This window comes from Phyllostomus hastatus, unplaced genomic scaffold (assembly GCF_019186645.2).
Source record: "Phyllostomus hastatus isolate PE091 unplaced genomic scaffold, TTU_PhHast_1.1 phas_contig_148, whole genome shotgun sequence".
NCBI classification, from domain to species: Eukaryota; Metazoa; Chordata; class Mammalia; order Chiroptera; family Phyllostomidae; genus Phyllostomus; species Phyllostomus hastatus.
The window spans coordinates 13,509,747-13,733,234 of NW_025333607.1; the positions used below are offsets into that span (position 1 = coordinate 13,509,747).

Consider the following 223,488-nt stretch of genomic DNA (forward strand, 5'->3'; position numbering starts at 1 on the left):
CCCTCCCATCTGATTCGACTCCCGGCTCTGTGGCGGCACCACCTATGGGGCATTCTGGCGTCTCTGGGCAGGGTCCTCAGCCCGTAACTGTCTCCCCCCAGCCTGTAACTATCACCCCCCGTCTGCCTGACGCGGGAATTTCCCCCCTCACTGTTGAAGTTCAAAATTGGATTAATTATAGCCCTTGGTTCATGACACTTTCTCATCATTAGTCCATGCATGGCTCTCTTTGATTTCCTGAATTTATTATTAATAGTGTAATGAAGCCCCCCCCACCGTGTATCCACCCCCCCACCCCCGTCCAGGAGTGAAACCATCACCTAAAACGTGCATCTCTTGTACCCTCTCCCACCCCATCCACCTCTCTCCACGATGGAAAAGATGACTATTCTGACCTTTGTGTTGATCGTTCCTTTTTCCATGTGTGTTGATGGATTTCCTTCTTCCGGATGTTCCCTCCACCTGGAACCACACAGCGTGAGACCCTTGGTAACTGGCTTCTTTCCTGGGGCATAATGTTTCTGGGCTTCATCCGTGTTGTGGTGCGAACCAGCACCCCATTCCTTTTCATGGCTGTATAATATTCCATTGCACGGCCACGCCCCCTTTGGTTTATCCAGCCACCCACGGATGGGCATTTGGGTTGTTTCCACCTTTTTGGCTGTTGCGAATGATGCCGTTAGGAGGCTTTGAGAACAAGGTTTTGTGTGGGCTTGCACGTTCAAGTCTTTCAACCCCCGGAGTGGAATGTCACGTGGAGATACAGTGTGAGGAGCTGCCAGGACGTTTTCCAGTGCTGCTGCACGGTCTTCCCTTCCCACCGGCGATGCGTGAGAATGCTGCAGCGCCCTCGCCTTCGGGCGCGTCCCCCGCTTGCCTTAGAATTCCGGAATGGGGAGGCGCGGGGGTGAGAACGCCGCTGCCCGCTTTCTCTCACCCTCTCCCCAAGTCATAGTTACGCGCAGCCACGAGCCCTGCAGAGTCTCACGGCCTGACACGCACGCTTGGGCCTCTGGCCGACCTGTCGTCCTGGCCGAGGAGCCAGTGAGGCCTCGGTGCTTGCGGCTGCAGGGGGGAAGGCGGCGGTGGATGAAGCTTAGCTGGTGGGCGTTTGGAAGGGAGTCTCGTTCGCCCGCGCTGGCTGCCAGAGCACCCTTGTTGTGTGCAGTTGGCGGCCTCTGGGGTGTTTCTGCCTGGTGCCTGGCCTCCTCCGCCGCTGCCATGGATCCTGGGCTTCTCGTGGAGCTGGTGTTGGCTCCACGGGTGTCTGGGGCGTGAAGCTGGGGGGACCTCTGTCCGGGTTGGCAGAGCCAGTGGGCGCAGGCTGATTCCTTCAGGGTGCCCGGCTGGGTGACAGGGAGACGCTCGCCTCGGCTCAGGAGGGGCCCAGGGAGCGGAGACCGGTCCGGCCTCCACCGGCATCGCTCTCCGTGACGTGGGAAATGACGGCTGTATTTGCACGGCTCAGACCCACCTGCCTAGGTGAGGGAGGTTTGTCTGCGCAGCGTCTGGTGGTGAGGGGCGAGGATATTCAGGCAGGTGGGGTGGGAAGGGAGATGGAATCTGGAGGGGTCCCTCTGAGATTGGACGGAGGGAGGGCCGGTTCATGTTAGCCTGAGGGGACGTCCGGGAGGCACAGGGAGAAACAGAGGCAGGGGAAACATCCCAGGCGCTCTTTGCCAATGAACTAATGGCCCCGCCTGGTGGTGTCAGGCCCATTTACCCGGGGTGCCCATATCCAGCCACTGGGCGTCTCAGACCTGTGGGTGCTCACTCATTCCACAAATATTTATTCAGTCTTTACTGCATTCCTGGAGCTTTCGAGGCCCCCGCGATGCAGCGATGAGCCATCCTTGCAGAGCTCAGAGGCCGGTGGGGTGGAGGGACATTACCTAAATCGCTGCTGGGCTGGGCGTGGCAGGCTGCTGTGGGCGCATTATCTCGGGATAATGGTAGGAGGCTGGTGACTTCATGCAGGGGCCCAGAAAGCCTTGGGGGAGGCACTTGGGGTCTGAAGGATGAGGGGGGATGGGGTGGGGGTGGGGAGAAGAGCATTTCTGGCAGAGGGCACAGCAGATGCAAGGCCCTGAATGGGACAGAGATCCGCATTCTAGGGCCCGAAGGACAGCCAGGAGATGGACAGCAGAGAGGGAGGAGCGTGGCGGAGGAGGCGGGGAGGGTGGCGGGGGCTGGTCCCCTTTGGTGCTTAGGGTCCTTGCAGACCCCTCCCTGTGCGTTTCCTAAGAGCAGCGGTCGGCCCTGGGGGTTTGAAGAATAGAAGCAACAGGGTCAGATTTTTTAAACTGTAATTTTCCACTACCATTTATCCCCCATCCCCTCTTCCATCGCCCCCCCGCCCCCACCACGACACAGCCAGATTTGTGTTTGAAATGACCACTCTGGGTGGAGAAACGTGGTTCCCGGGCGCCAATCCCAAGCCTCAGGGAATTAGGTGGCAGATCCCAAGGTAGAAACACATGCCCGTTCCTTTCCCCCAGCGTTGCCGGGTTCCTCCTGGAATCCACTGTGCTCCCTGAAGGGTGCCGAGTTTCTGGTTTTAAAGGAGAAGGGGGCCGCCCAAGTGAGACCAGGGTCCGCTCTGGGGGCGGTGAGAGTGCAGCTGTGGACAGGGCAGAGACTACAGCAAGGGGCAGTGGTGCGGAGCTGGGGTGCCCTGAGGCGCCAGGGCCGTAGCCCGGTCCTCTGATACATGCGTGCTTCAGCCTCATGCGACCTGAGAAACCCGGTTTTACCCTGGGCATGGGGACAGCAGACCCCGCTGCGTGCCTGCCCAGATCGGCCCCCCCAGCTGAGCTTCCCACCTCGACACTGTCATTGGCTGACGCGGGCGGGGCTGTGGGCTGCCCCCCCCCCGCCCCCGCACGGGCTTTACCTCCGGGATAATGGTTTAAAAGCTGTGGCCTTCCCCCAGACCCCCTGAGTCAGACCTCCTTTGGGAGCGGGGACAGCACCAGGAACTCAGAGAACCAGCGCCTTCAGCAAGGGCGTCTTAGGCGCACTGTGCTCGCTCCCTGTGGCTTCGGCAAGAAAGGATCCCTGACCTGGCGGCTCCCAACGCCACAAATGCATTCTCACAGTTTTGGAGCCCAGAAATGCAAAGACCAAGGTGTGGGTGACACCCCGCCCTCTCCTGCCGCTCTAGGGGAGGGTCCTTCTGGTGGCTGCTGGCCTTCCTTGGGCCAATTTTGTCTGCAGAGGTCCTTTTCCAAAGGAAGCATTACTTACGGGTTCCAGAGATTAGGACTCAGTACCTCTGGGGGACCCCTTTCCAGCTGGCCACACATCAGGTTCAAAAGCCACTAATGTGTCGGCCCTGGCCCGGTAGCTCAGTTGGTTGGAGAGTCATCCCTGTGTACCGAGGTTGTGGGTTTGATCCCCGGTCAGGGCACATATACGCATCAACCAATTAATGTGTAAGTGGGAGGAGCAACAAATTAAAAGAAAAATCACTGATGTGGCCCACGGCTTGGGGTACTTGGGGTAGACCGGGCCTAGGGGACTGGAGCCACAAAAGAAGGGGTCCATACGAGATCACGGAGCCCGTGACTCCCTCCTGAGATTGGAACCTAAGAGCCCGGGTTCCCAGGAGTGAGGGGCAGCTGACCTGTACCGAGCGCGTCTTCTGTACAATGACATCTCCTGCCGCATCGCTCTCCCAAACGAGCTTGCGAGGTGGGTCCTGCTATTATCTCCCGTGTTACAGATGAGAAGATGAAGGGGAGTGGGTTAAACTACTCGCCGGGGGTGGCAGAGCTAATTGCTGGTGGAGCTGGGACGGAAGCGCAGGCAGAGGCCAGAAGCTCGTGTGTGGCCGGAACGGCGCCCAGTGGGTTTGCTCTGATCCACTCCGAGAATCACCCCCATCCGGCACCTTTATCTACTGCGCAGACACGGAGCCAGACTTGTCTGGAAAGAAAGGAGCCCCACAAAGCCTCGGTGAATCCTCGCCTCGCCCTGTAGGCGGTTGGTTTCTCAGCCCTCGGGCCCAAGGGGAGGCAGGCAGGTCTTGCAGGGGTGGAGGTGGGGGGCAGCTGAGATCCTAATGAATTTCTGAGGTTGATGGCCTGGGAGGGAACCTGGAAGTCTCCCCGCCTCCAAATCGCCTGCTGAAAGGCAGGCAGGGAAGGCGGGGCCGGTTCGTTCGCACCTTGGGTACATATTTGCTCCTGGCCCTGACTCACTTCCCTGTGGAGCAGGGCCTCAGGTGAAGAGTTTACCGGCTCCACCTGCCCTCCACCCTGCCTTATAGCTCCCCTCCCAGCGGGGCCCATACCCCACAACCCTGGGGTTCGGAGAGCAACAAGCAACCCTGCCCTCCCGTCCTCTCCACGGGCACCCACGGCCATGGCAGCCCCGGCGGCCCGCGTCTCCAAGCAGCGGGCGGCCGCCGAAGGCCTGGGCTCCAACCAGAACGCCGTGAAGTACCTGGGCCAGGACTTCGAGACCCTCAGGCAGCAGTGCTTGGACTCGGGGGTCCTGTTTAAGGACCCAGAGTTCCCTGCCTGCCCGTCAGCCTTGGGCTACAAGGACCTTGGACCCTGCTCCCCCCAAATTCAAGGCATTGTCTGGAAGCGGCCCCCGGTAAGGAGACAACCTCGTTGTCCAGTGTTAGGACAGGATGGAGGGCCCTCGCTTGTGGCCGGAAGAAGTTGAGGGGGAAGGCGTGGCTCTGGGCCCTAAATTCCTGGACCCCGTGTTTCGGAACACCTCTGTCCCATTACAAATCTCTTCCGGAGGCACTGAGGTTGGAGGGAAGAGAATGCATGGGCTTTGGGACCAGGCCAGTTCGATTTGAATCCTGGCTCTGCCCCGGTGGTCTTGGTCAGCTCGCCTCTGCGGGCCTCAGTTTTCTCATCTGTGAAAGGGTGCCACTGGCACCTTATTTCTCAGGGTTGATATGAGGCCTGGAGATAAAGCTCAGAGCACAGTGCCTGGCCGCATCAGGCACGGATGGCATGGTGGTGTGTGTACAGGCCCCTGGGCCAGCGCACACGGAGCCAGTCGATGCTCAGTGTAAATGGCGACATCGACGCAGAAAGGTGCAGGGTTGCTTAAGGTCATGAAATGTGTCATTGTCCCACCTGGGCTGGTGAGTGGCAGCGGGTGGAGCTGTGGGTCTTTGAACACAGACGGAACTCAGGGGCTCTTGGATGCGGTCACTGGTCCCGCCCCAAACTCAAGGGCAAAGAGTGGAGAGCCATCCTCCCAAAACCTACGTCCATGACCTACCACCAGGGGGTCCCCATCAAGTGACTGAGGCTCAGGGACAGGATCTCCCTCCGCAGCTCGGCGATGAGGGTGGAGGTGACCTGCTCAGCGCTGGGCTGAGTCTGTGGCCACCTCCCTGGCGATGACGGAGGAGGCGGTGGCAGCCCCGGGTCTCCTGAATGTGCACAGCCCGAGCTCCCGAAACGCCCTGCGTGGGCTGTCAGTTCCGGTCTGATGCCCCTGGGGGGCGTGCTTCCAAGTTGCCATTGTCACCGAGAATATGCAGTTGAAGTCACCCCCTGCCTTGGACTCCTGCTGATGCCCGTTTCCCCTGAACCCATTCCTCAGAGGGGGACAAGCAAGGCTCGAGCAACGTGCGCGGTGACCCTGCCCGAGTCACAGTCCCCGTCACCGCTGCAGAGACCAGGTTGTTACTCAAAAGGACAAAAATGGTGCCCCGAGTGTGGGCAGGTGGGGGAGGGGACCTGCCAGCCTCTTTCAAACCTCTGTGCCTGCCAGACTATTACTTTGTATCTCTGGTCTGAGCGGCCACAAAGTCTAGCCACACAGAGGAGACCCTTGGGGAATGTTCTCAGGCGCAAGGCTGCGATGCCGTCTCCTGAGGCGGCAGGACGCTGGGTGGCCCCCGAGAGATTCACGACCTTAGTCACCGCGGTTTTTTCCTGGGGGGAGGGGGTGCGTGTTGACTTATGCTAAAAATAACACGTGGTAAAATGGACCTCCCATCGACTTACAATCCTCTTAGTGCCGTTCTGGCTGTAACCCCTGACACGCACGTTTCTGGCCTTTGCAAACTGCTCTGTCTTCCACATGGAACCTGGAATTTTAGCAGAACTTGGTAGACTTACGGGACGTGAGTCTTAACGAGCTGATGTCACACGATCGGCGTGACGTGGGTCGCTGACTGTGCAGCTCCAGGGAGCGGTTTGGGGAGTGTCAGCCCGTCCCATCGTTAGGAGTTGCGGCCACGGGGTGGGTGATGTCCCCAGGAGAGAATGCTTAGGGCAGGCCGTGGCTGGATGGAGCGGGATCGCCACAGGGGGCTGAGGACCCGGCCAGGGGTCCCCTGACCCTTAGGGGTGAACCGAGGGGAGGAGCCCTCGGAGGGGACTGAGAAGGGGCCTCTGGAGTGGCGAGGAGAAAGTCAAGGGCGCGTGAGGCTGCAGGAGTGGCGGGAGGAGAGCCTTCAGCAGTAACTCGAAGGGCACACGCTCGGTGAGCCCCGCGGCTGCTTTGGGCTCTGACTTCGGTGACCCTAACACGGTCTTCACCCCCGTGGCCACCACCCCTGGATCTCTCACGACTTGCATTTTGTCCCAAATTGCTTCCAGGAGTTGTGCCCCAGCCCCCGGTTTATCGTTGGTGGAGCCACACGCACAGACATCTGTCAGGGCGGTCTCGGTGAGTAAGCGGGGGTGGTCCTGCGTGTCCGGGGGCGGGGCGGCGTGTGCGTGTGATGAGTGACCTCGGATGAAGCTGTCGGACTGGACCGACGGTAGTCACCTTTAAATGGCCGTAATTTTCCCTGGGAAATGGCCATGTCTGTGCAATTAGCAGTCCTAATGGACGCTCTTATAATTACTAAGAAAACAAGGATCCTATCTTTCTAGCCAAGCTATTTTTTCACAGGCCCCGGCTTTTAGGATTAAGAAGACCCTCCCCTCCCCAAATCTCATGTTCCCTCCCATCAGGGGCCGCTAAGCTTTGGAAGTAATGTATATTGTTTGGTAATTTCTAACCTCAAGTCAGATGCTCTGGACCCCCTAACCAAGCCTCACTGTCCAGCTGGGCGGCAGTGACATTTTAGGGGACAGTGTGGCTCTGAGTGCCATCCAGTGGCAGCTGCACAATGTGAAACTGGAATGAGAGCCGCGAGGGGATGAGCGCCATGCCTGGTGCTCGCTCCCCAGTGGAGCGGACACAGCCTCAGCATCCGCAGGACCCACTGGCCTTTCTGTCTCACGAGGTCCCCGCTCCGTGTCCCGGCCGGGAAGGCCCGATTTCAACCCGCTGGAGACCTTTCTGATTCCGGAAACTCACAGGGCGCTTCGCCTTAAATGCCTCCAATGTCTCTCTTTGAAAAAGCACAGTGAACAGCCCCGCAGCCAGAGCTCCTGGAGGGCGAGGATGAAGCAGTGAGAGCGATTCAGGGCGCCCCGCCCCCCGCAAACGTGTGCCCCGCCCCCCAAAACCTCGGCCTTTGCGTCGGGGCTCACAGGGGCCACCCAGCCGACCTTCCCGTCCCGGGTGCCTGGCGAGCCTTTCTCTCCCGCCGAACGCTCCGCCTCGTTCCGCGTGTGTCTCACGGAAGCACAACTTCCCATCCGCGCCCCTAACAGCGCCTCATTAGCCGTGTTTTCAGTTTGGAAAAGGTATTTAATGAGTGCCTTTGAATTGATCGCTTGGCTAGGGCCTCCTCTGAATAGTATGAAGCGAGGAGAAAGGAGGGTTTCTGAAAAGAGGCCGGAGCGTTGCCATGGTGAGCACGTGCGGCTGATGGCCTGGGCGCGTGGCCGCCGGTGGCTGGGAGGGCGGGAGACAGCCCGGACCAGCCTGCAGAATCCACCCCCCCCCCGCCAGCCTGGGGGCCGGGCCCTGGGGGCCGCCCTGGGCGAGCCGAGCCGCGGAGGTGGCAGGTTTTTTGGTTCTTGCTGTTTTTAATCAGGATCATGGGGACCTCTGTTTAAGTGTATCCATTTATTAGTTTTAATTTTCCATGACGGTGGGCAGTCGCCGTTGTGTTAGTTTCAGGGGTACAGCGTAGTGGTTAGACATTTACGTAACTTACGAAGTGACCCCCCCCATACGTCTGGCACCCACCTGGCACCGTACCTAGGCATCACAATATTGCTGACCGCGCTCCCCTGTGCTGTGATTTGCGGTGGTGGTTTTCAGTGGGCAGAGCCCAGAGGGGCTGTGGAGTCCGGCTTCCTGCAGGGGCCAGGCCCTCGGGACAGTCCCTAAGGGCCCGTCGACCACCAGGAGCCTGGACAAGCAGAAAGCAGGTGCCCCACTGTGCAGGGTGGGAGCCCATGGCTGAGTCACAGCTGCCTGTGTGGCCGTGAGGTCTGAGCCAGGGCTGGCCCGGAACCGTGGTGGCTTGTGGCGAGATTAGGAGGAGAGGTTTCTCACCGGAGAGCGAGGTGGTGTCACGCGGTACTTGGCGAATCGAGGCGTGCTGTGGATTCATGTTTGTGGGATGCGTGGTTGGCTTTTCACAGCACCGTGCAGTGCAGTGGGGTCTACTCGAGGTTACAAAACATTATTATCATTATTTTTCAACCGTTGATCTATATAATGGAAATGACACTTCTTTTATAGAGCTTTGTGTTACTATTGTATTTTATGATGATTCTGAATCCACGCAGTTGAAAAATTAAATTAACTGGAGGTTCACAGTGAAAATCTACTCCATTGCTCACTGGCCTGCAACCACTCAAATAAATCTTTTCTGTGTTCCTTTATGCAAAGGCAAGCCAATCTAAATAGCATTCTAGTTTATACCCTTTCTTGCGTGGAAGGCAGCATACTATAAACACTGTTCGGCACCTTGCCATTATTTGCTATTATTTCATTTAGGAAAATACTTTGGAGCCTTGGCTGGGTGGGTCAGTTGGTTGAAGCGACGTCCTGTACACCAACAAAACAAAGGTTGTGGGTTTGATCCCCAGTCAGGGCACATACCTAGGTTGCAGGTTCGATCCCTGGTTGGGGGGCACAGGAGAGGCAATCGATCGATGTTTCTCTCTCAAATTGATGCTTCTCTCCTTCCCCCAGCCCTTCATCTCTCTCTAAAATTAAGAAACATAACCTCAGTGAGGTTTAAACAAAAAAGAAAGAAAATATTTTGGAGATCTTCTCATCTCAGTGGATGAGAGCTTTGTTCTTTTGTAACCATGCAGAGTCCCATGTTTCATTGCGACTGATGGACCACAACTGACTTGTCCAGTCTCCTGATGGATGCTGGCATTATTTTCTCTTTTGTAAAAAGTGTCATGGAGGCCCTGGCTGGTGTAGCTCAGTGGATTGAGCATGGGCTGAGAACCAAAAGGTTGCTAGTTCAATTCCCAGTCAGGGCACATGCCTGGGTTGCAGGCCAGGTCCCCAGTAGGGGCACATGAGAGGCAACCACACATCAATATTTCTCTCCTTCCCTTCCCCTCTCTCTAAAAATAAAAATAAATAAAATCTTCTTAAAACAAAGTATTGTGGAGGACGTCCTTCTCTCTCCATCCTATCGGGTGTTGGCATGTCTGAGTGTGGCTCCGTGCCCCCCCACAGTGAGCCACGCCTCCGCTGGCTCACCTGCAGGGAAACGCGGAGACAGGTACCGGTGCTGCCGATGGTCGTGAAAAGGCATCGGGACCGGAAACGGCTTTAGGTGTAAAGGGGCCTGAAGGGTGTCGCTCTGCAACCTTGGATGACTGCGGTCTCTGAGAAGAGGGATTTCGACACTAGCTGCTTGCAGGAAGAAGGAGCGGATTTTCTCCTTTAACAAGGGAGGAACAGAGACTTCCAGCCCCTGGACAGGAATGGGAGGGCTTTCTGAATTACAAACGCTGCAGTGGTTGCCCAAACTCTCCATCTGGTGGTGGCGTACTTTCCACGCTGAGCAGGATCAGCAGCGGGATGAGCTTTCCTTTGAAGGGTTTGGTGAGGGTTGGGGTTTCTCGCTCTTTATCCAGCCTTCCCAGCCTGTTTTTCCCTTTCATCTTTTTTTTTAAAGATTTTATTTATTTATTTTTAGAGAGAGGGGAAGGGAGGGAGAAAGAGAGGGAGAGAAACATCAATGTGTGGTTGTCTCTCACAAGCCTCCCCACTGGGGACTTGGCCCGCAACCCAGGCATGTGCCCTGACTGGGAATCGAACCAGCGACCCTCCGGTTTGCAGGCCGGCACTCAGTCCACTGAGCCACACTGGCCAGGGTTCCCTCCCAGTCTTATTATATCTGTGTGTGTTCTGTGCTCCTGTGTGCTGGTCCCTTCCACGCTCCTTTCTGCCTTGATCTGATTTTTCCCTTCACCTCTGTAGGCTTGGTGTCATTCTCATCTTCGCTGTCTTTATTGAACAGAGTGTTCTATCCCGAGCTCTCGTCTTGGAAAGGGAACGACTGGCCCATTTCCCATGTCTCTAAAGGCAAAGAACCAACAGCGATGACAAATTCAGGTGGCGTCTGTGACACAGCCCTCATGGTTATTTTTCTCTGTGAGTCAGCGGTGCCCGCCGGGAGGGCCCTGCCCTTCTAGAACAGGGGTCAGGCACACCCGCTCTGAGCAGTGGGGACTGGGGTCAGCCTCCTTCAAAGCACTCTTTGAGAACCTTTTGATCTGTAGCCTCCTTCAAGGACTGTTGTGAATTCAATCAAATCACTAGGGCTGAATGGTTACATTTAATGAGCAATCAGGGGAAGCCTCAGTGAACTTAAAGGGCCAAACCCACTGTTTGATTCTGGAAAGCACAGAGCCAGACCTCCAGGAAGCAGAAAAACTGCAGGCAACAGTTTCTTGCTGCCCAGTCCTATGTAACATCAAACATGTTTGCTTTTGCTAACAGGGTCTTACCCTACTTGCGAGGGTTCCCCTTCTTTGTGTCACATATTTTCCCTTTATCTTTATTCTTAGTGCTCAGTGCCCTCCGGTTTGATCTCACTATCATCACTGTCCTATCTACTATGAAGAAAGGGCCCAAGACAACCATTTGCACTTTAGTATGAATTTGAGCTGGTGGGTTATGAGCACTGTTTCAAGAAGAGCATGAAAGAGTTCTATTGTTACATCTTTTGTTACACTACCCCTCACTAATTTATTTTTATTTATTGATTTTTAGAGAGGGAGAGTGAGAGAGGCAAATGTTGACTTGTTCTACTTATTTAAGCATTTACTAGTTGATTCTTTTATGTGCCCTAACTGGGGATTGAACCTGCAACTTTGGTGTATTGGGACGATGCTCTACCCAACTGAGCTCTCCGGCCAGGACTAAGCCCTCACTAACGAATTTCCTTTTGGCATGAGTGCAGGTCACAAAGCACAGTAATAGAAATCACAGATTACTTTCCTATCACACCGCCCTTGTTGCAAATATCTCAGAATGCCACGCCCACTGATCACAGCCTCATAATTATGTTGTTTATCAGGCTGTACTCCAAATCTTCTATATGACACTAATAAAGGCACACAAATCTTACTATATTTTTCAAAACATATTTTGATAACTATCTCAATATACTTTTTATAAGCCTATTTGTTATTTTATGCATTTAGAAACATTATTCTGAGATCCGGTCATGACCTCACCGTACTGCCAAAGGCCCCCCACACAGGAATGTTAGGCTCCTTCTGCCAGGGTCTTTGGAGAAATTGTGTGGTCGATATTATTATTATTATTATTGTTATTATTATTATGAACCCCAGCCACACCTGCACTGCCTGCTGGTTGAAACTGCTTTCTCTGTGGCTGCCTGCCCACCAACATGGCCAGGGCCCCCTCTGCCTGAGTTTTGCTTCTTTTCTGCCTCCTTTCGCATCTCTTTGACCTTGGCCTCTGCACAGAGGGTATGCTTCCAGCCCAATGACGCCTGGTTTTCTGTCCACCACACCCCACCGGGCTCCCGGGGTCCCGGGCATTTTTACATCTGAGTTCATGACCTTGTCTTTTAACATGTTTGAGGCTAGGAGGGAGTCCTCACCTTGCCGTGGGCCCTCCATCATCCCGTGTTTAATGTCTGATGCCCTCGCTGGGTGCTCGCTGGGAAGCCTCAGGACTCCAGCTCTGATTTGGGAAAGCCAGACCATTTCTAATCATTTTTGGAGGGGACATTTGACAGCCGGCCCCAGCCCAAACAGAGAAGGACTGCGTTGTACCTCACCAGGTGGATTTCAGCCTCGGCCTGAGAGATGAGAAGCTCAGCCCTCGTCCCCGCATTTCTTTCTCCGTTGGATCGTGTCTTATTTTTGCGTCCAAAGGGCATTAGAACTCCAAACTTGGCCCGCACACCCCTTCCTTGAGACTGGCTCTGAGGTGTTTCCACGTCAGGCCCCGATGTATTCACTTACCCATGTTTTTCCCTCTCCAGGGGACCAATTCCATGTTCACAATCGGCTAAAAAAATTTCCCCTCTACGTAGCGTTCATGGTCTGGTCCTGGTGGGGTGCCTCAGTTGGTTGGAGCATCGTCCCGGGTTTGATTCCTGGTCAGGGCACATGCCTAGGTTGTGGGTTTGATCCCTGGTTGGGGCACATAGGGGAGGCGACTGATCGGTCTCTCTCTCTCTCTCTCTCTCTTCCTATCTCTCTTGATATCAATAGAACATATTCTTGGGCAAAGATAAAAGAAAAATAAAGGTCTGTTTTAACACTAAGGGGGAATAGCAGGAAGTCCAGAAGCAGTTTCACGCCCGAGTCCTTGTCCCTTCAGCAGTGGCTGAAATTGGGTCAGAATTGGCCTGGGGGGCCTCATGGGCCCCTGGGGGGAGCTTGGAAGTCATTTGAATCAGTTCCCTCAGCTGTGCAGTTTTTTGCCCCTCTTCGCCCTGCGGACAACGTAGCGGGGGAAGCAAGGAGGCCTCTGATTCAGAAGAGGACCAGCCAAGAGCCACCCTCGGCCGATCGCGCGCGGTGTTCGAGGGCCTTCAGGCCCAGCGGCCCCTCTGTGCTGTCAGGTCTGCCGGCGGCGTCTGGGTAACCATGGGAACCGGGAAGCGGCGATGTGAGCCGGTCCGTGGGGAACCACCAAAGCGGATTATTTAGTGTGTTTTATTATATACAGTGCAGCTCACAAGGGGTGATTTGGAGGAGATAAATGATGGCTGCCTTAAGGGGTCACACCGCCGTTGCTCAGAAGGTACCAGTGAGATTTGGGGCTAGGAAGGCTCTGCCTCTCAGGAGCACCCCTGCGTCTTTCTCCCCTCCCCCTCTCCTTCCCCCAGGTGCGCCCCTCTGCCTTTCTCTCTGCTGAGCTCGAGGGCCCTCCTTCGGCTTCTGTCGCTTGTTTCCTGAACCTACACGGCCCAGCTGGCTCACTTCTGCTACCCCTACCTCCACCCCTACCTCCACCCCCACCCCTACCTCTACCCTTATCCCTACCTCTTCCCCTACCTCCACCTCCACCCCTACCCCTGCCCCTACCTCTACCCCTACCTCCACCTCCACCTCTACCCCTGCCCCTACCTCTACCCCTACCTCCACCTCCACCCCTACCCCTGCCCCTACCTCTACTCCTACCTCCACCTCCACCTCTACCCCTGCCCCTACCTCCACCTCCACCTCCACCCCTGCCCCTACCTCTACCCCTACCCCTACCTCTACCCCTACCTCCACCCCTACCCCATCCCTACCTCCACCCCTACCTCCACCTCCACCCCTACCCCTACCTCCACCTCCACCCCTACCTCTTCCTCTACCTCTGTAACTTTCTAAATACATTTTCTCTTATAATTTGAATTAAAAAGACACGGGACTAATCTTTGAAACTCTATTGGGGACACTCCTCCTAGGGTGACTCCAATACCACCCCCCCCAGACAATGCCGGGGCTGATGGGCTCTGGGGTCCCGCCTCCGGTACGGTGGTGGCTGGCTCTAAGGCAGCCACCAAAATGAGGGAGCTCTCCCCATGGTAAGGCGTGCTGGAGCCTTTGTTCACAAATACCGGGAGGTGGGCAGCACGTGGCGGCTTCAGGGATGGCATGTGTGTGTGGGGGGGGGGTTGCTTACGCGACGAAAGGGACATGCGGCTCCTCGGACAGACGCATTTGTCAGAACCAGGAGGAATTTTCCACGGCTCATTCATTCATTTTACAGATATTGGTTCAGCGCCTTCTTTGAGCAGACGCGCCCTGCCTCTCCTCTCTGGGCAAACGGGGAGAGAGGAAGGTTCCGGGCAGCGCCAAGAATGTGAGCGAAGGTTCCTCAGCGAGAGCGGGCGGGGCCTCGGGGAGGATGTGCACGGAAGTGTGTGGGCTGGAGCGCAGAGGGAGCGGGGCCCGGGTCTGAGTGGGAAGGGGTCCCGAGGACCCGGATGCTGGGCAGGAATTGTGGACTTTGTCCCTAAGGGCCCCCAGCGCATGGGGAAGTGGGGGCGGGGTGCCAGCAGGGCCAAGTTCAGCCGCACTCGCCGCAGGAAGCACCAGGCTGCAGGCGGCAACACAGAAGCCTCATCCTCCGAGGACACAGCTGGTGTCAGACGGCAGCCGCTGGAAATAAGACAGAGGCTCAAGATGCTCAGCAGTCTCTTTCTCTTTAATTTTAATTTTCTAGTTAAGATTTTATTTATATGTTAGAGAGAGGGGAAGGGCAGGAGAAAGAGAGGGAGAGAAACACCAATGTGCCAGAGAAGCACTGATTGGTTGCCTCTCGCACGCCCCCCGCTGGGGACCTGGCCTGAAAGCCAAGCACTGTGCCCTGACTGGGAATCAAACCTGAGACCTTTGGGCTTGCAGGCCGGCACTCAGCCCACTGAGCCACACCAGCCAGGGCAGCAGTGTCCAGAATAGTTTTGCTAGTGCATGTCTTTGAAAAATGATACAGAAGAGTATGAAAACGATTTTCCCTTAGCTGTCACTGTACTTACGGAATCACTGCAGCTTCGTTCCGAGTCTCAGAATACGCCGTGAGCCACCGGTTGATGTTCTGAGGGGCCTGCGCTTTCCCTGGAAAGGTCACTCGACGGAAGCACATGGCCTCTTCCGATTCCCGTTCGAGGCGGAATCACGAGAATGTTCAGAGACGTCACCCCTTTTCCCGAGGTCCTCTTCCCACCTTCGATGCCCGAACCGTGGCCTTCGGAGTTTTCTCTCCCCTTCCCGGCTCGCCCCTTCTCCCTGGAGCCCGCAGGCCCCTCCGCGTTCTCCTCGGCCTGCAGTAACACCCCGTGTTCTGACCTCCCAGCTGGGCTGCAACGCAGGAAGGGGATTTTTGAACTCAGAGATTTCTTTCTGTAGCAAAGCCCGACTCGGGGTTATTATTTCTTGGTTGGCCTAACACGTTCGCTGGCAGGACAGAGCGATGACTTCATTGTCGAGGCTGGGGTGTGTCTCTGTTTTCGGGGAGCCCTGAGCCTCCTGATGCGGTGGAAGGGGTTCCAGGAGATGGCTGTTGGAGTGGAATAAAAAAATATCAGTTTATTGTTTCAACGAATAGTAAACCCATTGCATATATAACCTAAATAAGGAGGAGGAAGGGACAAAGCTCAGGTGGTTTCCCAACTTCCCATGAGGTCAGTGACCCAGGAGACCCCACCCCGCCCTTAGCTGCCTGGTGGACCACACCTCTAACCCATGACCAGCCCACACTGGAGGGGACTGCGGAGGGGACTTGTCTATCAAGATTATTTCCCAGCTTTTTCGTCTACCTTATTTACCACTCAACTTGGATCCAAAGGCCTCTTGGTTGCTTTAAAAAATATATGTTTATTGATTTTACAGAGAGAGGAAGAGAGAGAGAAACACACACACACACACACACACACACACACACACGGACGAGAGAGAGAGAAATATTGATCAGTTGCTTCTCATTTGTGTCCCAACCGGGGATTGAACCTGCAACCCAGGCATGTGCCCGAGTTGGAAATCGAACTCCTGGCCTTCTGGTACATGGGATGATGCTCCACCCACTGAGCCACACCGGCCAGGGTGCTCTTGGCTGCTTTTGAAAATTAAAACTAGGCTCCCAGATCAGAGCTCTGTCCCCACTGAGAAGAACCCAAGTATATGCCACAGGCTTCAAGGCAGGTCCCCCCAAAACAAGCTCCTGAAATAGTTTAAGCAACAGAATAAATGTTTATTTTCCCAAGAGGACTCTTTGAAGGGGAACACACTCATTTGGACGCGTTCCTTGGAAAAAGCATATTTGTCACGACAATCCATTTGCACCTCATACAGCCACAGGCAGGAATCCAAGGCCTGAGTCCCCGCCGCATCTCCTTGGCGCTCGCTCGGCGCTCACCGCGAGAGCCATGTGGGCCCTGTGACATGTCAGGACAGAGGCAGATGAAGAGAAAATTAAACTCTCTTCCAGCTGGGCAGCTCTATTTGATATCAGCAGCGGAGGGACATTTGGTGTGCGTGCCTTGAATTGTAATGTGTGAGGCGTGCTCCCCGTAGGGTGTCGGAGGCAGCGCAGGCTGAGAGCAAGAGCGCCCTGGCCAGGAGAGAGGCAGGCTGCGCCCGGTCAGGAGGGCCGGGTGCCACTCTGATCTCTGTGGGGGGCCGCCTGCTCAGGGAAGGTTACCGAGCAGTGGCCCTGTCCCCTCCCCAGGGGCCTGTGACTCTGCCTTTCTTGCCTTGTCACCTCCCTCTGCCCAGAGCCTTGGAGACAAAGGCCCCGCATGGTGGCAGGGACGGAACCTGTCAGGTTCATGCACACCCCGGCTGGCCTCCACTTCCCTGCTCAGCAGCGAGATGCAGGTGCAAACATGTGGCAGGCGCTGCTGGGAGCCTGCACAGGAACAACACAGGGCCCGCTGATGCATCGGATCGGTTGCTTATTTGTTTTCACTCATCAGACATTCATGGAGCCCCTACTGTGTACGGGGCAGCCAGCTGCTGAGGATGCTGGGATGACAGGACCCACAGCTTTGCCTGCAGGAAGAGGTCAGGGAGGAGTCAGGGAGAGAGGCGGCCGTGCCCAAGGCTCAGGCAGGAGCTGGGGGCTGGGAGAAGGGAGCGTCTGGGGCGCCCCGCAGGTCAGGGACAGGGTCAGCAAAGCTCTGCCAAGCATCTGATGCATAAACAGAGTTTGGAATCCAATCTGGTGGACGACCATGAACTGAGGCCCTTGTGGTCAGTGCACAGAGAAGCAAAGCTAAGGTCTTCAGGAAACACAAAGAAGAGGAGACCCGTAGCTGGAGAGCAGAGAGGGGAGGCACCAGGAAGGCTTCGTGGAGCAGCGGGGGGCTTGAGCAGCTGGCGTTCGCCAGCGGAGGGAACAAGGGGGCAAGTGGAAGAGGCCAGGGCGTGCTTCGTGCGTGCCGGGGGTTGGATGGGGTCGGCTTTGCGGGAGGAGCGTAGTGGGAGAGAGGCTGGAGCGGTGGGTGGAGTCAGGCCGTGAGGGGTCTTCCCGTCCCGTTCGTTTTCCTGCCGTTAGGAAGCAGCAGTGGCGGAGTGGGAGGTGCTGAGCAGAGGCACACTGTGATCGCGGGTGCTCATGGGAGGAAGGCCAGAGGAGAGGAGGGCGTTCTGCTGTTTCAGTTCCTCGTTGGAAGTTGCGTTTTAATGGCACGCTGCCCTCCCTCGAGTCTTCTTTCCTGAGAAGCAGCAGCACCTGTGACTGCCTGTACAACCCCACGTGTCCCAGCTGCCAGGTCTGGTCTCACCTGGGACCTGTGGCCATCGGGAGGGTGGCGTTTGTCAGTGAGGTGGGGCCTGGGGGAGAGGGGATGGGGAGGGGGTTGCCGTCTGGACTGTGTGTGTATGAGAGAGAGAGAGAGAGAGAGAGAGAGAGAGAGAGAGAGAGAGAATGAATGTATGAGTTTGTTCGGGAAAGGAATTAATTTGTGGCCAAATCGTGAACCTCTTTGTTGAGAGAAGGGCAGAGAGGGTAAGGGGCTGTCCAAGATGCAAGATGACGCGGTGATGGAGCCGTTCTGAGCAGGTGACAGACCCCCCCAGGTGGGGTTCCGGCCACACTTCACTTGCTGCCTGCCCGCAACCTGCGTGTTCACAGCCTGGGTCAGGTACGCAACTCGCTGGCCACAGTGTCGAAGGAAAATAGGGAGCTAGGCAAGTCCGTGGAGCACCTCCGAAAGGTGGGAGGGGCTTCCACCTGAAGATCGGTTGAAAGAGTCACATGATTTTATAGGAAAACGTGACAGCGGAGACACGCGGGTGGGATGTTGGAGCCACTTGGACAGAGTGAGCGGGAGGAACTTGCTCCCCAAGCCCCGACTCCCAGAGGGAGAGCCCTGTGGGGGGGGCTGGGAGGAGGCCGCCGTCAGGCCGGTGGGAGGAAGTGCAGTGAGTGGCACTCCTGCGGACGTGGGGGCCTCAGCGGCGGCGTAGAATCGGCGTGGAGGTGGGGGTGAGAATCGCCGACATCAGTTCCAGGGCGACAGGCCTGTCGTGGGATGTGAGGGTGAGGGAGGGGTGTCTGGGTCCACACCAGGAGGGGCGAGGACGCCTCCCACGGAAGCCCCACTCAGTGGCACGGGCCTGGGAGGCCCCGCCTTGCACAGAAAGGGGGATTCTGTTTTCTTCTGCGTTTACTTGCATCTCTGAAGTGACCATTATTTAACCCTAGATTTTTTTTTAATCCTCGCTCAGGGATGTGCTTATTGATTTTCGAGAGAGGGGAAGGGAGGGAGAGAGAGAGGGAGAGAAACATCGATCAGTTGCCTCCTGTACGCACTCTGACCGAGAACTGAACCCACAACCTGGGCATGTGCCTTGACCAGGAATCGAACCCACGACCTTTTGGCTTACAGGATGACATTCCAACCAACTGAGACACACAGCCAGGGCCAAACCTTAGACTTTTTAACCTCTTGATTTTTACTCCTCCCGCCTCCCAGTATGCCGATGTCTGCTAATTGGTCTCTCCAGACTGGGCTAAGCGATGAGGCTGCCGGGGTGCACTCTGAACCCCAAAGGGCAGTCCTGTAAACAGACACAGAGAGCCAGCTTTCTCTCATTGAACATCACGCGGGGCCAGGAACACGCACACACATGCACACACATGCACACGCACAGGCTCACCGCCACACATCCTGGGCTGGCAGGTGGATTCCATGTTCCCCCAACCCAATGTTTTATCGGAGTTGCTAATTAGGAACCAAAAAGACTGATACGATTTTTTTTTCTTTCCACTTTTCCCCACTGGTGGAACACTTTGGAGCTTTGATGTGGTCAGCATACAGGAGGTTGTTAGAGGGAGGACCTGAGACATTTCTATCCGAGTACATGACTTCCAGTGAGGCAGCAGGAGCTGGCTCCTGCCCGTGACCTCGAGACAGGGGAGGAAGAGAGAGTCTGACTCTCTGACTTAGATGGGAGTGGTGTCAGGGTCGCAGAAAGCGGGGACCCTGCGGGCCTGGCCTGACCAGCGTGTGACCCTATGACCCTGGGCAGGAGACTGCTGGCTTCTGGCGGCCATCGCCTCCTTGACCTTGAACGAGGAGCTGCTTTACCGGGTGGTGCCCAGGGACCAGAACTTCCAGCAGAACTACGCAGGGATCTTTCATTTTCAGGTACCGTGCCCCGGGCCCCCCTGAAATCTACTGAATCAGAAGCTCCGGTGGGGCTGGGGCTGTGGCCTGTGATCTAACGGTCCCTCCAGATAGTTTTGGAGCACACTGGGGTTCGAGAACCGCTGCTTGAATGTGTCCATCCGATCACCCACACATCCACCCCCTGCCACCAACCCCAGGCCTCAGGGCCCTGAGAAAAGAGCTTGGGAGTGAGTGTCAGAGATTGGGGGCCCGAGTCACACCCTGTCACCGCCGCGTGGTGCCAGGCCGGTTTTCTTACCCACAACCCCAGACACTGGACTCGATGCTTCCTTATTGCTTCGGTGTCTCCCCTGTGCTCGGATAAGTAGGACCCAAATCCTGCTCTTGAGGAGCTTGGAATTCACTGACGGCCCAAGGCTCGTACACTGATCCCCACGGAGGCTCCTCCTGGGCCCCCCTGGAGAGACGCACCCCGCCCGCCAGCTTAGCCCCTCGCGCCGCTCTCTGTCTGCCCTCCGTAGTTCTGGCAGTACGGCGAGTGGGTGGACGTGGTGGTGGACGACCGGCTGCCCACCAAGGACGGGCAGCTGCTCTTCCTGCACTCGGAAGAAGGCAGCGAGTTCTGGAGCGCCCTGCTGGAGAAAGCCTACGCCAAGTAAGCAGGTCGGGGCGGCCAGGGGCTGGGAGACCCACTGTCTTCTCGGAGGATCTCACCCGCCCCCGCCTCCCAAACTCGGGGTGTCATGCCTAAGACCCTCCCAGCACCTGGACCCCGTGTGCTGTGTCCCTCAGTAACTAGAGAAACAGAAAATCGGCCGGGGGTTTGAGGGCCCAGCTCCGTCCCACGGGAGTGGGTGAACGGGGGCGAGCCCTGCTGGCCCTCCGTCCGAGCGTCCTGGTGCTTCTCACTGGCACCCAGTGGTCAGAGCTTTCTCTGGGGCTCTTCCAATGAGCTTCATGCTGGCACCCCTTCCCTAGCGCGTACTCCTACAGCAGGTCCCACGGGGTGCCTCTCAGTCTTGAGGGAAGGCCCCCCTCATTCCTATTCATGCCCCACCCAACACTCAGAGACCCAAGAAGTCAGGGTCAGCTCTGGAAAGGTTGCATTTAGCTTTTCCTAGGAGTGGGTGGCCTGGTGGGAGGTGGTCTGAGATTCATTCCTGGCAAAGTGCTGGGTCGGCCACGTGCAGCTGGGGCCGCGGCAACATGGGCAAAGGCTTCTCTTTTGCCTTCCAGACGACACCGTGTCCTAGCACGGTCCCTGCCCCGACCCAGAGGTCCCCTCCCTGGGGTAGCTAACGGCTGTGGGTGGCGCCTTTTTCTCTTTTGCAACAGGCTCAACGGCTCTTACGAGGCTCTCGCTGGGGGGTCCACCGTGGAGGGGTTTGAGGATTTCACGGGGGGCATCTCCGAGTTCTTCGACCTGAAGAAGCCGCCGGCCAGCCTGTACCAGATTGTCCGGAAGGCGCTCCGCAGGGGCTCTCTGCTGGCCTGCTCCATCGACGTAAGCCAACGGCTTCTCTGCTCCCTCCCTTGTGTGGTGGGGGGGGGGGGCAGACGGGGGTGAGGGGAGAGGCCCCGGGAGGTGCTGGGCCAGAGCAGAGCCTGGGGCTTAATGGGCAAGTCTGGGACATATCGGTCCCTAGCACGTGGGAGCCGGTGAATATCTAATCAGTGGGTAGGAACGGGGGTTGGCCTCGTGGGAGGAGCCCCAAGCTCTCCGGACGGAGCCCCTTTGATTCTGTGGAAATCTCCTGAAGGATGTAGCCTTGATCCCTGCATCCTGGCCTGACCTGCACTGTGCCTTCTTACGAAGCAGTTTTGGGATTTTGGAAAACAGATACGGACTCTGCAGAAGCACGAGGTTCTGAAACCAGGGGCCGAGCCCCGTCCAGGGGGTTGGCAGAGGGGAGTCCCACGGTGGCGTGGACGCCAGAGCCTGGACACCACCAGGCCTGTGGCCTTTTGTCACCAGCTCTTTCTCTCTCTCCTGCCCTTCCCTGGGGACCTCCGGCATGCGAATGTGGTGTCTCTATGAAGATCCTAGCGGGAGACGTGTGTGTTTGGTGGGGGAGCGACTGGGGACATGGGGGAGGGGCAGGCCGTGAAGCAGGAATGGTGCGGGGCAAACTCGGTCCCTGAACGCGGCGGAGGACCAGAACTTGTCCTGGGCAGTCGTCATGGAGAATCCGTCTTCTTCAGGCAGCATGAGGTCCCTCTCGGAGGATAAATAAATGACTCCCCAGTGTCCCGTGACATTTGAAAGCCTGGTAATCATACTCCAGGCCTGGCAAGCACGCAGCACCCTGCCTGGATCTGCAGGCCTGATGGTGGTGAGGGGCCGGCTGGGGAGGCTCCCTGTGGGCACCTGCGGCTCACGGCCACCCCTGCACCCCCAGCCCCACACAGAGGCCCCCGGGACTGCGTGCTGTGTCCTTGGGAGGCGTTTTAGGACCAGCCCCAACAAGGTCAGGGGCGGCCACCCTGAGTGAACTGTATTCTCAACCCAGGTCTCCAGCGCGGCCGAAACAGAAGCTCTCACCAGCCAGAAGCTGGTCAAGGGTCACGCGTACTCCGTCACCGGAGTCGAGGAGGTAAAGTCGGGCGGGGGGAGTGCAAGGGTAATGCGCCGTGACGTGAGCACAAGTCTAGGGCAACCCCGAGAGGGGGGCTCACCCCGCAGGAAACTCTGGGGAAACTCTGGGGAAACTCTCTCTCCGGCTGCACTGAGCCCCGGACACCACACCTGTGCGGTCAGCTCTTGCTTGGTTCTAGGGCCCCCCTGACTCCCACCCATTCAGATGTGGGCAGTGTGGCCTCAAATGCAGGGTCTCCTCCGGGGCGTGGCCAGGAGGAGGAAGAAGGCTCTGGAAGAAAGGTGTAGACATCGTCAGTCAGATTCTCATTTCACAGGTCGAACAGTGGAATCCCATAGGTTCTCCAAAGAGAAAAGGTACCTCCCCCGTCAGGGTGGGGCGTGCTAAGGGGATGGACGAAATGCAGACACCCGGCACCCTCCAGCCCAGGGGGAGAGAGAGTGTGGGCTGCGGCGACTTCCATTATTTCCATTACTATATTATTTACGTACTAAATAACTTTCATTATTTTCATTTATTATATGCAACAACTGAGACATTAATTTTGCTTTGGGTTTCCCAATGGCCAAGGCAGAAAGGGAAATGAGGGGGTGTCTCGGGTCTTGTTATTTATTAAAATGGTAGAGGTATTCATTCCATGTGCTTGTGTTTTGTGAATACGTTCTTTAATCAAGTCAGTTCCCAAAGATGAGGAGGTGCCAACATCGGACTAGGACGGAAAATAACAAAGGGAAGTGAGACACTGAAGACCCCACCACTCATGGCATTTCTGGGGGGCTCACAGGGACTGTTGGGTAGTGAGTAGGAGAGGGTGGTGCGTGTGGATTCGTGAGCGTGGGCTTTGGAGGCCTGGGTGCCCACCCTCCCTTTACCTCCTGTCACTAACTAATCGTGGGTCATTTGACCTCTCCGAGACTCAGATTTTTGAGTGGTAACGTAAAGGTAATGACAGACCCAGCTCACAGGATTGTCCGGAGGTTTAAATGAGGAAATAACGCATTTTAATGTATTATTTTAGAGAAAGAGGAAGGGAGAGAAAGAGAGAGTGAGAGAAACCATCTATTTGTTGTCCCACTCACATATGCATTCATTGGCTGATTCTTGTATGTGCCCTGACTGGGGATCGAACCTGCAGCCTTGGCGTATCAAGACAATGCTCTAACCAACTGAGCTACCCAACCAGGGCCTTGGGAATACGTCTTTGAAGTACTTAGCCCCATGCCTAGCCCGTAGTTGATGCTCCATGAATGCTAACTGCGGTGCTGTTAGTATTTTCTGGGAAGGCATTGATCATCATTAGGTCTGATATATTAACACCCGAGTCCGCTATCAAATGTGAACCCACCTCAAAGCGGACCTAAACTCGTTTTTGTGTTGAATTCACTGTTCACCCAACCAAATTGTGGCCAGTAGAGCAGTTGGCCAAGGCCTGGCAACACATCTGAAAAGCAAATAAAAGTGTGGCCACTTGGGGACGCCTGACAAATGGCACGTGAATCCGGGAGCAGACGTGAACCTGTGTGCGCGCCTCGCAGGTGGATTTCCGTGGCCGCCCGGAGAAGCTGGTCAGACTCAGGAACCCGTGGGGCGAAGTGGAGTGGACGGGAGCCTGGAGTGACAAGTAGGTGCTGTCCTCTGTCCCCCAGCGCGGGCCTCCGGGGGCGGGAGGGCGTCCCGCAGACACGCGGTCCCGAGGACAGGGACGGTAGGGTGAGTTCGGGCGCACTTCCCGTCCTCAAGTCGCACGGCCTGTTCAGAAAAGGGCGGTTCGTGGTTCCAGGTCTGGGACAAGCGAAACAAAACCCACTTAGCCGGAGCCTTGGACTCTGGGTCTCTGCTTGGCATTTGCAAGTTTTTGGCGGCTCCCTCGGACCGGGCCCTGGGCTGCCCTGTCTGTCTGTTCTCTGCCCGCCACACCGCGGCAGTCCAAAGGTGGGATCGATCTGTCACAGTTGGATTCTTCCCGCTCCGCCAGCCCTGGTCTGTCCGACAAAGGCCAGCCCCCTCGGCGCCAACAGGAAACGGCCACTTAGAAAGTGGGACTCTGTCCTGGGAGCCAACTGGCCACAGCGGGCAGTGACGAATGCCAACACTGATCTTTCTCAGCCAAGTTGTGAGTGACTGGAGGGGCTCCTCCTGGGCAGGCCTCTCCGCTGGGGAGAGGAGGTCCGTGCAAGGTGGGGACCGCACCCCAAGGCCTCCCGTGGTGCCCCAGGACTGCTGTGCCCTGGAATCGAGGGTCGCTGAGGGTGTTGGACACATGGGACGATTTCCTCCTTGTCACCACTGCTGGCACAGGGGTGGCAGGTTGTCACCGGGAAAGGAAATAGTATTCACCAGTGTCATGGACGAAGAGCCATCAGAAATGGGAATGGCCATAATAATAGCCCCTCCCAACGCATCCTAAAACCGTGCCTGTACCCCACGTGTGGCCCTTAAAACTGTGATGCTGGCAGGGCTCTGAAGGGAGTTTTGTTACATGTAGTCGCACGTCGTTAACGGCTCAAAGCCGTCAGACTTCCGTGAAGGAACGTGAGTCTGTGGGGCCCAGCATCGACCTCCTGTATTTAAAGGGCGTTCATGCAGCCACCTGAGATTGATCAAAACCCCACCCCCCCCGATTCTGCCAGATGAAAGCATCCGGGAAAGAGATGTTTTTAAAAGATGGATCTTGACACTGCTCTGTTATTCAGACATCACCTGCACTTTTCGGGTGATGGCCAGGGAGCTGGAGATGGCATTTGAGCAGAGTTGAGGGCATTGCCACGGAAAGGCCACCAGCAGGCGGCCTCTGCAGGTGACATCACTTCAGGGAAATTGCCACACAACCGGGCCTGGCTGTCCTTCGTGCAGGCTCAGGGAGCGGGCCGTGGCCCTGGGCCCAGAGGCCGCCAGACCCTCAGACAAGCCTGAGTGAGACTCACTGATCAGCGTGGGTGGCCGTGCCTTCTGTGACAGGCATTCCCAGGTCCCGTCTCTCCACGGTCCTGTGTCTGTGCTCGGCGGCCTGGGCTTCCTAATGAGAAATGTAAACCTTGTCCAGAGAGTGAAATTCGGGCAAGCCCACAGCACCATGTTCCTGCCACAGGCCTGGGGTCACCCTGCTAGTGGCCACCGTGTTCCTGTCCCCAGCCTGTGTCCCTTCCACACACTGTCTGTCCTGCCTTTTCTCCAGGCCTTTTTTTTTTTTTAATTCCATCTCCGGCCTTTCCGGGGACATGTAGCTGCAGTGAACAGTTTGCTTTGCAACAAACCCCTCAGGAGTGGCCTCTGCTTCATTTAAACATGTAAAAAATTCATTTAATTTCCCCCCCAGCGCCCCAGAGTGGAGTTACATAGACCCCAGGCAGAAGGAGGAGCTGGACAAGAAGGCCGAGGATGGGGAGTTTTGGTGAGTGCGTCGTGTGCCGGAGAGCTGGGCCGCAGCTGCGGCTCGCTCCCTGCCCGCACGCCGGGCAGCGCATCTCTGGGTGTTCCGGAAACCCGGCGCGGTGCCCGGCCAGGGGGCTCCCACTCTCCTCCCCTTTGCCCCGGCGTGGTTCCGCCACCCCCCCGCCAGGATGCCCAGAGCATCGGCAGCACGAGATCCGGGCCCGCACTGTGCGTTAGCTCTCACCCATCTTCCCCACCTTCCGCAGCTTTCCCATGAAATAAGAGCAATCCCTGCACATCTTTGATCTGAGACGCAGCTCACCATCTATCTACAGAGGGTGACTTCCTTTGCGGGTGGGCTAAGCGGGGCCATGAGGACACCCTGTGACGACTGTGACGTGGCTGAGAGGCCTCTCTCTGCTGGACGCCCGTCAGAATGAGATCGGAGGAACCCCCTACGGGCTTAGACGGAGCCCCCGCCCTGGAGGCAGGGGCTGTGTTCGGATCGCCTCCTGGGGTCTCTTCCAGCTTCCGGCTCATTCTCTTTGCCTGGCTGTGCAGATCTGACCCTGGACAGGGGCCCCTGGGGATTTGTCCTGCGGGGGGGGGGGGGGCCTGTAGTGAAGCCCAGTGCACTGGCCCAGGCCAGGCCCGCTCCCCGTGCCCCGCAGGCCCGCCCTCCCTCACCCTCCCAGCCCTGCTCTCTTGACGCAGAGCCCTCCGCCCCCTCCGCCCCCAGGATGTCTTTTTCGGATTTCCTGAGGCAGTTCTCCCGCCTGGAGATCTGCAACCTGTCCCCGGACTCCCTGAGCAGCGAGGAGGTTCACAAGTGGAACCTGGTCCTGTTCAACGGCCGCTGGACACGGGGCTCCACCGCCGGCGGCTGCCAGAACTACCCAGGTGAGGCGGCCTCCTCCGGCCGGCCCGCCCGCCCGCCGCGCTGGGGGTCTTCACACGCTCATCTTCGGGCAGCGCCTTTGCACTCTGTCCTCGGGCTTCTGGGCGCCACTCGGAGGCCCCGCTCACCCCCGCTCACCCCGGGGCTTGGAGGCGGGGGCAGCGCGGGTGGGGGTGGTGCCTCTGCAGCGTTCACCTGAGGCCCCATCGCGGGTGACACTCTTCTCCAGCTTCCGTGTGTTCAGACTGTCCCTGCCCCACCCGCCTGCTCCCTGTCCCCCAAGCATGTGCTTCTTCATACTAACTGTGTCCTGGCACCTTGCGCTAAGGCCTCTGTTCACGCCCCCCGGGCCCAGATGGCCGGCACCCACCCCAGTGAGCTCTGGGGCAGAGGGGCTAGCGGCGTGGCCAGAGGAACACAGGGTGTCCTCTGCCATCTCAAGTGACACACCCGTCACAGCAGCCCTTTCTTTGTGTTTGCACCTGAGCCCCAGGTGGAGGGGCCTGGTCTTGCGGGTCGCAGGTGGCCACTCCCAGGGCCTGCAGGTGGCCCCTTCCCGCTGTCCTGGGAGCCGCTGGAGCTCTGTCCCTGGTGGGGATGGCCTGGTGCAAAGTCATTGCTTCGGCACTAACCCTCGTCTCACTACAAAGGTGGGAAGCTCCCCGTTCCCAGGAGACCCCTAACCCACACCTGTGCAGGCTCCTCCTAGGTCGAGTCGGCCGAGGCAGCCCCCGAGGAGGAAATCCGAAAAAATCTACCCGACGTCTCTAAGGAGAATGAAGGAAGGAAGGAAGGCAAAACCCGCTTCCTCCACAGTCCACCTCCCCCGGCCCGTGCGCCCTCCCGGTCTCTGGCGACCTGGTGGTTGACTTGGGCTGTGTTCACGGGCAGGGCCAGCTGCTTCCTGCTCACACGGCGCTCGCTGCCGGCCCGTGCTCGCTGCTGTGGAAGCAGCATCGTTATAAAATCCCGCAGGAGGCAGGCTCTCCCCTCGTCCCCCGTCCAACCCAGAGCTGCCCCCCCGGGGTGGCAGAGATGATGCTGAGCAGACGGGAAGGTGGCCACGTCCTCTTCTGCCGCCGTCAGTCAGCTCACCAGCCGCGGGACCCTGGCAGGGTCCCTTTTCCCAGGGTCCCTCTCCCGAGCTTCAGTCCCCTAATCCTCCAAACAGTGGTGACGCCTGCTGCGTGAAACGCTCTGTAAACAGGGAGTGTCCCAGCGACGGCAGGTATCCTTTTTATGGCTCATTCTCATGCTCCAGTTCTGCGGGAGCGTAAACAAAAAAATGTAGCGATCGCCCTCATGTTGCATGTGGGAGAAATTAAAATATGCTCGCCATTAGCAAGCTCTTAGAAAAAGCGTGGGAAATCTGCATGGATCATTTGGGGGCCCCGGAACTGCAGGGGGTGCCTCAGGTACTGGAACGTGCCAGATCACCGTGCCATCTGTGCTGCCAGCTAGCCGCCAGTGGCTGGCCTTCAGTGACGCTGTGAGTTTGGAAGATCACACCACGGTCTCTGTCCCCTCTGGAACTGGACCTTCTTTGGCTCTGAAATCTGCAATAAAAGCATTGGGAAGTGGAGATTCTGGGGTGGTGGAACTGAATAAGTAATCGGATTGTTAAGAAAAAAAATAATCATCTGCGGCTCGTGGTCGTCTGTGAATGCCTTGTTATTTCATCACCCAGGGGGACCCTTATTGGGAGGCTGGGAGAGAGAACGTCCCCTCTGTCCACCTGTCTGTCCCCAGGACGCGTCCTTATTGAAATTGGGGAGGCCCCAGCGTGGAGGTGCCCGTCAGGCTGTCTCCCTCGGTTACGCTCTGCCACTCGACTGCCGCTGGACCGTCACAGCACCGCTGTGTGCCTTTGGTCGCCCTGTTTAACCTCTCTGTGCCGTGGCTGGTTGTCACCGTGTCGAGAGATCATTTTCAGAGGTCCTGTTGGAAGCAAAGCCGTGTTTTTAGGTCTCCGCAGGCAGTGTGACAGGCATACTTCTTAATTGCCCATTGCTGTTTCTCATGCATTATTGAGGGACTTCCTCTGGAGGACAGTGCGTCACATCACTGGGCCGCCACACTGCAGCAATCAAGGCCGGTCCCTGGGCCAGGGGCCAGGGGCCAGCAACCAGGGCAGCTTCGGGCTGTGATGTGAGGCCGGGGCCCGTCTGAGAGAGAGCACACGGCCGTGGGATGGCAGTTGCCAGGGGACGGGAGTGGCTGTCTTTCTAGCCTGTCTGCAGGGGCCGCCCCTTCCCTGGGACACACTGGTTACCTAGAAAGCTCCCTCCCTCTAGAAGGTGGGTCTGTCTTCACAGACCAGGAGACGAGACCAAGGCGATGTGCATCAATTCTCCAGGAAGATCTGGAAGTGACTTCTTCGGGGGAGGGGGCACCCATATAGCCTGGGACCGTGGGGGACCGTGAATGTTCTCAGTCAGGCACTCCTCGGCTCCCAGTTGGTCAGACGGAAGTGTGCTAAGCTTCCGAATACTGTGGGACGCATGGGTGGGTTTGTGGGTGGGGCAGGGAGACGGGAGAAAATGCCTCACGAACCTTGGAAAGGGAACTGGCTTTATGAGACTGCTCCCCAGGTGGAGTTGGGCTGGAGGTGCGCTTTCTTTGGGGTGATCAAGGTTCTTCCCTTTCCTTTTGTTCTTCCTGTCCCTGCCCCCCATGGCGGGAACCACCACCTCCCGGTGACTTCTAGCCACTTACTGGACCAATCCCCAGTTCAAAATCCGATTGGACGAGGCGGATGAGCACCAGGAGGAAGGCGTGGGCGAGCCCCGCTGCACCGTGCTGCTGGGCCTGATGCAGAAGAACCGCAGGCGGCAGAAGAGGATGGGGCAGGGCCTGCTGAGCATCGGCTACGCCGTCTACAAGGTACCCCCGAGCCGGCGCCGGCCTTTATTGCGCTTGGCGTCTCGGGTCGGAACATTGTGCCCAGTCATTAGAGCACATGTTCCTATTGCTTGCATGCTTCTAGCCCAGCATTCTCCTTGCTCACCCAGCTGCCTCTGCCAGTGTCCTTACTGAGGCCTGAATTCCACAGTTAGAGATTCACTCCTGTGGCTTAATCTCTGCTGTTCCCATGGAGACAGGGAGTTCATTCAACTTCACCTGTCATTGGGGGCTCAGTGTCAACATGCTTATTGGATGCTTCCCAAGTATAGGTTTCTCAGGGGACAGGAGCCAAACGTGGGGCACAAGGCATTCAAGGCGACACAAAGAATCTGAGGGACTCTTGTCGGAACCCACAGGCATACAAACGGAAGGGAGGGAGGCCAAGATTTGGCCAGTTTGGGTTCCGGTGTCCCTGGACTGGGGGCCGCAGCTGCCTCCGGTCTCTGGCTGTGGTGACCACCTGCCCGCGGCGGAGTTCACGGCCTCACAGCCACGCTGCGGCTGGAGCTCTGGCTCTGAACAGGCCCAGTCGGGAACCGACGGAACTCAGTGTTCCATGCGGGCAGAGACTCCTTGTAACACATTCTGGAGGGGTTCCCCGCAGTTGTTTTAATGCGATCTTGGTAAGAATGAATCTCCTGGGAAAAGTTCAGTTCTGACCAGGAAGACCTGGAGCTGGCTGGAGGCCCGACTTCTCGGTATAAATTACTGCAATCATTTATAGGAAGAGAAGCATCGTAATAAGAAACCAGTAGGGAAAGTGGCAGTTTCCAGCTCATACCGCCTCTGGCCCCTTTCTCCCTCTTGCTTCAGAACTGAGGGCTTTTGAGTTTAGGGAGTGTGTGTGTGTGTGTGTGTGTGCATGCACATTTTACTTTGGAAAATGCTTCCTGCTTGATGTCAGGAGAAAATAACTTCAAATAAATAACCTCAGCTCTGCGCCCGCTTAGCGCTTCCCTCCCCGCCTAGAATGTAAATAACCCCAGACCAGAGTCTTTGCTTCTGGGAATAGAAAGCTGGGAAGGAAGGCCCTTGCTCTGTGCCTAGCACATTGGCATGCTTCCCTGAGCACCTACTATGTGCCGGGTGCTGTGCAGGGAGCTGAGATGCGGGGACATAGCTCATGGTTCCTGCCACCAAGGGGCTCACAGTGTAGACTCACGGGGAACTACTACAGGGCAGGTGGGATTGCTAGGCTGGGGACCGCATGGATCACACATCTGGAAAAGAAAGAAAAGAGTAGAACCTTTTTTATCACTCAGATTTCTAGGTCTCGGTCTACAGATGGCCTTGAACTTCATCAATGATGTTTCAGTTTCAGAAACGCTGACCAGTCTCTCACTGTAGCACAGACCTGCTCCCCGGGGGGCCAGGGTCTCACCGTGTGTCTGCGAGACGTGGGGAGGGACGCAGAGGCGTGGGGAGGGAGGACCTTGGTGCTTGCAGGTGACCCGCTGTTCTCCTCTGCCCCGCAGGTCCCCCCAGAGGTACGTGAGGGCCGACAGAGGCGTCCTTCCTTTGGTGAGACGTACATAGTGTGGCTGTCTTCTCGAAGGGCACACAGCAGCGTGTGCTTCCTCGGGTGGCAGCACCCGAGGAAGCTTCCTTGGGTTCCAGCTTCCCCCCTAAACACAGAGGCCCGGTGAGCTGGTGACCCTGAGAGCCGGTGAAGACGGTTCTGAGTCCCACCTGCCATGCCCCTGTGGAAGGGGACAGTGGCGACCTTTGCCCCCCGTGTGCCCGCTGGCCCGATTTTAACCAGATGCCAGAGTACAGCTCGGAATCCTCCTTATCTAGTCCACAGAATAAATGTCCTGATCTCCGATAAGGAAAGGAAGCTCCCACTGTATCTTTTTGCCTCCCGGCTCTCCCTGCGCCTCGTCAGTGATTTAACCCTCCAGGTTAGGGAGACATGTCATCATTGCCATCCTCACAACTGGGGTTTCCTGTCGCCATCCCAGGCGTCACCCGGCTCTCCCCTCTGCCTTGTGCAGAAGAAGGGAGGAGCCGGGCAGCACTCCCAGGGAGGGGACCAGCGTGGCCTGATGGCAGGTGGCACGACTCAGCCCCCAGAGTGTTCCGGCCCAGGGAGCCTCTCTGGGCTGCGTGCGGGACACCTGGGGGCTTTCTCAGGTGGTCCCAGTCTGAGCTGCGTGGGTGCGGGAGTGAGTGCACCTGGGGGGTCCTGCCCTGCACCCCGAGCTCCGTGGAGAGGCCCCAGCTGCCGGAGACCCTGACCTGGGGTAAGCGGAGCGGCAAGTAATCGCCTTGCTTGCGTGGATTCCTCTTTCTGAAATGCATAGCCTATGTCCACTCCAATGTTTAACGTTAGAAGGGGCTTGGGCCCTTATTTAGACGCTCGGTGGTATTTTTGTGACCAGAAGTGTGCCTCAGGAACCTCACTCTGGTTTCTGTCAGCGAGCCTAGGGTGACATCGGTCTGTTAGACGTCGTTTGCCTCAAGTCGAGGTTTCTAAGAACCCGTCAGTGACATTAAGGGAGGACTTACTGCACGTCAGAGTCTCTGGGGCGAGTCCGGTGTCTGACTGAGATTAGAGCCACTGTCTGTCTTGGGGGGCTCAGCTGTCACAGGTGCAGTGATTAGGTGGCGGTGTGCTTGCCCTGCTACACGCACCCTTACCTCTGCTCTCCCGGGTGCCCCAACTCGGCCAGGTATGGAGCATGTGGCAGTGACGTCCCAGTTCCTACACTCCGGCCCATGCCCTGTGGCAAGGCTGCAGACTTCTGGTCTACCTGCCTACTGGCCCACGGATGCGTGTTGTTGGCTATGGAGGTGACGGGCAAAGGTGTATGGGTGGCCAAGAGCGCACCTATCTTCTGTGCTCGAACATCATTGAGTCCACACCCGAGTTAGGTCTGGCCATGGGGGCTCCCACTGGAAACGCCCCATTTGTGTGACAGAGGTCCTGTGTGCCCACAGTGAAACCTGCCCCGACGGCGCCTCCCCGTGCCCTCAGTGTGTCACTGCAGAACCTGAGCTCGCCTAGTGTGGGGGTCTTGAGTTGACAGCTCTCTAACCACTGCCTCCGACCCCTCTGGGGGGCTTGTTAAAGCCCAGCTTATTGCCCCCCCCACCCCGAGTCCCCAATTCTGCAGCTCTGCAGCGGGCCTGGGAAGCTGCATTTCTAACCAACCCCCAGGGATGCTCACGCTGACCCTGGCTTAGAACCTCCCTGCTCGACCCCCATCCCATCAGCCCTAGTGGAGCCGTGCCAGGGGAAGACTTGAGGGCCAGGGGCCCATTCCTGGAAGGGCAGAGGGGACCCAGCTCTCGCTTCTGTGTCCCCCGGTTCCCGCTGGGGCCTCCCGAGCCGGGCTCCTGTCTGTCCTCTGTCTGGCTTCCTGCTGGAACCCAGTGTGCCCCGCTCCACTCCCAGCCCAGCCCAAATTCCAGTTCACTTCCCCGCTTCAGCTCCGCTGACACTTCCTCCCCCTGGTCCCCCGTTTCCTCCCCTTGCTGTCCTCGGGGATGGCAAGAATGACATTTAGCTCTGTGGCACCTGGACCTTGGCCATGGCCTTGCTGGCCACCCCCAGCATTCTCCTGCCGAGTGTAAACAATCTCAGGGGACTCCCCGGAGCTGTGGCCGCCCGCCCTTGTACCCAGGTCGGCAGGGGCTGGCTGGGCACCCCCGTGGTGTCCCGACCAAGGCAGGGAAGCAGGTGGCCCTGCCTTCTCCCCTGCTTAGCGGCCCAGGGACCCGAAGAGGGTCTGGTGATTTTGAATAGACCCTGTCTACCCAGGGTGGGCGTCCTGGCTCCGGGTCGCACAGATGGCACAGCCCTCGCAGCTTATCAGCACCTGCCCCGTGTCCCAGGCATCTTGATGGAGATGAGCCATAAAGATACGGAGCTGTGGGAGGCTTAATTACAGCAACTGCAGCACCGGCACCTGTGTGTCTGGAATGCGCAGTCACTAATTAGCCCGTGTCGAACATGGCAGCCTCCCTCTCCCTCTGGCGAACAGACAGGTCCTGGGAAGCCTCCCCTGTCCCCGCAGAGAGGGGCTGGCTGCGCCTCCCCCGCCTGCCTCCTTGCCCTCCCAGCCTGCCCGCCCGCCCGCTCACCTTGCAGGGCCCTTTCCCCCCATGGGCGAACCCTTGCAACTGCTTTGGCTGGAGGGCCGGGATTTAAACTCACTTCTCCAGCCCCAGGCTGGTACTGGGGCGCTCAGTGTCACACCCCAGGTGCAGCACAGAGGCAGGGTGTTGGGTTCGGTGAGTGGGCGATTTATGAAGACAAATGCCCAGAGGAAAGCGGAGTGCACCCTGGGGATCCTGGTGTTGGACCCCTCATTTAACCAGGAAGAGGGTAAAGGTCTCGCCAAGGTCATTAGTCAAGGTCAGTGACGGAAACAGGGTCTGGCAACAGAAGGTGCTCAAAATGCACTTGATCAGCAGCCGGTGAGCTCACAAGGGAATCAAGGCCTCCTGGTTCTTAGCTCAGGGTTAAAAAATCACCCGTCCCCAAATCAGAAAAATAAACCGAGCTTTTCGGCCCTGGTCTCCCGGGTTTCAGCGGGACTGACGCTGAGCGTTGCTCTCTCCGCAGCTGGAGAGGCACACGGATGTGCACCAGGGCCAGCGCTTCTTCCTGGGCCGCCAGCCCTCGGCCCGGTCCAGCACCTACGTCAACCTGCGGGAGGTCTCCGCCCGGGCCCGGCTGCCCCCGGGGGAGTACCTGGTGGTGCCGTCCACCTTCGAGCCCTTCCAGGACGGTGACTTCTGCCTGAGGGTGTTCTCGGAGAAGAGCGCCGGGGCCCTGTGCGTGTCCTTTCCCTCCGTGGTGGCAGCAGTGGTGGTGGTGGTGGTGGTGGTGGTGGTGATTCTGGGTGCCTGGGGCGGCAGAGGGATGCGGCCCCGCCACTGTGGGTGACCCACCCGCCCCTGGCTCCCAGCTGATGCCTCCCAAGAGAAATGTGTCAAAACCACAGGTCCCGAGAGTCCTCAGTGGGTGTCCCCCTCATGCCCCTCTCTTCGGTCTATAGGACACTGGGGAGTTTTCTTTTCTTTTTTCTTTTTTTTTTAAACTTTATTTATTTATTTTCAGAGAGGGACGGGAGGGAGAAAGAGAGAGAGAGAGAGAGAGAGAGAGAGAGAGAAACATCAATGTGCGGTTGCTGGGGGTCATGGCCTGCAACCCAGGCATTTACCCTGACTGGGAATCGAACCTGCGACACTTTGGTTCGCAGCCCGCGCTCAATCCACTGAGCTACGCCAGTCAGGGTTGGGAGTTTTCTTTTTTACAAAAGTTCAAGGTTAGAGAGAAGAGACACCAGGAACAGCCTGGTTAGAGGTTTTCCTCCAAGCAAGGTGGGTGTGCGAGGCCCATGGAGTAGGATCTACAGAGCACCACCTCCGCCCCTTACACACACACCCCCACATACACACCACATATACACACATGTGTATATACACACCACCCACCCACACCACGCACACATACACCACAAACACATGCAGACACTACACCTCACTCCAGGGACACAGACGCAAGTGCACGTGGGCTTTCTGGCTCATTCCCCGGACGCCAGTCAGCAGAGGTTCCCAGGGCTGGGTTCTCACGGGAGGAGAACAGTCATAAGCGGGGCAAAGAGGGAGAGCATTCTCCAGAAGAGGGGCCCACCGGGATGGACATTCTAGATGCCCTCAAGGGCCCACTGCACCCAGCAGCTCTCAGCTCTGGTGAAAACTAATAAACTAACAGCCCCCTCCTCCCCCACGACTCAGGGTGGGGTGGGGAAGGGTCCTGGTTAAATACCCCGTGTGTGCAGTTGGTGCATAATGAGGGTCTTGGGTGGGGAGCCAACCCCTTGGAAGGGCCGAGAACTTCCTAAAAGGAAGGACCTCACCAGGAGCAATCTCTTTCCTGACTCATGTTTGCTTTATCTCTCCCTCTATATTCCAGGGAAATGGGGGACGTGGTAGCCGGAAAGCCACACGAGGTATGCTGCCAGGCCCTGGCACTGTGGCCCGCAGCCATCTGGGGCTTCCCACGGACTCACGAGGGTCCTTTGTATATTGGGGATGGTCCTTCGGATAGTGAGGACTTTCCGTTCGTCGGGGCCACCACAATGCCCAGGCCCTGGCTCTCCTTGGTGAAGATGGGACAGAAGCTGCACCAGGACACATTCCTACCCCCTGAAGTGGGGGATCTTGGTGTCCCTACCATCCAGTCGGCAGGACCCTCTGCCAGAGCCCTCCTCCGGCGTGCTTGAGTAGTTCTCGCAGGACAGAGAAGGCGGTGGCCACGAGAGCTCCAGTCCCCTGCTCTTAGTCTTTCAGGGGACAAACCATGGAAGCGTATGAATAAGGTGACAGGCCGCTCATGCAGAAGTGGCTCTGCACCCTTATGTGTGCAGTCTGGGGGTGCGGGGAATGACAGCCTACTCCGGGAAGACTCCCTGGAGGCGGTGTCTCGAGCAGACGTTGGGGGAAGGATGCACAGGGTCTAAAGCGCAGGTTCACCCACCTCACTCCCCGTACTCCTCCCTCGTGCCCTCACTTTGCGGTCCTTTTCTCCAGATTGTTTGCAAAGGGGTGGCATGCGGCTGCCCCGTGAAAGGTGGTGTCGGGGGCCACACAGGGCACTGGTCAGGGGCGGGGGCAGGACTCTCTGTGGGGCACAGGTCCAGCTTTCCCCACTCCATTCTGTCTACTCAAACAGACTGCGGTGTCTCTGCAGAGCCCACGTGGGGCGCCCCGCGGCTGCCGAGTCTCTGGCTGGCTGGGGGTGCGGCAGACATATTGACTCATTTGACACGTACCAGTTTGTCAGCTCCTGTTTCCGCGGAGGCCTGGGCCAAGTACGATTCCCACGTTAACTTTGCAACTGTCCTGCCTGTTTTTTTCTGGTCCTGCCTCTTAGCCACATCCCGGTGAGGGGGATCAAGACGATGGCCAGATCCGCAGCCTGGTCGGGAAGCTTGCAGGGAAGGTGAGTAGAGGGCAGACACGGCCTCCCAGGTGGTGGGCGGAAAAATGACCTTTTTACTCGCGGAGACTCAAGGGTTGTGCCTCGGCCTGTGGCTTTTGAGGGATGCAAACATTCAGTCCATAGCAGAAGGGGAAGGGTCGCTCCCCACCCCCAGAGAAGCCCAGGGCCACGTCCAGACTGCAGCACGGAGTAGGAGAGACGGCATCAGAGTGCTTTGCTGAAAACTAGGACCTGGGAACACACTTCCTTGGCACAGCCATTAAAGGGACCCTCGCAAAAATGTGTCAGTTTATGTTTCAGATAGAGCCTCAAACCAGTCCTTTCATTTACAAAACCTCATCGCCTTAGCTGCCGAGGGGGCACATCTTATTAAGAACATCAAAAACAAAAACAAAAAAATACATAAAAGCCCGGATTTATACATGAATCCTTCATGTGCCTTATCTTTCCTCCCCTGGAGCACTGGGCAGTGGGGGTCACTTTCCCCGCCGCTGAAAGGACAGGCCCGGAGAGGCTAAGGAGCCGGCTAGAGCACGAGGCCTCGTGCGGGACCCACCAGGGTCCGAACGTAGACTCTCGACAACCCATTTGCTTCCTGGCAAGCGAATGGGGGCGATGGCCTCATGCTGGAGACTTTTCGGAGGGTCTGCTGGTTTTGTTGCCGGGTCCCTCCTGTGCCCGAATGAGACCGGCTGCCCGCACAGGAGATGCTGCTCTGCACAGCCCTCATCTCACTTGGTTTTAATGACTTTCCAGGCTGGGCTGGTGGGAGGATGGGACCACCCTGGCGACCAATGATCAAGCCACACACTTCGCCCGGGAAGTGACCTGGCAAAGGTCACATGCAAGGAAGGGAACCTAGAGCTCAGTCCAGCGCCCCTACTCTGGACCTCACTGGTCATCCTGCCTGAGGTCTGTCCTCCAGCTGAAAGAGACGAGGGACGGATCTTCCCTCTGGCTCAGTGTGTACCCCAAACGCCGTGGGAAATCCTAGTCCCCTAAATCCCTGCCCCTGGCGTGACTTGAGCTGCTGCGTGGAAGGTAGCTCCTGTAGGTGCAGTGGGAAGTGGGGGTGCTTTGGGGTGAGACAGTCTCAGTTTGGGGTCCCAACTCTGCCACTCGGTAGCTTCGAGCCCCCAGCAATTGTCTTCCATGGAAATGACAGATTACATCCTGTATGTGTGTGGTGTCCAGTAGTTTGCAAAACCACGGCTCCTTGAACTCTAAAGTGGATGCAGAGTTGCTTTGAGAATTTGAGGATATTCCACATTAGGGCTGTGGCCCACCAGTCCCCGAGAAAGGCAGCCAGCCCCCCGGGTGGCAGCCTTCTGCCCGGGGTGTACCATGCTCACGTCATTAATGCACACGTCCCCCCAGGCTGTGGGAACCCCAGAGAAACAGAGCTGGGGTTGCTGAGGCGTCGCAGCCTTGTGGAGCCACAGGGTCCGTGGGCCGCGCGTCTGACTGTACCTCCATTGCACGCCCCGGAGAGCTTGTCGGGCCTGGCGTGCCGTGCATCTGTGCTCCTCTCCCTAGGGTTCTGCAATCAGCGCCAGGGACCTCAGGGCTGTCCTCAATGAGGCGTTCTCCAAACGTAAGTGCTTTCCTGGGGCTTTTCAGCTGGTCCGGGGGAGCCTAAGAGATGCCGGGTTGGGGGGGGCAGTTGGGGTAGGTATTGGGGCAGGAACACGGCAGATAGGAAGAAGGGGCCTTTGGCTCTGACCCCAGGGGGCCTGGTTCCCTCTGAGCCGAGAGAGGTCCAGCAGGGGTAGCAGGTGGGGGTGCTGAGAGGCAGGGTGGGGGCGAGGCTGATGCTGGAGCCTGCTGGGCGCTGCAGGAAAGAGCCCTGGGAGGAAGGAGGCTGGACACAGAGTGGAATTCTCCCGCAGAACGAAGTGACTTTGATACGGTGGAAAGACGCAGATCCAAGGCCTTGCTCTGCAGTGCGCCTGTGCGGGAGGACGGTGGGGGATGGTCTGACTGTCATAGACCGAGGCTGCTTCCCCCTCTGGCCCGTCTTTGGGGGATTCTTATTCCCACCTGATGGAGATGTTAGCTTGCCGAAGTCCCGTGGCTTGTGAGCAGCAAAGCAGAGGTTTGGACACTGAACCCGGACACTGGGGCCCCTCTGTGCCACCTCCCCAGATGCGGGGACAGTTGGGGCCCTGCAGAGGAGCCTGCTGCCACCTTGTCTTTCTCTGCGGAGACCGCATTCGACTCCACCCTCTGGCTGGAGTCTCGGTGGCATCCTGCACGGCCCGAGTTGTCGCCCTCATCCGGAGATGATCCCGATTCCCACCCCTTTTCTCTCCGAATGTGCAGGAACGGACATAAAGTTCGACGGCTTCGACGTCAACACCTGCAGGGAGATGGTCAGCCTGATGGACGTATCCTTCGGGGGCTCGGGAGTCCACTTTTGCCCCGTTTGCCCCGCCCCTCAGCCCTCCCCGGTGGGGTGGGGGGCGGGGCAGGAAAAAAAAGGCGGGAGGAGAAGGAAACCAGCTTTTACCGAACGGATGCCAGCGTCCTGCTTGAACCTCAAAGGAAAATGTCATCACATGTCTGCTCCTCAGTAGGCTTGAAATGCTCTCCACTTTACAGGCGAAGAAACTGAGGCAGGCGGCATTTAAGTTCCTTTAATTTGGCGAATATGGGACATCGGTGCCCGGCCTCCTGGGCAGTCCCAGCATCCCCCCTTCTAGGCTATACTCCCCCCACTCCTCCCTCGCTCCCCCCGCCCCCCGCCGTCTGTCCCCAGCTCCACCCGGTCCTTGATGTCACGTCTTAACGCAGCCCTCCACGGCCACCGCCAGGGGTTCAGAATTGTCACACGAGAAGAATCCTGTTCGCTTTCTCCGACCCAGTCTAGCCCTCACTCCGCACGGAAGGACACGTTAAGAGTTTTCCAGGAGGAAGGAACGGCTTGAATGAAGGCACTGAGGGAGAAGCGTACAAGGTCACTTCCCTAGCGCCTTGCATCATGTAGGTCCCTGTCACCACGCCCCATGGGGCTGACAGTGAAGGAGATTTGTTTAAAAACTGGAGCCTTGGCGGGTTCGCTCAGTTCTAGGGACTCAATCATGATGTGACCTCATGACTTCCGGACGGAAGGGACGCTGTGTATTCGTGCGGGGTCCCGCGGAGAGCCCCGGGTAGCCAGTGCGCATGTGCGGAGCTCTGCGGCGGTGATCAGCCTTGGTCGGGGGAGGCGGGGCGGGGCGGGGGGTGGGCGGCGCTGTTCTGGTCCTAGACCTTCAAACGTGGGGGCTCTTCAGCTCCGTGTCCTACTTGCGTGGTAAATAGTGTGTGGGCCACGGAGAACTGTTCCGTGTGGATCCACTTTGCTGCGAGCGGTTCCCTCATTGAATCATTCTTCCGAAACGTCCGTTTAGATTTGAGTGGCTCTGTAGTCCCCTTGCATGGTCCCAGTGGTATTTGCATCCCTTGTGACTCCTAGAGGTTGTGCTGACTCTGTTGCCCTTCGGGAGCGTGCGCGCCATGGTTTGGGTGGGGGCGGGGAGCGCGGTTCTGAACCAGGGTGTGCAGCTGAAAAGCCCGGGAGGCTTTGGTAGAAATAACTTTACTGAGATATAATTCACACGCTGTCTGATGTACCCACTTAGAGGGTCCAGTTCGGTGATTTTCAGTATATTGACCGAGTTTGCAAACGTCGCCACCCATTTACAATTTTTTTATTTATTGACTTTTAGAGAGAGAAATGTTGATTTGTTCTTCCACTTATTTATGCATTTATTGGTTGATTCTTGTACATGCCCTGACCAGGAATCGAACCTGCAACCTTGGCGTATAGGGACCATGCTCTAACCAACTGAGCTACTCAGCCAGGGCTTATTACCACCCATTTTAAAACACTTTCCTCACCCTCCATAGAAACCCTGTACCCACACTAGTAGTCACTCCTCACCGCTCCCTCCACCCCCCGTAAATGCTTTCTGACTCTGTAGATTTGCCTGTTCTGGACATTTCATAGAAGTGGAATCATATGACATGTGGTCCTTGATGGCTGGATTCTTTCACTTAACATGACATTTCAAGCATGTGTCAGCACGTCATTGCCCATGGGGTTTCAAAAGTACGGTTGGCTGAGTCTCACCCCTGGAGGTGCTTATTCAATAAACCTGCGTGAGGCTCGGGTCTTGCAGGTTAATTCCATCTGGAGTCATGGACCATGGTGCCCCGGGACAAGGGCTATAGAGCAGGCATCCAAATTCTGGCTCCACCACTTATTAGGTGTTACATTTCGAGAGTTTACTAACTGCTTTGAACCTCGGTCTCTTCTCCTGGAAAATGGGATAACAGTGGGTGTAGCTCCGATGACTATTGTGAGCACGGAATGAGACACAAGGGTATCAAATGCCTAGACCCAGAGCGGCGCTGGTGGAATTATTAGTGATGCGTTGAAGGCTGTGGTGCATTCCGCACCCAGGGTGCATCAGAGGGACCAGAACAGAGGCTTTCTTCAGGGCGAGGTTGACGCTCTGGCGTGTAAACACGACTTTTTGTTTGGCTGGTTGAAGGAGGTGAGAGGGAGGGTCGGCTTTTGAATTTTAACATCTGTTCTGTGATATGCTGGGGTTCGTCCTTTACCTGAAATTCCTGAGAAAAGGGTAGCGTTTCAGTGAGTCTTAACTTCATGGCTAGAGGCCGTTTAAAACCAGATCCCCATTGTGTAGCCCAGGGCTCAGTGAAGATTTGTCTTGCTGGCCACAGAGCATCCCGCCTGTTTTGGTTGAGCAGTAGCCCATGACCTCTGTGCCCCCGTGTCCCAGAGCCCCAGGACTCAGCTGGACACAGTTAAGCTTGGAGCTCCCTTGGGTGTCGTGCAACAAGCACATGGAGAGTGTCGCAGCTGAGAGTGCCCAGCCTGCTCCTGATGACTCTTCTGAAGACGTGTCAACATTCTAACCAACGCGTGATTTCAATGATCACAGAAATTTAAGTCTGGAAGCGAATTTACAGATCATATAGCTCAACCCTGTCAAGCACCCAGGATGCCTCGGTGTTAGGTGCTAATGAAGGACACTCCTGGGGGAGGGGGGGTGCACTTGGCTCTTGACTTGCCCTTTGCTCCCGGCTCTGTGACCTCACAGGAGGGCCTTAGTGAGCATTCGACCCTTTAATCTTTCCTTGCATTTGCTTCCCACCAACATTCCCCACAGGGAGCCCCAGGGCCCTGCTTCCTGCAGACCTGGGGATGCTCACCGATGCCTCACGACGGTGTAGCATGATCCCAAAGGAAAAGAGATCCGTAAGGCACGTAGAATCTGAGCTTGATCGTGTTGGCCTTTACTATGTTCAGAGCAACGGGACGGGCACCTTGGAATTCGAGGAATTCAAGATGCTGTGGTTGAAGATTCAGAAATATCTGGTAAGTCTTCTGTCCCTGCTGGGTATCCTCTGGGCTCCGGCCTCTCTCCCCTGTTCTGTTTGTAGCCCCTCCCCCTCCCTGACCCTCACTCCTGGTCTCTGTTATGCCCCACTCAGACTCGCCCCTTAATCAGGGTCAAAACCAATGCAACCTGGCCGTGGTGGTCAGGAAGCGCTAAAAAAGCAACGAGAAACACTTGTGCCAAAGCCTTTACTGAGAGCCCCACCGTGCAGAGGGCAAGGGGGTGAGTGCGGGTGGGACCTCAGCCCAAGCTCTTATTTGGATCCGAAAAATTCTTGGAGGTGTCTGTGAAGTCCCCTCTTGAGGAATTGAGGTGGGGGAGGGAGATCATTCTGGAAGGGGCCATGCACAGCTGCTGCTCTCTCCCTGGAATCCCTCCCCTGCTCAGGAGATCTACCTGGAGACCGACGACAACCACTCGGGGACCATTGATGCCCACGAGATGAGGACAGCCCTCAGGAAGGCTGGTGAGGGCGCACCCTGCAGACAAGGTCTTGGGACCCGGATGTGCCCACTTCAGTCATTCTTGTGACGATGGCCAGTGACCGTCGGTGGTGGTCACTTCCTGCTGGACCGCAGCGTGACCACAGAGATTTATTGTGCACCTTCCCTACTGAGGGGGGCGGGGACATTGCTGGGGTCTGTCTAGTGAGGCTCGTCAGACCTTTCCACGGACTTTGCCTGTCACTCACTGGGAAGGTGACGGCAATCACGGGGGGTGGGGGTGGGCGGGGGAGGTTGGGACCGATGTGGCACCCAGCTGGTTAGTGGTGGAGTTACAGGCCTAGTCTAGGGCCAGGGAAGAGGTGAATCCTTTGAGAATTATCTCTACGGAGACCGACCAGATGATCAGACTTTGCTGCTGACTCTTGGAGGAGGCAGAGTCAGGCCTGGTCCCCGCGAAGCCCGCACCTTGATGGCTGCTGGCGGCAGTGCCCAGCCCCCCACTCCAGCTGTGACCCGGGCCCCTCTGCCCGCAGGATTCACGCTCAGCAACCAGGTGCAGCAGGGCATCGCCATGCGGTACGCGTGCAGCAAGCTCAGCATCGACTTTGACGGCTTCGTCGCCTGTATGATCCGCCTGGAGACCCTCTTCAGTGAGCCGCCCTCTCCCCTGGGCCCATCCCGTTTCTCCGGGGTGCAGGGAGGGGCAGGAGGCAGAACAGACAGGCGTGGTGACTGTGGCGCCCTCGGGCAAGGGGACACAGAAACTATAGGGGCAGAGGAAATCCCAGGTGGCCACGTCCAAAGTCAGAGCCTGCCTTTTTTTGGGGACCTAAAGAACTGCTCTCCAGATTATTGTGCGCCTACTATGTGCTGTCACTGGGCCACGGCGAATGAGTCTAGGTCACGGTCCTTAAATGGCTGCTAGTGTCTATTCACATGTGTGCCTCTATAGGGGTCATATGGGGACAGGTGTCACCTCCCAGGGAGGGGATGTGGGTCCCCCTCGGGAAGGCAGTGGGTGTTCTGCCCCCGTGGGCCTTGGGCTTGTGCTAAACTGTCCTATGAAGGGAGAAGGTTTTCCTTTCATGGAGGGCAGGGGCGTCAGTCGGTTCTAATGGGAGAAGTTCAGGCAGCCGGAGCCCAAGCTAAGGGGCTGCATTACCCACGCACGGGGCGGGCGTCATCTGGTCCACGACCCCGGCCCCACTCTGCCCTTAAAAGAATGAAAGTTTCCAGAAAAAGACCTGCAAGCTGCTAGAGTTTCTGAGGGAGGAGATGACAAAGAAATCACCCGTTTAGAGCTGGAAGTCTGTCCATCTGGGCAGGGGGACATGAGATGCCCCAAACCCTGACCCCGGGCACTGGGTCAAGGACCCGGTTTTCAGGGTCCCTGAAGCTGCGTAGGACTGGGGGCGGGGTACCAGGTGGGGATGGGGTGTCCAAGATCAACCCTGTCTAATTCATTCCTTTTCTGGCGTTCTAGAACTATTCACGCTTCTGGACAAGGACCAGGACGGCACCGTGCAGCTCTCTCTGGCCGAAGTAAGTGACTTGAGTTTTGATGAGTTGCTTGCCGACGGTACTTAGAAATTCCGGGCCAGTGCAGGTACAGGGTGGTGTTTGTTCACCTTGACCTGTCCTTGACCCACGTGGGTGAGACACACGTTCCATGGCAGGCACTGCGGGAAGCACGTGGCTGTGTGCCACACAGCCTTTTAAACATTTTTATTACTATTATTCATATAAATGTACACCTACCTTCCAGGTCATTTCAAGGGTGCAAACCCTGTTAGTCTGAATGAACGAGTGGGTGGCGGGTACGACAGAAAGTGTAGCACTTCAGGCCCAGACACAGAGAAGGACTCAGAAACAAAGATTAAACTGCAACAGAGTAGAATGGAGATGCAAACGAAATGACGTCTCCCTGTGCACAGGTCACACGATGTCCCACGCAGACAGCTCCTGGCACCCCCTCCGCTGGCGGGGCTGCAGCCTGGGGCAGCAGAGGCCGCAGGGTGCAGGGAGGGAATGTCCCGAGGGTCCGGCCCCGAGGGAGGCGTTGCCCTTGACCTGCTCGGGAGGCCGAGGAACCGGAGGACCAGGTGTTTCCTGGCCCTGCCAAGTTGTCTGGGCAAAGCCACTCTCTCTCCTCCTCTAAAGCGCGGATGCCATTGACCCCTTCGAGGGGTCTGAGGAAGCCCTTCCTAGAAACAAACCTGTGGGTGCCTACTAATACCAGACAATGGTGTTGAACTTGTTGAGTGTGTGCATGCGCATTTTTTACATATATATATAAACCATATATTTTATATCACATGTATTTTATGCTACATGTATATATGAATACACACACACCTCGTTTTGGAAGTTCCTTTGTGTCTACGCTTTTCCTAAGTCACATTTCTGCAGTGCCCTGTCCTAGGGGCGACTTAGTTAAGGGCTTCCTCTCATTGAGCAAGGCGCTTGCTGGGGGCAGGGCCAGAACAAGCTCACGTCCTTGGGGCGAGGAGAGCGTCTGGCAGAGTCACGCCAGCTCCCGGAGGAGCGGGGCTCACCCGGTGTCCTTCCTTTGCAGTGGCTGTGCTGCACGTTGGTCTGACCCAGGCTTCCGGACTTCGGTGACCCCCTCCCCCACCCCCGCCGGCCTGCCTGCCTGCCTCTTTTCTCCCCTCCTTTACAATTCTGTGGAGCTCATCCTTCGTGGCTCATCCCTGTCTGCCTCGCCTGGCATTGTTCCCTGAGATCCTGGCCTGTCCCGCCCGCCCGAGTGTTTGGGGAGCCCGGGCTCCCTTTCAGCAGCGTTGAATTGACCCCAGGGATGGACAGAACTCAATGGAAGATGTGAACCAAAACAGTTTGGCCTTTCTCCCGGGGTATGCAATCCGGGCAGTACCCTGGGCTTTCCCTGCTTTAGGAAAGAAGATGTTCTTGGGAAATGACTCGGAGCAAAGCTGTGGAGAGATGGAAACTGTGGGTGGATTCCTTGGAGGAACGGCTTCTGGGCAGACAGCTTCGGGGCAGCCTCCTTCTGGAAAGGGGCCCCTGCAGCCCTCCCAGGAAGGGGGTGGTGGGGGGGCTGCTGGGAGAAGGGGCCGTGCTTCCTCACCTTCAGACGGGAGAAATGGCCGCAGTGTGTTTCGGCGGCTGCCCAGTCTACAGGAAGATTATCGCGGAGGGGAATTCTTACTTGACAAACAGCTCCAGGGGAAACGCAGTTCGGGCTGGTTTTGCTCACGGCTGAACACAGGGGTTGCCTGGCTGGTGGGAAAGTAGATGTCCCAGCCTCAGGTACTGATGGGCGGGTGGGGACAGAGCCGGTTCTCGTACGCAGACCTCAGACGTGCAGTGCAGAGGAAGGTGAACCTCTCGGTCAGCTCGGGCCGCTGTAACAAAGCGTCACAGCCTGGGCGGCTTGTAGATGAACACCAGACATTCATTTCTCACCGTTCTGGGGGCTGGAAGTCCGAGATCAGGGTGCCAGCACGTCTGGGTCCTCGTGGGGACCCTCCTTTAGGTCACAGACAGTTGACTTCTTGGTTGCACTCTGGCATGGACAGCAGACAGGAAGTGAGCCCTCTCAGGATTCTTTTTAAAAAAATTCTCACCCAAAGACATTTTTTTTTTCCCATTGCATTTAGAGAGAGAAACATCCATGCGAGAGAGAAGCATCAGTCAGCTGCCCCCTGCACGCACCTGGACCAGGGATTAAACCCACGACCTGGGTGTGCGCCCTGACCAGGGATCAAAGCCGTGGCCGTGCGGTTACAGGGCGATGCTCCAACCAACTGAGCTGCACTGGCCAGGGCCTTTTGGTGATGCTTACAAGGGCACTAATCCCCTTTGTGGGGGCCCCACCCTCGAGATCTCATCTAACCCTGATGACCTCCCAAGGGCCTTACCGCCCCTGCCATCGCCTGGGGGTGTGTGTGGGTGAGGGGCTCCACACTCGGTGCATTACGAAGAGCTGCTGGTGAGAAAGCACACAGGCAGGCCTGGGCCTCTGACTGAGGAGTAACTTTCAAATCCAGAAGTAGAGCAGGTCGAACGTTCTTCGTAGGAGCAGGACCATCAACTATGGCGGAACACCAGTCAGCTGTCGTGCTGCCTTTGGGTCTCCCGGGGCTCAGTGGGCAAGCAGTGGTGGGCGCTAAGCTGCAGGGGGAGGTGGGCTCAGGCCCTTGCCACTGCAGGGGGAGTCAGCTCATCTGAAGGCAGAGAAGGAGCTCTCTCTGTGTCGCCAGCCTGTGGGTCCCGGGGGAAGAGGGGTCCCTCCTGTCCAGCCAGGGGTACAGGGGAGCTTCGTTGCCAGAGCACTTCCATCAGAACTCATCAGGGGCGCACCCAGCCACCCTCAGACAGCCCACGGGCCACCAGCCTGCCCCTGTCGGCCCCCCTGGGGTGAGTCTGAGGCCCACCGACCAGGTACAAGTCCCCACGCCATCCCTTTCTTTCAAAACAAAGTGCTGCGAACCGAGTCCCCCTCACATTGCGAATGTAGCACAGCTGTGTATGTGCATTTAAAGGGCTATGTTATATGTGCCATGCAACAGGTAGCTTTATTTTTCAGGCCTACAGGCTCCAGCTACTTTAGGGGATGATCTGGGAACCAGAAAAGTAGTCTCGTTACAAAACGGCATTTGCTTTGGGGGTCTCAGCCCCACGTACGGGTTGTCCTGAGGATTCCTCCCAATACAGCCTGCGAGTGAGGTTGAAGATCCCCACGGCACCTGGACTTTCTCTCAAACACCTTAGAATTTGTATCGTGCTCCTTTCTTCTCCCCGGATTAAGGAAGTGGGAGGCGCTGCCTTCCGGTGTGGCCCCTTCAGTGTCCCCAGGAGTGGCTGTGTGGCAGGGGAAACGGGTCTCTCCAGGTCCACAGCCCTCCCATGTGGGTTTCCAGGAAGGCTCCCATCCCACCCTGAGCTTGTCCTGTTGAGAGAACGGGACCCTGAGACAGAGGACACACTGGTGAGGGCCAGAGGGAAGGGGGGTGGGGGCCGCGTGAAGCAGGCAAAGGGGCACGGGAGACCCAAACTCCCGGTTATAAGATAAACCAGCCATGGGAGGGAAGGGGTGGCTTAGGGAACGTGGGGGGATAATACCGTAACAGCTTTGTATGGTGATGCATGGTAACTAGACTCATGGGGTGATCCCACCGTAAGGGGTATAAATGTCGAACCACCCTGTCGTACAGCTGAAACCCATATAATACTCCATGTCAATCAAAACGGAGCCCCCTCCACCGGCCCCGGCCCGACTTGCACATTGCTCTCCTCGTTCCCCCAGAGCCTAGTTTTACCCAGCGGGCTGGGCACCGAGCCGGCGCTCAGCCGATGAAAACTCTGTCCCTTCCTTTGCCGGAGAGGAGGCCCTGCAGAGCATGGGCTCCCTGGACAGAGGAGTTTCCAGGACGGTGGGGGGTGGGGTTTGCGTGGGTTGCGAGGGGCAGTTCTGGGCAGAGGCCCCAGGCGGACAGTGCTTGTGGCAGATGCATTCGAGTGCCTCTTTGGGGTTGGGGGGGTGATGTGAGGGGCTGGAGAAGATGTGGCACCTTTAGGGGTCCCTGCTGAGCCCCCAGGCTCCACCCCCCACCCCCGCCCCCACAACATGACGACAAGAGTGGAGGGAGCTGTTGCCTCCAGGGGGCCGACTCCCGAGTCCCTGGGTCTTTGCCTTGTGCAGAGAATCCTAGGGGAGCCCTTGGGTTCCCCAGCTTCTTTAAGGAGAGCAAGGCAGCTCAGTGGGAGGCTCAGGTCAGCCCAGAGAGACAGCTGCAGGGTCTGGGTCACCCTCCCACTGGGGCCCTTGGGTCCTCTCCTGCCTGAGGAGCCCAGACATGCAGCCTCCTAAAGGCATGGCTCGTTCTGTCACCAGCAAACATAAGGGGACACGTGCCACCGGGCAGCTCCCGGACTCCAGGAGACCTCCGGGAGCACGGGTGGGAGGCGGTCAGGGTGTGCGGAACGTTCTAGGTCATTCCACACCAGCAAGGCCACCTCCAGCAAGCTCCCTTTGCCGCCACAGCTCAGCGTCACGCATTAGCTTTCCCCGCACATCCGCCAGCTGGGGCGAGGCTTATCATAATTGTGCAGAATTGCAGGAGCAGCTCAAGCAGGGCTGGCGGAGTCAGACAGACAGACAGCCCTTCCACGGGCGACGGGGCTCTTCCCACCAAGGCCCCCACGACGTCAGGGCTCTCGGCAGCCCGGCCCTGCAGGGTTGTGCTTGTCTGCCCACCGCGGCTGGCAAGGCTGCTGGTGGTCTCACGCTGGCTCCTCACCTCCTCTGGGTGCTGGCTGCTCCCCTGAGTCGGGGCCGAGGGTCCACGGGAGAGAGTCCTCCCTTCCTCAGCCAGCTGTGCCCTCTCCGCCTGGCCAGGCTGACTTCCTTCTTCCTTCACTTCAAGCCGCCAGGCTTCTCCGATGCCCGGCATCTTCTCCGCTTTCGGTGTTTTAGTTTGCTGCAGGCCCCAAGCCTGCCGCTGCCCCCGCCCCTGGCTCAGGGACGAGGCCCTCCCACCCCACCCAGCCCACGATCGTCTGCTCTTCTCCCCCGAGGTCCCAGTTCCCGAGAGACGTCTTCCTTCATACACCCACCCTGCCCTTCGATTTATGGGCTGGGCTGACCTTGAGAATTCACATAGCCCGCTGTGGACAGTCCGGACACCATCTGACCCCTCTGTTCTTCAGAAAAGACATCGGAAAGGCCCTATGGGAGCCCTATATATCAATTCGATTGATCGCCTTTTAGTATTTGACCATACCTGTTTTACTGTTTCTTGCTGAAGTAAATCACAGACATCATGACATTTTACTCTGCACGATGCATCTCTCAGAAGAGCATTTTCTTACACAGGCACATGACTATCATCCACCCCCCCAAAATTAACAATAGTTCTTTAGTCACATCTAATACCGATTTATAGTTGAGTTTCCTTGACCGGCTTCACAATGTGCTTTTATAGTTGGTTTCCTTGAGTGGGGGTCCCACCTTGCCCCCTTGAATCTACAGCAGTCTTTCCCTTTTTCTTTTTTTTAAGATTTTATTTTCAGAGAGGGAAGGGAGGGAGGGAGAGGGAGAGAGAGAGAGAGAGAGAGAGAGAGAGAGAGAGAGAGAAACATCAATGTGCGGTTGCTGGGGGCCGTGGCCTGCAACCCAGGCATGTGCCCTGGCTGGTTCGCAGCCCGCGCTCAATCCACTGAGCTATGCCAGCCAGGGCGAGTCTCCCTTTTTCATGCTGCTGAGTGAGTGTTAGTGGGTAATCGGACTTCTAAGGAGGCATGTTGGTGATGGGAACCTGTTCCACGTGCTTCTCACCTAATTAAATCTCACACCGAGCACCTATCCAGCTCGGCCTCCCCTGCCCACACCCCTCGTCTCCCCAGGACTGTTCTGCAGGCCGACTGGTTTTCGGGGCACTGAGTATGGGGGTACGGTGTCTAATTTTCCCTTCATAGTGGTTGTCATCCTATGGCGCTGTCCTAGGGGGTGACACTCCTGTTGGGGGCCTGTTGGCTCCAGGGCTGTCTGGGCTGGACTCTCCCCTCCACCCACACCTGGCCTTTGCTCACCTGCTCGTGTCCCCCTGAGCCCGTGCCTGGGCACGGGAGGCGGGCCCCGCTGGGAGCCCCCCTCCTCAGTCCGTTCTCCTTGCTCTTCCTCCATCACGCCTGAAAAAGCCCCGGAAAGGGCTTCCGCTCGGGCTGCCTGTTGGTCACAGAGAGCTCTCAGCTTGGCCGTGTGCTGACAACAGAGGGGAGGAAGGTCCCCCGGAGAATGAACTTGAGGCCTCGGGAGCTGTTCTGTGTGAAAGAAGCTGCTCCCTGGCGGACAAAGGGGAAGCTAAGACAAAGTCACACTCCAGACCTTTCCAAAAGCACTGGGGCTGTGCGTCATTCATCCAATGAAACCCGGATCACCCCCACCCCACTCCGCCTTCAAGCACATTTCTACCCGCTTCCTAGACTGTCGGTTTGGGCCTCAGCTTTCTCATCTGTGAAATGGGATAATAATGCATACGTACCTTAGAGGATTGTCATGAGGATGAATGAGAGACGGGATGGCACACAGGACAGTCCCTACGCCCCAGGAAATGTGCCATAAATATCAGCCATTTTTATCGTTCTGTAGTTGTTACTAGAGGCAGAGGTTGGGTCTCTTTTATGTCTTTGGGGCTTTGCCGCCTGGCCTTCCCTTTGGACCTGGCCAACTTCAGGTCCAAGGTAGAGGATCCTGAGGGTCAGTGCTATTTCTAGCCTGAACAATAACACGGTCAGAGCCACCTCCGCGTGGAGTCAGAGGTGCCCTCCCTGAGGGGCCGCGTGGCCCGTCTCATTGCTCGAATCTTCGGACCGGGCCTGGAGCAGCATTGTTTCCCCGGCGACCCCTCGCAAAGATAACGAGGGAGAAGACGTGATGAGTCGGCTCTGTGGCTGCTGGACCGGAGAGTGGACATATCCTTGAGCATTCACATCGCTGTGGGGGCTGGTCTGCACCCAGAGCAACGCCTTCCTCCTGTTGCCGTTCCTCCTCCCTCCCCTCCTACATGCTCCTTCCCTTCACCTCCTGATCGGGACCCTCCTGGGGTTACTGTCTGCCTCGGTGCACCCACAGAGCTGTTATGTTGGACCCGAAATAAATGCTCGTGGCCTCTCACTTGGGCCTTTAATTTTAGGTCGACACCAGAGTCCTTGTCCCGACTGGTGGGGCGGGAGGCACCTGTCCTGGTCCTGCCGAGGACAAGCCCGGGGAGGCCGCTGTCCGTGTGAGTTTGCTTCCGAGTTTTCCCTGAGGGCAAGGGCTCTGTCTGGGAGCACAGGAACGCGGGTGGGGGGCCTCTCTGGGACTTCGGAAGGTGCTGTGGTTCTGTGTGGAGTGCAAGCCTGCCGTTTTGGCTTGCTGGACTGAATTGGATTCGACCAGGAAGAGAGGATGAGGAGACTAGAGGCTGAAATTCGAGCCTAAAGGATCCTGTAGTGAAAAAGGAGGCCGTTCCGGAACGTCAGGGACTCTGCACAGACTTGCACAGCAGTCTTACTAGGGGAATCCTGCTTGGCCCATAGTAGGCTCCTCCCGGAGACCTGGACCGTCCCCTCCCTGTCCCGAGGGCAGCAGGGTGGGCTGCCAGGGGTCGGAGCCACGCGCTTCAGTTCCACTCAGTAACTCAGTCAATACATGTGCCTTAAGCACCAACTACGTGTCAGGTTCGGGCTTGGGAGTTGCAGGGAGGGGGTGCAAAGGTGAGCAAGACAGGTTTCTGCCTCCCAGAAGCTTACAGTCTAGGGGGGAAGAGAGAGACTCGTCAGGAAGTCACAGCAACGTCAGCAGCGCAGCATCTGTGCTGGGAGAGAGGTAGAGGAAGGCGGGGCCCGGGAGGAGAGAGGACACTGCTGCCTGAGCCAAGGAGCAGGCCCCCTGCTGGGGTGGGGAGGAATTTGACAGCTAGGACTTTTTCTTTCTTTCTTTCCTTTCTTTCCTTTCTTTCCTTTCTTTCCTTTCTTTCCTTCCTTCCTTCCTTCCTTCCTTCCTTCCTTCCTTCCTTCCTTCCTTCCTTCCTTCCTTCCTTCCTTTCTTTCTTTCTTTTCCTTCCTTCCTTCCCTTCCTCCTTTCCCCTTTCCTTTCCCCCTTTCCTTTCCCCTTTCCTTTCCAGGTGTTGTGCGGACACCAGTGAATGAGAAAGGTGTTACAGAGAGAGGGGAGAGCATGGGAGAAGGCAAGGGCACAGGGAAAGAACTCAGGGACCATTTGGAGCAGCCTGGGCTCTTCTGGGGGGTTCGAGGTGGCACCGTGACTTTAAGGCCGTCACTCACTGCGGCCCCACAGGACAGCCCGGGCAGGAAGCAACTCTCTTCCTGGCTTCTTCCTATTGTTTGTGTCATGATTCTGCTTAAGGCATTTCTTTCTTTCTGTATTGGAGGGAAATCATCTGAGGCTCTTCCCCAGATAGGGAGAGACTCCTGGGCTCCCGAGGTTCAGGCTGCTTCGTCACCCCCCACTGCCTGCCACTGCATTCCCGGGGCTGGAAGGACCCCCAGGGCAGCTGAGGGGCACCCCCCACAGCGCTGCCCAGCGCTGAGCCACAGCACCCTGCTGCAGCCAGCGCTGGCCCCTGCAGTTGTCCTTACTCCCCAGGGGGAAGAAGAGAGGGCCGACCCCTCCAGTCGCAGATGGCCTTTTACGGGGACCGTCCCTGGGTGAGCCCAGAAATGTTCCCCCAGAGCTGAGGCGCTGAGAAGCCATCCAGATACGTGGTCCGTGGAGCGCCGTAGGCCTCCCACTTACACCTGCATTCCCGAAACCTTTCCTACTAATTAATTTCTGAATTACACAACAATGCACTTTCTAATTACACAGGGGGAGCACAAGCAGCTATAAAGGGGTCGTTATCTATTGCCCAAGTGATTCTCATAGATGCTCTCCCAGGAAGGAGAGAGGAAGGGAGGAGGGGGGAGGGGGGATGACGACACAGAGACTGAGGTTGAGAAGGAGGCCCTCCAAGGCTGGGCGGCCGTCATCTGCAGGAGCTCAGCTGCTGGGGACGCCCTTCCAGGAGACACGCAGCCGTCTCTGGGCTCCGAGAGGAAAGGCTCCCTCGGGTGCTCTGCCCCCGGTGCCAGCGTAATTACAGCCTGACATTACGGACCGGGATGGCGGGGGGTGGTGGGAGGGGGTCGGGGAGACACTCACTGGGGATCAGCCACATCGTCACTTCTCGAAGTCCCATGTGTATCGTGGTAGTCAAAGCGGAGACCAGTTTCTGTCTTATTTTTTGTTTTGTTTTTATTGCCACATGAATTATGATTACTATTTTTGTTTATATGGATTGGGCAGCACATGAACACAAGTGGCTTTTGTGTCATGTTGGAATTTCTGGATTATCAGACGTTTATTAGGCGCACGAAACATCACTGGGCACCTACTATGTGCAGGAAGTGTGCTAGGCAGCGAGCTATAGGCGTGGACGACCCCTGCGTCTGGGACCATCGGTGTAGCCTGAGGGGAGAGGGCAGGTGTAAGAACAAACACGTCCGCACAAGGCCATGGGACAGCGGGGGAGACGGGGCCTGGGGAGCCGTGCGGGCCCTCGCTGCCTCCTGGGGGTTCAGGCAAGGCTCCGTGGGAGAGACGAGAGTATGAAACAGGAATTCCTCCCAATCTTACCTAGAACCTGAGGGCCGCGGGCCCCTCCCCGCCCAGCATTCTGTGTCTGGGAAAATGATCACAGTGTCTACGGAAGGAGCAGCTTCTGCAGAAGACGTCTTTCAGATTCCGCAGCCAGAGCCAACTGCTGCAAGGAGGCAGGTTTTGCTACTATTGCAGGAGTCACCACTAAGTGGCTACATCTGCGGCTAGCGCCCCCTGTTGGCAGAGCCTAATGTGGCGCCAGATGATTACGAGACAGCGCTAACAGATTCAGAAAGTGGGGTTATCCCAGTGTTAGGGGCTGGCTGCCCCAGAGATGCGCCCCTGGGGGACCCTCCAGAGTGTGTCCACACAACCCCAGCTCTTACCTGTCCTTAGGCCCATCTGCTCAGGGCCTCTGGGTTTCCCGTGGAGACAATTCCTTACGGGGAAAGCTCTCAGCCAACAGGGGAGGCTTACGGGCACTCCTGAGGCTCCTCCTCCGCAGCCTGGGAAGGAAGAGGTGGCCCTTCAGCCGGGGCCTCATGGCAGCAGGAGACTTGGCCGTGTCCTTAACTGTCCAGTGGTCTCAGGGGTCCCTGTACCCACAAAGTCTGCACTGGGAGCCCACGTGTCCTGGATCGGTGTCCCAGTTCTTGTGGGCTCTCACGGAGGGCTTTGTCTGGCGGCTCTTTGCAGCTGCTCCAGGGTCACCCTGGGCCCAGGGCGATGCCACCTTCACCGGGGCCTCCATCCCCTCCTTGCCGCCTGGGGCTCTGTTTTGCATTTCAAGTGTGTTGAATTGATGGTTATGTTTGAATCCAGTGTCCACAAATTCTTTCATTTTGTTTCACATGCTAAATCTCTGGAGCCTAATATGCAAATTTAGGGAAAGCAATAGCAAACCGGAGTATACGACAGTGAACTTGCTGGAGAGGAAACCAGAATTGTCGGGGTACCCAGGCTCCCTGCAGGCTCTGCACCCCATCCCCCCACTGCCTCCCAGTGACTCAGTTTCCTCATCAGTATTGTGAGAGTTGGGCTAGAGAGTCACTTTCCGGCTCCCTGAGCCCGCCATTGTGTGTCTGGGAAAATCATTACAGGGCCTGCGGAGGGCGGGGCTTCTGCAGCAGACACCTTTCAGCGGGAGGGTCTGGGCTACCGCGGGAAGCTGGGAACCCAGGGTGGTGGGGCCCCTCCCAGTGGCATTCCCACGTCCTTAGCCTTGATTGGCCTTTCCTCTCCATCCCACTAAGCTGCAAAATGAACGAGAAGAACCGCTAACAGTAGCTGGGTTTTTCTAGATGCCAGAGTCCCTGTGAGTGGTTACACGTATTATCTCATTCCATCGATCAGGGCCTGGGGTCATGGGCAAGGGCTGTGGAGGTGGCCAAGTAGCTGCAGGGCCCAGCTGTGCCACTTGCTGGCTGTGTGACCTTGGGCCACCTGGTCCTTGTTTACCTTTGTGTCCCTGCATTTGCTCATCCCCAAACGGGAATAATTATCGTGCCTCGAGGTTACAATGGTGAAGCCCGGCCACAGCCCTCGTGGGCAGGACTGAGTGAAATGGTCTGTGTGTCCAGATCACGGCAAACTCCACGTGAAAATCTAGCTGCAAACAGGACTGATGGCCGCCCCTCCACAGCCCTGCAGATGGGACTGCTCGTCTCTGACCGCTGAGGAAACAGGCTTGGCGAGCTGGAGGGTAGGGGCTGGCTGTCTCGGTCAGCTCAGGGTGCGATACCAAGGTCCCACAGACTGGGTGGCTTTTGTGTCCCGAGGTTCCAGAGGGTGCAGAGTCCGAGATCAGGGTGCCAGTGTGGTCGGGCCCAGGGAGGGCCCTCCCCTGGGTGGCAGACTGCCGTCTTCTCCCAGTGCCCTCACGTGGTGGAGAGAAAGTGGGAGCACTCTGGGGTCCCATTTATAAGGCCACTAATCCCAAGCAGGAGGGGCTCACCCTCCTGACCTCATTACCACATTTTGCTGTGTACGATGCACACTTTTCTGCCCAAGTTTTTGAGGGAAAAATAAGGATACCATTATACATGGGTACAATGATTACATACCACGGGCATAATGATCTCGTGTATAATGCACACAAACACATACAGTATCTCCAGACGCCCCCCAAACGCCATCACATTGGGGGTTAGGCTTCAGCTCATAAATGTTGGGGGGCACAAACATTAGGTCCATCGTAGAGGCCAAGGTGGAACTCGAACCCGTGACTGGCCACACGTGTCCACTCCACAGTGCCCAGTGCTGCAGAGCGGTCCTCTCTGGCCTGGTCCTCAGCACGGCGTCCAGGTCCAAGAGGTGAGCGCCCCGTCCCCTTCCCTCAGGGGCCCACCCATCTGTTCCTGGAGACGCTCCAGCTGAGGGGAAAGCAGCTGACATGTTAATTCTCAGATTTCCCCGCACAACCCAAGGGAGGAGTGAAGGGTGAAGCCAGCCGGTGAGGCGCCTGGTGCTGCTCTCAAGGCGGATGGCCACATTCGAGGGCTGTGTCCCTGCGAGAGGTCACAGTGGCCCGAGCACGCTGCCCAACCACAGACTCCTCTTCCCCACGTGCCCGGCTCCTGACGCTGACCCATGTCAGCACTGGTGAGCTTGTCTATACCCGGCACACACACACACACACACTCAGGTTTATCTACAGGACTAATGAATTCCGCCAATGTGATTATCTGCAGGAATGGAAGAGGCAGCCAGAGCTAATTCTTCCCAGAGCGCCATGTAATTAATTTAAAATGACTATTTAGTGAAATGGTGGCGATGGGGCTAATGCCGTCTCCCCAGCTGACGAGCCTGTTAGTCGTGTGGGGCCTTGGGGGGGAGCAGGAGGCCCCACAGAGGGACGGCCATCCTGCGGGGCTGCCTGCCCAGCTCCCTGGCCTCGGCCTGTGGGACGATGCTTCTGCCGCTCACTGGGACGGAGCAGTGGGCGTCTCGTAGTTAAACCGTGGTTATGGGAAGCATCTTCTGTTTAGGCCTAGATTTAAGCTCATCGCCACCTCTGCCCACGTGACTGGGGACCGGTCACTCGCCCTTCTCAGCTGCTCCCTTACCTGTCCGTCGGAAGTGGCGCCGCCACCTCCTGTCACCGCTCAGGGTCTCCTGCTCTCACTGGCTGCGGGGTCTCTGAGATAACGACTTTCTCGTGCATGCTTTGCATTTTAATCTTGGTTTACGTGCCCTGACACTTCCCTTTCTTCTCCTGCTTCTGCTGTTAATTCCTACTCGTTCGTCTTTTATGGATAGCCTCATAAGGCTCCTTATCCCAATTCTGGGATGAAGTGGAGAATAAAGAAGTTACGAGTGGTCGTGAGGATTAGATTATAACGGCAAAGCGTCTGCTTTACCGTTAGCAGGTGGTTGCCGCTGAAGCGGCACAGCAGCCTGCCCGAGGGCCAGTCCGGCGTGGCTTGTTTAAAAGGAAGAGGCAGCAGCTGCGTCTCCCCCCAGGCGCTGAGGCTGGCATCTCTGTGGGGCCGAAGAGACGGCTCCGAGCAAGTGGGGGTGGGGTGGGGGTGCATCTGTGGTTTCTCCAAGGAACCGTGCAGACCCTGGCTGATGCTCCGAGTGTAGGGACTCGTGGTGGGACCCCCTGCCTCCCCCGTCCCCCTGCCCCAGCTGGCAGTCACACTGGGGCAGGTGAAGAGGGCCGGTACTGGGAGGACGGCCAGCCTCCTGCGGCCCGCAGGGACCCCAAGGCTGAGCGGGCTGAGGGGCAGGAAGGGAGATGGTCAGGGAGACTTCCCGGACGAGCTCGTGCCCCCACAGGCCACACTGTGTTTGAGGCTGGAGCAGCCCCGGGCAGTAATCATCATTAACCCCACTGTTCAGGGGAAGAAACCAGTGTTCCAAGTGGCTGTGCAGCTCGCCCAAGGTTAGACAGCCAATTAGGGGTGGACAGGGACTCCTAGGCCTCTGCAATGAGCTGTCTAATGCTGGCGAAGCCTCTAGCGGTTCCCTGGTTTTCTGGGAGAAGCGGCGTGTCACGGAGAGAATGCTGGTGAGAGCCACGGGGTCCTGAGACCGTGGAGGTTTGGTCGCAGCTGCAGGTGGAGGCAGCTGCGGGATCTTAGTGAGTCCCCACGTGCGTCTGGAGGAATAAGGGAGCGTCCTGCTCGCAGGGTCCCCCGGGGGGCGGGGACTCTGGCAGTCTGACTTGGCTGTCAGACCTGCCGCTCTCTTTTCTTGAATGCCATTTGGGGTTAGCTCCTCTAAAAAGCCCTGTGAGAAGCATTTATTTCAGCTCAAGAGCGTTCTCCTCCGTCTCCCCAGGACCGTGACAGGCCCTTCTGTGTCCAGACCAGAAGGCAGGCCCCCTGGGGTCAAGCAGGGACAAGCTCTGTCACCGCCGTGGGGACCACTTTGCTCCCGCCAGTCTGCAGGGCCTCCAGGCTTCCCCCGCCTGGGCGAGTACGGCTCTTACGTGGGCTGAGAACAAGATAATGATGCCAACACGGCTTCTCCACTCACCTCCTGGGCGGCCCTGCCAGCCGCGTCCAGGGCAGGGGAGGGAAACACGGCTGGCTCTAAGAGCCACACTGATGGAGTTGAGTGAGCAGCGGTCCCAGCCGGCTCTTGGATGTTTCATTGCTTCACTTGTGTTTACTGAGCACCTACTATGTGCAGAGCATTGGGTTCTATGGCTTCAGGAGAGAGAAGAGTTTGTTCTTGTTTGTTGAACCAATAACTTTTCCCCACTCCTTTTTCCTTTTGGGGAGTGCCCGGGGGACCCAACCTAGAGTAAGGCGCCAGCAAGGCAAGTCTTCTAGGAACCTTCTGGTAAAGAGCCTGAACGCCCCCTGGAAAGTCTAGAAGGCGAGGAGCAGGCCCACCGAGGCTTTGGGAGGAGCAAAGCAGAGGTGTCTGCCGCACTGGGACTGGCCTGCGCTCCTGGGGTCTGGCAGGTGGAAGGGTGTGGGGCGATCCCTGAGGACCACCTTGGACCACGGGTGAGGGAGGGCCGGTGTGGGACACGTTAGGTCCCTGCCCAAGAGGCCATAGCAGAGAGGACCTGGAGGCATCCCGCTGGCCTGCAGGCCCAGGAAAGAGTAAGGAACCCACACGAATGGGTGTCAAGGGACCTGGCGGCGGGAGAGCCCCCTGTTTGGGGCGTCTCCTGAGAAGCCGCGCACATGGGGGAGGGGCCTCCGGCTTGGCCCCAGAGCAGGGTCTCCACCACTCTTCAGGCTGACGTGTTCATGGTTAACCCAAGACTTAGGACTGTGAGCACGGACAGCCGTTTATGTGACTCGGGAGTGACCGGAAGAACCGTGGGTCACCCGCTGCTGTGGGTTCACCTCGGGGTAAGGGGCGATGGGTTCCCGGGAGGACATTTGGAGAAAATTGGGAGACCAGTGTAAAGTTGCTCGTTTAGTGTGCTGGTTATGCAGATCCGCTTTCTCCTCTGGACGGTCAATTGCCTCGGGGCGGGGCCGGGGGTGGGGGCGGGGTGTGTGTTTCAGTTTCCACCCCCAGAAGTTGTGCCTGGTACCTTAGAGCCACTCAGAAACCGTCCGGGCCGTGAGGGAGGAAGGCTGACGGGGTTACGTCTGCTTCTTAGTGCTCCTGCGGGAGTGGAAGGGAGGCCGGGTGGAAGGGAGGCGGAAGGCGGGTGAGCACAGAGGCTGTGATGGGGCCCCCGATGAGGCAGGTGCTACGGGTTCACCCCGACTGTGGCAGCAGGCCCTGCACCCACAGACTGAGAGGCAGAGCTGTCTGTTCCAAACCACGCTCGCTGCTCTTTCTGTGCCTGAGTCCACGGGATGTGTCTTCTCGCCTCCCTTGCCAGCATATGGTCCGACGCCGCTGCTCCCTTGCACAGGGAATTCCCTCCACTCCCCACCCACCCTGGAGCTGCCGGTGCCGCCGCCTCCAGGGGAAAACTAGAGCTGGGCAGAACCGGCTCCGGGACCGCCTGGGAGCCGCGGCACTCTGGGGGCGGGGGCGCTGGTGAGTGTGACTGCGGCCCTGTTTGTGCACACACACAGCGTCTCCGGCCGTCAGGGACCGGCGCTGGCAGAACGGGGTTCGCCTGGAGAGTAACCTAACGAAGCCGCCGTTGGGAGTGTAGCTCACAGAACCACCCACGGCACCTTCCCAATAAGCAGCATCTGTGGCCCGGAGGTGGTTCCCTGCCTCGTTTCACCTGTGTGCTGCCCCCCATGTCGGCGCAGGTAACTGAGGACTGATGGGTGAATCTTCATCATTGCTCAGGCCGGTTACGGTTGACGTGTGATGTGAACCAAAGCTTTGGCCGAGAAGAGCCTGCGCGCCTGTGTATTTCAGGGGTGGGGGAGCCACAGGGCTTGCAAGCACCGGACTAGGTCTCCCTGCAGAGTTCGGGGGCTGGACAGGGATGTCCAGGGGAGGCTGGGGCCCCTTCCAAAGGGTCCTGGAGCCCAGACAGGCCCGGAGTGGGCCTTTCAGAGAAAGATGATGCCCCATGCTATACCCCGGGTGGCCCCAAGCCTGAGATGGCCCCAGAGAGGCTGCTGGCTGCAGTTTCCGGCAGGGCTGGGAGTCACCCTTCTGGAGCCCCTCCTCCACCCCCCACAGCTCTGACTGCCCCTTGCTCCCAGGCCCCCTGCCAGCCACCTCCCTCCCTAGGGAGGGTGCCTAGCTGTCCCTTGAGAGGGAGATGGATCTCACCCACTGGCTCCCCGCTGGCTGAGGGCTGCGTCTCTGCTTCCAGGTGCTCTGCCCCTTAGCCTAGGGGGCGGGCGGGGCAGCACCCTGCCGATGGGCTGTTTTCTCCTTCGGGTAAAGACAGGCCCAGTCAACTCAGTGAAAAAGTCGGGGTGGTCGGACCGAGAAGCTGAACACTGCCTCAGACTAACGAGTGGAGCAGTTCTGGTGGGCATTTGCGTTCAGCTCCGTGGGGGTGTCAGTGCTGGGGGGGGGGTGCCTGGCAGACACCGCATTCACTGTGTGGGTTCTCCATTTCCCACTGAAGGCATCTCGAACACAGCAGGGGGCTTCTTGCCTGGGCCACCATCGTGAATGAGAAGCTCCTCCCGGAGGATCTTATCTGGTGCCGTGAATGGATGGAGTTATTGAATTTGTCAACATCTAAATGAAAAAGCCTGAAAAATGGAGTTCTAATTAATCAGCTTGCAAACAGCCGCCCCCGAGGATAGGAGGAGAGCCTTCAGCAACAGCCAGCGATGGTGGACAGGTTCTATTTGAAAACAGTAATAGTGTTTTCACAGCAGCGCCTATTGGAGGACCTCAAAGTGGTCCATAAGTGTTAATTACTTAAAGGTTTTCTGAAACTGCAGCAGATAATTGCTGCTTTCTTGGGCTTCCTAATGAGGAAAGCGCATGAGAGGGAAGGGTGAGTACCTTTGCCCAAGGTCTCGGTGCTGGACGGTAGGAAACTTGCATTTCTGTGTCCTTGCCCCTCCAGTGGCCTGGAGGCCTCTGGCTTTCTGGTTCCTGCCCTTTGGTGTGTCGCCAAGGTCCCTCCCACCCACGCACCCACGTTATCCCACACCTGAGCCCTGTCTTAGGCGTCTCCAGCCTCCCACCGGCCTGTCCTGGGAGCCAGCTTCCCCAGGGACCGCTGGTTCCCCCAAATGGTCTCTCACAGGTCCGGAGGCCTGTCAACGCCCCGTGCAGCCCCGCATCTTCCCCAGGCTGGTGGGAACGCTGAGCCTCTGACCATCCCTGATAGGAGTGTTGGTCTTTGTTTTTATTTTTATCTTCACCCAGGCATATATTTTTATTGATATCAGAGAGGAACATTGATGTGAGAGAGAAAGATGGATCGGTTGCCTCCTTCACATGCCCTGACTGGGTTGACGGTACCCACAACCTAGGTACGTGGACTGGCTGGGAATTGAACCTGCAACCTTTTGGTACGTGGAATACAGTTCCTACAAACAGAGCCACCTGGCCAGGGCAGGAGTGTTGGTTTTTGGAAAGGCTTTCTCCTCTGCCCCAATCTGGCTTACTGACTGTGCTCGGACCCCGGCGTCTTCTCCACTGCCTTCCTGGGGCCTAGGCCCCACCCAGCCCCTGGAGCACAGGGCTGGGCCCTCCCTCTCCTGATCTGGGCTAGAGGTGGTTCGCTGCCCACTGGGCAGCCTGGAGGTAAGATGTCAGACACCACACTCGCCTCCCTGGGAAAATCATCATGCTGGACGCACCCTAAACCATTTGTATGCACAGGGAGGCCGGCCCGAGCCAGGAGATCTATACCGCGCTTGTCCCGTGAGAGTGATGGAGGGGAAGCCGTGTTTCACAGAGACACCCGGTCACAGAGCGACTTCCTAGTTGGCACCTCACCTCACTGGCACCCACCCACTTCGGGAGAGGCAGGCAGGACTGGTTGTATTTTATAGGTGGGGAAGGAAACAGACATCTTCTGAGTAATGCTGTATCAGACAATTTATATACGGTATCCTATTACATTGAGTGCAGTTTCCTTCTCGTTTTAAGTAAGAAAAAGGATGCTCAGAGAGGTTAAGAAATGCAGCCGAGGTCACATGGCTAGGAAATGAAAAGGCCAGGATTTGAACTCAGATTTTCATCCTTTGCACCCAGGCCCTTCCTGCCACCTTCCACAGGTCGGGGAGGGTGGCCCATCACCTCTGAGAAGCTAGTGAGTCAGAGTATCCAGGCAATGGACTGGGGACAAGAGGCCGCGGGCCTCGGCTGACACCCAGCCTTCCCTACACACCCCTGGGCCCGAGGTCAGGACCCACAAGAAGATCTCTGGTGGTCACGGCAGGTGGGGCTGGGGTGGGGCTGGAGTGGGGCCGGAGCAACTTGGAGGGGCCTCTTTAGTCCCTCCCTGTTCTGGGTGGTGGCTCTGGCTCCTCCAGGAGGAGGAAGCGGCCCTGTCCTTCTCCCTGCGCAGGTACAGAAGGATGGAGCTTTCTGGGGGCTGCGCCTAGTCCTGGTCACGAGCCATCAAGCCCCGGCAGTGGGAGCAATCAGACCCTGCTCTGCCTGCTGCGAGCTAATCAACTCTCCTCCCACGAGCCATTCCCGGAGCCCTTTGTCGTCTAAAGAGCTACAGCCCGCGCTGCTGCAGTGCCCACGGTGGGAGGAGGCGGCCCGCAGAGCAATCTGGGAGATTCTGAGCCCAGGGGGTGGGGCCCAGGCCCACCTGTGGCCATTGATCTCTGCTGCAGGTGGGGGGTGGGGTTGAAGTAACACCTACTCATCTCCTCCTTCATTCATTTCCTTGGTGCTTCCCTTCACTCTGTCTTCGTTCCCTCATCTCCAGAACGGCCCCTTATAAGGTGTGGAGGGGTTCCATGGGATGATGTGTTTAGACCATTTTTAGACAATGCCTGGCACCTGAGCAATCGCTGACATTAGTATTCTCATCAGCACTGTCAATAAGAACCTCCCTGAACTTCCATCTCCTCAGCGGTCCGAAGTGGAGGAACCTTCACAGGGCTCTTGAGGGACTGGGAGAGAATAGGAGCGAGTTACTTAGCACGGCGTCTGGCCGAAGTCCAGTTGTTCGTTCACTCGGACTCAGGAACGTGGGTGGGGGAGGGGAAAGAAAAGGGAGTTCACGTTCTCATTCATTCATTCATTCATTCATTCACTCATTCAAAAACAAATTGGGGGGAACAACCTTGTTTCAAGCTCTCTAGAGTCCCCTGGGCCAGCCAGCGACTCTCAGGAGGTTCCGGGCAGAAGAAACGAACCTGGAGCCCGACTCTGCCAGCAGAAAGGACTAGGCAGGCAGAAGTTCAAGTTCAGGGCCTTAACAAAATTTCCGTCTTGCTCCTGAGGGATATGGATGCCCCACCCCTTAACTTACCTACTTTCCACCAAAAAAAAAATAGAATTTTCATGCACAACAGAGAGCAATATAATGACTCATTATTTTTTTTTTTTGCCCCAAGTATCAATATGTGGGTCAAGACCCGGCAGAGGAGGCAGGGTGTTGGGGGTGGGGAGGGCCATCTGGGGACATGGGCAATGTTGAGAGGACGGTGATCTGATTGGCTCCCAGGCCAGGCTCGCCCCGAGTGTCCCTCCTCCTTTTTGCCACCTGAATGCTTCCCTCACCCCTCACTTCAACTCTCACCTCTGTCGCGATGACTCCTAGGACTACCTTGCCCACACTTGATCTTTCCTTGCTTTGAGCTTTTATTTCAGTTGGACTTGGGCTACATTCTCTAAGGCAATTGCTTTCCCATGGCTCACTGTCTGCTGGTCGAGGTTCCCCAGTTTGGCTGTGAGCTCCAGGTGGGCAGGCCATGCCCTGGTCCCCTGAACGCTCCCAGCGCTGGGCACGAACCACAGTCCCTGTCTAGGTGGAAGAGTCCTGGAGTCCCCGGGTGTCCCATCGTGGTTCCCAGGACCCTGCCCGAACCCTGGCCCTCGTGGTTTTGTCTCGGGAGCCCAGCAGTCGTGGCTCCCCGGGGCCCTCTGTCCCCTCCCCCCCCCCCCACGTCACTTCATTGCCCACGTCACCAGAACAGGCTTTCCCCAGCACACCTCTCTTCCCCACCCCACGCCCCCTTCGCCGAGCCTCCCAGCCCCTCTGTCCCTGTGGACTGACATGCAGGGCTCCTCTCTCTCTGGCCGCTGCCTGCACCCGCCCCCTGGTTTCCCAGCCCCACGAGCCCAAACGAGCTGGGACATCAGAGCCGTCCTGCTCCAGCTCATTCCCGTGCTCCCTCCAGTCTGCCTGGAAAATCCTACCCGTCCCCCCAAGGCTCAGCGGAAGTGTCACATTGTCGCTTCCAAGAGGATGCCCGGGCAGAGTTAATTCCTCCCTCCAGGTTGCCTCTGTGGTACACCTTCTGTTTTCACACCCCACCTCCGGGCTTGTTGGGGGGGCTAGCTGAGGCGGCTACAGCCCCGCCTGTGCACGTGGCTCAGCAGGTCTTCCGGAAGCCTCAGGCCTGTGGACCCCCGGCTCCTCCCTACTCCGGCACTGAACCTCACGCACGTTCTTTTATCGCTCTCACCTCTTGTTTTATTATTTCTGTCAAGTCTCCACCTTACAGAGTCGCTGCGAAGACAGATGAGATAATATGTAAAAGCGCCTTAAGCTCCAGAAGATGGACCGTATCATTATGGCTGTAAAGCTCTCTGTTGGGGAATTAAACTTGATGGTAGTGAATAGGGAAGGGGGAGAGGGAGGGAGGCAGGGAGAGAAACAGAGACAGACAGACAGAGAGACAGAGAGGACAGGGAGAAAGAGATGTGAGAGAGAGACAGAGAGAGGGGGAGAGACAGGGAGGAGAGAGACAGAGCAGAAACGCTGAGGCTGGCCGTGCCAACTCTGTCCCAGACTCACCGAGGCAAGAAGACTCCTTCTGGGTGAGCGGCAGGGCAGGGCCTGGGACAGGGCGTGATGTGACTCTGGGCAGGAGCCTTCTCGTCTCCAGAAGGGCCCACTGCTGCCCTTTGGGTGTCCTGGTCAGAGCATGGCTTGTCGTCTCCCTGGAGACGTAGTTATTATGGATACAAGTAGTTGAGGCCCGTTCTCTGCAGACCCACTTGGAGGTGGAATCCCGTTCTCCAGTGCGGTGGGCGGGGTTTGCCGGCTCTCCCTGGAAACTCCGGCCTGCAGACACAAGGGCCTGCCTGCGTGCGTCTCTCGGTGACCCCTCTGTCCCTCTGCCTCCCTGTCGCGGTGCCTCCGCTCACAGAGGGTGCCAAGGACAGGCTCTTCATTGCCAGGTAACTCGTGTCCCTTGGAGCCATCGTTCATGTTCTCGAGGCATCAGTCTTAGTCACGACTTATTTGGTAAACTCTTAAGTGGATGACCGAGTAGACAGTCCAGGTCTTGGTGGAGGGGGGGTCTTCCTTGTAGCTTGCAGTCAGTCAGAAGGACCCCAGAAAAGTGAGGAGGGGCATGGAGAGAAGGTGAGAGATCTTCATGGACCTCCCCCGGCCCTGGGAGCCTCCCCTCAGCCCTCCAGTCTCTTCTCGTAGTTCCCCCAAGTCCTTCCACTCTCAGGGAAGGCACTGCTTCCTCTGGGAAGATTTCCTAAATGGGTTTCCCTCCAAATCCCCACCACACAGGACGGTCACCTGTCAGTCTTCTTTCAGGATTCGGGGGAGGCAGAAGACCTTGCTCATCTTTGTGTCCTTGGTGCCCTGGTGCGGATGTGGAAATGCCCGTTTGTTGATTGACTGTCAGACTTACATACAGGCAATGGGCTCAGGGTCCTTGTCGAAACCAGGAAGCTAGGCCCCCAGGTCCTCTTCTTTTTTAAAAAAATATATTTTATTGATTATGCTATTACAGTTGTCCCAATTTTCTCCCTTTGTCCCCCTCTGCCCTGCATCCCCTTCCCACCCGCATTCTCCTTCCTTAGTTCAGGTCCATGGGTCATCCATGTAAGTTCTTTGGCTTCTCCATTTCCTATACTATTCTTACCCTCCCCCTGTCTATTCTGTACCCACCAATTATACTTCTTATTCCCTGCACCTGTCCCCCAATCTCCCCCTCCCCACTGATAACCCTCCAAATGATCTCCTTATCTACGATTCTGCTCCTGTTCTGGTTGTTTGCTTAGTTTGGTTTTTTAGATTCGGTTGTTGGGAGTTGGGAGTTTGTTGCCCTTTTAATGTTCACAGTTTTGATCTTCCACACCTGCCATGTTTCCAGAGGAAATGCATCCTCAGAAAAAAGAAAGCCAGCGTGCTGCACCATGAAAAGAATGTTGTCGTCAAGGGCTGTGTCTTGACTAAGGGAGTGTCAGGAACCTTGGCAGGGGAGCGTGCACGGGGGGCGGGGGGCAAGCTGTGAGTTTATAGAAAACAGAGACTTTTGGAATCTATTAAATCATACTTGGTTGCCTATTCATGAGATCGGCTTTGTCCAGGGACACCAGGATTTTCCATCTCTTCTTTTCCTTCTGGCCGAGGGCTTATGTATTGATTGGAACCATCAGAGCTCCTATTCACAGTAGAGCCACATGCATAGCACTTCACAGACCCCTCATACTGGGCCTCGCACTCTGCAGGCTCTCTGCTCCCCTGCTGGACGGGGTGCTCAGCCGGGAGCGGTGCGTGTCAATGCGCTCATAGGCTGAGGTCCGGGGCTGGTCCAGCCAGGCACCAGCTCCAGCAGGAATAATAATCACACTCGCTCCCCCTTTTTAAGCCCCCGCTAATATGTCAGGCACTGCTAGACCTGCATAACCGCATTTAATCCTCAGCACGACTGTTTTAGGTTGGGCTTGCTGGAAGCAGGTCTGAGATGAGGCCGACGCCACGTCGAGGGAAGCAGAATGGGGCAGGCGAAGAGGCCCGGCCGAGGGGCGGTGCAGCGGGAGTCTGGCCCCGGGGGGTCCCGTGGGGAGCTGGGGCCCGAGTTGTTTTGCTTTGAAAACTTAGGCGAGAGATAAGCCTTCAGTGCCTCAGTTTGCTCAGCTGTGAAATGACACCGACACCCGCCTGGACTTTCTCCAGGGACATGTGAAGACAATAAAATAGCTTTTGAAAATCGCAAGGAGTTTTGCCAACATAAGGAGTTAATTCACGGAGAAGGGGTTCCTGGAGAGGCCACACAGCTGGCCTGCCAAGAAGCGGCTGGAGACCCCAGGCTTGGGTACCATCTGGCAACTCTTGAGTGAGTCCTGTTCTCAGAACCCCCCAGAACCTTGTGCCCGCTGTGGCCTGAGCTCAGAGGCCCCGCTGGGATGCGGAGCATCCGGACTGTGTTGCTGATGCAGTCACGTCCGACCTGGTGTTTGTGGGTGGGATGACCCTTTTCTCTGGACACCTCCGTGACCTTCATGGGCCCCAGCAACTGGTCAATTAGTGGGCTTTGAGGGCAGCTGTGTATGACCTCGGTAAAGGGCCACAGCCCTCTGGCTGCCTGGAGAACCTTCCAGGGCTCAGCCAGGGCCATGGGACCACGGACTGTCTGGATATACCCTTTCCTCGGGAATACTCCTCCCTCACCTGCAGGAAGTGGCTGTTGCAGAGGTCCGTAGAGCTTTCTCCTTTCCTCTGCAAAAAGCGCTAAGCAAACATCGAAGGATTAAGGGTTTTATAGTGATGAGCGTCAACATGGAGGATTCCCAGCTATATGGAGCATAAGCGCTTAAAGAAAGAGGGCAGGAAACATCGACGGGAACCACAGCCTGTCCCGAGCCGCACGTCGCGAGCAGGCCTCCCGGTGACCTGCTGGCGTGTGCAGGAAGGCGGAGGTCCAGACTTGCTTACACTTCAGGTTCCAGGCTCCAGGCTCCGGCTCCAGCTCCCAGGCCCAGGTCTGCAGAGGCCTCCCCAGAGCCTCGGTGCCCAGGTGTTTGCAGGTCACATGAGGACTTCCTCCTCCTCCCGGATTCTCACAAATACAGAACAGATGGGAGGCTGGGACCAGCGAGGGCCGGATCTGCTGGGCTCTCAACTGAGCGGCGGGCCATGCTGCTCCTTTGGGGAAACGATGAGGGGAGAGGCCGAGGAAGAGGAGACCGGAGCACCCCAGGGGCAGGCTCAGAGACTTGACCTCGACATGGAAACTTTGAGCCGAGGCCAAGGGCTGCCCACCAGGTGTGGTGGCTCTCGTCCCTGCCCATGCCCCCCCCCCCACACACATGTACACCACCGACCCCATGCATCCTAAGCCTAAATGAAGGACCTCATCTCAGTTCCCTGTCTGGGGGAGCTTTCAGTTTTTCTCCGAGAATTGGTGCCTCCCCCTCTCTTTGACAGCTAGGGCCGAATCTTAGTCCTGACACCGGTGGGCTGTTGGCCTACATTCCTTCTCTGAGCCTCGACTTTCTTATCTGTAAAATGGGGTAACAGAGAACCTATCTCACTGGGCTGCTGTGAGGTGAGGTGGAGCTTGGAAAGGGGGTGGCCTGGGGTGCAGTATGTGCTCAGTAAAAGTCAGCCACTCTCCCCTCCCGGTCCCAGGCTGGGAGCCCGCAGCGGCCTTGTGGTCGATGGAGGTACACACTCTCGAACTGTCTGTTGGCTTGCCAGGCGCATCCCAGCGTGATCTTCCCTAGGTCCTCAATTCAGTTTGGCCTCCTTTCAAACGGCTGGCCTGGTTCACCCCATAAGATCCAGAAAGGTTCATGGCCTCCACGGGGGTGGGGATGGGGTCTCTTTCCCTCCCACCGGAAGCCACTGTCACTTTGTGGGATGGCTTTAGAAGGGATGCTCTAGCAGGAGCCGTCCTCAGGTGGGCCAGTCGGCCTCGAAATCAGTACAAGAAAGGGGAGGGTGCTGTGCCTCCTGACACTTGCCATTGGGGAAGGTCTGATGAACTTTCGCTGGGCGTACACCTTGAACTGGCTGGAGTGTTGGGAATTTCTGGGCCTTTGGTTCTCAGTGGGCTCCCGGGAGGAGCTGAGCTTGGGGGGTTGCTTAACGCGGGAGGTGGAGGTTCGTGGTGGAACTGTCTGGGAGATTTTAAAAAATACACCCTCCCCCGGCCCCCACCATGGTATCTGAGAATCTGGACTGGGGGGTATGGGCTGATGAAGCTCCCCAGGTGATTCACGTACCCCCACCCGCCCCGCCCTGGCTGCGAACCACAGGCCTGGCCGAGGAGCAGAGAATGGACAGCAGGCGGCATTGACCTCAGAGCATGGCTCCTGCTGTCAGACCCCGGTGAAGAAGCGAGGACCTCACAGACGTGACATTTCTAGTTTGCAAAGGCTTTTCACACACGTGGCCGCATTTGGTGTCTGATGCTGCGCTCTGCCAGGCGAGGCTGGCGCATCTCCGTATTACAAATGAGAAAGCGGAGGCCCAGGTAGCACAGGTAGAAGCAGTCCAAAGGGGATAAGCTGGACCAAGAATCCAGCCCTCCCGAGCCCCAGCGCCGTGGAGAGGAGAGGGCAGGGAGGGGTAAAGACCCTTGGCGTCCAGGGAATTGATCCCCACGTTTGCGGAGGCAGGCAGGTCTCAAGTGAGCAGGGCGTGCCCACGGGCCAGAGCCCCAGGGGACAGTGGGTGCTGCTGCTGCTGCTGCTCAAGCCCCAAGGCCGTCTGCCGGCAGACTTCCCTCTCCCTGAGGGGGAGTCAGCCCTTTTCCTCCTCTGGCTTCAACTGACCGGATGAGAGGCACCCAGATTACGGAGGGCAATCTGCTTTTCTAAAAGTCTGTTGATTTTGACGTTACTCTCACCTAAAATACACCGTCATAGCAACATCCAGATGCGTTTGGCCAAATATCTGGGTACTGTGGTCCAGCTAAGTGGACATAAAAACAACCATCACACCCCTCTGTGTTGCACAGTCTCCGTTCCTTTCCGTCTGGGAAACTGCACCCACATCCCATAATAAACAGACAGGGCGCCATCAGGTGAGAGGGGAGGCCTGTGCACCCACAAATGTGGTGCACTGTCTGTGGGACACTCCCGGGCTAGGGGGACGGCCGCTGGCTGCGCTCTGAGAGCTGCGCGTGGCCAGAGCGCGTTGACCCCTCACGCAGCCCGGCACTTGACCCTGGAGTGAGGACGCGTCCAGGCAGTGAGGCCTGTCGGCCTTCCAGCCGCTCTTCAGTAGGCTCACAGGGTCAGGACTCCTAGCTTTGGGGGAGGGGGTGGGATGGTGGGGGCTTTAATGAGTCACGCTGACTCTGTCAGGCTTGGGTATCTCACTGGGGAAGGAGAAGGATGTCGCCCCGCAAGGTCGGAGAAAGGTCAGCTTGCTATTTCCTGTTGCACAGGGCCGGCTCCAGCGCCACATCCCTTCAGGCTTTCCCTGCTCTCCAAGACGGTGATGGTTAAATCTCCCGGCCTTGCACTCCGCGGCATTGGGTGTGCGTCTCTCTCAGGCCACACGTAGCTGTAGAGTCATCGGGCTGTAACCTGGAGGCAGCGGCCAGGCAGGTCTGACCATTTTTGCCTAGTCCCTGCCGTGGCCGAGGGGATACAGTGGGAACTTAGCACTCCTGGGTGATTTGAAAGCTTATAGTATTAACCCACATGTATGGAAGCTCTTGCTACATGGCAAGTGTTTGAACAGGCGGCCTCCGGTTGCCTTTGCCACACAGCCTCACGGGCCGGCGCTCCCGTTACCCCCCACCCCGGCCGTCTTGCAGGAGTCACTCCCTGCGGTCTCGGTCCCCGTTATTTGTTTGTTTTTATGTGTCATGGTGAAATGGACACAACGTCTACCATTTAACTATTCTTCCGTGCACCGTTCAGGGGCATTAAGCACAACACAGTTTTGTGCTACCATCACCACCATCCATTTCCAGAACTTTCTCATCTTTCCAAACAGAAACTTTGCCCGCACTAATCAAAGGCCTCCCATTCCCCACTCCCCCAGCCCCTGGCAGCCACCACCCTGTTTTTTTGTCTGTGAATTTGATTATTCTAGGTACCTCACTCCATCCGAGTGGAATATCATAGTTACTTGTTTTTGTGATTGTCTTGTTTCACTTAGCATAATGCCCTCAAGGTTCATCTATGTTGTAGCAGGAATCAGAATGGCTGAAGAATATTTTTAAGGCTGAATAATATTCCATCCGATGCTATTAAAGGAGAGAAATTATTCATGACGCTTGTGAAAGATAAGGCAGAGTTTATTCAAGTTTCCTCAGTCTCCTCATCTGTGAGGTGGGCACAATGCTGGCCCCACCACGCCTGCTGTGAGGCTAATGGGAGATGACGAAGGTGGAACTCCCGAGCGTGGCATTCCGGAAACACTCGGTAAATGTTACTCTCCCTGCTGACCCTTCCTCCTCCTCTCCCTAAACTCAGAAACCCCACCTTCCCACAAAACAGATATCCACATTTAGGGAAAAAGGAAAAGAGAAACAGCTGGAAACGGGGGGTTGGGCCCGTTAGAGCAGGCCCTGAATGTCACATAGGGAATTTGGTCTGTATTCTGTGCATGGCTGGTGTTGGCTTGAACTGGGTCTCCCAAAATTCATATGTTGCAGTCTTAACTCCTATTAGCTCAGAATGTGACCGTGTTTGGGACTAGGGTTGTTGCAGAAGTCCTCAGTGATGCTGGAATCAGGTTGTACTGCAGAACCAGGGACCCGAGTCTCATATGACTAGCAGCCTTACGAAAAGGCAGGGTTTGGAGGCAGAGACACAGACAGAGAAAACGCCAGGTACAGATGAAGGTAGCGATCAGCATGATGCCTCTACAAGCTGAGGAAGGCAGAGATGGCCTGCAAACCACCCGTCTGGGGAGATGCAAGGAACAGCCTCCCCGTCGCTGCCCTGAGAAGGAACCAACCCTGCTGACACCTCGGTCTTGAACTTTTGGCCTCCAGAACTGTGCGACAAGAGTTTTATGTTGTTCCTAGTCTGTGGTACTTCGTTAAATTCAACCTGTTGACCCCAAGAAGGCATAATCTGCCAAGGAGTTCTCTTTATGGTTAATTGGGCTCAAATTCATAACCAGAGTCTAGCAGCCCTTGCCAGAGGAGGCCTTGCCTACACACTGCATTTCAGGAAAAAAAGCCACCAACTGAGCTGCTGGCCTCCTACACTCCATACCTGCTCAGAGTGGATCCCTATGAAGGAGTTCCAGGAATCGCTCCATCCATTAGGAATTGCATAACTATAACCTCATTTGCCTCCTTACTGACCAATCAGAACAGCTCTATAATGGCCAATCAGAACGTGCAATTCCAACCAATCAGGACTGTGCTATCTGGACCAATCAGGGGCCAGGGTAGGAACTAAATAAAAGCGGGCCTTCCCCTAGAGTCCAGAGCACTTTTGGTTTCCATCAGCCGTGTTGGAAAGTATCGACCCCAGTAGAGCTTCTCCTTCTACCGCACCCCAGACTGGGACTTGTTGGTGCTAGTTGGTGGCAGCAAACTTTTGTTGACAAGCCCCAGCAAAAGAATCCAGCTGGGAAATCCTGCAAGATGGGATATTTGAGGCAAAGAACCAAATGGAAAGGGAAGGTATGGTTTCTCCAGCCTTCCCGATTAGCACCCTCACCTGTTCAAGGCCAAGTCGGAACACTGAGTACCTGCCATGAGCTGCCTCCCAAGAAGGTGGGCGGCTGAGGCTGGTTCCCCCGTGACTCTTACACAGAGAGCCTGACGTGGGAAGAGCCCAGGGCGCACTGCCCCCCCGAGCAGGGGGAGGGGAGGGCAGCAGCCTCATTGTCATCGCTGCCTTTTGTCAACAGCTGAGGATGCTGATCAGGCACCTAATTGAGCCTGATCTCGTGCTTGTTTTTATTTTGTTTTTCGGAGCTCTATAAGGACTAAATGATGCGCACACAAGCAAAACAAATATCCACACGAGACAAATGATTTGTATTCCTTTTCTCTCCTCCTTTCTCTTCTAGTACTTTCGGACTCAACCCTGGCTCTAATTACGGGTGACTGGCTAGCGCTGAGCTGGTGCTGACCTTCCTGTAACGACCACCTCCTAGCTGTCCTTGTCCCCCCGACACACACCTGTGCGTGCCCACACGCGCACACTCCAAGCCAACACACCTGCCACACGTCCACATTCTGCAAGATGCTGCAGGCGGTGGCTGCTGTCCCGAGCAACTGGGGGAGACCCCGTGGGCTCAGAAAAGGAGAAGCTGTGGGAAGCAGAATAGCTGAGGGCAACTAACGGGGCCGCCTCTCGCCATGGGGAACCTCCCCATGCCCCCAGGGGGGCTCACCCCCCCTTCTCTCACTTCACTGCACCCTTCAACAGAAGGGCTGGCCTGCTTGGCCTGCTCTCAGGGCCAAACCCCAGAGTGGGGGCCCTGGCCGGGGTTAAAGGTGGACGGGGGGCAGCTGTGCTGCCCTCTGGCCCCTCTGAGGCCTGCGTGGTTAGGGCCTCAGCCCCTGTCCTTCGTCTGTTGCCACCCTCTCACCTCCACGCCACACACAAGGATGCGTGTCTCTACTTCCTTCTTCCTGAGGCTGTACTGTGACCTTCCCGCACATGGGAAGCAGGAACGTCAACACCTGAGTCTGGGTTTCTTGGGGAGGGCAGTGGGAGGGGGCAGGCAGGTCATTCTTTTGGTCCCGTTTGACTCGAGTCCCTCTAGTCCCCCCTTGTTCAGGGATAGGAATCCCCCCGGTGTCCTGCCTGGTCCTGGAAGGCCTGCCTCATGGATGGGGACAAAGTCTGACCATTAAGAAATGGTGACATTGCCTTATTCCGTCCTCCTTGCAGAGGGACCCTGTAGGGGAGGCTTGCTCTTGCCCTAGCTTCCTAACCGCCTCTCCTAGGGAGTTTTGGGGGAGGGGAGGGTGGGACCTCTGGGTCATGGGAGGGGGCAGAAGTGGAGCACAGAGCACCCTGGGGGAGATGCAGGTCTCGGGCACTGTGGGGAGCTGGGTGACCCAGGGGCCCAGGGAGTCGTTCTAATGGGGAGCAGCCTAGTGCCAGGAGGGGGACAGAGCCTCCTCTCCCCCTCTCTCCCATCCCCCGCTCCTCCCCTCTCTCCCTCCTGCTTCTCTGCCTCTGTTCCCCTTGTCTCTTCCCCTTCCTTCTCCTCCTCCTCTCCTTCCAGCCCTCTCCTTGTCAATCAAATGTGAGGCCCTGGTTTTGGCACAACGCTCAGGGCACAGCCAGTGTGGGAAGGGGGACAGGCAATGGACAAGCAGGCGGATAGGTAATGTGGGCGCCGAGAAGCGCGGTGGGGGGATGAAACAGGTAGAGAGTGTGTTGGGAGGGGTGCTGCCGTGCCTGGGGCAGTGCCTGGGGCAGTGCCTGGGGTGGTCCGGGAAGGCCCCTGAGTTGAGACCCGCATGGTGAGGAGGCCGCCACGTGGACTCTGGGGGAAGGAGCCGCCAGCGCAAAGGCCCGGAGACAGGATCAGGCTGGAGACACGGAAAGGAGCTGGAGGGGGTGAAGGGGCGTCGGGTGGAGAAGCGGACGGCCGGGGAGCAAGGGGGCCGAGGGAAGGGTTCTGTGCTCAGGTGCGTTTCAGGCCCGGTGACAGTGGGGGGAGAAGAGCGGGGATTCGTGAGACGTGGCTTATGGGCGGGCAAGGGTCAAGGCTGAGGGAGCGGAAGAGAGGACAGTGGCTTGTCTTGGGTTGCACAGTGCAAGGGTGAGAAGCGGGCAGATTCGGGAGGGATTTTGGAGGCCCAGCTACAGGACTAATAACAAACTGACTCTGGGTGGGACGGGAGAGGAAGGAAGGATGACATGTCAGTTTGGGGTCTGGTTACTGGATGGTTCCCTTCACTGAGATGGGCATGTTTCTGGGGCGGGGGTTTGATGGGAGGCGGGGCATCTCAGAGTCAGGAGATTAGGGTCTGCTCGTTCACCTTGTTCTTTGCCTGCCAGGCCTCAGTTTCCCCATCTGTAAAAGGGAGACAATTGGGTGTCCTAGAGCTGTTTGGGAGCTCTTTGTGGGCTATACCTCACACATGCGTATGTATACAGATGTACATATGTACCCATGTATCTCTGTAAGCACAGTTAGACCAGTGTGAACTCATGTATGCATGTACCTCCACTGGGAGAGACGCTGTCGACCTCACGCGTCCTGTCCCACTGTCATGCACGGACGTCCCAGAACGCGCTCCGGCTCCAGGCTGCCTTTCCGCCATCTCTCTCCAGCAGTTCCACCTAAAAATTCTAGGCTGAAGGGGGTGCCACCCCCTCACGTGGGAGTGTCCCCCAGCCTCACACCCTCTGAATAACTCCTACCCATCCTTTGAGACTCCCCCCTTCAATGCCACTTTTTTGTGTGAAGTTCCCTGGATCCCCTGGTGGGCCTTCCCCACCTCCCCTGACCCTGTGTGGCTCTCTGCGCCTCCCGCAGGGCTGGCGCCGTCAGTTCTGGCTTAGAGATATTTTGTATGTGGCTGACAGATGTGCGCATTGGGTAAATGAATGAAATGTGAATGACCTGTGTTTTATTAAACAGTGCTGGAGCGGAGCGTAGATAGTGTCCCATTCGTGGTGGCCAGGCGCTGGGGGTACAGAGTTGAGAGGCAGTGGTCTCTGCTCTCACGGGGTTGACAGTCCGTGCAAGAGCCCAGACAGCCAGTGACCATGGTGGCCTTCAGGGGCTGTAGCTGTGCCCTATCAGACTTAAATCAGCTCCTGCCCACAGCTCATCCCACGCTGCTCCTGGGGGGCAGAGGGTGTTCAGAATCCGCGTGGTCCAGATGCAGAGGTGCCGGGCAGGCGTGGATCTGTGTACATCAGCAGAAGGCCTAGGCCTGGGGTGTTGGGGCACAGGGTCTTCCCCCCAAGAGTCTGCCCCCGCCCCAGTCTCGCCCAGATTTGGATCAATTTTGCCCACTTTCCTTCTATATTCACAACTTTATCTCCATAAATTCTCCAGGCTGGCACATCGCACTGCATTAGGGCTTCGCCTTCAATGCATTCCCACTCTAATTCATCACGCCGCTTTAAGGGACGGAGGCTCAAGGCCCCATAAATCACCCTGCACTTCCCAGCTCACGGCCTAATGAATATGGAGCTTGGGAAGAGACCCAGCTGATTCTTTCTCCCTGCTTCCCTTGGCACTGTCTTCTTAGGAAGGCTCACTGTAACCACACTGGGAGAAGGATGAAGCAAGCATGGGTGCAGCGGCGGGTGCAGGGATGGGATGGGGTGGGCAATAGTAGGAAGGGGCAGATTTAGGTTCCAGATCCCCTCCCTCCCTTCCTTTTAGCAAGTATTTATTGAACCCATATTGCACTGCACTATAAGTACTCCTGAAATTCCAGGGGTCAAATACTTCGTTTTGCTCCCCTGTCCTTATGTACAGGGTCTGGCAGAAGGAATGCCTGCATGAGTGTGGCTGGTAGAGTAATAATCTGAGTGTCATAATCCATAGTTTTACTTTGAACATTTCCCCTGAAATGTCCTATGGTGTGTTTGAGTGTGACATTGTCTTGTTACAGAAGTACCTGTTTATGATTTTATAATACAAGGTTTTGTAAAAAAAAAATAAATAAATAAAAGGGGCGTTATTTGTGCCGCAGCCTGTCTATGCGCCATCCAGAGTCATCAGCCAGTGCTGCCTCAGCTGGAGACTTAGCCCCCATCAGCCACGGACTCCTCAGCACAGCGTGTGTTCGTGGACCTGACGGGACCTGTGGGACTGGGACGTTCAGTGGAGGAGGTGGCTGGGCGGATCGTGGGTGACTCTGGGGGACACAGCATCGGCAGAGGCAGAGCTGGTTAAACGCAGCGTGTAGATCAGGAGCAGCAGGTGGCTCCAAAGGTGAGTGTGGGAGGATGGGGAAGATGATGTTGGAAAAGCGAGGTTAGGGACCAGATCTCGGAGGGCTTAGAGCGGTGGACTATTTCATAGGCCACTGGGAGTCTACCGATGGCTCTGAATCCTGAGCTCAAAATGGAGCTGGCCACGTGTTAGAAGTTAAAAAAAAAACTGTTTAAAAAAGCTGATATTAGGGACGATGGCCACTGACTTACAGCACACACCAATGAAACAAAACCTGGACGTCAAAACTGCCTGTGAACAACCCCTAGCTAATTACTAGCTCCTTAAGTGTTTGGTAGAAACAAAAGGCGATCTGCCTCCTTTGGAGTTTCTCGTGGTGGCATCCGAGTTCCACATTGTGGACTGTTCTTTTCAGAAGGGACGTTGGCACGCGTAGGACAGAGAGAGGAGCCATTTTACTGAGCTGACACTCGAGTCGCGCTCAGCCACTGTGCATCCCAGCGCGCTCTTTGAGGCGGTAACTGGAAAGCGTGAACCTCTGACCTCTCCGGCTGCCTGGAAGAGGAGCGCAGTACATGGGGACCCGCTTCCACATCTAATTGAAATCATCCGTATTCCACATTTCAGCTCCTATCGATCTCCCCGCAGCGGCAGCCCGATAGCAGCTCCGCGTCCGGTTGCGCCCTCATGGGCCTGCGCGTGCCCATGGATGCCTGGAGGCACGCCGAGGAATCAATCGCAGCCAGCAGCGCTCAGGGGAGAACCAGGTCTTGCTGGGAAAAAGCAGGAGCTCCCCAGAAGTCTCTGAGACAGACAGACACGCGAGTGGCCGCTGAGCTGCCCTGGGGAGCTGCCCTGGGGGTGGGAACAGATGCTGTTTAGATTCACTTCGTCTCTAATTGTGATGATTAAAGGCCTGCAGACTCTCTCTTCTGGGTAACAAACCAAAACTTCTCATATGTGCCAGGAGAAAGAAAAGCATTTGAAGTATGCAATAGGCGATGCAAATACCCCCCATGGTGACTTTCCAGGCGGGGAGGACAGCATGAAAAACAATGCATGCTGATTAGTTTGCATTAATCAAAATTATATTCTGCTTCTTTTTTTTTTTTCCCTTCCCATAGCTCGTAAGTATTCAGAGGCAGGTTATTCCAGTGTCACCCCTGTTTTTTCAAAAATTAATAAGGGCCATACATGAGTGTAACATTCTGCCTGCTTCATAGAATATATTAGAAAAGGTTTTAATTACTGAGATTATACAGTCATACAAAGATGATTTAATGAAAGCAATCGCATCATTTGCATTCCGGGCCTGCCTGCCTGCAGTCACCACAAGAAACGCGAAATGACTCGGAAGTGCAGACAAATAATTACCGCATTGTCATTCTGTCCAAGGACCCTGGGCTCCGGTGACTTCGAGTTCCCAGCCAATACCTGTTCCGGGGACGAGAAAACCAGCCCCACGTGGGACAGAGGGTTAGAGATGACGATGGAGACCTGAAATCCCTCTTCCTTCCCCATTCCCAGAGCTTGTCTTCCCTGGAGAAATCCATTTTGGCCTCCCCTTGGATAAGGGGAAATGATTTGGTGCGCTCTTTTGTGGAAGAAGGTTTCGTGGTGGTTAACATAATTAGGCTCCAGTCCCGAAGTGGTTGCCTAGGTATGAAGAAGACAGGTTATTTTATTACCTGTGGCAGGACAACGGGGGGGGGGGGCAACATGTGAAATGGAGCATAAGGAAGGGTACGCCCATCCAAGTGTGAAGCCAGAATCTTAGTGTGGGCAGGTAGCTCTAGGTCTGCAGCGCCCAGGGCCTCCTCGGCTCCCCCCACAAAAGAGGGGAGAACTCGGTGACATGTGACCAACCCTGGTGAGTGCTGTTGAGTTCCCACTAGGGGGCCGTGTAGAATTACTGAAGATCTAATGGTGGCAGCTAGCGGGAAGGGTCAGCGTCGAGAATGGTTTATTTTACTTAGGTGTATAGCAACCCTCAGATGTCAATTCTGGTGTCCCCAGTTCAATTCTGCAAAGTGCCTTACTATACCCTCCTAATAAATTGTCCCCACTCTGTGGACCCCAGAGCCCCTCCTTGGAGGTGCCCATGATGCCAGGACTTCAGAGATGAGGGTACACATAAGCTTTTGTTTTTTTCCCCACTGATATTCATTGGGCACTTACTACTGTGTGTAAGACCCCATACTGGGGCCTTAGCCTAGGAAAAGGGGTGATATTGCCCTATAATAATGCTTCTTTAAAAAACCCTCATCTGAGGATATGTTTATTGATTTTAGGTGGCAGAAGAGAGAGAGAGAGAGAGAATCGTCAGCATGAGGGAAACATTGATTGTTTGCCTCCCACATGCGCCCCGGCCAGGGATCAAACCCACAACCCTTTGGTGCAGGGGATGATGCTCCAATCAACGGAGCCACCCAGCCAGGACCCCATAATAATGTTTTCAATGCAAGCCACACAGCATTTGTATACTCAGAAAGCAGAAACGCAGTGACTTAATTTCGGGGGCAAACCACACTTCGGTGAGCTAAAGGCTGCACTGAAGGGCCAGCAAGAGATGGACGGGGTCAGAGCATCATTATTGTTAAGCTGGGACCATCCTCTGTTCTTTGAGATGCGAAAGCTGAGGCCCAGAGAGACTGCTCAAGACCACGTGGCGAGAGCGGGGCGAAGCTGGGGCTCTCACTCCCCTGACTGCTGCCTTCACCTCTGCTCCTCCTCCTCCTCCCCAGGGAGAGGCTGTTCGAGCTGGAGAGAGTCCAGGAAGGCATCTTCTTGAGCCCTCGTGTTTTAGGGGTGACTAAGCCGGCTGGGTCTGGAGAAGTGAGGTGACTTGGCCGAAGTCAGCCAGGGACAGGACCAGGGCTGAGCTGTGGCAAGAGGATGGGGGTTGAGACAGTCCCCAGAGGCCTGACTGTGTGTGGGAGGGGGCCCCAGGGCCCGTCAGGTGCTTGAGGATCCCAGCCAGAGTGGGGAGGCAGGCCCCTTGCTATGACCCCAGGGGAAGTGCAGCACACCGTCCAGGCAATGATTAGAAAATGTGGCGGGGGGTAGCGAAGAGAGATGCGATATTTCTGTGTTGCAGCCTGGGGACAGATTGACAAAGCCCACTGGGGACTTGGCTGCCTTCCTGTCTGTCTGGGAGGTCAGCGGTGCTGGGGGTGGGTGGGGCTCCCTGGGCACCAAGTAGGCCAGAGGTGCCAAGGGCGGTTAGAGACCCAGTGACCCGGAGGGTCCTGGGGATCCATCGGTAAGTGCCATGGGGAGCAGGGGCCCAGCTGGGGCCTGCCCCGTGCCCATCCCTGGGGTCCGCGTGGTGAGGTGGAGACGCGGGACAATCGGAAACCTGCTTAAGGGACGAGGTGCTGCTGGAGAGAAATCCACAGGGAAGACAGACAGTGAGCCAGGCGTGGGCTAGTGCTGGGGGTCGGGCACGGGTGCAACTCTGAAAAGAAGTGATGTAACTGAGTGTTTTCTCTGCTGCACCCTGTTCTGAGCACGTTACGTACATGAACTTTGAAAATCCTCCCCCCGACTCTCCAAAGTAGGAAGCCACAAAGCCCCACTTACCAGGTAAGGCCACTCACTGAGAGGCTTTCAGTCACTTGGGCAAGAACACGAGGTACACGGCAGAGCCCGAGTTGTTAGCTAGACCGCCCTGCTCTCGGGCATCACACAGTGGCCGCCCCTGGAAATGTCTCCCAGCCCCGTCTCCAGCGACTTCCGTCTGGGCCGGGTCCAGGAGGTGGGTGAGTAGGGCGCTGCAGTTGAAGACTGATGGGTGTTTCCCTAGGCATTCCGTAGGCTCTGGGGCAGAAGCCAGCACTGCTTACAGGTCTGCAGGACGAACCCCAAAGAGGGAGAGAGTGCAACAGGAACCAGCCCTAGGGATTCATGATAGAAACGGAGGGCACAGGCCGAGACCAGCAACTGGAAACCACGGCATTGTGCTGCTCTCCTTCCTACGGGGCTAGAGTTGAAATAATGACTGCTCATCATTCAGAAAAAACCCCGTAAAGAATTCTTCAGGGGTTTACCCAAATCCTGCTTTGATTGCCTCCCTGGGGAAGCCAGATGAAAGAGCAAGTGGCTTGAAAGCAGAGATGTGTGTTGTCCTGAGACCTTGGGCCGCTCGCTGCCCCGCCCCCGCCCTCATCTGTGTGGGAGAGGGTTAGAGCACGGGGGTTTCTCTGTGCCTTGTTCCGTGAAACACGGTTGTCCCCTTAGACCTCAGCCACATGAAAGGCGAGTTCCATGACTGAGTAAGTTCGGGGCAAACCGCATACTGTAGTGCCCTTTTGCGTCTCCACAGCGCGTATGCAGAAGCACAGTTCTTGGCATTTTTGACACTGTCACACACAGAAAATGATGATACCGTGTTTCTATGGCTCCCTGGGGTAGACGGGTGGGAGTGACATTTACATGTGTTACATTTTTCTTGATGGTACGTGCTCGTGATCAGAAACTAAAATACAAAGTCTTTTCAGAAACAATTTTTTAATGAGAAACTTAAGCTTGCTTTGGTGAACCTACTTTTTAAAATCAGCTTTTACATTTGAAATGGCAGCACATAAATCTTAATCACGATTTCGAGAGTTGCCCCTGGAGCACATATGTTGTAGCAAATGGCAGAGCGGTATCTCTTATTTCTCGGCTGGCAGAAATTTCCGCCTCGCCATTAGTCAGAATTTATATAATTTGACCTCTTTAAATTGTACTTTAAGGGGAAGATGAGTCTTTAAATTCAGCAGCTTTTCCTTTTCTTTCATTGACAAATATATCTTCTGATAATGTGGATGGATTTAGAATGCAATCAAACTTGGCCAGGTTGAGTATTTCTGGATACTAATGAAGCTTTTCCTTAAGCTTCCACAGATGTTCCTCCATTGGTCTTTAATCATTTTTAGGATTCCTGTATTAGTCCTGATTAATATCACTGGTAAATCACATTAACCCCACTTATCCAAAGTTAGATTTTTGCTTCAAATTCACAAACTTTGTCCATACACCTTTATATGTTTTCTTGCAGTTCTTATTATTTTTTATTCATCGTATCAGGTGCTCAAAAAATTGATAATAAATAAACCCTCTAAAAAGTTATTAACTGACTATTTTTATTTTTATTTTTTAGATTTTATTTTATTTTACTTTTTAGAGAGGGAAAGGAGGGAGAAAGAGAGAGAGAGAGAAACATCAATGTGCGGTTGCTTGGGGTCATGGCCTGCAACCCAGGCATGTGCCCTGACTGGGAATCGAACCTGCGACACTTTGGTTTGTGGCCCATGCTCAATCCACTGAGCTACACCAGCCAGGGCTATTAACTGACTTTAGTGCACCTCCATAGTGTGAATGATTTATGAGGGAATTTTCAATTCCTCCTTTTGTTCGTAAACTCCTGACACAATTCTTTCCCTGGCCAGCCGATGGACATCGGTTTGAAACATCCAAAATGGGGATTATGATGCCATGTATTTAGATAAAGCTTAAAACAGATGGGACTGTGTAGCTTGCATTTCATTAGATTCACGGTTTTCATGGTATCATCCGATATAAAATTCTCACCTGTACGTGAACTTGCTTGCTCATCCGAGGGGTTCTCCGTGAATGGACCACGGAGGTGCTTGCATCGTGTGATCTGCAGAATGAAGTCTTGGTGTACAGCAGCGACCTCGACTTTCTCCTGTCTTTGCAGTTGTGCCAACAGTGTGCAAACGTACACGGTGTTTCTGCGATACTTGTTTCAGTGCTTCCACTGGTAACGCTGCGTATTCCATCCCCGTGGTTTGTCTCAGCACTTCTTCATGATCGACACACGACATCAGTTCCATTTCTGAACCTTAATAATGAACCATCAGGAACAGAAATCATGAAAATCCCACTTAGAATGGCATCAAAGACAATAGAATGTGTAGAGATAAATTTAAGCAAGACAGTAAAAGATCTGTACACTGAAAACTATAAGACATTGATTAAAAAATTGAAGGTACAAATAAATGGAAAGCTATCCTGTGTCCTTGATTAGAAGAATTAATGTGGCTCACATGTCCATACTACCCAAAGCAATCTAAATGGAGAGATTCAGGGCCATCCCTCTTAAAATTCCAATGGTACTTTTCACAGAAATAGAAAAACAGGAATCACTAAAGGCCCCAAACAGTCAAAACAATCTTGAGAGAGAAGAACAAAGCTTGATACATCACATTTCTTGATTTCAAACCATATTACAAGCTGGAGTCATCAGATAGTGTGGGACTGGCATGAACACAGACACAGAGACCGAGGGGACAGAGAAGACCAGAAACAGACCCACGCATATACACACGGTCAACTAGATCTCCATGAGGACTCCGAGCACTCCGCCGGCGTCCGCACCAGGGACCGCTGCGGGGTTCTCTGCTGTGAAGACCGCGGGCAGCTAGTGGCTGTCATGGAGGCTGCTGAGGTCCTCTGCTGAGCAGACCACGGGGGACCACAGTGGCACCTGCCACCCGGCTGACACTTCACGGTGTGTCCTCTGTTCCTCTTTGTTCCTGGCCATCTCCGGATGTCTCTGCCAAGCCAGCCTCCCTAGCCATTCTTTTTAAGATTTTATTTATTTATTTTTAGGGAGGGAAGGAAGGGGGAGAGAGAGAGAGAGAGAGAGAGACATCAACGTGCGGTTGCTGGGGGTTATGGCCTGCAACCCAGGCATGTACCCTGGCTGGGAATCGAACCTGGGACACTTTGGTTCCCAGCCCACGCTCAATCCACTGAGCTATGCCAGCCAGGGCTTCCCTAGCCATTCTTTCTGGGCGGTGTTACTGTGAATTCCTCGGTGGGCTCCTGAGCCCTACAAGGTGGTTTTTAGCGGTGGATAGCTGTCCAATCGCTTCTGTGGGGCGATGGAGTCTGATGCCTCCTGCCCCACGCTCTTGCTGGCATCCTTCTCTCACGGCTCGGTTTTTAACTGGGTTATTTTATGGTTGTTGAGTCATGGGAGTTCTTTTTTCTAAATTTTTAATTTATTTTAATTGTTGTTCAAGTACAGTTTTCTGTGTTTTACTCCCATCCCAGCCCACTCCCCAGCCCTCCCCACCTCCTTCCCATTTCCACCACCCCCCCACCCCCAGTTTTTGTCCATGTGCCCTTTATATTTGTTCCTGTAAACCCTTCCCCTTTTCCCCTGAAATTCCTTCTCCTCTCTTCTCTGGTCACTGTCAGCCTGTTCTCTATTTCAGTGTCTTTGGTTATATTTTGCTTGTTTGTTTGTTTTGTTATTTAGGTTCCTGTTAAAGGGGAGATCATATGGTATTTGTCTTTCACTGCCTGGCTTGTTTCGCTCAGCATGATGCTTTCCAGCTCCATCCATGCTGTTGCAAAGGGTAGGAGCTCCTTCTTTCTTTCTGCTGCATAGAATTCCATCGTGTAAATGTACCATAGTTTTTTGACCCACTCATTTACTGATGGGCACCCAGGTTGCTTCCAAGGAGTTCTTTATATATTCTGGGACTAGCCTCTGATCGGATACTCGTTCGAAAAGCGCTTTCTGCTGTTCTTTCTGCTGCCGCCTGCCTTGCACTGTGGTGATCGTCTCCGCTGATGCTCAGAAGTTTTTCATTCTGATGTAGTCCAATTTATCTATTTTTACTTTTACTGTCTGTGTTTTGGTGTCATTGCTTTATTTCGATATCTTGAATAGGACACGGTTGAGGAAGAAATGAAGTATCCTGCCATTTAATCCATGTTCGGGATGATTGATGTTGTAGTGCCTCTAATAGTTGAGTTTAACTTTTGTTTTAACCCACAACCTTGCTCGTAGATCCGAGGGGGCTTTGGCGTGCCCGCATACGGGCACACCGATTAGACAGCTCTGTGTTTAGGCAGCCTGAGGGGAACGGATTTAACTTCGTTTAACCAGGTTTAACCCAGAACGCACCAAACCTATTAATCATTTTATAGAACTTCGTACAAGTTACCACAGTTTCATGAAAGGTGGCTTGATAAAATCTGGAATGGCTGATTTTTCTACAGTCCTGACTGTAGAAGTAACCCTTTGCTACAGCAACATTAGGAGGGAATTCTGATTGGCACCTGGGCCCTGGCTCTGGGCGTGGGTCTCGCACAGTGACCAATAAGGAGGCTGAGTGTAGTGGCTGTATCAGCCATCTGCTGCCACAATTAATGCTACGTAACAAACATGATTTATCTTTATTAGTTTTGTCTTAAATGTGCATAAGGGGTTTTTGGATCAGAGACAAATTTCTTCTTTCTTTTTTGTTTTTAAATTCATTTTAGAGAGAGGGAAAGGGGTGAGAGAGAGAGACTGATCAGTCATTCACCTTATCTGTGCACTCATTGGTTGATTCTTGTATGTGCCCTGCCTGGGAATGGAACCCATGACCCTGGTGTATTTGGATAATGCTCTCACCAACCGAGCTAGCTGGCAGGGCAGAGACAGGTTTCTTACACTCACAGCAAGATGATCAGCAGCCAGAGTGAGACCGCCAGCTGAGCCTCCCTGCCCAGCAGCCCCGCAGGGTGCACGAGAGGCAGGCAGAGAAATGCTCGGTGTGGGCGGTGGCCTCAGTCTGCAGGCACAGGAGAGAGGGGAACGAATTTCTGGGGCTTCTGTACCGGACGAGGAGGCAGCTCTATCCCCTTCCCCTTCTGAGAGCCTCTTTGGAGTCTTACTGGAAGCATCCTAACCGCAGTCCTTGGGTGTGTACAGAAGTCTCTCCAGGGAAAAGATAAGCCCAGTGTCTCCCAATTCCCAGACCTCATCCTCCCTGGAAATGTGCGCCCATCTCCAGAGTTTGGTAAATCTTTCTAGAATTCTCCCTCCCCATCTAATCTGTTGTAAATTGCCTTCCAGGGCTTGTGTTTAGTGCAGGAAGCAAATCGCAGTGAAATGTGTTTAGAAAGCACAAACTATGCAGAACATAAAAATAGTTTCTCTACCATCACACACCACCCCAACCAAACACTTGGCTTTAAAAGACTAGATTTATTACTTCCTGCAAATTCGCATATCAGCTGGGTGGTTCTGCTGACCTGGGCCGCGCTGAGCTCACCTCAGCGGAACTCATATGTGTATCTGCGGTCTCCTGGCAGGCGGGCTGGCGGTGGCCTCGGCTGGGACAGTCTAGGTTCTGCACTGTGTGGCCTGCCATAGGCCTCAGGCAGTCCGGTCCTGCCTTACTGTCACAGCAAAAGCAGGGACCCGAGAGAGTGGAAATATACAAAGCCTCTCGAGGCCCAGGCTTGGACTCCTTTCTGTCACATTCTATCAGCCACAGTAAGTCACCAGGGCCGCCCAGGCTGGAGGGTGGGGGAAAGAGACTTCATCTCTTGCTGGGCGGGGCCACCAGGGGTGGCTACAGGGAGGAGTGGAGAATGGAGCACTTTTTACAGTCCTCCCTCCACAGTGGCGCTCAGGAGAGAGAGCCTTCTCAAGAGATGCCTACGGCCCGACTTCAAAGCAGGGAGTCCACCCTGGTTTCTGTAATCTGGACGAGACACTGGGTGCACAGCCGTGGAGTCGCAGCGGAGCCCGGCCCCCAGACCTGCAGGGTTGGGGGAGATGGTGGTGTGTACCCCCCAGTGTCCCTCTGTAACCACACTTTTTTCTCTTGATGTTTATGCTGTTGAAGAAAATTAAAATGAGCATCAGGGATAGCCCTAAAAGGCAAAAAAAAAAAAAAAAGGATCAAAGCTAGAAGTCACAAGAGGCGGGTGGGGTGCAGGTGGGGGGAGGGTGGCCCGGGCCATCCCTAATGTTTGCAGGGCTCACGGCAGGCGTGCACACAGAGGCGGGGCCCCAAATGTCTGAACACACGGAAGTTCTGAATGCAGCGAGCACGTTCAGTGAAGTACGTTCCGGCCTCCCACCTGGACAAACATATCTTCATAATAGCCCGTGGGCCGGGTTTGGATTTAAAACTCGCAAACCCCTTGGAAGTCTGTGCTGGGAGCGTGGGAAGAGCTGGGCCCTGGCCCCCAGGCCCTGGCCCTTGGCCTGCCTCTTCCTCTTCTCCCTTCCTACTCTGACCCATCCTGCAAGGGGCCTTGGGTGCTAGTGTGCATACGTGTGTGTGCACACACAGGAAGGTACGCTTGTGAACACACGCAAACTCTGTCCACACCTGTGCACACAGCTGTCTGCCCTTTTGGCAGCTCGGATCTGGGGACATCCTGCAGGTCAGGCTGAGGTCACCTGGGCAAGCGGTTCCAGGCTCCCAGGCACTGAGAGTGTGATCAAGGTGACAGTGATGGTGGCCCGGGCAGACAGGGGGGCGCTGCTTGTCCTGTGGAGGGCGGTGTGGCTGGAGGAGGGCCAGAGAGGGAGCCCCTAACCCCAGGGCCTGAGTCCCTCCTGCCTGGTCTCAGGACGGGTCCCCGTGGGCCCGCTGGTGGGCTAGGTTTTTAAGGAAAGTAAATCTCAGAGCCTTTTAAATTCACTCCCTCTTTTCTTGATGACTGTTGTCCCTGTGTGCCTATCTCGCGACAAGTTATGGCAGCCATGGGGGCCGAGGGAGGAAGGAGAGCCACGGAGGAGCCAGGAAGGACCCTCAGTGGACCTCAGAGACGCCGGAGACCTGAGCAGCTGCCCACCAGCCTCGGCCGAGGACAGTGCCAGCCCCTCGCCAGGAGCACTCACCCCTTCGAGCGTTCCTGTGTAGCCCGCACACCCGCACACAGAGAATAAAGCCATTCCCACCAGGCCAGCGCACCGCAGTCACACCATGGACTTCATGCCCAAACAAGGACTTTCACGTGAATGTCCGTAGCAGTTTTATTTATGAGAGCCGGAAACTGAAAACAATCCACATACCTGTCAGCGGGTGAATGGACAGACAAACCGTGGTGGATGGACAGACTGACCGTGGACTAGGCAACAGTAACAATGAATGAAGTATCGATGCACATGACATCGTGGATAGATGCCAGTTACGCTGAGTGAAAGAAACCCCGACCAAAAGAGCGTGGGCCGTGTGACTGCATTTCTACAAAAGTGTCGAGAAAGCACACTCATGCACAGTGACAGAAAGCAGAGTAGTGGCTGCCCACGGGTTGGGGTGGGGCGTGGGGGCAGGAAAGGAGTAGGAGGAGACTTTCTGGGGGTGATGGGTATGCTCATTATCTTGATTACGGTGACAGCTTCACAGTTGTGTACATATGTCAAGGTTTATCAAGTGGCACACTTTAAATAAGTGCAAGTCATTGTGGGTCGACTGTGACGCAGTGAGGCTGTTCAAAAACCAAACGAAATCAAACAAACCATACACTTCATGCAGCTGTCCCTGAGAGTTGACCGTGACCTCTTTAATAGAAAGAAGTAAGACAGCATCACCTCTGGTCTCGGTTGTGTTCTTCTCAGTAAGATGCTCTAGAGTGAGTGGACTCCAGATGGCAGCGTGGTCCGCCCTGGCCCGGTCCCCGTTCCCGGGTGCAGGAGCAGCCCTGAGTACACGCGTGCCTCTAGACAGCCCAGGTCCCCCGCGACCGCCATTCCCACCCAGCTCACTCCTTCCTTAGAGCCCTTGTCTGAGATGCGGGCCATTTTCACCTCTCCATTCCTGTGGACGCTGCTGGTGAGGTCGTCTCTCCCCGCCGGGACGTCCATGCCCCACCAAGGCGGAGAGCATGTGCTCTGAGTCCCTGACATTGAGTGTTCTGGGCCGAGAGGGCTGCCTGGGATGGCGAGGCAGTGCTGGGAGTCTCCGTTCTGGGGGCCTATAGTGGTTCTTTGCTGTTTCTCAGACTGGCCAGCCCCCCCTCTTCATCCTTACTCGGTGCCTCTGCAACCACAAGGCACCTCGAACACAGCAGCTTCCATGATCTGGCAGTTGTGGACGAGAGGGGAAAGAACCACTTCTGCCATGATTGCAGTGCTGGCTTTTTATAACAAACACTGCACTTAGCAAGCATGAGAACCCTGCACTGCTCTTTGTGGGCATTGCAGCCATTATTATTATTATTATTATTACTACTACGACGACGATGACGACGACCATAATAAGCTCTGTGGGGCACGGGCAGGGTGGGGGACACAGCTGAAGAAGACCTAGAACAGACCCAGTTCCTGCTCCATCCCTGGAAGTAGAGTCCACTCTCCCCCTGGACCTTCAGGACGTCCAGAGGCGCAGCAGCGTGCTGGGGTGGAACTCACTGCTGTCGGTATCCGGGTCACACATTCACGGGCTCACGATCAGACTCCTCAGACCTGGCCCTTGGCAAATGGTCCGCACGGCAGCCAGAAGATGGTGCCGCTTGAAGCTTCCAGCGGAGGGGCAGGTGCTGGTGCGAAGGGCTTGCTTCCCCTGGGTCTGGGCCCTGGCACAGACTGAGCAAGGTGGGGGTAGGGCAGGCCCATTCCTGCAGGATGGGGACCCCTGAGATGAGCTGTGCTGGTTCAGAGAGACTCCATCAGCTTGGTGCAAGCTTTCCTGGAACGTGCTGCAGTCCGAGACTTGCCAACCTCACGTCCTTCCTTGTCCCCCGCTCCACACCAGGGGCTAGCCTGAAGTCTCTGCAGCCAGCTCCCGCCTCCACCCCTTTGTCCTCCAGACACTTTCCCCAGTAAATTCTCTCGCCATGGGCTTCCCAGGGGGCTTGGGCGATGCGGTTCTGCATCCCTCTAGCTGCCGTGGCCTGCTGTGGAGGCAGACGCAAGGCCCGCGTAGCCGGCAGGCCATCAGCCTCCACCTGGACCTCAAGTCTGTCCCCATGGCTTCGGACCAGCACACCTTTGTCCCACACACATTAGATGACATTTTTTCCCCTCGGCAAAAGCTCCCGCTTGGCTTGCGTTTATCTTGCTGGCTGTCCCTGGCTGGTTTCGCTCCAAAACAAACCCCAGCCCACATCATAGATGAAAACATCTAGAGTGGGCAGCCACCAGCCTCTGCCATCCAAATGGGCATCTCAGCCTGATCCTTGTTGCAAACGGGAGAAGGGATCTCTGGCCCCGCAAGGGACACCTGGTCCTGCAGAGATAACGGGGAATGACATGCTTCCAGGGACGCCATCTTCACACAGGGCATGCGTGTTTCATGGTGTTTAAGTCATGATGTGAATGTCCAATGGAGTGTATGAATGGCACTTGATCATAAATCATAGGACAGGTGATTATCCCTAAGACACCGAAGAGAGGGAAGAGAGAGTAGGGGTCTCTGGCCAGGCTGCTTCGCCGTATTTCTAAATCGCTACGTGCGTAGCGTCCCCCATTATCCACGTCCCTCACCAAAGGGGGACATTCCTTAACCACTGAGGAACCTGCGCTGACACAGCACCATCCCCCGAAGTCCACAGCTCCCCTTGGGGTTCGGGCTCAGTATCGGACCTTCTGTGGGTTGAGGGGGCTTATTCTTTTCATCCTTTAACTCTAGCCTTACACACCACCTTGTTGAGCCAAAGTGCTCCTCCGTGGAGGAGTGGATACACAAAACGTGCTCCCTCCCTACAGCGGGATGCTATTCGGCCTTAAAAAGAAGGAGACTCTGATACATGATACAGCGTTGAACCTTGAGGATGTCTCAGAAAACCCCAGATATTTAATGATTTCACTTACTCGAGGTATCACGAGTTGTCAAAGTCATAGGCACAAAGTACAGTGGTGGCTGATTGGGGCTGGGGGTGCGGGGAGAGTGGGGAGTTAGTGCACAATGGATGTGGAATTTAAGTTTGGGCAGATGAAAGCGCTCTAGAGTGGGTGGCGGTGATGGCTGCACAACAGTGTGAATGTGCTCAGTGCCCCTGCACTTAAAAATGCTTCAGCCCTGGCTGATGTGGCTCAGTGGATTGGGCACCGGCCTGGGGACCAAAAGGTTGCCAGTTCGATTCCTGGTCAGGTCACATGCCTGGGTTGTGGGCCAGGTCCCCAGTTGGGGTGTACGAGAGGGAACTGATCCATCTCCTACACACTGATGTTTCTCTCCCTTGCTTTCTCCCTCCCTTCCTCTCTCTCTAAAAATTAAATTAAAAAAAATCAGTTGAAATGGTAAAGTCTATGTTATGGACATTTTTCTACAATAAAAAAAAAGGAATGAAAGTTACAATGGAAAAAAAAGGTCAGTCCTCAGAGAGGCCTTCCCAGGTCATCCAGTATAAGAAGCCTCCCTCCTCGCCCCTGTTACTTGGTAACTCTCCGTCTCATGAGCTCACCGGGTTCCTGCACAGCACTCTCCGCAACCTGAAATTATTGGGCTTGTTCCCTTGTGAGCTTCATGAGGACAGAGATATTATCTGGTCTTTTCACAGCTACGCTGTGCAGCCTGTACCGCGCCTGGCACATAATAGGTGTTTAAGCATTATCTGTGGAAGGAAACATTGAAAGCTATATAAAATGCAAAGCACAACTTATGTCAAAATTGTTATTCGTTTCGTGTGGCTCCTCTCCATCTGAAAGAAGTCCAGGCAGTGAGGCTCGTTCGGGACCGAGGACCCAATGCAGATCACTTGGTTGCTGGAGGCAGCAACCGCTGACTTGCGGCATCCTCGCGAGAGTGACTAATGCAGGCCTGAAGCTCAGCCAAGAAGCAGATTGATGAAGCTCCAGCGGGACGTGGCTCCTTCAGGCAGCTTTTGGCTGCAGGAAGCAGAAACCTCAGTGCAGAGTGGTTTGGGCAGTGCATCATCTCCCAGACAAAGAGGCCTCGAGGGAGGGGACCCCAGGGTTTGGTTAACTTGGCGGCTCCGCCTGTCATCGTGGCCCCAGTTTCCCCCACATTCCACTCTGCCCTCTCTCGCAGGGGAACTTTGTTCTCAGATCCAGAGGATGGCCTTGGTCCCATCGTGTCACATCCCGACACACTGACACAGTCACGCCCGCGTCAGAAGAAGAGAAATGGTGCCTCCTTCTGTCTCTGTTGGGCAAGCGAAGGGATCTCTCCCAGAAACCCCAGCTGAGACGCCCATCGTCTGTCCTTGATCAGAACTGAATGCCACGCTCATGCCTGGACCCATGTGATTGGCTTAGACTCCCTTAGGCCCTTGGGCAAGCTGATGGCGGATACATGGACGAAACCTGGGGCCTCAGGAAGAGGGAGAATGCCTGTTGGGAATGCAGCCAGTAGCATCTACCTTCAGGGGAAATTAGGGGTTGGAATCCATGTCACGACATGTGTCCCGGCATGGGGCTGCTAGCGTGGCACACTAAAGGTGGGACCGACCGTGGAACGCTATGGCAGACCCCAGGCGCCTGCTCCTTTTCCACCACCGACCTAGCTTATTCGGGGTCACAGTGGGTGCAAAGGGTTCGATGGACTGACGCACAGCTAGGGACTCGCCTCATCTTGGGGTTTCCCAAACAGGGGACTGTCCCTTGTTCTTCATCCGGCGTGGTGTGAGAGAAGGAGCAGGAGGTTTGCATTTCCATGGGCCCGATTTCAGTTCTTATTCTGAAACTCATTCATTCTCTGATTCACTAGATACTTCCCGAACACCCATTGTGTGTGAGCCGCTACACGGAGTTAACTGGGGCTTAAGCCGTAAGACAAAATATCTGCCATCGTGAAGCTTGTTATCAGATCTGGGGGGACAGCCTACAAGCACGTATTTTTGAAGCTCATTTCATATACTCATATGCATAAGGAGAAAAATAGAATAATCAGAGAGAGGCCCTCAGGACCAGTTGGCTACTTGAGCGAGGTCATCAGGGAAACGCCCGGAGATGGTGAGAGATCGGAATCACGTGAAGGAAAGCTGGAAGGAAGATCTCGGGGAGGGAAGAACAGTCCAGGTAAGTGAGAACCCTCTGAGGTGGAAATGAGGTTACGTGCGCCAGGGATGCCGAGTCAGCCCACGTGACTGGAGTTCGGAGGGCAAAGGGGAGAGCGATGGAGGCACAAGGTTAAGCACAAGGGTTAAGCGGTGAAGCACAAGGTTATGCAGGCCTAGTTGGTCGTGGTGAGGGACGTCATCGCGAGGTTTTAAGCGGGGGCGGGGGCAACATGGTCACATTTATACTTTCAGAAGATTGCTCCACTCTGTTGTGAGGAGACTGCGCTATGGCAAGAGAGGAGGCAGAGAGAGAGGGAAGGCCGCTATAGCCAGCGGGGCCGGAGATGGCAGGGGCCCGGCCCAGAGCTCTGGCGGTGCAGATGGTGAGAAGTGTTCGCATCCCCGGCCTGCTTGGGAGACAGAGCTCGAAAGCCTTGCTGAAGACTTGCCAGGCCCATGTGTAGGGGAGGCAAAAAGGCAAATTAGACCTTTGGCCCGAGCAACTGTGATATCACTGACTGAGTGGGGAAGATGGGGAGGAGGGAAGGGAATCTGGCAGGGGAGGGAGAAATCAGGACTTGTGTTTTGGACGTGCAAAGTTATCTAAGTGGGGTGGCCATCCAGGGGCAGATGATGTAGGGAGGCAGCTCAGTGGGGTCCAGAGCCCAGAGCTGGGACATGCTCAGCTTGTGGGTGGGGTTTTAAGTCTGGGTGAACTCACTTAGGCAGAAACTGTGAAGGAGAAGAGAAGGGTCCTAGAGTCACTAGGTGCGTGATGTGAACATGTTATTAGCTTTTCGGAACTTGATTTTGAACTTGACTATAAAGTGAGTTTGATAACATCTTCCTTGCAGAGTTGTTACAAGAATTAAATTAGCGTAATGCATGTGAAGGCATCTGATACAAGTCTTGGTAGGTTCTAAAGAAATGTGCTTTTCTTTACTCTGCATGTCCTTGTTCCATTCCGTTAGTAATGAGGGTGTTTATGTGAACCGTTAAAATCGGATCTAGGCAACGGGAATGTCTAGGACTTGACGTTCCCTTTTCTGATTGATCAACTTCCAAAAAGTGATTATTCTTAGGTACCGGGGAATGGATAAAGAAGGCACACCATCCTTCTCTGTCAAAAGAGCCCCGATTCCTCTGGGCTGGGGGGGTCAGAGGAGAAGACTCATGCAGGGATGGGAGAGGAAGGAAAAAGATTGCAGGCAGCATATCCTGGAAAAAAGGTGGGGAAGCTTGAGAATTCAGACCTCAGTCCTTTGGAGAAGGGTGGTGTTGGCCAGAAATAGAGGTACTGGTGTGGAATTTGTTTGGGAGGGTGACAGAAGTGACGATGAGGTTGGTTTTCGCCAGCCTGGGTGTGATAGGGACTCCTGGAGGGGACGTCCGGCAGACAGCTAAAATTTAGGGAGTTTCTGCAGCTCAGGAGAGGGGCTGGACCGAGAGCTGCAGATGCAGGTGGGCCCTGCAAGGAGATGATTGAAACTCTGAGAAATGGAGGCCATCGACAAAATCTATGGCGACAGCCTTCTCCGAAGCGCTCTTTTATTGCCGTTTAAATATTTCATGTGGTTGTTTGGCTTCCCTCTTTGGTTGTAAACTTCTTAATTGCTTTTTCACTTTCTTGAGGGTGACTTGGTAACCCTCGAAGCTCTCCTAGCTTCAGTTTCCTCTGTTCCAAAATGGGACTAGCACCCCCGACCACCCAGTTGTCTGGGGGACTAAATGAGCTCCTGGACTGGACTGGTCAGCACAGTGCCTAGAACTCAGCAGGCGTTCGATGAGTATTGAATATTGCCTCGATGTGATTTATTTGATTCCAAACCAAGATGCACTGTCATGTATCTGATGGGCATATAAGCCCCGCCTGTTCACTTGAGCTTTGTGAGGCTGGAGGGGAGGTGCTGAGAGATTGGGGTGGGGGGGTTCTCTTCTTATGCCCCCCCTCCTGTCTCACCCTGAGGCCACTTCCCGTCTAATCTCGGGAGAAGGCCCCCTGCCCTGGCCTATGTCTGTCACTCCTACACAGGAGGGGAAGAGTAGATCACAGGTTCGACTGAAAATAGTATTTCCCAGTTGTCACAGCCTCCGTACTGCTCTGAAGCCTCTCTCTAGCAAGACTATCTGGTTCTCTCTGCCCCTGGTGGGACCGCCCCAGCCAGCCATGTGGGCAGTTGCCAGAGGGCTGGCGGGTCCACTGAACAGACGGTGGAAGCAGCAAGGACTCATCTTTCCTGGGAACCCAGGACTCTGTCCTCCTTGCTCCCTCCTGGGGGGTGGAGGCAGGCTGCCCTGCCCCTCAGGAGACAGCCCAGTTGACCTGACCATTGTTGCTTGTCTGCTCCCACGGAGGGAAGGTGACCCAGACTTTAATTAGGTCTCTCCGAGTTCTCTGACCCCAGCGAGAGTGCCCTTGGGGTGTCTGGTGTGTGAGTAGCATGGGGCTCCTTCTGAATTATTTTTGTTCCAAAAGAAAGAAGCTGCGGAGGCCTGAGTCCCTGAGCAGGCTCACGGGGGTCCAGGGACGTGGAACTCTTGGTCCCTGGCATGGAGCAGGGGGAGGGTCTTCCCTTGGTCTTCAGCTTCCCCTGTCAGAAGACCCCAGGGGGCATGGACTCAGGGTGTGCGGGCCTGTGTTCTTGTAGAAAAGCAGCCACTCCCTACGCCATCCATCCCCTCTTCCCCGCCCCCTAATATCCCCTGAGCTATTTTGAAATGACCACGAAAAGGGTTAGAACTAGTGCAAACTCAGGGAGCGGTGAGGACCCTCTGCTCATAAAGGTCTGGGAAGCCGGCAGTGATGTTTCCTATCCAGGGAGAAGGCCAGCCTGAACCACTGCTGGGAAAAGAGCCACTGTTTCCCTCGGGACCCTGGTTAGGCGGCATATAAGCATCTCTTCAGACACCTCAAAGAATAGCTCAGATTTAAAAATAACAATTTGGCCTTGACCGGTGTCACTTAGTTGGTTGGGCATCATCCTGCAAAGCAAAGAGTTGCTGGTTCGATTCCCAATCAGGGCTCATGCCTGGGTTGTGGGTTTGGTCCCTGGTTAAGGCGCATGGGAGGGGGGTGCCAATCAATGTTTCTCTCCCTCTCTCCCCTGCTTCCTCCCCCTCTGTCTAAAAATAAATAAGTAAAATATTTTAAAAAGTAATAATTTTGACATAGTATCAAATTTAAAAATAAGTTACGAGTACAAAGAATTGCACTCAAATACATGTAAACGTTGACATTTGACTACATTTGTTTTACCTCCTTCTCCCTCTCACCGTATATACTGATATATGGTGAGACTGATACAATACTACGGCCTCATCTACAGGCCTTATTCCGAGCTCCCCCGTTTTCCCAATCAAGTCCCTTCCAGCAAAATCAATTCAGTTGTCCTAGTTCTAATTTAGTCTCCTTTCATTTCAAACAGCAATCGAGTGTGTCTCTGTATCCACAATATTGATATTTTTCCATAGTTCAGGCCAGTTTTTTTGCAGAGTGTCCCTTAACTGGGGCCTGTCTGATGTTCCCTTGTGGCCCCGTTCGGGCCACACTTCGGGTCACTGTTGGCAGTGACCCCCGGGAGGCGGTGCTGTGCTCTGGATCAGGTGGCCCATGCCGTCCCTCTGTGTTGGGGCAGGTGATGCTGGCTTTGATCATTTGTTGAGCATGGAATGGGCCAGATTTCTCCAGTAGCAGCTCCTTTTTTCCTTTTGTAAAGTTTCTTTGTAGTGAATGAGGATCTTGTGGGGAAAGGCTTTGAGATGATAAATGTCCTCCAATTTCATGCGCTGGTTTGAGCATCCGCTGCTGATCCTCGCCTGAATCTCTGATGATGACGATGATGATGGTGGTGGTTGCCAAATGCCGGTGTTCTGAATTCATTGTTCCTCTTACAGTTATGTGTTGATTTTCTACGGGAAGGAAGTAGTTTCTCGTGTCCCGCCTCCCATCTCTGTGTATACGCACGTGTGGATGCGTACATGCACGCGTCTCTACGTATTTCATTATCTCTGCTTTTCTAAAGCAAAACTGTCAGCTGTAAAATTAGTCATGTGAACGTAAAAAAAAATGAAGTATCCCTGCGTGTGGGTGCCCCTCCTTGGGTTCTCAGAGAGTAAACGTGTCGAGTCCTGTCCAATGAGCCGGTGGTGTCTGGTGGGTGGAGTCGCCTTGCGGAATGCGGGGCCCGAGGTGGGTGGGGGATTCGAGCCGGGCTCCGGGCGACAGGCGGCGTGTGGAGGACAGCAGGCAGGGGCTGGAGGAACTGCCTGGAATTAGAACTGTGGGTCTAAAAATATGAGCAGCAGGCATTTGTGCCCCAGTGACAAAGTAGGACTCACAGCGGGGGACAGGGACATTCCCTCTACATAGTCTGGGCTGCAGTGGCTGCTTAAGGGGACAGGGACCCTGCTAGCCCCTCTCAGGTGGCCGTCAGGAAGATGAGGGGAGCAGGACAGAGGCAGACCTGACCTCCGGGTCTTCCAGAGGCAACGTTGCAGGGACCTAACGTCTCACGTAAGCGGGTCAAGATGAAAACCAATGCAGAGGGAGGGGTGGCTCATGCTGGAGGCTGGCGAGGTCGTGGGACACTTGAGTTCCCATCCACGCAGTATTTTCGGCCTGGCCAACAGTCCCTGGAAAATCTCACTCATTGCAGTAGAGGTGGGGCTCTGTTCCGACGCAGAGCGCGGTGCCAAATTGGTGAGCTGCTCCATCTGCCAGCCTCCCATGCCTGTCAACACAATTTGGCCATTCCTGCTCGCTCCTGGGTGCTTCCCGAGGGTCTGCACGGCAGAGGGACAATCTTTCCCCTCCTTAGGCAGCCCCCGGAGGGCCTGACTCCGAGTTGGGCACAGGCAAAGAGGGATGAGTGCACCAGAAGTTTTGCTTAAAGGAGAAGAAAGGACCCAGGGAAGAGAGAAAAGGAGGCGTGGTTCCCAGCAAGCAGCATCCTCAGCAAATCGACCAGTTAGCTCCCCGGGAAATCTTCCATACACCTTTCACTTCGCTGGGGCTCCGGACATTATTCTGCTCGGCATGTGAAGAAGTTATCCTAAAGAAAACTTACAATGGTGTTAATGTATCATCGACTCAAAAAAGACTTGAGCTCCCTAAATTACATGTCAGTGGTACTGAAGCATCGAATCTAATCCAGCCCGTGCGTCTGTCTTCACGATGAAGAAATAGGTACCGTGTGAGGTAGCCGTAGTCGGAAATGCTGGGTGCATTTCCCACCGTGGAGGCTTTGGTAGTTTTCGTTTGGAAGCTGCTGGTGGTGCAGGGTTTTCTACAATACGGTCTTCACGTCAAGCTTTTGAAAACATGCCAAGATTTACAATGCAGGACAGCCACGTTCTCTGACACATTACTTCTTAAGAGATTTCTCAGGACGCTTTGAGACAAGCCAAACGACACTCCTGTGGCAGGGCTGGATGGGGTCCCCAGGGCCTCAGACACCTGCCCGGCCACCCAGAGAGCATGCCTGACCTGGGTCCCTCTTTGCAGGGCGGGGACGGGCGCCGCCGGTTGACCTGCTGCCTTTGGAAGCTGCGTGTGTGGGGGCCTCCAAGCCCTGCTGGGAGAGGCCACCCCACCTGGGGTGGGGACTCCCACGGAGCCCACGGAACAGCTGTTGGAGCCCTGTGGTGGCCAGCAGGGACCTTCCCACGAAGCTGGTACAATTCAATTTCAGTAAATATTTGTTGGCAGCCAACGCGAGAACAGATGCTCTAGCGTGCGAGTACAGGAAACATAAAACTACCTGCCTTCCAGAGACGGACAACCTTCCTGGGCTCCGACCAACCCTTGGAGAGGGAAAAGGGTGGCGAGAGAACAGAGTCTGGGACTGGGGTCACCCCATTTGCGTTTGGGCCTTGATCCTGGCATTAGGGGCCCCGGAGCCTTGGGCACGCTACTTGACCCCCAAGCCTCTGTCCCATGTCTTCATCACAAATGCACATGGGGAGTTCTTATCACATCGGTGTCTTGTGCGGATTAACTGGACACAAACACTCAGCATGGTATCCGGCTCTAAATAAGACTCAGGGAACAAGCTTTTTTTTTTAATCCTCACCTGAGGATATGTTTATTGATTTGAGAGAGAGAGAGGGAGAGAGAGACATAGATGTGAGAGAGAAAATCAACTGGCTCCCTCCCCATATGCACCCCAAATGGGGATCAAACCTGCAATCTGGATACATCCCCTGACCAGGGGTCAAACCTGCCACCTTGCGGTGTACGAGACGAGGTGCCAACCAACTACGCCACCCGGCCAGCGCGACAGTAGCTGTTTTTGAGGGCCTCCGGCATCCTGGGCACTCCCCACCAACCCTATGAGTAGGGTGTCCTTACAACCCTCTTACAGTTGCGGGAGCTCAAGCCAGAGAGGCGAGGGGCTTGCTGGTGGTCAGCGGTGACTCAGCCATGGGACCGCACTTGACCGGCTGCGGGTCTGACACTGTCTTCTTCCTGACATGCCTGGTCCTCGCAGTGTCCGATCATGGATGGAGAGGAAATATTCTGGCACTTTCTCAGCAAACACACAGAGGATAACAGTGCCCCCGCCCCTTTGCATAATCCCTTTGCCTTCCACAGGGCTTTCTCCTCGCTTACCGTGGATTCCCTGGGCTCCTGAGAGGGTCCTTTTTTGTTCAACCTGCAAAAATCCCTTCCGCCACGACTTTTTCTGCTGGAAAGATGAACCACGGCAGGATGAGGACAGTGTCTTCTTCAGCTGGGGCAGGGGGAGGACGGCTTTCTTCTGGTTCTATTTTGGGCTTTGGGCAGCACCCCTCCCCCCACACAGCCCACTCCCAGCTCCTTCCTGCTTTATGTCACGAATGAGGGGCGTGTTTCCTACCTTCCTTCACTGTTTTAAGAGCCTGAGACCCATCCTGGGGTGAAGCACAGGTCACTTGGGTAGGATGTTTGGACCATCCACTCCTTTCTGTGTCCCTTGGCACCTGCCTGCGTGCTGGTGTGTGTCTTTGCTGCTTCCCCAGCTGCTGTCTGACGAGTGAAGCCCAGTGAACGCGGACTGGGGGAGCTCCGTGGAAGTCTGGCCGTTGAAGTTCATGGCTCCGTCCTGGAAGCCCACATGGCGATCCTCCCCGCGTCTCCTCTTCGTCTCTTTCCGTTGGGTTCCAGGGTGCCCCCATTCATGCAGGTTATGCTAAATAGGTGCGTTACAGTCCTTCTCTTCGAGCAAGGTTATTTTTCAAACACGGAGCACAACTAATTATTCAAGGAACACTTTGCGAAAACAGCATTATATGAAGGCTCTACAATTCAAAATCTATTGCTTTCACAGAAAGCAGGAAATTTAGGGGGTGGGCAGCTGTATTCTTTTTAGGGTAAATTCCTGTGTACCCACAGGGTGAGGGTGTGGGGGCTCCCTAAGTGGTGCGAGAAGGCTTTCCTAACACAGCCACTTTCAGAACGCCGGTAGATGCAGATAGCTCTGATGCTAAAGGCAAGAATGAAAGATTTGTTTTGCTAGTTCTGAGATTTGCAGGAAGCACAGTAAAGCAAGCAGCTGAATTTGTATCTCGGGCTCCCCTCGCAGAATTTACCACCTGACAATCGGTGTATGTGCCCTTAGCAGGAGTTTCAGTGACAACCCCATACCAGGGTAGGATGGGGTTGTCAGGACACATCTGGGGTGTGGGAGTTCCCCAAAGCAGCTTTAGAGGAAATGTCTTGAAATCAAAAGCCATCCACTGAGTAAAAACTGTGTATTTCTTGTGTCTTATCCCTGGGAATCACGAGGCTCTGGTGGAGGGTCTGTGAAGAAGAGGAACACTGATGACAACCATAGCCCCCACTTTCCAGAACTTTCTGAGCCACAGATGTCACATACATGATCTCATTCACTTTTGGCCACCTGGTGAGGCAATGAGCGTTATCGTGCCCATTTTCCAGTGGAGGAAACTGAGTCTCGCCATGTTTATGCCCCTTGTGGATAGTCAGACAGCTGATGCATGGAGAGCCAGGGTTCAAACCCGACACTGACAGGCTCTGCACCCCGTGTTTTACCTGTCACTGTGCGCTGCATTCCGGTAACCCCGCCAGCCACAAGCCCCCCTACCAAGGGACACCGCTGTCCTGGTTTCTGTCACAGAGATGAGCGTGTTGGTATGTGCATTTCATACCAATGAAATTACACAGTGTGTGTTTTCTGGTGTGGCTTCTTTCACTCACCATCCAGGTGGGGAGATTCACCCAATTTCTTGGTATTTTTGCTGACCATGTGTATGCTCTTTGCTGCATAGAACTCTATTGTGTGACTGTGCATTGACTTATTTATCCATTTTTTAAAATCCTCATGTGAGGATGTGTTTATTGATTTGAGAGAGGGAGAGGGAGTGGGAAAGAGAGAGTGAGAGAGAAAGAAACATCGTGAGAAACATTGATCAGTCACCTCCCCTATCCGCCCTGACTGGTGACCAAATCTACAACTTAGGTATGTGCTCTGACTGGGAATTGAACTTGAGACCTTTTGGTGCACAGGATGATGCTCCAGCCAACTGAACCACTTATGCATTTTACCATTGATGGGCATTAAATGGTTTCTAGTTCTTGACTATTATCAAAAAAATCTGTTGTGAATATATAAACTTTTAAAAAAAATTTCACTTATTTTTAGAGAGAGAGATAAGGAGGAGAGGGAGAGAAACATCAATGTGTGGTTGCCTCTCACTTACCCCTTGCATGTGCCCCGACTGGGAATCGAACTACGAACCTTCGGTTTGTAGGCCTGCACTCAATCCACTGAGCTATACCAGCCAGGGCATGACTACATAAACTTTTAAGGTTGTAGATAAAATACTCTATGGGGACGATTGTGTCATCTGTGAATGAGAGTTTTGAGTTTTTCCCCCTTTCCAAACCTTGTCCCTTTTTTCTTTTTCTTCTTGGTTTTAAAAGCCTTCTCTGTTTCATTGTTAAAAATAATGTTTGCTGTAGGTTTTTGGAAGACTCCCCTTATCAGATTAAGGAAGTCCCTTTCTATTCTGAGTAAGTTTAATTGTTTTTAAATTAAAATGGGTATTTTGAATTTCATCAAGTATGTTTTAATCATCTATTGAAATAACCATCTTGTTTTGTTCTTCTAATATGCTAATGGAGTGAACGATAATTACAGATTTTCTGAAGTTAAGCCTTATATTCCAGGAATAAACCCAGCTCAGTCACGGTGTGCTGTGCTTTGTCACCAAGTGTAGGATTCATTTTGCTAATACCTGTGTGTGATTACTGCCTTTATGTTCACGGATGAGACTTCCCTATCATTTTTCTTTACTACAATTTTCGAGTTTTAGTATCAAAGTATAGTGGACTCAGAATAAATGGGGAAGTATTCTTTTTTTCCCCCTCAAATGATTTACATAAGATTAGAATCTGTTTAGTAGAATTTACTTGTAAAATCATCCGGTAATTTTTTTTGTAGGCAAGTTAAACAATCGATTCACTTACTTGAAGGGTTATGAGCTATTTGGACTTTTTATTTCTTTTTGAGTCAGTTATTTTAAGGAAATATGTTAATTTCTTCTAAGTTAATGCATCTTTATGCATTCTTTGGCTTACAATTTTATATACATCCTTATCTTTTTAGTCTCAGCTGCATCTCTCATTATATCCCCTTATTTTCAATATTATTGGCATAGCTCTCTCAAACTCTGCTAGAAGCTTGCCAATTTTATTCATGTTTTCAAAGAAGCAATTTGAATTTGTTGTTAATTACATTAATTACATCTTTGTTCTCTATTTGATTAATTTCTGCACTTACACTTATCTTTAAATTTATTCTGTTGTTCTTTTTCTAATTTCTTAAGTTGTGTGACGAGCTCACTAATTTTCATCTTTTCATACTAATAAGCATTTTGGCATGCATTTCTGTCATGTTATCTTTCTCACTGCATGCTATAAGCCTCGGTACATTGTATTTTCATTATTGTCTGGTTCCAAATATATTTAAATTTTTTTTTAGTCCACAAAGATTTTAAAAGCACACCCCCACATGAACAAAGCTGGAGGTATCACACTGTCTGACTTCAAATTATACTACAGAGTGATGATAATCAAAACAGCATGGTATTGGCAGAAACACACACACACACACACACACACACACACACACATACACACACACACACAGACCAATATAACAGAATTGGACCAGAAATAAACCCACATGTATACAGGCAAATAATTTTTGACAAAGGAACCAAAAAACACACCATGGAGAAAAGAAAGTCTTTTCAATAAATGGTGCTGAGAAAAATGGAAAGTCACATGCAAAAGAATGAAACTCGACCATAGTTTGTCCCCCTGTACAAAAATTAATTCCAAATGGACCAAAATGGCTATAAGATCTGAAACAATAAATTACAGAGACGAAAACATAGATACTAGACTTATGGACCTTGCTCTTAGGGAAGATTTTGTGAATTTGACCCCAGAGGCAAGGGAAGTATAGGGAAAAATAAATGAATGGAACTATATCAAACTAAAAAGTTTCTACACAGCAAAAGAAACCATCACCAAAACAAAAGGCAACCAACTGAATGGGAGATGATATTTGCAAACAACAGCTCTGACAAATGATTCATATCTGAAATATCTAAAGAACTCATACAACTCAACACCAAGCAACGAACCATCCCATTAAAAATGGGCTGGGGATCTGAGCAGGCACTTCTGGCCAACAGATGTGTGACCAGGTGCTCAACTTCACTAGCTATTAGGGAAATGCAAATCAGACCTCCAATGGGATACCAGCTCACACCTGTCGGAATGGCTATTACCGACAAGACAGGCAGTAACGAGTGTTGAAGAGGTGGAAGAGAAAAAGGAACCCTCACAGTCACTGCTGGTGGGAATGAAAACTGGTACAGACACTATGGAAAGCAGGGTGGCAGTTCCTCAAAAAATTCATAGAGTTAGCTACCATATGACCCAGCAATCCCTCTTCTGGGTGTCTACCCCAAAACTTGAAAACACCTATTTGTAAAGATACATGTACCCCTATGCTCATTACAGCCCTATTCATGGCGGCCCGGATCTGGACACAACCAAAGTGCCCTTTGATGGGGATTGGATAAAGAAGATGTGGTTCGTGTATACTATGGAATACTACGCAGCCGTAAGAAAAGATGAAACACTGCTGATTGTGACAGCATGGATAGACCTGGAGAATATTATGCTGGGTGAAGTCAGTCAGTCAGAAAAAGCTAAGAACCATATGATGTCACTCAGGTGTGGGACACGAAACTGAAACTCATAGTCACAGACAACCGTATGGTGGTCCCCAGAGGAAAGGGGGTGGAGGGGGGTGGGGGTGGGGGTGGGGGTCGGGTAAATGGGGCCATAGAGATGGTGAAGGAGGATGATTTGACTTTGGGTGGTGGGCACACAATGCAATATACAGATCCTGTATCATAGAAACGTACCCTTGAAACCTATATAGTCTTATTAACCAATGCCACCTCACTAAACTTAATAAAAAATACATAGATGTGAGACTGTGACTCACACTGACCTCTGAGCAAGGCTACCTTTCATGTCATTTCAAAAATATTAATACGACAAAAATCTTCCAGTGGGACTTAACTCTCTTTCTCTCTCTTTTGAAGATACATGTTGCATTAGGGACTCTAAAAGAAAACTTCTAAAATTTTTTGATTGAGACGTCAAGATGTGGCGGGTTAATTTCTACGTGGCTTCTGGCTCCTTACTCTAGCACGTCAGCAATCTGAATCGCGCATGCTCAGCCATTCATTCAGAGCTGCTTAGGTTAATTAGACACAGTGTGGGCGGATGGAATGGCATCCTATACCTCGAGCAAAAGAAACAGAGGAGAAAGAGGGGGGACTAGAAGGATTCCAATAGATCTCTGTCCAAAAAGACCGAATAGTACTGACCAAAAGGGGGAACAAAATCAGAAGAACAGATTGCAACGAGCTCCTGGGTAGTGTGGCTGGGGGAGAGCTGTGACATGGTGGCACCGAAGGAAATGTAAACATTTTCTGTCCACGTGGCGGGCGGGGGGGCAGGGGAAGACCAAAGAAGCTCCCAATCTGGACGGAACTATAGGGAGCCGTATCCAGAAACATGTCACAGAACGCCCACTCCATGGAACGATCTGAGAAAAAAGAAGGGTCTCGCTTGTGGAAAACACTAGCTGAAACACATTCATTTCTTCACTGCAGGCCTTTTGGAGCCTTGGAAATTTCGTGCGCACTGCAAACTCCCAAGGATGGACTGCAGTATGCAGGGTTCCCCGATCTGCTTGTTTACAGAAGCTCCCCCTGACCCCTGACCCCTGCAACACACTTTTTAAGAAAAATTCTACCCCCACCCACCTTGAGGATTTCTTAGGGTGGGCACTTCAGGCTTCACCCTTTCCTAAGTTCTGGGAGGGGAAATGCCAGGCACGGAAGTAGTTCTCCTCCTGTAATCTTTCTCTGGTGCCCCCAAGCTGTGCCGGATGTGGGCTTCTAAGATTACTCGAGAGCTAAATGGATATATTCTATTTAAGTCAAAATTCACAAAGGCAAGTGATTTTCTTAAAATCCCCAGACTTCTATTCCCAAGATTCTCAGCTATCCAAATGAATCCGTACACGAGTTCGTGAGAGGAAATTGCAGCTATTTTATATATTTTTAAAAATCAACGCTCACTTATCCGATTATAAAATGAATCACGGCGCTACATCCTAGCTGCCTGGACTGTAAACTGTTTTGCTGCCGGGTTCCCAGTAGCCCCCTCGGTGCTGGCCAGCCAGGAGCTGGGCCTTCCCCGCTGCGTGATCCAAGGCGCTGTTGCCCCTTCTAGAGGTCCTGGAGATCTTTTGGAATTCCTCGAAGGTGGCCTCTTTCTCTCGGGAGATCTGCGCCATCCTCTCCTCCTTTTTCCTGATGGCTTCCTTGATGCCCTCGACGTGGCACTTTTCCTCCTTCTCGGCTTTCAGCTTCAGGATGTGCTGGTTCTTCTCCCGCAGGAGGTTGAGCTCCCGGAGGTGCTGCGCTTTGTCGCTGATGTTCTTGTGCACGTGGCTCCTGGCCTGCGGGATCCTCTGGTTCGCCAGCTCCACCAGCAGCTGCTTGCGCACTTTCTTCTGCTCCTCCAGCTCTTCCGAGCGCAACTTGACTTGCTGGTACTGCTCCTCATCCCTCCGGGCCTTGTCCCTCAGCTCTCGGTGCCGCTCCTCAATCAGGCCCCGGTGGATCTCTTGGGACCGCTGGGAACTCTGTTCCAGGGACAGCTTCCGCAGGAGCTCCTCGGCCTTGGCCTGGCAGTCCATGAGCACCTTCCGGGCCTGGTAATTGACCAGGGAGCTGAGATTGGCTTCCCGGACCTTCTTCTGGTCCTCGGTGGTGGGCGGCTGCTTCTTGCGATCAGCCTGCTCCAGCCTCTTCTGCACCTCCAGGCTGTCCTGCGCCCGCTGGTCCTGCAGCGTCTTCTCTTGCTTCTGGGGGCTCTGCACCTGGCCCTGCTTGGTGGGCTTGCCCTCAGGGCGGGCCCTCTCTAGCTTGTCCTGGCGCTGGGTCTCTCTGTTCTCCGATGGCGCCTTCCCCTGGGTCTCCTGCTGGACCATGTTCTTGGCTTGGCTGTCCCGCAGCCGCGAGACTCGCTGCTCCCCGCTCGGGCGAGTCTTGCGCTGCTCCTTCTCCAGCTGCCACTGGGCCCGGCTCTGGCGCAGGAGCAGCTTGCGCTCCCTCTCCAGGGTCATCTGGACCTTCTGGTCCGAGCGCTTGAGCTCCTCCCAGGCCACCGCCGCCTGCTGTTGCAGCTCCCGCATCCTCTGCGCCTTCTTGAGCCGGATCAGCACCAGGGCCACGATCTTCTGGTCCCTGGAAGACACTACCGCCTCTTCCAGAGTGTTCTGGAGTATCTGGGTGTGCTGGCTCTTCAACTCCTTGCTGGAGACGGAGGGCTGGGAGTGCTGGCTGGTTAATGACCCGATACGGTCACTGCTGTCCCTCTTCGGGGTGTACACACAAGCGGACAGCGTCCTGAACTCTTGGGAGGGCGCGGAAGACTTCTCCGAGGGAACCGATGAAAGGGACCAGCGATCTAGACCTCTGTAGACCGGCACTGCCCAAGAATCTCCACTCAGCCGCTTTTCTGCCCCGGAAGTTCCCCCTAGGGGAGTGTAAGCGCTCTCGGAGAGCGGTGGGGGAGAGTCTCCCTGGGCTGGAGGGTAGTGCTGGCAGAGCTGGGCCTGGTGCGGCCAGGCCGTACTATGCTGGCTTCCCCGCAGGGATTGGGGCTGGGTCCTTGGCTCCCGCCAGGCATCTTTAACGCGCCAGCTGCGGGGCGTGTGCTTCCCGGCGCGGTCCAGGGGCCTCCTGGCCACATCGCTCAGGCTGCGACTTTCCCTCGATGAGTCCCGGGACCGGTGCCGGCGAGGCCGTGGGGTGGGCGAGCAGCGTCGGGGAGGCCAGGGAGCCGCAGTCTCGCTCCCCTCGTCCGGAGACCCAGCCCAGGAGCTCCGCGCCGGCTGGGTCTGGCGCCTGGGCCCGCGCAGCCGTGCGGAGGACACGCGCTCTTTGCTGCTTCGCGGGGGCTCCCAGAGGTCCGGGTAGGGCCGCACGGAGAAATGGCCCGTGCCCTGCATGCTCCCTCCCTGCGCGCCCAGCGTCTGAACCAGGATGCCGGGGCCTCCAGGGGGCGCTGCCGAGACCCGCTCTGCCCTCAGATGCGCGGGTGAGGGTTGGGGCGCTTGTGACGTGGGGCCATTTCACAATGCTCCTGGGGCGTCACCCACTCCCGCCTCCCTAGAACCGCTCAGGGGAGCAGGGGTCGGTAGGCTGAGGGAGGGCTCAGGGGATAGGGGGACTGTGTAGGAAATCAGTGGTGAACTTTAAGGCTGAGGGTGCTTAATGAACCGCTACCAGTATTTTAGGCAGGAACTTGATCTTGCATCTGCACACCTTAAACTAGCAGGCTTCTGAAAGAATCTGGGTGAAGGCATCACGTCCAGAAGGAAGGTGGGGTAAAGGGCCAGGTGCACTGGCGGGGGGAGGGGTGGCTGAGGAGTAATCCTTTGGTGACCTCTGGGTCACCCACCCTACCTCTGTGCACTTCCTCAGAGCATGCCAATTAATCGGCTGAGAACACATATTAACAATGTTCCACACTTTTGACATTTTTTAACTACTATCATGTTTTGTTTACTTTTTTAAACTTTAGAGCAGGAAATAGACCAGTTCCTTTCCCCCCCTCATGGCAATTGCTGATTTCGTAAAAATAGGAATATTAGTGTCGCAGGTTCAATTCCCAGTCAGGGTACATGCCTGGGTTGCAGGCCATGACCCCCAGCAATCGCACATTGATGTCTCTCTCTCTCTCTCTCTCTCTCTCTCTCTATCTCATTGATGTTTCTCTCTCTATCTCCCTCCCTTCCCTCTCTAAAAATAAAATAAATAAAAAAAATTTTTTTAAATCTAAAAAATCAAACAATTTAAAAAACAATTAAAATTTTAAAAAATAGGAATATCGTGTGCACAATATTCTGAAACAGCATCAGTGACTACTGGGCTGAAACCATATTTATTGTTTTTTTTTGTCCTTTTTCTCCAGTTTTGTGGGATTATTTATTTCCTTGCTGAGGCACCCTGGGCTAATGGGAAAAGCCTTAAGATTTGAATCTCCTCCGTCCCTCTCCACCTGTGTGGTCTTGGGCACATTATCTACCGGTCCTGACCCTCAAGTTCAGGAAAGGCGGGACACAGGGCTGTCTGGAGAGCCAGATGAAACCATGTATCAGGAGCTTAGCAGTGTAATGTGTTTAACAAATATTATGTTGATGTTCCGCTGGGCTTCAGTTAACAATTGTGAGACTGAACTAAACTTACACAAGTTTGTGCAGATTCCTAGCTTATGAAAAGAAGAATGGACTCAAGGTAGCCCTAAAACAGTTCAGGTAAAGGGTAACTAGCGTGCCCAGGAGGGCTGGTCCCCGCACTCTGTCATGTCCTCCACTGGACCTTGGCCAAGTCACTTCCCTCTGGCGTGCAACAAGGAAACAGTTCTGCATGACATTCTCCAAAAAGGGTCACCCCTTAAAGAAGAAACATGAGTATTCACTCATGCCAGTCCTCTTCACTCATCCTTCCTTGAGGGTTTACTGTAACCCCAGCTAGATGGGACCAGTAGCATGGACGACGTTTCCTTAGGACAAATCTGAGACTGGCCATGTTAACTGATCTCCTCTAAGGTCACTGGGTCAATGGCAGGAGTGTTGACTCCAAATTCACTTCTCTTTCCGTGACATCATGCGGTCTCTCAGGGACGCACTTTGAATTGACACGTATGTTATGGATTGGATGTTTGTTCCCTGCCAAGTTCATATGTTGAAACCGTACCCTCAATATGTTGACCTTTGGAGGTGGGGGCTTTGATAGGTAATTAGATTTAGATGAAGTCACGATGGGATTCGTGTTCATATAGGAAGAAGAGTCCAGAGATTCCTCTGTCTGCCATGAGAGGACACAGCCAGAAGGTGGCTGTCTCTAAGCCAGTAAGCCGGCCCTCACCGGAACTGAATGTGACTGCCCCTTGATCTTGGACTTCCTAGTCTCCAGACTGTAAGAAGTAAATATCTGTTGTTTAAAGTGTTTAGCCCATGGTGTTTTGTTACAGCAGCCCGAGCTGCCTAAGGTGATGTGCTTTTAAGGAAATTGTGATCAGATGTGCACCAGAGAGTGGTGGTGGTCGTGTCCTTGAACCAGGGGGTAGCACAGACTCACTGAGCCCTCTCCAGGGCCCCCCTCTGCCTGGTGGGGCCTCCTGGGCAGTCTGCGGCACCGCTATAGCTGAGGATAAGTTGTTTTTGCCATTGAGTACCACTCGCACACCATTGTTAGGGAAGGTATTTTGTGATTTTGTAATTTTTATAAGGAGGCAACTTAAAAAAATTAGGTCAAATTTGAAAAGGAAATCATTTAACTTTAGGTTAGGAGCTACCTGGCCGTGAACTGAGTTGTGCTGTTACCTGAGGGTCTTACGTGTAGGCTAGAACTTGGTGAGACATTTTGCTCACCCAAATGTGGGTCTGGCCACTCTGTCATGGAGAAGCAGTGCTGGGAGGGTGGGGGTGGGGAGCACATCCGGGAGCAGAGTAGGTGAGCGTGACGTCCAAACCACGGCATCAGGGGGGCAGACGACCGAGCCAGAACCCCGGGGAGAGAGTAGAGTGGGAGGGGAGCTGTTTGGGGGAAAGTTGGGCGCCAAGAAGCGGGGCTGGACCCAGCTTCCCTTGGGCCTAAGGGACACAGGCTTCCCACTGAGGAGTGCGGTTCTGGCTGTTCCAGAGAGTCCCAGGATTCCTTGCAGCTGCCCTGGGCCCGGAGAGGGTGGGACTGGAGGATGTTGGGGCAGGTTGTGAGGCCTCTGTCTCTGCGTCTGTCTCTGCGTCTGTCTCTGTCTCTGCGTCCCCAGAGTAGTCAGTTGTTACCTGTCTCATATCCTGGGGCTTCTAGAGACATCTCATTGAAAGCACTTGGGGTTCTGCTTATAAAAAAGTGGAAATCCACTATGTGGACAGTGAGAGGTCAACAAAAGTCTTGAAACCGGAAGAGTGACCTGATTTGGTCTATACTTTAGAAAGCTCACCCTGGCAGAGGTGTGGAGGAGGAACTGGGGCGCAAGGGGAGGGGAATCGAGAGAGTGGGCCAGTTAGAAGTTTGGTTCAGTGATCTGGGCCAGCAAGCAGGAAGTATAAAACGGGCCAGTGGCGGGTGGACAGGAAGGGGATAGATTCAAGGGACAGTTCAAAGGTCAAAGGACTGTGACCTGAAGGTGAATTGGATCTGGAGAAAGAGGGCTTCTAACTCGGGTGCCTGGGCAGATGGTGAGTGGCTGTGACAAGAGGTTTCAGTCTAGGTGACGTGGAAAACGGTGATCTCGGCAATCAGGTGAACGAAGCTGTAATAACAAGCGGGCTCCTTCCAGGACAGCAAACAGAACATCTGGAAGAGGCTGACACACTGGGAAGATACCCTTTTCCTCTGAGGGGCCAGGTGAGCAGGGCTGCGGCCTCACCTGCATCCTTAGCACCTGATAAAGACCCCTGGGAGGATGACAAGCTGGGAAGCCACCATCAGCTCTTCCGGGAGGGAGGGAGATGAAAGAGATGTTTCTTCAAGCGTTAAGCTGCCACGCGGTCCCTCGATACTAAGAACAACCAGCCTCCTTTTGATTTGGCAGAGAAATCCTCCGCGCACGTCGCTGGAGGCCTCGTCGCTGGGGCCTTCTGCCAGACGGAGACCTGGGCCTCTTCTCCTCACTTGGCGAACACGGCGGACCTCCTCCCACGGCTGGGATTAACCTCTGGAACAGAAACGTGCTCGGGGCCCCTGCTCTGAACGACTGCCCGTGACGTGACTGCGGCCGCTTCCACTTCTGTCTCTCGGCAAAGCTCCCAGCCGCGGGATGGGTCGGAGGGCTGCTGTGTGCAGAGGCCGCCCGCAGGGCTGAGCCCTGGAACGCGGGTCCAATGGACGCGCACTGCAAGTACAAAGGGCATGCTGGATTTCCAAACTGATGATGGGAAAAGAAGTAAATGTTTCAGCACGTTTTTCATATTGGTTCCTTGGGGAGATGGCATTTTGAACGCAGTGGACTCAATAAAATACATTATCCACGTCAGTTTCACATGTTGCTGGTTTTAATGGGGCTACTGGTGAACTTAAAGCCACATGGGCATGTGACATATGTCAGGGTGTGCCTCCATTGGCTGGCACTGCTGCAGGTAACTGCATGGTCGTGACAGCTTTCAGCGCCTAGGTGTTCTTTATTGCATGTAAATATATTGCTTTGAAATCATCCTTTTCTCAGAAGATAATATTTGGGTCAGAAGGCTTTTTATTTCTCAGTGCCTGGGTAGCAGGGCAAATGATCAGTGTTTGAAATCCAGCTTTGCAGTCGAGTTTCATAGGGATTCGGTCCCTTCACACCCCACTTTTACTTTTTCTGTTCTACCCAGGAAAACAGGTGCCGCCACTAACTGTCTGGGAAGACAGAACAGGGCCCCTTCTCCAGGTGCCCATGAGCGATAGGGACTCATCAAAAATAGCAAAACAGGAAAAACAGTAAAACATCAAAAACAGTAAAAAAAAACCTTATGTAAACACTCGGGGCAGTAAATGAAAAACTTATGTTAATACAGTACTAAGGATGAAAATGGTAGATCAGAAGCTTCTTTTTTAGAAAAGTAGGCGGGGGGGGATAAGAGCCTGGGAAATACGAACGTCAAGTTCCCATGGAAACAATCATTTACCCACAATGCAGATAGCCCATGTGCACGAGAGTCCGCGTGTGTAAAAACGGTGGCAGACACACTCTGAGCACGTGGTGGAGCGTTGCACATGGAATCCCCTGGCACAGGTGCCAGGATGGAATCCCGCCTCACCCCGGCCTCTCCATGTGTGGTCTTGGGAGCTAACGTTGCAAATAATTGCTGCCAGACAAAAATCATCTGTGGACAGCGGAGCAGGAGCAGATTCAGAATATCTCCAGTTTGGTTGCATCTTCAGACTCGGGTGTTTTTCCACATTTGCAACCTTAATGCCGTTCAGGTCTGGAGAGGGTAACGAACCAATTCTGTGGAAGAAAGGAAGGGCTCAAAACAAGCACTTTGAGAGCGGAAAGTGAGTTCACTTCCACCAGGAGATAGCCGGATGCAATTACAGGGTCACTCAGCGGTGACACAGAAACCCCAAACGGCACAGTGAAGTCGTCGGTGTTTTGAAATTTTATCACAAATAGTTTGAAAGGTTAAACATTAGAAGAAGTTTCCCAATGGAAACCTGAGAAAACTATTGCACTGGATAATTGATCTCCTTTGGAGTTGTTTCTTCATCATCCTCGACATAACATAGATATTATATTAGATATTTTTTTAAAAGAAGGTGTTTTGCTGAAACTTAAAAGAATGTGTGAGCTTTTTAGAAATTCTGTTTTTTTTTCTGTTCTGCTACAATTGAGTCTGGAGTTTTTAACGCCCAAGGAGACTTGTTTCTTGGAAAGGTGTCAGTGAGGGGAGAGAGCTCCACCACGGTCTGGTGATGGACGCCGTGCGGTGACCGCTGGCTGCGCATGCGCGGTGACGGTGGCATGCTGTGGCTCTTCCGCTGATGCCATCAGCAGGGTGAGCACCCTCAGCCCTCTCAAATTCCAGCCTCCGCAGGCTTAACATACTGTGGAAAGATTTTCAGTGAGCGTCTCAGAGCGTTCTTTTCACTCAGAGCCACCCCTCCGCGGGGCTGGAGCAGGAGCTTGGCAACCGTGGGTGGCTGTGTCTGCGAACCGCCTGGAATGGCGCTCTTCCTCTGACCCCCCTCCAGGTGAAATCCTCCGCTGTCCACTCAGGGCGCCCTTGGAGCACCAGGCTCTCTCCTTGCTGGTATAGGTCTGGTGCAGGGCTGGGGGGTGGGGCTACGTGAAAATCTGATGCGAACATTTTATATACGTTGTATACCAGGTGGTGAAGTAAAATACAGGGTCCGGCACACATAACGCCCCTTCTTTTTATTACAAAATCATAAGCATGTAATTCTATAATATAACAATATCGCTCTCAAGCATACCACAGGTCATTTTAGGGGAAAGGCTCAAATTAAAACTATAAATTATTATACTCATTATTACCCTACTAATCACACTCAAGCAGGTGTTACCTCTGCTGGACCCTGTATATCTCTTACCACGAGTCGCATACAAAAGCTGTGTTTCTCTAGAAGTGTTCCTTTGTAGTTGAGAAGGCCAAGGCTGACATCCCAGAAGCCAGATCTATTGGCCTCTTCTCAGCCTCATCTGGACTTCTCTGTCCTATTTGGCACTGAGGTCCACCTTCTATTTGAATTTTCCCCTTCTCTTCCCTTCCCTTCCCTTCCCTTCCCTTCCCTTCCCTTCCCTTCCCTTCCTTCCCTTCCCTTCCCTCCCCTCCCCTCCTCCCTCCCTCCCCCTCCCTCCCTCCCCTCCCCTCCCCTCCCCCTCCCCTCTCCTCCCCTCCCCTCCCCTCTCCTCCCCTCTCCTCCCCTTCCTTTCCCAGAGCTACTTGCACAAAAAGAAATTCAGGTGTTCCCTGGCCAGCATAGCTCAGCTGGTTGGGGTGTTGTCCTGTACACCAAAAGGTTGGGGGTTTGATTCCCAATCAGGGCACATGGCTGGGTTGCAGGTTCGGTTCCCGGTTGGGGAGCATATGGGAGACAACCAATTGATGTCTCTCTCTCACACTGATGTTTCACTCCCTCTCTCCCTTCCCCTTTCTCTAAAATCAATAGACTTTTAAAAATTATACCTATTTAAAAAAAAAAGAACTCCAGGAGTGTAGGGACACAGGTGGTCAGCCTCCAAGTTGCCTCGCACACCTATCGTTTTGTTTCCTGCCACCCTGCGCCTCCCCCTCTCACAGCGAGTAGGACTCAGCCGTGTAGCCAGTGGGATTCTGCAGAAGGAACCACTGTGACTTCCGAGGCTGGGTCATGGAAGACATGGTGGTCTCCACCTTTCTGTCTTGGAGCACCATGGGATGAGGACTGTCACCTTAGACTCAGATCCTCCAGCCCAAAGAAGTCTGCAGATGTCTGAGGCCTGGCTGACAACTTGCCTCAACCTCAGGAGACACCCAGCCAGAGCCACCCAGCTGACACCCCCAGGTCTTGACGCACGGAAGCCAGGAGACAGCGATGCTGCTGGCTGAAGATGCTGAGCCTTGGGGTGATCGGTCAGGGGTCAGTAGACAAGGGAGGGGGCATGCTCTTTAGATGGTATGTTCCCAGACCCCACCGCAGGCCTACTGATTGGGTTCTGTGTGGAGGGGCTGGGAATCTGCGTGAATATCTCTGCTCTTCCTCCTTTTTACTGACTGGCCTCCCTGGCCGCAGCACCCCCTCCCCCACCTTTTCCTACAGTGCAGTTCTCAAAATTTCTGTCCAGGGCCTCTGCCCTTTTCCCTGCACCCTCCCCAGGCAAGCGCATCTAGTCTGTGACTTTAAGGGACAGACTCGGGTGATGCATGGACCCGCTTTTCCTGCTTTGACCCCTCTGCAAGATACCTACGTTGTAATTTCCAACCGTCTGCTGGATATTTCCAGATGGAGTTCCCTCCAGCTACTCAGATTCAACATCACATTCATAACTGTCGTCATAAAACCTCCTTTTCAGTTGTGTTCCCTATTTTTATTAGCAATTTATAGCTTGGTCTCCTAGACTCTAAATCTTGATGTCATCTCTGCATCCTATCTGCCCCCCCTCCCCCCACAAGCCGTCCTGGCCCCTGAGATCTGACAAACCCCCTCCTCAGAGCCTTCCACGGTCACGGCCATGGTCCCTGTATCTCTTAGGAACTGAAAACGATGTGCATGATCCACACGTATTTTTGAGCTCCGTTGATTTGATGGCTATCAGAAAAGCTTTACAAAATTTACTGAGAAAGTAAAAGAAATAAGTATTCAAATTGTAAAGGTCAGTCATAGGATCTCGGGAAAGTGGGAGGGCCCCCAGCTAACACTCCAGAGCCCCAAAGTACAGGCTTTAGGCACCGAGGGGACTTGTGTTAGTCAAAATCGTCAAGTGATTCTGTGCAAAACTGCCCCCTCTGATTTTACAAAGCAAAAATAAATATAAATAAAAATGCTGAGTTTGATTTAGCTACTAGAAGTTAATCTGTCCTGAAAGTTAATTGGCTAAAGTTAATCCCAGTACGAGTGGACCCAGTAAAAGCCGTCATTTCCAGGCTACCACCGGTCTGGGAGGTTGGGGGAAAGCCGGTAGAGGCAAGGGATGCTTTGGTGGCGTTATCAGAAACACGGTATTTACAGCAGAAAACTGCCCCGGAACGAAGGGGTGCCCCTGGTTCAGAAGGGCTGCCTGCCCCATCACCTCGTTTGCACACACCCCTTAACTACCCCGGTTGGAGAGCGGGCGGCCAGAGCCAGTGGGAATTCACAACCTCACCCGCTACGGGGCGAGCGCGGGCACCGGAAACGGCATAGAGACATCACCCAAGAGGCGAGCTCGCTCTACTGGGGGCCGGGAGAACAGACACCCTAGATCCCCTTGGGTTCCCACTCAAGTCCCCCGACAGGCCCTGTCGCCGCAGGGAAATTTCTGCAGCGGCACGCACGGATCGCTCTACCCCTGACCACGGGAGAGCGCAGCGGGGCGGAGGTGCGGTGGGACCAGTGCACACCGCCCCCCCCGCCCGGCTTAAAGAGTCCTCGCGCAGGACGCCGGCGGTTTGCAGAAAGTCCGGAAGCTAAGGAGTTGGGGAGGCGGACGAGTGTCCTTCGGCAGGCATGCCAGGACGCGTGCAGAACCTTGGCTCCGGGGAGGGAGGAGGACTACAGTCCACAATGCTGGAAAACAGACTGTAGCAATCGGCCGCGCCCGCCACCCGCCTCCCCCTCCTCGCCCCGCGCGGGGTGGTGAGGGTGAGGGCGAGGGCACATGACCAGCCCGGCTGAGCACTCCCGTCCCAGGGTTTGGCGCCACCGCCGCGGCAGCAGCCTAAAGCAGAGCGCTCTCCCACGCTGCGCCGCCGGCGCTGGGGGCACTAGACGCCGCTTGGAGGCCGCAGCCGGCACCTGGCTGTTGCTCAGCCCAGGCGGGGACCCCGGTCCAGCGCCAGGGAGGGGTCAACCCGGCCCGCGCGCGTCTGGGAGGGAGGTCGCCAGCACGTCGCACCCCGACAGGTGCAGGCGCGCAGGCTTCCGATTGGTCGCGGAGGCGGCGGCGGCCCCTTCCCGCTCCCCGCCCGCTCTAGTTCCCTTCCCTCGCGGCCGCCGCTGCGCGCCTCCGCTCCGCCCCTGCCACCTCCCTCCTTCCGCGCCGCCACCGCCGCCGCGCGCTCCCGAGCTCAGGTAGCGGGAGCGCGGGCGCCTCCTCGGGGGCGCGCGGCCGGGCTGCGGTCCTCCCCCACCACCCCGCACCCAGCGGCTCCGGGAGCCAGGGGAGGGAGAGCGCGGGCGGGGGCAGCCGGAGCCCCGCCGCCGAGGCTTCCAGTCTCTGTGGCTCGCGCAGCGGCGGCAGCAGAGGTCGCGCACAGATGCGGGTGAGACTGGCGGGGGGAGGCGGCGGAGGAGGGAAGGAAGCTGCTTGCATGAGACCCACAGGTAAGACCCGGAGCCCCGGCAGGGGCTTTGCATCCCGGGGAGGCGCGCGCAGGCCCAGGAGGGGGAGTTGGTGCCCGGTTCTGCCCCCCGGGGAAGGATTTTTATTCATTTATTTAATTATTTATTTTTGACGGCGCAGGGCAATTTCATTGGGGACCGGGCAATAGGACTCGTCCTCATCCTGGGGTAAACCAGAGAAGTATCCTGGGGGATCGGGTGCCACATGTGAGATTCCTAAGAGTGACCTGTCTAGGCCCAGGAAAAAGTGTTTTTTTCGGCCCCGAGACACTGGAAGGCTTTAGACTTTCCCCTCATGGTCACTGCCGCTGGATCCCGGGGACCGGCGCAGAGCCAACGTGCGCTACCCCGGGCCCTCCCTCCCCTCCTCCATCCCTCCCCGCACGCGCAGCATCCCGCCGCGGCTGTTACTCAACCCGCGCTGGGGGGATCTCGCCGTGGGAGGAGGGGTGGGAGAGGACCTCGGATAGAGCCTGGAGCCGGGGAAGCCGAGCTCCACCCCCGCCCCCCATCCCCGAGTCCCATGGCTGAGGAGCGGAAGCGTGGCCCCGGAGCCCAGGCAGCCAGGGGTATTGTCGTGTCGGTTCCTGGTTGCAGACTCTTGCAAGCCGGATGCCCTCTGTGGATGAAAGATGTATTATGGAATGAACCCGAGCCATGGAGATGGATTTCTAGAACAGCAGCAGCAGCAACAGCAGCAGCCTCAGTCCCCCCAGAGACTCTTGGCCGTGATCCTGTGGTTTCAGCTGGCCCTGTGCTTCGGCCCTGCACAGCTCACGGGCGGTGAGTGACTCTGCTGCGACCAGGGGGGCCAGGACGACAGGGAGGGGGAGGCTGGCCGGCAGGACAGCCCCGCCACTCCCCCCTATACCCAGACTTCTGGGGTACCTGAGAACCGGAGGAGCCCCTGTGTCCCAGCCTAAGACCATCCTTTTTCTAAGCTGCTGGAGTTCCCCCCAAATTCCTCTGGAGCCTGCACAGCCTCATACCCGCAGTCTTCTGTCTGGAGCTTCCCATCAGCTGCCCAGCCTGCCTTCTCTGAAGGGAAGACAATAAGGCTGGCCTGTTATCCCACTTTGGCAGAGAGAGAGAGAGGGAGAGAGATTTGTGGATCGTGGGTGCTTGTGGACCCCTCGTCTACGCCCTCAGCAGACAGGGGGCAGGTTTCGGTTGCAAGACCCCCTTCGTGCATGCAAAGGGTCTGCTGAGAACAAGGCCGGGCCGGCTGCAGGACTGGTTCACTGGGAAGTTAACTTTCTCTCTCCTTGGGAGGTGGCGTGTGCAGGCATGCCTGTGCATGTCGGGGGTGGGGAGGGGTTTTTTCAGATGCGTTTCTGGAGGATTGCTTGGCTTCTCCAGCCTGAGTTACAGGGGGAGCCAAGTCCAGTGCTTTCGTATGAGGTGGAAGCTGGCTGGGGTGCAGGTTAACCTCAGACCCCAGAGGCGGCAACCCTGTAACATCCTCGGTTTGGGGGGAGTGGGAGAGACGGAGGTCCCGCCTGCATTTCAGAGCCTGAGAATGTCTCTGCCTCCCCGGTCCACCGCTGCCCGTCACCGCTGTCCTCTCCATGGTTTCCGTGAGAGCTTGCAGATGTGTCCGTGTTGAAAGGACAGAACCAGGTTCCGGGGCCGAGATACCGTTCACATGTAAATAAGTTATAATTGGAGGAAAAACAGGTATTGATTGATATGTATACACCATTTTAGTGCATTAAGATATTGCTCTTTTGGAGAATTCCAAGGTGAAAATGGGAAAAAAAAGAAACATTAGCAGAAGTGGGGGAGGGTAGTAGCAAGTTGGGACTTAGCACGGAGCCATCAATAAGGCAGGCCTCGCCCTTAGAGATGACGGGAAAGGCACTGTCTGCTGTGCACCAGGCAGAACTGGTGAGGAGACCCGTGCTTTGGAGGGGGGTCCTGTTTGGGGTTTTGATTTCTTTTTTTCCCCCAAAAGGTAACTTCTTTGGTGCTCTTATTTTTATGGTACTGTCTCTGAGGCAGGCTCCCTCTTCACAGAGGGCAAGTTCAAATGCAGTGCCACGACAGCACCCGTGTGGGGCTCTGGTCGGAGCCTGGGCCGAGCCCTGGACCCGCGAGCTGCGCCGGTGGGCAGGGCCGCATGGGGCCGAGATGACTCATTTCCTTCCCCCTTCTCTTCTCTTGCCTTCTGTCTAAGTTTCCATCGCCCCAGACCGGGTCCACGTGGCCTCTCCCCCTCCCGGGGAGGGAACAGAGTCATCCGCGTGCGCCCACGTGCGTTTTGAGGGTCGATATCGCAGGTGTGAGGTCTGAGCACGGCCCAGACTTGGAGGCTGTGTTCTGGGTTCTGCCGCTTGCTCCGGATCTCGGGGCGCAGCGCGGCCCCCTCGGCCTCACATTAGTCACCCACCATCATGCCCTGGATGCGTCTCTTCCCAGGGGAGGGGGCATCGGGCAGAAAGATCCAGAGCTTTGAGGATGAAGCAGGGAAGGAGAGTTGCTGTCGCCTCTCTGTTTCAGAGGTCTCCCTTTTTAGGGGCTCCCACTGTTCCATCTGGAACTCCTTCAGATCCCGGGTCTGAGTTCCGGAAGAACACTTATAATTTCAGAATTCCTCTGTGAATACACAGTGTGGGTGGGGCTATCCTGTGGAGTTCACTCTTCAGAGATGCCTTTCCTAGGGAAGAAACCCAGAGGGCGGGGGCCCAGGGTGGTAATAAGAGGAAATTTACTTCAGTTCTAGATCTGTGCTTCTAAAATTTGACTGTGCCTAGAAACCAACCTAGGATGTTGCTCAAAGGCAGACTCTGGCTCAGCTGGTCAGGGCTGGGGCCTGAGGGTCTGCATTTCCAACCGGTTCGCAGGCGAGGTCCTTGTTCCTGGCCCAAGGACCGCACTTCGTCAGCGCCTCTGTAGACCAAAGCCGAGGGGTTCCTCCAGATCAGCCAGTCCGGCACAGGAGTTCCGGCCGTCCCTCTCGGGCGCCCAGGTGCAGATGGCCTGGGGGTGGGGCAGGTGTTCCCGGAGTCTAACCTCCAGGGGAGACACGGAGCTGGAAATCAGCCTTCCGAGAGCGCTCGCCTCTACTTTATCGACAACGAAAGGTGCATATTTAAGAGGCACTGCTCTGAAATGTGGATTTTCATTTTTGGTTGCTTTCCGTGGAAGAGGAACACCACAATAGCAAGCTCTGATAGCCTCCGCTGGGAGGAAAAAAGCCTGTGCCCAGTACAAGTATGACGGAAAAGCCTGGACTAAGAAAGGGAGAAATTGAGAAAATGATCAGATGAAGAAAGGCGGGGAAAAGGACTCTTATCAAAAAGGAAATGTTTTGTCCTCCAACCCCAGAGATTCAATTCAGTTCGCTGAGCCCCGGGAGGGAGAGCTTGCAGGAGCCCGAATTGGCCTCAGGCGACTTTGGGGTGGCTCTTCCCAGGCTGTCTTTTGTGAATTAGGAAGGCAGCCTTCACTGGGGGCCACGGAGACCAAACACCCAGAGACCACTGACAATCAGGTGGATTGGGAGACGCCGGTCCCTGCTGCTTCCAGCATCTGCGTGGAGCCCGGCTGGGCTGATTCTCTCTTCCCCCATCCCAGTTCCTGTCCACAGAGGCAGGATTTGGGGGGAGTTGGGGCATAGGGGAAAAGAGTAAGAGTTTGCTCCATACACCGTTTGCTCCGTACACCGGTCCTTGAAGACGGGCTCCTTAGCACATCCCGGTGTTCTCAGGAACCCAGGCCCAGGCTGCTCCCTGAGAGCTTTGGGGCCTTTGAAAGCCCTGTTCAATGAGGATGGTGCTGCCTGCCTTGCAGGGTGGGTGGGAGGGATGGAAATCACGTAGGTGCTTGCTCTGTAAAGGCAGCGGTGGTGGTGAGGAAGGGCTTTGACGGTGCTGTAATGACCTGGGCTTTTGCCTCACTCCCTCAAGGCGTATCGAGTGCCTGTTCCAAGCACAGAGGTCTATGATACTCCTTTCACCTGGAAGAACCTTTATTTATGTTTTGCCCCACGAACAAACGTCTCCTCAAGACCCAACACAAATGCCCTCATCTGTTCAGTAACTTCCCTGGTCACTGCATTCTCCCCTCCCCTGGACCCCCTTCTACTGCACGGGGTATATATAACCCTCCTTCCTGGTGTCTCATCCACCAGACCATAAGCTCCCCAATGGCCAGGACCCCACCTTCCTTCATTTTTGTGTCCCAGGCGCCCGAGACAGCGTTAGACGCATGGAAGGTGCTCAGTGCTGGTTGACAGCAAGAAAAAAGGTCCCCAAATTACTGCCACACCGCTTAGGAAAGAATGAACAAGGGTGGTGACAACATGCAAGAGTGTCGTGGCACCTGAGGCCACTTCCGCTTGGAGGGGGTCTTGGAGGTTGGAGAGAAATCAGGGAGGGCTCCCAAGAAAAGGCGGTGCCTAGGCTGGGCTCTGAGGGAGGGGGAGGCGGTTGGAGCACCCCGAAGGTTTCCCTGAAAGAACAAAGCATTTTATTCACTTTCCCATTCCAGCTGCCATACGATATTGTATCAGTTTCAGGGGCACAACATAATGCTGAGACATTTGTGTACCTGACCAAGCAGTCACCGTGGTGAATCTAGTGCCCATCTGACACCACGCATACTCATTGCAACATCATTGACCATGCTCCCTGGGCTGTGCTTGGCGTGATTATCTTTATAACCAGCAACTTGTACTGCTCAACCCCTTTGCCTTTCTCCCCTCGCCCCTCCAACCCCGCTCCCATCTGGCGACCACCAATTTGTTCTCTGTGTCTGTGAGTTTGTTTCTGTTTTGTTTGTTTATTTTGTTTTTGAGATTCCACACGCAGGTGACATAGTGTGGGGTTTGTCTTCCCCTGTCTGCCTTACTTCACTTAGCATAACACCCTCAAGGTCCATCAAAGAGGTTGACTTCCAAGTAAGAATTGGAGAAGATGGTCTGTGGGAGTGGTCTTGCTTACTCTGCTGTCCAGGGTTTGATGGTAGGGGCCCAAGATACTAAGTTCTAGGGGAAATTCTGGCCCAGTTTCCTCTTTTTTAAGAAAAAGAATCCCGTGCTACTCTTAAGACAGAAGAAATTACCCACTCAAGAAGAGAAACAAATAGAAATAATTAAGCAAGTTGCTCATGAACGAGAGTTAAAAGTGCATTTAAAATAGCTTTTTAATTGAGAAGACTGTAATTGCTTTATTAATTTTAAACAAGGTAAACTGGGGACACGAGAGAAGTATAGCAAAAACGATCCTTGACGTTATTTGGGCCTGACGGTGAACTTGGACACACGGTGGTGGAAAAAAAGCCTCCGTTACCCCTAGTGCCCCATGCCAGGGGGAAGGCACTTGCAGGCCCCCACGGGGCAGGGGCTGCGGCTGGCACGAGAGTGAACCCTCGGAATGAAAGCCTGGTCTCCAGACTTTGATTCTGAGGAGTGAGAGGGATCGCCGAGCTCCGTAAACTTGACCAATGATCATTTCATCGTTATCCCATTCAATGGAGCTCTTCAAGGGAGGATAAGTAAGGTTCGCTTTTGGAAATCAAGGTTCGACCTGGCTGTCTCGTGTTTCCGTTTGAAATCGGTGACTTTAATCTCCTGGAATTACCTGCATGGGTAATTCCAGTCTACACAGTGAGGGTCACTCACGGGCCATATTCCCTTTTCTCGAAGTAACAAAATCCAAGAAGACCTTGTTTCTTTGGTCTGATTGGATTTATCGAAGATACAAGTGATTGAATTGGGAGAACCAGTGACAGGAAGGTTCTTTTAAGAAAGAGATGACATCTGTTCTTGCAGTGGGTTCTGTAAAATCTGTGCGTGTACAACTTGGTTACAACCCAGCTGGTTTCCAAATTCAGATCCTCAGTGTACAGAAGGAGTCTTAGGGGCCTCCCTGAACGCTTAACCTCAGAAGATTCTAATTCTCCCCCGGCAAGAAACACCAGGTCCTGCTTGCTCGGTGGACATGCGGTGGGTTTGGAGGATTAATCCTGTGCGAGGCTGTCCATTACTCTATTAGATACGGCTGCTGTTAACTCCCCCTGAGTCTCAGTGTTAGAATCCCCTCCGAGGATGCGTTTTAACAGCTTCTTTTGGGGGATACATCTGCAAATGTAAGCCATAGGATGACAGCAGGTACTCGATGGCTGATTGGAGCCACCTCTGTGTTTAAATTATACGTAGACAAAATAGGGAAAGAGGGTTTTTAGAGACTTGAGTTCCTTCAGTATAGAACAATCCAGTTCTGAATTACTGCGTGGCCTTTCAAGGGCGTGCCTGGAGTTTTCCATTTGGCAGTGGGGCACCTTTTTTTCGTTTTTTGTTTTTTTTTTTCTGTCATCTTTCTGTCTACACCATTGTTTTGTAGGGAGGAGCTGCTCATTTGCTTATCGTAATGACTTAGAGGAAGATATATTTTAGTTTCTTGAGGCAGAGAGCCGGAGAGGTGTAATCATGTCCAGTAGTAAGTACAGGCGGCCACTTGCTTCCGTCCCCCACTGGCTACGTGGCAGTGCCCTAACTTCTGCCTCAGTTTTATCCTCCCCAGCTGCGAAGTGGGAATAACACTGCACCGCCAGCCTCGCGTGGTGGTCGCGAGGATCAAACGCGTTGACGGGGAAAGCGTAGTTAGTTGAGGTACCGACGTCGTCACCCACGAACTGGTAGTGGATGCTCGCCCTTTTCACCGTGCTGAGGGCTTCCGGGAGCTTCCTTCACCCCGGAAGGGTGTAAGGTGACGAGTGCATCGTGACGCCCCGTGCGGCAGGCCGAGATGGATGCGGGTATCGAGATCACTAGGTGGTCGCCGATCCTTGGTCCCCGCAGCCCCCTAGGACTCTGCGTCATGACACGGCATCCCGGGTCCTACGGCAGCCCAAGAGGGCGACATTTGAGCTGAGTCTTTTTCTCCCCGTGATTAAATCATCCTTGCTTTTCAGTTATAGTTGACATGCTGATACATTATTATATTAGCTTCAGGTGTTCACCCCAGGGATTAGACGTTGCATAATTACCTGAGCGTTCGTCCCCACAAACCCCGCACCCATCTGGCGCCACACGCCGTCGGTAGAGCATTATGGACTGTACTCCCCGGGCTGTGCTTTACATCCCCGTGACTGTGCCAAAACAACCAATCTGTACTCCTCAATCCCTTCACCTTTTCCACCCGGTCCCCCCACTCTCCCTCCCCTAAGTCTTCAGCGATAGAATCATTTTCCAGGCAGAGCAGGTGGTGAGAGGTGATTTCTCAGGAGAGAGGAGAGCAGAAGCCGAGGCTCAGAGTGGGGAAGGATGAGCATCGGAGGCGGGGGCCAGCTCAGGGCAGCCTTGGCGAAGGGCAGAGACTTTGGGGAGAGAAGAGACAGGCCAGGCCGGTGGGACTCACGTGGCAGCCATGTACCGGGCGCGGGTGTTGGAAGGTTACACGGCACTCGGCCGGGGGCCTGCAGAGTGGTCTGCAGGGGTCCGGCCTGATGGGCTCTTCGTTTCAGAAGAGGATTTTTTAGCAGCGTGGGAGATGGGGGCGAGATCGAGAGGCCCTTCCTCATTGACGACGTCATTGTGCACCCACCTTGACTCAGCGGAGGGCGGGTACAGAAACAAAGAACCAAGCCCCGCCCTCGGGGAACTTAGATTCCAGCGGGGGCCAGTGAGGACGCTCTTGCACTGGCCCAGGAGGGACGCGAGGAGGGCTTTAACGGAGAGGAATAAATGCCCGTGAAACAGAGGCCAGAGCCAGACAGCTGGCTGGCTGAGGGGGCGGAGGGAGAGTGGCTCTTGGAGCCCCTGCAGTGGTCATCTGGAGGGAGGCTAATGAGTTCGTTTTGAATGAGGAGGCTGGCGTGGCCTGCGGGACATCCATCTGGGCGCCGCCGTCCATCACGCAGTTGGAAACGCGCTCGGGTGCCCTGGAGAGTGATGAGAGCCGGAGACACAGATTTGTGTGCGGTCTATGTAGGGGGGCTGCCTGCCCTGCTGGGGCTGCGGGTGGGGTGGGGCTTCCCCGGGAACAGAGTGCAAGGAGCCAGGGAGAGGGTTGGAGGGTGATGCTCAGGAAACACGCACATTTAAGCGTCCAGAGGAGAAGCCAGTAAGGAGGACGGGCCGTTGTGCTGATGATCAGTGCTGGCAAAAATGCAACGGCAAGAGAACTTGATCCTGGCTGTCGTTTGCCCACTCTGATTTGGGGGCAGGAGATTCATTCTTATGATACTATTAGGGTGGTGTTAGCTACCCTGAGCTCAGGAGGCCCACACCACTGGACCCAGAGGAGAGCGGGGCCAGGAAGGGGCGGGCAAGGCTGTGGCCGGGAGGGTGGTGGGTCTGCATGGTGGTCTCTGAGACTTGGCTGCGAAGAGTCAGAATCTTCTCCAGCCTTCACTGGGAGAACCGGGGTTCATGGGAGGCTTTGGGTACTTCCCCTCTGGGGATGCGGAGCAGAGGGGACCCTGGGCATGAGTGTAATGACGGTGGCTGGAGGGCTTCCTCCCTGCTGTGGCCCCTTCCGCACGCCTGGGGCACTGGGACTTCGCTGGGGCTCACTGCTGCCCGTGTGTGTCCTTCCTGCACGGGCCTTTGGCAGCCCCGCCCTCCGGCCCTTCAAAGACTCATCTTCTCCAGCTGTCGGTGATGCTTCAAAGGCGCGATTGTCAGAGAGTGATCACCCCTCAGCCCCCCTCCCCCCACCCTGTGACTAGCTCCGTCACCTCTGCAGCGAGTCACTTAACCTCTCCAAGCTTTGGTTTCTCCACCTGAAAATCAGGAGCAACAGGGCTGCTGCTCCGCACTTCCCAGGGGGCGGGATGTGCGCGGACAGAGGAGGCAGGGTCAGGAGACCAGGCGTTTGATAAATACAAAACAATCTGGAAGGACACCTGTCTCCGCGCAGCGCCCGGGGCCGTCTTTGCCCTTTGCTTCCCCCAGTCGCGGCGGGGAGGCTCAGGAATGCCCCGCACGGCATGCGGACGCCTCCCCACGTGCAGGTCCTGACCCGTGAAAGCTCGTTTTGTGCGGACAGGATGTCAGGCAGCCGGAGGGGCTCTTCTGCTGCAAAACGGGATGTGCCAGCCTGTGCTCTGTGCAAACTGTGTGTGCTTGGTGAACAGTCTCGTCTGGAGGTGCAGAAGGTCCCTGTGCCGTGGCGAGGAACTCCTCGGGAGCTGTTGGCCCAAGCCCAGCCAGTCCCGTTTGTGGGCTCACAGAAGCCTGGGGGTTGGGTGCGGGGTGGAGAAACGGAACATGTGAGGCAGGCGAGCGACTCACTACAGGGGCTTCCGAGGGCCGGTGAGGGAGTCCGGTGCTCTGTGTCCCTCTGTGCCTCCCCCGTACCCTGCGTGGCACCTGTGCTGCTGGGAGCATCTGGGCACAGCGGGCCAGCGTCTGCAGCCCCAGGGAGCGCGGTGGGATGAACAGGGAGCTGCCTTCAGATCTGGAGCATCACTGAGTGCTTTATCCAGGTTGGGTGCCTCCCCTCCCCTCCCTTCCAGCTGCCGGCTGGCTCTAATTCTTGGGAATCTCTTTATAGCTCTGCAGGTGGGATGCTGCTCCTGGGACTCTGTGGGCTGCAGATCTTGGGATTCCTCGTCTTTGGCGGGGATGCCTGGCAGTCTTCTGTCTACGTGCAGGCCTCTGAGCCCTTCAGGACAGCAGCCGGCCAGCAAGCCCAGGACACCCCACTGCAGCCTCTTTTGGGCCCCCGTCTTCCAGTGCTTTGCCACAGGTGGGCTCCTGGAATGTCGGGGTCTGGTTTGGAGAAGGAGTCCTTAAAATGAGACCTGATCTCGGGTTTCGGGTGAACAGAATAGGTTCTTGCATGGTTTCGTGAGGTAGCTGGGCATCCCCCGCCTCGGCCACCCCAGTCTGCCTCTGCGGATTTCGTTTACATGGTCATGAGGGTGCAGAGACTCTGCCCTTTGTCCTCGCCAGATGAAGGAGGACCCAGTTCTCTGGGGGCTCCCCAAACACCCAGAGGAGCTACAACTGGGCGTGAACCTGCCCCGTCTCTGTAGCAGTCAGTCGCCTTTGTGCCTCGGGTGAATCACGGCCCCATCCAAGGGCCGGTTCCCGCGAATCTGCCGTCAGGATTGTTCTCTCTCAGTTCCCTTCTTGCGGCGTGGCTACCAGCGGCTTTCCTCCGCGGCAGAGCTGGTGACTGGTCTCTGCCTGCACTTCACGACATGGCTTGTGTTCATCTCACCTCCCACGTGCCTCAGCCTTCTAATGGTGGGCATTTTCTCCGGTACCTGCTGTGTTGATGTTGCTGCTAAACTGGGTCGTGTTCTTGGTGCGGTAGCAGAAGCTGACTTCCACGGAAACGCACGAGGGTGTGCCGAGCCCGGCTCTCCCTGGGCCTTCCGTGTACATGCAAGCTCTATGTGTGCAGCGCTGTTCCTGGAGGAAGATGGACAGACACAGTTGTTCTCCTGCAGCTGAAGGGCAAGGTGGCCTCACGGTCACTACAGGTTCCAGGACATGCCGCACTAAGGGTGGTCCGTTGACCCAGAAAGACAAGGGCAGGGGGCAAAATTCAAATTGCACCTGCTGTACCTACCTAGTCCTCGCTCTCCCCTCAGGTGTGCTGGGCGGGTCCCTGCGGCTGGCCTTCACACAGCCGGGCCTGCGGTCCCCTCATCCCCTTTCTACCGTCACAGAGCCTTGCTGTCCCTTACGAGACAGCTTCTGTCTCACGTCCACTCTTTCTGTGACCCTGTGGGTGGCCCCTGGCTCCCCCAGCTCAGAATTCTCAGAACACTGCCATCTTGGCCAGTCGGCCTGGGGAGGGCCACGGGGACAGTCTGGGCCGGGACGTTGATGCGAAGCCCCTTAGCTCCCTCACAGGGCCTGCCCGCGCTGGGTGGGGACTGAGGGGGCCTGGCTGACTGTCTGGGCCACCCCGGAGCCCCCCACCTGCCTTCCCCGGAGTGCGCCCCTGCTTTCCGTGCGGCGCCTCCTCGGAACCGTTCCCCAGCCCGGGAAATCCCTGCACCCCGTGTGGCCCTGTCGTTCTGAAGAGGAGGAGAAAGGTCTCTGTCACCCACAAGGCACGTCAGGGTGGCCACTGACAGCAGGTCCCCTGGGACTGAATCCGAGCCGTATGGCGTGGTCGCTTCCTATGTGGGGCAAACTGCTTCCTCTGTCTCTGCCTCAGTTTCATCATCTGGAAAAGGGGGGCAACACCCACCCCACGGAGCTGCTGGGAAGACGCGGCAGGCTCACGTGTGGGGGGCACACGGAACAGTGTAGCGGGACTTGTGTGAGCGTTGACCGTCTGCTCCTCATTCCCTTCACCATGACTGCTGGTTTTGTTTGTACTCAGAGAAGCTCCTGGGAGGCAGGGTGCACAGCTGAGTCGTCTCTTTTTGAACCCGACTGTGCCGTGCACATTCTAGATACTCAGGAAACATGTCCGCTGACTGACGGGCGCGCTGAGGTGGCAGTGACCCTGAGGTCAGACCTCCATGGTGGACGTTGTTTCTAGAGGAGGGCCCCAAGCCTGCCTCCAGAGCGTGGCCAGTGGGTTAGCGGGCTCTGCAGCCGGTTCCGGGGCCGAGACTTGCTACTCTGTGAATAAGATACCGTTGAGTGTCTGATTATTGCCACTGAGGTCTCCTTCCCTCTTGCGTCTGACATCTGGGTCAGGTGGCAACAACAGCCATGTAAGGGGCAGGAAGGACAACGGGGGCGCTGACGTCTGGCTCTGCCTTGGACCTTGCCCCTCCCCCGGGGGGTGAAGCACCCGGAGGGGCTCCGTTTGCACCGCTGTGACCTGCCGGGGCTCAGCCGTGGCCGCGACCTCCTGAGGTGGGCTGAGGAAGTGAGCGGGACTTTCAGCCTCGATCTTCCGTCATCCGCTCTTCTGCTTACTCATCAGGGACGCACGAAGCCCTGACCGTGTGCGAGGATTGCGTTAAGGCGGTACTAAGACTAGAAATAGGGCCACAATACACCCCCCAGCCTTCGAGGAGCTCGGGTCTGTGTGTCCGTGTGTGTTATCCATGCACTTGGGCGGCCATAACGAAGTGCCGTGGCCTGGGGGGCTTACGCAACAGAAATGTGTTTGCTCACAGTTCTGGAGGCTGGAAGTCCAGGATCAAGGTGCCAGCAGTGTTGGCTGCTGCAGATGGCTGCCCTCTAGCTGTGTCCTCACACGGCCTTTCCTCGCTGCGTGTGCGTGGAGGAGAGAGGGGAAGGAGAGGGAGCACGCTGGGGTTCTTTTTATGAGGACACGAGTCAGGCTGACTTCGGGACCTCACGTTCATGACCTCGTTTAACCTTAGTTACCTCATTACGGGGTGGCGGAGGGCTGCTGTGCCCAAATACCCACATCAGAGGTTAGGGCTTTAACATATGAATATTAGGGGCAGATTTAGTCCTTAGCAGATGCTAAAGAAAGATAAACGTTAACTCTGATGAAAAGGGACCCTAGCCAGGGGAGATCAGGGAAGGCTTCCAGGAAGAGGTGAAAGCAGAGCTGCGTTCTGAAGGACCAGCGGCAATTAGGTGAAGAAAGGGAGGAGGAAGCAATACGGGCAGAGCTGTACGCCACAGGAGCTCGCCTGTGTGCGGTGAGGGGGCGGGGCGGAGCGCAGCAGTTTATTTACAAGCCATTCCCTTCCCTCCTCCTGCCTGTTGTTGAGACAGTGACCAAACATTCCCCCAGGTCGGATGGACACAGACTCCTGTGCAGACACTGCTCACGGGGTCCAGAGGTGATCTGGAAGCTCCTATTTGCAGAATTTCCCAAACACAGGGCCTTCCTGTCTGCTCCAACCTAATCAACCCACCGCTAGACACTCCCATCATTCGACTGCAGCTGTTGGCCACTGAAAAATCGATTGCAAGTGGCTCCCCAGGCCACCCAGGGGGCTCACCCCTGGTCCAGGTCAGGCAAACATTGAGTTATTCCATGGAGTTAGTCTGCGGAGAAGTGACTGGTTAATATCTCCCGAAATGGGAGGCTAGCTCCGATTGTGTTTTTAAGTCATTCCCAATCTCTCTCTTAGGGTGCAATGTCTTCTCTCCTAATCAAAACATTTCCTTTGCTCCTTTTTTTTTTTTTTCCCCTTTCTTTGCTGATATCTGAAGTTGAAACAAGTGGAGAGCCCGAATGGTCTGGGAGTCCAGGTGTGGCTGTGGGGCCATTCTAAGGTGCCTGTGTTCTGAGACCGGCAGCCCTTTTCATCAACTCGGCAGCCTCGGCGGCAGAGAAGGTGCCAGGGTCTCCCTCCCTTTGCCGACCGTCTCTGCCCCCCACATCCTAGGGGTGCTCAGCCCTGTGCCACGGACCAGCCTCTTTTGGGGGGGTCTGTGGGCCTCCCCGACCCTCACCCTTGAACACGCATGCAGACTTGCGTGTGCACTTCTCTGAAGCGGGGTCTATAGCCTTCAGCAGGCCCTCTGATGGGTTCCTCACGCAGAAAAATCACAGGCTCAGAGCCAACTGCTTGGAGTGCGTCTGCGGCTAAGCCACGGACTGAGGTCCTGTGGAGAAGGGAGCTGTTTTCAAGGGTGTGGGAAATCATGTGTCCTGTTTCTGATGGCCTTTCTCTGGAAGTTCTGGGCCCAAACGCCTGTGCGCTGAGGCTCGAGGTGGACTGGGGAAAGAGAGGATAAAGCAGAAAGGCGGACAGGGTGGGTGACAAAGTCATCAGACCCCGGGGCCATCAGACAGCTGCCCCTTTAATTGAACCCTTCACCCTCGCTGGCAGTTGTCAACACTGCGCATTAAAACCAACCAACTGACCGACCAACCTCTATTAAGTGAGTTCTCTACAAATATTTAAAAAATAAGTAGATACAGGAGAGGCAGGATTTATTCAACACCATGGAGCCTTTATTATGTGCCAGACCCTGGATCAGGCAGGCGAGGCGAGTCCGAGGTGAATGATAGACTAGACCACACAGTCTGTGCTGTTGGGGTCCTAACTGAAAATTATGTGCGGAAGATATCTGTCTTTATTCCCCCGCCCCTCCCCTCCTGAAAACATGGGCAGAACGAGAAACAGTCTCTCGCGCAGGCAGGAGCAGTGCTTTCCTGTCGGCCGTGTCTGTGCATCCCGGGGCTGTTGGGACACGTCCAGGCGGGAGGGACCGTGCAGCTGCGAGGGGGCTGGCATTTCCAGGGCTGTGAGCTGGTGGCTTCAGCGCACGTGAAGGAAGTTGTTTTTTTTTTTTTCCTGTTGTTGTTTTAGGGTTTCATTTCTGCTGCGCTGGATATTGGAAACATAGCACCTGTCCCTGTTGTTCAGATCCCTGGTCCGCCCGGTCTGGGCTTTGGGCTGGTAGAGCTGGGCCGGCTCTGGGAGTGGTGTGGGCGGGAAGACCCGGGACGGGGCTTGGCGTGTGGCCGCTTTCACAGCTGGTTCGTGGCAGAGCTGAGCTGGGGACCCCTCCTCTCTGGTGGGGCGTTTCTGCAACGTCATTCGCCATCCTTCGGGCAACTGGGGATTGTAGCCACAGGCTCCAGCTTTCGGGGGTGATTTGAATTAAATGAGATGATAGGTGGGAAATGCACGTAGAACGAGGCCTGGCCCGGAACACGAGCTCAGTGCACGCCGGCCCTTGTCGTTTCTATTATTCCGTCCTTTCTCTGAATCTCGCTTTCCGTAAAGCCATTTGACCCTTCTCGAAGAGGGCCTTTTCCCCCCTGGGTCTTGGGCGATGTGTTTCATGTGCTTGTGAGCTGCCAAGTACTTCTTCCATTTCCTTCACATACATTTGTAGTTCCAGGGGACCCTCAGACGAGCCTTGCACTTTTTTGGAGAATTTGAATATGCTGTTGTTTTCAGACTTCACTCCCCCGGGAAGGTCACCGTTTGTCCCTGCCTCTGTCTCCTTATCTTCCTGTGAGCCTGACTCTCCCTCCCCCGGGCCGGGGCCATCTGGTCCTCAGAAGCTCGGCTGAGAGGCGCTGGCAGTCAGCTGCCCGGGCGTGTGTGCTGGTCTGTGGCCAGTGGGACAGGTTCCTTTCTGATGACAGCCACAAGACTGCTGACAGCCTCATGCCGGGCGATGTTGTTGTCCCCAGGGAACAGAGGCTCCAACTCGCAGATCTATTGGTGTGGTTCTTGGGTGGCTGGGAGGCTGTTGTTGCAGGGAGGCTGTTGTTGCAGGGAGGCTGTTGTTGCAGGGGGGCTGTTGTTGCTGGGAGCCTGTTGTTGCAGGGGCGGGGTTGTTGTTGCAGGGCGGCAGTTGTTGCAGGGCGGCAGTTGTTGCAGGGGGGCTGTTGTTGCAGGGAGGCTGTTGTTGCAGGGGGGCTGTTGTTGCTGGGAGCCTGTTGTTGCTGGGAGCCTGTTGTTGCAGGGGGGCTGTTGTTGCAGGGAGGCTGTTGTTGCTGGGAGCCTGTTGTTGCAGGGGGAGGCTGTTGTTGCAGGGAGGCTGTTGTTGCAGGGACCCTGTTGTTGCAGGGAGGCTGTTGTTGCAGGGGGGCTGTTGTTGCAGGGAGGCTGTTGTTGCAGGGCGGCAGTTGTTGCAGGGGGGCTGTTGTTGCAGGGAGGCTGTTGTTGCAGGGAGGCTGTTGTTGCAGGGGGGCTGTTGTTGCAGGGAGGCAGTTGTTGCAGGGAGGCAGTTGTTGCAGGGGGGCTGTTGTTGCAGGGAGAGGCTGTTGTTGCAGGGAGGCTGTTGTTGCAGGGAGAGGCTGTGTGGTGCGAACAGCCATCCCTGAGCCAGGCTCCCTCACAGCGAACTCTGGAGCCCGGGTTCAGGGGACGTCACACCAGGGATGCCATGCTCGCTTGTGCGCATCAACCCTGAGGTCTTCCTCTGCCTTATGGCAGTGCCAAAGCTGCCACAGCAGCCAGAGTACCATGAGGCAATTAGTGGTCTGTGGGAGAATATTCACCAACACTTAACATACCAAAAAGAAAGGGGGGGAGGAATGGTATTTATCATGCTTAAGACCTTGTAACTAAGAACTTAAAATTAGAGAACTTTTACAAGTCTGTGCTAGCCAGATGATCAGTACAGCCAGCACAGGGGAGGTCACATGTTCATGTCCCTGAAAAGGCTGGTCTCGGGCCCTGACTGGTGTGGCTCAGCGGGTCGGGGTGCCGATTTCCGGTCAGGGCACACGCCCAGGTTGTGGGGCTGGTCCCGGTCGGGGTGCAGTTGGGGGTGCCTACAAGAGGCCACTGAGCGATGTGTCTCTCACATCGAGGTTTCTCTCCTTCTCCTTCTCCCTCCCTCCCCCTCCCTCTTAAAGTGGGTAGACGAAATCTTACAAAAATATATGCTGGTCTCAGATAAGAAATCACAGCACGATAAAACAGGGGCTTAGAGGAACTGCTTCATTTGTGCATTCCAGCTGGAACTACACAGTACTCACTACGTGAGGGGCGCTACCCCAGGTTCTGGAGAGCGATGTCTATGTGATGGGACCCTGGCCCTTCGGGAGCGAGGTGTGTTTGGTTGGGAAATAACTCTGTCACCTGTGATGGGGACAGAGGGGAGTCTCTCTCCAGGGCATAGTCAGGGCACTGTGGGGTCCAGCGTGAAGAAGGCGTGACTGGTAACAGGGAAGCCGTTCCAGTTAGGTCTTGCAAAGGGTGTCCAACTGCCCAGGAGGAGGCGGGTCACAGGAGACTGCAGCAGCAAAAGCATGGCCGGGGGCGTCAGTGTCTGCGAGCACGGGGTCCACCCCCGGCCGGGGAGGGACTCACAGGGGCCCGACTGAAAGCATGTTTTGCAGACACACAGGCAGTGAGGCGAGACCTGCAGTAATAATAGTAATACTAATGGTAACACTGGTGGCTAATAGTTACCAGTGACTGCTGGATGCCAGGTGCTTTTCGAGTACTTTACACACATTAACCCCTTTAACCCTACGCATCAGGCACTGTTTTCATCCTCATTTTCAGGCAAACAGAGGCTAAAGGACAGACCCAAGGTCCTGGAATTTGGAAGTGCAGGGGCTGAGGTCTCCATCTAAGCCACCTGGCGCGGGAGCCTGGCTCTCCACCACCGAGTCCTCGACTCGCCGCCAGAGACCCCGGGCGAGTTTATCCGCCGCCCTGTCTGTTTGTCCTCACTAGACTCTCTTTCCCCAGCACCCCTCGAACCCCAGCCCGAAGGTGGTGAAGCCCAAAACCTCACTCGAAGGAAAATCATAAACAGGAAACATCATTTTCTGATGCCTTGGAAACCATTTCCTTCCTGAGAAGGGAGTCACTGGCAAGCCCCAGGAGTGCCCGTGGGGGCAGCGTGGCTGAGCCAGGCGTCAGGGCCAGGGCCCCAGCTGGGCAGCTCGGCCCCTCCGGGGACCTTCAGCTACACCTGGAGACGTTTTGGGTTGTCCAGATTGGAAGGGGGGATGGGGTAGGGGGGAGGGTGTGTGCTACCGGCTTCTAGGGGCCAGGAGTGCTGCTGGTCATCGTATAACACCCAGGGCAACCCCCCAGCAAGGAGGTGTCCAGCCCCAGATGTCCATGGACTGAGGGCAAGAAACATGCTCTGGAGTTTAAGTCTGGCTGTGGTGGGGGGCAGGGTGCCCCTAGGGGAGGTGGAGGCAGGAGACCAGGAGGCGGTGTTCAGGCGAGGGGTGCTCAGGGTCCAGAGGAGAGCTAGGCAGCAGCGATGGGAGGGGAGGGAAAGTGGTGAATTCGAGAGAACAGAGGGGAAGATCCGGAAGAAATGGCAGCCAGAGGTCTCCAGCGTGCGTGTCGAAGGGGAGGGCGGCACCATTAGCTGTGATGGAGACGTCATGAAGAAAGCTGAGTTTAGGAAGATGATGAGCTTGGCCTTGAGATAATTTAAATGTCGACGTGCAGGTGGAATTGCCCGGCAGGCACTTGAGAAGAGGATGGAGTGAGAGAAGCCGGGGTTGTGAGTGCGGGTTCAGGGGTCATCTCCCGGGAGCAGCAATGACACTGTGTTAGGCCTGAGGGGCCGGGGCCGGGAGGGCTGGGGCAGAGGGAGGGTCTCGAGGCCTGGCTTTGCATCCCAGCTCTGATGAGCTTGTGATCTTGAGCATGTCCTTGAACCGCTCTGTGCCTTGGTTTCCTCGCAGGAGACCAAGCGACCGTTCGGAGAGATTGCTGGGGAGCCAGGACAGCGCGTGGCTGCCACACTCAGGGACGAGCGGGTGTAGGGACGGGGGTGGTCGATGGCGTGAGACTCTGCAGAGCTGGAGGGGGTGCCTGGGAACTGGAAGCAGCCCCCGCGTGAAGAGCTCATCGGTGACTTTGGGGCCAGCTTTCTCACGATGGTTTGCGAGTGCCCCGTCAATGTCAGCGGGCCTCCCCACGACATCCAGTGTTTTTTACGGTGCGTAATAGAAGCTGCGTCTCTGTGTACCTAGTAGCAAATGACTGATACCGTCTTTTTTTCCCCTCTCTTAAATAAGAGACAAACTGTGGAGGAGAGAGAAAGAGATGAATAGGCGAGAAGGTACACATGAGAGGAGAGAGACGGCAGGCAGGAAGACATGCGCATTTCTACAGAATCCATCTTCTTTCCAACCCCCAAACTCCGAGCCTTGGGCAGAAGAAATAGTGCTCCATGTTCTAAACTCAGGAAACTCGTCCAGATGGACTCAAGGAAGCAATCTGCCTGCCTTCCTCGAGTCCCTGTGGGACCCCTCCTGAACCCCAGACAGGCCTGCTCTGTCTCGGAGCCCGTGGGAGGGGGGCGTGCCCGGCCTCAGATGGGAACCGTCCATCCTGATTAAACCAGGGCCTCGGGGTCTGGAGGCGGGCCGGGCGATCTCCCTGTGTCGAAACCTCAGGTATGGAGCTCACGCAGATACGGAACGGGGGCCCTGTCCTTGGCGGCTCTTCAAGGGGAAGCTTTTCTCAGCCGTAACAGTTCTTAAAGGCAATTTCTTCGGTGTAGGAAGTGTAGCCTGGCTCTTTCCTTTCTTGCAAATCAGCCAGCCGGTTTTATTCTCCGAGAAGTGCTGGGTCAGCACTGCCTTGCTGTGTTCAGAACGCCAGGCAAGTGGGGTGCTTGCACTCTCACCCCCTCTCAGTGGTGTGAGCCCCTCACGGGAGAAGCTGGGTCCCACGCCCGCGCCACCCTGACCTCTGACCTCGACACTTTTGCCTGCCCGGACCTCGTACCCCGTGCGTGCCGAACACACGCAGTCCGCCCGCCTCTCTGAAATACGGTGCGAGGGATCTTTGCCTCAAATTACTGACACCTGCACTCGCCCCTTCTTCCCTTTTCCCGGGTGGTCAGCTGCCCGCACAGACAGGCGCGGAGTGGACACAGCTCTCCAGGCGGAGCGTGGACAGAGTTCCAAAAGGTTGTGGCTCACGTTCCATTGGAACTGTTCTCGGGAGTCCGGCTACTTGGTGGAAATCGAAGGTTTTCTTAAAATGTGGGGTGCTCATCCGTTTAGTTTCTACTTTCTGAAGGGGCTTAGAATCTGGGGCCGAGAAGTAGCTAAACAGAGCTCTCCCCGGTGCCTTGGGGCTGGGCTCTGTGTTCTCGTTCTTTCTGGGTGGAAATAAAGATGAAGGCGCAAGGAAGGAGGGTCAGGGGAACTGGAAAGGGGAACCCACGGTAATTTCCATGGTGAAATCACACAGGGACTCCATGGCTTAGAGCAGAAACTGTAAGTAGTTTTAATCATTTCTCCTTTACACACACACACACACACACACAACATATATTGAATTTTTAAAGAAAATTTGGATAAGCAAAATTAAGAAAATGAATGTCACGCCAGCCCTCTGTTAAAAACGTGATGTATGTGCGTTTCCTATGTGTATACATTTCCCCCCAAATAGTACTATAGACATTATTTTGTGACCTGTTTTTGTTACTTAACAATACATATCTTTTATACTGTTTTAACGGTTCGTCTTTTATGACGTCACTTTAACGGACTGTATAGTGCTCCGTTTTACGTGCGTCCCATAATTTATTTAACCCTTGTGGCGCACCCACAACGGTCAGAAAAAAACAGAGGCTGTTCGCCCACGGGGAGGGGACAGTCGGAGAAGGACAATAACGGATGTGTGAGTGCAAGCTGGAAAGATTGCCACGCGGGGTATGACACAGGAGGAGGCCTGACCGGCCTAGCCTGCGCCGGGGCAGTCGGCTTTGAGCAGAGAGTCAAATGGCTTTCCCCAGGTCAAGGTCAAGGTTCCCGGTGTTCCCGGCAGAGGGAACCGCCTGTGCAAAGATCCTGTGGCGGGGGTAGCACTGGCTGGTCAGGAACCAAGAGAAGACCAGTGTGGCCGGAATGAAGAAAGCCTCTTGTCTTTAGTGACCGTTTGCAGTTTCTGTTTGGAATCGTTGGTTCATGTTCTTTGTCCATCTCTCTGTTAATTCTTAACATCTCTCCCTTATCCAGTGGTTAAAACTCCTCAAATATTCACCCTTTTACATATGATATCACCATCATTGTTCCCACCATTTCCATGTGCCTTTAAATGCTTTATGATAATTCTATCGACCTTTTTTTCCTCTATGGTTTCTTCCATGTGGTGTCATGCTTCGGATGTTCTTTGCCGGCCCAAGGTTATTTAAATATCCACCTGCCTTTTGATAGTTTACTATATGTAAACTTTTACTCAATCTGGAAATTCATTCCTGTGTCTTGGAAGAAGGAGGGATATGGTTTATTTTCATCTAAATGCCTAGCAGGTTGCGCCAGTACTATTTACTGAGTCATTCATTTGTTTTCCACTGTTTTGAAATACCACCTTTATAACATACCAACATCATTGAGACATTTGGGTCCGTTTCTGGACCTTCTATTGTATTCCATTGATTTGATGTCTCTCCCCGTGCATCTGCCTCACAGTTTCACTCCTTGCTCCTTTAAAAATCTGATAGAGCCAATCCCCATTTATTACTCTTCTTTTTTCAACATGTTCTCAGCTAGTCCCATGAAATTATCCTTCCAGATCCATTTTAGAATCATTTCGCTAATTTCGCAGATTAATTTGGGGACGAGTGACATCTATTCGATACTGGTGTTCTCTGCATAACGGCAAACCTCTTTGTTATTTTAAATCTCCTCTGGGTTACTGGGTAGAACATTTCTAAAGACAACATCAGCCCCGAGGACACTGCCGTTTCATCTAGAAAACATCACAGGCCCAGAGAACACGGCTGGAATGAAAGCTGGGCCAATAGCAGGAAACCGAGGACCCTCCGGCGGTTTTCTCCACCCCCTGTGCCCCAGGTCCCCCCATCCTCTGGACCCTGGGTTTGCTGACACTGTGGTCCACCTCAGCCGTGACTGTGAAGATGCCATCAGATGCGGATGTTGCTGTATCCGGATCATTTATGCTGGGTGTCCACCTGGAGGCATTGCATGTTACCTCACTTACCCTTCACGTGACCAGCAAATTAGTGCTCGTTAGCTCTGATTTGCACCAGCGTGAGACCCTGAGAAATGACGGGATCTGGCCAAGACAGAGAAGGGTCGTGATGGGCCAGCAGGAGGCAGGTGGTCGACGTGGGTTTGAACCCAGGCCTCTCCAAACACGAAGTCCCACCTCTTTCCACTGGACCAAGGCACCTGCTCCCCTCCTTCTGGCGGAGTGGCCCCCTTACTGGCCATTAAGTGGGCAGGGGGGAGTTGGGAGCGCCCCCTATGGGTGTGGGTGCACACACAGTTGTCAGTATTTGGGCCGCAGGGGAGGAATGTGCATTGCCTTTCGATTTGTGCATTTGAAACAAGATATGGGCCCCCAGGCGCTCGGGTACCCCACCATCAGTGGATCCAGGGGCCACCGGCGCTTCCAAGCCGGGCGTTCTGCCTGGGGAGCTTGATGGATCTGCCCCTTCAGCTTCCCACGCGGCCGTCACAGCTGGGAGGCGGCCCCGGCGGGTGGGCGGTGGGACCCTCTGCAGGCTCCGCTGGTGGCAGCTGCCCTGCCTCGCGGGGAGCCTGGGCTGGCGACATGCAGCCGCAGCTCGGCTCGGCTATTTTTAAGCCGTCCGCTCTGCTCCAGTGGAGGCTGCCGGCGTCTGATGCTGAATCATGATCCAGCTTGCTAATTGCGGCAGCGCCTGTGGCCTGCCAAGCACCCAGACAGGCATCTGGCTCTGCGTTTTGGGTTCCCGTGATAGAGCCGGGGTTGGTGGGGGGGGCGGCAGGTAGGGTGATGAACACCCAGGAGAACGCGAGTCCCAGGCAGGCCCAGCACTGCCACGGCTCTGGGGCACGCCTTCGGTTTTCACAAACGTGCAATGAGAACACTTCCCCGAGGAGCTCCAGATCATTGCCAGGTCTGCTTCCAGAGGAGGCCTTTGCAGTCAAACGTGTGCATTTCAGCAATCAGGTTGCTTTCGTTCCCTCCCTCTGAACAGGTAGCAGCTTCATGCCGGTGGGAAAGTAAAAGACTACGCGGAACACACAGGAGGGTCGATGTATGAGGTCAAGTGTGCCTTCTTCCAGAAGTCAGCCTTGCCCGGGCGTTTATTTTACTTCTGAAACAATGGCGATTTCAGGAGTTCTCCCACAGGGAGTTTGCACTGTGGACACACTCTCTCCCACCGCAGGCCTGTCTGCGCAGGTCCCTTCTCTCTCCCTAAGCACTTTAGGAGTGCAGGGGCCCACCTTTCACCTCCTGTGCGGCAGAGGTCATGCTCTTGACCCCTGATCTTTTGGCTGGAACCTCTTAGACCCAGCTGCCCAGCGTTCTAAGCAGATCGAGTGGTGAGGCCTTCGGACAGAGGGCCCCTTTGCGTGAGTGAGAACTTAAAGGACTCGGGGCTGACGGCCCCTTTTTACTTTTGAAGGTGGCGTGTCTGCTGGGCGGGGCCTCTCTCTCTGCACGGGACGCTCTCCTTGTCTCTGCTCTGACACAAAAGGGGCTACGGTTTGACCCCAAGGGACTGTGCTTTTCAGTCACAGCACTGTGTGCTTCCCGGGCTCTGCGTCGCAAGTGGGGGTCTCTGGGGGTCAGGCTGTCCCTTTGTGTTCGCCGAGATGCCCGTTTCTTCCCGCCGCCCCTTGGGAAGGACTGACAAGCCCGAGGCTCTTCCGAGCTCCCGGATCCTGCGCCCTGTCCGTCCCGGCACGCAGGGTCAATTACACGGGAGCCCAGCTGTCTCGGGAGGAGGAGTGGTGAGCCCACACGTGGCTGCCCTGCTCCCAGACAGGCGGGGCATTGAACTTCTGGGCGTTGTTCGTTGTTTTCTCAGGGCACCGGCACCAAGGCCCGAGGTACAAGCCAGAGCGCTCCTCCAGGCCTGACTCCACGTGGTCACCTTCAGAGAATGTGATCCCAGCAAGGTGACTGCGGGGCTCTGTCCCCTGCGGCTCTTCCTAGACCGGAGGGGTGCAGGAAGACGCCTTTAAGGGGATGAAGGGTTTCTGTGTCATTGCTCAGTAAGGGGAGGCTGGCGAGTGAGAACCCCATTCCCTTCAACTGAGCATGTTAGTGTCCACTTCTGTCGGGGCTGCTGTGACCCCCCCCCCCCGCCGCCCCGAACCGTGTGAGGGCAGAAGCGATGTGCAGGTGTCGGGACCCACCGGCTCTGGGCGAAGGGTGGGACCGGCTTCTGCTCCCGGTGGGCCCTTCGGTGCACGGTGTGCAGGGCTTGTTCTGTCCGTGGTGGCCCAGTGCGTCAGAACTCTCGGGGGGGGGGGGGTTTCTGCAGAGACTGCCTGGCCTCGTGCCCAGAGGCTCCGGGAAGGTAGACCTGCGTGCAGAGTCGGAATTGATCTATTTGACGACCGCCATGAGAGTCTGATGGGTAGCTGGTTACATGCGGTGACTCCCTCAGTCCCACACGGGATCAGAGAGGGCTCCATGTTCCCAAGGGAAGGCAGCCAAAACCCCGAGGCAAACTGGCCAGCGGGAGACGCCGTAGACCTTAGGAGGCACAGCAGACTGGCATGGTGGGGCATAGGAGGCCCTCTGTCTCACCCCACCACTGCCCCCCACGCTTCCCCCGCTCCTTCTCAGCAGACGCCAGACCGACATCTCCAATCAAAACCGTTCCTTGGTCCTGGCCCTCCCCTGATGTCCTCCTCCCTCGAAAGTTGAGCTCCCAGAGATAATGGTCCATTTTTAGTCTCTCTCCTCACTGCCAACTCACTCTTCAACCCACCGCAATATGGTGTCCACCCCCACCGCTCCACTGAAATTATCCCGGTAAATGTCACCACCAGAAGACACGTCAACACCGCGTCCGTGCACACAGTGCGGCCTTGTCTGTCCCCGTCTTTCCCGAGCCCTTTGCACCGTTTGATGACATTCTCTCGAACTCTCTCCTCCTGCGACTGCCACGGCGTCACTGTCGCAGCCCTCTTTGCATCCCAGTCCCCGGCCTCTGTCCAGGGGAGCTCCTCCACCTGTATCTGGGTGCCTTTGTCCCACTCTAATTTTTTTCCTGGACCCCGTGAGGACACGCAGCTGCTCACTGGACGTTTCTCCTGAGTTGTCACCCACACACACCTCAGACTCACCTTGTCTGAAACTGAACTGTATTCTTCCCTCGAAGTGCTCCTCTCTCCCAGGTCCCCGTCTCGGGGCATGGCACTACTGGCTGCTTGGCCCTCCGCCTCAGACACCTGGGTCACCCTGTGTCCCCGATTCAGTCTCACCCGGCCGTGTTCCGCCGTAGACTCCTGGAGGGTCGCCCGCCGCCCCTCTCCGCTGCCCTCATTCCTGCTGTCTTCCTGTTGCTCCCACACGGACCTCAGGAGAAGCTTCCCGGCTCCAGGGACGCCCCTTGTAAGTGCCTCTCCCCTCCCCACAAGAGCCTGCTCTTCCAAGCAGCTCTTTGCCGGCGTCGTCTTACCGCTCACGCCCTCCACTGGTCCCTGTGCTGCCGGCAGTGGGTCAAGGCAGAGGCGTGACCACAGAGCCCTCTGCCAGCTGCACCCACCCCTCCGTCCTGCTTCATTTGTGCCACTTGTCCCTCCTTTCCAGCTGTACTCAGTGACTGGAAGCCCCTGGCTACTTTGTGCAGCCCCGAGGGCTCTGGTCGCAAAGCAAAGCACACACATATCCCTCGGAGGACGCCGGCTCCTGGCCCTCTGCCCTCTGGGTCCCTTTAACTCTCTTCCATCCACGGACTTAGAGTTCTAAAGGAGAGGGACCACTTTTATGAACTGCAGTTTCACCCCATTTTCGAGGAAAGATGGACGTACATGTAAATATCTGTGTGTGCACCATGAGTTAAGCCTTTTCACCGCATCGTATTTCCAAGCAAACAAAACCTGCATTTTTACGTGGGCCTGTGCAGACCTGCCCTGGATAACTGTGCTATTTCCACTCACCTGTTTAAAGAAATGGAAAGTAGTTCAAGCAGCCCCTCGGAGCCCAGGGACTTTGGGTGGAACTGATGTTGTCCTGTTTGAGAAAGGGGCCCCCCCCAGAGGGCTGGCCGGCCTCAGTCGCAGGCTTTCTCGGCTCCTGGGATCTTCCCTAAGGGACCTGGTGTGCGTTGGCCTCATTTTCTCACTCTGAGCCTCCTTTGTTTTTGCCTCTGTTCACGCTGAACACAAGGGCTCCGCCTCCTGAGCACGAAGGCTAGCCTGAACGATGGCTCTGTAAACCGATCACGCAGCAGGTGACCACGCAGCTGACGCCGGCACAGGCAGGCGCGACCTGATGGTTTTGCTCCCGGGTCACAGCGTCCTATTCGCCGTCTTGTGAGCGGACGGTTTGCTCCAGTGCAATTAAAGTTCCAGTAGAGCGTCTGCCGCTAACACGCACGTACACAAGAGTGTGTCTCCTCCCACCCTGTTTTCAGGGATGTTGTGTTACGTGGATCCTGACTTCTGTCCCTCGCACCTCAAGCTACATGGAGACACGTGAGGCTGCATCCACTCAGAGCAGTGCGGGAAGGCTCTAGAAGGCACCGTTCATGCATGCTACTAATATTCACGCGCCAAGGGACCGGTGGTGACTCAGAGACACAGTCTGCGCTCACAGAGCACACAGCCTAGACTAGAGGAAAGATGGCAATAAAACAGGATGAATCGTGAAGACTTCTTTCAAGAAAGTGTGCTGTCGGCAGGATGCGTTGGCAGGGAGCGGGGTTGGCAGCAGGCGGCCAGTTGCAGGGCTGATGGCAGTGGCCTTTCCTACCGCCTTAACTACACTGTCACCAGGTTCCAGGCTCTTCGGGGGCTGTTTATGAGCCACATGAGTCCCAGGCTGTGTGGGACACAGCAAATGACACCTGCGCAAACACTCTCAGACACTTCTGGGGGGCCAGGAGTTGGGGAGACAGAGCCCGAACAGCTGGCGTTCAAGCCCACCTGGAGCATTAGCTGCGTGGCTTGTGGAGTCCTCACACACATAAGGACTAACAGATATGTATGAGCTTCTGTTAGGGGGACATGGGACAGAGTCTGTGCCAAGATCTACAAGGACAGGCTCAAGGAAAACAAGGCAATGTGCCATGGGGGGGGCCATTGGGGCAGTGTCCACCCAGAGTGCCAGGAGCACGTGGCCAGGGACCATCACTGGCGTGGGGTCACGCAGAAGATGCCATTATGAGCCACTCCTACACCAGCCCCTCCCCTCCTCAGTGCCCAGGGGGGCAGCCAGGGAGGGGCAGCAAAGAACAGAGGCAGGAGCGTGAGGGGCCCAGCGCAGGAGCACCGGGCCACCAGAGGAAGTTGTCACCCCCGGGCCCGTCTCCCTGTGGCCTGAAGAAGGGGAGGCTTGTCCGTGGAGGCGCCCATCTTCCCGCCACTTCCCCGAGTCGCCGAGAACCGTGGAGTAACTCATCCGGTGCGGCCAGGCCAGACCGTGTTTCAGGGCCGGGGGAGTTTATTTTAAAGTCTCGAATCCAAATTACAGCCTTAAAAATAAGTAACAGCCTCTAGCGGACATGGACAGGTCCCGGGGAACTTTATATATCTCTGGGCAATGAACTAGGCAGGGAGGTGTTAGGTAATGCTCGCTCCTGAAAGTTGTTAGCGATGCCAGCAGCGGCAAATATCCAATTTTTGCAAGAGAGAAAGTAATGGAATCCTTTTGATGCTAGTTGGAATGCGGGTGCCGTGTCTGAATAGAGAGATGTCATTTATAAACACACGATGACGTTTTCTGTAGATAGGTGGGCATACGGTCACGTCGAGAACAGGTTGTTCTGAGGTGGCCCAGCTATGCTTCCTAATAGCATCCTCCAAATATTTTATGAGCTGAATCTCATGTATTTTATGGCTGCCTATAGCGTCCCTGACACAGCGCCATGACTGCTGTTTTCCTTTGTAACTGGCACTTGACCAGGCGGGCTAGAGCTCAGAAGCTGGCTTGGGAAGGGGAGCTTGTAACCAGGGCCAGGCAGGTGCCTGCATCCCCAAGACTCAGCCCTCCCCGCCAGGGTCCACGGACGCCCTCTAGAATGGTTGCATTGGGATTAATGGCCACATCAGGGTTTCATGAAACAGGATGCAGGCGGGAGGTCGGCCGGGTGAGGGGGATGGGAGTTTGCTTTGCAAAATGTCCTTCTAGCATTGATGAAGGTCTGTGCCTGCCTTACCATTCATTACTGGTTGTTTTGTTGTTACCTCCGTTGTTGTTTTCGATACAATGCGGACATGTCGCTGTCCCTCCATGGGGTGATTTCTTGGTGAAGACAGGTGAGCACACGTCCTGTGGGGTGTCTGCGAAGGCCCTGCCAGGCTGGGGGGGGGACTCGTGGGGCCCCGGGGCTCCTGGGGCTCCTGCTTGTGGAAGCAGACGGCTTTGGTGGAGTCTCTCTGACGAGTCACACAAAGTCTTGTGAAAGTCTTGCACAGTGCGTGAGTCAGGCCAGTGGCTGTCGAAGTCTCAGATCCCAAGGACCTCGTTTCTACCTTGCGTGAATAGTATCAGAGTCCTTGGAGAGAAACCAAGGGCTTTGGAGTCGGCAGTGGGGGGTGACTGATTCTCAGTCCATGTGGGCATTGCTTTTGGGGGGTCCTTTTAGCTGTGCTCCACCCAACCACATGGAGAGACAGGTTCAGCTGTGTTTTGCTGGAAATGGCAGGCTTTGTGGGCACACAGAGTTTCTCAGCTGGCTTGGATGGGAATAAAGAGAAGGGGAAAGCTGGCCTTTGGGATCTCAGTGGCCCAGCACGTTGGCTGTGGGCTAAGGAACAGGTCTGTCTGTGACGCCAGAGTTTGAAAGCAGGAGGCGAACTCTGAAGCGCCACCAAAGCAAGTCCAAGACGTTGTGATTCTTACCCTTTTGGTAACGGGCGGTAGTTGCCACTCTGAGCCATCAGAGAAAGTAGTACGAATCTGATGGGAAAGCAGAAGCATAGGAATTGAATGGGGGGGAGGATCCATTAAGGGGCCTGGGTGGGCCTGTCGTGGAGAAATACCCTCGCCTGCAGCGAGTCGGTCAGTCATACCTCTGACTATTATGAAAATCGGGGCAGCCATGTTTATCGGGACAAAGATTCCCATATCACCATTTGGCAGAACTCCTCTCTCTCTCTCTGTCTCTCTGTCTCTCTCTCTCTCTGCCATCTGTCCATCTTTGATTTCTGGCAGGACAATATGTGTGTGCTGAGGAGGCCCTCCCTGTCTACATGCCCCCCCCCCACCCCAGGACTCTCCTGTTTTTACATGAAACCCACCAGCTACGGTGGCTGGTACCACGAGACTAAATGCTGCAATCAATTGTGTCTACAATCTGTTTACTTGGATTTGTCTCCGCTGTACTTGAACTCTGTGGCTCCAATTGCCCGGGGTGCTAACTGTACATGAGCTGCAGGAGGCTGGGGACGTGCAGTTTTATTTCTGTGAGTGCCAGGAGAGAGAGAGAGTTAAAAGCAGTAACCAAGACAAATGGTGTTGTTATTGGCAGATCCTCCTTTCTGCTGTCACTTAACCTATTTTATTTTTCTTACTGTGGACTTTATTTTCTCCTCCGTTGTTCTCTGAACCTCCTTGTTTAAGACCAAAAATTTGACAAAAATAGGCAATGAGAGTCTTAGGAAGAAAGAATAAAGATATTTCGGGAGAACTTGGAAAGCATATGAAGCAGGTGAAAGGAGGAGGACCTGGGGGATTTCCCAAACGGAGAACTTTTATTATTTTTAAATACAAAGTGAGAACAGTGACATGTGGGTTGTGGTTTAGCTCTTCAAGTTTCAGACGTTTGATGGAGTTCCCTGGCTGCAGCCTGCCAGGATGCTTTTAATTTAGTGATGGCGGTAGAGAAGTTGCAGCACTCCCACAGCTGAGAGTGTGCCTAGGAATCCAGTGAGTGTGGTAATGACATGAGGATGAGTGTGGGCTGCTTTTCCAAAGGAATGCAAAAAGAGAGCAAGTTGTAGTAGCATGCACGAGGAAGAGTCTCCCTTCTCTCCTCCATTTTTCCATGCATCTATCATCCAGCCATCTGTCTATCCTGCCATTTAAACATCCATCCATCCATCCATCCATCCATCTGTCCTGCCATCCATCCACCTGTCCATCTACTCATCAATTTATCCATTCATTCATTATCTATCTGTCTCTCTTGCCATCTACCCATCCACCCATCCATCACCTATTAGTCCATTTACTAAGTCAACTTTTACTGAGCTCTACCCACGCGAAAGGCCAAGAGTAAACACTTCAGGGATGCAAAAATAAATCAGGAGTATGTGCCTTCTAAACGCTTAGAGTCAGAGATGAGCACAGGACACAAAAGACTGCAAGACAGAGAAAGTGAAGAAAAAGGAGTATGTAGGTGGAGTCATGTGGGAGTTTGGGGGGGGGGGAAATGACAAACTTGGGAAGAAGGGCATGAGGGTGTGACCACATGGCAAAGGCAAGGCAATTTCAGGCAAAGGTGTTTTTGAGCTTTTTGGAATGAGATTGTAAATTATTAAGTGAGACCAGACAACCCACAGTCATTCTTGTTCATTTCTTGATCAAGGATAGGATACTTTGGGGAAATGAAGGCCATTTGTAACCCCCAAATTTTATCTGCATGTGTTTTAGCCTCCCCCCAATTATAAATAGAAAACTGGACCTACAATCCTCCTTCTCTCACTCCTCCTCACCGTTACAAGGCTGCCGTACTGAAGTGGGAGTCACCCCCCCGCCCCCGGGAGCATGGAGGGCTGGAGAGGAAGAGATGTTAGCAGAGGGGGCACCCCGAGTCCCGGGACAGGAACACCAACTTGACCCGAGTGAAGATCAGTTGTCAGGATGGAACACAGGGCTGAGTTTTGCATTTCTGGCACAGCCCAGGGACAGATGGACTTGGAAGCCCAAGGGAAGGTGGGTGGCACTAATGGTCATCAAACTCCAGGCCAAAATAAAAGGTAGGGGACTGGTGGTAGGGGCAGATACTTCGATAGCCAAGAGCATCCATCAGGGGGCCAAACTCAACCCTGGATGAATATTAAGGAGTCAACTGGTCTACCAGCCAGGGAAGCAGGGACAGCCCCTGTGGCCCAGCTGTTGACGTATGGTCCTGATGGCACTGGCAGAGTCAGGCTTACACCCAGCAAGCCCTGCAGATGCTCCTGAAGTCGGGACTTGGGGCAATAGTGAAGGACTGGGGACCAGACTGGCAAAGGTGGCTGTATTATTGGTCTCTCTTTCCCCGGACAGGTGCGTTGAGTCTTTGAATGGTGTGGCTAATCAGGTGAGAAAAAAGCAATCAAAGAGGCACATTTCGGCCCGAGAGGAGTCCCCAGTATGTCTCACAAGAGGAATTGGGAACTTTTTAAATACAGAGTAGGTAGATTCTGTACTCAGAGCAATTTGGGCAACCCAGTGCCGAGTATCTGTTGTTGGGTGCCCACAGCAGGAAGGGGCCTGGTGCTGGCCTTACTGCTGGGGCTGCCACCCACCCTGAGACTGGGAGCGAGCCACTGAACCTCCCAGAGAGCTCTGGCGTCCGTATGATGTTAAGGGCCCCGTAGAAAGGACTGAGGCTGCACCCAAGAGTCCTTTGTACAGCACGGGGAGCCAAAGGTGTTTTAATAACAGTCATCCTTGGACACTTTGACACTGTGATTATCGTGTCTAGTAGCACAGGAAAAAATGCTAATTTTCTTTAAAAACTTTTTTTTAGGGAACACTAATTATTTTGCTGCCGACAGATGACATTACCCCTGTAGAGTTCCGTCTCTGTCTAATCTTGAGTTTGGAGGAAAAGATTGCCTTTGTGGATAAAGAGATTAGAGTCAGCTGTTGAGAACCATGTTCTCTGCCTCATGCTTCCCTGTGGACGACAGCCAACCAGAAATTACCCCTCAAGGAGATACATTTTCAGTGAGCTGATGCTTTCTAAATGATTAGACAGTTTGGCCAGGGAGACTCTCTGTGCCAATGCAATAGCTTATTGAATCTTTAAAGCTGGCAACAACTCCCTGAGATAGGGTTATGCAGGTGGCCCCTAACCCGGGGGTGCCAGCAAGGAGAAGACCCTGTTCACGGCTGGGCTCTGCCTTTCTCCAAATGCACAGAGGCCACCTCTGGGCTGGCGGTGGCCCCGTGCGCCTCACTGAGTTCGAGGCGCCCCGGAGCAGACAGGATACGGAGCCGCCGTCCAGCCCTCCTCAGATGCATGTCTGCAGCCACGGTGGAGTCACCCAGTCTGGTTTGAACCCTACACAAGATAGTCGTTTTCTTTTCTCCTCCGTGGTGAATCGTTCGAAGCCGTGGGCTAAGCTAAACGTGGGTTGCGGGAAGCCGTACGTGGATGGAGCTTGGGATGACGTACGAACGGCCTTTCCTCAGGATCCTGTGACACCACCTCCAACCCCAAGTGCAGTCCCTGCAGTCACTCCCGGTGTGTGTCTGCCAGAGTCGGGCGCTTTCGGACTGTTTCTCATGGCCAGATTCAATCCAGTGATGGTGTTATTTGTGGATTCTTTTATTTCTTAATTGGCTTGTTTATTTTCTCCTTTAAATGGAGACCTCAGCACTGTGGGAATGGGTGTCTGCTTTACCCGGAGTGTGGGAGGGATGCAGGGAATGAGCTTTTGTCTTCTTCCCTCAACCTCCCTCCCTCACTCCCCCTCCCTCCCCTCTTCCCTTTGCCCTGGGCTGAGGGTCAGGCCCAAGGAGAGGAGGCCCGGGTCCTGGTTCTGCCCTTTCTTCCTCTCTTCCCTCCTCCTCCAGCCTCCCCCCAACACACATAGGTGGGAGGGCCATCCACTTCCTCTGCCTGCTGGGCGGCAGGTGGCAGCCTTTCCGACCCTGCCCCCTTCCTTCCCTCTCTGTGGCCTCCCCTGTGCTCCGCCCCCCTTCCCTGGGGAATGGGCGGCAGGGAACACGCTGATAAGGAAATGAAAAATGCATCAGTTTAATATTTTCGAAATACCATGCCTGTTGCAGAGATTTAAATAAGACATGGGCTGTGTCCACGCAAAGCTTATTCTAGCTGAGGACCTGGACTCACAACCTATACTTTCAGAATAATTTGGTAAATGCACAGCTGTCATTGTAGTCTTCCGCTCCCCAGCACACACACACACGCACGCATACACACACACACACGCACCCAGGCCGCCTGCCCATCCCGTCACCTATATGAGAGAGCGTATTATGGCATATTCCAGCTATTATCTCGCATCGCAGTTACTGTGTACAGGTTTCAGCTTCTGGAGGGCCCGAGCCTCATCTATTTTGTGGCACTTGGCAAAGACTCTTACATTTCTTCCTTTAAAAAAACACAGTATGTTAAGACCTTCCTGTGTACCAAGCTCTATACTCAAGGTCAAGGTTCAAAGATAAGTAGAACAATGAACTCTTAATGAAACTCGCAGCCTAAATCGAGGTTCTCAAGAGAATTCACGGGATCTGTGAATCTAGATTAGAACAAAAATTACTTTTTTATTTTCACTAAAGCCTAACTGAAGTGTGGCGTTTCCTTTACTTATGAAGGTAGGGAGAGCCTGGAGCTCTGTGTGGAATGCTTCGGTTTGTTGGTGCATTTTCAGTGCGTTTGGGGCGCATGCCCGGGAACAAGCAGAGGGGTCAGACCGTGCCTCTTGGGGAGGGGGGTCGAGTCAGTCCCGGTGGGAGGGGCGGGGCCTGTGCGCTCACTGACCTCACACTCGGATGGGAGAGCAGTGCAGAGCCGCTGGGACATCGGGGTGACTCCAGGCTGCCACAGCCAAGCAAATTGGAGCAAATGGGTTTCTGGGCCTCGTGAGAAACAGTGATTTGAGAAGGAAGGAAGGGAGGGAGGGAGGGAGGAAGGAAAGAGAGAGAGAGAGAGAGGGAGGGAGAGAGAGAGGAAGGGAGAGGAAGGAAGGAAGAAAGGAAGGAAGAAAGGTCTTTTGGAAATAAAGGAAGGAATGTGAACTTTTGGCAAAGACCACTTCCCCAAATTTCTTGAAGACTTTCTGCAAGACTAAATGGAATTTCAAAGCAAAATCTTTCCAGACACAGCATGCAATCTGAGAAATTCCAAGACCCTGGTCCCCCATGCATGTGGTGGGCTGCTCCCTTGCTGATGTCCTTGTTTACCAGTGCCCCCTGCAAGATCCCCCCAGGCGCCCCCCGTCTCCTGCTTAAACTCACCAGGTTCCGCAGGTCACAAGCTCCCAAGGTGAGCTCAGATAGCTGGGAGTGGGCTGGCCAGTCCCGGTTTCAGATCTTGACCCCGTGACCTCCTAACCCAAGGACCTCAGACAAGTCACTTAACCTCCCCGGGCCTCTGTTTCCTGGGCTGTAAAATGGGTGTGTGGCCGTGAGCCGCAGCCCAGCTAGCTTTGCCCTCCGCCAGGTGTGGCGCCGACCTGGCAGGTGGGCCCTGGAGTTAGCAGGAGTCTGTTTGAGTGAGGGATTCAGGAGAGACAGGCTCATCCTCAGGGAAGGAGGGGCAGGTAGATGGATGGCTTCAACCAGCAGCGGTGATCAAGGGCGAGAGGAGCCCCAGTCCTGCGTGCTGTCTGTCGTAGCTCTTCCCGCACTGCCCCCACCCTTGCAGGGTTCCGTCTGGTCGGGAGCCCGGAGGAGGTCGTGGAGCGAGCTAAGGCAGAAGGAGCTGTTTGCAGGGGGAGCCCTGTCAGCCACGGAGGCGAGGCTGCGTGAGGCTGGCCTCCCCGGCAGTATCATTCCCGTCACTCCTCCTCCCCACGTTCCTCGGCCGTGTGTCTGGTCCCTGGGTGCTGCGCAAACGTGCGAATAGACACTCTCCATCCCTACTCGTCCCCCCACCCCCGGTCAGGTTTTGGTCCCTCAGCTTTTTGCGAGTCCTTTTAGGTTTCCTTCGCCACCCTTTCCTGTCACCCTCCTTGCACGCCCACCCCACGGCTCCAGTGCCCCCTTCCAGCCTCTGTACGCAGGTCTTCACGCCCGCAGCTCCTGTCCCCAGCCTGCGCAGCTGGACGAGCTTCGTTTGTGAGTCGGAAGCACACGGTCTGTCTTTCCTGGGGTGGCCGAGCCCCGATCCTGGGTCCTGTCCTCAACGTAAATGAGCTGGGAGCCACCGTGAACAATGAAGACACATGTCACTCAGGGAATTCCGAGGACCGAGAGGGAACCTTCTAGGATCCGGGGATGGAGGCCAGCCGCACTCCCTATTTTACAGCCAGGTTCTGCTTTTCTTTGTGTCTTGCCCGCCTCCCCAGCTCTGTTGCTGTGCGTGGTCTGCAGACTCCTGTCAGCAGGCTGCCGTGGCTGGTCACCAGGGAACACCTCCCTGGTTCTAAGTCAGAGGTGACCTAGGAACCGTGCAGAGCCTTTCTCCAGCTGCCTTGCCGGCTGATGGGAAACACCAGGACTAGAGAGACGCGGGGCGGGGGGGAATCGTGGGGTTTTCCTTGAGTCTCTGAATGAGGGAATCTGGCCTCTGTGATGCCAGCCAAATCCCCTGCCCCTGGGCCTCAGTTTACCTATCACGACATTTTCCAAGTTGCATTTGAATAGCCTTTCAAAGCACGTAGGGATCCTCGCCTCCTCAGGTGCACCCCATCTCTGAGAGATGCGCGGGGTCATTCCAAATTGCTCTTTTTGGGGATAAGGGACCAATGCTCCGGAACCTTCTGTGATTTGCTGAATGCATGTGCCACTGAGGTGAAGGAGTCAGCTCAGCAGTGACGACCTCTACTGACCCTCCGTCCCCCATCTCGTGCCGTTGAGGCTGGAACCGCGTCAGCTCCCGGCCTCCACTACTGGCCAGCTGATGAGACAAACTGTAGGCTCCATAAAAATCGAATAGCAGCTGCTTCATTCTCCTCCTCTCCCACTTGGAGAGGATGACGACCTCCTTTCCATGGCAGCTCAAGGCGTGACCGTCCCGACCTGCAGGAGCCGAGGGCCCTTAAGCGTCACCAGAATCATATGGCTTTCTCCCGATCGGCTGACATGAAATATTTTGAGTCCCGCCGTTCGTGCGCCGAACCATTAGCGGTGCAGATGGAGCACGTGACTGCCACTCATCCTGTGGGCTGCTAATTAATACGCCCGACAGGTGGAGACCGTACCTACGCTTCTCGCTGGGATCATCGCGGAGAGATGAAATTAGAAAATGAATTGAACTTAGAGGAAATTAGCCAACAGCTGACTCCGAGAGCAGAAAGTTCTACGCTGTGCTTTCAGCAATAAGAACAGAGGCACAGTTCGAGGCCCGGTGTACCTAAGCCCCAAATGCGGATTTTTGTATTATACTTTCTGGACAATAAGGATAGCATAGGCCACATTGGGACATGAGAGAAAGAAAGACTCATTTGCTTCTGTGTTATAGAGGTTTGGGGATTTTATAAAATTTTGCAAGAAAAACAGTAACAGCAAAACCTGAGCCTATTTCTGAGCACACAGCTATCTGCTTGCATTTTTTCTTTGCACACACCTTAAGTGTACTCGTCCCTGTATTTGACTGCTCAGAAACTCCCTCCAGCCCCAGCCCCACTGCAAGGTGGCATTTTAAACTGCACATTAGGGTAGAAACCTGCAGATAAAAAAAGGCGATTTTTCGATGGCCTTTAGTGACTTAGATTTTTTTTTTTCTTTGAAGTAAGCTGCTCCCTGGCAGCCTAAGGCTGCTTGGAGAACGTCTTCCGTCATCTGTGGCTTTTCTCTTTATCTTCCAGGTGGTGTGTAGATTAAGATCAGGGAAAAGGCCCTGGCTGGTGTGGCTCAGTGGGATGGAGCATTGTCCCGTAGCCAAAAGGTTGTGGGTTCGATCCCTGGTCCGGGCCTGTATGATCACCGGTCTGTTCCGGTTGTGTGTGGGAAACAATCAGTCAGTGTTTCTCTCTTTCACGGATGTTTCTCTCTCTCTTTCCCTCTCTCTCTAAAAGCAGTGAAAAACAATGCCCTTGGGTGAAAATTTTTTTAAAAATCAGAGAAGAAGATACTTGTTTGGGGAACCGGTAGAATTTCACCCAGTTTTGATTCCCCTCGTTTCTTCACGAACTGACCAACTCCACGGGCAGCCCACTTACAATACGGTGTTTCGGAAGTTAGGTAACCTCAGCTAGGACATGACGGTTCGTTATCAATCCCCACCAGACGGCAGTTCCATCCTCAGCATCCAGCTGCTTTGCTTCTGTCCTCCTCTCACGGAGCCCATTCATTTCCCGGGTGCCGGTGACCCTCGTGGGGAGGGGAGCTGCAGACCACACGGACCATATTCTGGACTTCGGCAGCCCTTGGACGGCTCGGAGTCTCGGGCGCTCAGAGGTACCGCTGCTCCTCCCGCAGGGCGAGGGTTTAAGGAAGTCGCTAACGTGACGTCATGGTATCCGCTGGCACCTCTGTGGCATGTAACACCCATCAGAGCAGAGCTGGCCCTCCGCCCCACGCTCCCCTGGAAGAACCTCGCCGTTCCGTCCTTAATACTGGAAACCAGGCCCTCTGTCGCGCACCCCCGATTTAATGCACTCAGGCCAATCCTCTTTACAAGAAAGGTCTGTTCCCTGACGCAGCACCCAGTGTACTGAGTTCTGGCTGTGACTAGGACAGATCGGTGGGGACAGGAGACAGCCTTCTTGCACGATACCGTCCTAGGTCGGCCTGTGGTTTCTTTCCCGTTTCCTGTTCCCAGGGTACCCTGCTCTCCTTCCCTACCCCCCAGCCCTAGAAAAGCCCGGATGGCCCTGCAGATCGTGACTCCCACGGTCTGGACCCCAGTTTGTGAATGAACCGCTACGGGGAGGGGGTGCACAGCATTTCCAGCAAAATTGTTCTAAAGTCAGCACTATTAACAGTCGGGTGTTCATAAAGTGACTGTGCAAATGAATACCATCAAACCGTTAGATCGATCTCGTGGGGTCGTTATGTGGCTGCACTGAGGCCATGCGTGTGAAAGGCTTCGTAAACTCCCTACGTGGGGACAATGGCGTCAGTGTGCCCCTCTGGAGCTGTTGCTCACACACCAGAAAGGAGGTTTGGGTTTTTAGGAAACAGCAAATAGCCCCAAGCATTTTGGGAATGTGTTCTGGGAGGTTTTTTTGTTTGTTTACCCCCCCACCCCCCATGAATTGTCTTTCGGGCTGCGTCGGTTTAAGTGTTGGTGTTCTGAGAGATTGTTCCCAGTTTTTATCAAACAGAGTCTAGAAATTCTGGGATTTAAAAGTGGGAGGATCCTCAGAAATCACCCAGTTGCCCTGTTCAGTGATGAGACGCGAAAACCCTGGAAGGTCAAGTTCTCTGTCCAGCATCGCAGAACTCAGCTAGACAGGCAACCTCATTATTGTCGGGAAGAATTTGCTTTGGAAAAGGGCCATGGTTTAAACTTACGAGCCCGTTCTGAAATTCACCCTTGCCTTCTCCAAGGGCTCTGTCAACCAGAAATCCTGAAGTCTGTATCCACTGCGACACGTCCAAGCCACCATTTTCCTGTTGATGGAAGAAATCCTCAGACTTTGCTGGTGGGTGGTTGTCCGTGCGCGCTTTGTTTTGGAGAGATAATGGTCTATTCTGTTTTTTCCGAGTTATAATATCATAATCTGGAATGATGCTGTTATGTTGTGGGACGCGCTTTTATGAAGCAGCATCACGAGACGGGAGTGGAAAAAGCCCATCAGGAGTGAGCATTGTTACCAGTTTTATTGGAGCCGAAACTGAGTGAAAGGATTTAGGAATAATTGGGTAATCAAAGCGAATTAAATCAACAGGGAGGAAATATCAGCCCTGGCATCGAACGGGGAATGCTACGACTTCCACATCTGTGGGTTTTATCCATTTTAATCAAGTCTAAATTATGCTGGGAAGACTTATTTTTGCTGTATTTCCTTGCTCAGACAGAGCAGGCTTTCTTTTCGTCTCTGGCTCTTCCTGGAAACATGAAAACATTCTCACGATTTCCAGGGAACAGTTACCTAACTTGATTGCCATCCAAATATTCAGAGTTGCCATTATGTGGATAACTAATAAGTATAATAACATTATGGTGCCATGTTCAATGTGCCCTGTGGGTAATGGAATCCAGGAGGCTGAGCCTTCGGCTCACATAGATAATTCCGAATTCCCCAACTCACTGTGGCGTCTTCGCAAAAAACTAGGTTCAAGCCGTCTCTCGTTAGTGTAAATTTGCTATAGTAAATAGTAGCCCGGGCCATTGTATGGCAGAAATATTACTCTAGTAACGAGCCTGGTCTTTGCTGTATTTCCCAAGGGACACTGCTGTTACAGTGAAAAATCTGTTTAGCCTAATAAATGGTAACAGTCATCAACTTCCCTGCCCCCGCCCACCGACACCTCTTAAATATGTGCCTGATGGCACACTGGATGATAGAATGACGCAGCTCGCTGAGTTCACAAACAAAATTAATTTGGAAACCTCTGGTTTCCTTTGTCGAGTTTTTTTTGGGTTCTCTCGTACGGAAAAATTTGTCTTCATCTGGTTCTTGTGCTCTGAGCTCTTTCTCCCTGAGTCCTCAAAGTCTTGGTGTTTTCGGTGTGGTTGGTTTGGGTCTGACTCACTGGTGCCTGGAAATGTGCACATTCTTGTGTCTGAATTGGGGGTTCTGGGGAGCTTGCCCGGTTGCCCTAGAGAGGACACTAAGGAGGCCCCTGCCAGGAGCCGGCTGCGGTCTTCGTAACAAAGACCAGAGCTGTCTCCGCACTACAATCTGCTTGCCGGCCCTCCGAGCTCCCTTCCGGGCTTGGGTCTCCCCGTGAGAGGTATCAGGGTTCAGTGCTCTGGTGGTCTCTGTTACCCTTGACTGTCTTACAGCTCACCCGTTGGCCAAGAGAAAGACTCTGTTGCTATTCTTAAACTCAACAGTCATTTTCAAAGACACTTACTTCTAGGGCAAATTAGGAGAAAAAAATAAGCTTGAATATTTTGGGGAATTAAGGTAGCACTAGGAATTTGGGGATTGCCTCTTTACGAAGTTTATATTCTTTGTTCTTTAGGGAACTGGTTGATAATTATTAACGTAGGCACTTAGGACATACATGTATCGTGTGCTTGCCACAGGTCATGCTTTGCATGGATTTACGTCTCACTGAAACTCACAGTCATCCTAGAAGTGGGCACTATTCTGGTAACACTCATTTCGTATATAAAGAAGCCCGAGATGCAGAGAGGTTAGGCGCTGTCGCCAGGGTCACGCCGCTGGACACACGCTGGCAGCATTCAAAGCGCCGGTCTCACTCTGGAACCACTCGTGTCCTTAGGCACCAGCCACATCACTGGAAGGAAATTTGTGTTTTCACACAGCACGACAAGGTGCGGCCTTTGAACACAGGGTTCTCAAGAGGAACTCTAGAAGGCAGGGTTCTTTGCCTTCTTGGCTGTGAGCCGCTGACAGAAATATATTTTACATCGCAGACTGGCATGCGTGCCCACAGGGGACCCATAACACCTCACAGAACAATACTCTCACCACGCGGATGCATTCTGACTTTCCCTTTCGATTTCGTTTCTAAAAAGTGCTTGTCGTGCCCTGGCTGGCATAGCTCTGTAGAGTGAGCTCGGGCTGAGAACCAAAGTGTTGCAGGTTCGATTCCCAGTCAGGGCACGTGCCTGGGTTGCAGGCCACGGCCCCCAGCAACCGCACATTGATGTTTCTCTCTCTCTCTCCCCCTCCATCCCTTCCCTCTCTAAAAATAAATAAATAAAATCTTTTTTAAAAAGTGCTGGTCGTGACCCTTCGAACTGACTGCATGACCTATCAGGTCACAGCTTGTCAGATAAACTGCGGCGAGGCACAGGGGTGGGCTCCCCTGTCGGGAGGCCCCGGTTCACGTGCTGTGGTGAGTGAGCACCTGTCGGCTCCTCTCCCCCAGCGCCCGGCACTGTCAGTTGACCGAGGGAATGTATAAGGAGATGATTAAATTTTTATTAAATGTTTTCTCCCATCTCTATTTTTCTAAGTACCCTTCTCTCCCTTTTCTCATTTCTTTTTAAAAACAAAAAGCTGAAATTTTGCCAAACAGGGAGATGATTTCAGCTGGAACAGGGAAGGTCAAGAAACAATAATGACTTTATTACGGAACTGTGGGTTATAAATGAAATTTCTGAAAGAAAATCACATTTTCCCATTGATTTTAATGGTAATTTTAACAGTTATAAATTGCTGTTTCTATCGCACTCTGGTTCCGGGACTTCCTCCTCCATTGCTCCAAGAGCTGAGGCATTTTGGGTGGCCCTGGGCTCCGCTTTACTCAGTTCCTCTAGAATTTTGTGGAAGATATTTGGCAGCTCGTAAACTCTCTGTCATTGGTGGCGGGGACGGGGGAGATCCTTATGTCTGAACTTGACCTTGGCTCAGGACAGGTTTCTGGTGTACGTAGTACTTCTCTAGAAACTCGGGTGCAGTCACCCATCCTAAAGCGATGACGAGAGCCTCTGGTAGGTTGGTGGGCAGAGCGTGGACCAACCCAAATGTACGGCTGGCTGGAAACTCCTGGCATGCGAGGTAGCTCTGTGTTATCAGAACACCAGCAGCCAGGGGCTTTGCGTCTAAAATATTGGTGTCAGAGAATGATTTGGTTGTCTATTGTTTGAGAAGCACTTGATTCACTGTGTAATGAAATATGGGTGTTAGAGAATTATTTAAGCTTATTTGCTGAATAGGTTTTGCCTCCTTTGATCTAAAACAAAATATTGCCTCTTTCTTCCTCGTCTTTTTGTCGCCGATGCCTTTTCAGGGATACAACACCAGCTCAGGCAGGTTGTGGAATAAGACAGGATAGCAATGCACATGTTCATTAAAAAAAATCAGTTGAGGTAGTTCTAATAGGGAGGGATTTGTGAGGTGATAGGGAGGCTCAAGGCGGCAGAAGGCGGGGTGTGCGCTGGAGATGCTCAGAGGACCCTTTATCAACAGATGCTGAGCACCTGCATGATTCTAGTTTGAGCTTCTAGCTCCACAAGCCCTGGTGACTACAGTTTCAGTCTTTATAAATAGGAAAGGCTTTGGAAGGTTTTTCTCTAATGCAATAGAAGGGTTTCCTTCCCGATATAAAGGCTTACTGAGGCACAGTGGTATTCTGCTGGTTGTGAGGGTTTAAAATAAATTTTATCTGTGTTGCCGGTGATGAGAAAAGGCCTGGATTTCGGCCCAGGGGCAGCTGGGGGTAGAATGCGCAGATCTGTGGGAGGAGGGCCGCAAGTGGTCATGGGGACTCTCTCCAGCTCACCTGCAATTCCTCCGTCTTTACGCTTCACGCACGAGGGCGATCTACACCAACGTCTCCAGCACCACCTCTGTTTCACGAAGCCAGTGTCTGAGGTCCGGCCGTGATTTCCACAAGAGCCTCCCCCAACACCAGCGGTGCTCTGTGGAAGCACACCCTGGCCTGCAGCTGTGGGAGGCCGACTGCCTGGACTCTCGGCTGTGCTAGGTGGCCGGGCAGGTGCCCAGCCCCATGCCACCGAGACCGGGCGCTGGGAGGTTTCCTATGGAACCATCATTCAACATCTCACCATCCCTGTGTGCGTTTTGACAGATACGGGGACTCACAAACATTTACAAACATTCTTTCTCATGTATCTATCTATCTTTTTATTTATTATCCTCACCTGAGGACATGCTTATTGATCTTAGAGAGTGGGGAAGAGAGGGGGAGAGAGAGGGAGAGAAACATTGATTGATTGCCTCTCTCAGGCACCTTGATCGGGGACCAGACTCGCAACTGGGAATCGAACCTGTGACCCTTTTGTGTACAGGATGATGCTCCAACGAACTGAGCCACACTGGCCAGAGCCAAAGGTTCTTTCTCTGGAAAAGTGCATGACATCATGAAGACCTGTGGCGTCCAGAGGCCGAGATGGGGCAGGAAGTGGCTAGCAGGGGAGGTGACACTGTAAGAGGCGAGGTCGCTGGGCGACACGTCAGAAGGCCCAGGCTTGCATTTCAGCTTCGTCATTAGCTGTCAGAGCGATTGGCGTGGCAACGTCGCCTCTCCAGGCCTCGGCGTCCTCCTTTGGGAGACAGAAGGGTCGTAACAGAGACCTCCAAGGTGACTTTAGTGCCGAGTCTATGAGACTGACAGTGAGCTTCTGGGGGGAAGGGTGGGGGGCGGGGCTTGGGGGGTGCTCTGGGTTCCAGTCAAAATTTGCAAACATGTCTGTTTCAATTTTAGTGAGGATGAAAGCCCAGGACCCTCTCACTAAGTAAAGGCGTAAAAAATATCTGTTTTCCTGTCTATATTCTGTTGCTTTCCGCAAAGACTCATGGAGCAGTTTACAGAGAAGCTGAAACCCAGCCCCAGTCCTAAATCGATTTGGCTACACTTGATACACTCTTCCTTTCTAGAAGATGACTTTTCGGTTATGAGAAGCTAACTCCAGACGGCTTTTCACGCCTCTTTCATTTTGCTGACTCTTTTCAAGGACTTCTGCCATTGCTCAGAGCAGAGCCGTGGGGTAGGTGTTGGCAGACTCCAAAGTGACCAACCGGAAGTGTCAAGACCCCCTGATGAGACTGAGGGTGTGATGAGTCCCTGCCTGTGAGGACAGGGCCGCTCTCACTCCCTGTCACTATCCCAGCTTTTGTCTGGAGAAGGGGAAGAGGGGATCTTGCCTACCACCAGGGACCAGAGTTTTTCCTGGGGTCACAGACGCTGGGCAGGAAATTCAGTGCCAGTGACAGCGATGCCAGGACCCAAGAGGGTGACACAGGCCAAGGGGGCACCAGAGGGGACCAGCGGCTGGACTCTCCCCAGGGCTGTTCAGACTCCGGGGCCCAGGCACTGCACCGCCCCCCCACCCCCAACAGGCTGCTTATCTGAACTCGGGGGTCCAGGGAGAAATAGTGTCCTCTGGATATGGGGACAATGAGTGGGCATTCATGTCATTCTCATTTTTAAAGTGCCCGAATACCTTTAGGAAGATTGTATTAGCCTGAGTTCTCCAATAGAAGATTCTCTCTCTCTCTCTCTCTCTCTCTCTCTCTCACACACACACACACACACACACACACACAGACTCATAAAGAATTGGCCAATGCAGTTATGAAACGCCGAGAAGTCCAAGATCTGCTGTCGGCAAGCTGGAGACCCAGGAGAGCCGATGGTGTAAGTGCCACCTGAGCCTGCGTCTGAAGGCAGGGGGAGACCTGTGTCCCCAGCTTGGAGACAGTCAGGCAGAGAGAGCGGGGGACTCTGCCTGACTCCACCTTCTACCCCACTCAGGTCTTCAGTGGATTAGATCAGGCCCCTCGCATGGGGGAGGGAAATCTGCGTTACTCGGTCAGCCGACACAAACGCCAATCTCCTCCGGGATAACCCTCACAGACACGCCCGGAATATCGTCTGCTCAGATATCTGGGCATCCCGTGGCCAGTCACGCTGGCCCATAAAGTGACCCATCACAAAGCCCGTCTCTTGTCTACAAGGGCTGCACTCTGAATAGAATTCAGGAGGCAGTGCCAGCGGACGCCTCTTCTGCAGACTCAGTAAAGTGGAAGGTCCCCCTGTCCCCCTCCCCGCCGAAACAAACGTCTTGGAAATCACTCTGCAAACCCCTTTCTCCTCTCCAAGCCGGGCTCCTCAGTCCCACAGCAGACTCAGAACTTGGAGGATAGGAGGGAGATGAGCTGGGACTTCGAGACTACAAGGTCCTAGGATGAGGTTATTTAGTGGGCCAGCGTGCGGGTTATTTTCCACTTCTCCTCCCTAATGCCTAAGCCAGCCTGGCTCCTTCCTGGGCGCCTTATCAGATGGGGCTGCCTGTCGACGTGATGGAAAGACACTGAGAATAGCTCTCTGGGAAACTCGGCCCAGGCTGGGCGCTGATCCGCTAGGGGGCTGTTTGGAAAGTGGAATCCGAAGCTCCAGTGAGCCATGGAAAATTACGGCCTTCCTCAGTGCAATTAGTTGTCCAAACATGAAGAATATTTTCTTTTATGCCGCCCTGCCTTCTGCTTGCTTTCTTTCCCCCAGCACGTTCTCATTCTCCTCCTCTGTGCCAGCGGCCAGATCCTGTGGCCGGCATGACCCTGGTCATCAGCACTGCCCCAGGCCTGGGCGCAGAGTCCGAGGGTAACTATGGTTACGTGAACGCCGAGAAACTGCATGGGGAGGTTCTTTTAAAGGGGGAGGACCACATACATAGGAGGAGAGCAGAACTGGATGCGTGAGGAGATTCTGCTGTTCTCACATCCTGACTGTCACGATGCTCTCACCATTTACTTATTTATGAGTGCGGGAGGCGTCTTTCTGATGGATTCGGGGCTGGGTCTTCATCTCTCCCTGGGATTGTGTCCTTCTCTGTGAGAACACAGTTTCATGGCTCAGGGCGGGGTGGTGTGCCAAGCTGAAGGGTCTGTGCCTAGGACTCAGCAGTCAGCATGGCTCATGCGTTCGCAGGCTGTGGCTGGTCTAACCGGGAGTGTTGGGGGGTGTGGGGGAGACACAGATGTCTCAGTGAAATCCCTAGCATACACCTGGGGGTCGGAGAGCTCAGTCCCGGCGGAGCCGCTGCCCCGTGTGGGAGCAGGCTCAGAAGGCCGGACGATGCCGAGTGAAAACGCTCTCCGTTTCGCTCTCAGTGGAATCTGAAACACAGAACAGAACAGAAGCAGACTCACAGACACACAGGACAGACTGGTGGTTGCCAGAGGGGAGGGGCTGGGGGGTGGCTGGGTGGAACAGGGGAAGGGGAGTAAGAGGTACAAACCTCCAGTTACAACATCAGTAAGTCACGGGGACGTAATATACGGCAGGGGGAATACAGTCAAGGTTAAAATAACTGCAGTGACGGGTGGTGACTAGACTTATCATGGAGACCATGTCGTAAGGTATATAAATGTTGGATCACTGTGTTGCACACCCAAAACTACGATGATGTTGCCTATCAGCTATACTGATACAGCGCGTCCTCCATTTAATAAAATATCAGGCCCGCTCCTACTTAAAGGTGCAGTGGAGTCAGAGGTGGATGCTGTCTATCCCTCCTGCCTCCCTCCTTTCCACTCATTCCCCACACCTCATGACCTCTGCACAGAGTGTGCAAGAGCATGGCTTTCCCTGGCTGGCGTAGCTCAGTGGATTGAGTGCGGGCTGAGAACCAAAGTGTCTCAGGTTCTATTCCCAGTCAGGGCACATGCCTGGGTTGTAGGCCATGGCCCCCAGCAACCACACATTGATGTTTCTCTCTCTCTCTCTCTCTTTCTCCCTCCCTTCCCTCTCTAAAAGTAAATAAAAAAAAAGAGCATGGCTTTCATCATGACATCGCTGACCAATGTCCGGGGTCATCAGGCCACTTGGGGAGGGCAGCCAGTGGGTCCTACGTGAGCACATCAGGTTGGGGTGAAGCATCACCCGCCAGCTGAGCACGTCTCCCGAGCTCAGTGTGTTAGGGAGGATCAGCCAGCTGATGAGTCCAACATCTGGGTGTTACCTGCAAACCAGGCACATCCTCCCAGAGCCCCAGGGATGCTGCCGTCCGGGTCTGCGTTGGGATTTTATCAGACGGTCCAGACTGTTCCTGCCTCTCTCTCACGTCTTGCTGGTGTCCGGTCCCACCTGGCAGGAGCAGCTGTGCTGGAGACAGGTGCACGGGCCCATCACCCCGCATCCGGACGGAGTCCGTTACACGTATCTGTGCTTGGTCCCCACCCAGTGAGGATGTGTCCAGTGATTCTGTAAGGCCTCAGAGGTGTGCTCACCCCCCTGCCCTTGGGGAGCACGCTCGGATTACTCGGGCACACAGAGGAGCCCTCCTTGTCCTCGGCTTCCCCAGCCAGCCCCTGACGCCATGTTTGTGTCCGAGATCTGCCGCCATCCCAGCCGCCTGGGCAGCTGCCTCACCCCGGCCTCCAGAGAGTGGACAGCAGTGCGGACCTGAAACTGAATGCCTCGTGCCCTCGTGCCCTCCTTGCCCCGCCAGCATTCTCCTGCCCTCTCAGGCCATCGCCTCTTACCCACCCCACCTGTGGGTCCCCCAGTGCCCACTGGCCTGCCCCTGGCTTCTCGGCTTAGCCTGGCTTCTTGAGGTCCCTCCAGGATGACTTCACCTGCCGTTTCCAGCTCTGGTTGTTCATTCGGCGAACATTCACGGGGCACTTCCTGTGCAGGGTGTTGAGGGAGATTCTGGGGATGCAAAGGGGACAAGGCCTCAGGACCGGTCCTTGAAGAGCCCACAGCTCGGTATGAGAGGCGGCCTTTCTCCAGCCCGTTCACGGCAGGACTGCGTTCCCGTTGCAGTGGCGGGACACAGTGGCAGCTGTGCCGGGGAGCATGGGGTTAAGGAAGGCCCCCCAGCAAAGGGCGGCCGTGGCTGAGGCCCAGCGGATGTGGGCGAGGACCCAGGGCAGGGACAGGGGAGGGTCGGCGTTCCCAGCAGGCCTCTCCCACATGCCCCCGGTAGAACTCTCACGCCCACGTGCTGCCCCCCAGCGCCCCCCTCCCAACACTGGCCATGGGTCCCGCCCTTCCCGTCAGAACGCCACCCCTGCCTCCCTCTACGAAGTTAGTCCTGGCTGCAGAACCCTCACCCACCGTTCACGGCCGCGCTCGGATTCTATGTCACCCGCCCCCAACCCTCAGCATTTCGCCCACCACTGAGGCTCTTACCCTCTTCCATTCCCTTTGTGGTTTACTCTTCTCATCCCCTTGAAACACGAACTTGGCCTTGGGACGGAAAGCTCTAATGAGCACTCCTCTAAGCAAGGAGCGAAAAGCAGAGCGAACCGTGCCCTGAAGTCTTACCTTCTCGGCTGTGTGGTTGGGGTGGTGGGGTGGTGGGGCGGGCCACCCACGGTGCCGGAAAGAGGGCAGCCCCTGCCCCCATTTACCTTGGCAGCCCCTCGGTGCTGGAACGTGTCCAGCGTCACCTTTCCTTCTCTCTGTCGACGTAGGGCTCGATGACCCTCAGGTGTGTGCCGACCCGGGCGTCCCCGAGAATGGCTTCAGGACGCCCAGCGCAGGGGTTTTCTTTGAAAGCTCGGTCACCCGATTCCACTGCCAAGACGGCTTCAAGCTGAAGGGCTCCCTGAAGAGACTGTGTGTGAAGTTTTTTAACGGCACGCTCGGCTGGGTCCCCAGCGACAAGCCCATCTGCGTGGAGGAAGGTAAGTGCTTAAACCCGCCCCCAGGGCCCCTTCCCATGGACACCTCGAGTGTGGTCCACTCTCGCTGCACGGCCGTGGGGGGCACAAGGCTGTGTGGGCCAGAGGGGTCGGTGCCCTGGGCCGCTGGCACCGTGTCAGGGCCAGACCCGCGAAGAAAACCACGCCTGTGTCCTGAGGGCTGGGGGAGATAAATTCATCCTGGCATTAGACGTAATCATCTTCCTTCCCTATCTCAATTACCGTCCAATTTATCACCATTTTTGTCCATGCGGGAGAGAAACTCAGATAACATTAGGGCTATTTATTACGGAGCCACCAACGCCACACTCATTTCCATGTTACTCAGTAAAAAGCAAGGCAAATATATTGGGCAAAAACTACCTAGAATGATGCAGACGATGCCTGTGACTCAGAGGATTAAATCAATTATGCTTATCAGCTCTCGGTTAGATGGGATTTATTTAGGGGAAGAACTGTGACAAGCAATGACAGATTGGCAAGGTAGACACTTATTCTAACAATCTTCCCTGCATTTATTGGTCGTGACAAGATATTCTTTTACTTCCCGCAATTATCCTTTAATCTGTTGGTTGAGACAACTTCGTATATATCGTTTTTTACTTTTTGTAGATACTTTTAGAGTTGAAAGAATGCTTTGAGTTTAACTCATTAGAACACCAAATGGTCAATGATGTTATCTCTGAGGATCGGCAAGCCAGAGGTAGGCCTAGGTGTGAATCAGGAATGAATTCTATCCTCAAATTTCCATGAGGCACAGAACTCATATTTCGATGAGTTCATTGCAAATGAGTTTCAAGTTCTCTTAACACCATTGTTGATTTTATTTTGGGATGGAGCTTTTATAACAATGATATATAAACTCTTAATCTGATTTAGTGTATATCCGTATGAATGTTTTAAAATAATTCAAATTTGGGAAGCATTTATTATGGTCTTCCTTACGGGAATTTTAAAGGATGGATAAGATGGTGTCTTCTCCTTAAAAGTATTTGCTATCTTTGCTTTTATTTTTAAGGTATTTTATTAAAACCAAAATTAATAAAAGGGCTTAAGATTTCAAAAAAGTAAATTTAGTTTTCCTGTTATTATATGCAGCTCAGGCAAGCTGTGGTTTCCATAAGATTCGATTAATTGTAAGGTTATTTGGTTGGTATATACGTCAACTTCCTTGCTTACACCTGTGCCCTCAGATACCCAGGGCTTAAAACCCAGGGAAGCGCAACAACATCAGAGCACGAAAAAGCCCAACAGCCTTCCTGAACGTTACCCAGAGGTGAAGTCCCTCTGTTACTTTGCCATCCTGGTAAAAAAAAAAAAAAGGCTTATCCCTTTCTAGGTGAGAATCTTCACAACCCTGTGTATAACTAATATAAAGGAATTCCAACAACAGGAGTGGACAAATCACCTTGGAGTGGGAGGCTTGGGTTGCACAGGTCTGCGTGCATGAGCTTGAACTCAGCCCCAGCGGTTTGTTTGGTTAGAGGCTGTGTCGGTGGAGGTGGCGGGCCAGTGCCTTTATTATGCAAACCGAAATAAGACCATCTGTTTCCCAAGGAGGGTCCAGGACCCTGCATTCCAGACTCTGCACGATGGTGTGCTCTAATGGCGTTTTTTAGAAAGTTTGGAAGAACAGGCATCGCCTTTCTAAGCATGACAGTAGACTGATTTTCAATATTAATGGTCATCGCGTTGGTCTTTGAAAGAGCTGGGTAAACAGAGGGCCTTTGTTGCTCTGATGGTGGACAGAACCACCACTGCCCGTGTCCCAGTAGCCGTTCGTTTGTCTAAGTGGCTTGCCGAGGGCGGGCGACCCCTAGAAGTCTGTACCCTGAAGGTCTTGCAGCAGTGAGGGATTGACACTGCCCCCCTCCCCGCCCGACTGGTAGCGGGCCTTTACCGCCTGCTCGGGCCTCAGGCAGGAAACAGTGAGGGCTGCCGGATTCACTGCGGTCCTTGGTCTGGCAGTTCTTAGGAGGCTGATGCATTTTTGCGTGGCGGTACTCGTGGTAACAGTAATAAAGCATCTCCTTTTACAGGTGCTTACGGGTTAACATTTCCCATTCACCATCTCATTTCGCATGCACAGCCAGGCCACAGGATGAAGTCCTGTGGTTCTCATCCTCTCAGTGGGAAACCGAGGCTCAGAGAGGTGCACGTACCTTGTTAAGATCACACAGCCGATGAGAACTAGTGTAGCCGGAACGACTCAGCCAGCACTCTCTTCGCCTCCAAGGTTCCATGTACCCTTCATGGTGTCACAAAAGCCCCACCCTGGTGGGTGGTGACAGCACAGTGTTACAGTAAGTGGCCTCCCTGAAGTGCAGGGTGGAAGGAGCTCACAGAAACTGCAAAGCCCGAGCGCGCAGGCTGGTTCAGTTTTTGTTTGACCAACAGAGAAACTGAGTCTCGGAGAAGTCAAGAGCCTTTCCAGAGTTTAAGGGCAGTTTCAGGACCGACCTGTTCAGCCCCAGGTCTCCTCACTGTCACCTGGACTCCCTCCAGCCTTGCGCGCTGTCCAAGTTCTGCCTGAGATGCAGATTTAAAAAAAAAAGTTTATGCACATTAAAATGCTCTATAGTGGGAAAATGCTCTACCTAAGCCAGGTGGTTGGGAGACACGTGTTTTCTTGTTCGTTTACACAGCTTCCCTCTCTTGTGTTCTCCGCTTCGTCTTGCCGTGTGTCTCGGCCGCCTTCCGTCTCTCGTGGCCCAGTCTAAGTGGTTTATTCCAGGTACACGGAGTGTAGAGAAGTTTGGAATTACTGGACTGATAATGCGGGCCATGAATTCATTTCATAGCACCCAAAGGCTCCAGCCTGGAGATTGTACATAGAGATGTGTGCCTTGCTTCTCCGAGCTGCTTCCCCTTCCTGTCCCTAAGCATGGGGGAGAGGGTGTCTGTGGGCCAGGGCGCAGGGGAGGCGACCAGAAAGGTGGAGAGGAGACTCTGGAGTCGGCAAAGGCCGGACCACACAGTTCCCCTGGGCACAGGGCTCCTGGCGTGTAAGGACAGCGGCTCAAGGCCAGGGCGGCAGCCACCGTCTGGGCCTCTTCCTCCCCCAAACCACTCCGGCAGGGCTCCTGGGGATCACGGATCCTGGGCACCTATGGCCCTTTTCCCATTTCCTAAGAAAAGGTGGACGTGCAGGAAGGTAGACCGGACGTAAATTCACTTTACAAACCCTGAGCGCGTGACAAATCTGGACGCGTCCCGGCCTGCACACCTTAACAGGGGCCAGGGCAGCGTGGCGGCGACGCAGACTTCAGCTTGCACGAATAAAGTTGTAGTATTTAAAACATTCAGCATCCCAAAGCAGCAGAGGTAGAATGAATTCAAATCCACTTGCGTTAGGAACAGCCCAAACGTATTTATTATCCATATTAACGGAAAGATTTCATTACTCACCCATCCCTGGGTACAGCTGCGACACTGAATATATCTCAGCTCTTGGAGCATCACTTTTACTGGCTACCTAGCAGTTTGGGGGTTTGTTTTTTAAAAGGAGACAAAATAAATAATGGCTCCCCTGTTCCCGGGCTGGGCTTGAGCCTTCCTTAGGTGATGAGACGATGTTCCGTGGCGCCCAGGTCCCTGCTCCCTCGGGACTCCCATTCCTGGGGAGGAGGGTTGGGGTGTTTAAAGGTCAGGGGCCTCTAGCTGGAGCTTCAGCTTCTGGGTAGACTCGGGATCCCCTGAGCACCTTTGGGTGTGGAGGACCTCTCGCAGCATGGAGCCTGTCATCTTTGAGCTCCCTCTTGGAGTATGGCCCTGAGGGGGGACAGGAGGCTCACCCGGGGCTGTGGCGGACGTCCATCGTCATGCCCTGGTGTTTTATGCTGTAGGACTCTTCCCACGGAGCGGAGGGACCTTTCTCTTTTCTCCTCGCCTTCCCCCTGGAGCAGCTCTGTGAACAGTCCCTGGCCACGTTGGTTACTCGCTGCAAAGAACCTTTGGGTAGATCCACGCTAAGCCCATAAAAAGGATCTGGGGGCAGCTGGAGTGCGGCGGGTTTCATGGCCAGCCTCGGCGTGAACCTTCCAGAGCAGGTTCCAGACCAGCAGAGGACCGCCGGGATGCCCGCTGAACAGCCCCAGCGGGAGGCTGTCATTGCAGCTCAGGTCGTCCCCCCAGAGCGCGCTGGCTCGAGAAGGAACGGGCTGAGCCGAGGGCTGCTCCAGAAAATCCTCCCTCTGACTGGTGGTCGGCTCCTTTTGGGCTGGAGAGGAGCTGAGGGGCGGGGCAGGAGGCAGGAGGATTGTGTGAATCTCACGTTTGGTGCGCCCAGGCAGCACGGCCCTGTAAGGAGATGGTTTTCCCCGCTCTGAGAACCTCCTCCGCCACGGCAGCCCCTTGCTTGATACCAGCCACCACCGGCGGCACCATGGGAAGATCTCGGGTGGAGGGAAGTGTGGCTGGAACCCGTGAACTTGGCCTGGCCACCCAAAGAACCACCTGTCTGGCCCTTCCATGCTTCGGGGCAGAAAGACCCCCGGATCTAGAAGGGAGATGAGGGTACCAGGGACTCGCTGTCGCGGTGGCACGTGTGAAGGCTGGGTCCACCCACTACCTGTTACCACTTACTGCCCGCGTGTCTCAGCCATCCGTGTCACCACCATGAGGCAGGCGAGGGCGGCCCAGGGCACTGCCCGCTGTTTCCCAGGTCTGCTTCCTGGCCCGTCCTCTTCTGTCACCTGGCTGTTGGCCTGCCCGCGCCCTTACCTGATCCCCCTTCAGACGGGGCGGGGGGGGGGTCTGGCCCATCCCCTCAGTGCGGGGAGGGAGCGCCGCCCACACACACTCGCACTCAGCTCCCTCAGGAGTGGCTGCTGTTACTCCCCGGCCCTTTCCTTGACTGCTTTTCCCGATGTTTGGGCTCCAAGCGCGTGCGGTCGTCCGCCGAGGATTTCCGTTCCGTGCACACGAGGGAGGGGCGCAGGTGTTCTTCCCTCCCACAGTCCTGGTGCTTCCTCGTGGCTCTGCCCACAGTGACGTGTCGTCTGTGCTGTGGAGCTCTGCAGAGGGCCCTGGGGCTGGAGGTGCCTGTCCCAGGGCTTGCTCCCTGGGGACGCAGAGAGGCAACAGTAGGAGAAGGCGAAGATTCCCAGATGTCAGTCCAGAGCCCGCCCCCACCCCCGTCACCGAAGGCAAAGGCTCGGTGGGGTGGGTGCGGCCCCTGCCCATCCCCCACCTAGACCTGCTTCCGGCCTGCACACAGGTTGCCTTCGCTGTCCCTTCTCAGTGAGGCCGCAGTGCTGGGAGGAGGTGTCTGTTGCATGTATCGGGTACCACGCTTGGTGGGCATTATCCTCTCTGACGCCTGCAGCAACCCTGCGGGGTGGTTCTATTGCCTTCCCAGGTGAGGAAGCGGAGGCTCAGAGACACGGAGTTTCCCACGGTCTCCCAGGTGGCCAGTGGCAGGGTTGGGGTTCAGGTCAAGGCCCGTGCTTTCCAGTCTGCTCCTCTCACCTGACCCGAGGCGGTTTTCCCAGGGAAGGGGCGGGGAGCAGCTGACACATCCATCGTGGGTGGGGCCCAGACCCCACGGGGCAGGCATCCGGCTCAGACCGGTAGGAGCCTGTCCGTGCAAGACTCTGGCTCCCCCCATGCGTGCCAAGGCCCACCCACACCAAGGGTGTGTTACAAACACACATTCAGACCTTGTGCACTAGACGGTTAGGAGTGAGGCCAAGGACTACATGTATTTTTTTCAACTCGCAACTGGTTCTTGCGTGAAAAAAAAAAGAGTTTGAAATCCAGTCGTGCAGGGAGATGGTGTGATGTCGCTTTACCCTGGGAATGAGATTGTCTCCCGTGTTAAACAGAGCTCCGGGGGGATCATCAGTTCTTTTTTTCTTTCTTTTTTAAAAAATTTTATTTTAATCGTTGTTCAAGTACAGTTTTCTCCCTTTTACTCCCAGTCCAGCCCACCCCCCCCCCTAACCCTCCCCACTTCCCTCCCATTACCACCCTCCCCCTAGCTTTTGTCCATGTGTCCTTTAAATTTGTTCCTGTAAACCCTTCCCATTCTCCCCTGAAATTCCCTCTTCTCTCCCCTCTGGTCACTGTCAGTCTGTCCCCTATTTCAGTGTCTTTGGTTATATTTTGCTTGTTTCTTTGTTTTGTTGTTTAGGTTTTTGTTAAAGGTGAGATCATATGGTATTTGTCTTTCACTGCCTGGCTTGTTTTGCTTAGCATAATGCTCTCCAGCTCCATCCACGCTGTTGCAAAGGATAGGAGCTGCTTCTTTCTTTCTGCTGCATAGAATTCCATTGTGTAAATGTACCATAGATTTTTGATCCATTCATTTACTGATGGGCATCTAGGTTGCTTCCAGCACCTAGCTATTGTAAGTTGTGCTGCTATGAACATTGGGGTGCAAAGGTTCTTTTGTATTGGTGTTTTAGTGTTCTTAGGATAGAGTCCCAGCAGTGGAATTGCTGGGTCAAAAGGCAGATCCATTTTTAGTTTTCTGAGGAAGTTCCATACTGCTTTCCATAGCAGTTGTACCAGTCTGCAGTCCCACCAACATCATCATCAGTTCTTAGCGTCCGTCCGAGAAGGCCAGTGTGTCATTTCACAGGGAAGAGATTCAAGTCTCTGCAGCTCAGGTGACTGACTGACACATCACGTGGAGAATCAGTGGGGTCGGGACCCACGTCCCGACTCGCCGTTCAGTGCTCTTCTCGCTCTGCCGGCGGCACGCACGCATCCCGGGCTGCCTGTCGGAGTCGCCTGGGGAGCTTTGACAAGTGCTGGAGCCTGGCACTTCCCCCAAGAGATTTCATGTTAGCTGCTCTGGGCAGTGGGAGCTCAAACAGGGGCACTGCTAAAAGCTCCCAAGGGAATTTCAGTTACCCCGGCTACCTGCCACTCTGTGTCACTCTCTCTCACTGTCTGGTCGTGGCCGGAGGTCACATGTGGCACAGGAGAGCTGACCCGTCCCTCCCCGACGTGACACTTCTCCATGCTTCCCCCCTCTGTCCCCCAGTTCCTTGCACAGAGCAACAGGGAAACAGATGAATTCATTCAGCTAGCATTATTTTTTAAGCACTTATTAAAACATTGTGAGGCCCATAGACCTGACGAGGGCTGCTGTAAAAGATGAATAATTTGATGCTAAGAAGTTTCTTTGAGCTTCCTGGGGGAAAAGGTGCAGTGCGAGTTTAAACTTTATTATTACATTATAAATTTTTAATTAAAAGATACAACTTGTCTCATGAGCTAGAGGTGGCAGTGAAGATGGGAGTGAACTCCTGTATTTATTGGAACTTTAGGGTGCAGGCATTGTTCACACGCCGGGCAGGCGTGCTCATGTTTGGGCTGTCACTCCCGTATTAAAGTGAGTTGTCTCCCAGCTCCAGAGACTTCGCCAGAATGCATGGACGCTTTAAAAATGTTTTATTTAGAATCTCTTTCTTCCAGTGTGCATTTTTCTGTCATCTAAAATTTCCTTCTCGTTGCCTTAAACATGGGTTATCAGAAACAGCAGCCTGTGCCCACAAGGGCAAATATTTGCATGTCTTCTTCCCCTAAGACAGTCTCCTCTCGTTTCCCATCTTCTCAGATAAGCAGGAGCACAGGGGCGCCCCTCCCTGCCTCCAGGACCGCCGTCATGTCTTATTTATGCTTCTTGTAACAGAAATCACTGCTTCCCTGCTCTCCCTCCCTTGTGGCTTCGGTGTGAGTTTGTTTTTTCGTTCTTAAAAAGATTTATTTATCTTAAACGTGGTCGTGACTTGAAAGGGAAAAAAATATCCAGAGAAAATGAGGTCAGGTCAGCAGGGGGGCAGGGGAGGCAGCTGCAGCAAAGAGAAGTGACAAAAATGATCGGCCATCATCGTGGCAAGGTGACAGCCGGACTGCCCCAGACTGGGGTTCGAGAGCCGGAGCAGCCGACCCCCTGCCCCTGCGGAGGGAAAATCTGAATCGGAGCAGCCTTTACCAGCTGCCTCCTGCCATCTCCGAAGTCACATGAGCACCCTTCTGCAGGGGCGCTGGAGGCAGGGAGTTGCTTTAAGTCACGGAATTATTAGGCAGATGCAGAGCAACAGCATCAGCACATGGAGAGATCCTTGTCAGGTCATGCAGAAAGGCCGAGACGTGATCGTTAGCAAACCTAGAGCACCAGGCTGCTCGTGGCCATTTCCCCAGAAAGCAGTTGTCCATTTCACAAGCTTGCAATGGACACTACCCAGAATTAGATTGGCTGCTTATGAAAAATGCAGGGCCACCCCATGGGTGTCCTCCCAAACCCGTTGCAGATGACATTGATCTTCCCTCATGGCAGTCTGGAGCGGTTCGGGGCTGGCCGGGGCTGGCCGGGGCTCCCCGGTCAGCCTCTGAGAGCCCTGTGACTAGGGCAGAGCTCCTGGAGCCCCACACCGGACCTGCAGGCTCACGTGGCCTCAGGGGCGGAGCCGCCTCCTGGCCGCAGCCCGTGCAGGTTGGCAGCTCCTCTTCGTTAGACACAGATGCTGAGGAGTGGGCGGGGCCTTGCTAGATCTGAGCCAGCCTCTGCATTTGGACGGCTGTCTGCGGTCCAGTCCAGCAATTGTCAACTTTTTCCATCTCGTGGCACATATAAAGTAATTACTAAAATTCTGCAGCATGCCAAAATACGGGTTTTTTGCTGATCTGACCAAAAAATACATATGATTTTGATTCATTTACATCAGATGGCTATTGTACTGGCTGTTGTCATTTTTTTATTTGACAGTCAATGGGAAAAGAGGTCACCAACCCTGACTACATAGCTAGATGTGCATGTTTTAAAAATTCTTATGTGCCCTGGCTGTTGTGGTTCAGTGGATCGAGTGCCAGCCTGTGAACTGAAAGATCACTGGTCTGATTCCCAGTCAGGGCACATGCCTGGGTTGTGGGACCTGGTCACAAATGAATAAATAAAATCTTAAAAAAAAATTCTTGTGGCACAGTGGTTGAAAATCACTGATCTAGTCAGTCACCTTACCTATCTATCAAGCAGTGGTTCTCAATGTTTGACTTTGTGGGAATTGCCCAAGGGGCATGCTAAAGATGCACACTTATTTCCAGGCCTACTGTTACCAGTTTTTGTGCCCTAGGGGTCTGAATTTAGGAGGCACCTTGGTGCTACTTGCGATACTTGCCATAGGCACTTAAAAATCAAGATGTAGGGTGGAGCCATAAGTTTGAATTTTCAATACTTGCCACCTCTTTTTTTTTCTATTCATATTATGAAATTTTATATCTTGTAAGCAAAATAAAAGAAACAAATGGAAAAAAAAGATGTAGGGTGGAACTTCTGCAAGTTGTCAGCCCATGAGAATGACATTTGAACTGCCTTTTTTATTTTTCTCTTGAGCTCAGTTCTGGCAACCAAGTGCTTTCTGGCACTTCCTTGTTGTTGAAAGGGAAAGCTTCTTCAAAGGTAAAATAGTTAAAGCTCCGTTTGTCAAGAAAAAGCAGGACATCAGGAAGATTTGTCTTGCAGGGCAAAACTCTCTGAACTAAACCCCATTTCTCCAACAAACTGTGTATCTGCACAAGAGGCCAAGTTGCCTCCAGAATGTTTTCTGGAAAATAATCAAGGTTTTATGCTTTTGGAAATGTAATTGCCACCCCCAATAAGCTTAGTCATTATTTCCTCAAATTCTGTGAAGCGCACTCTACTGATAGGCCAGAGGCCCCGAGTGTAGTTGGGAACGATCACATCATTTTCAGTGAGTTTCCTTACTCTTCTTTCTGGATTAATGCTGTTGTTGTTGTTGTTGTTGTTGTTGTTGTTTTAACCTTTTAAAAATTCATGCACTATAACGTGTATAAGAGCACACAAAACCAAACAGTTTGCTTTGTGAGTTACCACAAAGCAAACACCCACATCACCACCATCCTAGAACGCTGCTGGTGCCCCGGAAGCCCGCCACCTCTTCCCACCCTCTCGGCGGAGACCTCTCTCCAGAGGCACGGTGACCACTTCCCATGGTGAGCACTCAGCCGGGGACTGTGCACCCCCAAACATGCTATGATTGTGAGTTTAACTTACCTTGGCCTCGTGTGACCCAGAGTAAGATTCCTGACTTCTTCTCTACCCCCAGCACCAAGAACATGCCAGGCCTGGAGAAGTGCTCAGTAATTTACCGAATGAGTGAACCAATGGGTGAAAAAATAATAAGCCTTACAGATGCTAACTTGAACAAAAGCCTTTCTTCAGAACCTTTAGCATGCCAACAGGAATTGTGAATCTCTGAGCATGTATCAGGTATTCAAGTTCCTGGCAACAGTTTTTGGGGAGGATTGATGTCAAAAGTTGGTATTTTTAGGGAATCAGATTTGTATCCACATATAACATTTTTTTTTAAAAAGCAAACCTATCACATAGGTCCTATTCTTTAAAATTTCTTTTATTATTTCTGCTTAATCCTTTAGGACTCTGCTCTCTGTTAACTAATCTGATCAATTAATTTGTACTTATCTATAAATATGTAGTACTACCTTAGGACCTTTTACTGGTCCCCTTTTATTTATTTATTCTATTAAATCCCCATTGTTACTAGAACAGAATACAAAAAAATAATGAGAGCGGTAAGCTGGTGAACATTATATCCCCAAAGTACCCATTTGTGTCCTATCTGCTTAAGTTTTGACTGTTGACTAGATTCGACCTGCCAGAATCAGGCGTTATAATAGACGGTGTTTTTCATAGTCCTTGGTAACAGTATTTTTTAAGTGGCTTCTAAAAATTCCTCCTGGAAACCAGGTGAATTTGTGCTATATAGAAAATCATGTTCTTTCTATTTGATACTTTAGAATTGATAAAAATGACACCTATCTTTTCAGAGACTAAAGCTCCTGGTTTCTTCCCATCCATCGAAATAAGGCCCGTAGTTGTTCGCTGCTGCCGACGACATCTGGGGGGATTAGGTGCCAGCACCATGGATGAAACAATGGTCAAGGTTTAGCTTTAGGTTTTGCTAGAGCTGGCCTGTTTCAGTTTTGTCCTGGTCACTAGGGCACAGCCCCTCCCGGCCCCCCTACCTTGGTGGGATATTGACTCTGACGTCTGAGTTCCCACTCAAGATGTAGCTCCTCTTACACAATCAATTGGTCCTGTGTCGCTCATTCCCTGTGGTGACCCTTCTTAGCCAAGTGCATGGTTACTGCGATTTGGGAGGCTGTGAGTTCCCTTTGAACCTCATGTGATCCGCTCTGTAGTCATCTCCAGCTCCTGCTTCTGGACACGGAGCTCTAGTTCCAAGTTCAAAGCATTCTGTATTATAGAGCATGATGCAGAGAAGGCCTGGGGGCTTCTCCTCCTGGTCAGCTACTCTTCCCATGTTCCCCACGTCCAAACAAACATTTCTGTCCATTGAATTGACTCGCTACAGCCGGCCACCTCCTGAGTGTACTGGTTAATTCTTGAATACATTTTAAATCAATCATGAAAACAGTCAGTCATATAAATTACCGCCATAGGACCTATTCACAGCCAAGATTTTACGGGCGGATGCCTTGATAAATGTGTGTTTATTTGCTGTGAATCATTTCTGCATAGTGATGCTGGAAAAAAGCGGAACCCACCCTTTCCATCATGAAGGGGGCCGCCACGGTGGGCACAGGCACGTCAGTTATCAGTGGCTCCAGGCAGGAGTGTCTTGGGAGGGGCTTAGGGAAATTCAGCTAGTCTGGGGGAAAACCTATTGTCTGAACGTTGAACAGTTAGAAGTCGCCTTTCCACAGCCTGAAACGCAAAGATGAGGGAACGCAGTTCTCCGGCCACGGCTGCCCCTGCTGCGGTCCAGAGGCAAAGAGTCGACTACTCGTGTGTTTCCTCGGTGGGGGAGGGTTTAGCTCCCGGGGCTGCCCCGAGAGCCCGTCCGTCAGATTCCTGCAGGGCCAGGTGCTCAAGGTTTCTCGGGCAGAGGGCCCCACGGTGCTCCCCAGAATTTCTCCTATGCCCCCTGTATACACAGGTCTGGGGGCCTGGGAGAAATGTCAGGGAGAGGGTGGTCATCCCTGCTCTCAAGCTAATGGGGGTGCCGAGGGCTGAGCTAAAGGCAGACCTGGGCCTGACAGTGTCTGATTGATTGATAGATTTATAATCCTCACCAGAGGAGATGTTTATTATAGATTTTTAGGGAGAAAGAGAGAGGAACATGGATGGGTTGCCTCCTGTACGCGCATCCACCAGAGGTCGAACCCGTGACCTTTGTGTACAGGATGACACTCCGACTGCTCCAACTAACTGAGCCACCTGGCCAAGGCGGCACTTGACCTCTGACAACCGATGCGAGACAGAGGATGGCCACCACTGCTTGGTCCGCAGCTCTCAGGGTCCTCCCCAGCCAGGGCGGCCCCCTTCTGTCCCAGGCTTTCCCACCACTGACGTTCCATTTCCCAGAGCCTGTGGTTGCTGGATTCCCCCTTGCACCCAGTCAGCCCAGCCCCAGCCCACATCAAAGCTCCTGGGACAGGCTCTCTTTAAAGCCACCCAGGATCGCAGCCACCTGAGCCCTCCCCCAGCCAGCCACTGCTCCTTCCCGCCTCTTCCCTCTGCGTGAGGGTTCCCCTGGGGGCCCAGCGCCTCGGAGCCGACGGTTCAAAGCTCAGAGGAACATGATCAGGATACTCTTCCAACCATGTCGTGGATTCTGCAGGCTTTCGGGGTGGCTGAGAAACCTACACTCTTTTAGAGCATTGGGAAATTTCTGGAGGAAGTTTCTTCGATTGCCAAAGTGCTGTCCTTGGATTTCGCCTTGTTTCAAAAAGTTTAGAAGCAGCAAACCTGGACTGTGACTCATCTGTAGGTCAGGGCCATGCGACTCCAGCAGTAGAAATACATACCTCCAGCTTACAAGCCCACAGGCCTGGAGGATCAGAGATATTAAATGGAGATGTGCCAATAGGAGAGGGAGAGACAGGTGGTGGGCCAGTGGGACTTAGATGGGATTGGCTGGATGGTGCTTAGGGCGGGAGTGGGCAGAGGGAGCAGGGTCCCACCTTGGCAGCACAGAACGGAATGGCCTGTGTGGGCAGCTGGGTGTAGAGAGGGTTACACAGGGGTAGTTATAACGGGTTGGTTTTGTTTTATCTTCTGCCCGTTCTGTCGCTGGGCCTCCAACCCTCCAAGGCCATGTGGGCTCCCAGCCTGGCCCCTGCCCCTCCCGTTCCCATCCACCAGCATCCTGCTCCGACTCCACGAGCAGGCAGCGGTAGGTGGCTTGCTCTGAGCCTTGGTGCGATTGGCAGTGGTGGTCCGCTGCTCTGTGGATGACCTTCTGCAAAACAGATAAGGTGGGTGGGGAATGCCGACAGCTAATGCAGCCGAGGCTCGCCCCCTGCAGTTCTGCAAAGCACCTTTTCTTATGAGGCCCAGGCCCTCACCCCACAGGCAGTAGTGACTGGGGGAGACATGATGGGGTCCGGGGGTGGGGGTGGGCAGCCAAACAAGCTGCCCCGTGCTGTGTGCTGTTCACAAACACAGCCAAGATTGGAACTGGGTGGATAGTTTGGGTGGACCCTCAACTCTGGGGTTTCTTCACGTATTTTCAAAACCATCCCTGAGCTCAGCTGTGCAGTGTGTGGTGTCACAGGTGGGAAACTCGGTTCCTTTGGTGGCTGAGACCAGGTCTGAAAATCAGAGCTCTCTCGAGGAGCCATGCATCACAACCGTTTTCAGTGCCCAAACTCGTGCATGCTGTTTGCACCCTTGCAGCTTGCCGCATCCCTCAAATCGAAGATGCCGAGATTCATAACAAGACCTACAGATACGGAGATAAGCTAATCATCGCTTGTCGAGACGGGTTCAAGATCCGTTACCCCAACCTGTACAACCTGGTTTCGCTGTGTCGCGACGATGGCACGTGGGACAACCTGCCCATCTGTCAAGGTATGAGATGGCAGCCGTCGTTGTCGGCTGCTCTTCTCGCAGAGCGCGTTGGAGGGTGTGTGTGCCTTTCTCGAACAGACTGAGAGAGACGACAGAGGGGCGGCAAAGCCACCCACGCTGCCCCGGGGGGGCCAGCTGTGCCTTCCCCTGGATCACCCAGCTCCGTTCTTACAGTCGTCACCTCACTCCCTGGGTTTTCTCCAGCTCCATGCACCCTGTTCCGAAGCATAAATGGGAACCACCTTCTTCTTTAGGCTGTTCGATGTCTCCTTTGCTGAGAAACCACAAGGAGGGGAAGAATTAGGAGATTTGTAGCTAGACTGCGGACACAGTGATGAACTGCTGTGTACTTAATGGGAATAACAAAACATTTGTTCTCGTTTCAGCAGGGCTGAGAATGTATTTCAAGCCGATCTTGCAGTGGCTATTTTCTCTTAATAATCGTATGCCGTTTTATAACGCATGAGGAACAGAGAAATAATCAAATTCAGATTTCATCCAGACCACATGGTGAATAGTTACCCTTTAAAAAAAAAACATTAGCCTGTGCTGACATACAGAGCCCTGTTTGTGTTCTAATGAACTCTGATTATCTCTCTCGACACGCAGCTTGGACCGAAGGGCCAAGGACCCATTGCATAATTCACAGTGCAGGGGGCGGGGGGGCGGGGAGCAGTCTAATTCACACGGAAGGCTCTGGTGCGGTCAAGTTGAGACGAATGTTAACTTTGTGCTTGGAAATCATAGCCGGCAAACTCTGCTGTTACCTCGCATGCCCCGTGGTTAGAAATAAATCATTTCTTTGTGCGAGAGCTGAAGAGTCATGGCCCCGGGGAAACAAACAGAACAGACCAGGACAGAGGCGGCCCACCCCCGTCTCACACCTGCGTTTCTCTCCTGAAACTCCCTGTTGTACATGGCATTCTGCAAGGAGACACGTGATTCATTTACACTTTCAGAAACAGTCCACAAAATCAGCAGCTTGCTCTTAGGTTGGGCTATTTATTCAAATGAACTTCATTAATCACTAATTCCTTCCAGCCCCATGGGCCTCTCCAACTAATGGCAAAGATAATGAATCTAGCCACTTCTTGCCTTGATATTTTCTATGTATCCTTTCGTTCTCCTGCTTTCTATTTCCTTTTATGTCACTTAAATACAGTATGCTTCTTTAGGCGTATTTTTTTACCCCAATGACTTTTTAAGAATTTACCCTAATGGCCCCGGCTGGTGGGGCTCAGTGGATTGAGTGCCAGCCTGCTAAACAAGGGGTCACCGGTTCGATTCTCAGTCAGGGCACATGCCTGGGTTGCTGGCCAGGTCTCCAGTAGTGGAAGAAGCAACCACACATTGATATTCCTCTCCCTCTCTTTCTCCCTCCCTTTCCCTCTCTCTAAAAAAAAAGAATTTACTCTATAGTGATATACATCTTGGGGTGTCATTTTCCCCTGCTTGGCCTGCCACTCTAGTCACTCCCCTCCATCACCCCTTACTCAAATCTCAGCCAAAACATAGTGTTTGGAGTTCTTGAACAACAAAGGAGCTAGCCGGCTGCTCTCGAGAAGCACGCTTTTCCAACAACAGCATGGCCTATAGCCCAGCTTCCTTCCTCCTCCAGTCCCCCTGGTCCCCACAGAGGAGGTGCCCCTGGTCTGTGCTCTGCCCTCTCCTCCATCCTGTGCCTTGCTGAGGCCCCAGCTCCCTCAGGCTGCCCACCCGCCTGGGAACAGCGTGAGCAACAAGGAATCAGGCCGCCTCAGATGGCCTCCCGAGTCCCCAGGGGGAATATAATTGGCCCTCGGAGTGACATTTCATTCTGTATCTTTAATCGGCACCTGTAGACCAGGAGCTAAAGCCCGAGGAGTCTTCTCTCTGTTCTGCAGAAGTGCAAATAGAAATCCCATTGAACTATTGAGTGTGAGCCAGTTTTCTCCTGTTATATTTAGAACAGGCTGCCTCCAACCAAGAGTGAGCGTATCTTTCCTTCGCTTATTAGCTGCACGAGTTGTAACCCCTTCCATCTCCTTTTGGGGCAAGAGCAGAAGGGCGGTCCCGAGGCCATTTTTTTTGGAGAGTGGTGTCCTGAGGCCTCCTGCTCACTGGGGGTCAGAGTTCGTCTTTATTTAGGGGAAGCCAGTTTATCCAAATGGGTAGCTCAAAACTGTGGTGTGCCTTGGCCACTTTATAAGGGGTCTGGAACATCCACAGATTTGGGTATCTGTGGATTTTGGTATTTGTAGGGAATCCTGGAACCAATCCCCCACAGATACCGAGGAAAGACAGAAGTTTTTTTTTTTTAAAGACTTTTTATTTATTTTTCAAGAGAGGGAAAGGGAGGGAGAAAGAAAGGGTAAGAAACGTCAATGTGTGGTTGCCTTTCACATGGCCCTCACTGGGGACGTGGTCTGCAACCCAGATATGTGCCCTGACTGGGAATCGAACCAGCGACCCTTTGGTTTGCAGCCTGTGCTCAATCCGCTGAGCCACATCAGCCAGGGCTGATCAGCAACGCTGAAGTTTTTCAGGAGGCAAAAGTTATATGCGGATTTTCAACTGTGTGCAGTTCACTGCCCCTACCCCAGTGTTGTTCAAGTTCAAGTATACGTGTTATCAACAAGAGGCATGGGCATAGTCATTGTGCCAACTTACTTGAACTACACCCGGAGGTTCTAATACATTCACTTGTCCAAATATTAATTTGCTTACCTTTTTCTCCACTATTGATTTTATTTTTTCCTTATTCCCAACCTCCTCCCACACATTTCCCTTTTGCTGTATACACTGTCAGCTCAGAACAAAACAATCACGTAAGGCCTGAAAGGCAAGGCTGAGCACCACGCCTTTTAGACACGGTCCGTCCTCATCCTGAGCATTTGCTGTTCTGGGCGGTGGCCGGCTGGGTTGCCCGAGCTCGGTCACCCAGCACAGCAGGGCCAGCCCTGGCGCCCTGGAGTGAGCGCCTCCCTGCACTCTGCCCTGACCCACAGACCCCACACACACTGGGTCGCTGGCTGATGTGATTGGCCAGACACCCAGCTCTTCAGTGCTCAGGGTGATAGCTAGCAAAGTCGGCCTAGGAAAAGGGTCCAGTCATCTGGCATAACTTGTCCCTCTGGATCGGAAGGGAAACTAGGTATTTCCATTGTACGTTATTCGCTTCACACACAATTAGTTCTCCCCGGGAAGAGCACCAGCTTGGCGGGGTCATTACACCCTCCAGTGAAACTGCTGAAACCAATCAGACATTCCGAGATCACAGCGGAAGCCACACTAAACGCGGTTCTGTGCCAGTGGGGACGTCCCCCTGGGCTACACGGGCTTCAAGACCAAAAAGGCAGCGACTGTTTTCAGACTAGGAGTGCGCCCCCTGGTTTACTTCCCCTCAGAGAGCACTCGGATTCCCACGGACCTCGGCCTCACGGAGGGAGGGGCTTGGGGGCCCCGTCCCCAGGCCTCTGGCAGCTGCTGCTCCACTGCCCACGGAGACCTCAGTCATGCAAATCCTGGGGCCCATGAGAACCCATGGGACCGGCAGCTCTGTGTCCTAACAGACCCTCCTTCTGGGTCATTCTCAAGTGTAAGAGCTGCCACACCCTAGGTTTCCTTACCTGTTCCCCGTGAAACACAGCTGGGTTTTCAAAAGTTTAACGTCATCGCATCGTACAGGGCACCTGCCCCATATTCCGAGGCAGAGGAATGAGTCTGTGTAGTAACCCTCTCAAGACCACACCTCTGTGGTCCAACTAGTAGGGCGTCTCGTTCCTCCGTGCCACCTCGGTGGTTGTCAACCCTGATGCCCTCACTTGGGGAACTAGCAGAGGTAGGAAAGATAGGGGAGCCTGGGCTGCTCACCGACCCTGGGTACGGGGCCAAACCTTGTTGTTTGATAAAAGTCCAACCAGCTACACCCTTCCTCACGGCTCCCTGCTCCCGAGCCTCTAGTGCCATTTGCAACTATAACGTCACATTAATGCATTGCAGGTAGAATAGGGAAGTCCACAGGGAGTCTGCACATTCAAGGTGTTCCCTCCTCAGAGGGCGCGCTCAGAGGACGGGAACCCGAGAGAAATCCAGTGCTGTGTTTAGCTTTCCAGTGTGCAGAGAGGACCGAGTGAGACTTCCCCGTGTTCCTTTCCCTTATCACAGGCTGCCTGAGGCCGCCGGCCTACTCCAATGGCTACGTGAACATCACCGAGTACCAGACGTCCTTCCCCGTGGGGACCGTCATCTCCTATCACTGCTTCCCCGGCTTCAAACTCGACGGCTCGGCGTACGTGGAGTGCTTACACAACCTTATCTGGTCGTCCAGCCCGCCCCAGTGCCTTTCTCTGGAAGGTAACACATATTATTATTCTTTTGGAAGTTGAGTTTTGGACGATTCTGTCTGTCTCCCTAAGAGGCGAGGAGCTGAGAAGCACGGTCGGTGATCACTTGTGTTCACTGCAGACACTTCATTTGCCTCCGTCCTGGGCGGGGGCCCAGGGAACCCTATCTTACAACCAGACACAAAACCCACTTCCCCTTTCCTTCAGCTTCAGGGATAAGAAAGAAAAGTTTCGTGCATTAGAGGTTCAACTGCAAAAATATTGCAAAGTTAAATGACATGTCTTCAAAAATTCATTTTCTCTGCACCAAATGTAAACAGACTGTGTTACGGCATCATTCACCTCACCCCCTCGTTTTATTACTGTTCAATGTGTCTTCCTGTTTCTGGGCATTTTGTGGCTTCGCGGTAAGTACGTTTGCTACAAGCACAGACGCAGAAGCTCTGTCCTCCCTGCGTCTGTTAGATATATGTGGTTATCTTACAGTGGGGTTCAGCAGCGATCACTAATGAGCAGTGAGGGGAGCAGGCAGGCCCGCCTCTGTGGGTGCAGCACCCCTAACGACTCCCACCAGACCAGCTGCATGTGCTGGCTCAGGCCGCCCTTGAACTCGGGGTCTTGAAACAATGACGGAAGAGAACCAACACCCATTTGTTTCTTGGCGTCTCTTGAGTACTGTGGGTGGGAGCGGGGGTCTGTGTGGGAAGATAAAAAGGAAAGGAAGTCTCCGGTCCGGAGGCCCTCCCAAGTCTTTCTCGGGAAACAAAATGAGCCACAATAGGATGTGGAAGCAGGCGGATTCTCACAAGCAGCATTTCTGCCCTGCGCACCTCAGTGCGGGAGGTGTGTCGGGGAGGGGACGGCCAGAGGGGTCAGGGAAGGCATCTCCTACACGAGACTCGGATGGGTTGGCTGGAGCCATGGCGCCACCTTGGACACAAGGGTCGGGGAGCATGGGGGGCCTGGTGCTCCCAGGAGCCAGGATGCCCCCGCTCACCCCCACTTCTCACCCATCCCCAAACCCCTAAAGCATCAGAATCCACAGTCCAAATGTCAGATAAAGTACAGGACGCCAGTTAAATCTGAATTTCAGATAAACAACGAATAATTTTTTTTATATGAACATGTTCTAAATATTGCATGGGACTTACTTCCGGCCAACCATTGTTTTTTGTTGATCTGAAATGCAAATATGGCCAAGTGTCCGATGTTTTTGTTTGTGAAATCTGACAACCCTAAATCCGGAGGGGTACGGGCAGCCCCTCTGTTTCCACGGAAACGGCTGTTCTGTTGCCTGGACGCAGCTGGCCTGCCCAGGTGAGCAAGGCCCTACCGAGGAGAGGGGCTCCTGGCTCCAGGAGGTCTCCACCGGCTCAGATGGCCAGGAATCCGGGGTTGCTTAAAGGGGTCATTGTTACCCCCTAGCCGTTGGGACCGCCTACTTGAAAATCTTTTCGGATTTGGTTTAAATGCCTTTCAAGCAGTCCTGTTCTGATAAGCTTCCTTTTGAGACTCTGAAAGCAGTTTTTACGGCGCCCAGAGAAGGTGATGTGAAGAGATGTCGCACAAAATGGAACTTCAGGGGACGCCGCGCTGAGGTTCTGAACGGGGGGCTGTGATGGGCCTCAGACTGGAATCCCATGTCCTGGGTCCCTTTTCTTCTGCCCGCCTGGGCTATGCCTGAGGCGGGGAGGCTGATGATGCAGGGTGACAGCTGCTTGTACCAAGTCACATCATGCTTTTTTATCTCACTTTTTAAAAAAACAATCTTTACATCTATATTTTCCACCAACGCCCATTTACGCTATCTGGTGGAATTCATTCGTGAGAGCGTCACATGCTCCTCTGGTTCACGGTGCCAAAGCCTGGCTCTGAACTGAGAGGCACGGGGCGGACTAAAGGGTTTTTGACTCAAGAGTGGATAGAGCCCTGGCTGGCGTAGCTCAGTGGATTGAGAGCGGGCTGGGAACCAAAGTGTCCCAGGTTCAATTCCCAGCCAGCGTACATTCCTGGGTTGCAGGCCATAACCCCCAGCAACCGCACATTGATGTTTCTCTCTCTCTCTCTTTCCCTCCCTCCCTTCCCTCCCTAAAAATAAATAAATGAAATCTTAAAAAAAAAAAAAGAGTGGATAGAAGCTGCATGAGATTAGCAATGGGTTCAAAGAAGAGATAAGAGTCACAAAACACTTACCCAGGGGCCCCTGGGTGTTGGTATTTCTTTAACTCTTCCTCAAATGGCACATCATCTTTTTAAAAAGCGGGGCCTCATTTATGCAAATCGTCACAGGGCACTCAACGCAGAGGGGCCGTTCCGAGGGGATCGGGCCCTTTGATACACCGCCCATGCCGGTTTCCCCCGCTCTTCTGCCTTCCCTGGCCCTCGGTGGGGTTTCCTTGACGGCGTTCGTGGACCTGGTTGCACTGTGCTGCGGAATCGGGACGGGCTCCCGGGGGCTCTTAGGTCCACAGGGCCGTCCTGACCCCTTCGGTGGCTGGGCGTGGTCAGCTGTGCTGGGGACGTCCTTCCCCTTCAGCTGTTCACCCCTCTCTGTTCCCGGTCTCACTGTGCAGCCATCCGTCCATCAGCCGCTGCTGCCCCTGGCTCTGCAGCGTTCCCTACCCCCACCTCTGGCTCCTCACCTGCCCTGAGCCGGGCTGTGGGCTCAGCCAGGTGGTTGTGGAGCTGGTGCGGCGTATGGATGAGGAGTGTACATGGACGTGTGACTGGCTGGGCGCGTGTCCTGGCCTCCTTCTTACCCATTTTGACTCAGGACAAGTCCCTGAGCTTCCTTCCATCAGCCTCCATCAACTCAGCGGTAAAGTAGGGGAGGCCATCGTCCTCACCTCGTGGGACTGTGAGGATCCAGCGTGATGGCAAATACAACGCAGCTAGGGAAGTGTGCGGCACATAGTAGGTGGTCAACCATGTGCCCACCATTACCCTTGCTCTGAAATTGTGCCCAGAGTCACAAGAAACAAGCGAGCACCCGGGCATGGCCGGCGGATCCAGCACCCAGGCTTTTGCGCATACACACCGGGGTGCGGTTCTGGCTGCTCCGATGCTGTTTCGGTTTTCGGGTGCTTTTTAGCTCTGCTTGTCCAAGGTGAAGCCCCGACAATGAGAGGCAATACCGAACAATAATAATTGCCCTTCAGTTTGAGGGCTTAGTATCAAAGTGCTTGACACAGAATCGGTCGCCCTCGGGCGGCAGGTACTTTTTAACCCCGCTTTGCTGGTGAGCAAACCCTGACTGCCAGAGGTTCCGCCGTTGGCCCGACGTCACACAGCAAGCAGGTGGGGGAGCTGGGACTCGAACATGAGTCTCTGTCACTTCAGAGCTCATGAACTTGAAGGTCCATTCTGTGGACCTGGGGTCCATTGTCTAATTCACTTGCTCCGATGGCTTTACAGTTCAACGGGGAAACCCAATGTGATAGGTTTACACCCATTTTCCAAAGAGTCAAAAAAATGTTAAAGGGTTCTCACCAGGGAGGGGAGCAGGGAATCTGTCTTTCCAGTCTAGCTAGTCTCCCTGTAGAAACCCCAGCTTCTGGGGGGCTGCCCGGAGAGCCCCCACTGCCACCAGAGGTCACATGACTGCCACTGTGAGGCAGATAGGAAGGGCCAGGGGTCAGATAGCGCAAGTCACCACTTGAACTTGGAGGCTCCCGGCTCTCAGAGATGCTTCTGTTAGCTCAGCTGGTACATGGGAAGATGAGACCCTTTCCCTGGAAGTCCCATCCACACATCCCTCGGGGGAAGGAAGGGCTTCCATCTAGAAACGGCCAAACGTTTCCTCACAGCGGAGTTTGGAAAGACACCAGGGTCCGTGCGGTGTCCCCGTAGATAAAGGCCTGGGAGGTCCATTTAGTCATTCCGTGAACGTTTTTCAAATGTCTGCGGGCTGAGTGTCTCGCAAGGTGCAGAGAACACAGAGGCAAACCTCGGACCCCCATCCTCCGCCCCTGGGCTCACGGATGTAGTGCGTGGTCCCTGCCATCTCGCTCCTGCGGGGGGACTCGGGCCCGAATATTCCACCTGGAAGTTATCCAGGGCTTCTGGCGGGGGTGACAGGAGGGTTCCATTCTCTGAGGCTACCCAAGGGGCTCTGAAAGGGGTCTCTGGGGGATGGTTTTAAAAATATTTTTTAAAGATTTTTATTTATTTACTTTCAGAGAGAGGGGCAGGCAGGGAGAGGGAGAGAAACACTAATGTGCGAAAGATACATAGATCAGTTGCTTCTCATGCGCCCCCCTACTGGGGACCTGGCCTGCAACCCAGGCATGCGCCCTGACTGGGAATCGAACCGGCGACCTTTTGGTTTTCAGGCTGGCGCTCAGTCCACTGAGCCACACCAGCCAGAGATCTCTGTGGTTTTGAGAGAGCCAAGGGGTGTGGGGGAGGGGTCACTTTGCTGTGCTGGGTTGGCCCTGTGACATCGTGCCAGTGTTTGGTGTCTCCTCAGAAGGCAGCAGGGGCACAGGCATCTGGGAGGGGGTGGCAGTGGACACTCGGCGGCGTGGGTGTCTGTTGTGCTCGAGTGTCTCCCTTTTCCAAGTGGGGTGATAAGTCAGTCCGCGGGAAGCACAGGCACTGAACGCTTCATGGGTGACGACTTAGGCAGCGCCTCCCGGGACGCTGGCCTTTTCAACGGGCTCGCTCAGCCTCGGGGGCTGGCCTTTCTCCCAGCCACAAACACACCTGACCCGCTCGCTGGGGAGCTGCTGGGGAGCTGCACGCCTGCAGCTCTGTACCTGAACCCGACCAGGCCCGTCCCCCAACTCAGAATGCCCAGGGTGATGCCTCCCCTTCCCATCCGTTTCAGGGCTCGCAGCACAGGGGATGGAGGTTTAATCAGTGTCTGATTCAACCCCAGGAAATGCAGCCGTGCGGTTTCCTCGGAACCCACCAGCGCCCCGCGGTCCTTTCAGGCCTGCGCCTTTGTGTAAGGAAGGGAGGAAAATAGGAAACGGCAAAGCTCTGCTTGGCCAAATGTGAAATGACTTGAAAGGTTCTAATTTGGGATCAAAACTCAAAGCCTGCTCGGACGGACGGGGAGGCTTCCCAGCTCCCAGATGCCTTGGTGGCGGGCTCTGTTCCCGAGTCAGGTACAGGACGCGTCGCCGGGATGTCTCCGCCTCCACGCAGAGGCCCCTGGGGACTTCGAAGCAGACCCTCCGTGGGGAACAGGAAAGAGGGCGGCAAAGAAATTGGGACCTCCTCAGATTTCAGACCTTAACAGCAGTGACAGCCCCGCGGGGACGTGTCTCTGCCTTCTGGATAATCTGCCCAGCTGCCCACCGGCGACTTCTGACCGGTCCCTGCCCCTGGGTCTTTAACACGCCCCACAGTCTGGCCCAAGCGGCACTGCGTGTGCTGGCAGACACTGCGGGAGTTTCCCTTTCTTCCTCCCCTCCCTCCCCGCTGCCCAGGTAGGGCGCTGGTGCCAGCCAGAGACGTCCCCAGTGCTTGGGGCCATCGGTCTTAGGAATTCAAGCCCTGCTCCCCTGACGTGACAACAGCAGTGGCCAACTAGTCCCCCACGCCGCACAGGCCTGCAACCCTTCAGAATGGACCGACTGGCCAAGGTCACGGTCTCCTTAGCCCCTCCTGGGCTGCCAAGTGCCCTGTAGCCTCGCCTGTGATCCTGGCAGCAGCTGGGTTCCGTAGGAAACTAAATCAGCAGAAAATGGAGAAAAGAGAAATGAATGCGCCTGTCTCCCTTCGTCACCCAGTGTGGCAGTGGGGCCTGCAGAGCCGGGAAGGAGGAGGGCGCATTTCTGCTCTATCTGCCCGCCCGAGCCTGCGCCCTTCCCTCCTCTTCTCAGCCTAATGGGAGAGGTTTACACCAGGCAACACTCGGCCAGGTGGGTGGGGACTCCCGCCCGCCGGGTCCTGAGGCCCTAGGAGAGAGTCCGAGGGAGCAAAGAAGCCCAAGGTAGCTCGGTTCTGGTTCTGGCTGCCCTACCCCCAGGGGCTCTGTTTCTGCCCCTCTGTCCCCACTTCAGGGGTGCCTGAAGAAAGAGCTTGCCGTTGCCAAGGATGAAAGTCATCCCTCTAGTGCCGCCTCCCAAAGAACTCGAGACCAGAGAAGCGAAATGATGTCCCTCGCCACAGAAAAAATTCCCCCACCCCCTTAGACTCCCAGCCTTCAAGGAAGCCAGTTGTCTACCCATTTAGAACTGTAATAAGGAACCCGGTTTACACCAAAGTCTTATGGGATTTTTTTTTTTTTTGTATCTTACTCTAAACAACTCAGAACCTTCCATTCCCTTTGCAGACAAGTGTGTGTTCCTCGGGCCTGGGAACGAAGCAATCCCAGGTGCTCCTCCGTCACACGTTAGTGGCATTGGCTAGGGGAAGCCCCGTTTTGAACAACGCGGAGGTCGTTCTGTGAGCAGAGAGTTTGTCCTCCCGTCTGGGCACGGGTGGCAGCGCGTAACGCCCGCTGCCATTGTGTTTCCTGTAAACATTCATTTCCGGCAAATTCCTCTGCCCGACACGGTTTGTGTTCTAGCCACCTTGCCCGTGACCCTCGCCATTTCAGGGTTGTTGTTTTTTTTTTTATTAGAGGGGAATGCAAAGTAGGAAGCTGTCTTGTTAATGTATTGTTCACGCGCAACAGTGAATTATTGTAATACCCTTCCCATGCACTGTTCATACATCACAGCGGAGGGATCACGGAGCAGTAACTGCCTGCGTGTCGTCGCAGCCTGTCTCCAGGATCACTGTGCTTCATTCCCTCTCCCTCTCTCTCTCCCTCTCTCTCTCTTTTTCACAATAAAGTAATTGTCACTGGAGCTTCTTCCTCTTCCCGGTCACACGTTGCTCTGGTACTTGAGAGCAGACTGTGCTGCAACATCAAGGAGCTGTGTTAGTTTTTCTCTATGGTGAGTCTAGAAACATCGATCTTCCCGTGCTAAGGAAACCAAGAGACCTTCTTCCTCTTTTTCAAGCAGAACCGAGTGTTCAGGCCTCCCCGCTATTTCTTTTCAGACTCTTTCTCTCCTGGGTTCTGTGGGCCCCGGCCTGACAGAGAGCCCTGGACTCGCCTCCCTCCCTCTCTCCACGCCCCCTGGTCACTAGCTTGAGCCGCGCCCGCCTTCCGGCCTCGTTGGAAACTCGTGACCACCAACCCTCCGGCTCTCCTGGACTCCTAGAAGTACTTTTTTTAACCCCATTCGCATGCAGAGGTTGACATTGACATTGACGTTGAAAGAAGAAGAGAGATGATTCTTCTTCCCACCAAAGAGAGCAAAGGTGGCAGCATTCTGGAGTGGTTTCTCCCGCCAGAGCAAGAAACGAAGACCACACCGAGAGAGGAGTCAGCTAGCCCCCTCCCCCACCCCACACGCACATTCAGAGATGGGATCCCCCCCCAACCACTAGGCTCCAGCTCTGCTGCTCCCCGGCCCTCTGTCCCTGGGTTGTCCCTGGCTGGGCACACAATGGATCTGGCCCCAGGTGCCACCAGTCATGTCTTCCCGGAACTGTCTCTTGGAGGCGAGGCACAGGAAGGGGTCGACTCACTGATAAACCTGACTGAGAGCCCCTGTGCTGCGGGAGCCCTTTGGCAGCTTGTGTCAGGAGGGATGTTGCAGGTGTGTTGCAGAGAGCACCCCTGGTCCACGATGAGAATCCCTTCTGCCGGGGCGCACACCCTCTGCGGCCGCGGAGAACTTTCTTCCGCTGGGTTCGGGGTTCTCACTGATAGGTCTTCCCTTGGCCACGTTGCTGCCTCCTAGTGAAAAACTCACGGACATGCAAGTGGAGGCCTTTATTTTGTGATATTTAAATGTCAGGTCGCTTGCCCTGGCCAGTGTGGCTCGGTGGGTTGGGTGTTGTCCTGCAAGCTGAAGGTTCGTGGGTTCGATTCTGGGTCAGGGCACATGCCTGGGTGGCAGGTTCGGTCCCCAGTTGGGACACATGCAAGAGGCAGCTGATCAATGTTTCCCTCTCACACTGTTTCTCTCCCTCTCGTTCTCCCTCCCTTCCCCTCTGTCTGGAATCAATGAGAAAAAAGGTAAATGAATAAACGTCAGCTCACTGAAAGGGACAGAGGGAAGCACTGCAGAGCTGTGACCAGTGGTTGGTTTGAGCCCCTAGCTCGGGCCAAGAGAAGAGCGCCGTGATGCCCAGAAAGCAGATGACCTGTGCACGTGGGGAAATCTCTGTTTTCGTCCTGAAACCCTAGGACATCTTCTCCATCCCTGCTCCGGGCAGAATGTATTTCCTTCTTTCCCCTCCGGGAAGTTAGGAAACTTGTATTTCATGGCAATAAAGCCTCTGGCAATCAGGTGCAACACGAAAGGCAATAAATCCTGTCATCACCCCCTGGGGCCCTTTTCAGGGGGAATTACTTGGAAGTATCAGGCAGGGCGATTTGGGGGGTCACTCCTCCCCGGCTTCCAGCCCATCCCCACTTCTCTTCATAAACGATCACCCACCTTCTCTGTCCTTTTTCCCCAAAGTATTTAGGCCAGTGGACTGATCAGCAGGTAAAACACACACACCTTTCCGTGTCCATCTTGGTGTCGCATGTCATTCATTTTCCGCCCCCTAGGACTTGTCCCATAATGCCCATGTTCACAGTCATGATCTCTTTTTGCACCGGAGGAGGGCCTTTCGTTGCTCTGGGGTTTGTTTTTGCAAAACTTCAGTGCTCCATGCTAAACCGCTCTGGATTCCTGCAGCGTGAACGCGCTCAGCAGGGCCGGCGCGCCCCACAGCTCACCGTCTTCTCGGGGACCGAGGATCCCATGGGAAAGGCTGGGACGGGGCCACCATCCCTTCCGGCCAGTTTGTTCTCTGATGGATGAGAAGCCAACGTGTTTTCTGACGCCGGCTCTGCCGCTCACGTGAAGTTGTGTAACCGGCCCAGGCGTGGAGGAGGTGGAAAAACAGCTGGAGTTATAAAAAAAAATTGTGTTGGAATTCAGGTTTTAAAAACAGCCCCTACTTCAGGGATCACAGGTGAACAGCTGTGCTACGTCCACCTGTATTTTCATACCATAAATATCTTCCGAGGAATCTCTTTTTTCGAATTGGGAAGAAAAGCAAATTGGCAGGAAGCCGAGAAGCCGAGCATTCTGGAGATAACTGGGGCTAAAGTAGCCCGTGAAAGGAAACTCCCGCTGCCATACTGCTTGACACGCTCAAGGGTCCTGTGGCCCTTTGAGTTAACTGAGGGCCACTGCTGTCCCCGGAGCGTAAGGCTCCCCAACCTGGTTTCTGCCAGCATTGTCCAGAGAGAAGAATGGCTGGTGTGTTCCCAAGGAACCCTTGGGTTCAAGGCCTGGGGTTCAGGCTTCCTGTGCTTCTTTACTCCCCTCCCCCCTACCCGCCCACCACACTGTGTCTCACCAATTAACCACTGTCATGTTACACAGCCGCTTTTTACCTCACTTTGAAGAAACCTCCAGGTCTCGTTATCTCAAGCAGACACCCTGTGGCCCCAATTGTTTCCCCTTTCAAAAAATGAAGATGCTCCCGTTGCCACCAGGAAACCCAGCAGCGGGGGAAATTCTCCTTTATAAAAGGTGCAGACGCCAGGCCGCTTTGGCACTGTAGACGTCTCGTGGTTTATTGTCACCTCGAGGCGATGGCGGCTTTGCTGGACTGAGCTGTGGGTTCTCAGGTCCCAGCGGAGAAAGAGGAACAGCCTCGTGAGGACCCAGAGACACTTGCCAGCTTCGGATTCCGGTATCCGCCTCGCCTCGCCGCAAAAGCACCATCCAGCCAGCCCTGGTTTTACACCTGCCCCCTGCCCCCAGCACCATCCCGTCTCCAAAACCAGGCGCTATTCAGATTTCTTGGGCGAGGCTGTATTTCCTTCTTTGCCCTGAAGTGTCACAGTTTGCCATCAGATGTGTGCTGTATGCCTCCAGGGACTCCCTAACGTGGTGATTCCGAGATGGAAAACAGATCCCAGCCCCTCCCTCAGGGTGGCTGGGTAAAACTGATCTTGGACTTGAGCTGTCAGCCCTCCTCCCAGCAAGTGAACCCCACGCTCCCTCCAGCCTGGGAACAGGCAGAGCCCCAGGCTTGTCATCACTCGCTTCCTTGGTGGACACACTCATTGGCCTTCTGGGTTGTTACGGCAAAACCGAAGTGGACAACGTAGGGTGCTGTGTAATGGTCATTGATTTTTCCTGAGCCGAAAGCGAAGTTTCGCAGATAGCCTCGAAAACAGCTGTGGCTCTGCATGGAGGTTCAATCCGGCCTCCCGGAATCATACCCAGACTTAGGCGGCACTGGGGACAGCTGGCACAGTAGCCGTCACGACTGTTAGGAGCCAACGGAACTCCGGAGGGCAGAGGTTCGGGTGCCTCTGTACCCCTGGTTCCCAGGATCGCTGCTCCCAGCACACTCGGGTTGACCTCGACACCATGCTTGCACACTCGACACACGGACTCGCTGGCTTGCCCACCACTCTCCCGTGCCCTTCCGGGCCAGCCGAGGTGCAGGTTCCAGCATCAAGAGCGAGCTTTCTCTCCACGTCACCACTGAGCTCAGCTGCAAAGTTGTCTCACAGGCTGGGGCAGCACTCCCCAAACTGTCCCGGGAGCGCGAACCACCGGGACTCTTGCTAACAGGAAGTTTCCGCTTCTGCAGGTCTGGGGTGTGGCTTGACAGTCTGCACTTCCCACAGGCTCCCAGCAGATCGACAGCTGAGGGTTCAGGGGCTGGAAAGCAGGGGTCTGGTGGGCAGTGAGGCCCAGACCAGATACCACGGCCAGTGGGTTCTGACTCTGGCTCCGCAGAAGACTTTGAGTCATCCATCCCAGCAGGCAGAGTCGCGCCTTTTCCCAGCTCTCCGCTGCAGTGGCCTAAGGTGGTGCTCTCTACTGGGAGGACTCATTAGCATCCCCTGGGCGCTTGGGAGGCTGCCCGAGCCCAGGCCCCGCTCCAGGCCAGTTAGGCAAAGCTCCCCGGGGGCTGCTAATGTGCAGCCGGGGCTGAGGGCTCTGCTAAAGCCATGAAGACACTTTCACGGCAGCGTTAAGGTGACGGGAGGCCGGTGCGGCTCGTGATCGTGGCTGCAGCCGGAGAGTGGGTGCCGAGCTGCTGCACACTGTGTACGGTGCACCCCGCCACTGTAAGGGGGTCCCCAAAGACGTGTCACGGCTCAAATAACACAGCAGTTTATCTTTGTGCAGCGGGGGTCATGAAACCGTGGGTCAGCTTGCTTCCACGCAGCCATCCGGGGGCGACACAGCGCTGCTGTCTTCCAGGTGTGGCTTCTCAGGCCCCCTTGGCAGGTGTCCGCATTCCAGTGAGCCAGAGGCTGGGAGGGTTTCGTGGATGGGGCCTGGGAGTAGGATTGGTCACTTCCGCTCACATTGCATTAACCAGCACGCAGAGGAACAAGGGGCGCTAGCAATGCGGGCAGCGCTGTGCCCAGGAAGAAGGGGGGACCGGCCGTGCCAGGCCTCCAGCAGCCCCCGGCACCACCCCATGGGGTAGACCAGGGTGCAGAGACAAAGGGGCCGCCGTTTCTTGCATGGAGAATGCCCAGGGGGCTGCACGAACCTTCAGAAGACTAAGGATGGAAAGATCCCGTCCAAGCACCCGGGCCCACGGTGGAGAAGGATTAACAAGGAAAAAAAATCGAGGCTATAAGTTATAATGTTCTACATTCTTCTGTCTCCCCAGGATAATTTGTGTGAATATTCACAAGGCGCATAGACTATATTTAGACCTCATTTTCCTCTTGGGCGCATAGCGAAGTATATAAATGGGTTAAGGGCTGCGATAAGTGATCGGTGACGCTCAGCACGAAGCTTCTCCCCCACCGCCCCTCGCCCCTCATTCAGAGAGTGGGAGCCTTCAGAAGCGACTCGCCCACCTCTCCGCCATCCCCGCTGGCTTCAGACCCACCTTCAGGCCCGTGTCCGGGTCTGCCGTCCCTGCACCTCCCTCCTGCACCTGTCGAAGGCCAGTCTGGTCACACATGTCCACACGACCATGCACCGTCTCACGACTGCCTCTGTGCTCACGACTCCGGCGTTCTGTCCCCGCCCCAGATGCTTCCTCCCGCTGCCTGGCCCGCGGGCAGGTGGCTCTCACTGGAAGCACAAACGTGACCGGCGCAGAGCCAGACTCGGGCCACGCCCTTCCCACAGACGAATGAAACACACCCCTTACATGGGGAACGGCGCCGCCATCCACCCGGGTGCTGGTGCCAGGAATCGGGCACCACCCTCGATTCTTCCCTTGGATCTCAGACTCCACCTTCCAGCAGCCCCTGCGGTGGGAACAGCAGATTTTAAAATACGTCCCGTCACCCTCTCGTTGCGGGGGCGGCTGCCACTGTCCTGGTCCAAGCCACCACCGTGCTTTCTCACCTGGCAGTGGCAGCCGCCACTTGTGTCCCTGCAGCTTGTTCTCCATGCCACCGCTAGAGCTGCCTTTGAAAACCACGGCCATGCCTGCTCTTGGCATGACGACATCCCTGCTTCTTGCCACGGGACCCAGGGCACGGCCCACACGTGACCCCCACCCCAGCTCCTCTGCGCACCTCCGACTTGCCTTCCCGTGTCGTCCCCCTGGCCTGGGATGTTCCTCCTGACATGGCCCCCCCGGCCAGGTCCTTCCTCGCCTTGATCAGACATTTGCGTACGCAGCTAGGGAAGTCTCGGTGCTTCTCGTCCCTCTGCAGAGAAAGGGCCAGTGGCTTGGGTTTTATCTTCCAACACATTACAGACCATTAACTGTACAATCTTCCATAAACATGGCTTATAGGAAAAAATAAGACAAGAAGACAGACACGATACAAGTCCCATTTTTTTGTTATTTGACTCAACAGTAGTAAAAATGCATTTTAATAAATGGAAATCAGAAACACCCCTGGGTGTTGTGACGAGGCCAAAGTTGCAAAGAGGTGTCATGAACAGCTGCTCTTGGCCCCTCTGCTCACGTCGCCGTGGGCTCGCGGTGCACTGTTGCTGCGCCGGTCCTGGCTTGTGGGCCTGCTGGGCTGGGCTGGGCTGGGCTGGCTCCAGGTTTCAGGTCAAGCGCCATGCCCCTGCCCCCGCCCCCAACAGCTCACCTGAGATCGACCCGTCCACACGCACCCCCGACACGGTTAGCGCAGCTGCTCTGCTCCCCATCGGTCTCCATCACGGCCCGGAGACCGTGTGACCGCGTGTGTCTCGGGCAGTTCTTGGTCTTGAAGTTGGTCTATCGCATAGCTGATGGTGATTTCTCCCGACCCCCTCTGGCTGCCGCGCTGCCCGTTGAAGGTGCCCCTGGCACCTGCCCATGCTGGGACTTCGGGGAGGGGCGGGGTAGGAAGCAGCTCTTTCTACCCTGCTCTCGGGGAGCACCCCCCAACCCCCAGCAGGGCTGCAGCAGCCTGAGGCCCCCACTGCCCGCTATACAATGCAACCTGCAGTTTCAGGGTGGGCTGGAGACCCGGTGGGGCGACCGTGTGAGTCAGGGTTCTCCAGAGACACAGAGCGAATGGAACACTAGCTAGATGGATGGCTAGGGAGGGAATAAAAGAGGACTTTGTTTTGGGGGTAAAGAAAGGTTTATGCATCAAGCAGGCACCAAGAAGATGGGAGAGCTGATGGTGCCTCAAATCCACCTTGCTCGCTGGACTAAGTTCAGGGTTTTGAGGGGCTGGGGGGAGAGGGGTGTGGTGACCCTGGTGGGGCAAGTTTTAAGTGAAGGACTTCGGAGCTCGGCTGTTTATGGTAAAGGGGCACTGACACCGCATCTCCCTGGCTCCATTCGGCCAAGGATTCCGGGGTCGAGTTCCAGCCGTGTCCTGGCCCTCTAGTCCCATGGGTGGGGGTGCGGGGGACTTCAGTTCTGGGCGCAGCCGGAGGTCCAAGTTCTCTCCTCTGCGTGTGCTTCGGCTGTGTGACTTGCAGTTTTGGTCTGTGGTCCCTGAAAAAGCAGCTCGGTACCTTGTTCAGCTGCACAGGGACATTTCGAGTTGGTTCCGTGGTTACAGATCCTCCCTTTGTTGTTCTTTCCTCAACCTCGAGCGAACCAGGGCAACCAGGTCCAGGTTCAATTACGAGGGAGGCATCTGCGCCTCATACTCCCCACACCCCAGTCTTCCAGCCTCACACACCCACTTTCCGGGTGGTCCCTGCGCCTCCGAGGGGGCATTCTGGGAGCTCGGTGTACAAGCAGAGACCACAGCGACAGCAGAGGCAGAAGAGGACATTTGTCATAGGAACTGGCTGGCGTGACAGTGGAGCCCGAGCAGTCCCACTATGTGCTGTCTGCGCACCGGAGGCCCAGGGAAGCCAGGGTGCGGTCCAGGCAGAGTCTGAGGGCCAGAGAACCGGGGGGCCGGTGCCCGAGGCAGGGGAAGAGGGGGCCGCAGCTCCAGCAGCGAGGGCGGAGTCGCCCTTCCCCTGGGAGTGGGAGACTGTTTGTAATCAGGGCACTTGGGCGGGAGTGTGGAGAGGCTCTCCTCTCAGAGGGTCTGACATGCAGCCTGTCTGAGACCAATCAGCTCCCTTTCCGGTGCCGCAGCGGCTGCTCGGGTGCTGATAGCGCAAAGCGGGAAGAGGTGGGAGGGACCGCGCTTTCCCAGTTAGCACTGCACTGGGCTGTCCTCCAGCTTCGCTGCACGTCCAGCACCAGGACTGGCCAGCCTTCTCTGTGTCCAGACAGGGGGTGTGGGGGTCTGCGTGGACGCAGGACAGAGGGGCGCTGTGCTCCAATCACACACTGGTGTGGGGACGGCGTGGGTTTGTGCTTCCAGTGCCCCACCCCCAGGCACAACGTGGCATTTGCTGCCTGACCCTGGGGTCCTTGGGACGCCCACCCGGACCCGGTGTCATGAACCGCTCGTACTGGAGAGACTGGGAGTCCCCAGCAGAAACGATCAGGGGCTGAGAGGTGGGCGTGGGACTGGGTGGGGGAGGCAGCTCTGTGGCCCCGTCAGGGCAGAGGGGGCAAGTTCACCGTGTCCCGGGGAAGCCCCGTCCGTGGAGAGGGTGGTGCCGCCCAGCCCCCAGAAGCAGCCTGACGGAGGGCAGAGGGCGCGGTGGGCGGCCAGAGCCTCTGCCTGCAGCCCGTCCTCCTGGGAGCCAGGCGGCGCCCATCTCCGGGCAGGGTCCCCCTGCAGGAATGACCATGGAGCCAGTGTGCGCCGGAGGGGACATCTGGCTGGGGGGACACTTCTGACTGGACCTTGTTCTTGCTGAGGGGCAGGGAGAAAATCCACCCGTAGGCGGTCACTCAGGAGTGGGGATCCGCATGGGGACACCCAGCCCAGGTCAGGGGCGGACCACAGGAATGCGGGAACCACAGGCACTGGGTGAACGTTTTCTTCCCCACACTGCCCAGCAGCTCCACCTTGTGGCTGGAAGGGCGGGGGACACAGGTCCCCAACACCCGGCCATAGCAGCACCTAACACGGGCAAGCCGCTTCCTCGGTGCCCTTCGCTCAGAAGTCCTCACAGCACCTCTAGCGAGCGGGGTCTGTTCTCCCCGTGTGGCAGATGAGGACACCAGTAACAAGGGGCGGTGACTTGCTTGAGGCTGTCGGCCAGTGAGAGCAGAGCAGCCCCATCCCGGCATCTGCCTCCCCAGCCCTCACCCTGCATCCGGCCTGCTGGGCGGACAGGGCTGAGCTGAAGGTGAGGGACAGGGAGAGAGGTTCCAGGGGGCGGGGGTTCTAGGGGCCTGGAATGCATCCGGGAGCGTTTTGGGAGGTGCTGCTGGTATTTCCCGGGCCACCTGGGGGTGTGGATAGCCCCCACAGTACACACAGTGTCCAGTGACAGCCCCACAGGAGGAGCCACCGCCTGCCCCAAATGCCACCGCACCCTGGTGAGGGGCTCATTGTCCACAGTCCTTGCTGGTCTCAGCCCAAGAAATTTCAGTGGTCCCTTGGAAAACCTTTAGGGGTATTTCCCAGGGAGAGAACTGGAATCTTGGTATGGGTTTGTTTTTTTTTCACACTTTTTTTTTTTGCAGGAAAAAAATACCTGCCCTTTCTTTTCCACACCTCAGATCAGCAGCTGCTGCATTTTCTTTTCTTTATAAATGTATTGATTTGAGAGGGAGGGAGGGAGGGAGAGAGAGAAAGAGAGACTTGTTGTTCCACTTATTGATGCGTTCATTGGTTGGTTCTTGGATGTGCCCTGACCGGGGATCGAACCTGCAACCTTGGCATGTTGGGACGACGCTCTAACCAACTGGCCTACTGCGCCAGGGCTGCATTTCCTTTTCACATTGTGTTAATGCTCCCCCTGCCCCAAAACTCAACCTTTCTCTCAATGAGCACCACGCACCTGTCTGCTCTGCCATAAAGCAGGGAGCAGAGGGGGCAGCGACGATGACCCCCTTCTAGCTGAGTCTCAGCCGAGCCTCCCTAGGACTCGGCGTCCAGGCCCCATGCCTCTCGACACCCACAACTGTTGCCAATCATTTGTAAGTGTTAAGAAACATTGTTCAAAAACAGCGTTGCAGAAGAATCTCTGTTCACGCGCCCCTGCCTGGGTTTTCCTGGCGTTATTCCGCTTAGAACTAGCAACTGCTTGGATCCAGGTCACCAGCTGAACCCCAGGGGGTTCTGCGGTCAAGCAAGGACCAGCCGGAAGTTCCAGGATCTCGGTTAGGGACACTGACCGGGGATCTGGACAGTCCACAGCCTCAGGAACGGGTGTGGGATGGCTGTTCCTTTCAGCAAATGTTTTGTCCATAAGTAGTTTTATTTACTACCTTGTCTGGCCCAGAATGCCGTGTATGATTCGTAGAAGAGCTCAGTGCTGCCTATTACATGGGCACCCCCTTTGTGATGTACAGCAAACCCCTCTTTGGTGATGCGCCCGATGAGGCCACGTGAGAGCAGGGTGCGCTCAGAGTGCCCTGGGCTCCCGTGAGGACACAGAAGCAGGGGCCGAGTCTGGGGCCACCAGCTGGCCTGGGGACGGCCGCGTAGGCACGACTCTCAGGAATGCGGTCTCCTGACCCGGTCTGTGGGAGGAGGGCTTCGTGCGGGGGGAGCACCTGGTGCTGAAACACTTATTCTTCCCCACCGGCCAAGTCTGCCCGCTGCCCCCGATGGTGAGTCACGGCGACTTCATCTGCCACCCGCGGCCTTGCGACCGCTACCACCACGGCACCGTCGTGGAGTTCTACTGCGACCCCGGCTACGGCCTCACCAGCGACTACAAGTACATCACCTGCCAGTACGGGGAGTGGTTTCCCTCCTACCAGGTCTACTGCATCAAGTCGGGTGAGTGCGGGCCTCGGCCTGCTGGGGGGCCCGGGGCCCGCAGAACGGTGTTGCCGTAGGTGAGACGTGCTTTCGCTTATAAACACATAAGCTGGGGGTGGCCTTAAGTGCTTGCTGGTTAACAGCAAGTTCCTAGCAAAGCAGCCTCACCGCTGGTCTCGGGGCACCAGGGCAGTGGCCCCATGACAGAGACCCGAGCACCAGTGACCTGCCCACTCAGACCATGTTCTCTAGGTATGCCCGTGGCCACCCGCCCGAGCAGTGGGGTGGCATGCACGCTCTCCCCCTGGGCACAGCGGTGTGACCTGGGCACCGGGAGGCCCGCAGGCGGTCAGGTGAACCAGCAGGAGGAGGGGTCGGAGAGGGTCTATGGGACTGCTCCTCAGCGAGGGGAGGGGAGGGGTAGGAGGAGACTTCGGCAGCCACAGAGGTGACGTGTGAGACACGGGGCGGCTCATGTCAAAGGGACAGGGCTCTATTTTGGAAGGGTTGCCTTGTCTCCCCTTACTTGGGAGACGTGACCCCCACAGAGGCACGGCCCTTCTGGCCTCCTGTGTCTTTGCTCACCCCACTCCGTAGCCTGTTCTGGAACACTCACCAAGGCCCTTAGCTCAGCTCCCCTCCCCCCCATCTCCTGGTCCATTGCAGGACGTGACTTCTCCAGGGGAGAGGAACCCCCTTTCCTCCTCTGCCCCGGAAGCAGGCACGTTACTCAGCCCCGGGCCTGGTTCTCACCCTGGTCCAGAGTGTGAACCTGCAGGTCTGCCTTGGAGCTGGCAGAGACCCCGCTGGGGGCGGATGTTAGCACAGCAGCAGGGTCCTGACGCCGGCCCGGGGGGTACACGTGATGAGCAGCTCCTGGGCCAGACTCCTGCAGCCCGAGGGCACGTGGGAACCTTCCCGCTGCCACAGTCTGGGAGCCTCATGCACCCCTTTGTTCTCTCTCCCCCCTCCCTCTCTCGGCAGAGCAAACGTGGCCCAGCACCCACGAGACTCTCCTGACCACGTGGAAGATTGTGGCGTTCACGGCCACCAGCGTACTGCTGGTGCTGCTGCTCGTCATCCTGGCCCGGATGTTCCAGACCAAGTTCAAGGCCCACTTCCCCCCCAGGTCAGTACCGCCCACAGCTGCCGATCGGGCTCAGTGCAGCCACCTAGAGAAGCAGAGAGAAGAGGGAGATCCAGACCCTCGATGAGTGTGGGGTCTCGCAGAGAATACAGGGAGAGCTAAACACTCTCCTGGGACGTTTTGGGGGTGTCTGGGGGTCAGAGCACCAAGCTGGAGACAGACCTCCTTTCCCTCTCTCGTGCCCCCCCCACCTGCCGTGAACCTGTGTCTCCCTTCTCCCCTGGTAGACGGTTCTCGAGGGGCATCCTGGGTGTGTGTGGGGGGGGGAGCACAGCGACAGGGCTGCATGCTGTGCCTGTCCCCCAGGGGTGCCGTGTCCGTTGCCACCTGCGTGTACGTGGCTCTGGAGCTATGTCCCTTGGAGCACCCAGTGCATGGGGAGGACGGGAACCACACAGGAGACACGGCCAAAGGCGTGTGGCCCAGCAGAGGTGCGGGGACTGTGGGCCGTGAGAAGTCTCAGGGAAGGACGCTGGATGGGACATCAGGACAGGGCTGCCCCTCCTCTGCGACCGCCCAGACTCGCTTGGCTTGGTGTCTTCATCCACTCGGCTTTGGGCCGCTGGCCGCCGTCCACAGAGGGGAGACCCTCACGTTCCCTGTGGGACAAAAACGTGCCCCCAGCCCTGCTGCCGGCAGATGACCGTTCAGGGCACCAAACGTCACAGGGCACAAGCCAGGCCCCTGCCGGAGGAGTCAGCACTCCCTTGGATTCTGCAACCCTGTCCGTCGTCTTCTTTAGGGACCTCGTGCATCCGAAAAGGGCACTTGTTTTCGCCCGCGGGGACCGACCAACCCCCAGGGCGGTGCCTACCACCCCCTGGAAAGGGAACGCTGCCCAGTGGGGAAGGGGCTGCCGTGAGCCGGGTGCGAGCCACCCGCCTCCCTCAGCAGCCCAGAGCGAGTCGCAGCCGTTCTGGTGCCAGACCCTTCTTTCCTCTCACACCTGCCGCCCGCCCTCTTGGCCCTCAGCGTTACTATTTATGAACCGAGGGACCGTGCTCTCTCATTGAGCGATTGCACTGCCCGAAAGAGGGCCCGAGGATCACCAAGAGAAAGCTAGGCTACGCGCTGTGATTCATGGCACGCTGGAGCTCATTAAAGTGGCCCGGAGAGCTATTTTTCTACAGCTGCTTGGGAAAAAAGTTATATTGCCTAAATATTAAGATTTTTTAAAGCCTCACTGAGGATACGTTCATTGACTTGAGAAAGAGAGAGAGAAATGCTGATGTGAGAGAGAAACAGCACTTGGTTGCCTCCCACGCGCGCCCTGACCGGGGATGGAACGGGAAACCTTTCCGTTTTCGGGGCAAGGCTCCAGCCGGCTGAGCCACCCGGTCAGGCTTCGTCATGGACACTTTAAAAACCCTGACAATTGTTTCTCTGACAACTGAGCTCCCCCTGGGCTCGGCTCCACGGGGTTCAGACTGTGACAACATGCAAAGGGCCAGGGCCAGGGCCAGGAGCTGCACGGGAGCCCCGTAAGGGCCCGCCTGCAGAGAGGGCAGACCGTGGGCCCACTCCCAGGATCCCTCGCGGCAGGCCGCACGTGCACAGCTCACGTTCAGGCTGGGTCGGCTGGTGGAAGTGAGGATGTAACTTGAAGCAGGTGGTGAGATGATGCTCAGAGCCCTCTTCCTGTTTCCTGTTGTTGTTTTTCTGTCTTGAAGAAATATTAGTGCTTTTATATGCTGTGACAGGAAGCAGAAAGGCATAAGAACCACAGGGGCCAGCTGTTGCCTGTGGCATGTAGGGTCCCAAGTTTCCTATGCTCTCAACGGTGTTGCTTTGTTACCAGCAGCCTCCCCCTGGGACACCACGGAGGCACCCTGACGCTGTTGGAATGGGCCGCATCGTCCCCTGCCCACGAGGTTGCAGCCAAAGGGCCCAGCCCAGAAGTCAGAGAGGGAGGCCGGAGGTGTGAGGAGGGGGCAGAGAGGACAGGCTGGAGGGCACAGGACAGGAGAAACCGCCGCTCTCCTGAGCGGCCGGCTGTGGCGGCAGCACCACCTGCCAGAGGCGGCCCCAGTGGGAGGCTGGGTTCTTCCACACCGTGTCCCCGGGGGATCTGCCGCCCGCCTTGGGCCCTGAGGACCTCAGCTGTGGTGGGGGCCCCGGGTGGCTTCACCCCTGGGCTGGAGTGTCACTCTGACACATTGGCACCACTTTTCCTTGCCCAGGGGGCCTCCCCGGAGCTCCAGCAGCGACCCCGACTTCGTGGTGGTGGACGGCGTGCCTGTCATGCTCCCGTCCTACGACGAGGCCGTGAGTGGCGGCATGAGTGCCTTAGGCCCCGGGTACCTGGCCTCTGTGGGCCAGGGCTGCCCCTTGCCCGTGGACGACCAGAGCCCCCCAGCATACCCCGGCTCGGGGGGCATGGACACAGGCCCGGGAGAGTCCGAAACCTGTGACAGCGTCTCGGGCTCCTCCGAGCTGCTCCAGAGTCTGTATGCGTCTCCCGTGTGCCAAGGGGGCCCTGCGTCTGACAACCCTGACTCAGCGGCCTGCACGTCGGGGGAAGTGGCTTCCAGCAGCCCTGGCATCGACATCGCAGATGGTAAGTGTTTGCCCCGAGACCTGAGCGCCCTGCACACCCCTCTGCACCCGGCATCTTGGAGCCAGCACAGCGTGAGATCCATCTGTTCCCCTCTCTCTCGGCTTAAATTGCCCCTTGCTTTCTCTGTGTGGAGAGGCCATGGGCAGGGCCAATTAGGAGGAGGAGGGGTCATCATCTCATAGGCGATGAGCCCATTAGCTGAGATCTCAGGAGGCACGGAAGGACACGGAGCCATCCAGAGCAGAGGGGCTCCGGCGGCCGGCACTTGGTTTTCAGAGCCTCTTTACGGTCCAGGCTGCTCGTCTCGTTTGTCCCTTCATTAGGCAGGACTTCTGCAAGGGGTGCCCAGCACGGGAGTGACACACAGGCCAGGAGGGAAGACCCACGTGCATGCGAAGGGGCCAGGGCCCATAGACGTTCCGGACCCACGCGGGTTATTTTCACGGGGTGGAAAGTAGAATACGCATGTCTGCCCGTCACGGGGAGCGCAGCCTGCAGCTCGTGGTAAAGCAGGAAAAAATGTGTCCAGCTGAATGGGGCTGTTTCCCTGGGCGGGGGCTACCAGCTCCACTTTGCAAATGAGACGCTAATTCCAGCGCGTCGAGGCAGTAAGTGGCAGTGACGCTGCGGGAACAGGGGTCTCCTGGTCCCTGCCGACGTCCTTTTGTGCGGCTCCTGGGGGCTGCCTCTCGGCCCCGGAATGCGCCACCTCTTGGCTCGTCTGACCCCGAGGGGCCACGGTCAGAATCGAACATCTCCGTGTTTGTGAGCTGGGGCTGAGACTTCCCCGCAGACGGACGGTGGACGGAGGAGTCGGTGTGTTTGATTACTGACTGATGGGTGGCCGTTCCCTTCTCCTCGCTGAGTCCAGGACTCGCGGATGTTCCGCCAGAGCTTGGGGTCACGGCCGGCCGCGGCGTTTTCGTTCGGCGTGCTAACCCCTACCCGTGTCTCCTTGCGCAGAGATCCCGCTAATGGAAGAAGACCCGTAGCCAGGCCGGTCTCCGGGACTCGACTGCCCCTCCGGGAGCGGGGACCCTGTACCTCGGAGCGAGGCCACGGGAGGACGGAGTGTGCAGCCTGGGGGACGTGTTGCGTTGGGCTCTGCGCGGACAGTGACTCACGTGGTCCGCCGCGGACTCGACAGTGGGGGACAAACACGGACAGACCGCGGTGGCAGGTCTTTGCAGTGGGACCTGAGGATTCGCCAAGACCCAGGGGAAACCCCCGTGTGGGCCAGGGGGCCGGCGTCCGGCGCCTTCCGTGCTGGCGAGCACGAGGGAGTTCCCCGCACGTGCCGCTGAGCCCCGCGTCCCACGGACTTCAGTCAAGAGTACTACCTGCCTCCTCCGAAAGCATGTCACATTATGTAAATTTGCTTCCCAAGTCTCCTTCGAACTGTCTCCGGTTCCCAGTTAGGCTGGATCAGCCTGTGCGGGAAGCGCGGCAGAGCGCCCCCTGGAGGCTCCCAGAGGGAAGGTTCTCCTAGGACGTTTGGGGGATCTTCCCCCACCTGGACACTCGTACTCACGCAAGGCTAAAAGCGGGGTGTGGCAGTCCCGGGGAGAAAGGACAGACTCAGGCAGACTCTGCTTTCTGGAAACTTCTTCAAGAAGTAGAGCGCGTGTACTCCGTGCTGTCCTCTGGTGAAATGGCGTCAGTATTTGTGTTCTTGGTCCAGCACCGGGATTTACGGCATCGGATAAACCCTGAGACTTCACACCCGGTCAGAATGTGTCCCACCACGTCTCACGGCGGAGAGAGTGGCCACGGTGACGTTCTGTGGCGGCATTTTAAAGAGGGGCCACACGACTTGGATCTCCGAGTCACCAGCCCTCCCCTGTGAGCTGTTATGGATGTTGTCCTCACTTCCAAACTCAGCCATATTTTATTTCCCAAAACAGAAATTGTTTCTGTACACACCTCCCTCCTCCCAATAAAGTGTGAGGCTAGATTTGTTTATTTTTTTCCTTTTATTGTTGCCCTGCCAAGCCCGCAGGCTGGCCCCCCAGCCCAGGCCCAGCTCTGAGCTCGTACTTCTAGGTGTTGTTTGTAAGAACGTGACGGACACAAACAGTTCCCCGTGTCCTGGAGGGTCTCTTCAAACACACGTGGCTCCACGGAGCTGCTTCCTCCCCTCCCCTGGGTTTTGGAGACACGCAAACAAAACTCTGGTCCACACCGTCACCGTGCTGAGAGAGCCGTGAGAGCTGGAAGGGAGACCAAATCCTGCCGGTTCCCGAGTCAGACTGATTAAAAACGTAAGAGGACATGTCAGTTTGCAAAGCGTGGCTTTCACGGTGGAGTGGAGCCGGCCGGCAGGGAGGGGCAGTGGCCGTGAGCAGGGGTGGCAGGGATGCCTGTCGGGCCAGCGCCCGAGGCTGGACGAGGCGACGGGCAGTGCCAGCCGGGCCGAGTGCCCTGGGACGTGAGTGGCTGGGCAGCACCGGGCACGGGGGTCACAGGCAGTGTTTAGTAACTGTAACTTTGTTCCCTGCCGGCCTCTCCTGCCACGGGCACCGCTTTGTACCGCGAGCCCCACAGAAGGAGGCGGTTTTCATGAGTGTTTGTGCTTTAACGCCACCTCGGCGCCGCAGAGAGAGATGACGTGGGCGGGTGGCTGATTGGACGGGAGTGGGGGCGTCCAGGGGCCACTCTGGGCCGCCGCCTCCAGGCAGCCTTCCCAGAATCCCTGTCAGGCCAGGTCTCCAGGCTTCTCCATGCCCACACCTGTCTTCCCTCCCAGGGCCCCTACGTGGAGGGCGTGTCTCAGAGGCCACCAGATAAGTGCCTCATTTCCCCCCAGACAGGCGGGAAGATGCCTGGGAGGCTGCCTCCAGGCCTGACCTCCCCTCGTTCCAGAAACTTTCTCCACCCCGGGAGACTGCAGCGGCCTGCTCCCCCCCACCCCTACCCCCACCCCCACCCTGAGAGCCGAGCACCTGCACGGACACCTGTGGAGCCCCCACACCTGAGGGACAGGTACCACGCACGTCAACATGGTCCTAACAATCGAGGCTGGCAGGAGGAAAAGACCCGCCCAGTGGCCCCATCTGCAGACAGCGCCTCACCAGGTCACCTGGACCCCCCCCCTCGGTCCCTTTTGTTTGCAGACGCCCACCAGTGTCGTGTACGGTGATGTCTTTATCTGTTTCACTCGAGTGGGCTGCGGTGGCAGGAAAGAATCCTCGTGACGCCCCGAGCAGGGTTTGATTCTGGCTCTTTATTCATTTCAAAGTCTCAGGAGGCCCTCCGGGCATGAATGGAATCAGTCTTTCTCTCACCGCCTCGGGAGTTAGTGAGTGGGTGGGAGCACACGCCGGCCCTACCCTCGGGAATCGTGCCCAGAGCTGTGGTGTGGAGAGAGAGGAGCAGCCCTGACCCAGGTGCTCCCTGCCCTGGGGGCGGGGGCGAGGGCGGCACCTGCAGTACCAAGGTCGGAAGCCTGCGGTGAGAACCCGAGGGTGCTGTGCCCGACTTCTGCCTGCGCTGTTTGCATGAGCAGGTCACTCAAGGAGCCACGGAGCGGCAGGGTTCTTTCTGGCTGGTGTTCTCCTGTCGCAGGCGCAGCAGGAGTCACAGGACATCTTTGCCCTTGGCTGCCACGTAGCCTCTTTTAACTGCAAGGCTGTGGTTTGCTGGCGTGGGTTCGTTAGGGCCACGGCACCCTAGTGACAGCCGTCCCCGCAGCTGGCGCCCGGGCTGCTTGCCTCCCGTTCCTGCAGAACTACTATAGCCCTGGCCGCACAGCAGGGCCGGGCCAGCGGGCCTCAGACGCAAAGGCTCATGGGCTACCCCTGCTGGGTCCAGATGCCCATCTGCTCCTTCGCTGGACAGCCCTCCCCGACTGGCCCGGGTCCCACAGAGGCAGCGAAATCGCTTGGCAGAGACTGGGCTTTACAATGGGCAGCACCTGGCTTCAAAGCCTCGCTCCGCCCCTAACTGGTGTGTCCTTGGACCAGCACCTGCCCTGCCCGGGCCTCGGTGTCTTCCTGCAGAAACTAGAGATAATTCCCTCTGGCTCCCTCACCTGTCTGTGGCGCGGGTGACAGCTGATGGAAGTCACAGCGCACGGCAGGTACTGGGTAAGTGGCAGCTGGTCTCCACTTGTGGCCCAGTGTGAGGGAGGGTGTCGTGTGGGTCATCCAGTCACACATGCGTCCTTAGGCTCCTCTGAGCTGCCTGTCACCCTCTGCCACCCTCTGACGTGTGCACAGGCGAAGCTCACTTCGGGGCTGCCCCACGGGGCCCTCCTCCCAGGAGCCCCTCCCCGGCTTCTACGTGCTAAGCTGTCCTGCAGGGGGAAATTGTCAGTCTGTGGCCTTTGTCCCTCCACCCTCCCGCCCCACTCAGCCCTTTCTGACTGCTGTGGACAGACGGCTCTGCTCAGGGAGGGTGGGACAACCTCAGCGATGTCCCCAAGGACTCAGGAGGACTCAGCTCACCTCCGCAGGCAGCCTGGAGATTTACACTAGCCCGCTTCCCTAATTTTATCATCTAGTTTGGATTTAAACCATAAACATTTCTGCCCATGCATTTCCAAGGTGATAAAGTGGGAGGGCCACGGTCAGGATGTGTGGCCTGGCAGCACAGGGCCCTGGAGAGCAGTGGCCACTGTCAAGCCGGGCAGCGCTGTGCACGGTGGCCTTGAGATCATAAAACTTAACGCAGAGGCATCGACGCAGTTGTGTGTAACAGCCCACGGCAGCACATCAGCTCCACGCCGGGCAGAAACCAGGCCCCGGGGACCGCAGGGCACAGTGTGGGTGGCCCCGTACCAAAGTAGGAGCCTCACTCGCGTGGTCAGAGCCTGCGGGGACCCTGGGCCCTGGTCCTCCCAGGCCTGGGAATGAAGAAACCAAACATCAGCAGAAGTATATAGAATTATGGCACGGGGGGGATGAGGTGGAGCCTGAAGGAATAGTGAGACTAATATTTTCTGCTTGGAGGCTGGGAGGAATATTTATAGACCCAGTTACAGTCCATAAATAGTTATTAAGCACCTGCTGTGTGCTGGGCCCTGTCTGTGTCCTCTAGGCCAGTGGGCAGTGAGGGCTGGTGAATACAGAGCTGCAGACTGGGAGCCAGGAAGCACAGGACCTGGCCCCAGGCCCAGGCTCTGGTGAGGTGTCTTCAGGCAGTGGCAGTGCAGCTGGGAGCAGGGGGCACGGGGGTGCCTGGAGGTGCAGGGAGAGCTGGGAGCAGGGGGCACGGGGGTGCCTGGAGGGGCAGGGAGAGCTGGGGGCAGGGGGCACGGGGGTGCCTGGAGGGGCAGGGAGAGCTGGGGGCAGGGGCACGGGGGTGCCTGGAGTGCAGGGAGAGCTGGGGGGCAGGGGGGCACGGGGGTGCCTGGAGGTGCAGGGAGAGCTGGGGGGCGGGGGCACGGGGGTGCCTGGAGGGGCAGGGAGAGCTGGGGGCAGGGGGCACGGGGGTGCCTGGAGGGGCAGGGAGAGCTGGGGGCAGGGGCACGGGGGGTGCCTGGAGTGCAGGGAGAGCTGGGGGCAGGGCGCACTGGGAAAGGGAGAGTCGTTCTGTGCTTCCTCGGGGCCCTGAGGTCCCAGGTGAAGCGCAGGCTGCAGAGAGGGGAGGGGGACAGCATGGGAGAGAGATGGAACTGGAGAGGGGACTCAGGGCCTGGGGGCCACACTCAGGAGGCCAGTGGTCCCCTTAGAGCTCGAGAAGCCAGGGGGTTGAGAAGGAGAAGTGAGCGAGTGGGAGAGCCATGCTGCCCACTCGACTTTGGGGAGCATGGGCCTAGGAGTCAGGGGCACCCAAACAGAGCTCAGGGCTGCTGCTGGGTCCCTGGGGGGCCCTTCCAGGCCCCGGGGTCTTCACCAGTTCGGTCAGAGGCACAACAGATGGTCTCCAAGGTCGCTTTCAGCTCTGATGGGGTGAAAATTCTTGTTCCTTGCTTTTAAAAAAAACCCAGAGTCAAATACCTGCGTCCTGTGTCCCCACCAATGGTGGGTGGCACTCCTCCCAGCTGCTTCTCCGGCCGGCGCCTGGGGCTCAGGAGCAGCACCCCCAACACCGCTTCGGGAGGGGCTACCCTCCAGGAACTCTGCAGCTGCCTCTAGCAGGATGCGGGTAGGGACACGGGACACCAGCCGCAGCCGTCCTGGCCTCGGGGGCAGTCCCCTCCGCCCCTTGGTCGGAAGGAGCAGGCGTGAACGGTACCCGTCCTGGAACCCCAGCAAAGCCGTGAGATTGATTTTGCCCAGATTGTGTTGCATTTCCTGTTCTAGGACGCGCGTGCACCTGCTGTGTATTTCATGGGGGATTAGGGGCGGGGCTGGGGAGGAAGCAGATACTCTTGGGAATCAGTCCTCATGGATATCATGGGACGTGGGGGCAGACCCCCTTTGGAGAGCCGTCTACAGGTTGGCTTTCGCCCCTGCCGCCCCCGGACCATCAGAAGGGCGAGGCCCTAAAGAATGCGGCCAGCCGGGCACGACTTCATGTTGATTTATGATCGGACCGTGGCTGGTGCCAACCGCCACCGCTTCTGCATCTTATCAGCCGTCTGCTTAGGGACTGAGTCAGATGCTTGTCTAACTGCAACACCAAGTTCACAAGTTCATAGGTCAAAGGCCACCTTCTTCATTTTGGTCCAGCTCCGTCTCAGACCAGCGCGTCCGGGCTCTCAGGAGCACTCCGGCCCCCGCAGGTCCTCGCAGGTCCCCAGCGCTGGGTTAGCCATGCCAGCTGTGGGTTTCCTGGGGGTCTGCAGTGGGCACTTGGGCAGCGCTGTCTGCTTAAACCTGTGGGCGCCGAAATGCGACGGGCCTGGGGCTCAACGTCAGCTCTGCCACGGGAGCCAGGTCGGGGTGTTGAAGCCTCGCGCCCCGCCCCCGCCCCGCCGTGAAGCGGGGACAGTGACAGCGCCCCCTGGCGGTTTGCTGATGGAGTAAACAGGACGCCGGCACAGTCCGCTCGGACAGCGCCCCAGAACAACAGGGCGAACGCTCCCAGGTGCTAGCTGCTCTCCATAGGCCAGCCTTTCTCCCTCTGTCCTCGGAAGGACCCAGAAAATGCCCCCTTTCTCTGAACCTCTTGCCAGCCCCGTGCCATCCACTGGGGAGCAGGGCGGAGCTGAAGGGTCACCCTGCTGCCCTCGTTCTGGCCTTTCTAACAACTAAGACCCCGCTGAGCCCCAGCTAGGTGTCTCTCAAAGCTCCCACCCGTCTGGGGGTTGCCCTGGCCTCCAGCTCTCAGGTCTGGCTGCCCCGCCAGCTACCCACAGGCCCTGCTCCCCACCCCCCAAGTGCTCCCCAGGGCCAGGCCTCCCGGAACCTCTGCCACGAGGACCACTGTGAGGGCAGCCAGCGCTACGGAGGGGCTGCCTTGTGGCGTCTCGGGGCCATAGTCCAGTCCCTCTTGACCTTGAACTTACTGAAATGTGATCTCCTAATGAAAACAGAATTAAGATAAAAAGCCCCCTTGCTGGAGTACTCAGGCATGGGGGCACGGCTGCTGTTAGCCCCAAAGAACACTCTGAAGTCATCTGTTGTGGTGGTTCTGCATCAGCTGCTTTTGCGCACCCTCCCCCCACACCCAGGAGACATTTGGCAAGGTCTGGAGGCATTCTGGGTTGTAACCATGGTGGGGGCGGGGGCACACTACTGGCACCCAGTGGGCAGAGACCAAGGGTGCCGCTGAACAGCCTGCGGTGCCCAGCAGAGCCCCATCCCGAGGGCTCGCCAGCCCGGCTGTCAGAGTGCGGAGGCCGAGAACCCCCGAGGCAGGAAACACGGGCTCTGAGACTGTGGGCTGGGTGTCCTGTGGCTGCCCAGTGGGCCGGTTGGGGTGTGGCTCAGGCCCCCCTGCTCTGGATCTGGAACCTTCAATGGCTCAGGGAGGTCCATGGGACCTCTCTCAGAAGAGTGTGTTTAAATGCACAAAATAAATTCAACCAATGTGTTACATGGAAGCGCAGAGATCAAACGTTTTTTAAAACTGATACGTAATATAGTTAGTGTTTTTTTCTCACCACGTGAAAAGGTCTGGCAGCCGATCTCACAGCCACCGTGAAGGCACAGGACCCGTCTCGGGCCCTGTATTCTGAGACCTCTGTAAACACTGTCACGTGGTGTGGAAGTATCTGTAGCTTCTTTTGGTGAGAGTCACGGGTACAGCCAATACCGTGGCTTATCGCTTACATGATAGTGACGGAAACACTGAATTCTGTTAGAGGTGAGTGAGAATGAGACGCACGTGTGTCTCGTCCAAGGCCATGGTGCCCAGGTGGTCCGCCCACGAACCCAGGTTTAAACGCCGGCCCTAGAGCGCCAATAGCTGAGCTGAAGCGTGCCTCCTGACGGGTTCGATTTCTCCTCCCAACGGGCACGAGCTCGGGATTCATGGAGGGCACTGCAGGGGCTTAGCAGCCGTCATCCGCCCTGGGGTTGCCCCTGTCATTTGGTCTGTACCCCCGGGGGAACGCATGGGGTTTAGAACCAGCAAACGTGAGTGCCTGCCCCAGCTCTACCATTCACGGCCGCGTGAGCCTGTCTGAGTTACTAACACCCCGGAGCCGGTTCCTTCACCCGTGAAGTGCAGAGCCCCACCTGCGCGTGTATTCGGGATGGAAGAAGACAAGGTGCCTGATGCGCAGTTTCCCACATGGGTGGGGGGGGGTCAGAAATGGGCGGTGGTTGTTTTTAAGGGAAGTCAAGAGTCAAATGGTATTTTCAGGGAGATTCTAGGAAGTTAAAACCATAATGACATAATGGTCTCTGGTCTCTATCCAAGACATCATCCGTGTCTTCCACCGGGTCCTGTGACTTGTCACAAATTCCGCAAGCAGTCCTGTTAACTGGGATGCTGCTTGTGGCACTTGGGGTGCTGCTGCCCCCTGCTGCGGCCGCTGCCCTCGAGGCAGAAATCCCAGAGGCACAGGTTTGGTGATAAAGGAAAGGAGACTTGATTCAAAAGCAGTTACTTAAGCCTATCAAGGCACAGCTTTAATCACTTAAGCTTATCCATTAAGGCTGAACTTTAATACCTGAGTTCTCCTCGCTTTCCCTGTTAGTTTCTATAGCCCAGGCGGCAAACACCAGGCCCTTGTGCCAAACCCAGCCCTCCGCCTTGTTTTATCCGGCCCGGCACCTTGTTTCTACCTGGCGGCAGCACCGAGCTCTGGCTTAACTGCCAAGGAGCAGTCACACTTACACAGTCCTAACATCACATTCGGCCCTTTGAAGGCAGCCACGAAGTGAAAATGAGCTTGACACCCGTGGTCTATAGGGTTAGTTTACAAACTGAAACAACATCATCCACAAAAGCGACACAATTTCGGGGGAACGGCAGGCCTGTGCCCCAGAGCCCGTTCCCTCTAGGACACCCAGAGAATGAACCGCCACCCTCTGCCAGGCCAGCCTCTCGCTGGGCTGAGCCTGGAGGTCCTTCCCATGCAAAGCGCCCTCCGTCGGGAACTGCAGGCAGCTACAGCACACCAGTCAGGCATCCCCCAGGAGGAAGGGCCTGAGCCGGAGCCTGAGAGAGTCAGCTCAGCAGCCAGCACCCCAGCCCCCTTACACCCACGGGTCCTGGAGGCCGTCAGCTTCTCAGCCAGTCCCCTCCCAGACTGCCCCCAGTTTGCCTCGGCAACCTCCTCCTCCGGCCCCTGCCGACTTCTCCCCGTGATCTGAGTTATCTTAAATCTCTCCGAATCACTCCCACTGTGGCCCCTCTTCCCTGATCCATATACACAGCAGCCGTGTTCCAGGTTATTTTACCCTCCAAGCCTCGCACTTATGGGCACGTGTGTATCTTCCACACCTGCCACCTTCCACCTCCCTGCAGGCAGGCCTGGTGCCTCTGATGAAGCACAGCCACCCGGACGCAGCCTGGGGGCCCCTGGGACGGCACTGGCACCATGTCCCTGCTCTGCCTGTTCACTAAACAGACGGCATCTCCCGGTGCAGCCAGGACCCCAGGCTGCTGTGCCAGCTCCGTCACTGCATGCTCCCCAAGGAGCAGGTCTTCCTCCCTCTCGGGGCCGCAGGCAGGCGGGCACCTGTCGGATGAGCGAGCTGGAGCAGCCAGGGCACCCTGCAGCGGACACAGCCCCGGTTGGTTGTAGAGTGTCACTGTCCACACCAGCGTTTTCAGGGCAGGTGTGTCCTTGAAGGCCCCAGGGCGCCAGCTCCCAGGAACAGGGGTCCCCCTCCTCCTCCCAGGCCCGTGTGCCCAGGGGCCTCTGAGTGGTGAAATGCTTTGCAGCAGCAGGGCCTGAGCCGCAGTGAGCACACAGGGGGCGCTGTGGGTGCTCCCAGCTCCCTCCGGAGACCGCAGGGGCCTCCCCAGCAGCCAGCTTTCCCCAGAACTGCCAGCAGCGTTGAGCTCTCTCCTCGCTCTCCGGGGCAGAGACTGGCGACAGGCCGTAGGATGGTTCCTAAGGAGGGTGCCAACAGCCTGCAGTCCAGTGAGTCAGCCCTGGGAAGCCCCGAGCTGGGGGGACCGGGCAGGGACCCTGCCAGGAGCACCCCCGCTTCTGACCACCTGTGGGAGCCTGCTCCTTCCATCAGGCAGTCATTCAACAAGCACAGAGCCCCTCGGTCCCAGGTCCTGCGCTGCCCCACCCTTTGACCAGGGCCTGACCCTGTCCCTGTCCCATCCAACCCCCTTCCCTCCCGATCACCCACTGGGCTCCACTCCCTGTCCTCCCGTTCACTCTAAGTCCTGAAGGTCCCTCCTTCCCCCAAAGGGCCCCCTTCCCTGTCCCAGCCTCTGCAAAGGGACTCAGAGGGCCACGCTGCTCTTGGGAAAGGAGGGGCAGCGTCAGGGGGTCCCCAAAGAGTGGAGCTCAGAGATGCAACCCAGTATTATGATGTGCTCCAGGTTTTGGGGTGGGAATGGGAGAGGGAGGGGAAGGGGAGTCAGGGAGAAGGAAGAGAACAGGGCAGGGCGGTGGGTGTGGAGGGGTGGGGGATGGGACCTGGCAGAAGGGAGCCCCCAGCCCTCCGCCCCGCCCCGGGGCTGCCCTGTCATCAGTGGACAGATGGCCTGGCCCCCTCCTGCCCCTACCTGCCCACCGGCCTGCACACCTGCTCTGTATTCCGGTCAGGCTGGGCCCGAGTCTGATTATCAAAGCAACGCCGTCCCTGAGACTCAGCTGTTGGCTGTAAGGCCGACTCCCCGCCGAGTCCTTCGGCCTCGTCAACAACCCAGGGCTGCCGCTCTGCATGCTGATGGTGCGCCACGGGAAGGCACGCAGCCGCCCCTGCTGGATCCTCGGGGCTCAGAGAGAGCCTGGCCCCGCCTGCCTGCGTCTCTGTGGAGTTCCCTGCCTCCCAGCCCCGGGTCCGGGCAGGTCTGGTCCCCCAGAGGGAGCAGGGAGGCGGCCTGGGTTGCAGGGAAAGGCACGACTCCCCGCCTTGGCTCACCTCTCTGGGCCTCAGTTTCCCCATCGTTCAAAGACAGGGTGAACATCCACAATCCCCAGGGTCCCCTCTGGCTCGGATACCCCCCGCTTCCACTCCACTCGGCATCTGCAGAGCCCCAGGTCCAGCCTCCAGGGCCACAGGGACACAAAGGACAACCTCTAAATATTCAGGAGCCGGCTGCTGGGCGTGGGAGCTGAGGGTGGTGACGGAGAAGGCTCCACGCACCAGCTGAGCAACTGGCCCGTCACTGGCCAAGGGCTGTGGGGCCAGCTTGAGCCCCAACCCCCCGGATCCTGCTGGGGCCCAACTGTTCGGGGGATATGAACGACCTTCTTTTGATGCTTGGGCTTTTATTTTTCACCTCCCACTTACGGAAAGTGACAACAGTTTTTCATTAGACCGTCGGCCATAAGAATACGTTGTCACTGGGTGACAGAAGGTGAAGGGGTTAGCCAATGGACAGAGGTGTCATAGGACAAAGGGCAGAGGCGCATGACCCATGGACACGGGCAACGAGGAGGCATTGCCTGAGGGAGGGGAGGGGGTGAAGGGAGAAAAAGTGGGGACGACTGTGAGAGCAGAAACAATACAATAAAACTAAATTTTCCAAAAAATGCATTCTTCTTTTTAAGTTAGTATATTTAATTAGAAGTTGTTCCATGAAGAAAACATCACCCAATAACAGCACACTCAAACAAAGAGGGTGAGTGTAGGGAATGAGTGACATTTGGGGACCCCTGGAGTAGAGGACGAACTCTGGGCTCCCCCACCCCCTGGCCGGCACCAGACCACCTCCCGCTGTGTCTTCAGTTCCACGCAAGGACCACCTGCTGCTTGCAGAAGAGAGTCCCTTAGCCTTTAGTGTGAGACCGCAAAGGCCGCCTTCTGAGATGGTGCGTCACTCGCACCCAGGCGAGGAAAGTGGCCTGGGGAGTGGTCCTGGCACAGAGTAGCTGACCCAGCGTCCCCATGAGCCCAAAGGGACACAGTGTCCAGGATGCTGGGTCACAGGGACACTGCCCCAGGCCGGCTTGCTCAGCCCACCGGCTGCGGGCTAAGTCAGAGCCCCGCTGAACCCCACCTGTTCCACTCCACGGGCAGGCACTGAGGTCTTGGTCCGGCTCTGGGCTCAGAGGCTCTCGACGGATAACGCAGCTCAACGGCCTCTGCCTCTGCACACGGGCTGGGCAGGGAAATGAGCCCACACCGGGAGCCAGCAAGCCTGGACGGGTGCCCACGGGCCACGCTGAGAGGCCCGAATGCCAGGCCAGCGGGTGCCAGGCAGCAGTGGCTGCTTCCGCTGATCGAGGAGCACCTCCTCACTGCCTTACAGCCTGTAGAGCCGGCCTTACAGTTACCCACCTTGACCCTGGAGACTTCCTGTCACCCTCGATGCGTCCCAATCTCCTGCACCCAACCAAAGGGCCCCTCAGGCAAACCCAGCCCCTGTCCCCTCTCCTCACACTCTACTTCTCTCGGGTTCCCACACACCCCTGCCTCCTGGACCCCCGGGACCACGCTCACCTCACAGGAATACTCCAGGCTCAGCCATCGCTTTGGAGAAATCAGCCATCCCTTTGGAGAAAAAAGGAAATTCGCATGTTGCTTTTCCACGATTTTCCAGGTACTACTAGGCTTGCAGCGGAGCTTAGACCGCTGATTTGAGACTTGCCCATGCTTTTCTCCGGACTTGCTATAACCTAATTCCGTCCTGCTCGGAGTGGTGTCCTCAGGTGTGACCGGTCACTCCACAGACCCGGTGCTTAAAGACCCAGCAGCTGACGCTGGAGTGCCTGCTTGCTGGGTTTCCGACGGGGAGACCCAAAGCTAATAGTCTTTATTTTTCTAGCAGCCAGGAAACAAATTCCCGCAGGGGAATATCTGCGCAAGAGAAGTAGACGCTGCGTTGCCCTCGCTAGAGGGGAGAGGTGCATCAGTATGCGCTGTGCGAAGCCAGAGGCCACCTTTGAGCCGTGATTTGCATTTTCTCCTCGCAGAGCCATTTATCTGGGGAAGTTCAAGTCCTCTGTCTGCGGTGAACTCTCGTTTAGCATTATATAAACGGACTCCAGCTGAATCCGTGTGGCTCGGGGAGATTTCTAGGAGTGGGCAGCCTGTTCTCTGGAATAGCGTCCCATAATTCTGTATAGAGAATTAGATTGGCTCCTGTATCTAGAAAAAGCTGAATTGGACATCCAGCCTTTCTCCCTAAGGGAACCCCAGAAGAGATGACTAAAACTTCAATCTCAGGGGTTTGGAGAAAGTTCGCATCTCTAGGAGGGACTGTGCAGGACAAGGTCACGCAAAGGTTACCTACAAGTTAGTCAAACTCTTCCCCCAGTCGAAGGAAGGAAAAACATAAGCTGGCTATTTAATCAAGCAATGGACAGCAGGGAGCAAGAGCATGTGACTGACCCTGGCTTCAAAATCCTCCCAGGAAAGAGGTTGGACCCAAGCTGAGTCAAATGGATAGAAGGTCCCAGGGCCAGGCGTGTCTTCCCCACGTGGCTGCCGTGGCCACTGGGCAAAAGCCACTGGTTTATGAGCGTAGCTCACACAGGGCCGTTTGTCGAGGCCACATTGACAATGTCTCCTGGAGAAACTTGGGCTGAGAAACTTGAAGCAAAGACTTCTCTTTGCTTCATTCCGACGTGGTCGCGCAGCTCAGCTCCTGAGGCTTTGAGAAGAAAAGCGTGGCTGTTCGGGTGAGAGTGTGGACCTCTGGTGATGGATGTTCTCGGGCCAAACGTGCCCAGGATATGCTGATCTGCACACACACTTGCTCCCGTTCAGAGACCTTATTACATACACGTCTCTCTCTGCCTCATGGCGAGTCTCACGTCGCCAACCAGACTGTGCGCTCCTTAGAGACCGGACAGCATCTCAGACGTCAACATTCCCCAGCACCTGGCTCGGTGCTGGGCGCCGCGGGTGCCACACGGACGTGAGAGGGCCTGAGAATGACTCGTAGTCCGAGTTCGCCCGCTGGGGCCGCTGTAACAGAAATAGCAAACTCCGTCTTCCTCTTCTTCTAAAGCCACTAATCCCAACGTGAAACCCCCACCCTCCTGGCTTCATCTGCTCGCAATTACCTCCCAAATGCCCCGTCTCTGAATGACATCACATGGAGGGGCAGGACTTCAGTGTGCAACTGGGGGCGGGGGGGGGGGGGAACATGACACACCGAAGTCCACAGCGTCGTAGTAACCCCTGTGGTCACCTTCAGACCAGGGAGGCTGCTGGGTGCAGGCTGCCTCGAGGAGGCTGCTGGGTCCGGGGAGGGGGCCACGAAGGTCTAACTGAGACGCTTCAACAGAGAAGGGCACTTTGAAGGAGGTGGGAATCCAAGAAACAGCCACGGGGCGGAGCTAGTGAAGGAAACATTTAAGCTTCTTGACAGGCGGGGGCACCTGTCCCCGAAGAGAGTTCTTCACCCCAGACACTGCACAACATCCCAGAGGTTGTCTCCCTGCCTCGGGGGCACACCTTCCTCACTCCCTAAGGAGGACCAGTGAGAGGCCGCTGGGCTCCTTGAGGGGCTTGTCCCTCTGCCCGGTGGGGGACAGAGTCCGTCTGTCCAGTGTCAGTTTGCCCACTGGACCTGGTTTAGTCGTTTCTGGCAGCCCTTGTGTGGGACCAGGACACCTCATCTCCTTCCGCTCCCGGCCAGGGGGTGTGCGCAGGATGTGACATTTTAAAGAAACCTTCGTGGCAAAGTAGTTTATAGTCCCCCTCGAGGAGGAGGGTCGAGACAGACTGGCCGGGAGATCAGAGGGGGCAGGGCATACGAATCTCTGTGCCGATTGGATTCAGTTTTAAAAAGGGAGGAGGACAGAAATACAAAGGGGTTTCATGGGCTTCTCTCTCTGCCTCTCTTGCACACACACACAGACATGCACGCAGCCCGGGCGGCCGGACCCCTCGAAGGGACCGCCTGTTTGCCTGCATCACCCTCAGCCTGCCTCTCTGCTCATCACCCTCCCACACCCTGGCTCCTCGCTGACGCCGCAGCCTCTCCTGGGCCCTGCCGCTCTCCGTTTAATTTCACAGCTTGCCACGGTGGGGCTGTGATTTCAGGGCGGGGTTATTTATAAAGCCTCTCCTGCCTCTCCAGTGGCACGCCCTCCTCGCCAGCCCCTCCCCTCGGCTGACAGGCTCCTTGACCCTGCCACACACGGGAGGGGAGAAGAGGAGGATGGAGATTCTTTCCCCGTCCACCGGGCTGTGATTCGACCCCCGTCTCTAGATGAACAGCACAGTCTGTGAGAATCCCACCTGCCTGAGCGAGAGCCTGCAGCCAGGGCTGGTTCTCGTGGTCACGCAGAGCTGCGGGTCTGGGGAATGACCACAGCTGGGGAAAGAGCAAGGGGTGGCCTTTCTGTCTTCTTGTTTGTAGGAGTTAAAAAAAAATTTTTTTTAAATCTATTGATTTGAGCCCTGGCTGGTGTAGCTCAGTGGATTGAGCTCGGGCTGCAAACCAAAGCATCACAGGTTCGATTCCCAGTCAGGGCACATGCCTGGGTTGCAGGCCACGGCCCCCAGCAACTGCACATTGATGTTTCTCTCTCTCTTTCTCTTTCTCCCTCCCTTCCCTCTCTAAAAATAAATAAATAAAATCTTTTTAAAAATGGATTGATCTCCCAAACAAAATATCAACAAGGAAACAAGGATACTGTGGAATTAAGCAATGCCTGAGAATAAATGAACTTACCTTTATTTAAAAAAATGTATTGATTTGAGAGAGAAAGAGAGAGACTGAGAGATAAACATCGCTCCATTGTTCCACTCATTCACACACTCCTTGGTTGATTCTCATGTGTGCCCCGACCGGGGATCAAACCTGCAACCCTGGCACATTGGGACGATGCTCTAGCCCACTGAGCTCCCCCGGCGCCAGAGCTCAGGGGTTATTTTCACATGTGGCCACTTTGAAAACGACACAACACTCTCTCTGGGAACTGAGATCTTGCCTGGGTCGCACGCCCCGGCTTGGCCAACATCCTGCTCAGTGTGGCTGCCTTTCTGGTTTGTTCTCGGGCTTCCCTAAGCACTCCAAGTTCGACTTCGGCCAACACGCCGTCTGCGGCTTCCTGATTTCTCCTTCTCAGATCCTCAAAAGGCGGTGGTTGACAGGGCCAGAGGGTTACCGTCAGGCAGAGTCCAGGCCCAGCTCTGCCGCGGTTTCACAAGTTAATTTGCCCCCCGCCCACCCCCTGCGCCCTCTGCCACTCGCTCATCTGTAGAGCAGGCATGATGGCGGTACCTGCCCCAGGCGGCTGAGGCGGGGACACAGGTGCCCTGAGGGTGAGCAGTGGGCACCAGGATAACTTTGGAAAGCAGGCTCCAATGGCAGAACGAGGCCTCTAGGGCATCGTGGGACAGTTGGGACCGAACACATGTGACACAGGGGGTCTGTGGCTAAAACTGACCCTGAATGCTCCGGGCCGGCCTCTGGCACCTGAGGGCTGAACAGTGGGGGAAGAGTGGGCAGGGGTATTAGGCCAGGGGATAAATCTGCTGCTTAATGACCAGTTTTTTGTTTTGTCTTGTTTTGTTTTGTTTTTTCACACAATAGAACAGAATAGAAAATTTCAGAGTGCCTGGCATGCAATGAGAAGAGTCACCATGTCATGTAACTGTTGTTTCATTTGTGTTTTGTGTGTGTATGTTGACGTGAAATGTATATTTTGGTTGGGTAGCTGCCAAGAAAAGTTTGAGACACACTCTCCTGGACATTGAAATGTATGGGGCTTGCTGACGTCTGCCTTCAGAGCAAATAGACTTTCTGCCCGCCCCCTCGGGTATTGTGCACTGGGGAGTCAGCAGACCCCCTCCACTGCTTCGGTCTGGTGCAACAACATGAAAGACATTCTTCCAAATCAGCTTTGGTGACAGGTCAACTTCCTTCCAGCGCCAAAGACTCCGAGGCCTTCCCACACCTCACAGGGCGAGTCCAACCCCCCCCCCCCCACTGACTCCTAACCGACCCCCTTCCCAGCCTGATCTTCTCCAACTGCTTCTGCCCGACCCATCTTCCCGGGTCTCCTTCCATCCGCCCAGGAGGAGACTGCCCTCCCCTCCATCACGTATCTCTCGGTCCCAGGCCTATCCGCACGTCACTGCCCCCCGAGGCTGTCCTCACTGGGACAGGACGGCATTTCTTGGGCAAGGAGCCCACGGAGATCCCTGGTTGTCCTGGGCCAGTGGCTAAAGTGCTGCCTCAAACACCACACTCCCTCCACACCATGCCTTTGAGATTCATCTTCGTGTAACGTGTATCCACAGCTCGTCCCTCCCTTGAATCGCTGAGTTCTAGTCCATTGTCCATACCACAATCTGTTTACCCCTCTGCGGTGAGTGTGCCAGATTGCAAAGTCTGAAGGAACCCCCCACAAGTCCCCACCCAGGGCTGCCCTCCCTCCAGAGAAGCTGGCTGCAAATGTGGGAGTCTCCACAGCCATCCTCGGGTTCCATAAGTTGCTAGGACAACTCCCAGAACTCAGGAAAGGGCTACGTTTAGAACGACACTTCTACTACAACAAAGAAATGCACATTAGAACTCTTCGAAGGCCCTCCTGCATCGGGAAGAAGCGGGGGGAGGGTTTCAAATGCAAAGTCTGCCTGTCCCCAGGGAGGGGGTACCCGCCTGGCATCAGTGGGCGGCAAGATGCACGGAGGATGGCAACCCAGGGAGCTCACTCAAGCTCTCGAGTGTGCGGAGTTTTTACTGGGACTTGATCACAGACTCATACGCGGCTGACCTTTGTTCCCCAGGCCTCCCGGGAGGCTGGAACTAACCTATCATAACTCAGCTCGTCAGACCATCGGTGGCCAAGCCCCCAGCCAAACAAAGACAGTCCTACGAGGCAGGACACTCCAAGGGCCTAGAGGTCACCTTCCACGAGCCAAGGCAAAGGCCAGACCTTCTGGTTCATTCTCCACGCACACGGTGTACCCGCTGTGGCACACCCGGAGGGCTTGCCGTCGGGGGCCGTTAGGATTTAGGCCGATGATACACGGCGAACCTCAGCAACATTAGGCCAAGGGAGAGAAGTGCAGGCTCGTGATTCCATTTAGAGGACACCGCAGAAAAGGCTAACTTCATCTACGATTATGGTGACGGTAGGATAGGCTGCAGCTGCGTCATTTGTGGGGCCATTTGTGCGCTTGACTGTGTGTTGGTTACATCTCAATTAAGTCCCCTTTTAAAAACCCCTCTGCCGGTTACTGTGCCTTGCCCTGTGCCGGCCATTCTGCTCAGCACTTTACAATGTTAATACTGGTGTGTGTGTGTGTGGCACCTGTACCCACTCAGCCATTGGCGGGTACCTAGGTGTCCTCCAAAGCGTGGCTGTTATAGATAATGCTGCAGTGAACATGGGTGTGCATGCATCTTTTCCAACTGTCTTTTCTTTTCTTTTCTTTTTTCAGATAAATACCCAGGAGGGGAGTGGCTGGGTCATATGGTAGCTCTGTTTTTCATTTTTTGAGGAAATCTCACACTGTTTTCCCCAGTGGCTGTACCAGTCCACACCCCCCCAGCAGTGCGCAAGGTTCCTTTCTCCGCATCCCTGCCAGTGCTTGTTATTTGTTGCCTTTTGGATAATAGCCATTATCAAGTGTGAGACGAGACTGGGCTGTGGTTTTCATTGGCAGTTCCCTGATGATTAGTGACATTGAGCATTTTTTCATGTGTGTATTACAGGCCATTTATTATTTTACTATCGACAACAGTCTGATGAGGTAGGTATTATGCTTTCTGTTTTGGAGATAAGAAACTGAGGTTTGGAGGGATGGAAAAGCTCATCCAAGGTAGCCACGCTGGTGTGAGCGCCCAGAAGTTACACGCTCTCCTCTTCCTCTGCCCCCGTTGTAAATCAGGGACAATACTGGTTCCCACCATTGTGGCGAGAATTAAATCAGCGAATGCGTCCATCGTGTGGTCTTCCAAATGGGGGCTCGTGTCAAAGGCCACGGGTTGGGATGGGAAGCCCCTCAGCTGTCCTGGCCATTCCGGTTGAAGTTGCCAAATCCCCAGTGACCTTACCTGTCAAAAGACGGGGTCAGGTAGACACCACCTCAGGTCTGACATGGGTCCCTGGAGCCAGGCGGCTGGGACCCATACCCAAAGCCGGGAGCCACCCAGGGGTGAGGGCTTCGGAAGTCCCCGGGAGGCCGGGACACCAGCTGAATGGTCTTCCCCTCCCTACCTGTTGCCAGTGCTCTGGCTCACATGCTGCTCAAGGCCCCTGATGGTCTTGCCCTGTGCACCTGCGAAGCAGAGTCAAGTGCAGGAAACAGGTGCCAAGTATCAAGTTCCCCATGTGTGCTCTGCCTTCCACTGATGAAAGGGAACCCTGGGCCTGCCCCCACAAAGTGTGGTTTAGGGTCGACTTCTGGCCACCGAAGATCCCAGCTCTCAGCACTCCCTGGGTGTCCTTAGGGTCCCTTCCCTGCTGCAGACCCCCACAGCATAGCGTGAGCGCCCCTCCCTCTCCACAACGCCCACCCCCCTCCCCGACCAGTGGGGAGGCGGCATCATCCCTGTGCATGCGGTCCTTGGAGACCTGCTTGAGGCAATTTGTCACTCATTCTTCAAGCTGCCAGCCAGGGAGGGGAGCGAGAAGACTCTGTCATGAGATCTTCCTGATGTAATTAAGTGCCAGGCCTGGGAGTGCCAGGGCCGGCTGTTCCGTGATTACACTGCGAGCTCCCAGAGGCAGGTGCATGCGGGTGGGGGCTCAGGCACCTGCCGCTGTCTGCACCCCTGCCCAATGCTCCCCCACCCCAGTCTTGCTCGCATCAGCGCCACGTCTGTCTTTGAACTGGGTTTCAGCCGAAGAGCCCTTGCACCACCTGTTCATTAAGTCATCTCTCTTTAACCCTTGGTTTTCTCCAGCCTTTGGGGAGCCAGTTTTCTTTCCTTTGACGCATCTCTTTTCCTGCAAACCCCAGCAGTGGGGACACAGGCAGGAAAGGAGACCAGAGGGCCTGGCAGAAGGAACATCTCGCCCATAGGACCGAAAGGGCCCGTCTCCTTTTGGCTTCTCCCGCCAAACTCAGGGTTTCTTCCTCGGGACACCCCCACTCCCACACACGCACGGGAGCACTTGCTGACCGGAATCTGTCACTAAGATCTTCCAGATGGGGACTCCCGGCCAAGATGGAGGCATAGGTAGACACATAGTGCCTCCTCGTACAACCAAAGAATGACAACAAATTTAAAAACAAAAAACAGCCAGCACTGACAGAAAATCGAACTGTATAGAAGTCTGACAACCAAGGAGTTTTTAAAGAAGAAACATTCATCCAGGCTGGTAGGAGGGGTGGAGAAAGGCAGCCGGGGCAGAGAGGATGTGCAGCAAGGCAGCGGCTGGTGGGGCGGGCGGTCCCACGTTCGCATGCGGATAAACCAGGAGGAACAACTGGGGAGCGAGACAGACCACACCACCCAGGGTCCCGACGGGGAAATAAAGCCTCAAACCTCTGATTGAAGACACCCGTGGGGGTTGTGGCACCAGTGGGAGAAATTCTCAGCCTCCCAGGAGAGTCTGCTGGAGAGACTCACAGGGTCCTAGAACATATACAAGCCTACCCACTGGGAATCCGCACCAGAAGGGCCCAATTTGCTTGTGGGAAGCGGGAGACACAACTGGAAACCGGCACAGAGCAAGCAGCATTGTTCCCTCTCGGACTCCTCCCCTACACACAGCGCCACAACGCAGCCACGTG

At 55.3% G+C, this 223,488-nt stretch overlaps 3 protein-coding genes across 3 annotated transcripts; 2 read left to right on the forward strand and 1 right to left on the reverse strand.

The window, feature by feature from the left end:
* Nucleotides 1-4,219: 4,219 nt before the first annotated feature.
* CAPN8 (calpain 8) lies at nucleotides 4,220-48,808 on the forward strand. The gene is made up of 21 exons (XM_045860619.1): nucleotides 4,220-4,602; nucleotides 6,582-6,651; nucleotides 19,311-19,429; nucleotides 19,933-20,066; nucleotides 20,747-20,915; nucleotides 21,922-22,005; nucleotides 23,544-23,629; nucleotides 25,325-25,399; nucleotides 26,120-26,280; nucleotides 28,986-29,161; nucleotides 30,658-30,669; nucleotides 33,753-33,964; nucleotides 35,109-35,145; nucleotides 36,069-36,137; nucleotides 37,674-37,731; nucleotides 38,460-38,524; nucleotides 41,458-41,526; nucleotides 41,936-42,014; nucleotides 42,528-42,644; nucleotides 43,478-43,536; nucleotides 44,570-48,808. The coding sequence occupies exons 1-21, from the start codon at nucleotides 4,366-4,368 to the stop codon at nucleotides 44,591-44,593; spliced, it is 2,112 nt and encodes a 703-aa protein (XP_045716575.1). The 5' UTR covers nucleotides 4,220-4,365; the 3' UTR covers nucleotides 44,594-48,808.
* Nucleotides 48,809-104,578: 55,770 nt separating this feature from the next.
* CCDC185 (coiled-coil domain containing 185) lies at nucleotides 104,579-106,483 on the reverse strand. The gene has a single exon (XM_045859417.1). It carries the CDS (start codon nucleotides 106,481-106,483, stop codon nucleotides 104,579-104,581), a length of 1,905 nt encoding a protein of 634 aa, XP_045715373.1.
* A 9,017-nt stretch (nucleotides 106,484-115,500) lies between these two features.
* Nucleotides 115,501-204,323, forward strand: SUSD4 (sushi domain containing 4). Its single transcript, XM_045817866.1, has 9 exons — nucleotides 115,501-115,985; nucleotides 116,601-116,786; nucleotides 163,046-163,258; nucleotides 176,970-177,143; nucleotides 181,290-181,478; nucleotides 198,492-198,683; nucleotides 199,650-199,794; nucleotides 201,993-202,369; nucleotides 203,333-204,323. Exons 2-9 carry the CDS (start codon nucleotides 116,636-116,638, stop codon nucleotides 203,359-203,361), a joined length of 1,470 nt encoding a protein of 489 aa, XP_045673822.1. The 5' UTR covers nucleotides 115,501-115,985; nucleotides 116,601-116,635; the 3' UTR covers nucleotides 203,362-204,323.
* Nucleotides 204,324-223,488: the final 19,165 nt, after the last annotated feature.

Coding starts and splice junctions, on each gene's coding strand:
- CCDC185 (XM_045859417.1), bottom strand. CDS start 106,483: ATGCAGGGCACGGGCCATTTCTCCGTGCGGCCCTACCCGGACCTCTGG.
- CAPN8 (XM_045860619.1), top strand. CDS start 4,366: ATGGCAGCCCCGGCGGCCCGCGTCTCCAAGCAGCGGGCGGCCGCCGAA. Junction 26,281..28,985: donor CGGCTGCCAGAACTACCCAG/GTGAGGCGGCCT, acceptor GGTGACTTCTAG/CCACTTACTGGACCAATCCC. Junction 37,732..38,459: donor CAATGAGGCGTTCTCCAAAC/GTAAGTGCTTTC, acceptor CCGAATGTGCAG/GAACGGACATAAAGTTCGAC.
- SUSD4 (XM_045817866.1), top strand. CDS start 116,636: ATGTATTATGGAATGAACCCGAGCCATGGAGATGGATTTCTAGAACAG. Junction 177,144..181,289: donor CAACCTGCCCATCTGTCAAG/GTATGAGATGGC, acceptor CCCTTATCACAG/GCTGCCTGAGGCCGCCGGCC. Junction 198,684..199,649: donor GGTCTACTGCATCAAGTCGG/GTGAGTGCGGGC, acceptor CTCTCTCGGCAG/AGCAAACGTGGCCCAGCACC.